This window comes from Channa argus, chromosome 17 (assembly GCF_033026475.1).
Source record: "Channa argus isolate prfri chromosome 17, Channa argus male v1.0, whole genome shotgun sequence".
Classification (NCBI taxonomy): Eukaryota; Metazoa; Chordata; class Actinopteri; order Anabantiformes; family Channidae; genus Channa; species Channa argus.
Genome location: NC_090213.1, coordinates 1,009,855 through 1,254,033, shown reverse-complemented (window position 1 = coordinate 1,254,033; position 244,179 = coordinate 1,009,855). Strand labels below are relative to the sequence as shown.

The window sequence follows — 244,179 nt, the reverse complement described above, 5'->3', positions numbered from 1 at the left end:
ACTGATGCAAATCATCAGCAGAACTACTCTAAGCTCATCCGGCCTGTCTGACCTCCGTAGCCTGTAAACTGATTTAAACCACACCCTCATTTTTCCTATCACTTTCCAAAGCCCACGAGTGACGACTGGTAATTTAAAAGCTTTGCCTTCCAGCTCAGTGCAACAGTTTGGTATAGCGTCCGCATCGTGCTAACTGCACCAACCTGCCTGTCGATCTCACGATCACCAGACTTTCTTCGGTTGGGGCAACAAGCAATGCAGGACCTTTTTGTTGAACGCTACTGTCAAAATAAAGTAACTGGTTGAATAAAAAGTTCTCATTTCTCAAATTTTGTCAAGTCCTCTCTGTGGACATTCTCTCATCTCATTCTGAATTCTTTTTGTCTAGCTCCGTCTTTTTCTTTATAAATGCATGTCTGCTGCTGGAGTTTTATGGCAGCAGGCCAGCTCAGGATGACGGCTACATGAATAAAAGATGGAGGCAAACCGGGATCCTGTTATTTAAACAGGAAGACTGAGATAAATGGCTGCAGGGGGGAGAAGCATAAACCTGGGGAGGAGACACGCGATGAACACCACTAAACTGGACAAAATCCCAAGTGATGACAATTCAGCCAACATGATTTTGAAACTTGTATTGTGGTGACATCTAAATTTTGGGCCAATATGCAGTGAAACTGATCCAATTTCTTGCCAAACTTTACATCATCTGCTAAATATTTAAACTTTGGCAGAACTCACAGAATAAATCAAGTCTGGACTCTCGTCTCCAGCTGGCTGAACAGTACTTCATCTATCTTTGTTGTCTGTATTTAATGAATTTATACACTCACCATAACTGACTGGAACAAGGACAAAGTCATGGCCCCTCTTTGAAAAGAGGTGATCAGTCAGAACATCTACAACAAACTGTCTGACCATGAGGCCGAGTCGAGGTGGAAACGTGAGAGGTGACTGGACACAGGAGGAAACGACTGCTTCACCTCCGGCAGTGACACAGTGGCCTGAAGGAGTTTGTTCTTCTTTCAGTCCGAACCCTCCAGGCTGTCAAGCTGACCACTGTGCAGAACACGGGCCACCAGCAGAACCGTCCAGGACTGGCTCAAATTAATGCAAGAGAAACACTTCTCATACATGTTTTCAAGTAGAAGCAGCTGCATCCTGCAATTTCTTGTAAAGTGACATCTCCAGATTTTCTTAACTCTAAGCCCAAAACATCCCCTTCAGGATCTAGTGACTGTATGTAGGATGGAGGACTTGTTGTGTGTAACCTGCATCCTTAAGCTCATTTGCCTGGTGTGGTGTTTGAATTCGGAGCATCTCCACTACGGCAGCCGTGAACTGTTGTCTTGTGACATCGAGCTGTGAACCTCAGTCTCACACACTGTTGGCTTTTGTTAGTTAGATTCCTCCTCACTGTGGAAGATCAACGTGCTCCAACTCTGATAGTTCTGTCAGAATCCAACTGTTGTGCTGTTGTTTGAGTTTGTGAAAGTCTTTTGGCCACGTACAATCCAACAGATAAGTGCTAATATTCACCTAAATCGATTATTCATCAGCCTGTGTATCTACGTTTGTCATTGAAATATCACACAGCTGCCTGATTTACTTCCTTCACACATGTATTCCAGTGACGTCTGTCATACACTCCTACCCAGAGCTAACTCTGAACAACCATCATAACTCATCACTCTGCCCCTGCTGTGGTCCCTCACTTCCTCTCAGTTTTCACTCTTCCTTCCATTGCTGAAATTTCTAACTTGATCAACCCCCCAATCGTTTAAGGCTACTGTTTCCTCCCTCACCAGTCTCATCACACACATGATTCAATCCTCATCACTGGAATTGTTCCCTCTCCTCTCAAAATGGCTGCTGTTTTTGCCATTCTCAAAAAGCCTGGTGTAGATCCCAGTGACCTCTATAATCTCTGTCCAAGCTCCAATCTTCCTTTTCTCTCTAAGATTCTAGAAAAAAACTACCGCCTCTCAGCTCCATCTCCATCTAACACACAATAATAATTATGAACAACTCCAGTGTGGTTTCCACCCTCTGCATTCTACCGAAACAGCTTTACCTAAAATGACTAATGCTCTGCTCCTGTCAGCTGATTCTAGTGCAGCCTTCGACCCTCTTGTTCACATTTTATGTAAATATCATATTCACGTTTGCTGTTAGCAGACCAAACCTAATTCCACCCTCCCTCCCTCTTCCATCACTGACCACCTCTTCATCTCTCCCTCCCCTCAGGTTAAGAGTTTAGGTGTCATCCTCGACAGCACACTCCCCTTTGCCTCCCACACTTATAAAGACGTGTATAACGCCTACGTCCCGCACTCACACCTCATACAGCTGCCACACTGGGTCACAGTCTTGTAACTTCCCGGCTTAACTACTGCAACTCCCTTCTGTTTGCTCTTCCCCAAAAAAACCCTCAGAAACTTCAACTTGTACAGAATTAATCCCAAGACTCCATCAAGCTGTCACATTACACTCACTGCTCATTGGACAACAGTCTCCAACACAGAGCAAAAATAGAGGAAACTGGAAGATTAATGTAAAATGGTGTTGGTGGGACTGACATGACCGAACCTTAGCTAGTGGTTTTACGTGACGTAACTAATTAAGGGATCATGTTCAGAATCTGGAAGTCTCGTTAGAATTATGGCAGAAAAGCAGAACAAAGAGAAATGTCTCATCAGCATTACAGGTGTGTTTTCCATCTGCTGTCTCCACATGGACTCAGGTTCATTTGATCAGGTCTGTGCAGTGTGACCGTAACAAACGTTCCCCTTTATCTTTACATCACTGACATGCAGGCACCGCTGGGGAAAACCCTGAGATCTGGAGCATTCAGGCACAGCTGTTAACATGTCGACACGTGGCTAAAGAAGAAGTTAAAAGCTGAGGTTGGAATCGAAGTCAGAGATTGCAGCTGCATAATGCAGCAATTAAAGAGACAGATTTCAGAAGAGCGCACGTTTTCCTTACACCGTATACAAAACCCCTTTTTCCTGAGTATTGGAACTAACTTCATGAAACCCTTAAGTCTTTGGACGTTTTTTTTCTCTGAAACAGTTTAGCAAACAAGTTGTCGATGAACTGTAGTGTATTTGTGTCCTGCAAACAGCCAGTTATCACATGCACTGGTGAGAGGAAGGGGAAAAAAAGACTGTGGACTGTGGATACACAAACTAAACTAAACAGCATGAGCTTAACCACGTCCACACCACTCGAGTTTGACCACAACTGCTTCTAACTGAGCAGCGATGGCTGATCCTGCCTTTGTGTACTGTGTAAGAAAGTTTCTCCGATCCTGCTCCCGATACCACGTTACCCTCTGCAGGCAGGTGCAGGTGGAAACAGCTCTGAGCTTTAGAGCTGTTTTATGATAATTGATACATTTCTGAAGTTCTGTTTTGTCCAAAGTTATTTTACCTTCATATTACTGTGGAGACTGTACAGTCCATGTTGTCTTCGCATGTCCATCCAGGATCTCACCCTAAATCTGTGCTTTGTTTGTCTTTTTTAAACTTTTCTTGTTTATTTCCATAAAAGGTTGCTCAGTTTATTAAACGCCGGTCGGCACCATATTTCTTCTGGCACAAGAATTTCTGTTCTTGTTAACTACAATGGATCAATGAGGATTTTGCCACCCAGCAGCTCATAATGGAAGCAAAACAGTTTAGTATTTGAATCAGTACTTGGTTAAGGCAAGTACTCAAATACAAGTACTTGTACTCAGCCTGGGGAAAAAGTTGCATTGACACATCCCTATAATGGAAAATCTATCTGATAAGAAGCTACAGAATGTGCTAAACTAAAGGACCAATCAGAGTGGTCTCTCTCCCCAACAGTGTGTCAGGGTGGTAAAATAGCGGCCTGCTGTACCGGGTTTGACCTATACTGTCTGAAGTGTAGGAAATGGGACTCGGCTGCTGTCTGACTGTGTTAACACATGTTCTCTTGTTAAAAACCTCGGTGGAGCTGCTGACAACTTTTGTGCCTGCTGGTAATTGCACCTCCCACACGGAGTATGTGGGTCAGAATGGATTTACAAAATCACATGTACTAATATTAAACAGACAATTAATTATTGGGGGAATAACAGTCAAATTCATTACAAATCTCACGCCTTACGTAACCTCTACTGTGGCTTTTTATTTCATTCCCAGCAACAATTTCTGCCCTAATTTCCCCTCTGCATACATTAAGTGCCATAATTAAAGTGCTGTTCTTTATTTAGCTTCACTTTCGTCGCCCTCCCCTGTCTGTCAGTTCGAGATAAAAGGCCCGAGCGTGATGTTGCATCAGGAGGCAGTCAGCCTGTGAGGGCAGCATCTGGTAGAGTCAGTTAATCTACGGTACCGATGGATCAAACTGTGGCTCGGGGCCTTAATTTGCTTAAATTGCAGGGGAAAGCAGCAGAGGCTATGGTGCTGGCTGGGAGGGTGTGATCCTCATGTGAGCAAAGTGACTTATTTAGACATCTAAGAGACACTTTGTGTAAGTGACACTTCCTGTCGATAGTCTTTGTGTTAAAAATGAGGCAGCATCACCCTCTTAATGATGTATCCTTCATTTAGCTGCTTGTTTCTGTCTGCAGCCTTTCGTTACGCACATGCACAGTTGGACAAACCTGGTGACATGTTACATGGCAGAGAAATCAGCTTAATCACGCCGACTCCATGTAAACACACAGCTTGTTTGGAATCTCGCTGGCTGAAATTCCCATTGTCTTGTGTCTGAATAAGACATGAGTGGTTGGTTTAGTAAATGTGTGTTGCATGGACCTTTGGTGGTCTCTTTGTAACCCTTGTTCTGGCTCCTGTGCGCTGCTTTGCGGGTTGACTCACATCCTATCTGTTGACGTTCTGGGACGCTCGGTTCACCAAATTATCTATCTATCTTTAGAGGTTTGGAAGTATTGAAAATTGTCACTGAAATACTGTGATGCTGAAGACGTCTTAAAAACCTGTTGATTCTAAGGAAGGTCTTCAAATGTTCTCACATTTATGAGATACATAAGTCATAATGACGAGATGCGTATCTTGTAAACATGAGATAAAGTCTTTTATTTTCTTTGCTGAGTATCTACTGAGCTCATATTCTACAGTATTTATCTGAGCACTTAAGGCTGAAGCAGAATCCACTTCTACTGTGCAAAACAGAATGTTCTTTCTTAAGGCCAATTTATACTTTTCCGTTGATACACGTAAGTGTCGACGTGGGCCGAAGCAGAGACGGGAATTATGGGTAACTGTAGGTTGCAGAAGCTCGTCTGCCTTTCAAGTATAAAATGGTAAATGTTCTGCACTTATGTAGAGCTTTTCTACGTATTGACACTCAAAGCACTTTACACTGCTTCTTATTCACCCATTCACACTCACACAGAGCTGGCCAACACTCACCAGGAGCAACTAAGTTGGGGTTCAGTGTTTTGCTCAGTGACACTTCGACATGTGACAGGATGAGCCGGGATTGAACCATCAACTGTGGGATTGGTGGACGACCGCTCTACTTCTTGTGCCACAGTTGCCCTAAAAAGATGAACACATGTGTGAACGTATCTGAGTGTAGGTCCGTGTCGACCTTTAATAAAAAGTTTGAGTTCTGAAGCACTTAAAAAGGTGACTGTGCACTTCACTGCTGTTCTTCATCTCCTCAGTCTCATTATAGACCTGGTTTTAAGATATTTACCTTGCACTGAGACATTAAATGTTAATGTCAGATGATAAAATTAACTGGTAATAAATAACCTGAAACACTCACATTTAAAGGTTAAAGACTGACGTCCTCCTGTTTGGCAAACTTCCTCTTAAGATCTGGACACACACACACACACACACACACACACACACACACACACACACACACACACACACACACACACACGATGAGCCAAAACCAAATCACCTCTTGCAGAGACATCACTAGTGTTTCTGGCCTCTTCATTTGATAGAGTGTATATTTTATGTTATAAAGCCTCATTCACAAGTTTTAATGTTATTAGAGCTCAGGTTGTCAGGATGCTACTGACTCAGAGCTCTTATGAAGACAAGGAGCAGGCTGATTAAATGAGAGAACGAAAGACAAGACAGCTTTGCTGATTGATCAGTCATTATGTCTCATCAGGTATGTGGACACTCAGCTGCTGCACTGCCTCATTAGGTGTGTGTGTGTGTGTGTGTGAGATTACAGGGTACACACAGTGACTCACTCTGGAAATATTTTAAACGTTTTCTGCATTTTGCAGAAGTAGATCATGTAAACCTGTCTGGTGACAGCTGCACAGAATAAAGAATAATGCTAACAAACAGTCCTACAGGACAGAGTTGGCTTTAGGGGCTGATTTGGTTAAAAGAAGTAACACAGGGCTTTTGGCTCTTTCTCTGCCACAAGTGATTTTGCTAGTTTCATAAGCTGCATGTTGTCTTCACGAACAGAGTAAATGCTGAAAGAGTTTCACCAGAATTCAAATTCTTAGTTTGTAAATGTTCAAGTTCCCAGTGAAATATAAAAGTAGGATGCAGCCAATCATCGCTGTGCACCGAGCACTTAGCGTTGGTGTCGTCCCCTCTGGACACGGTTACAACTGGCATCTGTCAGGTTGAAGGAGCACGAGGAGCCTCAACATGGCTTCAGTCGTGAGGTCAGGACGGTCCTTCATGAACCAACTGATGTCCACCAGCGTTAAAGGATGTTCATGTTTACAACGCCCTCCTGCCACAGATTGGTCAGAAAGTCTGTTGTATGAACTAGAAGTTTCTGCAGTGACTGCAGCTCATCCTCTGAGACACTACTACTCTCCTTTCGGCTTTATCCCGTGAGTTCGGGGTCGCCACAGCGGATCATTGTCCGCATGTTGATTTGGCACAGTTTTTACGCCGGATGCCCTTCCTGACGCAACCCTCCCCAATTTCTACCGGGCTTGGACTGGCACTGCATCGCTGGGGATGGGGAATGGGGTTCAGGGTCTTGCCCAGGGACACTTTGACATGTAGCCAGGGCCGGGGATCGAACCACTCACCCTGTGGTCCGTAAGCAACTGCCTTTACCAACTGAGCTATAGCCGCCCCCATCCTCTGAGACACTGATTTCCACAAAGCAGCCATGTTTCTGAATGGGAGCTTTGTCCACGTGGCTCTAGTCCTTTCTGTCCCTTCATGGTGCAGCTGCTTGTTTTCATTTGGAAGCTTCTGGAAAGCGTTTGTAACGTCCACAGAGAGACATATTTGTGCACATTGGGGTGTGTTGTTTCACTGATGAAGTGCTGGGAGAGCAGATGCGTGTTTCTAGTGAAGAAGGTACTTTTCTGTGCAAAAGCATTTTCTGTGGGTTTTCTGAGATGCGCCTGGAATTGGAGCTTTTCTTAAGGACACATCTGTGGATCTTTGAAAGAGAAAGCCCAAGGTCACGAGAGCGGCGAGTTGGGGAAGTGCTTAAAATCCTTTTGATTGTTGCACTTGAATATGTTTTCATCCCGATGGTTGTTTATGGTAGTTGCTATTTCAAGGTATTTTCAGAATCCACTGATGGAAAAATTCTCCCATAATTCACAAGGACCTGAGTACAGACACAGCTTCCTGTTTTGCTTTTCTCCCCAACAGCATGGGGCATGATTAAGTCAATTAAAAAGGTTGTTTTCTTTTTTTTTTTTATATTTCATCCTCCCAGGAAACAGTTCAGAGGGTTTTGTTGCTGTTAGTTCACCACAGGAGAGTTTAATTCTTATGACTGGAGTCCAAACAAAGAAAACAATTAGCAATTATTTATATCCTGAAATAGTCAAATGTAGTTTACAGAAACACACTGCAGAGACTTGAAGCCTAAAGCTGAGGTTGCCAGGTTTGTTTGGGGCGTGTGACTCAGTCTGTAGCTTTATGGCCTTATAATAAAATCAGCAGCAAAGCACACACACAAACACAAACACACACACACACACACACACACAAACACACACACACACACACACACACACACACACACACACACACACACACACGCACACACGCACACACGCACACACGCACACGCACAGTACATTTGGATGGTGATTCTGACTCACCTAACTGCTGACTTTGCTTTATTTCCTTTTCACATCGGTTCTCATTCAAATTTATTATGTAGCTTTAAAAAAATCTACTTGACCTGAATAAACATCCAAAAATCTTGTTTTATTGCTGCGACTGAGGGGGCAGCTGCAGACATGGATGATGGTTTCAGATGGTTTCTAATTTACACCTGCAGTGGTGCTTGGAAGTTTCCAGACCCTCTAAAGTTTCTTTTCTGTTTCCTCATGAACTCGACCTAAACGTCATTCGAGTCTTAAATGTTTTTGTGTGACAAACCAGGGCCTTAAGTACCTGGTGTGGCCCGGCTCTTTGCAGCCACTTTAAACATCTCCTGTAATTCTTTCTTGGTCCTGCACATCAGCTCTGAGGAGTTTAGTCCATTCCTGCTCACAGAACAGCTTTAAAGGAGGACGTTGGAAGGAGACAGTCCAGACTGGAGCTCAGGCCCAAAGTAGGGTGACGCATTTGGAATTAAGGATTTAAAGTTTTTTTACTGTTACTTTTTTGGAAATAATAAACGGTATAATAATAATAACAATATTATTATAAAAACAGACCTAATAAGGTTATTATTATTATTATTATTATTATTATATTTTTTTAATTATGTGTGAACTTGGTCTTGGTTTCCACCATCTTTGTGTCTCTTCTACATTAAGGGAATTGAACCAACAACTCACTTGTCACCAGTCTGTGCTGCTCCCACATTTACCAACTGAACCCATTTTCTCCACAGAATACAGATGTTGTTATGATGGGGAGGATTCAGTTACATTAGTTACTGTGCAGCCTTGTCCCCCAAAAAATATGTTCCCATACAACTAAGACAAAAGTACGTTAACTTCAACAGATTTTTTTATTTATATGTATTTTTTGTCTTTATCCTGTGAGTTCAGCGGATCATTTGTCCACATGTTGATTGACACAGTTTTTACGGCCGATGACCTTCCTGACACAACCCTCTCCAATTCCTACCGGGCTTGGGACCAGCATTGTAGCTGGGTCTGGGGATGGCCTGTTCGGGGTTCAGTCTCTTGCCCAGGGACACTTTGACATGTGTTCGGGAGGAGTGGGGTGTGAACCTCCGACCCTGTGGTTGGTGGGTGGCCACACTAGGAGACAGCGTTGGAGTTAGAGCTTTTTCTCTTGTAGAGTTTTGTTGAGGTTGAGACAATGTCTAGTTGGTGTGGAGACGTTTCCTCTTTCACTACTTCTACCTTCTTATTGGGTCTTTTAGATACAGATGGACATCTACTCCAAAGATTTTACCCACTTCTCCATTTGATCACAATTTCTAAAGGCTTGTACTGAAGTGTCATTAATATGTTGGAGTCATGGCAGAGACAATCCCAGCTGGCTCTGTTTCCATCCACTCATCTTCCCTGCAAAATATTTATCCAGCACTAAATGTCCTCATTCGTGAAAATGTTACATGATGTCTCATGTTTTTGAGCAGCAAACCAATCTTTCATCTTGAGTCAGTGAGTCCTCTCAGATGTTTGGGCTTCAGCTGCGACCTCCCGCCAGCATCATCTATTATGCATGAAGGATATGAAACATGCTCACTGTTGTTCACTTGTTAAAAGCAGCCTTCACATAAGCTCCGGTGGGAGAAATGTAGCTGTGTGTGTGTGTGTGTGTGTGTGTGTGTGTGTGATAGCTGAACCTTTTAGTGTGGCAATTAAATGTAGACGCTGGAAAAACACCAAAGAATTTACAGATGTTTTCATTTAAAATCTTCTTTAATTACATAATTAGCAAACTGTTTTGTTTTGTTTTTTAAGATTGATATTAATTCAACAGTTTTCTAACTATGAATAAAAATATTTTCAGTTTTCACTTTGGGTGAATCAAACCGTGAAACCGACGTCTAACACTTTAGCTTAATAGTAGAGTCACACGTGACCAATAGCTGTCGAACGTTTCCTTTCGGCGTTGGCGTGATGCTCCTGAAGACTGAGCCCAAGACGTAAGGAAAAATACTTTCAAAGACAAAATCTGTTTGACCAGAGACATTAAGGTTTCATTTCCTGGAGCTTTTGACTGTTAGACTGTTGGACTTCACAGGAATCACAACAAATGATCTCCTGACCTCAAACTTCTCAGCAGTCGTCCTGGTCCTTCAGCCATTTGGTAATTACCATTTTTGACTGCATCTCTTAGACCTTAGGTGGGGTTCATTTGGAAGTTGAGCTTCAGAACTTGGTAAACTCTCAAACAGTTTAACCTCAGAACTCCCAGACAGTCTAAGACTCTTTGTATTTAGTGACTCTTCTATCCCATTTATTTCACCGTCTTGTGCTCAGGCTGGGAAGTGAAGTTTCCTATTTAACAACCTGTTCTGTGCAACTAAAGTGCAAAGTCATACATTGCTTTAGTGAAATAATCCAGTGCTGACATTATGCGGGTTTTCCGCAGCCAGCTCCCCAGTATAAAATCCAGATAATATCCGGTTGAACTCATGTGTGAATAGAGCAGGTAATTGTCTGGAGAATTCACTGTGAGCGAGTGGACGTTTTGATGACGTCGGCCTCCTGCGATTGACCCAGATGGCGAAGTGCAGTCATGTGTACGAAGGCTGAATATATTCAATGCTGGCCTAACTGTGTGTGTGTGTGTGTGTGTTTGTGTGTGTGTGTTCCTGTTTTAGTCATGTTGGTAGTGATCACGGTGCCTTAAACTCCCGCTGTGACTTGGCCAAGAGACACGAGAGTTCACACAGTGAACTGAGGCCAATTTCAGCTCGTGGGTTTTCACGCCCCATGTGATCTGGCAGGAGGTGTCATGGACGGATTTTTGACTTGTCAGTATAAGACGAGAGACAGAATGATGAGATATGAGATTTCTGTCCGTGGCTCATGGGGACCAGCTCCATGCCACAGTGCTCGAATAACCTAAACACCCAACCAGAAGCCTATGGATCTGTTCTGCTGACAAAAAGTTTTTTTTTTAAGTTGCCTTAGCAAGTTTGAGCTTAAACCTCCTGATTTCATTAAGCGCTAACAAAAAACATTATTCATATCTGGATTTGTTAAGTGCATTTTCACACCGTCCAAATTTGCTCATCCACTTTCTCTCAGATTAAGGTCAGTCCATCTGCAGGCTCAGTGGTCGACTGGATTCTCAGACACACCATCAACAAACAGGCCAACTCATTTTCTCATTTGTGTCAAATCTCAGCGTGCACTCGACCTCAGCCTCGATTTGACGCTTGGAAAGTGGGGACTTGCAGAAGACATGGACAGCAGTGCCACACAACACATGAAATAAATGAGCAACACAAACACCAGCAACACAATAAGCAGCTGAACATCCTGCACAGGCGTCTGGAGGGGAACACAAATCTGATGTTTCTAGTTCCATTCAGCATCATCGCATCAAGAAAACGTCTAAACGTCCTCTGACGTGCAGGTGAGCTAATGTGGAAGACGGCCCATAGCTGTTCAGGAGGAAACCAACCAAATGTATCCTCCTGTTTTTGTATTGTTTGCTGAGCTCAGCAGGATCAGCACCTTCATATGATGCCACAGTGCTCTGCACATTTTGGATTGAACACAACCATCTGCATTCATTCTTCCCTCATTACAGCAGGAGCTCTCAGACACATGAGGACAAAGAAGACCAGTTTCCATGACTCAGCTTTACTCCACACATAACTCCACCTCTGTGACAATGATACAATCTTTATTTCACACGTTATTTCATGCAGGTGCATCTTTTATATAAAAATATTGAGACAGTATGTGTTTATTTCTCATAATCCAGCTGTGAATTAAAAAAATCACAAATTTTGCAATGTAAAAAAAAAAAAACGTTAAGATTTGCTGTTAATCTGTTTGTTAGTTTGTCTTCATTTCATTTTTATCCTCAGTGTTTCAACTTCTGATGAATCTCGATGGACCCGAGTGAATCACTTGACCTGCAATTCTCACTCTGACCACAAGGTCGAATCTCTTTCAGTCTCTGAGAATGCAGCAAACAGCACGGTTCAGTTAGTGACCTTCAGTCCCGTCGGGAATTACAGTAACAATAATTAAAACAACAGTTTTCCTTAAAGGACGTCTTCACTGATATTGAACTTGCTTCTTCTGGTTCTAGTTTGAGTGGATCATGTTAATGAAACTTTCATTTGACTTTAAAATATATCTCGGCTTCTAGCTAAAAAGCGCCTCCAGATGACATCAGTTGGAGGAACCTTAAGTTCCGATTATGTCATCTTGTTGCTCACACTATGGAGTTTGTCATCCTGCTTTTGCAGAGCTCCTCCAGGTGACATCATCTGAACTCCTAATGATGATGGATGACTTTTCCAGCTAGAAGCAGAGAAATATTTGAATATAAAGATGTCAGGGCAGTTGAAAACCAGCCTAAAGCTATAAAACCTAAATTGCAAATTGGTGAAGTTGCACTTTAATGCAAAATAAACTAATTCCGCTTCAGTTTTTTTGACTCTGAGTCACTTAAATGTTACTAAGATGTACATGGTGACAGCTACATCCACCTTTACTTCATTACTTTAACCAATTTTATAATCTATAACTTCTTTTGATGTGCAAATCAATAAGCACTTGCAGGCATCTATCAATAGAAACCCAATCATGTTAACATATAATAAGCAAACCCAATATTTCACTAAAGCCCTTTAAAGCCTTTCATCCTGCCTGAGAGATAATTATTTCCCCTTTCTCCAAGGTCTTCTTGGTAACCGTGATTTAAATCCCTCCTGTGCGTTTGATGGAAGTCAAGCAGTGTGAAATTTCAATTGAGATGCAGTGGCTCCTTCAGCTGGGATGCCGGGTGGGGGAGGGGGTGGCTGGGTGCACTGTGTTGTTTCATGAATGCATATTACTCTGAGAAAAATGGAGACCGTCTGTCCCTCAACTGCTCCCCGGAGAGCGGAGGGGAGAGGGTCAGCTGAGAACGGGCAGAACGAGCAGGTCTCTACACAAACTCAACACAAACGCTTCATTAAGCGAGTTCCTGCTGTTGTGTGCTGTGGAAAAGCATCGACTCTTTTCACTGTGGTGAGGAACATGGATCTCGAGGGCGGGATGTTGGTCGGCCCCCTCTGACATCTATTTACGCTATTGTTTGAATTGTTTCCCAGAGGAGGCCGATTAATGATTCATTTCTTTTCACGTTTGTGGAACATTTCTTCTTCCAAGCAAAGGGCAGAGGTTGTGGGTTCCATTATTAGTTTTACATATACAGTGTTATCACAATGGTTTTCTACAATCAATAGCTTCAATACTTCAGGAAGCACTTTCTGCTGGGAAAAAGTGTTTTCATTAAAACTGTTCCTGATGTATTTTCTAGATTATTTAGAGCCTTGCAGGAGGAGGTTGAGGTGTACATGGGCTGGTCAACAAGATGTGAGACTTGAACATGCTGGGGGACATAATTTACAAGACACTGTCCATTTTGGGAAACAGTGGAACAGTAATAGTTACATTAGTAACTGTTAATGTTAAAAGCAGGAACCAGCTCCTGGTGCAGAATTTTCCACTATATGCTCAATTATTCAGGCCAATTAAAGCCATTTACACACACACACACACACACACACACACACACACACACACACACACACACACACAGCTTTCGAATCTTCAGCTTTATTACGCTTAAAAACTGGCAGAAATTACAAGTACACTTTTATATTATATTATAATTTGCAGAGGGAGAATTGAAGCAAACCAGATCAAAGCGACCAAATAAAGAAAACCTGTTTGTAACTAAGGCACATGTTCAAATTCAAACAGGGATTCACCAAGTGTGAGGCAGGAAACAGCCAGTGAGCTGCAAAGGGAGCAGTCTATTACACACCTGCTGGTGTGACATGTAGACATGGCGGAGTGGTTGGTGGTGCCACCTCACATCTAGAAGGTCCCCGGTTCGACTCCACCTGTCAGCTGCGGACTTTCATGTTCTTCCTGTGCTCATGTGGGTTTCGTCCGGTTTCCTCCCACAGTCCGCCTTGTCTGTCTGTGTATGTCACCACCTCACACCCAATGACATCTGGGACAGGATCCAGCCCCCCACAACCCTGGACCTTGAAATGGGTTGAAGATGATGGATGGACTTTGAGCAGCGACACGCAGCCGTACGTCCTCGTCTGCTGCTGAGAAAAGGCTGTGATTCACAGGAGAACTAGGGAAAACGTGTCTCACCATTTTTCGGGTTTCAACATGGGGGCAGTTAAACAGGTATAAAGACGTTAATGGTCGAAACCTGTAAAAGCTCTAAATTTCCTCCTCCTGCGTTTTACAAACTGTAAGAGCTTTTTGAGATATTCAACAGCAGCTGAGTGAGAAATGCTTCACTTTGTCTGGCTGTTCAGAAACTGTGAGCAGCCTCATGATTTCCCTCAGGTACATCAGTGATGCTTTTATGAGACACTGTGAAGTGTGTGTGTGTGTCTTTGAGTGGACACATTAATATGGACAAAGTACCAAACTTAATAAATAAACCCTCAATCTCACTGAGACACTGAGATCGTATGATCGTATTAGTGACACTGTTAGTGCACTGATTGTCTGTTGGCTGTGGATTTTTTTTATATTTACGGGTTTTGTAACCCAATTTTCTGAAAACCACTACATTTTGTATATTAACTGTTAATAATAAGCAGCTGGGCTTTTCAGAATTGATACAGTATCATAAAACAAATGATCATGATACTCAAGCGTATCAGTATTTCTTTCAAAGTTATAACACAGTCTGAGTACAAACATGAGGTTTTATCCTAGTTTGTGCTTGTTGAGCAATAATAAGACAAAAATAATCAGCAGAGAATCCAAGAGACTTTTTCTGGATGTTTTTTCACTACAGTTAACATATATTTCCTGATGTGGAGTGAAATCATCTTTAAATAAACGTCGCTTTGAATTAACCGTCAAACAGCTGTGTTATTGCTTTGGAGAGAATCGTGCACAACGTGTAATGAGAGTGTAATTTAAGGCCTGAGAATTTAAATTGATTTATTTTTTTATGATGTCGCTCACCTGCTGACACGAGACTCGCGCGGTGCAGCCATTTTTCCTTTTAGCACTCGTGTTCACATCAGCTTCCACCTTTAAAAGCTTTTTACCACTAAAGATCATTTTGGCTCGTTGCTTTGGTTTTAATTTTTATCTTTGCAGAAAAAACGAGCTCCTTCGTTTTTAGCAGAGGAAACGTCCACAGATGCTGCAGGAATGTTCTCCAGCACAGAACAGGAGCTTCTTCCTGTCTTTACGTCTGCGTTCCTGCCTCAGAGCGATGACTCATGAGCGGATGAGACATTTCTTCTACTTCTCAAGATGCGTTTTAAGTTTGTTCGGCTCATGTTTCTGCGTGAAAGGAAAGTGAACCCAGGGAAAAACAGCTTAGTGTACAAACTTGTAACAGACCCACTGAACTGAGGATTTGAAAACGATCTAAACGACTTTTTGCAAGAAGCAGCATATTTCTAACAAGCAAAATTACCGATTTAAAAGCAAATCACATTGATTCAGTGATGGTGGCATCGTGGTGAACTCACTGCAGACTCATTAGAAAAATATAATCAATCCCATATTACCAGCCTGCAGAGTCGATACAATCAGCTGCATAGGGATTTTTACTCCTGTCTGTCCAACCACTTCTTTACTGCTGAGGTGTGTGTTTGCACAGCTACAAGCTTTTGCAGGTTTTCCACAGACTTTGCTACTAACGTTTTCATTTCTACCACTTTAACAAGAGCAGTTAACAACATTTTCCCATGGATCTTTATTCCCTCCTTCCAAAGAACATTTGCTGTGAAGGTGTGCGAATAATCCCGGTTTCCACTTAAACCGCTTTAACTAAAGCTCCTCTTAATGCATTTGTGCCTCGAAGCCTTGTTCTAATACCTGCTAATAGCTGCTGCTAATGCCTGAGAGTCGTCCTGCAGGAGAGCTGCTGCGGACAGGAAGTTCTCTGCACCAGGGAGGAGATTTAGGTGTTTAGTGAATAAATGTTTTATTTTTATTTGTATTTTTGTCCTTTCGGTTTATCCCGTGAGTTCAGTGTCGGCACAGCGGATCATTGTGCGGATGTGGATTTGGCAGTTTTTAGGCCAGATGCCCTTTCTGACGCAACCCTCCCCAATTTCTACCGGGCTTGGACAAGCACCTGTTTGGATAAAACGTGAGTCTGACTCACAGTTGCTTCAGCTCTGACAGCCACACCTCCAACTACGAATTCATTAAGGGCACAGATGTAAGACAAACCCCAGATTTTGCACTGGGCCTCTAATGCTCTTCTCACTCTGATGACTTGATGAAATGGAAAAACAGACACGGGGCCAAGAGACGTCCTGTCCCACTGACTGAAGAGATGGTGTTTAAGCCTCATCAGAGTGTCCAGCATCTCCACAGACCACAGACCAGAGACCACAGCCCTATTTAATGAAAGAGCAGCGCAGAAAAGCACAAATGTACCCAGTGGGTTTTAATCGTCGATGCTTCGTCACTTGGTCATTTGGTTTTAGCCACAGTTGTGTTTGTTCGTGTTCTCAGCTCTGTTTTTTTTTTTTTTTTCTAGTCCAGTTTGGATCCACATTTATTGAGGTGTGTTGTTTTTAGATCCTGATGTTTTTATTCCAGCTGATTTTTTTATCTCTGGTTACTCTCTAAACCACCGTTTGAGCTCTGAATGGTCCATTATTATATGTTGTATTAGATGCAGTTCATCACAGGTCTTTTAGCTCTGGTTTGATTCAGTGTTGACTTGTTGTAGCTCTTCAGCTAAGTGGCCCAATATTTAATCCAGAATGTAGCCTTTCCATTTTTAAATGGCTCCTGGCAGCTGTGGCTGCTGTGACAAGTACGTCTGTAGTTCCAGTGAGAGCTACAGACGTTCATCAGTCTCCATTATGTTCATGCTCGATCTGGATCTGGTCCTTGCCAGTGGGCTTCAAACAGTCCGTGTAGTCTCTCACACGCGGTGCCACACATACTTTCACACTTACACAGTGATAGACTTGGTTAATGGGGACATGTCCCAGCCAGTGGTCTTTTAATTGCTTGTGCGAGGACAGTTTGACAGCGACACGGAAAAGCTTCCCTGGATGCTGTCAATGCCCAGTTTTTACGTCCTTACGTGTGTGAACTAAAAAGGTGTTTGACGCATGGAAGTGTAGCAAAGTGGCCACGTCTTTGCTTTAATCACAGTGTTCATCTCTCCAAAGGCTGCATGATGCACCTTCCTTGGGAATGTAGATGATGTTTGCAGCAGGGCTGAGTGACATTTGTAACGAGGCAAAGTCAACACAATCTGCAGCTTCATCAAACTGCAGCAGCAACATCACTGCACTTTGTGGAGATGTCATCAAGTGTAAAATCAAAACGCTTACACTCAACAACTCTGGCTCATAAATTAGACAGACACACACACACACACACACGAGCAATTGTAAAACTCATCTCTTCACTTTCTCTAGCAAACTTCCCTCCAGCATCATCCACGAGAGGCTCTGTGTGGTTTGATAGCAGTGTGTTCACTCAGCCGAGCTTCTTGTTTACATGATTATTTGGACTTTGATTTTTTCCATCTGCAACAAACTCGAATCCTCTCGTTGTTTTAACTGAATCCACACGTGCTTCATCTGTGTTAACATTTTACACAGCACACTTGGCTTAAAGTGATTGTCGACTCCGACTGGGGCTGATGGGTCAGTCTGGACAGATGGTGGACTGAGACACGGGGTGGTGTCCGATTATTCTGACTTATACATTTTAGGTTGAAGCCTTCGTGCACTGGTCCTTTAATATGTGTTTACCAGCGTGTTATTCACATGATGGTCCATAAAGAGAAATGGTGTGTTGTAAGAAATGAGGATGCGAATAGACATTTGTTTGTTGACTTGTCCAACAAAGATTTGTCCAATTCATCCATTTAAGATTTGACAGTGACTCTTATCTGCAGCCTCAGTGTCATATTTTCATATTTGTCTCTCACACAATTTCCTCTTTTTCCACCGCTGTCCCCCGGGGACTCTGTGCCGAGACTTTTTGCATGTACCACTTCTCCCTTTTCCAGACAGCAGAAACAACCTTCCCAGATGTCAGAGTCGATTCATATTTACGCTCCAGCTGCTCCCGTTAATACACAGCCCATGACGGTTTTAACACGAGTATAGAAGAATGGCCTGGAGGACAAACTGTCCAGTCGACCCTCACTTCCACCTGTCCTCTGACATTCGACCTTATTCCTGCTGATGTTTTTTTTTTTTCTTGATTTGTATTTGCAGTTTTATATCCGTGTGTGTGTGTGTGTGTGTCCAGGTCATCTTGACTCTTCTTATCTATTACAGTTTCACATATCTTACTATGCAGTTATTGTTCATAGTCTTACAAATATCTTTCTTCTCCTATGAGGGAACAAACAGCATCAGCTGCCATCTGTCTCTTGCATGTAGCAAAAATAAAACAGCATCATGGGCTTTACGACAGGGTTTGCTGGAATAGTGTTTCTGGTCGTCTCTACTCCTTTCACCATTATGACCAGTTTTTAATGAATTGATCAAATAATACTCTTAAAGAAAAGGTCATTCTTTTGTATCCTACATTTCCTTTATCCTTTTGTAACCATTTCTTTTTTGCTTGCAGCAAGAAGTATATTGACAGGGTATTTGTCTTGTGTATTAACTTAATACATTAACTTAATACACAAGACAAATACGCTGTCAATATAAATAAAGGCATTATTGCCTTTATTTTTTTACTATCTCTGACCACTATTTTTAAATTGCTGGACATTTCCAGAAGACATCAAAAATGATCAGCAACGAAATTCTTACATTGTCTCCAGCAATATCCTGATTGTAATCTGCTGTTTCTTTGGAGTTATAAAAAACATTTTAATATTCTTCCATCCAAGTTCTCTCCACTGTCCGGGGCTCATTGAGTTTCACACAAGTTTAACGATTCTTCCTCTGTGATGGTTGACTTTGTTATGTTACTGTTATTAATTGCTGGCTTTTTTTCAACTAAAAATAGAAAGTTATTTTTAATACAGGAAAGTCCAGTTTAATGGTATTATGTACATGTAGAACACAAACTAGAAATAAATGTAACAATTTCAAAATCAGTGAAGGTTTCCTTTAAGGAGGGAAGTGGTTCTGTACGAGCTGCATTGTGTTGCATCTCTTCCTGGCTTTGGAATCAGATACTAGGTCCATGACACTGGGATCTGTCCACCTTTGAGTACGTAGTTAAAGCATTTCAAATGTACAGTCTGTCCACTATCCATTATGTACGCGTGGGGTCGGACTCATCCCAGCTGCTCCATGGTGACATGCCGTTGAGATGGCCACACACCAACCAGGGACCCTCTTGCGCATGAACCTGTGCCGAAGTGATCGGAGACGTTACCTCTGAGTGGCCCTGAGGGGAACAGAGAAGAAAGTTCACAAACTGTATCCAAAATACGCGTTGTATCTTTCCACATGTCCAAATACTGTGTGTAGTACAATGAAGTATTCATAGATGCCTTTGGATGCTTGTTTTTAGAAATCGTGATTTTAGTTTTGAGAGCATCTAAAAAGTTAGAACCAACAAGTGCGTGTTCTGCATGAAAGTGGTTGCCACCACCCCACAGGTGACATAAACGGCTAAATTATTAAAAATAATTGACAGAGCGTCTGTGTTGCCCTCAGGGAAAAGCAGCTCAGCGTCGAAATGTTGCTCGTTCGTGTTTAAGGGAGCCACTTCAAGTGATGAGGATGTTGAGCTATGCTGACAAATTCGAGCCACGTCCAAGTTGGAGGCAATCGCAGGGCAGACCTGCAACACGTGGGAGGAATTACATATCCCATCTGGCCTGGGAATAATCAGGATCCCACAGGAGGAGCTGTGACAACAAGACTCTGTGTAGAATCACTGCTAAAACTGTTTGCACACACTCAAATATGCAGACAGTCTTTTCTCCTAATTTATAAAGGCACACAAACGCCTGCTTGTGCTTTATGAATCGTAATCACTGTGCAAATTAGTGCACAAGCATGAGTCTCATTTCCACACTAACGATTTGTGGTGAATGGTGGTAGAAATGCCTTAAACATCAGTTTGCATGGCAGCACTCGAGACTGCTGTGCCACTAAAATGTGACACAGTTTGACCCGTTAGGAAGCTTCACTATCTGACGCTGTGGGACAAGAACGTGCTGGTTGGAAAAACAAGGTTTGAAGTCTGTTCACACTGTTTATAGCAGTTTATGGGATGTATCTGCTGCCCCAACCACCACTGGGGCTTGTTCCGATTTGCCCACGTTAACAGTTTGAACAGAACTGCTTCAAACCTTCTGTAGGTACAGGTCCTTAGGAGATGCTCCCAATGAACGTGATTAAAAATGTCTGTTTGTGACTTTCTTTCCACTGCAACTGAACATGGAAAAACTGAATTTAAAAAAAAAAAAAATCTCCACTTGATTCCATTAACAGACTCACAAGAGCTTTATTCATTTGAGAACATCTTGCAGAGAACAAATATTGATTTTCTGCAAAAGGATGAAAAGGGGGAATGATTGTAGTGAGGAAACCTCCTTCCTGATGTTGGACAGCCTCAGTTTCAGTGTCTCCGTATGTTTACAGCTGAACTTTACAGAGATGAAAATAAGAAAATTCACACTGGTGTTTCAGCTCCAGGGCCATCAGAGCACACGGCCTCTCATCCATCTTCTCCAATGACGTTACCCACTGTGATTTGTTCTCAACATCGAGCTGCTCGGAGCAGAAGGGGGGAAAAGTCAGGACGGCCTGCAGCTGCAGCCACACGGACATGGAGCTGAAGATGGATGTGGGGTGAAGAGAAAATGAAAGGTGAAGAAAATGGAGAAGTTTGAAAATGAGAGAAATAGGAGACATAAGAGAAAACAGGAAGAGTCGAACAACGATTGGAAAGTGAAACTGAGGGAATAAATGATGAGACAGGAAAGACAATGGGGAAACAAGAAGCGTGAGGAAGAAGGTAACATGTCAAACAAGATTCTGACAACCAGAGGAATGAGAGGCAATGAAGGGAAAGTGGAGCAGGAAGCTCGGTGAGAAGCTGGTGAAAGATCAGGTCAAAATGAGTGAGGGTGAACGGGGGATGACAGTTTAGTGAAAAAGGCAGTTGTGCAAAGTGGAGCTGATGTAGCAGCTCATTCCACCACAGAAACTCACAGTGATGTGGTTTCTCTAATGTACACTGCTCCCTCTGTGTCCGAGTTAAACTTCAGAATTTACCACTGTCTGCTGTTTGCAGTAGCAGTGGGCGTTTTGCCCTGAGTTTGAACTGTAAGGCAAAACTAACTGCGTTGCTGTCGTTCGGCCGGAACCATCTGATTGCTGGAGCTTGTTGGCATTTTCCCATAACTGTGTGCATTTCTTTCAAACTGCACTGCAAGCTAAGGCCCCAGTGCATTATGGGTCATTTCTGGCCCTGCCGTGACCCGGCCTGCGATGCTCCTACATGTGCGTGTGCCAGGCAGAAGGTGTGTTATTTTCTGTCTGCATTTAATGTGATCAAATGGCTGCTGGCAGATGATGATGGAGGGAGACGGGAAACCTGTCATCACTTTGTGACAATGTGCCACTTCGGCCGACAGCTCGTTCCTGTGATTATACTGAGCGTGGACGAGGTTTTTAGTTTCCATAAAGAATTTTTGATTTTATTCTTGTACTTAACATGTAAATGTAGACAGAGAAACTTCAGGAAATTCATTAATATAAATACGTGACCTACCCTGACTATTTATAAATGATTTATTATGACTGATGATGAAATACTGTCCGAGTTGGTCTCAGACTTGTATTGAGAGAGCAAACTGGAGAAGCTCGAGCAGCCGCATGTAGGTATAAAGTCTGTTTTCACTTTTGATTCATTCGTGTTATATTTTGCTCTTTTTAGTTTGTCCTGTTTGCTGCAGACGTCACACTCGAGCTACATTAAAGTGAATTACTGCAGGTTGACATGGATGAAAATATTTATTGAATGCTGCAGTTTTAGTTTCCTTTGATAAGTAATTGTAAAACATATCATCTTTTCAGCCTATAAATCAAGTCTGAATTTATTTAAAAGCCGTTGCTCACTGATCTCTAACCAAATATAAGCACATAATGAAGTAATCACACCTGTGATTATATTACATTTCTCCCTGTTCGAACAATTTGAGGCTCACACCTGCTCCCTGCCAGAGACACATGATAGTGTTCAGACGAAGACACATTGCTTCCTCAGCACCGGTTTAAATCCTGACACGTCAATAAAACGGAGTGAGGGGATGAGAGTGTGTGAGGGTCATAGCAGGTGTGTTCACTGATTAACACTCAGAGCGGAGCTGAGAGCTCTTCCTGTCCTGTCCACCCGACGACTCCACGGACTCATCACGCATTTCTGCCTGTCTCTCCGACAGCTCTGCTTGGATGACAGACATCTTCAGCTCAACCTCTCCCAGAACGAAGTCCTGGTCTTCCCAGCCAGACCTTCAACGCAACACAACATCTGCATCAACACTGGAGCTACAGTGATTGTCACCACGAAGTCGGCCAGAAATCTGACGTCGTCATCGACGACCAACTGAGCTTTAAGGACCAAATCTCCTCAGTCTCTAGAGCAGCAGATTTGCCCTCATGTAACATAAAGACTCCTTCTGATTGGACTTTGCTAGCCAACCACTTCACCACTGCCTACATCACATGGTAACAAAAGAGAAACAAAGATGTGAGAACACAGAGTCCATATGCAGTACTGCAGTAGTTCAGTCGCCAACAACAGAGAACAGAGGAGTCCCTGTAGAAGTTCCAATGTGGTGACGTCTACATGTATTATCTGTCTCCAGGATGAAAGTAAACACACGTACAGGCAGCTGTATGAGATGGGTCAACATTGGTGCTCGGTGCATTTTCAATTGGCTACCTACCATCAATCTACCCTTTTAGGTTTAAGCACCAAGCCGAGCAGTAAGTGACGAAGCAGTAATGTTTTGTTTGCTCAGGTTAACACCGTGTCTTTGACATAAGAGCCATTTACAGCAGGTGCCAAACTATCAGCTGTAAAGAAAGTGAGTGATGAGGCCTGGATCTGGAACTCGAAAGATCAATGGCCTTCGGCTTGTCCCGTCAGGGGTCACCACAGCGACACGAGCTTTTTACGCCGAATGCCCTTCCTGCCACAAGCCTCAACAAGGTAGAACTTATTGGCTGGGCAGGGCACATCTGGTGGGGTGGGGTTTGATCCCGTGGCTTTCTGCATCCCAGTGCTTTGCTCTACCCAGGCCTGGATCTGGAACTAAAGTGAGATGATGATGTGATGGGTGGTAGACGAAAACATATCTCATAAGGGGGTGACGTCACTGACAAATATCAATTGCCTGTTCAGTGCTGTCACCTTTATACAAAGACCAAATGTCTTTAGGAGTTTACATTTTGTTATTTCTGCTTTTCCATCTGAACAAGCAGAGTTGAATTAACTTATTTTAAACATTTCATGTTTTCTCACCCGCTCTGTAAAAGCATCACGGTTCGTCACATCAATGTGAGCGGGTGACTCTGCTAATTATGAGCTGAATGTTTTCCTTTGCTCATTGTTCATGTCAGGTGTATTTGTTTGAGCGTTAAAAAGCATTTTTCCCCTCAAGCCGACATTTCCTTTGTTTGTTTCTGACCCGCTGGCTTGTTGGCGGATCGGTGAAATGCATAGGTTGATGAATGTGTGCAGAGTGCTGGTGGCTGGTTAATGGACGATGGCATGGATTTTTCAGCTGATTCTTATTGGCCTCACAACAAGTAAATGAGCATTTTCATTCATTCACATCTCCATCAGGAGCAGTGTATTATGTCAACAGTGGATAATTGGATGTCACTGTCTCCCTTATTTCATTATTCTGCTTCGTCTTTTCAGCGTCCCCAGAGTCTTTTCTATTTCTTTTTCTCTTCAGTCAATTGAATGCATCATTTGCCAGTAACATTCAGAAACATGACTCGTTTTCAGTCTAATCGATTTTCAGATGAACACATTTAAGTGGTCAGATCAGATTAGAGCTCTGTGTGGCATCACCAGAAATGTGATTAATTCTTCCTGTGAGAAGATGAACATTGTTCGATCCTGGATTGCTTGCATTTAATATGGCTTTCAATTAGCATTCGAAGCAGTTATGAGTTACTTTACTTTGAAATAGACCTCTGCCGTGTGTTTTGGATATTCCTTTGTGATGGTGCCTGTAATTTAGTTATGGGACAATCTTTAAGCTCTTTCTTTAGATCAGAGAACTGGAAAAAGCATGAGTGATGGTTCATGATGGTTTCATCAGAGAAGGTGGCACTGATGCAAAGGGGGATTGAGGAACAGTACTTATGACTGTTCTGCACCATCCAAAGCATTTTTATTACTGAAATTATATTATTAAAGCTAAGTTACCAATCTGTGGTTGTTTGTTTCCACAAAGAAGTCAAGTTGCCAGATTTACATTCTAATCAGTTCATTCCTCAGAATTTGTGCCAATGTTGACCAATGACCAGTGTTGCCAATGGTCACCTGCTCATCAAACACTCCAAACACTTTAAACTCCTTCCATCCTGCACCACTCAGCTTATACTGATGGAACATCTTCAAGTCCAGTTGTCACTAAACAGAACCAGCACGATCATGTCCTGTATGAATTCAGACAGCTCAAAGTGTTACTGAGAGGATGAAACAGGATATGATGCCACAGTGATCTTGATCCTCGACCACCAAAATCTAATCAGTTCGTCTTGATTTGAAAGCAGATGTTTGAGCCAGATTGATGATGGCTTGCCGAGGTGATCCGAGCGGCCTACGTGTTATTGTCACTCGACTGAAGGAAATGTTGACAAAACCCCTTTTTTTAAAAAAGACACTGCACTGTTTTTTACCACTGCACCAGCACAGATGGGCAATAAACTGCAATAGATTAGGTGGCAACTGTCCTTACTGGTCTTTTCCCATCTGGCCATATTTCATATTTAAACGACAGCTGCTGCCATCCAGAGTAAGTAAAGTTTAGCAGAAAGTGCAGCGGACATCTTAATGTGTCTTCAGTCTGAGGGTTTGGCCTGTCCCCTCTAAACAGCTGAGTCAAAGCCTTCATGGTGTTGAACTCACAAGTCCACTCAGTATGGTAGAGTAATTCCACATAGTCCATAAGACCCCCTTCCATTCTTACATTTCCAAGAGCTGTTTTAACAACATTAGTTTTTGAGTTTTGAAAAAAAACTCTAAAACCATTGAGTTACTTTAGTTTCCTCAGATTTTACCCACCCAAGAAAGAGTCGTCATTACTGAAGCGTTGTGTCATGTAAAACCATATTAGGACGTTTTCTTTTTGCTTCCCGCAAATTAAACTGGACGGAGTAACTCTGCAAAACACTGTAGATGAACTGAGAGTTCTCACTCGTCTAAAGTGTATCTGGTCGTTTTTTAATAGTTTTGATTTCACCTTTATATTTCACCTTAAAACTGTTACCATGACAATAGTTGCTGTCTTTGTTTTTTTTTCAGCACAAACTCACCTGTGTGACAGTTATTTCTTCATTGTGACAGTGCAATAACACATTGATCTAAAACCACCAGTGTTTTTGCTGAGTTTGACTTCAGCAGATTTCCCCCGGGGGGACTTCATGTTCAAGCCAAAAATAAAAAGGAAAAGGGGCGAGAATATTCGATATCCTGAACTCTGCTTCTCCTTGGTCTATCGACACCATTTACAAACTGCCATAAAGTTTCTGACATCGACTTCAGAGGGGTAAGCAACATTAAGGCTACAACTAACCCGTGACAACTGCTGTGCAACTACTTCGAAGACAATCTTTATTCAGGACAGTACGGTAATTATGCCTAGCATGAAAAATAAAAACCCACCTTGAAACTTCATTTCATGTTGCAGCTTCCTGCCATGCTGCAGCAGAGATGAGCAGTTCTGTGTGGAGGTACATTAAGAGGTCATTTCCAAAGCTCTCATAGCCCCTGTACTGGACTACGTTGAATTGTGACACGGTGATGCTGCGAGTTGAATACTAACATCCGCATGCTGCCATGGCAATGCAAACTCAGCATCTTTTCATCATTCGGAGTTTGGATGATATAATCTGGGGGAGCTCTGGAAATGTGGGATAACAAAGTCCAGAGTGTGAAAAAGAAGGAACTGAAGGTTCCTCGAAGTGATGTCATCTGGAGGTGTTTGTCAGGTAGAAGTAGGGAGATATTTTAATGTAGGGAAGTCAGAGGGAACTTTAATGGCATTAATTTACATGTACTACTCAAACTACCGAGTTCAATATCAGTGAGGGCATCATTAAGATTTTGTATGTCGGGAGGAAGGTTTTAAATTCTATTCTAGAATTAATGGGAAGCCACTGGAGAGAAGCTAGTGAAGGAGAAATATGACCTCTTGCTAATTCCAGTCAGCACTCTCGCTGCAGCCTTTTATGATTCATTGAAGGGAGTATTAGTTTTTTTTAGCATTTGATAATAAGTAAATAATGCAAATTTCAAAAAGTAATGAGTAATAAATTATTTGAGTAATGAGCCCAACAGTGTTTAGTTCATTTAGGCAAAACCTACTTTGCAGAGCAGCTGAAAATCAGAACCTACAACACACATTCAGATTGAAATGTAACGTTGCAGGCTGGTTTCAGGGGAAAGGTTTTGCTCAGCTCTAGAAAAAAAGTCCCAGAGGAACAATTTGCAGTGAGGTGCTGTTTTTAGGAGCCGTTACTATGAAAAGCCTTCATTACTTTGGTGTCTGCATCAAAAGGAAGATGAGGGTAAAAAATGTCTGTGGCTCCACATGGTCACTGTCTTAGTCTCAGTTTCCCTAATTTAGGCACTAAAACACAACACGGAAAATATTTGTGCGTGGAAATGTTTGCTGCCTTATTTACCGACATTTTATTGAGATTCCATTTTGTCTTGGTAATTAGATTTTTCCCTGCAGTGCTTGAGGGCGTCATGTTAGCAGGGCGACATTTTATTTTCTTGTCTTGCTGCTGGTGGACGGTTGGGACGTAATTGTGCTCAGTTTATTTTTCACATCTCAGCCCGAAGCTCTTTGGTTGAACAGAATAACGACTCTGCCACTGTGATTATCGAACACTCAACACAATATTTGGTTTCATCCATGTTGCATTTGATCAAATCAAGTAAACATGACTTGCTGTGACTGTGTCACACTAATAAAGTCAACAAGAATAAATCATTTAACGTAAGTAAACTTGTGTTATTCTGGTTGTTGTATTACTGAATATTGTTTTGAGTGTACTGATGCAGTCTCTTCGACTTTAGTTTTAGTTTGTTCTCTTTCATCGTCCACCCATCGTCGATCTCCCTCTGGTTCCCTCTGAATTGTCTTTTGCTGGGTGGAGTTTTGTTTCCTGGGGGTTTTTAGTGCTGATACTAATCCATCAGTTTTCTCATCAAATACAGGTCTTCGCTTGATGCCGTCCTCAGTCTTTTGCACATTTGCAATCTTGTGTCTAGACGGAGAAAGAAAACAAAAAGGAACAAAGACAGAAAATGTGAAGACGGGAAGTCAGTGGAGAGCAGGCGATGGAGCTCATTACTGAGGGAGAGATGACCTGCGTGACTCTCCATACACACTGAGAATGACTGATCCTCTGCACACACAGATGTCCCATATGGGCTCGACACTGTGGGACTCAATCTCCACTCAATTTGATTTTCAAAGTGTGTGTAGGTAAACCTGCCTGTCAGAAAAGCTTCATCCTGAAGGAAGATGAGGCGATTTCCACTTGTCAGCTCACATCTCACCGTGTTTTTCAGAAGGTGCTAATTAGTTGAGAGACATTTCTCCTATATTAAACATATAGTGCAGTTTCTAAGTCAAACAGTAGCTTGATATCATCCAACTGTAAAGTTCATCTTACTGTTTACATGAAAGCAGTCGCCAACAAATCCACTATTTCCTACTTGGACGTCCACTTACATCAACTCTAACAGGGAATTGAAAGTACTGAGAGCAGGTGTATTATTATCCCACAGACGATGCAAAGTTTAAATAATGTTAACAGAGCTTTTAAATGTTAGCAGTACTGTAATACTAAAGGCCTGTTGCCACCGCAGGAACTTTGGGACCAGGAACATATTTAGAACCTTTGTGCTTTTTCTTACTTATAAAATTAATGTAAAAAATCAATGCTTCCTAATAAATATGCTTGAGGGGGAAAAACAAGTTAAGCTTTTGGACACATTATGAATTTGAAGTATTTGGAGGACACGTTGTTCGTGCAGAGATGAGCTAAAGCAGCGACCGTTTTAACACACTTTTTGTTTAAGACTTGTCTCCAGCCGAACACTGAACAGCATCGACGTCCTGGGTGTTTTTGACCTCGGACGTCCCCGGGGAAGCTCATTTCCGTTACATGGTTGTGCATCCTTTCTGTCCATGTTGTAATGAATTAAAATTGTAATCCATGTATGTCAGAGGCACCTCGTCCCTAAATGACAGTATAACCTGGTGTCCTGCTTATCAGTAGTTGTTCTGTTCCTGTACTGCAGCCATGATTCAGACATAATGGATTTCATGTTGCCACATTTAAGTGAGTCTTATTTCTATTACTGTAATTGCTTTTCTTCTCGAAGGGGCGGCTATAGCTCAGTTGGTAAAGGCAGTTGCTTACGGACCACAGGGTGAGTGGTTCGATCCCCGGCCCTGGCTATATGTCGAAGTGTCCCTGGGCAAGACCCTGAACCCCTAACAGCCTATTCCCCTCCCCAGCTGTGCAGTGCCGGTCCAAGCCCGGTAGAAATTGGGGAGGGTTGCGTCAGGAAGGGCATCCGGCGTAAAAACTGTGCCAAATCAACATGCGGACAATGATCCGCTGTGGTGACCCCGAACTCACGGGATAAAGCCGAAAGGAGAGAGAGAATTGCTTTTCTTCTCGTATTTTTTAGAAGTAGTCTACCACTAAAAAGCTGCTTTTTTAGTGTTTTGCTATATTTAATATCACAAATATGAAATAAAAATAAATATGTTTGTGGACAAAACCCACGATCATTTTGATTCTTATTAAACCAAACTTTAAAAATAGTCCAGATTTGACAGTTTAAATAATAACAATAACTATATTATCATGTCAGTTTAATAAATAGCTGACAAAACCAAAGTTTGCCTGCTGATCTAAGTTCAAGTCCTTATTGCTTCTCTCGTTATTACAGTGAAGGTTTGTGGAGAAATGTCACTACAATTCTTTCCATTTCTAACTCTGACTGCAATTAAGAGGAGTTTAAAAAGAAGAAGATGCAGTGAAGGTCTCGTATGAGAGGAGGCCGGTGAGCATCCCGGGGAACTTGTTTCCACATCAGTGCACATTCAGTAGCAATACTGTAATGTTCTTCCAGGCGATAATGGCTTCTGTGCTGTACGTACTGCAACCCTGCAGAGGAAGGTCCTGGAACAGCAGCACAGTTTTCACTGATAAAACTAAACCTTAAAAAAAAGAGCTTAAAATTAGCACCACAACAACAGTTGCTGCAGGTTTTGGGATGTTGTGCTGATGTTTGTAAGTTTGTTAAGAGTCAGCGGTGATGCTGCGTGTCAGACGAACAGCAGATGGAGACGGACTGTTTTGGCTTCTCTTTGCTAAATTTGCAGCTCTGCAGGAAACTCTACAAACCTTCTGTCACTTTAATTATTCAGCACAGACTGTTTATAGTCCTGACACTTCATACTTTGCTCTACTACACTTCTGAGGCAAAGATGCCACCTGTTGCTCCACTGTATTTATCTCTCAGCAGCTTTGATAGTGTATCATGTGATGCAATAATGCTACAAACATTAAAAAAAACTGCTTTGAGTTTTTATACATTATTATAAAGTTAGGAAATATTGAGTTTTGGAAACTTTGCAGTTGCTGTTTGTCTATTTGCATGTGTTCTCTTATATTGCAGTGCTTTGAGCTTTCGGGGCCGCCAGGTTTCTCTATTCTTATACTTGAAGGGGCTGAAAATCACAGACTAGCAGGGGGCCAGTACAGGATGTGCGAATAACACCAAATGACAGAGGTTCTGGAGCCCGTCTCCCCCAGCCTCACGGTGTCCTGTTCAGCTCCAACAGCAGGAGGTCGAGACAGAGATGCACTTCACCCAGTGGACTGGAAGACGGTGTCCAGTATTACAACCACTTATTTGTTCTGCTTCTACAGAGGAGTTGGCAAAAATCATTTTATTATTTTTATATCATAATAAAGTGTAGAGAAATGTCACAAGTTTTATCTGCTGCCTTTGGGTGCAGCTCACAAATCCAATTATTTCATAATTTCAAATAATTCTGGAATCTTATGAATATTCAGTAAGTTCAGAAAATACATTCAGCCGGTTAATTTTAAAGTGCTCAGGTGTAGAGTGAAGACAGTTGCTCTCACTTGGTGATAATATTAAATGTCCTGGTGAATAAAATGTACATTATATTTTCCTGAAGTACAATGGAGTAAAGATTACCATGCGGTATCATTAAAAGGAAATACAAGTACCTCACGATTGCATTCAGTGCTGTACTTCCACCACTGACTTAAAGCATTGGGAATGGAAAACCATGAGATTCTGAAAATAAATATCATATAGAAAAGACAGTGAGAGGAGACAGGGACACATGTAGGAGTGGAAGAACAGAAAGATGGACATGGACAGAAGTGTGAGGCTGGGGAGGTGATTTAAGTCCCATTCAGCTGCATAAAGGCTGTGGACAGATCAATAAGGTTTCCCTTGCTAGGTAATGAATGTCATCTCCAACCCAGTGATCCTTAAACGCCTCATCGGAACAATGAAGCACAGCTGACTCACAGGCAGGTCTCAGTGCTCTGAAGGAAATGGTTTTTCTGCTTCCAGACGTCACTTTGGGTCAATGGACAAAATCCCAGACTGTCAGATTCCAGATTGCTTCATCTGTTCAGCCACGATTCCCCACGTTTTTTATGTTAATGTATTTCGCTTTGTGTCCCTCTCATATCTGCCTGCCCAAGCACGAGCCACTGAGCAGCAGAGGCTGGATCAGTTAAACAGGCTGAAGTGCTGCCGTAATTGAAAATCTTACACGAAGCTGCACATTGCATCACCTACTGTGTCTGATTTGCTATAATCATTTTTATGCAGCGTTGCTGATCACTCGACAGAGGAAACGCAGTTCCAAAGAGCCTGAATTCGTATTTGTTTAACTCAAATTTCAGTTTTGTTTCCATTAATGGCCAATAATGGCTCTTAAATTTGTCTTAAAAGAAGAAATCCTTTGAATATTGTCTCCGTCCTATGTTGGTCATAGTTTCACAGTTTTAAGAAAAATAAATTAGTTTTGTCAAAATTTAAAAAAAGCTTGGTAACTGCTGTTTGGTACAATTTTTCCTTTAAATGTTTTAAGATGTTTGAGTTGCTTTTTGCTTTTATGCACATTGTGTTGTAAAACCCTTTAAAGCTACAGTTTGTTTTTTACACTTGTTTTTAGCAGAGATGTGGTCGAACACTTTTAATATGGAGACGGACTCACTAAACAGCAGTGCAGAGATGTTCAACCCTAATGGTTTCTGAATTCAGACCAAGTGAACCCTGCAGGTTTGTTTGACACATTGTCGGTATTTGATTCTCTGGGTGGACTGATGTCAGGTCTCATGCTTCAGCTGCTTGATTCCCAAAAGTTGCATATTGTAGCTTGAAGGTGTAAAACGCTCAAAGAAATCACAGTATCTAGAAGAAAAATGTTCAGTGCTGCTTGAGGATCTTTGCTTTAGTCAGGAGAAGAAAACTTTAGCTTATTATAAAAAAGAAAAAAAAGAAACTACCCCAAGTATCACCAGCAACCATGAATGGAAGTGGACGTGGCTCGGTGGCACTCGTCCTCTCTGATTGCTGATCTGTCGATGCAGGTTTATGTGACGAGCGCAGGTGGGATTTAGCATCATCTTCTGACAGAAGGTCAGACTTCACCGGCCAGGTTTTTTAAAAAGTCCAAGTGGACGCGTTTGAAGTGATTTGATTTTGAATGAGACTGTGTCAGGATTTAGGAAGGTCACTTGTGGGGTTTAGTGCTTGGGCCAAAATGAACTATTACATTATATAAATGATACTTGTCACAGTTACAGATCTATTAAAATGTGAAAGTTTGCTGATGATGCTAATTTATTTTGTTCTGGAAAGCATTTAAAAGAAGGGAAGTGGAGATTTTAAAATATTGGTTTGATTTTAATAAACTATCCCTTCTTTATAAATCCACAGATACATTAAAATACAAATACTTGTAGTATTTATACTTCCCTTATTCTTCTTTTTATATCATATAGTGTAGAATTGTGTGGATCCACTTTTAAAACAGCTATTAATTCGATAATTGTGTTACAAATATGAACTATTCATCACATATATAAGCCTGGTTATTGATCATACAGATCTATTGTACATAAAGTCACATATTTTAAAATTCCGTGATTTTAGTTTATTTTAAAATAATGCAAATAATGTAGAGGGCATAAACAGAGTCACTGCCAGAAACACTACAAAGATTCTTTTCTGTGAGGGAGAAAGTCAATTCAATTCAACTTTACTTATAAAGCGTCAATTCACAACTTGACCGGTTGGGGTGAGTGGAAAGTGGAGAGAGAATAATTTGACTATACTGATAAAAAGGTCTGAAACACCTGAAGCAGCCCTCTGGTTTGTAGTGTTAGGACAAAGTTGAACTAAATGTCTGTCCTGCTCCTGAACTGCAGCCAGGCAGGTAGAATCAAACCAGGGACCTTCTGGCTGTGAGGTGGCAGCACTAGCCGCTCCATCCCCCGTGCTGCCCCCCAGGTGTAAAAACATCTTTTAACTTGAAATAGCGTTGATTTGCCTGTTAGCTACTAACAAAAGCCATTTTCCAAGTCACTACATCACCAGGTTTGTAGCACAGCCCACTAACGGGCATCTAGTGGGTCAAACCCTGGACTGGTTAGCTTGTTGCCATGGGTAACCACTGTGTGGCATCTATCCTTCAAAGCGTCACTATAGGTTCTAATTGATGCTACAAACACACTGAGAACTATAAACAAGCATCAGTCCATAATTCTTAGCTGAAAAAACTGAAATGTGTGACTAAACTTCACCTGATCAGCAGCATAATATTATCAGTATTTTTCCCTCTTCAGGTTTTTTCAGCTGCATTTGAGTTTCTCCCAAATGTACAGAAATTCACTTTGACTCCTCGGTAACAGATACAATTCAAACTTGTGCACAGGTCACCTCGACCCACTGAAGCACGTTTCTTTATGCTTATTGTTCTGGCAGCAGAACAGAATTCCTTTGATTCCTGCTAATTAATGTGTAAATTGTGAGTCAGCGTTTCCCCCGTTCAACGGTGATGAATCCATCCACAGCTGTTTCCATGTTTCAGTGCTTTTTCTTCATCCTAATTGTCCACAGGACACTGGCTCCTGTTCCGCTTCATAAAGAGCTTCTGATTCATGGACTGCTCAGCCTGCAGAGATGTGCTGGCTGTGATAAAACCGGCCTCTGACCTGAGCACACGCTGACTGGTTTCAGCAGCCGTTTGAGTGTTGGCTTGTTTCTGCTTCACCTCTCAGGATGCACAACTGCTTGAAGGATGCAGCCTATAGGATCCTAGATGTTCTGTGCTCTCAGCGAACCCACGGTCAATAATTACCTCTAAATCCCATTAAAGAAACGCGTTTTAACTTCATTAATTCACTACACCAGCCGTGTCCTGCTGTTTCCACTTTATTGGAAACTGTCATCAATTTTCTCCATTAATTATTCTCCAAAAAGCAAATAAACACATTTCTCCAAATATCAAACTATGATTTAAAAATGTGCTTAAGTTTGGACACAAATGGTCGTTATTTGTTATTTGGGGAAATGCCAAAAGCCAGTAAAATCGTTTTTCTATATTTTTACCTTCTGTGTGTGTGTGTGTGTGTGTGTGTTTGTGTGTGTTTTGTTCCACTGAGCACTGACCTGAAATGTTCCGTCTAAACACAGCAGAGGAAACACTGTTACCTCCCAGCAGGAGCAGCTCCCAGCATTAAAACAGAGTGGGAGGGGGGAGACAGAAGCTGTGAGAGGGGGGAGTGTTTCACAGGGGGGAGTGTATCACTGGGGGGGAGGGTATCACAGGGGGGAGTCAAACAGAAGCACTGAGACACAGTTACAACAGAGAGGACATGAAACAAAGTTCAAATGCTGGACAAGAACCAGACTCATGCTGGATTTTCATTCTCAGACTTTTAGGTTTGAAGACTGATGTTTTTCATGTTGCTAATTAACAAACTTCTATTAGTTCCTGAATGACACTAAATGTATATTTTGGATTTATTTCAGTTTAATAGGAATCCTGCAAAAAAAACTCTGGCCACCCTGATTCGGTTTAAGGTGAGCCACCCTCTGGTCTGAGGTTTGGTGTGTTTCTGTTCATTTATCTTCTCAGAGTTGGTTCGATTTCCCCATTTGTAGTTTAGGTTTAGTGGGTTTGCGTTTTTGTTTGACGGTTCATTAGACATGTGGTGTCTCGGTGTTTTCTCTGTACTCTCCTGTTAGGAGGGATATCTGTTGATTAGTTTACAACGAAGGTGGTTATTAGTTCAATCCCCTCTCAGTCATTCTGCCTTAGTGCTACATCGTGAACAGCTGATTGTGAAGTGGGATCACATAGAAGAACAAACGCAGAAACAGCAGAAAAGGACTCATTCAAGCCCCAGAGGTGAAAATATACAGAAAATGGCAGATATTTTTTTTGTCTTGGTCATAGTCAGAAATGTCGGTGTGATTGGATGCAGAGAAAGCAGAACTCTGTGTTCTGACACCTGTGCATCACAACCAATGCTACATTTTTCAGCGGTTGGGTCTCTGTGACTCTTCTGCTGGACGGGACTGGACAGGCCGCCTTTGCTCTGCCAACAATAAGTCTTGGGCAAACATTACCCCGTTTTTCTCTGACCACTGATTACTGGAAATCCCCCCACAACACTCATGCAGCCCTCACAGTTCTTGTCAGCCCGTTATTCACGTCACATGTCAGGGGTCTTAATGTTGTGGCTGATTGGTGTATAGAAACCTATATGTTCCTACACTTCATTATATTGAAATCACATTATAGAGAAAGATGGAATCACTTGGCAGACAGAACAAAACAACCTCCTCATGAGACCAAAGAGTCTAGAATAAGTAAGATAACGTGACATTTCCTTAAACTGCAGCCTGCTTGGCTTCATTTAAGCACCATCACACAGTAACTTCTTCTGATGCAACGGGCCAAACATCTCATTAGTCATATAATGCACATATTTGCATTTTCTGTAATCTATGTGTGAAATTAAACTTTTATGCTAATGCTGCTCCTGTTCTGTTAAATGATGTGTTTGTTCTCTGTGGCAGCAGTGAGCATAACTCAGGGAACTCCAGTAAAATCAGCTCCCGTTTAGTTCCCGTCCCTGTGGCTTCACACAGAGCTCAGCCATCATCTGCTACATAGCCGTGACAAATAGCTGTGCACGCTCACAAGCGAGCCAGTTGTCACACAGCAGGTGCTCGGTGACTGGAAGCACCCTCGGCCTGATTAGAACATCCCTTTGCTTTGTCGGGGGCCCCGTCCTTAATACTGATGACGCAGCACCTGGTGGATTTCAGTCAAGGACTGACTCTGCTCAGCAGCTCCCAGCAGATGTTAGCAGATGAGGGCGGAGCAGGGCAGTGCTGAAACCATCAGACTGAGCACGAGGTCTGTCACAGGTCGAGTCCCTGCAGTGAACCATCTGAATAAATAACAAAATCTTGAGCCATCAGCTGTGTAGCCGACCACCGCTCTGTCTTATGGGCAGTGACACCCACCTACCTGCTGTGCATTTTAGCTCCATGTAGATCTAATGTTGAGCTGCAAGCCGAAGGTGACAGCCAGTAGTTTGGACACCCTGACGTGGCTCCTGTCTCAACCTTAAACCTCGCTTTAAAATGCATGTATTTTTCTGGCAGTATGGGAAAATTTCTGCAGTCAGAGAGCTGTGCTCAAAAAGGACCATTTATTATCGGAGTGTCTATGAAATTCAAGCAACAGTTTGTAATACAAAAAGGTAAAAGCATGCCCGCCACCGAGAAACACATCAAACATCTTAAAGAAGAAACACAACGACATCAAAATGTACGTCACAGCATCGTCGTTCTGGTTGTCTTGAATATACGGCACGTCACTCTGTGCACACAGAAGCTGTCAGGTCAAGCTAAAGCAGCAACGCAAAGGGTTGACACTAAACATATGCATGGCCCTGTTACTCTGAACCCATGTGTTCACCACAAATCTGTCCTTATTTCTGAAGGTTTTCTGAGCCTGGGGGAAGTTTTAGCCCCCTGATATCAGAGCCGTGGTAATTAATGTGAAGGATGTGAGGGTGTGAGGACTGTTTGTCGGACACGCTGAAGAAATTATTAGAATGTATGGGCTCAAAGGGTTTTCTCTTAACACAGATAAATTACGCACGTGAGCCACTTTTTCTAACCGTGGACTTTACTATCAGTCTTTACTTGGCCAACCCATGAAGGTAACTCATTCTTTCATCTGGGGTCTCACTGTTTCAGTCACGTTCCAAATCACTTAACCAGAGTTTAGGATCAGAAAATAGATCAGCGGGTAAAGAACATGTTGCTTCAGGTATATAGCTCATTTTTCAAGCTCATGCTCTTTCATGCTCTCACTCGTGCAGAGGCGATAACAAGCTCCTGTTTCCTGGCAGAGACCTGGAACCTCTGGCTTGGAGGTGCTGACTTAAACAAAAAAGATAAACTTAAATTCTGAGGCCACCGTACTGGGCACTTCCCCAGCTGTACCTCAAGTTTCTGTCCATTAAAGTCATAAACAGAATTTGGACGAGGGACAGTAATGGTGTTGCCCACAGTTCAATGACAACGTGCTGAACTTCCCGGTAAAAATCTTCACCAAAGTTTTGCACAGAACAGAGCCACAAACAAAAGGGGATGTTTTGGTTTACAAGGCTTTGGGTTTGTAACTTCTACAACACCGTTAAATAGTAATATTAACAGCCTGACAGAGACAACATCCTGTAACTGGGGGGTCTAATGTTCAAACCTCTGCTGGTAGAAAGAATTCTCAAAATGTCCTTGGAACAACTGCCACCGCGTCTTTGGGGATGTTGCTTTGTGGGTGATCTTCTGTAACGGGAGGCAGCAAAATACCCTCTGAGTGCATGAATACAGTGCTGCCAAATAGGTCAAAATGTCTTTGTAGATCAATCAATTATGAGAATTCCAGCACAGAGAAGACATTTTCACAGCAGACATGCTACTGTGGTCATGCTACCAACAGGACTGTCTGTGCACTTAACTTTGGACCTTAATATTACATAACATATTTCAATACCCCTTGATAGTTGTGTCTGTAGACAACTGAACAGTGTTTCAATTTGATAGTTTTTTTTCCTTTTTGACCTCTTTGACCTTGTTTTCTGAGAGGCACTTTTCTGTTTGGTTGCCAGGGTGAAGACGTAGAAGAGGAAATTCCGAATAACTGGTGCAGCAGATTCCTCCGAGCCGCTTCACAAAGCCACTTCCTGTCTGTTGGAGTTGCCGTTGGCAGCTGGTACAAGGATGGCAGTGGTGGGCGTGGTCTTTTTGATGGAGGTGAGGCGGATGTGGGAGGTGCTGTGCAGGTAGCTAGCCTGGCGCTCGGGGCGGTGACCTCGACCACATCGCAGCTGACTGAGGAGAAGGAAGCAGAATGAGTGAACAGAGCCCACAAAGACTTGTGAACAATTTCTACTGAAAACATTACAGATTTTACTCAGAGCAGAAACATTATGCACCTCTTTAATTTCAAAGCATTTTACCGGATCACGATGCAGCACTACATTTTTGCTTTGTTTGTGAGCTTCTTGGGGGAACAGAACATAATTTGTCTTCATCCCTGTTCCCATTTATTAGACTCATTGTACATACAGTTCTTTTTCAGTGATGAATAGGATTATTTTGTACCTTCTTTTTCCAAAAATTCAGGCTGTGCAAAGGTTGCTATAAATCCAAAATACAGGTTTCATGGAACCTCACTTCCTCTTCAGTTTTAGGCTTGTGTCCCAGGTGGACCTGATGGTTGACTACCAACCAAGAAGTACTAAATACAACGTTGGGATTCAGTGTCTTGCCCAAGGACAGAGTAAGTTAAACCACTGAGCCTGTGGACTGCGGTCGACTGCTCGACCAACTGAGCTGCAGCCGCCCAGAATAAAAAGATGTTCAGGCACAATTAACATATAACCATAAATCCTATTGTGCTGCCTTCACCTAGTCCCTGAGGACAACAAACAACCACCTGCATCACATATGTTCGCTTGCATTGTTTGTCCACTAAAGGTGTTCATACCCCTGACAGTCAGTCAGAGTCAACTCTTCTCAGTGGATGTGATAATGAGAATCTGGAAGTGATTAATGGTTGGAATTAAAAAGAACAGGTGGTTGATTCTCAGTGGAAAAGTGGCATCAGCTGCATAAACCAAGGAGCCGCGCTGTGAGCATTAAGGTGGAGCACCGGTGTTCTCCTTCTCCTCGTGTCCTGGCACATTTTGGTAGATTAATCCATTAGTCAGTTAATCAAAAAGATCCTAATTAGTGCAGCTCTAATGGAAAGTCAGTTTGATACAATGTTAATGGTAAAAAACAAAACAGAGCTGTGGCTCCACAGCAGCATACGTTTGTATCTTTAATTGACTGGAATTAAATCACAAAGCTTGTCTCCGAGTTTTTGGAGGATCGTTCTAGACTCTGCACGAAAAGGGTTAAAGAGAGTTTCACCCTGATGCAGGATGCTCAGTGAGAGTGGGAGCACTCAGATGCCGAGGCACAGAAGCCTGCATGTTACCGAGTCTATTCACATTGAAAAATGAATCACCATCTGGCCGCTTCCTCAATCTATTTCCAAGTGCTTACTAATGCTCATTCTGAAGAAGAGTTTTCATTAGTCCTCAAATAGTCTGAGTGCAAAACATCTGCAGCAACCTGCCACTACAAGAGTCCACATGGCTTATCTGTATTTTATAAGGATCAGAGTTTTGTCTGTTGTTCTCTGGATGGAAGAGAGCGGCCTCTCAATCTGTCTGCTGAATCTTGCATTTTCTAATCATTTAGATCAGTTCCTGGTCCGTAGATTTCTGTCTATATACTGTACTGAAGAGCTTTTTAGAACAAAGCTGTAAACTTACAGCTCATTTACAAATGTTAAGACGTTTCTATAAGGAATAATACATTTTCTATTTCCATGAGGTTATGCTGATAATTTAAGTTGCAGAAATACCCAACATTTTAGTAAAATGTCACAAATGTTCTACCACTGATCAATTCATCCAACCTGTTGAAGTGTCTGCGGAAGCTCTCGCTGAGCAGGTAGAGGGCGAAGGGGTTGACGCAGGAGGAGGAGAAGCTGAGGACTCGGGACAGCAGCGTGATGACGAGGTGGGCCAGCGACAGATCCATCTCTGTGTAGTGGAAGGAGCGGTACATGTACAGCACGTGGTTGGGGAACCAGCAGAGGGCGAACAGGCCCACAAACACCAGCACAATCTTGGCCAAACGCTTCCTCGTCTCCATCTGTAGCAGTGGGGAATAAAATGATGACATTAGAGAGAAGCAGCTGGATGTAGAAAGCCCCCAAATGCTTAAATGCTCCGGCTGGATCCAGCCTTTCTCACCACGGCTTCAGATATAAGCAGCACATTGAAATGGTTAAAAGTAGTTATTTTACTTATTCGAGTAAAAAAAATACGTGACTGTCGTGCTGGGATGTGCAGCCTAACAGCTTCCTCCAAATGATGCTGGAAATGGTCACTAGACAGACAGAGGAAGAAAAAGGGTTCGGCGACAAGTTTAGACACCAAATGCACAGTGTGTGCAATCACGGACGAGGAGTTTGAGATGCCGGGAGACGTCTGGAAAAGGTCACTGAGTGCATGTCAGTCAGTTCCTCAGGTCACTCATACCTGCAGGGAAGGATTCAACTCAGAATGTCAGCCGTGTTTTTCAAAGAGCTTCTCTGTGTCCTACACACATCAGACCCACTGACTTCTTGATGGACAGGCCGGCTGACGTTTTCAGAGCCCAAGTTCAAGAAAGGAGCACGGTGGACGCTTGCTTCTAAATCCACTCAGAGGAGCTCGTAAACCTTCTCATGAGGATTCGTGTTTTCCGTTGGTGGGTTGTATGTGCATGTGCTGAGGCTGTGCAGAAATCTGACGAATCTGTTCTCGCTTTTGTTTGTCACACGCCTCTAGAACATTCTCGGCACAGAGAATACTGGACTGAGGCAGATCATATATTTATAGAAGCTAATTTCCCACAATGAGCACTTAATCAGATTCTGCTGCAGAGGAACAGATGCTGGTTCCAGCTTAGCATTAAGTTTAACAGCATCTCACCTCGACTGACTGAGAAGCGAATGAAATGAAAAGTTCACCAGCAGCAGATACTTTTGAATCCTGAGCAGGGATTTGTGTCTGTGCTCCGAGCTGCCAGCTGCAGTGGAGATTGGCATTTTTTCCTAAGATTCACTTTGACAGCTGCAGCTCTGAGCCACAACTCCTCTGGAAGGCTGGATTGTGTGTGTGTGTGTGTGTGCGTGTGTGCGCATGTTACCAGGCACAAATGTATATTTTTCTCTTGTCTATATGAACACACTCGTGCAGCTGCTTCCTCTGCTGTGAGTGTACTCGCATCTCCCTAATAGAGTTTCCTCTTCTCAGTTCACTGATGATGATGAATTTCCCAGCAAAGCCACCTGTGAGCTGCAGGCTTCCAGCCGACATTACAGGCGTGAGATGGATCAGTGAGCCGGCATATTTTTATTGCACACAAGAAGCTGAAACCCTTCGTGCACTTTTGTAAAAGCTGCCACTAAACCTTCACCTGCATCTATCATGCAGTGTTTCAGATCCCTTCCTGTGAACCGGTGGTCAAAAAGATGTGTAGAGCAGGAGAAACTGTGGATGGTGATGTGTGTGAGTGTGTGTGTGAGTGGCTTCACTGACCTGCAGCTTTTTAACGTCTCTACAAAAACATGGAAATTAGCATCTCCTTGAATTTCAAACCACTGCTGTAAAACAGTGAGAGGGTTTGATCGTGTGAGTCACTGATAAACTCTGAGAGGATGTTGTTTTGTCACAGTTCCAGATGTGACAGCGACGTGTTCGACGCACTGACAAAGACAACGTCCTGGTTCAAACAGCAGCTCTGCACGTGTCTCGGGAGCAAGAAGTATTAAAACAGTTTTCGGTGCAGTAACACATCCTGCCTGATCACAGCAGGAGGAAACACTACAGGATTAATTCAGACTGAAAACTACACCACACTGCTGTACGACATTAGCAACAGTTCACAAAGGCACAAATGTGTTTCTAAACCAAATTTTGAATCTTTTCGGAGTCTCTGGCAGCAGATAAGGTGGTTTTAGTGTTTTTCAGAAGCCCTTCAGTTTTACTGCTACTGAATGTCCTCGTTTGCATTAGCAGCAGAAAGCGAGGTGATGACTGAACCATGTAAAACGGAGCAAAGTCTTTACAAGTACAAGTACAAGTAGAGGACTTTCCTACAGGAGACCAGAGTTTGACTCCAGTGCGATGTGACCGTCACACAGTGCCATGAAAAAGTATTAATACCCATTAATCCACAAACATAAATGCATTTTATTGGGGTTTTATAACTTTCTGTCACATAAAACCCCAATAAAATACATTTATGTTTGAGGTGGTAATGTGACAAAATTTGGAAAATTTCAAGGGGTATTAATACTTTTGCAAGGTCCTGTACCTTTCAAACAAGAGGAACGATTTCTGCTGGATTATTAAGTTTGGCCACTTCTCTTTATTGTAAGTTCATAACTACGACCAGCGATTAGCCAAAACTGCTTTCTAACAGACTCAGTAGAGGTTAACGTGGTATCGGGCACAGTGTCTGAGAAGTTTTATTAGTCCGAGTACACGAAGGCAGGATCGGGCCCAATGCCTGCTACTAGTATGGGCATCAGGACATCCCCCGTCAGTTAGAAGTACTTATGAAGTGCCTGTGTTCAAAGCACAGTGGTGTGAACAAGCTCATGCTGCCGTGTTTAGTTTGTGTATTCAGAGTCTAAAGTCTTCTACTTTTTTCTCGCCAGTGTACAGTTGCAGTCATTCAAAGTGTTTCTTCCATGAGAATGATTTAATGAATCTGTGATTTTTAGGTGAAATCTAACACATTTTTTTTTTTAATCCCTAAACTCAACCAATCACAGACAGTTTAGGAGAAACAGGTGAAACATATGTGGAGGTTTCTGTGGATCATTTGAGTGACAGTAATGTCTATGGGGGTTTAGGTTGGAGGTCCAATACTTTTGCTGTCTGCAGATATCTGACATTGAACAAACTACACATGAAGACATAACTGCTAAACGACTGCTCTCCCACAAATATTCCTTCTGTATGAATATTGAACTTTTTTTCCATCACACACAAAAAAAAAATGAACACTTCCAATAAAAGTCTTGTTCCGCCTCGATAAAACCCTCCTTTCTAAGGAAAAGAAAAAAGTGCTTTAAGCTGTAATTTTGAACCCTTCAACCTATAAGCACTTGTCATTTCTCGGACTTTCTGCTCTTGCACCGCTGGAGGACGAGGCCTGAACATGGCAAACTGCTCCCTGTAGCTGAGATGTGACCGAACCAAAAACCTCTCAAAACCTTTTTTCGTGTCATTGTCTGACTCATCACCTCATCGGAAACAAAACTGGAAAAATAAGAGGTAAAAATACAAGTTTAAATAGATCACGTTGTCCTACAACAACAACAGGAAAGTGGGAGCAGTGGACCAAAATACTTTATTAAAAAGTAGAGAGCTGTGTGTGTGTGTGTGCACGAGTTCTTCTTGTGGTACTGATCAGTACTCACAACCACACACAGTCTACTACAGTTTATTTCTGTAAACTGTGTGTGCTGCTCGAGGGTTTGGTGACTTTCCTTTTGTCGAGGCTTCATGAATAAACATGAAGTCTTGTCATTGTTTTTGATGTCAGAAGCGTTTGTGCTGCTGCTCCAGAGCTTTGGTCTTTTTTTATGTACTTGTACGTGTTACTGCTGTCGGTGAGAGAATACTGCAACACAACTGACTCGCTTCCACTATTTGTAATGAAACACTATCACTAACTACAGCAGCTGCACAAAGTGAATGTCAGGTGCTTTTTAAAACACGTTCAAACTGAGAAACCGGACAAGAAAGACCTCAGAGTTTGAGAAGTAGTCTGCACAGACAGGGGAACAGGAGAGAGCAGGTATGAAAACTGAGGGAGGATGAAGTGTGTGAGAGTGGACAGATCGGGTCAGAGTAGGATCCATGACATAAATAAGTTACTGCTCCTCCTCCTCATGTACAGAAAGACAAACTGTCTCTGCCTTTAACACGTCCCAACAGGATAATTCCCACTGCACGAGCATCAGTCTCCTCCCTCTGTAGCAGGTTTTCGAATAATGTTGAAAGTGTGCGTCTGCTTTGCTTCGATTCCGCATTACGTCCAGCCGCCTGTTAACGCGTCCTCCAACTGTGGAAATGAAAAGGCTCTGTAGGTCAGAGATAAACCCGTCTTTCCTCTGCAGATGGAGCTTTGAGATGCTGATGCTGAAGTGAGGTGGCAGGTGATGTAAGAGGAAAAGCCTGTTGAGCTTGTCCACCACATCCCAGAGGAGGCGGAGACTCCACACTGACTTTAAGTAGCAACAGTCAGCGAGTGATGGGATGCAGCTTGTAGGGGACCTGAACTCTTGGAAGTAAGACTGGACACGTTTCTTCTAGTGCAGGCTGACTGATCAGACCCGGCATTTTATACCTGATATGTGGAAGCTAATTTTCACGCTTTGCGTTTGAAGCTCTCTACTCATTAGATCAACATGCTGCTTCGTTCTGCAGCTTTTGGGAAACGTCCATGTTTGTTCGTGCTTGGTGCTGTGAGAATCCTGCACTCTGGTGCTGCCTGCAGCCAACCCACACAAAAACTTGCCACATCCATATCTCCGGTCATAATATTGCACATCTTAAGTTACTGTGCAGCTCCACAATCCCATTTCTGAAGCTGAAAATGTGAGGTACATGTGTTGGCTGCATGACAAGAAGCTAAATCAGTTGCGATTATTTGTGCAAACTCCCAAACGGTTAACTCACATAAAATCAGTTCCTCATCTTTCACTTCTCATTATCATCTGCTCTGTTTTCGTTAGACCTCCAAGTTTGTTTCAGAGGCTGTGAGTCATCACTGTGATGGTTGTTAACAGCCTCCAGTCTGATTGATCCTGCAGCCAAATCTGACACAAAATGATGATGGTTCTTATATTGTTTCTGTCAAACATCTGAACATGCAATTATTCCGTTATTGTGGAGCCGTCAGTCAGCTGTCAGCTCACATAAGGGTCAAGCTGGATGCTGCTGCTGCTGAAGTGGCAAAATGTGCTTTGTTTTGCCCCCAAGTCCCTAAAAGTGAAGCAGGTTTCATCATTGGCAGAAAGTTGGTGTCGGTGAAAGTTGGTGCAAAATCCTTAATTTAAACCAACAACAACAAAAACCTCAAATATAAAGAGAGGAGAGTAACATCTGTCTGTGTATCAGAATGTACTTTTTTTAATCAAACAGGCAAAGGATAATTTAAAGGAGCATAAACTAAAGACATTAAACAGAAAATGATTTGTATTTTGTATTGTAAGAAACTCAGAGGTTGTGGGTTTAAAGTCCAACCGACTGAGGAATGTTTTAGACAGCTAATAAATAAAATACAGAAATACAGAAAATACACCAATCAGCCACAACTTCAAAACCACTAGGTGATTTTAATCTAAAAATATAATATGGTTTGTAGAAAAATATTCTAAACTATAAAGTAAATAAATAAAGTACCCAATGGTACTAAACTAGAGCAGATTATACTGAAGCCCTTTTCTGACAGCAAAATGTTATTAATATTATTATTGTTGTTGTTGTTGTTGTTTTAAAAACCTTTCAGCCAATGAACAGTTATAGTTCAACAACCACTGTTAGCTCCAAAAAATGTCACATTTCTATTTTACAGTAAGCACTGATTTGGCACGAACAGGCTCCCGTACATCTAGTTTTGCTTTTCTTGGTTACTGACGGTCTTTGTTTCATTCACTTGTCCTGTGAATCTCCAACCGGTTTTAAACCTGGACACTGTAAAGATCAGCTAAAACGCAGAATAGTTCAGCTGCCTTCTGTTTCTGAAAATTGCTGTGAAACATTTCATCTGATTCATGTCATTACTGTTAAGTTCGTCCATCTGCCTGGAAGCTGGACTCTCTTCCTTAAAAGTTAGTTTTACCTTTTCATTCCACACACTAACAGTTGCGTTTTCCAGATTGGAAATTCACATGATCCCACCCAATTTCCAATGCAACAGGTCAGCAAACTATTAGTATCTGTGTTTCCTCAGGTTTCTCCTTCTGCCACTGTTTGTTTCCTTCAGCGCCGTGTTATTTGACATTGATTTTGTTTATTGTGCGTTTTTTTTTTTTTATTGGTGTTAGGATTCTGTCCCCCAAAGGTCTTCCAAACATAATGACAAACACAATATATCAATGTCACCAAACGACCTCGCAGAGCTTTTTCTGACCGATGATGTGGTCTGACAGTGTTTGAAAACCTGCTGCATTTATTCAAGTAGCAGACTGACAGCTTTTGTGTTAGGTCACATCCTCCTTATGCTCACAGGAGAAGAAAACAACAGTGTCCCCACAGGAGGAGGCCGCTTTGCTGCACCTTTGATCTGCACAGGACACAGTGGAACAGACCCGAGTCGTGTTCCTAAACTCCCTTTTTCTGTAATATTTTTTTAATAAAACAGTGACACTGAAGAAAAGCTCGTCAGTGCTATTGTGAAAATGGTCATTTATGTTCATTAAGTTAAAGGCTATGAAACGTTCAGCCCCAGCTCGGCTCTGTGTGTGTAGGGATTCACCTGCTGCACCTCCTGATCGGCTTCTTATCTCTGGGAACATAATGAATCAGCTCTACCCGCAGATAGCGGAGGCGTTTTCTATCGATGTGGCTGTCTGCTGCTAATGTAGCAATTGGCTTCCAACCTCTATAGATGTGAAGATACGGGCAGCGTGTGAGATATCATCACCCCCCCTACGATGATGCACACACACAAAGCAATGTGACGAAGAAAAGAAAATGGAGAGAAAAGACTGGAAATTAAAAATTATTTATTAGGCAGATTTTCATCTGTAAGCTCTTGTCCTGGTCAGGGTGGGGGGGGGTGTCATAGAATGAGAGGTGGGGTACACCATGCATGTCTTTGGACTGTGAGAACCAGACTACCTGGGGCAAAAACCCGCACACGCTCCAGGATAACATGCAATGTCCACACAGAAAAGCTGCAGCCAGCAGGTGGATGCAAGGTGGCAACACTAACCACTACAGCACCGTACGGCCCCTGTCAGCCACATTTGATTTCAGGATACATAGGAAGTGATCTAGTACAGTAGTTCTCATTCCAAGTCCTGCTAGTTTTCTAACTAACACTACACTACCGACTGCTGATTACCTGAACCAGGTGTTTTGAGTAAGTACTTAATTCAATCCTCTCCACCCTGAGATGGGTGGATACACCTGATGCAGGTGATCAGCAGTGGGTAGATGGCAGAAAAGACTGGGTTAGTTGGAAAACAATCAGAAGAGGGGGACACTGAGGACCAGGATTGAGAAGCACTGGTCCTGTAGTTATCTACCGGTTTTAGCTGCATGTGTTCATCCCAACTAATGCTGGGTTCAGACTAAACAGTTTGAGTCCCATGACAGCCCAACTCAACTATTGATGGGAATCAAGAATCAGTTCCAGTTGAGAGCTGCCTCCAAATCCTTCAGAATAATTTGTCTCTGAGGTTTTAGTTTTAGTTGCCCAAATGTTGTTCTGACAGTTCCACATTGCAAAACCTCGTGCATCATGACCTCCAACTGTGTATGACTGTGGTGCTGGGAAGCTGCAACAAGCTGGAGTGTTCAGTCTGAAAAAGCTGCTTTGGTGATTAAAAACCTGTGTGTGTATCGTTTTCCCACACAGGAAAGCGATCAGCCATTAATGAGAGAATCTAAAAGAAATCGGACCAATAACCTGAATCGATAACATCTTATCGGTTCCTATCACTAGAGCTGACGAACGTACGGCATCGGGTCATCGGCATAAAACGTGACCGGCATAAAGATCAGCATGTCAGATTTCGTTTTATTGTCCCCGGTGTGTCGTGACACTGAGCACTGAGCTCTTCTGCACAGTAATTATGGCAAAGTCAAAGACTGATGCTCATGCTGTGAGGGGCAGTTGTGAAACAGAAGAGTGTTTTGACGTGTCCACGTTCTGACGTGTCCTTCAACAGACCAAAGTAAGAAGAAGACACCCAGTAGTGCTTTAATCATTTAAGTCCTCTAAATAATTGTAGTATAGATTATTCTAGAAAATGTTATACCTGATAATTGGACTAAAATTATTGGTTAAGAGCTTTCATTCGACTACAGTTTCCTGAGTAATTACTGTCACTCAAATGTACGTTAGGTATCGATGAGAGGCGTAAGCTGGGGCTCACATTAGAGGACAGGCCTCCCTGGATACTTGTACCCCAGTTACTAAGAAACGTGTTTCTGAATTATCATGCAAACATGACGCTAAATGCTAAATGCTCTGCACCTTCTACCTGCTAGAAAAAGCTCTTTACAGTGTTGCTTCTCATTCACCCAATCACACACACACACACACACACACACACAGTCATGATGTATTTGTCTGTAGCTGCAGTTCATCATTTTCACATTTCAGTGACTGTGTTTCATGACCCTCCTCCCTCTCAGCATCAAGACTTGATTCACAGTTTGTTAGTCAGAGACTCTCCATTAACCCTGAGTGTGTAGAGGTCAGCTTCATTACAACGTGTCCCTACAGTGAACCACACAGTGCTGCGGCACAGAAATGACTGTCCAGTCTTTACTGTTTGTGCTTCTAGGATGACACCTGCAGTTAATGAGCTCCAGTGTAAAAAGAGGTAGCACACAATAACACCGAGGTCCCTGTTTGAATCTCGACCAGTTTGCGGAGTCTCCCCATTATTGTGTGGGTTTCCTGCAAGTGCTCTGGTTTTTCTCCCACAGTCCAAAAACTTGCATCTGAGGTTAATTGGTGACTTAATTGCCTGTAGGTGTGAATGTGAGTGTGAATGGATGCTTGTCTGTGTATGTCTCTCTGTGTTGTCCCTAAGACAGACTGGAGACCTGTCCAGGGTGGACTCTGACTCTGACTTAAATCCAAATACTGTTTCATTTTCAAGTCAAGTCTCAAATAATTGGAAACCGTAATCTGAGTTAAGTCCCAAGCCTAATAAAATCCCTCGAAAATCAAGCCTGAAGTCACAGATTGTTCCAGCATCAGCAGTAATGTGGACATTGTCCTGAACTGTGGTGATAAGGGACCTGAGCTTGGAGTCAGTCTGCATTTCAACGCCCATCTACGATCATGATCTCTGGTTAGTAACCAAAAATAAAAGACTGTGAATAGAAGCAGCTGAAATAACCCTCCTCCGCAGAGGTTTGAATAAAGTTTGAAACATAACTTACTGTATATACTGATTGTTATCATGGTCATTTCCACAGAGTACTGTAGCATTAATCCCTAGCGGTGCCACATCACTGGTCATGCAATCCTGATCTGAACTGATGTTGCTCGGCCCTAAATAATTCCGTTCCCCACGCCTGCATCTGACCTCTCCTCCATCTGTGAAGATCAAGCTGGGGTAAAGTGATTACTCACTCCAGCTATCACAGTCCTCCAGTTACCCTCCCGTCATGGCTGAAATGTCTCTGAAGGCGTGGGAGTCGGAGTTGTGGGTGTAAACAATATCATGTCTGAGTCGATTTCCATTAAACTAAACTTCAGACTGTTTATCAGTGGTAGGAGTTATAAATCACAGAAGTCATCCAAAGCGACTTACAAGGGAGGAACAAAGCAAGCAAAGAATCAAAGTCAGGGAAGAGGCATTTTTAAAGCACAGTGCTAAGAGGAAAAATGGCTTAATTTTTTGAGTAAGTCTGTTGAATATAAAGACTCAGCACATTTAGACAGGTAGGGTCTGATCTTGAAGTTGTAGGGGGTGAATCTGCTGCCTGAGAGAGGTGGAGATGACCCTAACATTTTAACTAACTAAGTTAATGCTAATGCTGTGTTGTATTGAATGTCTGACTGGGAAGAACTTCGGTCTTGGAAAGGTTGAGCTGAATTGTATTTCACATCTAAGCAAAGATGTCAAAGAGACAGGAGGAAATGTGTGGAGACAGCGGAGTCACCCGCTGGAAAGGACAGTAAGAGCGGTGTGTCATCGGCAAAGCAATGATAAGGGAAAACCCTTGCGAGTGGATTATAGAACCCAGTGATGTCGTATAGATGGAGAAAAGAAGAGGACTAAGAACTGGTCCTTGTGCCACAATGGTGGAGAGGAGAAGAGAGTTTGAAACTTGATTCATTCAGAGTCAGAGATTTAATTGAAGAATGCTAATTCGAGTTGCTTGTCCAGGAATCAAAGATGGGTCTGTAAATCTTCACAAAGGAGAAGATGACGCATGTCTAACCCCACCTCTCCCCTCATGTCTCCATTTTAATCTAATGGAAACCTACAACATCTTTTGTGACAAGCACAGAACACCACACTCATCCATCCATCGCTCACCTGTCTCTTGGTGTGATCACTGACTTCCCCCGGCATGTTGTGGGCGCTCTTGATAAGCGTGCGGGCGATGTGGTAGTAATACATGGAGATGATGGCCAGAGGAATCAGGAAGTAAATCAGGAAGATCATCACTGAGTGGATCTTAGGATGCATCTGATTGGACAGCGGGTAGGGCACACAGTTCACAAAGGTGATGTTAAGGTTGTCGCTGTTAACCTGAGGGGGAAGGAACATAAGAAAGCAGAGGAAATGAAGAGAATGAAAGCATGGAAGGTCTGAAAGGAAGGAATAGATTAAGACACAAAGAGATAGAAAACAGGCCGACAGGTAATGGTGGGTGAAATTGGAGTGGGTGAAGAGGAATGGAAAGAAGCAGATGGAAGAGCGGAGAAAACTAAGAGGAAAAGATGAAGAAGAGGAAAGTGGTTGGAAGGAAAACACATTAGAGAATGTAAAACAAAAAAAATTAGAGTAAGAGTACAATGGAAGCACTTGTGGTTGATAAATGTGACTCTCACAGAGTTTATAAGTGTCAGGGGTGATGTCTTCTTCTGCCTGTCATCAGCCCACAGCAGTAAGTGATGAACAGCACACACTTAGTCCAAAGGGTCACAACTGTTTGATGGACTGATGTGTCACGCAGCGTCGATCCATCCCGAAAAATATGGGTTGACTTGTTTCCCAAGACTAAGCTAGAATCAGGTCTTGTGGTTGCTTGCCTGTGGGCAGCACGGTGGTGGAGTGGTTAGCTCTGCTGCCTCACAGCTGCCACCTCCAGCTACTCATCTGCCCACGGTGCAAACACATGCATGTCAGGTTAACTGGTGACTCGAAATTGCCCGTAGTTGTCAGCGGTTTGAATCTGTCCAGACTCTAATCAGTTCATCGATAAGTCCAAGTGGATGTTTGGGCCAAATTTGAAGAAATTCATTCAAAAGGTTTCAGATCATGCTCACACTTACTGACAAACATAATTTCTTCAGCCAAACGCTTCATTTAGAAACAAGACCTTTGATGGACTTTTTGATTGAATGGTAAATGTAAAAAAAAAAAAAAAAGGTGATTTTAGTCAGATATGTTTTACAACCCATTTCCATTCCCATCATGGCCTGTGTCCATGTGACCCCTATGTCATCAACCTTTGCAAGGCACTGTAGTATTTCAGATCAGCTCTGGACCACTTTCATACAGTACAGTACTTTATGTGGAATTTACCGATTTTTATAAATTCACTCAGCTGTGTTCAACAGTTGTTTTAAATGTGACCTTTTTGTGGGTCAGGGACTAAACTGTTTTATCTGTCTAAGTCAAGAGGTCCATGGTCTGTACCAATGAAAGAACTATTAGACTTTGACAGATGCCATAGTCTCTATTATTTGACCCAAAATGTCCTCATAGAGAGACAGGTACATGGTACAATATTTGTTGTACTTTGCTTGTCTTTGTCTTACCTGCATGGGGACGATTTGTGAGAAAATGGCCTCAGGAACAGCCAGCAGAATGGACAGCAGCCAGATAGAAACAGCTTTCAGGCAGGTCCAGAATACAGCGCTGGACGTCTGGATGTCCATCGGGTTCACTATGGCCTTATACCTGATGGGGACCGAGAGAAACATCAGTTAACATCTAACACATAACTGTAAAGCAGCTGCTGGTTAAGCTGAAATCGGACCGTGATTGGTTAAGACACCTGTCAATCAAGCATTTACCCTAAAATAGCTTCACTCTTCCTGTAGAGGAATCAGATGTAGACTGTGAATCATATGTTGGAAGATGTTATTGTCGTTAGAATGAAGCTGAATAGAGCTCAGTAAAACTTGAGGAGAGAGTCATGATTATGTTGATCTTTTAAACTCATACACGGTTACAACAATAAAAGCAGAGTGGGAAAATAAAACGTCCCGTGTTTTGTTATCGACATGTCCAGCTTAACTTTCTACCTGCCTAAAAATTACAACTGGTGCTGAACCGTAACTATAGGCATGATAATGGTTTGACTAAACATATTTCATTCAACATATTCATTTTAACGTCCTCCATTAAGGTCGCAACAAAAACACAACATCATCAGCAAAGCTGAGAATAAACGGACTCGGCTGAACTCACTGTTCTGCGTCTGACGTGCTGCTGCTGTTACAGAACACGATCACCTCTCCATTAACACACCAACATCCACGTGCTCAGACACCTTGTAGCTTCGAGGCCACAGGTCAGTTCCCATGGTGCACTGTTACTCTGTGCAGCAGCAATTATGAACTGCTACCTTTCACAGGCTAAAGTAATCACACACACACGCTGTTAGACATATTTGGCAACATGTCTATGAATAAACTGATTAAATTGGACTTCAAAAGGCCGCCAGAGTGGACATCCACATTATGAAACAAGCCCACCATCACACTGCACATTTGGTCGGACACCAAACATAAATTATCTAATAATTATATCAATTTTCTTTTGACAGTATTAATGGCTCTGGGCTCTTTGTCAGGTAATGAGAAACTCCGGCCATCGAAACGGCTGCAGACTGGAGGAAAAAGACAGGAAACAATGGGTCTCTAGTCATAATTAGTCTTCATGTGTAATCATCAAGCTACATTTGAAATTCCTCATTAGACAGATCTTATCAGTGATTCAGCTGAGGGACAGTACAGGACTCGTTTGTAGCAGTGATTAACAGCCGTGTGGTAACGTGACAGAGCTGCAGGTCGTTTATATCAGTTTCTAAAAGGAACATTTTACAAGTTAGTTACTTTGAACTTAAAACAATAAAGACATTTAAACATAGATTAATCATTAACCTTTAGGTAAATGGGTAGAAATGCTCTTTTTCAAGGACGACCCGGTCAAGGTGGCAGCAGGACGACTTTCTGACAAGAACCACATGTAACACATTAACAATCATACTATTATAATACAACAATGTGTCAAAGCTTGAATAAGCCAAAAGACGACAGGTTGCACATTAGTTCTCAATGGTAAAAACACAGTCAGGCAGCGAGTATCACAGACTTTACTGTGCTCTTAAATTTCTTCAGTGACACCAGATCACTTGATTTAATGTCCTTGTACAAGTCATTGAATGTTTTCTTTACCATCTTTGCCCAAACACTAGGAACAGGTGAGACATGTGTCCTGCAGTTCCCAACAACTATGTCACAAATGTGAAAATGTTGGTGACGTGTTTATATTCTGCAGTTATCGCTGTCATTCTGAATTCATGCAGCGTGGACGTTATCGAGCCTGTTACATCCACCAGCATCCACCAGCAGGATCAACAGGTTATCGTGCGGCTGCTACTTTGACATCTAGGCAGAAAAGAGTTGGGTTTAGACTCGGATTGAAGTGGTTTAAGTTACAGTAGAGGAACAAAACACTGTCGGTCAGTGAAATGAGAATTTAAAAAGCTACTGAGCCACAACATGGACACAGTGATGACTGATAACAACCACGTGGACAGGAATTGTCCTCTCAGCAGCTGTGGCTTACAGGGCCCCACCTCCCTATGTGGGATTCAAACAGGCAGTTAGAGTGTTGCAGCTGATAATTTCATCACATTGATAATAACTTCCTGTTCTATAGTAGCACACCAGGGACAGCGAGGGTTCGGTGGAGCAGAGTCTATTGAATTGGAGTCTCACGCCAGAGCAACAGTCCCAGTGGCAGAATTCAGCCGTATTTACACCTGATTTATCCCAGATAACCTGAGGCTCACGTGTTCCCCGTGTTTGATTTTCACAACTTATGCATCTGCAGCTTCTTTACAAAACCCCTCGTCCCTCCCGTCCCACTGTGTTTTGTTCACAGCGAGGTCACATCAGCCCAGTGTTGCACAATGATTCATTCATGGAGCTGAGAGTCCAATACACCTCACACTCCATCACACTCGCTCGTTGTGCTGCAGTGCACTTCATGTTTTATTAATGTAATCATATATTCATTATTTATGTCATGTAGAAACTTTGTTGTCAGTTCTTCCCCAGGTTGTACAGCAGCTACGTGAAGCCCAGACTCAGTAATGCGGCGGCTGCTGTAGTTGTACGTTTGGGCCAGTTGCCAGCATTTGAAAAGTGTTGCTGCTGGTGCGACTGGCTCCTCCACATGTGAGTCACTTTGGTTGCATTGTGTCTACATGTCTGCCCAGTTTTTTAAAGGAAAATGCAAAGAGAACTGATCGTTTAAAGTCTTTTCAAAAGTAACTACACCTTATAAAACTCCTCCGGCTGATGTCATCTGGAGGAGTTTTTCAGCTAGGAGCAGATAACTCAGTTACAATTCAGTCACTAAATAAAGATGTTACGGTTAGTAAATATGTCACGAATCACACGCTGTGCATCACGTCAGTAGTTGTTTCCCACTGGACCCCCATTCCAGGCACCTTTGTGAAAGTCCTGCATCCTCACGAAGTTTGTGAGTCTGAATTCTGCGTCACGGTGTAACAATCGCTGTAGCTGCTACATGTCGCTAAGCGGTAAGACACACTCCACTGTAGGACGGTCTCTTAAAACGTGGATTGATGAAGTGGAATTCTTTCTGTTGTGTGAGTCGCCTACAACGCTTTTTATGTGAATTGGTCCTTAGAATTTAAATTCCAGAGATCGTTGTAACTGAGGAGCCCAGATTGGGAAAAAACAGACATTTAAATTAACGTTTACCTTTAAAATGCCACAAAAACAAGATCCATAGTCCCAACACTAGTAAACCGTGCACATTTGTGTATGCGATAACCTTCTGGGAGCGTTGCTTAGGGTGTATTTTTCACCACAGAGCTGCTTTGCGTACCTCAGAGTCAGCATCATCCATCTGAATCTGTCTACAACTTCAGAATATGTGTGTTTGTCCTTGCAAATAAAATGAAATTACTGCTTCAGTTCTTCTCTTCCTGCTGCCTCTGAGGACTGAAAAAAATCTTCCTGCTCTGCAAAGTTCTGCTAAGTTGTTCGAGCAGATTTAGATGTTGTCTAACGTTAGACAGTGTGTTAAAGGACCTGGAGTTATGGAAGCTCACTGCGAGCTGTCACACAGCAGTAATTAAAAGGTGTGTTTCCCTTCAACAACTGTCAAACATCCAGATTTATAAGAATTCACTGAATTAAAAAACCCAGTTTTTTAAAAAACCCTGTTGCAGCTTTCAGGAAGCAACGATATCTCATATCTCATTATTCTAACAAATACAATCAACTGTGCAAAGCAAAGTAGCTCTTGAAGAATTTAATAAGGAAACATATGTTTCCCTCACTGTGTAGTTACTGAATGAACTTCATAGACTATAACTGTGATTTCTAGGGGACACGGTTGTGTTTTCTAAATCAAAGCGAAATTTCATTTAATTCCAGTGTTTCCTCTTGTGTTTCAGGCTTTGGAAAATATTGATAACAGTGACTAAAGCGTACGCTCAGTCCCCCTGAGACACACACGTATCTGATCTGAGTGTTATCAGTATTCCACTGAGCCCACTTTCAAGCAGAAGCATTAACATAAAATAAATTACGCTTGTGGTGTCAGAGTCAGCAGTAATGAATCAACTGTCTGGAGCATCATCACCCCATTAAATGGCCGTTATCAGCAGATATCACAGCCATAACTATGGGACTGTTATTTCAACACGCTGCTATTTTACTTCAAAAGCACTAAGTCTGGATCTTGAAGGGCGACTTCACCAATTTTCAACTTGCTTTGTACGTCTTTAGTTTAGGGTGTAATGCTTTTAAACTTCCCTCTGACTTCACTATGTTCAAATATATTTCTGCTACAAGCTGAAAAGGTTTTTCCTCATTAGGAGTTTGGATGATGTCATCTGGAGGAGCTCTGGAAAAGCCGCTTGACCATGATTACATAGTGTGAGCAACAAGATTCCTACAAGTGATGTCATCTGGAGGAATATTGTTTAGCTAAAAGTAGAGAAATATTTGAAGTCTAAGGGAAGTTTGATGGCATTTATGTACATGTACAAACCAAAGTAGAACCACAAGAAGCAAGTTCAATATCAGTGAAGGCGACATTTAAGTAAACAACAAAAACGATGTCATTACTTTATTTTGATGTATTTAAATGAATTTCTAACAACACCCAATGGTCACGTGGAGCCCAGACAGACTATGATTGTGCAGAGACAGGTACTGAACCTGTTCACGTTTGGTGATGTAAAGAAGCTCCAACGATCAGTGTCTGATGGTCCCATCACCTCACAGCCAAAGACCCGAAGCTCACTAACAAGCTGTGAGGCTGCTTCCTGTCTGTCTCATTAAACTGAAACATTCCTTCATGGCACTTTGCTCCTCACTCATACGTTTCTTTGGATAAAATGACTTTGCTCCTCTCTGGCTTCTCCTCTTTGCTCTGGAAGCAGAGACAGTCACACATTTTCCAACTGTATGTGCACAAAAAGAAGAAACATAATACGCTATATTCTGAGTATCTCTGAAATATTTGCACTAAATGTCTAACGTTTTCCTCCAGTTTTTATTCCGTTGTGATCATAGTGTTTCACTTTCTGAATCTCATGTTATATCAGGTACAGCTCTGTCACATGAACGTACTCGTAGCCAGAGACAGAAACTCACTCTGCACATCGCCAGGTGAAAACTCACGCCGTGCTACCTGAGCCAGGTAAGACTTAGCTCCTGACCTTGTAGAACAAGTATTAGTTTTTGTTTTGTTACAAATTGTCATGGTTGTGTTTGGACTGATTTCATGGAGCAGAACTCAACTGATCTTTGCTTCTTTCGTTACACCTGATGGATTCGTAGCTACTTCAGCGTTTCCCAAAGCTTTATTTATTCAAGGAAAGGTGACACCTGCAGCACTGCTTCACATTCATTCAGTCACACACACACTCTCTGCTACAGTTTTCTGTGTTTGGTGTAGGCAGCAGGGAGCAGAGAGAAAATCTGGACGCGAGGGTTTAAACTGCTGCTGCAGGAGGATGCGACTGCACAAAACCAGCCAATAGCCTGTGAAACACTAAACATGCTTAACTGAAGTGTTGCATTTTAAATTGGCTTTTTATGGCCTCTTTCCTTGGCTCAGTCGTTATCAAATGAACTGATAAGTAAAATTAAATTCAAATGGCTGTAACGGCATTAGGCACTAAAGTGGATTAGGATAAAACATGGAGGTGTAGTTAATGGTTGTGACAGTGACATAAAGGTTTGGATGGATGGGGACTGTTTGCCTTTCAAATCCAGGTTTGGAAGCTTCTCTTACGTTTTGTCTTTGTATTTTTGGTGTTATTTTTGCAGCCACAGCCGTGAGGATGCTGAGGACAATCAGGAAACATAGTGTGACTCAAACCTGATTTTAAATTAACTCCTTTTAAACTAAAAGGTTCTGATTGGCCATTGATAAAACATTGAACTGGTCGTGTTGATTTGAAGCAGTGAGGTTCACCAAACGTGAGGTTAACACTTCATCTCTGTTTAACAATGTTTGGATTTCGAGCAACTGCTTCTGGATTTTTAAAACAAGACGTCATGAAATAAACTATGAGGAGGCTTTAAAAGGTAACATGAAAAAATCACACGCAGATTCATTATTTAACTTAAGACTTTTCATTAACACAAGAACGTTTTTTGGTACAAACACTTTGTAGTAAAGCCACAAGTGTTTTCCTTCATTACAGGGAGAGAAATCAAAGGCTGCAGACGAGTGGGTTTGGAAAAACGAATCTAGTAAATTGCTTATTTCAGGTCTGTACCGTCTGTTTCTCATCACTTTCATTCAGGAAACAGAGCTGCTGAGAATTCTGGCTCTTTGGACTGTGGCTGAGAAGAAGACCGGGTGACACAGGGCCCGACAATGACACAGCTTAAAAACTCAATGTCAATATTTTCATGTGCACTGCAATAAATATTCGAAAGCCCATTTTTTTCCTGCATCGAAACCCAACTTGAGCGTGTTCCAGGACGTTGTTGTGAGTGTAGCTGAACTATCGTTTCCTTTGTCAGAATGATGGATTCTCCACTGATCCCAGCAGTTAGTGTCTGTGTTTATTGGTCCCCGCAGTGCTGAGGAGACTGTATGAGCTGAGCCCAGTTTCATCTGTGAGGCTGATGCTGAGGCTGGAAATAATCTGTTGTGTAGATGAGTTTGGGTGAGATCATGAGTCACAGCAGCTACAGGAGAAGACAGGCTGGTTCTGGGAAAACACAATGTCCTGCTTAGCTTTCTGGACACGCTCTAGTCCTAATTGTATCAGTCGGTGTTAGTTATGGGTAGCGGCCCTGATGGCTCAGTGGTAAAGCATTGGGTTGGGATGCAGAAGGCCGCAGGTTTGAGTCACTGGAGAAGACGACTTTGGACAAACTGCTGGCCATCGCTGCAGGATGACAGACATCCTCTGCACTCTGTCATCAGGGCCCAGAGGAGGTGGATCAGGGAGAGACTGCTGCTTCCCATTAGCAACAGAGACAGACTGAGAATCTCCTTTGTCCCTCGTGCCAACAAACTCAGGAGGAACAGCAGCAGAATGCAGTGAGTCTGTGCAATATATATTGATCTATTCACAACATTAATACAATGTAGTACATCTACTACATAACACTACACACAGATACAAACCTCGTGCTTTTTTTAAATGTTCCCCTCTTAACTCCCCACATTGTCCCGTGTCCTTTTTTTTACTGCTACCTACAGAATTCGCTACACTGCCTCTGGAACCTTCATTTCCAGGAAACAACGTGGTGAAAACAGCCATAAATATAAGTATTAACTTAATTAACTGGCCTGCAAACATGTTTTGTGTAGTACACAAAAAAATGATGTCCATAACCTTGAAATTACAAAACATAAGAGGTTGGATAAAGATGCAGAAGATGCTATTCACTCTGGATGTTTTAGTGTAAAGAATCTACTGAAACCAAACCGTTTCGGTGTGAATTGACTTGTTTTGCCGCTTTCTGTTTTTCGAGTTCTTTGATTTACTATTCACCATTATTTACTACCAGATGTAGAAAACATTAAAGAGCAACAATCTACAAAAAATACAACTGTTCTGTGTTAGGGACAAATATCCGGAATATTAACAAAAGTACTTTCAAAATTCCAGCGAGAGCACAAAGAACGAGTTTACGATAGACCAACGTGCCGAGGTCCAACGAAGTTAAGTCACAGACCCTGAAAAGGCCACAAGCTGAAATGAGAGTTTAACCTTGATCTAATTTAGATGGAGAAATTCTGTATTAAATTTAATGTTTATAAAAAAAAATTCATGTTTTACTTTTTCATTTCAAAATACGAGCATGCAAACATTTGCACCAATTGTGTTGCCAGAAAAATTGCTGCCATCTTGTGAAACGTGTTGGCTGTAACATCCAACGCATTAGTATAACTTTGCCTGGACCCCCTGGTGGACCTGGTTCCATTTGAAAGTCTTATCATCGAGGACGGTGCACGTGGCATTCACACCTCCCCAACACCAGCATCTGTTACTGGATCTGGTGCAAACACAAACAGCTGCTTTCAAAGAACGTGTCACAGATTAGGGTATTAGATTTTGGAGGACCCAAGTAATCGGACGGCACAAGGAGGTTTCCAACTCAAAGTGGGTTTGTTGTTGGGAATTCGGAGAGAAAACAACAGAAAAAAAAATTACTCCACTTGGAGGACAAGAAAACCCAAAGCAGTACAAACCAAAACCAAGAGTCAGAGCATGAACCTAAACACAGGGTGAGGAGAACTGAGCTGGAGGACGAGGGAAACGGGACACATACATACGAATACACAAACAGGTGCACACACACAGGGACTGGACGAACGGTGAAGGGACAAATATGGATAAAGTAATAATTAAACCTCAGACCAAACAGACGAGTACAAACCGGGAACTGATCCGGGGACCTGCTGTCCAGAGACATGCAGCATAACAACAAAGACAAACTGGCAGGGAACTGAGGGGAAAGGACAGGGGAGCTGGTTAAATCAGGGGCTGATGACACTAAGCACAGAAAGTAGGCGGAGGGACTACAAAATAAAAGCTGGGGAACACAGGGACAGAAAGCTCTTCACCACCAAGTCTTAATTGCAGGACTGAATACCAGCACCTCTCATTGTGCCATTTCCCTGTCTCTGCAGCCATGTCACGAATCGGCCTGTGGACACGGAGACTGACGGACACCACTGTGTCCCACAGAGCAGCTTTGTCATGAATACTCAGCTTAGCCCACTGGCTGGTGTGTTAATGTCACATAAAGAGGGAGAAAACTGTAAAAGTGAGGCGAGGAAACCTGCAAAGACAGACGAAGAACATGTCACCTGTGACCAGGAGACGGAGCATTAAGGTGGTGACTGCTGCAGAAGTGTGACAGGTCCAACCTCCTCAGACCCGTCCCCCTAATGAGGGAGCTCCTTATTATCTGCCAGCAGTTTTCAGTGCCCGTCACCGAAAGAGAGCAGAGGATTCAGTTCGTTCAGCCGTGTGGTCTAATGAAGGGCAGCGTCCAGGCATTAAGAGGCGTTTTCACACCTGTGAAATATGAAATTGGTTCTTACGCAAAAAGCCAAAAGTTAAAGGTGAAGCCTACGACGGCTAACATCTAACTAGTGATAGGTCCATGCCAGCAAATAGACCCCCCCGGTACTTATATGGCTGCAGTTCCTTTCATCAGCTTCCTGCTACCAACCAGCCAATGCTGAAGTGCTATAAGGCAGCTAGACGACGGCTTCTAACAGTCAACAGTGGCCGTTTCTTTTCTGTCTTTGCAGGAAAATGTCCTCAATCAAAACAACAGGGACACAACGCTGTGGCTTATTGAACTGAACCGGAAACACTTTCATACGTCACGACCCACCGTATGGATCATTTCATCTGTAAGAAGAAAATCTTAACGTGTAGTTTCGCAGCTAAAACAAACGCGATTTCATATCGTGTTTCATGTCATGTCGTGCAAATGTGCAACAACATTTGTAATTGGTGTTGTAGGTCAGAACAAATTATAGAAACCAACTATTCCAAATTCCCACCCCTGGTCGCTTTAGGACGACTCCACGCAACGTTGAGCTGGTTGCTAAATTCCTTTTTTAGAGTTGACCGTTTTCTCTGCAGTGCTGTCAACCTGCAGTGAACACTTTGAGTCTTCATGCTCCACTTCAAACCAGGGGGCTTTGATGCAGTTTGTTGGCTGAAACACCGACATGGGGTTTGAAAAAACAGCGAGGAGTTTGGGACACTGAGACACTTGGACAAAGATCAGGACAAGGACCAAGCTGTGCTGAACGCTCACAGCTAAGTGTAGCACTGCTGTTAAATGTCCCAGACACCTAAACGTATCTTTCAGTTTTCCTCGTATTGTTTCCTTTGTTTTGCAGATGTTCCAGTCGGACTCCACTTGTCACAGAAAACCTTCATCTAATTGCATGTTTTTCTGTCTGCTTCCCATCACTCGTTCTTTCAACTCCGGCCCCTTCCTGTCCAATTACCTCTGTCCTCTCGTCTTCCAGTTTAATCACCTCTAACCGGGTTTTCTTTGCCACTTTCTCCTCCGCTCATTTCATCTCCTCCGTCCTCTGACCCCCACTTTACATAACATTAGGCCACATCCTTACTTTTAAACCCTGCTACTTTTCAGACTCTCTCCTCGTCTGAACTCCTGCTGTCGATGATTTAGTGGCAGGGAGCTGAAAGAAAAATTGATTCTACGCACAAAGCTGGAGAGAAATCTTTTCTTCCTTTCCACCTCAGCTTTGATTACTTTTCCTGCCGATTCTCTATCACAATAACCTGCTTCCTGCTGCTGCAGGAATATGTTGTTGCCTGTGTTGTCAGGATGATGTGACCCCTGATCCAGGACTTCTGCACACTAACTGTGATCAAAGAGGCTCTGATTTTGATGGTGATCCCAGATTATAGTTGTCAGTCTTTGGAAAACGACCTGTTATCTGTTCAGCTTTGCTGCATTTGTGTGGTGGTTGTGAAGTAACTGAAGACATGTATCAGAATCCAACACAAGCTGCTGTAGACGTTACATTTCTGCTATTTGGAGGATTGTGATGAAGGACTGGATTTTGATTTAATAATAAGCCACATATTAATAGAGTAAAAGCATGAAGTGTCTTTTCAGTCTCAGAAGTGTTACATGTAACTTATCTCCCTGTTTTACTCCAAACTCTTACAAACTGTTGAACAGCTGGGAAGAGGACAAAATCCATCCTTTGCACAAAAGTCTAAACACAAGAAAAATATGAAATGCATGATATTCTCCCCGACCGCTGTCTGTCAGAACCAAACCCGTGTCTTAAAAACTGTGTTTCTATACAACTACAGAGACATTTTTTTGAAGAATATGTTTGCACCTAAATTAAAATAAGCGAGTTTCACATTTGAGGATACCGGACACAAAAACAAATGTTCCCAATTTTTTGATGCAAAAAATACCTGATCCAGTTTGACTACAGTGTTACTGAAGTTTTCATGGGAGCGTTTAGATATTTTTATGTTGCTGTCAGGATGAACTTTTGTCTCCTCCTCGTTTTTCATTTAGGGTCAAACGTTTCAAAAGAGCTCAACGGTTGCCAGGTTGGGAACAGGCCCCGATGTTGCTGGTTTGGACACGGACAGAGAGTAAGAGCAGGTCTGAGCTCAGTGTGGGACAGAAGTTCTGCCCGTCTGTCCTTGTTTGGGAGCAGCAATCAGCTCATTTATTCCTGGATGCATTTAGCAGAACAGGGTGGTGTGTATCATCTTGATAGGAAGTGATTGCAGCTCCAGTAGCCACTGCAATCCTTATGCTAATTATCTATTAAGCTCGTTATTCTTATCAAGGACCTTCAGGCACGTTAGGAGCCGTTATGGGCTCGTTAGTGGCCGTTAGTCTCGTTAGAGGCTCATTTAAAGCCATCAGGGTCAGACACACAGCCGCAGCTGTGTAATCAGGAAATGAGTTTTTGTTAACGAGCTAATATCGCAGGCTTTTAGGGGGACGATGACACTGGCTGCTGGTAAACACATTGGCTCACGGAGCCATAAAGGAGACCCAGCGGTGCTGCTGAGCTCTGCAGCTGCTGCTCACGTCACACAGCAGAGCTAGGAAATTAAAACTATTCATTCAATTAGCCTCTCTGAATTCTGTGACACGGGTCTCCAAGACATGGGCCCACATCCGTTATGTCAGTTAGTGCACCATCATTATAGGATGCTGCTTTCAATCAAGTCAAACTTCACAGCTGCTTCAACCTGCTAACAGCTGCTTTGCTTTTCCACCGCTACAACTACTCGGTTTCAGCGGTTTTCATCAAGTTGTTTTCGTGTTAAAAGCCTTAATCATAGCACAATGTTGTCCAATCCTCCAGCGATTCAGAGGCGAGATGACATTTAAACTGACTGAAAAACTCTCCACGATGTCTTTGCGGGGACGTGTCCTTCACACATCTGTAGCACTTTCGTTACGTCTGTTTTTTTCTTTTTTGTCTGTTTTGGATCAAGCTCCCGTCAGAAACACTCAATTGGTTTGACACGTAAGTTTCTATCAACTCCATTCACCTTTACTTTCACCTTTCAGCTTAAAGCGAATAAATGCAGAAACAGCACCTGCCAGGTTAAAAATCAGCTTCCATCAGTGTGATGAGAATCTTCTTTGTGCCTTTGCCTCATTTCTACTGCTTCACATTAAACTGTGTGTTTCACCTTGCGTGACATCCAAGACGATGATGTGACAGCGCTTCCTTTCGACGTGGTCACAAGATGTTTAAGCTAAGATAAACAGACGCTCAGCTGCTGTATAAATGCAGAGCCCACTGTTTCCTTTCCTCTTCTTTGAGTCTGCATGTAAAGGTCAAGCTCTGGCTTTAAACTGAAATCCAGTTGCATTAACATTCAGAGGACTTAAGTTGCTCCCATGCATGAAACATAATGTGCTGACCTTTGCCTTTTGCTGCAGGAAACACACGCTTGGAGTCCTCTGATATCTGTTTGGTCTGTGTCTTGGTTTGTTTTGTTGACCCGTGTTTCACGTAAACGCACACAAACCGCACGATTAAATCCTCAAGTACTTTCCATGACTGTAGCTAAAAGAAGGAAATGAGATGCGATGAAGTCTCCTGAATTTACACATAAAGCTGGAGACTCTATTTCCACATGTCGCCCGTTTCCTATGATAATATGGTATATTTGAATCGATCTGAGGCCTGTTGTGCTGTACTTTTATTTCCATCTTTACACCCAAAGGTCCCTCGGGCTCATCCCCTGGGGACCTTGAATGTCTGTACAAAACTCCATGCAGGTTAGTAGTATTCTGAAATCGAGCATCCAGCAGCAGATTTTGGTACCTCGTGGACTTTTCCAAGCATTGGTCTTGGTCTGATCTTTGTTGGTGGACCTCTCGCAGGGAGGGGAGCAGCACAGGTGTTGAATGCTGTCCACTACAAATCGACTGGTGGTCTAATACTTCAGGATAAGTGATTCTTCGTCCTTTATCTAACTGTGTGATACTGTGATTGTATTTATGCAGAAAATGAAAACAGTCACAAACGTTTAAGACAAAGTAAAGACACCCATAGGTCAGAAAGTGTGTCTGGGATGTGAAAGTTCTGCAGATGATGCCGATGATGTCAGAATCAGAGACAAATTGTATGATGGATTTGTGACGTGCTCAGTGTCCAACAACCAGGATTCATGTCGTTGCCATTTCTCCACGAGATGATTTCGGATGCACTGGTGGTCAGTTCAGTTTAAGCTCATAAATAGCTTCGTGCTGCATCTCTGAACAAGAAACACCTGAATATTGTATGAAAGCAGTGGGTCACACGATAAATGAATTGTGCATCTTTTCAGAAAGGAATTTCTTCCTTGTTGTTTTGAGCTGACGTGACCTTTTTGAACTTAAAAACCCTGCTTTCTCTCCCACACACCCCCTGTGCTGTGGATGTTAGTGTGGGTTATCTGGTTGGTGAATTCTGCCTCAGAAGCCCATTAGTCCAGGTGCCACCCTGAGGCTGATCTGGTTGTCAGCTCTGCTTTATGTCGCAAAACAAGATTACGGCTTTTTCTTATTTTGTCCTCAAGTTTTTGTTTTTTTTTTGTGCCACCTGACCTGAGCTTAGATCTACAGCAGAGATCAGTTCTCTCTGCAACTCGCTTCAAGTCTTTTTTTTGGTTTAGTGTAACACAGGGCGTCTAATTGCTCATTTATGGAGCATTTTATGCATCATCAGATCGGTGAGTTTGTGAGGAAAGATCAGTCCTACAAATAAACACGGTGACTCTAGAGGGACATGTCTGAATTATAGCAGGTGCTGCTGTGTGAGCCTGAGTCGGCCTCTCGGGTCCAAACCTCTCCGAGCATAAATTACAAAGTTGTTCTGCTGACAGACGACGGTGGTGACGGAGGATTTACAGTCAGGTGTTGCTTCCCCCCGTAGTGTGATGTGCTGTTGTCATTACCCAGTAATGATTGCAGCTTCCCCTCCAAAGTGAAATGTTAGTGGAAACTTTACAACATCTCAACCAGAGATCAGTGTTGACTCAGACTGTTTGCATGTGTCTAATAATTCATCAACACATTGTAGCACGAAGGATTCTGGATGTTATGACACAGCCGCTGATCATTTTAGGTTCTGCAGAAAAACAATATTTTTTGGCTGCTTTGCTGCGGCTGATTTTAATAGATTCGTGCGGAGATGAGATTCCTGCATTTTTGGAGAACAGGAAATAAGAGTCCTGAAAATGTCCTGAACATTTAGCTGGGAGTTGCACGTTGGGACTGTGTTGTGCTGTGCAAATAAAAATCTGTTGTGTTTAATTAGGATAGAGGTCGTCTCCTCACGTTGCCCCCTGGGCAGCATGTGTGGCTACAAAAGATATGTGTTGGGTTAAAGGAGGATTTTTCGCGTCCATGTGGAGACGAGCCAAAGTTTCAGTCTGCTGTTTCAAAAATTGTGTCTCTGTCAAAAACACAGAAACCAACCTGCATCACATTTTCAGAGAAACAACTCAAACAAACAGCAGCTTCACTGATGTCAAATGTCCTGCAACAATATGATACGCTACAATATGGGTTCATAAAAAGTGGGAAGCTTCTAATAATCTGTGCTGTGGACTAGTTAGTGTTACTAATACAATATAAAGATAAGTGGGTATTGCTCAACAGAACCAACTAAAGATATTGTTGGATTAAAAAGGACCAGAAATTATTTACATCAACACTGTAAACTCGCAAAAAAAAAAAAAAAAAAAAAAAAAATCCCATAAAAATACAAAGCAGGTAAACTGGACTAGGAATGTATTTGTACTTACAAATGTGTATAAAGCGTAGTACAGTTTACTTTACACAACTGAAAGAAAAGAAATTTACTCATGATTTGTTTTTCACCCCCCCCCCCCCCCCCACACACACACACACACACACACAATATGAGTATTACTATTGTAACAATACTATATCAGTAGGTAAGCTAAAATCAATAGACCCCCCATCTACCTCTTTCTCTCCCATCTCTCTCTATTTTACTGCTCTGCACAAACAGCTCTTCTTATGTTGATTAGCTGTAATATTCCAGTGGTCAGATCAGTCTAAACATAGTACAGAACAATAAATTATATTTTGCTTGCAGCTATAAACGTCTGAAAATGTTAAATCTCCTGAGCAAAAACCATTTCTAGGGCAGAAACGGGACATTGATCAGCTGCACCGACTCGCTTGCACGTTTTGGTGAATTAGTGCCTCCCACTGGTGTAGTGGTGTCATTGCGTCACTTCCTCTTTGTGTACTTGATCGTTTAAAGACAAATTTACTCAAAAACACTCAGTAGATGACTTTGTTCAACCTGTAGTTTACTCAGCCTGACGAAAACTAGTAAGATGTGCAGACTGTTGATAGCTGATTAAAGTTAACAAAATAATGGAAGTTAGGACAGATATTAATTTACAGCGTGAGCACAGTGAATAATCACAGTAAAGGACTTGCGGACTTTGGACCCACTGGTCAACAGATAACGGATGTGTTCATTTAATCTAAAGTGTCCCTCTGCACAGCTGAAGTCTCACCCACATCACCCACAGCTTGGTTTTTATTAATGACAATTTAAATGCAACAATGTTTTTTTAGCCTGTTTCCTTCGTTGTTACCGGTGAACGGGTCCATATATATTTGGACAGTAACACATTATTCATGATGTCTTCGTCCAACCTCCACCACCTCCTTCCTGCTTCTCTCCATCCAGTGGAGAAATATTTCCCTGCTCTCTCTGAGCACCACCACCATCATCATCTTCATCAGTGTGTGCTCTTCATTAACTCAGTTATGTGCGTGTGCAGCATCAGATGCTGATATGACAAAGTGCTCATTCATCTCGTCACATATTTAAATTCATTAACGAGGACTCATTCATTCAATTTGGCTCCCTCTGTCCTTCCTCGTCCTTTTACTGCAGGACTGCACTTGTTCTCTGCCAACACACACACACACACACACACACACACACACACACAGTGTATTAGAGGCTAAAAGACTGATTGTCTATCAGGTCTATAAACATGTCAGAGATTATAAATATTTCATGCTCATGGACATAAATGAGCTGAACCGACTACGTCCCTGCTTTCACTAGTTTGTCCTCATGTTCCAGAAGTGTCCACGTTTTTCTAAAATGTCTTAACCTTCCACAGCTGTCATGTCTTTATTGCAAATGTCCCCATTTTTCTCTAGAATTTCCTCGCTTGTTGGTTCACACATCGTGAAAGTGTCCTCGCTTCTTCTAACTTCAAATGTCCTGACTAAGTTATCAGACTTCACTACAATTTTCATCTCCACTCTTCTCAAAAATGTCCTCAGATTTTCCAGCATTTGACATTTTTACTCAATGCTCCTCCACAAATCCGCTGGGATCCTGCTCCAAAGCTCCAGAGACTCCATGTGAACTACAGTCATTTTAAAGGACTCTCGGCTCCAAATCGTGTGTCATTACCCACAAACTAAACTCTAACACCTGCCTGTTACACCTGCCGGCAGGTAACACTCCGTCCTAATTGCACGTTCCTCTAATAGTAGTTAGTCAGTAAAGAAATGTATTTCAGTTCGCAGCCCCAGTGTGAGCAGAGACGTCCGTTTTAAATGAAAGGAAGGAACATTACTCAATAAGAAAAACTATATTCTTACAACCAAGAATGGAGCAAACACTTCTCACATCTTTTGTTGTCTGTCTGTGTGTAGGTTTCGGCTCTGGTTTGGTCATTTTCATCATTATTATTTTGATCACGCTTCTCTTTTTAGTTCATTTAAAGTTGGGGCGTCATGTTGAAACAACATTTACTGAGTTAAAAAGGAAAAGATCAGATGCAAAATAAAATGCGTGACGACAATATCGGAGGTTGATTTGCGTTATAACTGGTGGCCCATTGTAAAACTGACAGGTATTAAAGCAAACATCTCACAAAGTCATCAGAGAATGAGAGACTCAGGTTTCCACATCCTACCTGTCTGCGCTGAGCGCCGTGAGCGTGAACACAGACACGCCGACGGAGGTGAGCTGGATGACGGGGATGAGTTTACACGCCGCCTCGCCGAACACCCACTCCTCGAAGAAGTAGCGGGAGGCGTCCACCGGCACGCAGGTGCCCAGCAGCAGCAGGTCTCCCACCGCCAGACTGGAGATAAAGATGTTAGGCACGCTCCGCATGGCGCTGTTGGTGATGAAGATCTTCACCAGAGTGATGTTGCCCAGCAGACCCACGATGATGATCAGGATGTACACCGAGGTCATGATGCAGCGCACGGCGAAGTTGACCGTCTCTCCGCCGTCCGAGGACTCCCAGAGGCCGGGCTCCTCCGTGGAGTTGGTGCTCAGATCCCCAGGGTCTGCGGGCAGACCCGGGGATAAGTTGGACAGGTACTCGTCGTCCATGGTCGGGCTGCGGGCTTATCCAGTGAGGAGGGAGCAACGCGGGTCCTTCCGCACTCCCGGGCGCGCAACGGGATGCTCCGTCCGCGCGTAAAGACGCAGACGCAGCAAGGGATTCACCCCCAGACAATCCAGTAATAAAGACAAAGTTCTTCTGTCTGACAGGAACCTGTTCATGTGACTGAGGGGGTGAACGGTGGGAGGCAACTGATGCGCGTAAAGAGCGCAGACACTGGGAAGAGCGTCTCCCTCTGCTCTGTGAGAGAGAGAGAGAGAGAGAGAGAGAGAGAGAGAAGCAAAGAGGGAGGACAGAGAGAGGCTCAAAAGAAAAGAGAGAGTGACAACCAGTGGACGGCAGCGCCACTGATGCTCCTGTCTGAATGCAGTTCAACATCTGTCCCACAGACTGAACCCGGAAGAGCGCGGGCTTTAGAGCAGCACACTAATCAACACAAGGCTGAAATCCTCACGTCCACGTACTTTTGGCCACGGAGGAGAAAAAAGAGACTGAGGAGACGGTAAAAGACAGATGGATCACAGAGGGAGGTGGAAGAGACGAGTGGTGCCCAACCTGAGTAAAAGGCGGGGGTGGGGGGGTCTGCTCTGTTCGCTCCTCAATGTGTCTCTCAATCTGTCTCTCTTCTGAAAGTTTCATTTAATCTGCGCAGCATGAAACAGCCACTGGTGAGAAGGAAAATAGCTTTTGAGAATGTAGACTAATGTGTTCACTGAGACGTGGCTGCAGGACAGTGCAGGTGGATCAGAGGAGAGAAGAACGCAGAAAGAGAGGAGGGGGCCTGGTCCTGTTACTGAGAAAGAGTCTGTTGGTGGTGACCTCCGTCCTTATTATACACTCAAATAGTTCTCACAGCCATGTTAATCACAGTCTAAATGCAGCCCTCACCGAGACCCTCCTCACTTTCACACAGTGTGTGGATTGTCACACACTGGACCTGATGCACACAAATGTTAAAGTGGCCGACAGCTCATCTGTGCAGGTCTGACCACAACCAGATCCGCCTCCTACCTGTGTACAAGCCCCTGGTTCAAAGGCAGCCCCCCAATGAGGACATTGATGGACTGACAGATTACAGATACAGATCACACGCACTTCTGTGTTGACATCTGTACACCAACAAACACTGTCCACTGCTTCCCAAACAACAAGCCAATGAGAAGAAGGCAGCTTTCAGGTCGGGTGACAGGGAAGCAGTGAGGGACGTCCAGAGATGGCTGTCGCTAAAGACCAAAGAGGAGAAGGAGGCTTACAGGATACAGGATACAGGGACACCAGAGCAGGATGGAGTGACATGAAGAGCATCACTGGATAAAAGACCAGCAGCCAGAGGACGGAGAGGAGTGTGGACGGAGCTAATGGGTTTTAACACCTTCATCAACAGATTCAACGTGCCTCATATCCAAAAACCAAACGTGTCCCACCCCAGTGTCCCCAGTGACGATAGACCTGTGGCTCCGACATCATGATCATCATCTTATCAGCCTCGGCTGGAGGAGGCTCTCATCCACCTGCTAAGGCACCGCTACACAAGCCTTGGGGGGGGTCTGTAAGGATCATGTTCTTTGACTTCTCCAGCCTGTCCTGCTAGGGGACAAATTAAAGAACATGGTTGTCTGAAGCTGTGACCTGCAGCACAGGTGCTCCCCATGGGACAGTTCTCTCTCCCTTTGTCTTCACCCTCTTTACCTCTGACTTCAGGTACAACTCAGGGTCCTGTCCCCTTTTCTTCAGATCCTTTCTCCCAGTGGCCATTAACTCACTGCCCTTATGTAAAAAAGGAGGGGGACTAAATGGAGTAAATGGTCCAAATGGACAAATGCTATTGGTTTTATTTCATTTGTTTACTCCTGGCTTTTTTCGGAAGTGTGTACTCGTACTTGTTCACTGTCTTGGTTTGGCGGAAGTTTTCTCTTTTCTTACTTTTCGACAGGGCAACACAATTTCCCTATGGGATCAATAAAGTCGTTTTAATCTTGAATCTTGAATTAAATCATGTGAAATGTGACGGTCTGCAGTGCCACAGTGTGCTTTGAACAGCATTTTGCCACTTTAAAGATGCGGTGTGTAAGATTTAGTGGCATCTAGTGGTGATGCTGCAGATTGCAGAACGGCCGTCGCCCTTCTAGCCAATCAGAAGTGTGAGTATTAAAATCGAAGGCGTCAGATTGTTCTGCTTTGTACGTCCTTTGGGCCACTTTTTGCTGCCCTGGGAACAACTGCGTTGATGCTGTACTTCGGTGTCAGTGTTAGACGAATTTCGCCTTATGATGCCACAGGAACAACTTTATTAACACCAAAAAAACATTAGGGTTTAGGAAAATCACTTTGGTTAGAGTTAGGGACAGGAACCTCAGAGTAGTAGAAGAAACAAAACACTACAAAATGTGACAATGGACACTTCCTGTGCCACATGCCACATGTGCCACATTGTGAAACAATCATCAGTAAAGCTCACAACATCTCCCAATAAAGATGAACCCTCCAGCAGAACCAGGCTCGTGGTGGGCGGCCATCTGCTTTGACCGGTGGTTTAACTGAGGCTCATCCTCCTGACCAATCAGAGAAGAGCAACGATTTTTGAACTTCTTATCTGTTAAGTTCTTACGTTTCACACTGCAGCTTTAAAATGTTAAACTTCCGATTTAGGTGCTTTGTAGCTGTATGAGCCAAAAGGAGTTTTTGCTGTGTTTGCCCTGCTTCTGTTTTGCCTATAGTCACACTGTTTGAAAGGTTGGGACAATTGATAAGCGTATTGTTGACATCATCAATGACGTCACATAATTGCCTTTGAAGTTTTTGCCTTCGAAGTTTGACTGGCTTTGAAGTTTGAAGCTAACAGTGTAAAGTAAAGCGACTTTTTGTGTTCAGCTGTTTGAGACGTGGACAAAAAGGTAATAGTGGGAAAAGTGTGTGTTTGTAGCCGAGGAGGTACACGGTGTTTTATCATGTTTTGTGGAATTATTTTCATATCAGCTCAACTGTGGACTGTAAATTTCAATAAAAGAAATAAAGAGATAAAACACACACTCATGAAAACATAATTAAGAATCAGCTTTAATTTCTCCTAATTTTGATTTCAAATGAGTTTTTACACCAGATGCTCTTCCTGCTGCAACCCTGCTAATTTTTATCTGGGCTTGGGACCCTTGATGGCTGGGCGGGGCCACACCTGGAGGGGTGGGATTTGATCCTGTGGCCTTCTGTTTCCCAACCGACGCTCTATCCAATTGAGCCACCGGCCCCTAATAAAGGTCCCACACTGCACCTTTAAAAAGCACATTTATTTCCTCACTGTTATTCATTGAAAGTTTAATTTTAGAGTCATTATGAGTATTTGCTGCTAAATGAACGTAAACTACATAAACTACATCTCAGAGCCCTGGTTTTATCACACTTGTCATTTCCACATACTCAGATCCTGCTGCTGATTCATCACTGTCGGTCAGGTTGAATGACGAGCTCATAGATACTGAGAGACATTTATTAAGAGGCAGTTCACCCACAACAGGGTCACATTTCATCAACAGTTTCTCTTATTTACATCGAACACTTTTAAATCCTCATTTATCATCTAAGAAAGGTTTGAGCTGCTCAAACTGCCCACTTGATATTTTCCTCTCAAGCTCTGAGCAGTTTTCCATCCAAATCAGGTGATTCACAGTCACGTGAGGCGGCGGAGGCAGAAATCATTAAAAGGTTGAAATTGTTCAGTAAAACTCTGATCTCAGCTCCTTCATTTGATTCCACATCCAACTTCCCAAACAACTGAGATGGTTTTGTGAGATTTTTGCACCAAACTGATTATGACTGGGTTTAAAAAGCAACAGAATGAGCTTCAACAAACGTCCCCAAGAAACACGAAATCCCACAGCAGAGTGGAATAAAAGGGGCTCAGGTGCTTATCTTCTACTAACACCTGCACCTGTTTCTTCTTGTCCAGAAAGCCCATCAGTGGACTGTGGATGGACTAACCCAGCGTATCATGAAATGTCCAGAATGCTGTCCACTAAGTTTCCGCAAGTGGTCTCAGTTTTAAACTTCTCCTGGTTTGATGCTGAACATTTAAAACGTCCGGTGCAGCTGCTGCACTGGGTTGCAGAACTCCAGGGAAACAGGTCGCACAGGGAATGAATCCAGCAGCTCTGGGTTCAGCTCGTTTAGTCACGAGTGCTTTTTAGTGACAACCACTCGATGTGAGTATCCCGTCAGTGAAAACAGTTAAGTTCTTTCTCCTCACTTGAACTTCTGTCCCTGCACTGTGAGGTTTCAGACGCCATCTGGAGCCGGTGGTTCTGCTGCTTCAGTGAACACAAATGGACGCTCACAGTCACAGATGGCAGTGTGAAGAGGTGGCACTACATGAGCTGGAACAGGATCTGTTTTTTTATTTATTTTGATTTACTTTTTTTTTCTTTTAAATGTCCAATCTGTCTTCAGAGTTAAGTATGTTCAGAAGATGTGAATAAGACACGTTCAGCTCAACTGGAGTTTGTTGTTCATCTGTGAACAGGTTTTATGATTCATACGCTCTGTGATGACTGATATTGTTTGGATTCTTTTTCGCGCATCTTTTACAATATTGCACATGGGAAGTGAATGACAAACTCTTCCAACATCAGAATCCTAGTTTCTTTACAAATGTTGAGCAAAAATCCCCTAAAAGTCAGCAGCACCTGCAAGAACAAGTTGAAGAATTAAGGAGAAAATTTACATGATCATTTTTGGAATTACGGTGAAACTGAAGACATCTTAAAAACCTGACTACGCTCATGCAGTTTTGACTCCGTATCTAATAATTATAAGATGACGTCCCCATTTTCATTTTAGTTTTTTGGCGAATGTGTTTGACCTGAGGCAAGTTTGATGTAGTTAGCGCTAGTGGCACCGGAAGCTCGACGATTGGACCTTCAAAACAAATGTAGCAGATAACGTGACAGTGCAGATGTGACTGTAATTACACATTGCGCTCTATTTGTTGCGAAAGTCCTAATTGTTTTGGGTTTTGTGTAATAAATTCATTTTTCTTATGGTTTTATCTATGTGACCACATGTTTTCCTGTGCATTGTTTTTAAGTTCCGATGTATTTTATTATAAGTAATGATACACGATACCATGATACACTGTGTACTTTTCACTAAAGTATTCTCACTTTGCGAGAATTGTTTGTCACTGACATCACTGAGTGTTGTTGGCATTTATTATCTGTGATGACCAATAGTCAACGTTCACATTTCTACTCTTTTCTCCCAAAGCGCCTGTGTTTATTTTGAAAGCATTGACCGGAAGCGCCCCACGTTATGCCCACCTGACTTGACTTCTCTCTCTTTTCCCGCAAGTTCCCGCAACTGGCCTAAGTTTAGGATCCGTGGGTGGAAAAAAGAGGGGGGAATGAACAGCACGCCGCCAGGATTACGGTTGGTGTGTGGACTTCCATTCTTTTTCACTTTGTCCAGTTTTGGCGTTGGGATTTAGAGTTTGATGGGAGGTTTCTTTCTGTGTTGGTGGCTGGTGGCTCGCCAAGGGACTGTATTTGGGACAACAGCAGCTCCGTGAATGCTCTTCCAGAAGTATTTGCAGTGCAGGGTGTGTTGTCATCACTCTTGTGTTTTTCTATATTTATATGTTTTTATTTGGGTGATGGGATTTGGTCATGTGTCCCCAAAAGCAAAAAGTGGGATTGTGTCAAAAAGTATCAAAATGACCATAATCGGTGTTTTTATCATATAATGGTCCTGTTTATCAAAAAATTCCAGTTTGAATTCAGACGAACTAATATTTCTTTTCCAAATAAAACTCAATCTGACCTATAGTGTTTAAAAATGTTCATGGTCTTTACTTAGCTGGGTGCATTGTATTTTGGTTGCATGTTTGCCATCTCCCTCTCTCTGCATTGTGTGCCACAGGAGGTGGTGTTTTGCTGACATAGCTCGATGGGGATTATAATGCAGGCACCACATGCCCTGGCAGGCCATTGTTGGCCCCCCTGTCCCCGCTGTCCTTTGATGGAGGGATAAAAGGCAACAAATGTGCATTGACACAGGCTTTCAGGACACACAGAGAGAGAGACGGAGAGAGGGGTCAGTTGGAGATTTTGCCCCAATGTAAATGGCCTTTAGCCAATGCCAGCAGCAGAGGGGCCACGAGGGCCCAGAGAAGCCCTGGAATTAAACAGGGGAGATCCACAGGCAAACCATGTCTTTAAACTACATCAAAAACTTCTACGAAGGATGCGTAAGTAAAGCTCCCAGACAGATTCCAGCGCTGCCTCTGTTACTTTCCTCCAGCTTTCCCTCGCTGACAGCTACACGGGAGCGACGTGAAACAATTTGCTCTCTCGAGGCTTAAAATGAAAAGACATTGATCTGTTTTTACTCTCATCAGTTTAATCCATCTCCTTTCACCGTGTAGCTTTGTGGCATGTTTGTTCGCCAAAAGGCTGCTCGTTTTGTTAGGGTGTCATTTAGGCTCTTTTCTGCTAAATGACAGTAGATGGAGAGAAGAGGTGGGAAATGTCTCCTCTGAATTGGTTTTGTTTCAGCCCTCAGAGCTCAGGGCCCCAGTGAGTCGCTGTCACAGCTACATTTATCTGGCTGACAAAAGCTATTTTCTCTTTGTCTCTGTGTGTCTGGCTGTGCCCATTTGTATGTTGCACGTCTTTGTCGTCAAAATGTGGACTCTCTGTGCTTTGCTTCTGTTTAATGTGTCTCCACGTGCCCATGTCTGTTGTGTTCATGTTTCTTACATATGTCTCTGTGCACTTCTGTGCACTTCTGTGCATTTGTGTGCATGTTCCAGCTCAGGCCTCCTACGGTGATAGGCCAGTTCCACACCTTGTTCTTCGGCTCGGTGCGGATGTTCTTCCTGGGTGTCCTTGGCTTCGCCGTCTATGGGAATGAGGCACTGCACTTCAGCTGCGACCCTGATCGCAGAGAGCTCAACCTCTACTGCTACAACCAGTTCAGACCCATAACACCTCAGGTAAGATTCAACTAAACTAAGTGTTACACCTTGATCACACAGTAATATGGTCTCATGTCCTAAGCAGGTCAGTCCTCTCGTGTCACACAACTCAGTAAACCCAGTCAAATTAGCTTTTACAGGTGTCTTGGCCAATATTACCTAACTGTGTGTATATCTATTATGGGTCCATAGTCACTGATGACTATTGAACTTGTTATGGGAACCCAGAAACAGGGTTCTAAACTCTCAAGTAGGAGTGATTTCTTAAGCTAAACTGGACTCTGACAGATTTCCTAGGTTAGGCGTTAGTTCAAATAAAGGTAGCAGTACTGTAGTCGGTTTTATCACCATAAGACTTGGATATACAACCCCAATGCCCAAAAAGTTGGGAGGATGTGTAAAATGTAAATAAAAACAGAATGCGATGATTTGCAAAAAAGTTGGAAGAAGGGAAACAAAAGGCTGGAAAAGTAATTGCCGAAAACCAAAAACAAATGGAGGAGCATTTGACAACTTATTAGATTAGATAATTGCCAACAGCTCAGTAACATGACTGGGTATAAAAGGAGCATTTCATAGAGGAGGAGCCTCTGGAACGTGAAGATGGACAGAGTTTCACCAATCTGTGAAAAACTGCTTATAAAAAATGTGGAACAATTTCAGAAAAATCTTCCTCAACGTAAAATTGCGAAGACTTGCAAAGATCCGACCATCTACAATATATAATACCATCAAAAGATTCAGAGAATCAGGAGGAATCTCTGTGCACAAAGGACAAGCCTGAAGGTCAAATCTGGATGTGCGTGATCTTCGGTCCCTCAGGCAGCACTGCATTAAAAATAGACACGATTCTCTACTGGACATCACTGCATGGGCTCAGGAACACTTCCAGAAATCACTGTTCCCTGTTCATCCACAAATGTAAGTTAAAGCTTTGTCATGCAAAGAAGAAGCCATATGTGAACACGACCCAGATTTGCTGCCGTGTTCTCTGGGCCAAAGCTCATTTAAAATGGACTGAGGTAAAATATAAAACTTTTCTGTGGTCAAATGAATCAACATTTGAAATTCTTTTTGGAAACCATGGACACCCTGTTCTAAAGAAGACAGGGACCATTCAGCTTGTTGTCAGCAGACAGTTCAAAAACCCGCATCTCTGATGGTATGGAGCTGCATTAGTGCATATGCTGTGGGCAGCTTACACATCTGGAAAAGCTCCATCAATGCTGAAGAGCACATAGAGGTTTTAGAGTCTCTTTCAGGGAAGTCCTTGCATACTTCAGCAAAACAATGCTAAACCCCATACTGCATCACCACAACAGCATGGCTTTGCAGGAGAAGAGTCTGGGTGCTGAACTGGCCTGAACTGACATGCGTGCAGTCCTTTCTCCAATAGAAAACATTTGGTGCATCATAAAATACAAAATCCAGCTACAAAGGCCCAGAACTGTTGAGCAGCTAGAATCCTGCATCAGAAACGAATGGCAACATTCCTCTCCTAAACTCCAGGAACTGGTCTCCTCACTTCCCAGATATTCACAGACGGTTGTTAAAAGAAGCGGGGAAGCTACACAATGGTAAACATCACCATCTTCCAACTTTTTTGAGATGTGTTGCAGCCATTAAATTCAAATTGAGGTAATATTTTCCATGAAATTGTAAAATGTCTCAGTTTCAACATCTGAAAAATTGTTTATGTTCTACTGTGAATAAGATATGACTTGATGAGATTTGGAAATCATTGCATTCTCTTTTTATTTACATTTACACATCCAACTTTTTTGGCATTGGGGTTGTACTTGAGAAGGCTAAGGTTAAGGTAGCCTGATAAATTACATTAAAACAATATGCTGCAAACAGTGACAACGGCACACATGTACTTCCTAACTAGTGTCTCACACTAGAATCAAAACCCCGGTGTCCTATGGCAAAGTCCTGTGACTTGTTGTACCATCCACCACCTTGTCCAACTCCCTTTTTCACTTTATATTCTTCGTCATTGCTTTAGACATCAACTTGCCTGGGTTTCCATTGTACTACCCTGAAGCTCAGAGCATCAGTCACTGACGCAAAGAGGCACTTAAGCTTCAGCATGTAACGCAGAGGGGACTGGACAAAAAGGCACTTTCTGAAGCCTCCGGGATCAGAACGTGCTGGAGGAATTAAGAGAATGGTTAAAGATGAAACACTTGAGCAAACATTGAAATAGACTGCCTTCATGTCAATCCACTTTATGTTTTCATCCTCATTTCATCATCTGTTTAATGATTCCTCCTTTCTTTGTCCTCTTGTCTTCTCGCCTCGTCTCTCTGCCTTTCTGCTCTCTGCAGGTTTTCTGGGCACTACAGCTGGTAACAGTACTAGTTCCTGGGGCCGTGTTCCACCTGTACGCAGCCTGTAAGAACATTGACCAAGAGGAGATCCTCGAAAGACAACTCTACACTGTCTTCTACATAATTTCTGTTCTTCTACGCATCATTCTTGAAGTCATCGCCTTCTGGTTACAAAGCCACCTCTTTGGCTTCCAGGTCTGTCCCTTTTTAAGTTATTTAAAACTAAATGAACTCAGTGTTTGTTTATCTCACAGCCATGGGCATCATCATAGAATCATTGAGACAAAGAGCATGCAGAGCTCCTCCAACAGCCTTTTTACCAAGAAAGTTCATCCCAAGTGATGTCTAGCCAAGAAGTAGGAATGTAGTCCTTCCAGCTTGTCACAGGCTGCCAATGGTTAAAAAAAAAAGAAAATACAGAACAAATGATGCCCAGGTAAGAGGAGGTTTCAAATTTGCATTTAAATGCAATTAAATGTTTCACTGCTGTTTTAGGATCCTCATGCACACGGTGTTAACACCATAGAGCAAAAAAAAAAATGTCAAGTGCCAAAGATACTGTGAGGCCAAACTGATCCATGTACTAAAAGCAGACAAGTGGGCTGGTGCAAGAACATGTCATGCTTTAAAAATCAAGAAAAATAATCCATCTGACGAAAAGCCAATGGACGAACTTTAAGACATGTGTTACATGTTCTTCCCTTCTGGTCCTGGTCTGAACTGGAGAGTTCTGAAGGAATTGTAACTGATAATATTTTTGGGGCAGATACGAGGGAATTACTATCAGGTAGTTTCCTCTAAAGGTGAACATTAGTGTGAATTACATAAAAGCAGGAGCCCAACGTCAATTCAGTAGACTTCTAAGACCCAGAGGCTTTATATATGTTATGGATTGTTTTGTACTTTAAGCTCCAAAAAGCTTACAAAAATGCCAGAACCTTAGTTTATTCATGAAGTCTTAGCTACAGATAATCTATGTGCTGCTTCTGGTTCTATGCAAGTACTTCACCTTGTTCCTCAAATTTAAAAAGAGGTCTTATACAGTTGAACACACATCCCCTAAGCATGATACAATTGTTATATTACTTTTGAGATGTTAAGTAGTATATTGGTTGACAAAGTGCACATGAGCTATAAGGTCCTAGTTTCTGGGTCAAAAAAGACACTTACAGTATGTTTCTGGCTCCTTGACTTGGGCCCTAGAAAATGTATTTTGTTTGACCAATTCAACATCTAAAAAAAAAATTCAGTTGATTCTTCCAGTTGATTCTACAATACATCCAAAATTTGTATTAGTTGGTGCTGTGTCATCAGGAGACATAGCCACAAAGAGTTCAGTGTCATCAGCATAGCGAGTGTCTGGGATGACACAACCATAGAGTATATATTGTAAGAGCGAAAAGTAATGGCCCTAAACAGAATCCTTGTTGAACACCCCCCACGTATGTGGTTTTGAGGCATTGAGGCAATAAAAGCATTGCTTGGGTCAGGTAGTACCAATAACTCTAGAATTACTCTTATCATGGCTGTGTTTGTGTTGCATATGAAGCCAGGAAGCTAGAAAAACATTTCTAATTTGTTGTTTGTATTGTAACTATTTAGTCAATGTATATCAATGTCAATAAAATCTGATTAGAGGTTGATCTCTAGATCTTAATGAAAAGCATTAAAATACATAATGGTCATAAATCAGAGGGAAATGTGCTGCCTCATGTTTCTCTTTTTGTAAAACAGGTCCACCCTCTGTTCATGTGTGATGCCAGTGCCCTGGAAAAGACTTTCAATGTGACCAAGTGCATGGTCCCTGAACATTTTGAGAAAACCATCTTCCTCAGTGCCATGTACACCTTCACAGTGATCACCATACTTCTCTGTATTGCTGAGATTTTTGAGATACTCTGCCGACGGCTGGGATATCTCAACAACCAATGACATGCATTCAGGCACACACACCAGAAAAGGACTAAAGGTGAAGGAATTTGACACCATTTCTGCCTGTTTTTATCAGGTATTTTGTTAGCTACTGCTGAACTTTTATAAAACAGGAAGCTGACATCAGTGCAAACCTCACCTGTAGTCCATCATCGGTGAGCTGCACAAAGAAATGTAAGAATGTGCGACAGTGTTGAAGCTGGCAGCTCGGTAGTATTCTCTGGGTGTTTTTCACCTTTAACTACAGTGCGATCATCCCGGGTCAGATATCCGTGGGTCTGTGTCCAAGGGTCTTGTATGGATGTGATGGCCAGAGAACATTGGGGGATGACTGGAAGGCATGCGTCAGCTTCATGGTGCTACAAAACCTTTGACTGTGGTCAAATTAGGGCACAAACAAAAGCCCAATTTGTCAGAAATGTGGTGGCCCGAGGGTCCCTAAAACAGTGCTCTTGGACTTTTACCCAGTTGTACCTCAGATGTGTGATAGTCCTAAGGAAGAAACACCCTGCACACATTTTGCTTTTATTTAGAGTCCGGGTGTGAAACAAATGCATCAAAGTTCCTTCACTGAATGTTACAGTATTTACTTGTGGACCTACACCCCTGTATTTTAGAAGATTTCTAAAGTCACGGATGATAATGCAAGAAGGGCTTTTGTAATGTAACAACTACAATGCAAATGATAAAGCTGTGTGAAAGGGCAGATACACACTATAGTCTAGCTTGTCTTCCAGGTCCAGACTACAGAGCTGCCCATAGATCACCTGTATCATCTTAAAGCACTGTGGTTTGGTATCTTCACTGTGGGCGAGTGAATCGTAGGTGCCAGTGCCTCTGACGACTTCACATGTGACACTTGATACAGCAATTGTGCGTCTGTTATTGCTTCCAGCCAGTTCTGACCTTTACTTACCTTTACACCACAACAACTTTGTAACGCAGAATTGAGAAAAGCTTTCTCGCACTGGCATCCAGAAGGTCTCATGGCTCAGTTTACTTCATGAGATTTAAAGGGATCATTGTACCATGTATGTTGGCAATGATCTGAAATGAAATTAACATAAAAAAGGTTTGATACGGTAATATCTAAAATGTATTGAAATGAAAAGTGTAAAGGCCAAACAATTGACACATAATTGTATTTAAATCTGGTTAACAGATCTGATGGAAATATCAGTATTGAAATTATTTAATGTTATTACAAGTTACAATGCTTTTGCTTTTAGTATTAGAAAGAAAAAAAAGCCAATACAACAAAGGTTTGCACAGACTTGTGCAAAATTACAAATAAGTTTATTGACATCCAATGATGAAATGGTGGAGGAAGCGCTGAGCGATGATGTTATTTCATAAAATAGGCACTGCACCACTTAATGTCTCCTAACATCCAAGCTGAGCCTGATGGGGTCTCAGCTAGTTTACAGATATAAAATATCACAGTTGTGTAATTTCTAACAGACATGGACAAAATCAAAGTAATTGAATTGCGAAGTTTTAAGGCCCCAATTAGTTTGATAGTATATACAATGCAATATCAAAAAAAACAAAGCTGAATGCTCATTCAGTCCACATATATTTGACACGAAAATTTGTATTTTGTCCATGTCTGATTCTCTGCTACCTTTTCATAGAGTAGTACTATACATAATACCTGTACTACACATTTGCCTCAGTGTCACTCTCAGTGTATTTTGAAAATGATTACCTCTCATGTTTGGTAATTGTTTTTTTATGTTGTTATTTTAATCAGACATCCATCCAACTTTTGTTATGAAGTTTTCAGCAATCTGTTTATCATCTCAGGTACAAAAATTGCCAGACAAAAGTGGATCAAAGCCTCATTTCAAATCCTTTTAAACCCGTAAATAAGCTTTTGTTTCCAGCACCGAGGGACCATGTCAGTTGATCCCAGTCTACAGTACCGAAGCTCTGTTCAGTCAGACGTGTTTTAAGAGGATTTGAAAAAGGTATGTGACTCCTGTGGTTTGGATTTGTCTGCCTTCTGTTACGTTTGATTGGAGGATGGTTTTAAATTTTGCCTCTAAAGGTTCTGTCACCAAGACGTAGACCTTGTTTTCAGTTCATAAAAATAAAAAATCGTACTTGGCTTCTTTAAAGCTGAAGCAGGAAAATGTGGCTTCCATTTTTTACAAAACACAGCCCTGATCCAGGACTGTCGCACTGTCTGCTCATAAAATGAACTACTGGAAGAATCTTGAAAATCTGAACTCATTGGATGTTAGGAAGTTTTCTTCGCACACACCTTAGTCACAAATGCAAACCAGTCCCAACCCAGTAACCAAACAATCTATTTAAACCAAAACCAAGTAATTTTTATTGATTCATTGTGATTCTCTGGATTAATCTGTCTCAACTTTGCTGAATTTTGATTTGTCCCACCGACTTTAATTTTGAGGGGTTTAATCAGAGCTTATTAGCTGTGTTACAACATCCTGTTTGAAATAATCTGAACCCTTTTCTATGACACACACGACTCCTGGATACAGCGTGCTAATGTACAGGATTGTTCAGTTAGTGATCTGGCTCACTACCTTGTAGTTAGGAGGCTAGTTCCATTATACTGTATATCACACAGTCACCCTAACCGGTTACCTCACCCTCCTCCTAAGCTTTGGTAACTAACTGACTTGCCCTCCAAGCAGCTAGTTAATCACCGAACCTCCAGGGCCACCAGTGAACCGAGGTTGAAAAAGCTGTGCCACATTCTAGTGCGACCACAATTAGTTAAAACCCTCATATTGTAAAACATCGTTTGGTCAGGTTGGGAAAGGATGGGTTTTATTTTTTGCCTTTTGCCATAATAAAATGTATTCCACACACTGAGGCCTGTACGCTAGTCTTGGTAAGGAACTCATGAAGCTGTTTTAACTGTCTTAGAATGATTGATTTGATTTAGTACTTTTGAAAGAACATGGTGTATTTTGACAGATTTGAGTCATCAAAAATCTGTGGTGAATCTTACATTTTGCTTTTTTTCCCTCTTTTTTGGACTTTAACAATGAATTCCCAAGTTTTCAAATTGTTCCACAAAATCTCAAATTGTTTTTTGATGAACTAACCTATAAACTCACCTGGGAGGTACAGAAGTCAGAATGATTCAGACTACAACACTGAAAATTAATCTTTGATTTTTATATCCTGTTGTGAAATTGGGCTAAGACTGAAATTATATTAATCATATGTTTTCTGTCACTGTAATGTAAACTTGCTTTGTTCTTTACAAATGTCCACGATCTTGCAGTCATGTGAAAGAAAGAGGCACATTTTATGACCAATGCATACATATACAAATTTCTGTTTGTCTGAGTGCTGTTGGTGACTCCTACTTGTTTTGTCTTGAGATGATTAAAATGTCCTACAATTATCTTTGTTTCATTTTTGATTTTTTTTTTTTACTCAAATGTAACCATTGAAAAGAATACCAGAAAAACCCGAATTAACAAACCAATACATTAATCACCTAAACAAAGTATGAAAAAAATGCAACAACTCGTTTAGCCTTATACAATACTAATGAATATGAATAGGCAAAACCTCATGATTCTCAGAGGATGAAGGCACATTTGTGATTCCACCTTATTTTTCTCTTTCATCAACAGGTCAATATTTGCAGTTGTTGAGAAACATTTTCCTCATAAAATAAGCTAAAGGATAGAATGCAGTTAGTACAGTATATTGGTCCCCTCATCATTTCAAATATGGTAGACAAAACATAAGAACCATCTCTTCTTATAATACACTCCAGGACAACTCCACTACCCACTATGTCCTTAATAATGAACACATGGTAAAATTATTACCTTTCTCACAGTTTCAACGTAAAAAGAAACTCATGGCAGAGCCACTGTGATGGATTGTATTAAATTGCCCAGGTGTACTTAATGTTGTGCCTGATTGGTGTAGGTTAATCCATAATCAAACATCATTATTTATTATTTGATTATATGGTATATTTTATTAGGAATGTTTATGTAAAGCATAACTAGTGGGCTGTAGCTCAGTTGGCAAGGCAGTCGCAGGGTCAGGACACCAATGTACTTTAAATTTGATTAATTTTAAAACATATTTTAAAATATCTATACTTCTATTTTAACGTATATATAAACACATTTTAGCATTATGTAGTAGCATACAGTCTCATAAATAAAAAATATCACAGCGCTATTATAATTGTTTCACAAAAAAAACTCGTGAATCTATGAGGGGGAGAACCTGTATAGCTGGTGACGTCACCTGTCCGGCGTAGGGAGTCGCTACTATTGGATATACACGCGGAAGTGAGGGAAACAGTTTTGCTAACAACAAAGAGCTGTTCTGCCATTCAATTGATGTGTTTTTGTCTCCCGGAGCGCGTTTAACAGACATGGCTTTACCGCCTCAGCTCAGATCCATTCAACACTACCTGCGGACCGCACAGGAACACGAGAAACGGGACCCCGTCGTGGCTTACTACTGTAAGTTTGTGCACCAGCTAATCTTAGCCGTAGCTACTGTTAGCATCGTAGCGTTGTTCACCTGAGAGTGACTTAGCTTAGCCCCTAAATTTTGCTTAAACTTTTACTTAAACATAAACTGCTCACAGACAACGGTGCTTTTTAAACGTCAAGGAGCCACTGAGAAGCGGGTGTAAATGGATCTACATCCCAAAGTTAGCTAATCCTAACTGTCAGTTAGCTTTGACCGGAATTTCACCCCCCGCTAACGCTAACTTCACCTTCTCAGTGGGAGTCTTCAAGCCAGTTTCATATCTGAGGGGTTTTACACACTGTGGACTCTGTACACGGGTGATAAATGACTAAATGCAGTTAGTCAAGACCTGTAATTATGCACAGCTTTGATGTACTTGCACTCTACTGGAGTATATATATATATTGACACATGATGACACATTACAACTTATGTGTCATTATGGATCCACGAGAAAAAGTAAGAAATGAAGAAGTAAATGTTTGAATCTTTACATAAATTAAACCTAAGGATCTGAACTAGCACTCTACATCTATGTTATAAACAGCATCGAGTTCAATAGTATATATGTTTTCAATAAAAATGTTATGTTTTAACAAAATAACAAAGATTAACGAAAATAAATGTTTTTTAAATCAGTATTTCAATTGGGTTCATGCCTTGAGAAAGTTTTTTGGGACTTAAAATATATTTTAGAGCATCCACTTAGTACTTAATATGGTACTTTTTGTGGAGTTCTTTTATTACTACATGTATATTTACTTGAGTATTGGCTTTGTGAAGTACCACCACCTCTGGCTCTGCTTTTAGAAGTCAGCTGTTACTTTGTCCAGTTAGTCGTATTCGTCAGAGTTCTCCAGATCACACTTGATCACACTTGGCTGTCTGCCACGCTGATCCAGATTCAGTAGACACACAGTCACAGCTAGAATGTACCAGCATCTAACTGATCCAGCTTGTTTCTTGCTGGCTTTGTGTGTTGGCTAAGAGATGGTTATGAGATCCTCACATTCAGGCACGGTTGGCTCACCTCGCTCCACCCCTCTGCACCGCAACATCACCTCATGCAGTGTCAGTAGATAAACAGTATAACATGGTGACTAATGACTTTGAATGACACAGTGAGTGATTCTGCAGGGATTTTAGTTTGTCCAGTCAGACTGGATTTATGTCTGAATGTGTTACTTCACAGTCACATGTGGGATTGTTAAAGTTTACCTTTTCAGGTTATTGTTTTAATTTTTATGACGCTCTTGCCAACATGTTACTTGAGTTATAATATTGATGCTAAAACCAAACAGTTTCCAGAAAGACCTTACTTTCAGTCAACAAGAAAACTTTACTGATGAAACACTAAAGAGGTTTTTTTTTTGTTTTGTTTTTTTCAGATTTCCATTAGTGTAAAGAAACTATTGCCCATCCAGGTCATGCTTGGTGGTGCTGTAAATTTTTGTTCAACTCCTGTTAAAGAAAATGTTGTGTTGTATTTTCACCATATGCTTTATATAAGCTAAGTCTTAAAAATAATGTTTAGGTATCATCACCATAACATTTTAGGTGTAGTCAGTAGCCTGAGCTGACGGAGATTTTGACTGATGGAGCGCTCGAGTGCTGCAGGAGTCTGCATTTGACCAAGGAACAAAAACCGGTCAGATCAAAACCGTGTCCACTGTGCTGAGAGACACATGAGCCTGTTTTTTCTGACAGCTGACGAAAAAGGTTTTGTAACAAGAAAAGTAAGACTTCTTATTTAATCACCGTTTGACTATTAGATTGAGTTTATTATGTGGATGCAGCTTATGAACTGACTTTGCTTTTATGAAACGGGTAGAAATCAGCAGTGTTCTTTCCCAGTTCCACCAGCACGTTTCTTTTAGTTGTTGTTGTTGCAATGTTACACAAATACAGTTATGATGAGGTGGTGATTTGTTGTTGTAGTTAATAAAGGTGCTTCAAGTGTAAACTCTTTTCTAGATGTCCTGGCCCCTTAGCTTGGTTTTATTGTTGATGTATGTTTAGACTGGGAGTCATTTTTTGATTTTTAGCTGTAAAGGCTTACAACTGAATGTATTTACTGTAATTGGGATGATTCCTTTTTTATGCTGAAGAGTTTAACAAACACACAAAATGCAATCCACATGAAAATAACATAGAGTTCTTCTAATGAGAATGGTAATGCTTTGTCGGCCACTATTGAGTCCAGTGGGTGTTACTTTTTGATGTTGGGTTCAATCATAATATTGGTAGGAATCTTTGCTCCTAGTATCAAGCAGTTTTTGATGACTTCAGTTTGCTTCACCAAACCAAGCCAGCTCACATTGTTTATTTTATATGGAGGAATTTCTTTTCTATATAGAGGAGTATGGATTGCAGTTATGGATTCTAACTCTTAAACAGTGCAAACTTTGTGCATTATGAACAACAAATATTTGATTCAAAGCAAAAGAGGGATGTGTGGATATTTCACAAAACACTAACAGCCTGTTAGTGACAGCCACTTAGATTTCTAACTGTTCAATGACAAAACCTGTTTTGTCATTTGTATGGTTGAGTTTGAGTTGTAGTTCATCCAAAGTTTGTAGGATAAATATATTAGATTCCAATCATTTTCTGTTTAATAAGTGGATCTAAACTTATTCACTAATAATAAAAAGTATTTCATAGTGTGGGAATTGTGAAGCTAAGTGTAAAACAAAATGACACCTATTAACCTGCATGAAACTAAAACTTGTGGCCATAATTCTGTGGCCCCATTGCTAGTCCTAGTATCTTCATCCTGTTCGACACACCAGACTGCTTTTTAAAGAACCTGGTTGGCTGGAGGAGAACAGCATGTGTTACCTGTTACAGCCTAAATGTGTCACATGGCTGACTAGTCATGTACATGTTGAGTCATATGACCAAAATGAAACTTGGTACAGAAGGAAACAGGTGGTGTGTAAATCGCGTAACAAACAAAATGGAAAACAATCCCTGTAGAGATTACAAAGGAATTTTCGCGTGTTTGTGTGTGTGTGTGTGTATATATATATATATATATATATATATGTATATATATGTATGTATATATATGTATATATATGTATGTATATATATGTATGTATATATATGTATGTATATATATGTATGTATATATGTGTGTATATATATGTATGTATGTATATATATGTATATGTATATATATATGTATATGTGTATATATATGTATATGTATATATATATATATATATATATATGTGTGTATATATATATATATATATCATAACTAATAGGCTAAATTAGATAGTACACTAAAGTACATAAAATAACAAAACTGGCAGAGAGAGAGAATTTGAGAACCTAAACTTCACCTAAAGTGCTTCTTCACCCACCATGTCATTTATACTACATGGTGGCTCTGTGTTATCCGTCACTTCATTGTCATCGTGGCTTTTGGGACATTTATCTTTCAGTTCTCTGCAGTAAATGTGATGGCCACCTACAAATACACCTTTTGTCCATTAAGCCGTAGAGTAATGCACAAGTTAAGGTTTTATGTGATACGAGATGCAGGGAAAACAAAAAGAATTGCACAAACAGAATAAAGACAAATGAATTACCTGTAAATAGACAAAATTAAGTGTGTGAATCTTCTCCATTCAGGTACCAACAAAATAGAAAAAAATGGAGAGTGAACATGTTAAACCAAAGAAAGCGACTACCATTAAAACTGAAAGGCTTGATGTTTTTGATGCACGCAACACCTGTCTGCAGTCATCATCTTCAAAGTGTGAACAGTCTTGTTGTCACATCTGTGGATTGTAGGGTGGTGGTGTTGTTGTTCATGGACATTTGTTCTGTTATCTACTAGACTGTGTTTTCACACCATACCAGTCACTTTTTGTGTTCAGGCGTCTTATTTGTTGACCACCATCTGGGTGTCCAGCACCTTTCTCTGTGGATGTGTGTAAACACGGGCCACAGTACAGTTTGGTGAACGCAATAAGGCTCATTCCTAATAATCCTCTGATTCAAATGTATGCAGAGGGATGTAATAGCCAAAAGCCTGAGGACAAATATTACAGCTATCTATCTGAGGTCTGTCTTTTCAATTTTTTATGTTCACTCTGGCTTCTCAATGATTTTTGATTGGCTGGAGATGACTCAGGGTGACAGACTGAAGGAGAGCCAGAGGGCCGGCATGTCTGTGTGTGTCAGGAACAGGCTGACAGATTTACTTATGGTAGTGGTGGATGATTGTAAATCTGCATTTTGACTGTGCTTAAATCTAATTTAACATTTTGAAAATCTTGAAACTTTGGTGGTGAAATTGAACCACCATAACAAACACACATAACCTGACAAGCTGGGCTGTAAATTCGTTGCATACATTTTGTCATTTTAACAAATAAGACATTTTACAATTTTTGCCTCAAGCTCTGAAAGCAACAAATAAAATAATCAAGTCTTACTTAACTCAGAAGCTTGGATATCTCCATTATTTACTTTACAGGAACAGTGAGCAGCTTTCCTCAGATCATTTGCTGAGAGCTAAAAGCAAACACAGTTTAGAATAAACTTAAAAGTAAAGTGGTCACTGTAAATATCAAGGTACTTGATCTTTGTCCATTGACATTAGGTCGAATCCAATCAAACCCTTGAACTGTTTAATGCTTTTAAATGGTTGGAGATCTTTCAAGACAAACTTTTATGGTCTATTTACCAGCCTCTGAAAAAACAGCTCTGTAGTCATTCCAGACCATAATGTGATAGTGGTCTTTGAAACGGAACAAGTGAAGGTCTGCTGACACTAAAACTGGTTTAAAAGTTTGGCAGCAGTGTGTCAGCCAATAGTAATAATGTAAACAACTCTCTTACAAATATGGACTTGCTAGATATTTTAAAGAATAATGACTGATATTTATACCAAGCAGGAGTGTTTTTCAGTGAAGCAGCTTGTCAAATGGACACAGTTCCTGTAGTAAACTACCTGAAACTTAGTTTTTTGCTTACTTAATTTCTTACTTAATAGCAGACAGTAATATACCTACAATCAGCCCATATACTGGACCTCTGGGGAAATGTATATTTAAAAGTGGGCGACGTTAAAATTTGGGCAATTGCATTTTTTTACGGTATTATTACAGTAAATGACCGCATGAAAATAAATAAACTATTCCATCAACTCCATCAGTTTGTTCCAGCATTTACTTCTTTATCTTAAGGAGACCCACCGACTAAACCCTTATTGTAGGTGATTTGTTTTTTCTTGGTTTTACATCTGGCATTAAGGGGGTTTCTGCTCACATTAGGTATTTCTGCACACCTAATTATGACCAGTTGCTGCACACTGTGAGTATGATTTACAACATTACACCAGTTCAGTCTTGTTAAAACATTTTCGAGTTGAAAACAAAGTTGTTACCAACAAATGTTAGCGTGAATGTTTGGACCAAGGTGCCAGTTGCTGCTGTTTGGCACTGAATTACCACATGTCAGCTAAACTGTTTGGCTGCTCTGAGAACTTTTAAGAATCAGTGATCAGGGAGTTGAGCTATTTAATGAAAAAGCACTTTTACATTACGCTGCTTAAATTGTGAACACGGGCTTGATTCATGTTGTAGCAGATAAGAGGCTTAACTTGATCTCAAAGCTAGACCAAGCATTTTTCACTGATGTTGGATGTTCTGCATTTAAAGGGCTTCTAGGAAGCTTCAGGGACTTCTGTAGGCTTTGATTCGGATTATGATGTCTTTTAAGAAAGCACTTAGGACACGTATAGGGAAAAAGTTGCCTGATATATTAAATGGCAGGTGTTGTGTCGTCTGAGTGTGGGTTTTTGTTGTGGAGCTGGTGGTCCCATGGTGTGCAGAATGTATGTGTGACGGTTGCCTTGCAGCCACAGTGCCTGCTGTAGGCGGAGGTGGACCAGTGATCCAGCCAGACCACTGGAGGTCAGCAGCACCATGTGCCTGGGCCTCTGATCCTAACTCTGCCAATGTGTGTGTATCTGAACGAGAGCTAGACTGTGTTTTATGAGGAGGGACAGACTTGGGTTGTATGTGTAGGTGACATGCTAATGTCACAACCAAAGGTCTGTCTGCATCTTTGCTTTCAGTGTGTGATTTAGTAAATTTAGTCTATTAATCTGAAGTGTTGGGTTTTCACCTTTCCTCAAATCAAATTAAACACCATCACTAATTGGCCGAACAGATGGTTGCGAATCTGGAGTTGGGTTTGAACAGCTTGGAAATCTGTAGGCTGCGAACAGCCATTTCTAACAGAACATCTTTGTTTGACAGCGTCACATGTTAAGTTGAAACAAAATTCTATTGACGATTTGTATCTTCATCGCTCAAGTAATGTTTGGCTTTTTAAGCCCTTAAGACAGACTGTGGAGGGACATATCCCTGTCTGCTACAGAGGCGCCTGAGATTTTCTGCGTTTATTCCTTATCCATAAATCTCAATAAAGAAAAGCTGAACCTGTTTTTGTATCCAAAGCCTGATATATCAGTAGTGATGTTCTTTCTTTACCAAGAACACAAACATTTCACATTCACGTGTATATTTTGTAATTTTCAAGCTTTGTGTTTGTGCTTGGAACAAATTGGATTTTCTTGCCATTGTTGACAACAGGAGAAATACAAGAGGACAGTAGCATTAACTCCTAAATATGTAATCTTTTAGTATGAATAAGGAGAGAAGATTTGACTTTATTATATCATTTATAAGGGGTCAAGGAAGTTTATTACCAACACTCGAATAGTCCGCAGTCTGCAAGACTGAATCAACGCTGTCATCCGGCCTCACTGCTGATGGGTTTTATTCATCGCTTGCACTCGGCCCTACATTAGCAGGTCTGTTTAAATTAGCTGCCCAATATTTTATCTCACCTCCACCCAAGAGCAGGTTGATCAATAGTGAGTTGAGTCAAAGCCCTCATTTGTTTAGCTTTAATGAAGCTGCATAATTCAACAGCAACTCCCCAGCTGACAGCAGTTGGCTGCAGCACAACCAAGGTTTTACGCAGATTGGATCATCGATATTAAAAATTAACTCTGGAGTAGAGACAAAATTCAGTTTATTTCTATTTGTATTATCTGTATTTGTGAAGTGAAAGTGTGCATACTGATGTTTATTCAGAGTTACCTGTTGATCTTAGCTGGCACCTTTTAGATGCACTTAAACTTTTCCGGTGTTGCTTGGCGGTGGGGGCTGTGTCCTATAAATTTTTTTTAACTTTCCTGCAGTGGATCCGTAGGTATTTCCTGCTCAAACGTTGCTTGTGGAGCAGTGTTTGTGTAGTGGCAAAACTTCATTCTAATTTTCCTGTTCAACACATGATGCACATTGGTCCCAAAAGCTTTTCCGAAAGTCGTTGCGAAAAGACAATACGATCTAGATGAGACAAAAAAATAGTTTTATTCTATCGGATTTATGTGTGCAGGGAGCCAACAGGAAGCCTGGAGCCAAAAGTGTGTTAAACATCTGGGCACTTTTTATGGCTGTAATCTTGAAGCATAGAGAATAAATTCAAGATACAGTATCAGTCACTGAGCATTTTGTAATCAAGTATCAAGTTCTCTTTATTTCAATTAAAGCAGATAAACTTTCTTCAGTCTTTAGAAAACTGTGATTTCTGACCAGTTCATCAAAAACTGTCCTGGTTATTGCAGATCGAACAGAATATCTACAGCTATTGTCTGTGTTTTATTAAACTCAGCTTGAACCAGTTTAGGGAGAGCAGCTTCCATAGTCATTGACCAGCTGCTTCTTACCAGATGTCACCAGTATTTTCTTCCAGTGTTTTAAATATTGATAATATTCAGACTCTGCATGTTTTATTCAGATGAGCAACAGTGTGTCGTTCTGTAGTAAAGAACATTTACTGTGCAGCCTCCTTTTTGCTCTGAGCATATTTCCCTCTCTCACTCACCCTCCATAATTATGTCCTTGTCATTTATCGTCCAGAGCAACTATACTGGTCCACATTCAGAATCACACAGATTCTACCAATGTCAAAATTGCATGGAGGCTGTGGCTCTCTGCTGGTACTTTTTATTCCTGTGTTAATTCACTCCCGCCAAACATTTTGTTATGTTTTCACTCTGGAGGTCAGCTGTCACTTTGAGACAGAAACATTTAGTGTTCTAATATTTCCTCAGAATTAACACTCTTGACTACCTGTTGTTGAGAAATAAAACTGTTTCCATCCAGTTTTTTGTGCTAATTAAATCAGCTTTAAAGTGTCCTTCAGCCAGCCAGTAAATGCTGATGAATTGAAGCTGACAACCCCACCCAGAAACACCTCTCTGTGACCAAATACTCCCAAGACCTAAAGAAACAAAAGTCCCTTTAGTAGGTTTGTGTTTGCGCTTTTTCCTGAATAACCACAAAGAGAACTTCTGCTAATGAGACGACAGCAGGGAATCAGAGGCTTATGTTGTTGTTTGCGATTGTGGTGTGTGAACGAAAGTTGGAAAGATGGACAGATGTGCAAATAGAGTGGAAAATCATGAAAGGCTGGCACCTTCTCAATATTTTCCCACTTTATTGATGCTGTGCTGTTCATGTCTTGGGGCGTAAATGGGTTGTATGTGTCAGGAGAGAACGTTGACCTGTACATTTTTATATTTAGTAAAGACTTTCATCGAAAGCAACTAACAATGCAGGCAGAAAAATAGGTCAGGAAGAAAACATTAAAGTGCCATAAGAGGAAATGTTTCTATTCTGTGAAGTGCAGGTACAAGATAGGATGGATAGGGAAAGTTTATGGGATACGACCTTCTTAACTTTTCTTTATGAAAAAAAACAATGAAATCTTTCCTCTCACCTTTAGTGCAGGACGTTCAGGCTGTTAGTCATTTCCTCACTAATATCAGAGCTCAGGCCCACTGTGCTTCTTCTTTGTGTGTTTGGTGGCAACAGTGGGTCCTTGTGAAGTTAATAATTTCACAACGATGAATGATATTAAATTGAACAGATAACAGCAAAAACCCTGCCAGTAAAAAGCCTTTTCTCTCTCACAGATTAAAAGCACCACCACAGCAAACAACAACCTGAAAGCTTAATTTTTTTTTAGTAGTTAGAAACACTGTGTTCTGCTGTCTTCACAGTAATGGGCCTAATTAACTAAGGGGACCAGGAGACACATTAGCTGTTTATCACAACATTTATCATGCAAAACAATGAGATTTTCTAAAGTTTAAATATGTTGAATGGCCACACAGCATTCGTCAGATGCTGAGAAACTGTAATGGTCTAAACTGATACATATCATCAGTTACCGTGTGTGTTCAGCCAGGGTCTAAGAATTTCAGAGAATCTTATTTAATCCGATTTAATCTAAACACCAGAAACTATTACAAACCTCAGGTAGGTCAGATCCCTCTTCAGGGGAAGACAGATGTACAATAGAAAACTGTATAGAAGACACAATATGTTGTCAAAAGTTTATTTCTCTATTTTTTTTGAATGAGTGCCAAAGTTTCTGTTTCTAGCCTCAGATGTAGACATTGTCTGATTTTTCTAGCACTTATCTGTCAAAGTTTATTCTTTGACATAATAGGACATTTTTGTTGGGTATTTTCACCATCTTTTTGACGTTTTGGTTGATTATGCGAGAAAATCAATAATGAAGACAAGGAATATGTTTCAGAGGATCATGAACAAATGCATGCTGACAGCTGGTGGTAGAAATGTGCCATTGTAAGAAGCAACGTGTCAAAAATAGGACGAATACCTCCACAAGAATTCTCAGACTTGTTACTTGTTAATGTTTTAACCCGTAACATTAGAAAATGAGCAGAGGGCTGAAGCACTGGGGGATACATGTGTAAGTCTGCGGGGGCAGAGCAGCCCTGGCTCAGCTGTAGTTATTGAGCTCCTGTGGCCTCGCATCCTCTCTGCTGTCAAAGCTGTCTGTGTTGCCCTTCATTGTCTGTGAACAGCCAAAGTGGGTGCTGCACTCGATGGGAGGAACACGACAAAGAACGTCTTTGTCACTTGATGACTGGCTGCTTCAGTAGCTGAGGATTTGCTGGCTGCTCCTGTGTTCTGCACTGGCTTTTTAACTGCTTTCATGGCTCACACATGAGGAGCACTGTGCGTCCATGTGTGTCACGCTGATGGTTTTTTGGAAATACTGAGCGCTTGCTGCTTGGCAGTGGCTTCCCATCGTATTGCTCTGTGAAATGAGACATTGTTCTCTGGATGCACAACGACTCAACCGCTAACCATGAGGTGGAAACAGAGGACTGATCGCCTGGTGTCAGAGGCCACCACACAACAAACCTGGGTGTATAAGTAGAGGAAAATAATATTTAGATTACTGCATCAGTACAACTTCAGTTTCAATGTTAATTTTATTGGAATATTCAGCTTTAAGTGGGCCAATTTGTAACAATATTATCATGATTTCATGTATGATGTGATTGTTGAAATAGGCGTGAGCTACGATAAGCGCGTCACAAGAAAAAAGCTGGCATGAGAAACTGATTAGCTGAGTCATGGTATGATCCATAAATGTAAGGGAGACGATGGAGACGCTGACTTTTTGAGAAGACACATATGGGAAACCTTGAATTCTCCCTCATCCAGTGAAAAACTTTGTAAAAGTTGGATGCTTTGTTAAGATAAAGGAACCAAACAAACTCACTGGAGCCGGGCCACAGCCAAAAGCCGGACCGCAGTGAGCAGCGTCAGGCTAAATCATTGAAGCATTGAAGACTGGCTGTCCAACTCAGCTGTGGCACCAATGACCAGTTACAGTATATTTCAGACTCCAAACTATGTCACATATCCAGTCTGACAGCTAGGATAAGTTTAAAAATGTGTATGACATCACATATTAGACATCCAGCCACCTTTTAGGTAGAAGTGTGTATAAACACAAAGTGTCGCCGTCATTTGTTGTATTTGTTCTTTTTCCAGTTTGTTAAAGCGGATTAATTCCTGTTGTTGCACAGCGTTCCTTGGATTGCAATTCCTGTTCCTGTAAATAGTAAACTTTGGAGGCAGTCGAATCCGTCTCCATGTCACCTGCTAATTCTCCCAGCTTCCTCTTTGCTGCAGGAGGAGTAGAGGCAATTCCCCCCTGGCCTCCGATCTATCACACACTGCTGACTTAGCTTAGATACACAAAGCACTTTCTGCCTGTTAAGTGTACATCACACACACAGTTGTCGCGTATGATGTGGACGACACCTGCAGTGTTTGTTTGCTAGGTGCTGGGCACATGTGTGTATATTAGAACTGTAAATCTCTGTTTACTGTACTCAGCACACAAGATTATTGTGTGCTACTGGAAGTTTTTACTACAACATAAGTGTGTGTGTGCCTGTTTGAGGGTAAAGACTTGGTTTTAGGTTACGGTTAGGGTAAAGTGCCAGGTGATGCATTATGTTATTAAGAGCCCTAAACTGAAAAGAAATATGAATGTGTGTGTGTGTGTGTGTGTGCGTGCAGTGCTGATTTACTGAGCAGAAACTTGATTAAATGTTGTTGATGTGTTTGGCAAATACTATTATACTGAATATAGCCGTAAAATGTCCATGTGTAATGTGTTTGTCTTCCAGTACATCTGCTCTTACTATTCAGTATCCGTTTAGTGACTTTCCTACAAAATGCAGTTATTAGTAATGAGACAGTTTTGGGAGAGTATACTGGTAATATTTGCAAAGAGTACAGTCATAACCATTCCCCTCTTTTAAAAATCATTTATATGTAGTCACTTCTGAATTGGAGTTGTTTGGAATAAATTCATCTCAGTCACACAGAAAGACAAGATGAATGTCACTCAGAGACCTTCTGCTGCTGCTCAGCTCATCTGTCAGAAAGCTGCTGCATCATGTGAAGATCTTCTGAGAACAAAACAAATTGACAAATGAGCCATAATGGCAGTTAAGGGTTCTGACAAAAATTCTCCTTGGTCTTGGCTTGGGTGGAAATCTTTGGTCCTGATGTCTTTGTATGTTGTGATTGAGGGAAACGAAAACTGCATATTTTTGGAAAAATGTCATGGTGACTCTGTGTAATGAGTTTTCCACACGACTCAGTCTGATGCATAAACAAGGCTGAGGAGGAAGGATTTTACTAAGCAATTAAAAGATGTTAAATCCTCTTTACCTTTTATCTCTTCTCCTCACCTCTGTCCTGCTGTCTCCTGTCCTCTTCTGCAGGCCGCCTCTATGCTATGCAGACAGGCATGAAGCTGGACAGTAAAACACCAGAGTGCCGAAAGTTCCTGGTAAAACTCATGGACCAGCTAGAGTCGGTAAGTCTGGCCAATTGTTTTTTATTTAGTTTTTTAACATGGACACAGCAGTGATAATAAGCCTCAGATCCATTTTGGAGCTGGATCTTTCAGTCGCATATTTAAACAAATAAGCAGATGAGACTTTTTCACCACATTGAAGCAAAACATTCTATAAATCGTTCACCTTATTGAATGTATACTGCAGATTGATAGTCATCATGCCTGAAATGATCAAATGTTTTTTGTGTGACTTTATTTTAAGACCGTATTAAAATCATTTAATTATGTTTTTTATTAATATCACAACAAAGACAAACTTTGCATGCTTCCTTTTTCATAAAATGCGTCATTGGGGACGTTTTTTCAAAGTCCTGACAACAACTGGATTCACATAAAAGCCCATTTTGGAACAGAAGACTGGGAAGAGACTGGCTGACTGGTTGGGGTCATACTCATTCATACATATTACTTTGAGTGTTAGAGAATACTTGATAAAGATTAATGACCTGCTGTAGAGCTGCATGCTGACAGTCTTATTACTGCTGGTATCAGCACACATCACAGTGACGTGTCCAGAGGTTCGCTTGATGAAATTGGAAAACACTGCTGGATCATTGTGATTACGCTCAGGCAGATCTGCTGTCACCTTTACCACAGAACCACATGGATGAATGGCTCTTTTCTTACGAAACCCACTGCAGAGCTCTAATACTATGCTCTACTGTAATTAATACACACAGTGAAACACACACACTAAAAGGCTTGACATTTGACTGTTGTTCATCGGTGGCTGGGCTGTTCACAGTGGGTCTTCTCAGAGGTTTGAGGTTTCCTTCCTCAGAGATGTCAACTACACCACAGCAAACAGTACCTGCCAGACAATCTGTGTTTAAAAATCTGTGCAACTGAGCAGGAAGGAATACAGACAATTTGTTTCTGAATTAAGCTAAAATACACTCTATACAGAAAGTAGGTGGAAGGTCATATTAGACTGACCTTAGAAATTTGAATAAATAATAGAAAATGTTAAAATCTTAAGATAAAAAAACAAAATGTGTTAAAATAAAAGCAACTATATCAACAGATTTTTGAGGAGGAAGGTGGAAGAAGAAGCTTTAAGTGACTTTGTGGCAGCAGTCACCAAGGTTTTAGTTTGCACAGTAAGGTGTAAACCAAACCCTAAAGATTTCCATGCCCCAAATCCAAGACACACACCACGAGGACAGGACATTCCACAACTAAACAGAAAGCACAAAATGGCAGCACCAATATGGTAAAAATGATATAAATAAGCCACAGAAGTTTGGGATTCTGTCCTGTGGAGTGATAAAACAAAGCTGGAACGTTTTGGTCCCGTTGGTCAGTGCTGTGTCTGGAGTAGGAAGAATGAAAAGAAAAGCCGCTGCCCAACAGTGAAGTATGAGTGTTGGCTCAGTGATGCTCTGGTACTGGAAACCTGCAGCTTGTGGAAGGCAGGATGGATTTGTTTTAGTATCAGGACAATGATCCTAAGCATAAAGTCTACCAATGCTTTGTTACGGAAGACGTCCTGGATGATTCTAGAGTGGCCGTTATCGTCACCTGACCTCATCGAAAATCTCTGCTGGGATTTGAAGAAGGCAGCTACAGCACGCAAAGCCGAGAATATAAGTTATCTGGAGGCCATTGTCCATGAGGAGTAGGCCAGAGTCCTCAGAAACACAGCTGGTCCTACCAGCAAAAAGAGGCTCTTCTAAGTACTGAAGATGCATCAAAAGTCATTAAAAGTTGCATGTAGTGCTGACTTTGCAGGAACTACTTTTAACATTAGTTGAGCTATTTAAATTGTTCCTGTTGGATTTGTTCATTGCAAACAGCTGAAACTTTGTAAACGTTGCTAATACACCTAATTTGCAGTGGGGTTAAATAATTTTGAGTGCAAGTGTAGAACGTTTGTTTACATGTCCAACTGTTACAGCATGCCGGCTAATTATATGTTTTATACAAGCTATGTGCAGCAAAAGCTTCCTGGTTTATAAGGGCAGCTTTATTTGTACTTGCATAGTTAAGTGGGATTTACTAATTAAGATTTTATTTATAATGTATGAGGCTTAACCCTTTTATTTTCTTATGCAGTTGCAGTTTTCTGCAGTTGCAAACTGGATTAGTCCTCTTCCAGATGGAGGAATTAAATGTAATTAATTAAAAGCTGGGTTGAGTCCCAAGCTTTTATTTTACTAATAGTAGTCTGCTTTCAGGGTTGTCAACTGGGGTCAACCTAATTAGATTTTATAGGCTTGTTATGATGAACAGGGAAATGACAGAGGCAGGGAGAGGACAGGAGGCTAACAGACTTGGAACGTCCCAATGGGGTCTCACAAATGACCCTTTCCTCTAGACGAGAGGGGCAGGAAGAGGTGATGGAGCGTACATTTTGACTTCTGCAAATACCAAATCCTGAAATCTTAAATTCAGTACTGTGATGCTAAATTCATGTGTCGACAGAGACGCCTACAGGGGAAAGGTGAGAACATCTCTAAGCACCAGCGTGCAGTTTTTGAAGACTTCTAGAGTTTGGGCAAAGTATGTTTTAAGACCCCACTCAAACTCCATGTGCTCCGAGCCAGTGTTGATAAAGCTGGTCACATAGTGGTGAGGATAAGAGCTACGAACGGTGAATGAGATCAGGTTGCTGCCTTTATGGAAGGACGTAGATGAGAATGGGGAGTAGAGAGGGTGAGGCGGTGGGAATTCCTCCTGGGATGTGCCTGTCGAGTTGTTCTTGGTTCTGCTTGCAGGTAGCAGGAGGTGGAGCCAGTTAAGGTGGTTGAGGGCACCTGGCCCCGTGTCCTCCTTCCTCTAAATCCCTGGTGTTCCTCAGAGACGTGTAGGGCTCGCCGGCTTGCTCGCTGGCTCAACTATTGTTTTATTTATGTTCTATTCCACTGAACCCTGCACTCAATCACCACTGGTTGGACTGATGAAGTTATTTTGGATTATTTAAAATATTTTAAATAATGATTTTATTCATTATAGCTTTGCTATAATAAATTCCCTATTTTTGGCCTTCACGCTGCGTACTCCTCTCTTTTGTCATGGCTGTTGAGCCAGGTTGTGACAGATGCAGGTCTTCGTTCGCTCAGAGCCACTGTGGTGTGTGTGTGTGTTCTTGTTAGTTGTTACTAGTGTTGGTGTGGTTCTAAATGTGTTCTCATAAGTCTGTGTTTGTGTTTTATTCTATTCTACTATTCAACAAATTGTTGAATAGAATAGAAGTTTAGTAATCACTTGGGCAAATTCCTTTTGGGAAATTTTAGTTCTGTAGGACCAGAATTGCTCTCCATGTGGCTGCCTGGTTAGATGCCTGAACCATCTTTGAACATAGAAACATATGGTTCTGGGGCTGATTGTGGCTCAGGAAGTAGAGCAGTCATCCACCAATCCTAGGGTTGCTGGTGATGTTGGAACTTATCACCTTGTCACTAAGGTGGAATTCATTCACCCAATAATGGAAACTTATCTTGGCATCCTGAGCTCATTTCAGCTGTTACTCAAAGCTTATGACTTATTCTTGCTTTCACTGTTCACGTCCCTAACTTTGAAGTAATTTGCGTATCATATTACCACACACCTTTTAGCAAGGAGCCTGGTGTTATCTCTGATTCAGAGATGAATGTCCTGATGGAGACTAAGCAAGCAACACATCTTGATTTTAGCTTTCTGTATGAAACTTAGATACCTTGAGGTTTTTATGCCCCTTTATGAACTGTTGTTGGTAGTTGTGACTCATTTCTACAGTGGCCCCTCTTTTTCTCTCCCCTTTTCTCAATCATTCCCTGATGGCCTGGCTCATATGTATAATACATGTTGGATTCATTAATTATGTTTTCCACCATCATCACTGGATTAACTCTGAGGCTGCACTTTCTGTGGGATGGTGGAAAACTTGCTTGTTAAAAATCAGTTTCGTATGCTGCAGGGTGGGAAACCACCAGCTGTGACCAGTTAGATGATCCTGCATGAAGAGTATTATCTGCTGTGGCAGCGTTGGACGTTATAGTCTAAAAATACATTGACATTTACTTGTAGTGGCCTCCTGTCAGCCTTAAGGAGATAAGTGGTCTAGATATTGTACGAACAACGAGTCAGTCCATCCTTGGAATAAGCTAATATTCACATGTAAACAATGTTTCCTAGCTGTTGATGTTTGTTGCCAGCAATGATTTTGGCTGTCAAACACTTGGAGATGGACACTGGAGTTGTGAGTCCTAATTATGTAGTAATACCTGCTCCCTGCTCTTTAACATCTGCTTACTTAATTTTTAATTTGGGTTATTCAGACGTAAACTTGTGACATGGCTTAGTGAATCTGAGGTGCTTTCTTCATCTGATCTTGGACTTTTGAAAACAGAGAGCTGTAGTGAGCCAAAGAGCTCTTTTTAGCCTTGCTTCAGCTTTACTAGAAAGCATACCAGACAGCGATGGATGATGTGAGGATGTACTTTACTATGGCAGTGTAGAACTGGATCAACAATGCTTGAGGCAGGATGAGCTTCTTCGGCTGCCTCAGGAAGAACATCTGCTGTTGGGCCTTAATCTCCTGTTTAGGATCCTTGGAGATGGTGGTGCAGGGGAACTTTACATGACTCCACAACTGTAACTGTGGTGCTGTTGATAGTGAGGTTGGAGAGAGGGTGGGGGTCTGAATGATCTCTCCTCAGTAAAATGCATAAATCATCAGCAGTGATGAGGGAGTAGAGCGTGTACCAGAAATGCAGCATATTACTAGTTCCTGACTCCTTGTACTCACTTCTCCTCACTTGTAAATTTGCATGGTTTTGTCCTGGTGAGGACTGACAGGAAAATGAAGGACAGTGCCCTGAGCAGAACTGTCTCAACTGCTCCCGGCAAAATTAAGTGGCACAGATAAAGATAAGATAAAGATAAATGCAGACGAATTTTCCTGATTCCAGAGCTTAAAGAAACCCGTCAGTTTTCTATGGTTGGTTCCTCTCTGTCTCTCAACTTTATATAATCTATTATTCTGTTGACTTTTGGTGTAGCTTTTCTCTGCTGCTGTGGAATTTCCTGTGTGGGGATCGATAAAGATGAAGCAAAGTGTGAACTAAAATCAAATTAAAAATGTGGCTGATCAGCTTTATCAAGAATGTGTAGGTGCTTATTGATCGGATTTGATTGAAAATTGCTTGGCCACCACCTTGAATAGAATAGAATATTGATAAAATGTTGTCAATGTTTAAATTGGATATCACTGATCCTTTTTTCAGAAACACAAATACACAATTTTAACATGTTCGGTGCTCTAACCTTTGGAGATGTGTTCATGACGTAACTTATTTTCTAATTATTATTATTTTTTTAATCAGGGCCTGTAAAGAAAGGTAGAACAGCTCATTTGATACACTGTGGGTTGTATGACAGAGAAAGTACAGTAGAATCTGGATTAGTATGGCTTAAAACGACTCTCCCATAGGGTACGTAATAGTTTTTGACTCATTCAGTTTGGTTTCCTGTCAGAGGGAAAGCTGAGAATGGCCTGAACCCTGAGACACACTGTTGTGTTTAGGGAGTGTCTTTTGATCCCAGCTTCTTTCTATTCCCTGAGTAGTCTGTCTTTTTTCATTCTGCACTCAGTCCAGGGGTTTTACATTCCTCCAGCAAACACACACATGGATAAATGTAGTCGGTGAACAGTGTATCTATTCAGGCTGGTCAGGGTCCACTGGCTTGCAGGAACCGTCATGTTTGCTTAAGTGAACTCGGACACCTTAAGCCCTGCTGGAGATGAGGCAAAGGGAAATAAACCGAGATGGACAAATCGTTTTAAATGGTTCCTGCTAAGCAAAGTGTGCATTTACTTGAGTTAAAATGAATTTACATTACAAACAAAAGAAACATCGGCACCTGATGCACATTCACGGCTCTGTCTTTCATCATCTCTGGATATTTGATGAACTTTTTCCAACAAGTCCTCCTAAAGTTAAAAATTTGTCCTTTAACAAACAAGACACAAACTAGAATTGTTTAAATAGTTAACAAAGAAATGCTTTTTTAAATTGTATCACTGCGATTTCCTTCCACACCTTTTTCTACTAGCTCTTACATTACATTCAGCTATATTTTTGCCTCTTCTAATGCACATTGCCAGAGATCAGTCGTTATATGTGTTTGGAATGTGTTTTTGGACCCGATGACCTTCCCGCCCTCCCCTTTTATCCGGGCTTGGGACTGGCACCATGGTAGCCCCTTGGTAGTTGGGCGGGGCCGCAGCTAGTGAGGTGGGATTTAAACCTGTGGCCTTCTGCATCCCAACGCTCTACCACTGATCCATCAGGCCCTTTCCAATGCACAGTGCTATAGTGATGCTAAATCATAGGAGTGAAGTGAAGATGTTGTCTGTCTGTCACTCTGCTGGTCATTATTTGAGTATTAAAGTCATGGCTCTGTGCCTGTGCGTATGCGGTGGTGGTGATGAGCAGCAGCGGCTGCTTTCTTTCCCGCTCATGTTCTTGCTCTTTTTTTAGCTCCTTGTCTCTTTTATTGCTTTTGTGTGTTTGTGTTTTCTCTCTGGAGGCCGGGTTCTCTGGGAATGACACGCACTAAGTGTGTTTTCTGTGTGTGGGCTTATGAGTGTGTGTCTTACCTCTTAAACTGTACATTATGTCTGCAATTATTTGTAATTATAAAAATATTTAATTCACTCCAATTATATTTTTCCCTCTATTCACTGTGCAGTATATTCAGTCTTTTACAATAAAAGTCAAAGCCAATTACACCTAGAAAAACTCTTTTTAATACTGGCAAATTAATGTCTAATGATTCTGCTTTCAACATCCAGATGAAGAAGGAGCTGAGTGACAATGACTCAATCACCCAGGAGGTAGTCGGCAACGCCCACATTGAAAACTACGCCTTAAAGATGTTCCTATACGCAGACAATGAGGACCGAGCAGGCCGATTCCACAAGTAAGACATTCACCAGTACTTCTCTTCTTGTTTGTCTCTTCCCTCTTCTTACTCTTGTCTCAGTGTCTGAATTAGAAAACGTTGTCATCTGAGTGATTACACTGTCAATCACTGTCACATCTTATTGCATTTTATTTTAATAACACACACACAGAGCTGCTCAATATGGATGAATGTGAGTGTGCAGCAGGTTTGCACACACTGCATGTGTTTGTATGAGTGGATTACCGCACCCTTTTTGTGTGTGTGTGTGTGCACGTGCGTGCACATGTACAGTACATGGCTTAGTGTCCATGCACATAATGGCGATGACTCAACTGCTCCCCACCTCAAACTGCAACCATTTCATCCGTGTCCATCTATACACCAGCACTTTTCCATCCACACTGAAGCTCTTGCTTCACACAGACTAACGGAGCTAATTTATCATGTAATGTGAGATAATACGAGTGGCAGTAGCCTACCAGAACAACATGGATGTAAATCATGTGCTTAGCTAAAACTAAAAGCTGCAGCTAATTCACATATTGACATAAACTATAGTGAGAATTTCCATTCACATTTCAACGTAAACTGCAGCTGATTTTAAAATGAAAAAGCTAATTTAAGTTAGCAAGTAGACTGTTATTGAACCTGAATGTTACAAAATGGGAACATGTCATCAAGTTGCCATTATTTGAACACCAGCTGTTGAATATTAGCTGTCCTCCACCTCCTCAACAATGTTACTACAACCTGAGGCTAACATCTGTGTAATGTGCTGGGAAAAATGCCAGTGTTCTTGATGATTCACGATTATAATTGTTAGTTGTTGATTTTTTCTAAATACATGAACTCAGCACAAAGATGAGATGGAAGTAGATTAATATAAACGTAAATAAGAACTATATGGTGTTCTGCAGCAACTAGAGCCATATGTGTAATATGTGCAATAATAACTAGGAAGAACATCACGAGAAAAGATTGTTCTCTTTTTACGGATTGCACACATTGCTCCTCAAGGGCCCCAGCCATTGGTTTCCTAGCTTCTGATTGATTAGCACACCTGATCTTCACCTTGTTGACTAGCAAAGCTATCACAGCTAGAAAGTCTTCTCCGAGAAAATGGTCACAGCTGACATTACTGTCCTAACTCAAGAGAGTTGCTGGTGCTGCCATTTCAGTGACCGCAAGGGAACTAATATATATACTTTTATATTTCAGATCATTCAACTACAAAAATTTGAATGAGTAGAGTCTATTCAACGTACACTTGTTGAGTAAACACTTTTTTTTCCTGCTCAGTTATTATGTCACATATTATGTCAATTATCCACTGATGCATACATACGGTGCATCCAGAAAGTATTTACAGAGCTTTACTTTTTCCACATTTTCTTAAGTTACAGCCTCATTCCAATATGAATTACATTAATAATTGTTAATAATTCTACAAATAATAGCCCATAATGAGATAGTGAAAGGCATTTGTTTGAAATCTTTGCAAATTTAATAAATAATAATAATAATAAAAAAAACCCTTATACATAAAGCAACACATTAATCAAACAGATGTTAAAGAGCAGGGAGCAGGTATTACTAAATAATTAGGACTCACAACTCCAGTGTCCATCTCCAAGTGTTTGACAGCCAAACATCATTGCTACCATCCTGTTTCCACTGATCATCCTTGAGATGTTTCTACAACTTGATTAGAGTCCATCAGTGGAAAATTCTGTTGATTGGACATGATTTGGAAAAGCACACACCTGTCTACATAAGGTCCCACAGTTAACAGAGCATGCAGAGCACAAACCAAGACATGAAGTTCAGGGAATTATCTGTAGACCTCCGAGACAGCATTGTATCGAGGCACAGATCTGAGGAACGGTACAGAAAAATGTCTGCAGCATTGAAGGTCCCAATGAGCACAGTGGCCGCTATCATCCGTAATTGGAAGAATTGTGGAACCATCCGGACTTTTCCTAGAATGGGTCGGCCGGCCCAAATTGAGCGATTGAGAGAGAGAGGAGGGTCTTAGTCAGGGACATGACCAGCACCAAGATGGTCAGACTGAAAGAGCTCCAGCACTCTTTGGCCTGGATGCCAAGTGTCACGTCTGGAGGAAACCAGGCTCACCACCTGACCAACACCATCCCTACAGTGAAGCCTGGTGGTGGCAGCATCATGCTGTAGGGATGTTTTTCAGCGGCAGGAACTGGGAGACTAGTCAGGATGGAGGGAAAGATGAAGGCAGCAATGTACAAATGTTCTTTGTTTTTTAAGATTTCAAACAAACTTCCTTCATGTTGTCATAATGGGTTATTTGTAGAATTTTGAGGAAATGAATATAATTCACTCATTTTAGAAAACAAAATGTGGCATATTTGAGGCAAGTAAAGGCATGTTTGTGTGTCCCCGCATGTTTGACTACGTTATTTGTCACCTTTTGGAATAAATCTTTTTTCTTTTTAAAGTTTTAATAGCTTTATGTTGTTTTGCTAATTAAGGCTTAATTAGACTGGGACCGCTTTAGTTTTCATATTTCTATAAATGAATAAAGTAAACATGTCTAATGCCAGTTTTTTCTTCACCCAGATCTTTGCAGCCTAGGGAGCTAAAACATGTTTAGTAACATGTTAAGTAACTTAAGTGCATTCTGAATTCAGATATTTATTCCCTGCCTTCACAGACTGTGCAGCTCAGTTATGTGGGCAGTGGGCCACTTTTACATGGAAGTAGAAAGTTTGGCTTAGCCTGCAAAACCTATTGAGGTCAGGAAATCACCTCAGCCAGCATTGCTTGACAACATGTTGATCCATTTTGTGTGTGTGTGTGTGTGTGCATGTACTTCTATATGAGAACTGGAATCGAAACTACTTGAAAGACTATTTTAGTAGAATTTCACAAAACACAAATATTTTCCCGTGGTTTTGGATTGTGTGACGTTTTTGACTTTTTGTCATGCTAATGATTATCCCTGGTATCAGCACTTCCTTGTTCCACAGAACTTATTAATAGGAGGATGTTTAAGGAGAAACCAGGGAGAGGCACAAAGCTAAGAAAGGGTGTGAGCAGCCAAATAATTACACTTCTTACTGATTGTAAGCTCAAACATCAACCATATGGCTTTGTTTAGGTGTAAACCTAAACAATTAATCCATTAAAATGTTCAGCTTTTGCAATCAGCAAACAATGGAAATAAAAACAAAAATACAAATTCAGATTGGTTTAGCTGCTAGGGTCCTTCAATGGGGCAACTCCAGCTCCAAGCAAAACCGGACTTTATCATTGTAAGTTGAACTTTACGTTTCTCACATTCCAGCTGTGGCTTGTGAAATACATTTTTGGTGTATCATAAACTAACATAAATCAATTGTATTTGATTAAATCAAATTACTTCAGTAATGTTAGCTGTCACGTTCCTAGTGTGTTGGCTTTGATAGTGAAATCGTGAATCCCCTACAACGCCCATGGATGCTGTTATCTTGGGATAACAACTTTGTTTTCTCCAAATAACTGGCAAAATTCTCTTAGCAACCAGGGCCGCTATCAGTTTCCGTACACAAACATAGGAAAAAAGAGAGTTTTTGGACAGTTTTTTTTTTTTTTTTTTAAATAACAAATTCAATTCTTTCTACAGATGTTATTTTCTCCTTAATGAACTTTTATAGAAAACATTACTTTTTGGGGGACTTGGGATAAATGGATCCTCACAACAGGAAGGTTATGTTCCGGGAGGAGCTTGTGCAGGATGAATGGAGGCAGGCGATAGGTCCTTTGGACCTTCGCCATGTAAATAAATGCTCAGAAGCTCTCTGTGTCCAGCAGGTATATTAAATGGGATTGAGTCATATTTCTGTTTCACTCACACAAACAGCCTGCAGCTTTACAAGAAGCAGCAGTCTGCACTGACAGGACCCAGGCCTCAGTGGTGTCGCCCCTCAACGCACGGCGATAGTAAACACAGAATTGAAAGCACATATAGACATATATGCATGTAGGCCTCTTATATAAACATGTGTAACTAAACCTACATATTTAAAAACACCCATTATTTCCACACTTGTGACTCACACAAATGCTAAAACATAGAGGTGGATGTTTATGGGAAACTTTAGTGGAACAAGAAACTTCCTCCAACATGTTGATGCCACTGCTCAGTAGCTCACACAAGCCACTACAAGGAACCCATTCATGTGCCTCACCATGTGTGTTTGTGTGTTTTACAATGGGACACACACACACACACACACACACACACACACACACACACACACACACACACACACACACACACACACACACACCTAATAGGGTGCCAGTAACTTTTGGCTACTGTGTGCATTAAATCTTTAGCTTTACACTTTTACAATTGTTTTTTGGGATCACAATTATGCAGCAGCTGTTGTTCTATCAGGAAATAAATCTAGAAACAGAAAGATTTCAGATGTGTGTTGCCTGTATGTATGTATATGTGTCAGTCCGTCTTGCTGAAAATATTCCTGCCTCAGAAGGACATCAAAGTTATTTATTAAGCTCTAAAGAAGTGGTGTGATTCCACTATTTTACTACATTTAGTGATGCAAAGTTTAGATCAGAATGATGTGTTCCACTTTTTTTTGAGTTTAGGTTTTTAGTTTTAAACAGTGGAAAAATGACACTGAAATCAGCCAATTTTTTAGGCAAAGCATAGGTAACAGAAGTTTTAAGATGTGGTTTACACCAATTTTCTTTCTGTAGTAGGGTCCATTTATTGGAAATGGATGGAAATTGTTGCATTACTCAAAATAAACTTTGTTTAAACAGTATCTTTTATGGAGCGTAGTGTTAACCAGTTAGGACACTGCTGGAGGTTTGCTACGTTTTTGTGGCGATAGCAGTGATTTCTGCCCCCCTTTATATTTTTAAATGAGTTTTTTGTGATAAACTATAATTAACAGTGTCTCATTGTAGCAGGTCTTAGGTCAGAATGAGGCAAGTACAACAACTTTTTTCACTGTGCCATTATTAATTTCACAAACATGATGCCAAAAAGAAGAACAAATAAACCCCACATGACTGCACATGGCTAAAAAACCCATAACTGTGTGGTTTTGAGAATATTTGGCTTACAGGTTGCATGTTTGTGCTCGTAAACAGCAGCACCACTGCTTTAAGTAATTGTTTGACATCTTAACTATTGGACACTTCATTTACAGATTGTAAGATTGTAACACACAGTTCTGAAAGAACATTGTCGTCTACGATCAACGCAGTCCAGAAGAATATGTTGACGGTGGTGTCTGAACTCCACCACACAAGTCTGACTGGGCGATGGACCCATTTCTCCTGGCAGAACTAATGCAAACTAACAAAAACCCACTGTCTCAGTTTAGCCTATTAATGTTCTGTTGCATAACTTCATTGCATCATATTTCCATAACAAAACTGTAATAATGTGTGTTTGTTTTTCCTTATCTCCTTTGCCCTGCTCCCTGCTTTACTTTGAAATTCTCCTGTAATTTCTTTCTTTCTTCAGGAACATGATCAAGTCTTTCTACACATCTAGCCTGCTGCTGGATGTGGTGTCTGTGTTTGGAGAGTTGTCAGAGGAGGTAAGACAAAGGCCATGTCTTAAATTATGTGTTTGATCCTCATAAAGTGTCTGCAGACTCTCTTAAGTGATAATAATCAATAACAAAATAGATTTACAGCAAAAATCTGATTACTGTAAAGAGTGTGTTCATTTACAATGATTCATAAATCCCCCAAAGACCCCAAAACCAATGAAATGTGTCCTATTAGCAAGAATAATGTGTGCTGTAAAAGCCAGGAAACAATCTGGGCTCTAAACACAAAGAGACAGACCAAACAGAATTGTTCTATTCACTAAGCTTCAGTAAATTCAGGCACTTTTTAAAATGTGTTTCAATAGTTTCAGTTTATAACTCAGGCAAATACTGTTATGACATACTGGCCACATTTGTGCAACTTGAGGGCCATTTATCACACAAAATAAATCAGATGAATAAGAAAAAATGTTTGGAAATAAGTATGTGCAGCCAAAAAGTATGAAGAAGCATTTCAGACATGACTTTTTGTTTTTAATCACCAACAATTTGGAGCTTCGAGTGCTTTCGATACACTGACGCCCTACACTGTGTACTGTCCCTGAATGCCTCACGCCCCATCATGCTCCTGTGACCGTTTTACTTTCTTAAAGCACAGTTGAGCACATAAGCAGATGATGGGGCTTTTTTCTACAATAACAGAGGAAATACCTTATTTCTTGGATACAGTATTGAACACGTACTATGTAGGAGACTTGTGGAGCTTTCATGTGTCCAGCAAGGGAACTATGGGTTGTGAGGGAGGTGGGACCATGATTCCATCCTTGATGAGACTGTGGAGCCTTTTGTTTTGGTCTCGGTTTTGTCTGTCCTACATCTCTGTCTTCATGACCACTGTGCAGTGTCTTCCCGACCCTCTCTTGGTAGTTCAGCTGGAAGTATTTGATACGTTGGGAATATTAATTAGCAGTTAAATCACTAGTCTGATGGTTTCACTTTCCCACATTTGTTTTCTTATGTTTCCTTTTTTTATGTTTTGTTAAAACTCTTTTCCAGACTGTGGCCCCCTCAGAACGAGCCCTTTTGAGTCACTAATTATTTGGATTGGGAATCACATTTTCTGCGTTAGTTAGACATTATTTACAGTACGTGCATCAATAATCTCTTTTAACTAACTGTCTTTGTACAGCGTGCAAACCTGAGAACAAAGGTATATTCTTATGGTCTGTTTCAGAAACTTTGTGCTTTTTACATTAATATTGCTATTTATTATTATTATTATTATTATTACAGGTGGGAAAAAACCCAAAAAGTTAAAAACCTAATATCCGAATCGTTGTTTGGGTCCAGCCCTGGCATAACTGTTGCAGTCAGTGAGACGCACACACAGATTCATACAATGAGTTCTTAGAGTGGCTGATTGTAAGTGCTGTGCAGGCTGACAGTCAGGAGATATTGAGTTTCAAGGAGTAAAAAGAGGTTTTCAGCAACTTTCCACCTGAGCTAAGCGGAGTGAGCTGGCACTGTATTAAATAAACTTGTCAGCCATCAAGACCACATTTTCTAAGTCACTGCTCTCCTTTTGGGTCGGACTGTGGTGTAGTGAGTAGCGATGAGTAGAAATCTAATTGATGGCCCACCATGTTATATAGAATACACTCTACTGAAGAGAAAAAACACAATTCATACCTACACTAACTTGTGTAGCTGCCCCAATGACTTTTTATTTCCCTACGGATGAATGGAGGAACATCTAAATAATCCTGACGTAATTACCATCTAACCTTATGTGGCTTTAAAAATAAACATATATTTCATGTTAGAAAGTGAACTTAGTAAAGTCTGTCTGAAGTGCTGTACAAGAACAGCCTGGGCTCTTCAGAAAGGCTGTTTAGAGCCACTGGAGCTTCGATGACGTGGCAGAACCACTTTTACGCTCCACGTCAAACAGTGGAGATGCGACAGGATGCAATTTGATATGAACTGCAGTCTGAAAGGTCAACTTTTACCTGTTTTTTTCAACCTTTACCTGCTTAAATATTCAAAGGTCACTATTATGTGATGTGAGGTTCTCAGAGGTTAATCGGTGGGCCAATGTTCCCTGACCTCCAGAGAGCAACAACATGGAATCAACCCTTCATTCTTCTAACCAAAACAAAGGCTAAATTCCACATTCTCAACAATAGCACTTTAAAAAGCTGCAAAGCTGTGCCAACAAACATAAACCTTGTGAAACAAACTGCTTCTTGGAGGCCAGTTTTGTGGCAAAGTAAGAAATTACCTGCTCAATGTGCACTGTAAATTACTTACATATGGGAAACATGTCCACAAACTGCTGATGAGAGACGAGACCCTCTTTATGTCTGTACGGTCCGTGTGAACAAACTGATTTCACGTCCAGTGAACTCTGACAGGGACAGTGTCAGACTTTTACATACATTTAAATGAACTGAAACGTTGGATGGAAAAGTAAAGATATGTATGAGGGAATGTTAATTTTGAGTTCATATGAAAATCTTTTTTTTTTTTGATATACCACAAGCCATGTGTTGTTTTTTTTTTTTTTTTTTGAATAACTACAGCAAATCATATTTCTCTGGAAAAGTGATAATGGTTTCAAATTCCTTCCCTTCCTTGATATACAATAGATGGGAATAATTTGATAAACTAACTGTAGAGCTTTATTTTCTCTACAGACAATGCAAACACAGCTCGACCTGTTACCTTGGCACCTTGGTAACATTTGTTTCTGAGCTGCCACCAAAAACACAGCACTTATCAGCAGCAAAAGCAGGAATTCCTCCATTCTTTCTTATCAGCTTAGTACCAATAGCACTCACTCAGTGCGTATAGATGGAGCTTACAGCCAGCTTTCTCAGGGTCACGTAAACGGGAAAGCTGGGGTAAGATGTTAAGGAAATCTGGTTTCCTCAGGCACATTACTGTCTGAAAACGCCTATTACTGTGCCATGTATGAGGGGAGCCAGGTCTCTAATTGGCTTTCTCCAAATGTGCATGCGTGTAACCAAAGGCTGCAGACCGCAAGCTGCCTGCAGCTGAGTGAAAGAATAAATGAAGCCGCCTCATTTTAAAAACAAAGTCCGACAAACATTTTAATTTACACAGTGTATAAATAAATCTGAGGAGAAATCAGATTACTCTTGTGCAGCGTGTATATGTGGATTTCCCATAACTGGGTTTCTGAAGTGCATGTAAACACCATTCACCAATTACCTGAGAGAGCTGGTTTCTATGACTAGCTCTGTTATTAAGTGGATGTAAATGCAGTCAGTGTATCTGCTGCCCTTGGTGCTTCTTTGGCAGGATGCTCTGCTGAAGTGTGGTCTACTGAACTGAAGAACAGATAATTAAAATAAGTATGTGAAGCCTCTGGAGTTGCCTTGTTTTATGTATTCACCGGTCAGATGTGATGTATGTGACAGACATGGTGAACTACAATGTCCTGTTTTTTGTTGTTGTTATTTTTTAAACTTATAGAATTCAAAAACCTAATTGGAGTCAGGTGTAAGATGTGGACTAGAGCTATGTTGACCGAACCACTCAAAGTTTGCTCAGCACAAAATGGCCACGTTAATGTGAGCCACGCCTCGCCAAAAAGAGCTTTCAGAGGATCTACGATCAAGAATTGTTGATTTTCATAAAGCTGAAAAAGGTTACAAGTGATTTCAAAGACTTAAGAAATGTACCAGTCTACAGTTAGGAACAAATGGAGTCCGGACACCGTGAAGGAAGCGGCTGCTTACTGAATAGAACATCGCTGCACGCCTTTGCAAAAGAGCACACTGCTACTCCTCAGCAATATTAGCAAAAATGTTTGTGGACTGATGAAACTTAAGATTAAATTATTTGGAAAACTGTAAAGTATGGTGGAGGAAACGTCCTGATCTGGGCCTGCTTTGATGCTTTAGGGCCTTGGCAGCTTGCAGTCATTGAAGGGTACATTATTTCCCAAGTGTTTAAAAAAATTCTAAAGTATAATGAGACAGCTGAAACTCTGCAGAAGTTGGACAATGGAAAATTGACCCAAAAAAAAAAAAAAAAACCCAAATCCACCTTTTAGAGCAGCCAAGTCAGAGCCCAGACCTCAACCCAATAGAGATGCTATGGAATGACTTGAAGAGACCACACACATGTCCAAAGAATATGACTGAGCTAAAGCAGTTCTGAAAAAAAAAAAAAAAAGAAATCACTTACACTGCACTGCTATCACTTTAAAGCCTCTGTTCAGAATTTACTTGCACTATATCCATTGCACTACTGCCCACCACAGCCTTATTTATTTACTATTGTTATATTCTTACTTCTGTTTATAGCTCACCACAGTATATATCCATTTTCCTTAAATTTCTACTTCTGTACATATCCACTTACAATACTAACTTATTTATTTATGCAATAACTGAATATCCTGCTTTTGCTGCTATTGCACTCTTGGTTAGACATAAACTGCATTTCGTTGCATTGTACTTGTACATGTGTAATGACAATAAAGTTGAATCTAATCTAATCTAATCATGTATAATTTGTAGTGAAAAACATTTTCTCTACAATCCTTTTGGTCATTTGTGAAATGTGGTCATGATTAGCATAGTAATTAGTGAGTTATAGCCACAAATGTGTTTTATAAGACAACACCTTGTTTTTGTCAGAGCTAATAAAATGTCCTCCACGTGTTTCTAAAAAATGTTTGTCTTGTATGAACAAACATGAAGACAAAGGAATATAGCAAGTCAGTCCCTGGCATCAATAAGGAGAATTGATTAATTGGGTATTAACATGGTCGGCTGTGTCCTTTTGGCCCGGTCGTGACAAAAATGACCTGATTCCATAAGTGTCTATTCTGACATAGTGTAGTCAAGACTTAGGATTAAAATAACTTCACCATTTCTAATGTTGAAATACCACTGACCACCACTGCTCATTACCTCATACCATGACTGATGACCTGTGTTATGTCTCTCCTCATGTGACCTCCACCAGAACATCCAGCACAGGAAGTATGCTCGCTGGAAGGCCACCTACATCCACAACTGTCTGAGGAATGGGGAGACGCCTCAGGCTGGACCCATCGGCATGGACGACGACGGGGAAGCAGGTGGGACACAGTGATATGGCACCGGAAGACACACGCGCACACACAGAGTTGTGATCCTTGTTAAGAAACTATCCCCCACTTTCCCTGCTGAGCTTGCTCTTTAGGAATCACTCATGCCAGCGTTTGTTTGACATGGTTTTGTCTGTGTGTGGGTGACTTGGCTCTGCATTATGTGCCTTATCAGGTCTGAGACTGTTGCAGGAAAGCCCTGCGGTAGAAACTGGAGACCGAAGGAGATTTAAAGTGTGCAGAGAGTAGATTAGTTCTGTAATGTGCCCTCATGTCCGAGGGGAGTTTGTGCTCGTGTGTGAGAGAAAATGAAATAATTAGTCTGAATAAGAAAGTGTGTGTGTGGTGGTGGTGGTGGGGGGGGCAGCAGCGGCTCCCTGTGTATCCACATGAGAATGAGCTGATATTTATTTTATTACTCTCTGTCCCCTTCTTATCCAGCGTGGATCAACTCTTGAATGTCTGACCTTTGTCGCACTGAAACACTCTGGGCTCTGATGCCAGGCTTGTACCATAAAACATAACCTTTAGGAGAAAGAAAGCAGTGGAAAACACCACTTGATCCCCAGGAAATCGACTGACTTAGACAACAAAATGGCTATGGCAGCCTTTAAAGATCATTGTGTTCTGAGAAGCCTGTGGTGGGAAAAGAAACCTTTTTGTTTAGTTGCCACAGGGGCTGTTTGTTCCTGAGATTCTCTCCTTAAGTGGCCATTTGAGTGGTCGGAATTACCAGCAATCCTCAAACCTTATCAGCGTTTGTCTTGTGGCAGGTGGAAATTAAGTTTCACGCCTGTCTTGGGTTCAATCTAGACTCCACGCTGAAACTGTCTCAGCCGGGTTTGTGATTTCTGTGTCAGTGAAAACATCTCTCATTTGACCCTTTCTGTTTCCCATTTATTGTCTTATCGTGTTTGACAGAAAAATAGTGCGTTTCGTTTTATATATTTCAATCTAAAAAGTAACTATAGTTATCAGATAAATGCTGTGGAGTGGATGTGCAGTACTTTCTTCTGAAATATCTTGAAGTAGCAAAAAATGGAAATCCTCAGAGTTGTACATATATAAAACATGTATTAATACTCACTAATTACTAATAATACTAATAGATATTAGTAATACTCATTGGATAACTAATTCTTATGAATTACCCAGGTGAAGATGTCATAGTGTGTTTTCAGGACCCCAGTGACTCAAACTCAATATTGAATTTATACTGGCTCCACAGCATCTGGATTTATTTTCAGATTGCACTTTGAGATCAAGAAATTGCATCAAAGGCCTCTGGGGAAGACATGGACGAAACAGGAATGCATTTTGACATGAACACAATTAAACACGTTTCTCTTGCCTGTTTTATGTGAGTGAACTCCCTGTGAGCGGTTTCTCTGTAAAAGAAAGGCCACATGCATGCAGGTGTGAAATCATACACCATGTAACACCCTTTAGCTACATGTAAGTGCAGTTTCTTTCCTCCTTTTGTTCCGGTTTTGTATTTCCCCTCACACTCTTTCACGCCCTGTATTTGCTGCGTCCCATGGTGCTTCAGGGTCTCGTGTCTGTAATGACATCATGATAGCTTGTTCCCAGTGATGGATAACACAGCTGATATTATCAACCCAGGATGTGTGTGGACTTGTGTGTCTATTATTTTGTGTTGTGTTGTCCCTCAGTGTGTCCTATTCTCTGGACTTTATTTGCTTTTTTTTCTTATCAGCATTTCAACATGTTTGTCTTGTCAGACACATTAGTAGCCCGTGTGTGTGTGTGTGTGTGTGTGTGTGTGTGTGTGTGTGTTTGTGTGTGTGTGTGGAACAGAAAGCGAGAGCACATCTGTCCATTCTGAAAGTATTCCTCTCTGACATAATCATTTTTCAGTTGATTGTTGTCGTAAATCTCATAGACACAACATATTTCTGGTAGGTGGAGATCTTTGCTTTGCTTAGGCTCAACACTGAAGTGGCCTGACTCAAATGGCAGCTGTCCGAACATTTAGATTTTACGTATTTGTCTGGGGGATTTTCGGACTTTATTTGACAACGGAGATGGGCAAGAAGCTGGACAAGAAAAGATGGTAGTTCACAAACAACAAACACAACCAAACCAGGGATGTTTACATGACCAGCACCTTAAACCACAACTTAATGCTTTCATGAGTGTTTTTAGCTGCAGCAAATTATGAACAACACACTGACACAGAAGAAAGTGAAAAATCTACTCGAAAAATTTCTGATAATGTGAGTTTCCTCCTTTACTTGTCGACAAGACTAAAATATTAATTTATTAACTGCAAACATATTAGAATATATTGATAATGAAGGTAATTGTCCTAACAGTCCAAAGCCTGGTTAATAAACATAGTAGCTAACATGGGCAAATTACCTGGCTGCTGCCTGTTGTTTTTATGTGGGTCATATCAGCTATTTCATCATAAATGGACATGTACAGAATATTACTGCACTTTTTGACTTCGTGGTACCAATGAACTGACCCACATGCTGTTTGGGCAAGGTGCAGCAGATTTAGGCCACCTGGCCACCTGCCCCTTCTAGATTTCAATATACAGAAAAGCTCTGACCGTCTTCTGGCGTTCCACGGGTCAAAATTACATGTCGACGTGATTTTTTTGCCGGCACAGCGCTTTTTTGTTGGATAGACCTCTGTCGACTGTGTAGCAGTGATGAGAACCATTTTTACTCTGTTAATTAAACTCTGCGGGTTTGTGTGACTCATTCAGACTCACACAGTCACACATAGTGTCTGACACCACACTCACAAATATAGCAGTGGTAGTGACAGAATAACATGCTCATCCACCAGCTGGTTTGACTTACCATTGGCTGGCAGGAGGATGTGATAACCAAGAGGAAAGGAATAGATGGGAAATGGGGGGAGGGGGAACCTCCATAGGATTGAAAAATGAAAAAGGGTTCTGAGAAATGAGACGCATGGAAATCAGGTGTGAGTCTGGAAGAACCTGCCTTATTTAGAGAAGAGAAATCTGGGTTTTCAATATTCAATTCAGATTTTGATAACACAGGGTGCATAGAGCAGTGCCATGCTACAAAGAGAGGAGTTTTCTGAAGATGCTCCACAAGGTGGAAAAGGTTCCATATCGTCTGGCAGATCATGTACTTGCCTCATACCTCACATGCAAGTAGCTTTGAATAAAAGGTCTGACAAATCATTAAATGTAAATGTAAATTCAACACTGTTGCCCTCCCCAAGAGTGGGCCACCACCAAAGATCACACCCTGAGGAAATCTGTAACAGTCCAGAAGGTCACATTGAAACCCCAGGGAAATGTCTTGCTTAGAGCCAAGCCATGAAAATTCAGATTCTAGCATGGCAGACACATTGCATTTTCTTTAGATGCTTCCTAAATGTTTCCTGGAGGTTTGGGCATTTTGTGGCTTTTATTTTATAAATAGAATTGGGGGAGAGATGTGGAAAATAAGCAACATTAATGCAAAATTCCAAACCACAAAACTAAATTAAAGGATGAACATGTAGAGACATTTTAAAAACAGTTTTTTCTCTGCTCTCCGGCAGAAACACACACACAGAGCACACACTTAGTTGAGCAGAAGACATTGTGTTGGTTTGAGATGGGACATCATTGCAGGTTGGCTGAGGTTATCTCTAGTCATGAGTGGGACCACAATGACCCAGCTTAGAGCGGTGGCCCTGGCTGCTATGATGTCAGGGTGTTCATGACTTATCATGCCATAGTCTGATTAATACAGGCTAAATCAAATCATGAAAAAAACCCTTTCTTAAAAAGTAGGTTGTTCTGCTAACACCATGCTTAGCAAAGGGGACCCTCTGAATGGCAGTCAAACGGCTCCTTACATTGGCAGACTGTGGCCTTTGTGCCCTCTGGCAGCACTCAGCCCCTAATTGTCCCGGAGGCAGAACAGTTGTACTGTGAATCATCCTCACTGCTGCAGTAAACAAGGATGTCTTCTTCTGCAGGGCAGGAAACTGCTTATATCCAAAACTCCTTTGCCACTGTGGGTATTTCACCAACTAGACATAATTTAGAATAGAATAACAACCTCCAAATTATGGTTTTTAACCTAAGAGGGTTGGCACACGAATGTGCCATCCACCCAGAGTCAAAAGCCAGTAGTTGGCTGCTGCTAGTTTCCCTCTGTGGTCCTAATCAAATTGTCTGTTTGAGTGAGGGTTTAGAGCACTGAGAGTCTGTTTTTTGTCTGGACCTTATCTATGTTATAGTCCACTGCAAATGAGGTGGTAGGAAGTGATTATTGAGTAGAAGTATGACTCGTCTCTTGTCTGTAATTTCCTGTCATAAAAAATGGACAATTAAGAGGACTTACTGTTTGTGTCTATTACTTTGTGTTGTGTTGTCCCTCAGTCACAGCAAACAGAGGACATGTATCAATACAGGCAGACACACATTAGATAAAATCATGTGTATGAGTGTTTTTTTTTTTTTTCTTCAAAATTGAACTGCACAGAGCAAACCTGCATCTGTTACTGGTTGTAGCTTGTGTTGACACTTATCAGCTGTCAGTCTTCTAACTTGGCTTTGTGCTGTGCCTCATCCACACACAGAGAAACAAATCAAGCAAAAACCTTAAGTCTTGCAGAAGACATTGAGAGATGTCAGGTAATAGTGGAAAGCTATTGTTGGCAATATAACTAGACAATCTGGAGACATTAGTCACTAATTTGATGAATTTAAAAATCAACTTTTTACCACAAACATGCCATTAAACGCCACAGCTTGAATGTTCTACTTTAAAAACAGAAGTCGGTTTGTCTATTCTGGAGCAAAGGGAAAGTTAGTAAATCACATGCTCTGCTGTGGTGTTGCAGCACTGGAGAACAGCTTCTTTACTGCATCTCTATCCAAAACGCTGAATGGATGCATGTATTTTGAAACGGGTCCAGTGGATTTTCTCCATCAGATCTGACTGATGTTTAGTAAAGTGCTACACTGTGTGGTGTTGCTGAGGCGTTTTAGTCAGAGCCACTGTTTGTGGATCTGCTTCTGTAACGTTAGTCTGCTGATGATGGGATACAGAGTGTTTACAAATCCTCCACCATCGCCTTGCGAAAGTAATTTCCAAATTAGAGAGAAAAATAAGCTCAAATGTTGGGTTTGAAAAGGGAGATGCGCTACAAGCAAACGATAGCATGTGTGTGCTGTATGTTGTCCTCAGTTAATGTGTGTGCACACATACACACTTCTTTAGTTCCTCCTCCTTTTACATTGCTGCTTCGTTCTTTCTCTACTCCTGACGCCCTCCTCTGTCCCCCAAACAAACAAAACAACACTGCAGATACCAACAGACAACAACACGCTAACATGTGCTCATTTAGCCCCTGTCTCACACTGACAGTAATGTTCTCCAGAACACACACTGAACTTTGACAGTAAACTACATTAAATTTGATGCGGATCAGCTGGATGTGGCTCCACAGATGGATGCCAGCAACTAGTCAAATACAGCCCGGTGGGGCTTTTTTCCAATGCTGGTCTCTTCAGCACAACACCTGTTCCTTTCACCCCGTCCTCTGGTTAGAACCAACATCCCTTTGCTTCTGCAGAGGCAGTTTATACTGTGGTTAGCAGGACCTAAACACCTTCTTCATCCACTATCTCGAAGTTCCTCTGCAGGTGGGGGAGGGCAGATCTCTGCATGTGAAGCCTGCAGGAACACTTTAATTGTAGCGCAAAATTATTGTAGTGCCAAGAATAATCCTAATAATGATAATCATCATCACCATCACGATTTATGTCTTTTTGTACTAGAAAACTAAAACTAGTCCAGTTCCTTTTGCTCTGCTGAATGAGCACCACTAACAGACAATCTGATTGTTTTTCTATTGTGTATTCAGCTTATTGAACTAAATCTATGGCGCGACTCTGAAAATTTACTTGGCAAATTGCATTCATAATGTAGAGTCCACAGATAAACGTGGGCTTTATGTCCCACTTTAACTAATGACATTAATTCTAATGGAAATGGAACAAAGCTCCGAATCGGATGTCTAGTTTGCTAATGTACCAATTGTGTCAGCATTAAGAGTGTATTTACACAGTGTCTCTACCCAGACAAGACACAGAAATGAAAATGACATTTAAGCATAAAGTGTCAATTAACTTTCTCTACATAAACAAAACATTTAACAACTTAATGAAAGACCTAATCTTCTAACAATTGTTGAAGTGTCAGATCTTCACCTAATGTCTGCTTGGCTTCTTGCCTGTGATGCAATAATGACAGAGGTTGGGGCTTAACATGGTTTCAAATACAGCCTGTGTCTGCAAATCCGTCCTAATGTTCATAATGTGTCAAAATATCTGTGGCTGTCAAGAAATGTTTTCTTTTTGTTAGGTGTGGTTGCTGAGCGAGACAAGTCTCCAGCGCAGGCTCATGTTCGGAAAACACCACAGAAAAGCACCACACACAAAAAACTTCTTTTTTTCCTTTCATGCTTTTATTTTCAAGTTTTTTTCCTTTAAGCATCTTTCTCTTATTTGCTTTAACCAGATCAATCTTTGTTAGAAATAGGACTCTACTTTCTCTCCTGGCCTAAACATAACTGACCCCCCTAGATTTGAACTTTTAATAATTGGTGACTAACAACATGCAAAGTCTTGATTAATTTCAGCACCTGTAACTGTTAAGTGTGTTGGATATTAGTAAATGGTGATAGAGGAGCAGCAAAAACAGACAGTTTGGGGTAATGTAATCATTAAATAACATTCCCAATCCCAGAACTCACGACTGCTTTATTTAAAGGCAAATAAATCAATTCATGTGTCTTCAGCTCTGCATCCAGTTAAAATGCTAAGAAAGTCTCTCCTCCATGTTCCATTCCACATCTAAATCCAATTTCTGAATTAATATATACGAGTGTGATTTACACACTTACTGCTGTGACACTTTCATCATTTTCTCATGAATTCTAATCATTTCACCCAAACCCAGTTTTGACCACCTCTTCATTTGTCATGCATTTGATTAAAAAACAGATTTTTGGTGGGTGTAATTTCCACCGAGTTAGGTCAGGAGATTTAAGCTTCTGCGTTCAACACTGTTAAACATTTGTGTAGCAGCTAAATGTTTCATTTCTAGAGCTTATCTCATTTCTTTCAGGCTCCAGCCTCACTGTATAAGCCGAGGGCAGGCAATTAGATAAACATGTTATTAATTAGCAATTGATGGTTTGAGGCAACACCATGATTATGTGGCTTATCTGACAAATGTCAAGCATTTTGACATTATATCAGTAATTATTTCATATACATGCTTTTTGACTCTTAATAGTTATTGTTATATATGCTATTGATGTATAATGCACCACTTGGGGAGGTTTACAATCAGAGACGTGAGGTTGGACTGTCACATCCATCATCTACATGTTTACCACTAGATGATGGTCCTACCTCAAGTCTCGGATTGTAAACTTCCCCTTTACTTAGGTTTAAAGCTGACAGAGAGTTTCAGAAATAACAACTCTGAAACTCTCCGGCAAAGCAGCAGGTTACACGTTCATATTCTGACTTTGTTGGATAGAACCAATCAATCAGTGGATCCCTACTGATTGATTAGTGCAAAATAACAACACACCCACTAAGAAATGAAAAAGCCAAATTAACTGGAAATGCCCTTGGATGGGATTAATCTTCTCTACAAGGCTTTGATTGACTTACATTGATTAGTGGCGACTGTGGCGCAGGAAGCTAGAGCAGTTGTCCACCAATCTCACAGTTGTTGGTTCACATGTCTAAGTTTCCTTGAGCTGAACCCCAACTTAGTTGCTCCCGGTGAGTGTTGGCCAGCTGCATAGCAGCTCCCCCATCGATGTATGAATGTATGTGTGATTGTGTGTGTGAATGGGTGAATAAGAAGCAGTGTAAAGTGCTTTGAGTGCCAATAGGTAGAAAAGTGCTATATAAGTGCAGAGCATTTACCTTTTACTATTTAAACACTAGATCATCAGCCCAGAACTATCACCTGCTTTGATTTAAAATAGGTGCTGCACACAGTGGTTATGAGCAGACATAAGTGCACATGCTTTACACGGTCAGGTCATAGGTACGTACAAGTAAAAGGACCAACAATCTCACTGCTGTCTGCCTCTTTCTGTTCTTTCTCTCTCTCACTGATAGATGAGTTTGGAGCTGAAGGTTTTGCAGGAGCGGGCCCCTCCTATGGCGGTTCCTTTAGGGGAGATCCTACTTTCCAGTCCCACGAGGACCAGGACAAAAGTTTGCATCCAGGTCCTGCCCCAGGCATTGGCTTCACTCCTGTTCCAGGGTCTGGCCCTTCAGGACCTCCCAACACAAACTACAACAACATCCACATCCCACCGGGGGCTCACGCACCAGCCAACACTCCAGCTGAGCTGCCTCCACCCACAGGTATGAAACAGGAATCCTGATTGTGTCTACACATCAGTCTCACACACTGTAGCTGCAGGACTGACGCAATTGGTCGACCACAGTGATCCAACGTGACCACTGTCGGATAGTTTACTAATTGTGATCCTTGCTGCAGGGTTTATCTGTATATTCTGTGGTGGGGGCGTTATTGGAATGGTGACCCATTATTTCCTGATCAATGATCACTTAAAATGAAATACAGCACATGATCTGTCACCTCTTATCACTTTAATGATCACTGTTGCATTTGTGACCATTGCCTTTAATTTTTTTGTGCTAGAATTGATAACACACCTCCCTGAGGCTTCCTCACTCGCGCACACACACACACACACTCTTTACCAACGTGTGTGTGTGTTTGTGCTTGGCATTTAGCAAATGTTTCCAGATGTCCACCTGAGCATGTGAAGATGAGGGAGGATGTTAGGATCTTATCTGCTGTCAGAATTTACTTCTTTAATTCAGCAATAATTGGAAATGAAATGAGGTAAACATAAAGATTCGGAGTAATGCAAAGGATTTTAATCGCAGGCTCCTGCTGTGAAGAGGAGATGATTCAGTAGAAGGAATGACAGAAGTTGATGTTGGGGCCCATCCAGGCACCGTGTTGCTGATAATGATGGACCTGTTAGTCACACGAGAGCTGTGTGATATCTGTTGCTTTCAGTGTGGGAACGAGAAACGTGGTTGGTTCCAATTTATACTTGCTGTCTCACGGCTCCCTTTGACTTTAAAAACCTAGAAATCTGTATTGATGTTTCACTTGAAAGATAAAGAACGTGTGAAAATCTGAAGTCTGGACGAAGCCAGTGTAAGTTTGTTTTCATGGATTTTGTGGTGCTCTGTTCACATTTCATGTCACTTTTATGAATGGAAACATGTTCTGAGGAAACCTATACAACCACACAGCAATCACAAACATGGTTATGAGTTATGTTTTGTATTAACTTAATGAGCCTGACATTCATCATAAATGAAAAGTTTAAATATGCACAGGAAAATCATGTACTGAGCACGATACAAAACAGGTATTGAACATATCAGTACAATATTTCTGCTTCTCTTTCTAACTATAGAATTATTTAACTGCTTTATTGTTGTAGTTAGACTTTCTCAGCACCCGAATAAGGTAAGAGAAACTGAACGTTCAACTCCCAGACGAGGAGTTGTTTGGGTTTATTTACCTTCAAACAAACCCCCCATGTCTCTAACCTTAACCATGACGTCTGCTTGTTTGTCACAAAACTCAGGTTGAAGGTTTAAACAATAGACCGATGGTGAAGTGAATAAAGCGACTTTCCCTAATCACAATTCCATCACAAAAAACTTTACCCTGTTAAAGGTTCCTGGACTTTAGTTCCCTGGAGACTAAACTACTAGGACATTTCTGGTGGAAACAGCAGAAACTAATAAAATTGTTTGTATGTAAAGACAGATTAAAAACGATCTCCGTGTCATATTTGAATACATATTGGCAATTTTCAACAGTCAAGACTATTTTATAAATCAGCAACCTCTAGATTAAAAAGCAGAATCAGTTTTCTGTGCTTTTTTTTTTTTGACCAGCAGAAGCAGATAAACCAGTGCCTATGCCCCGATCAGTGCCCACTGTTGACCCCACACTGCTCAATGCCCAGCAGCAGGGTAAGGACACACACACACACACACACACTGCTACATTAGTTGCTAGTGGGTTTAAAACATATTCAAGGTTTTCAGTGTATCTGAGCCAAACAAACATGTCGCTTGCTGATTTTACTCTTAAAGCTTTTTCCATTCAATTTGCTGATGTTGCAGGTATTTTTGCCACACACATTTATATGACTCATATGACTGAAAAGTGTGTATGTATTCAGTGGTATGAAGAGTATGCACTGTACCCACTGAACACAGATGGACGGAGATGAGCAGAATGAGGCCAGAAAACATTTAAATCTTTAAACATTTGTACAGAAATGACTAAATATACATGAAAAGCAACAAAAAAGAATGAAAGAAATAAAAAGTAAAAAGGTAAAAGCTTAAGGAACGTCAACAGGGAAAATGTAAGCTTTTAAACTCAATGGAACATTTTGAGTTTCAGGAATTGGTTCCTACTGTGCATAGCAGGTCCCGTGTGGACCAAATCCATGCCAGCGTGGATCCAGGTCTGAGGACTGACAGGAAGGGAGCATTTTCTCTTCTGTCTTTATTAAAACGCCAGCAGCTGTTTCCGACGCTGTAACTGTCTAATCAGGTGTTGATGAATTAAAAAGAGACAGCAGAAAAGAGAGAAAGGAGATAGAGTGTGTGTGTGTGTGGGGGTGGGGGGGGGGGGCACCAGGTGCCAGGAGACTGTAAATGTTCAGTGTTATGAGACATGGGGACAGAATGGACCCAAACCATGAAACCTCACAATAATTAAACTTGATCCATCCTCCAGTCTGAACAGCGATTTGCACACTAATGGTGGAGGAGGAAATTAGCCATTGTGCTCACAGCATCAGTCACAGTCCAGCTGAGCTGACTGTTAATACCTGTGATGGGAGTTGTTGAACATGATAAAGATAAATTACACAAAGGCTACAGTAACATGAATAAAATATAAACTATATTAGCCAGTGAACTAACTTGATGCCCAAAGTGGCAACATTCAGAGGTCTGAGCTCAAACACTTCATAACCCTCAAAGCTAAACGTAAACCACAACCTGAGCTGAAAACAACAAACTCCATGGATGTATATAGCAGACATAAATGAAGATAAACAGTAGATATGAAAACAGGCTGTGACCCATAATATTCAAATCAGGATTCACACACAATAGTCATTTTGACTGACTGAAGCCCAAGTAAACCGTCTTCATTTTAAGATTTGCTTTCATTTAACAGCATTAAACATAAGTTCCCACAGAACCATGTGGTGTGTGACAGAGCATCGACCTCTCAGTACAGTTGGTCTACATGAAAGTGGTTTCTCAGTGGACCCAGACTTCATGGGTCCTTCTATGACACTTTGTCAGGTTGGAATACAGAAGGATCCAACCTCCATTATAAACTGAAGTTACAGCCTTCTCTAACTGATCTGGGCTAACCATAACTTGACTGTATCTAGCATATACAAATGAGATTCCCATCCGTTCTTCCATAGCACTCTCTGAAAGAAGGTGAATAAATGTACATCAGTAATGAGGCGCAGTGCTCACAACGGCTGTACGTGTACGGCTAGATGGTCAAACAGCTCTTAGGGGCTACATTCATGTCAGAAAAGTTGATGTTTCATGAGTCTGAGAAAAGGATAAAACAGATGGAAGTTCGTTTACATGGTTTTCGTTGCCTCACTATTGGTAAAGATGTAAAACAAGTGGTGAGTAACCGCTGAAGAAGTGACAGTGCAGGAGATGGTGGTGATGGTGATGACTGCCGTGTGATTGGTCCCTGCACCAAGCATCTGCCGTCTAACCTGTCATTACAACCGCATCATCTGCACTTCGCCGCTGTCTAGACTATCATTAGCTGCTGGTGGTTAGCCGCACAGAGAGAGAGGACCAGAGGCCGAGGGAGCAGTGGCCATATCTTACACTTTTCCCGTCATTTTCTCCTTTCAAAAACTGACACTACATGAGACACCAGGTTGCTGGTAGAAAACAAGTTAAAATTGGTTCTGGTAAAGGATGCACCAGTAGGATAAAGGAGTTTTCCTTTCTTTCCACTGCTTTCCCTTAAAGCCACATGTCAAAAGAGGAGCGATCCTGTTAAGTTTCCACATGGTTTGTCGAACAAAGATCCTAAAGTTCAGCTGCAGAATAATCAGCCCTGAGTGACTGTCCACAACAAGACACCAAGCAATAATCTTCTGAAACACGAGGCGAATATTTAACATTCTCCAGAGCTTATTAAAGCCAAAAAACGAAACCGTTAAACAGAACTACGTGGTTTTATGTTTTGGTGTCTTATGAGGGAGAACGGATTAGTCCACTGACCATAAATTCACATAGCTATTTAAGGGTAAATTAGAAAGTTTGAGATAAAGCTTGTTGCTGCTTCAGCTTTTCATGGAGAATTGACTGTACAGTCGTATTGCATTTCTGCAGCTGAACAGTGCACATACTGGAGGATTCGAGACACATTTTTCTATAAGATTTTCTGAGCTTACTCATACTCAGCAGAACTCTTAACAGGATAAATAGGTGAAATGAATAATTCAAACATTTTTAAACATTTGATTCAAACCTGCAAAGTCATGTTTCTCTTTTCTACTCTCTGCTTTTGTCATCACAGAGTGATAAACTTTGCGACTGGGATAATTACACTTTTGTTTGATCACTGTTGGTGTTACTGAAATGAAGAGGCAACTTTGATGGCTACATTAAGCCTCAGTCCAGGCGGATAAATGAAAAGAACTGTTGCATGCAGCACTATATTACAAGGTGCCAAACAGCCTGAGAAAAAGAGGCAAATTACCGTGTAAGCATCCGTTTTCTGTTCAGCAGCTCTCCTTCACATTTCGATTTATTAGAGGAGAAATCGCACATTTACTTTATGCAGTCAGTCCTCTGTCAGCTCTTTTTCATGCACAGGATAAAATGTTACGAAACAGAAACATTCTTCATCGTTTCATTAATCCACGAGCCCGTACAAAACAGAGGTAATCACCCAAACAAAACAACAGTGTTTTATGATCAGACTCCCAACTTGGCCAGTTGTGAAGCATTTATCACACATTTGTATGTCAGACTGCATATTTTTAATTTTCTTCCATCTCTTTGCAGATTTTTCCACTGTTTTCTCACCCGCTCCTCCCAGGCTGCTCCAATTTTTAGGAATATGGAGTCAGCATATTCATGATTGTGTTCCCCAGCTTTCTGGTGGGCAGAAATCATCCAAGGGATTAGAGGTTTATGGTGCAACATTATTCAGTCTTTTTCCCTGTTCAACTCCAGGACATTTTTAAGAGCAGAGTGTCATATTTTAGAAGTGTTACTTAGCCAAGAGACACATTATCTGTTGCTCTGTCGCTTATGTCTTTAGTGGGGCAGTGACACACCAAGCCAGCGTTGAAGAAGTAGCAGTGTCCAACTGCTGCGTCAGGTCCCGACAGCTTCATCTCGAACCCACGAGTACTAAACAAAAACAGCAGAGACGACAGCCAATGAGCTTGTGGCGCTGGTGTTGTGCATTTGCATGAGAGGAAGAGAAAGACCAGATTTTACACATGAAATCAGTGACAGGAGCATCAGCTGTGTGGACGGTCAAATTGTGAAGTGGTGGGAGCGTCGCAAAATACATCAGTGACTTCTCTATTTCACAGAAATACACCGAATCACTGTAAGCTCCAAGTCATAGTTTGGTGTTGTGTCCTGTACGAAGACTTGGGCAGGTCAAAGACTGACAGCCTGAGTGTGTCTACAATTCATCTTTAGGTTTGGTCCTATAGTTTTAGAAACTAAACTTCAGGACCACATTTTTTATGTCTACATGAAGAATTATGAGTTTGCTGCTACCCTCCCATTTTTATCCGGGCTCGGCACCGGCACCAGGGTCGGCCTTGGTGGCTGGGCGGGGCCACACATGGTGGGGTGGGATTCAAACCCGGGGCCTTCTGCAACCCAACCCAATGTAGGACCACCAGCCCCCCTACTTGTCCTCATACTTGTCCTCACATGTTAACCTCTGCAGGCAGGCGGAGGTGGAAAAATGTCTGTGGTTTAGAGCTGTATAAGATAATTGATGAGGACAAAAGTAAAGCTGAATACAAACACACACACACACACACACCACAGACTTGTTAGTTATTAGTAGTTTGTGCTGTGGTGAAGGGTTTATCATTATTTATCAAATCCTTCTTTAACTAGTAACACTCTTGCAGATTTAAAACATACACATTCACTGGTGACTGCTGTCACTTTTAAAGGTATGTAGATAGTTTTGGTTTGACTTGGCCAAGTTCTGACACATTGGTGTCACTAAACATCCACAGAACAGTTTGTGTTTGGACTTTTTCATGAGTAGGAAGTTGTTCCATTAAAAACGGTTCACTTCAAGCTCTGTGGTTTATCCAAGGTAACCAAGACATTGTTTTAGGAAACCCCCGTTTCCAAAGAAGCTCACTGTTGTGAACAGATTAGAAACTAGTTTGTGCAGAAGCAGGAGATGCTTGGTCGCTAGTATAAAATCATTGTTTAGACATGTTTAGTCGTTGAACACAAAGAAGTTATGTTGTCACGCATTTTAACGCATTGAACGCGAGGAGGGGGAGATGGTCTTTAGTGTGAATTAAGATTCGAAGTTAAGTGACAGACACACAAATAAAGTGCCAACTGCATGGAATGTACATTTTTGGGAAGGAGTGAGGTGATAAAGGTGAAGGGAGAGGGAACAAGAAAAACATGTAGCAGAAAGGAGGAAATTGTGAGGCAGGGTGACAAAAGTTAGATACGTGTGTCATCACTTGACAGGCAGGGCATCACAGACATTGGTCAACTAACTGAAAGACTTTTGAACGTGGCTGGTGCTTAACTTTTAACACTTGTGTCTGTTCCGCTCGACTGTCCACACACACTGTGGCTTTTCACATTTATTAGAGAGGAATCTGCAAAGGAGAAGGATCAAATAGACAGAAAATGATAAGAGAGAAATATTGACTTTGTCCTCAAAAGCAGGATGGATGTTCGGGGGGTTTACATGAGATTTTCTGGGCTTTACAATAAGTTCTGCATTCCTTTAGCCCAAACTGGAGTGTGTATATTCTATGATGTCACACCCACTGTAAAATGATTCAGGCTCAGCTGTGGTCCTCCCGGGACTGATGGGTGGAGGGATGTGGGTGGGATTAGCTGCAGAAACATTACAGCTTGTTTTTCCCAGATCCTTCCTTTCAAGCTCGTTTCTTTAGATATTAGTACGTTCAGGAAGCAAATCAGTATTAATCACAGAGACAAAGTGATGCAGTGCTGTCAAGTCAAACGCGGGATCAAAACATCAGCTTAGTTTCATTATCTTGTCTTCTTATCTCAGTTTTCTGCTTAGTGTTTGCTCTTTGGAAGCCTGCGTTTAGTTTTAGGTGTGTGAAGTACAAAACACACTGTTTCATTACACGGACTAATCTTTGCTCACACAGCTGCCAAGTCAGGTCTTATTGACAACGCAAGGCAGCTGTTGCAGGATTTTGAACTTGCATATTTTAACACCTTGAAGGGGAAAAGTAAAGGTTCTGAGTTTGGTGTTTATGTCCACACAGCTGATTTAGGAAAATCTGTTCGTGACACAGTCGAGCCTACATTTACAGTGCTTGTGGAGTATAGGTTTGCAGAGGGGGGGAGGGAAAAGAGACCTGATGAGGTCACGGGGACTTTAATAAGTACTACAGGATGAAGGGAAGCAGCGCTGTGTCCACCATCATCAGGCAGGTTCTGTCTTTAAACACTGACCTCGGAGCTCGGTCGCACGGCGTTCTCCATCATAAATTACCCACAAACCCCCTCAGTGCTGACAGGTAATTATGGGCTCGTGGTGATGACTTTCCATGACGCAGGTCTCCATGGGCTGCAAATGGAACGTTTTGCTAGAAATATGCTATTGCAGGGAGAGAAACTATTCTGAGCTCTAGACCAGACTTCATTTTTTCATGCAGTCCCCCCAAGTGTTGTTAGGACTTTATTAATGCTACAAGATGATGATGCTTTTTCTTTTGAATTTGTTGGTGGTCGATTGACAGAAACTCTTGATGATTGTTTACTTGCTGAAGTCATTATCCAATCTGAAATATAAAAAGTTTCTAGCTTTAGACTGCGAGAACTTTCTTTTTAACTGTTATTGATGATACAAACCGAACGTCTTTGTTTGTTGGACAATACATTTGAAGACGTCACTTTCAGTTCTCGCATCTTTCTGACATTTTATAGACTAAACCTGGAGTGAAAGTAAGTGCTGCAACCCAGCACATTATTACTGCATCATTGTGGTTGGTCCTTAGGTTGGATGCATTTTAATCCGGAGTGAAGCATCGTAGCACAGTCTGATATGTTTATGGATAAATTCAGTCACAATCACCCTACAGATACTAGGCCCAGCGTAAAGTCTTTTAATTTCGACTTACAGAAACTCTAAATAGAGTTTTGGAAAATATGAACAAGGATTTAGCTTTTTTGAAATGAAGCAATGTCGCCAAGTGAAGCGTCGTGTCTGGCCGTCGTTTTTGGACGGCAGCAGAGGTCTGAAAGAAATGAGCCAATCGTGGCTGGAGGCTGGTGACTAACCAGACACGAGCGGAGAAGATTCACTGTTGGCATCTGTTTGGTGATTGTGGACAATAGTGTCCTTTTAGAAAATGACCACAATGATCATTTAAGGAGCCTCAGCAGTAAATTGGCATCAGACGACGTCTCTGTGCTGCTCACCGTTGCTCTAGATGTCTTGATGCTGTTGAACACGAACTGACTCTGATCTCACCGCTTTATTTCTCCTCTTGTCACATTTCCTTTAGGGCTTTTTTTCCTTCTCGTCACTTTGTCTTCCCTGTTTTCACTGTCTCCTCTTGTCACCCCTCCCTACGTTTACTCCTCCCTTCAGGCGGTGTCCATCTCACCCCGGAGGACTTCACTAAGGCCCAGAAGTACTGTAAGTACGCCGGCAGCGCCCTGCAGTATGAGGACGTCGGCACGGCCGTGCAGAACCTCCAGAAAGCCCTGAAGCTCCTCACCACCGGCAAAGAATGAGGCCTTTGTTCTGCTCTGGTCTGATTCCTCCTTCCATCGCTCTCTTTTTCCATCCCCCCTTTTCTCCCCAGCAGCGCAGCTCTATCTGTCACCGATCTGGCCACAGAGACAAGACCCAACTCTCACACACACACACACACACACACACTGAGGCCGTCCTGTGAAGAGAGCTGTTCAGCTCGCCATCAGAGGAGGACATGATGAACACTATTCTGAAACAGTGGCTGCCTGTGTCTGACACTGTGTTGCACCGATCGACTGGATAACTCACTCACTCACTGACCGACTCAACAACCTGCTGACTGTGTGACACATTTTAATTAGCAGAGCCCAGCGTAAGCAGATCAAAGCTTCGTTACTTGGATTACAGCACCGCAGATTTAGCAAACTTCTATAACAGTGTGTGCAGTCAGTGTTACAAGCTAAATCAAGGCCAGAGCATCAATCAATTAGAGCTGTTGAAAAGAAATGAGAAATTATTCAAATGACAATAATCAGCTGAAAAACTAAAATGTGAATCGGAGGATTTATGGTCAGAATCCTGAATTTCCTTGTTGATTCAGCTTTTCTCTCTTATTTGGTTAAATATTGATTTATCAATGACATCAATTCATTAGCTTCATCAGTGACTTGCATTAAACTGGATGCAACATGTCATGTGAAATAATGAATTTAAATCTGTCCTGGACAAATGTGGCGCAGAGTCTGTGTCTGTCTTTCTCAGCTAATATTACAGTGCTAGCGTTTGTCATGATATTTGGTTTTAAAAAAAAAAAATCATCTGTGAACTGTTGTGGATAAAATGCTAAATTAAATACAATTGGGAACATTTCTACAAGCTGTGTATTAATCACGCTGTGCTGAAAGCTGGACACAAGTTTAATGTACCAGGGCTGCATTTCGATCTTTCGGCCTCTTTAAATAGACAAAGACACGTTGTCTGTTTCAACAGGTTTGCTTCAAACTCTTAGTGCAAGTTAGTTCATCACAGTCCTGCTCACTGGCTGCAGCACTGATGCAGATGCTAAAGCGATGGAAACATTACTACAAATCCCACATTTACAGTCTATCATCATATTGCCTAACTCCACTGTACATTGCATCTTTAAAGTAATGTTTTTTAGATTAGTTACATGATTTTTTTAAAGTCTCTGTTCAAGCATCTAATCAAACTCTAGCAGAAAGTGAGTATATGACTGACATGATCAGTCACTAAGAAGGAACCCAAATAACCAATGACACACTCGTGCTGCTGTAGGAGACATTCAGAGCAGAGTTAGCTGTGTTCGACTATCTTAATGTGTTTCTTTACTTCAGTCTTTCTCCTGTGCAACTGTTGGTCAGAGTTTGTGGTTCTCCGTCATACGAGCTTATCTCTCTTGTCGCATGTATCTAAAGCTCAGACAAGGAAAAAATAAAGAGAATAATCCAACAGTAAATCTGTTGCTGACTAAAACTGCTGTGGGAGAATCAGCAGGAGGAGCTAACTAACCATCATCCTCTGTTTGCTTTCTTTAAGGTTTTTGTCCTGAAAAACGTAATTCTGACTCTTGACATATCACTTTCTGTGTAAATGCGGATTATTTCTGAGGTGGTTGGTTGGTGGGGATTGTTTTTCTGGTTGTTATTTAACATTTTAGTCTCTCGGAGTTTATTTTAGTGGGACTCGCACAAGCAGTTGCACAAACCTTTGTCATCTGTCAGAGCGATTCAGTTTGAATAAAATGTGCAAAATGATGATGTGATACTGCTTGATGATGTTTCAGGTAAACTTGTAATCATCTAATCCTCTAATTAAAGATACAAAATGTGACTTTCTTTAATGTTTTACGATTAATGTTCATGTGGAAAGGTGCTGTCGAGGCTTCTGTCGCCCAGACTCTGTGAATGGCCACCGATCTTCACTACTGGAGCTTTTTAACTGAACCTCTCACCAATCGGAGAAGGTCGACATCAGGGGCCAGAAACCATCGGGTCTACTGCTCCACTCATGTCGAGTCTTCCGGCATCCTCCTGGGATGGTGTGCACCAGGCACACAGGTGTTTGGTCTCCGTCAGTGATCCGAACACAGATGGAGACGCATCATCAATCATCTGTTCAAAAGCCTTCATCTCCAAGGCAGGTGACCAGCAGAGCTCTGAGTTCACAGCTTAGAGGTCCAGGGTCAAAGTGCACAGTTTGCACATTACATTAGACAGTAATGACAGCGAATGTGTGACACCAAAGCTTCTGCCACAACCTGCATTGATGGAATATTTTCCTGTCGAAGTTGTCGAGATGGCTTCATAAGGCTTTGGCCTGTGTAGTGGCTCCTGTAACCGGATCACAGTCCACTTTGGTGGCGAATCACACTGAGTGTAAGACGCATTTTAAACCCGAGACAAAACCCAAATTCACCATCTGCCACAGCACTGTAGAAAATGTCTAATGGGATTTAGTGAAGTCACCACATCTCACTTACTTAGATCTGCTGCACAAGTCCAAACGTGGGACACTTCAGTTTAAAGGAAGACGAGTCTCTCTCTCACTCATGTTACACAAATCTTATAATACAAACATAAATGTTGAGTATTAGCAGTTAAAACCTGACTGTGCTACATGTGGTCTTTTAGATCAAAAGTACTTCATGATGAATCCAGTTAGTAGCAGCTTTGTGTGAAACAGAAAACCTTCATTAGTTTTCTCTCATCACTTTAAAGCTTCTTGATCTTGACCTTAGTAGTGAGTAATCTAAACTTGGCAGAGGACGGAGCAGAGAAGCTGCCCGTCTCTCCTCAACATTCCTCTCTCCACGGTGTTATCAACATTCCCAGCGGGAAGATTTGCTTGGATCATTCCTTCATGTCAATCTACAAATGGATGAATATCAAAAGTATAAGAACTCGTGGTACATTCGACACGAGTCTATATTTTTATAACATGATTATTTCCAGGATCCACCTTTCCCTTTAGGTTTAGTTTGCTTTTGTTGCTGTGAGTCGGGGGCAGAAAATGACGCTTGTGAGGTGAATCGTTTCCAGTAAGACTGAGTGGACTTCACAGGTTTATGTGTGTCTCACGTTGTCCTCAAATGTCATCTGCTTCTTATTGCTATTTGTTCCCTGCTCGTTCACGGCATGTTGTGCACAAAGCTGATGTTAATAAACCTCTTGTTGTGATGTGCTCTTCTCCTGCAGCTCCTGTTGTGCCCTCCACTGTCTCCCCTCATGTTTCCTTGGTGTTTTAATGTTTTTAGAAGGTTTTCTGCCTCCTCTTTGAGAACTTGGGTTGGGTTCGGAATCGAGCAGCTGTATTAACTTTCTCACACAGGCTGATATTATTGGATAATTCTACAAAACCCTGGAATTGGTTCAAAGACAACTACTTTGGAAATGTTCTCCTTCTACAATGAGTTCATCTGCGTGTTTGAAGGGGCTTTGGGCACAGGACCAGGAGTCCATGGAGTCTGGGGTCCCTGGGGACTCAATAACTGAAAAGAGATGCAAAGCCGCATTTTTAGAAACTTTGGGACTTTTCCTAAAATGCAATAAAACGTAAACTCTGATTTGTTAATTCACTTGAACCTGTACTTACCTAACAAAAGTGAAAAGAAACGAGTGAAAACTTGTGTTTTCTCTGTAAGTTAATATGTTGTAAATAGAAAATTTGCCTCCTGCAACATACTCAAAAAAAAAAAAAAAGTTGGGAAAGAAGCAAAGTAAAACTGAATGGAGTAACACTGGATAATGAAATGCCAGGTAACAGGTGATTGGGCATAAAAGGAACCTGAAAGTTGATTACGTAAGGAGAAGGACATACGTTAGTGCTGTGCAGAAAGACGGTGGAAATGTTTGGTGGTCAGATTAATCCACGCCAGAGAGCAGGCAGGCTGTTTTCAAAGAAAGCTGAAAGCCAGAGTCAGTGATGGTGTGGAATGGGGGACTTCTCTATCTGTGAGGCGAATTTTGGCATTTTAGAGAGACATGGTGTCCAAGGACCACAAGTCAGTGGTTCGATCCCCGGTGCCGGCTATATGTCGAAGTGTCTCTGGGCAAGACGCTGAACCCCCAAGAGCCCTTTGAACTCACTGGAACTTTCCCCTCCCCAGCTGTGCAGTGCCAGTTCCAAGCCCGGTAGAAATTGTGGAGGGTTGTGTCAGGAAGGGCATCCTGCATAAAAACTGTACCAAATCAACATGCGGATCATGATCCGCTGTGGCGACCGTGAACTCGCAGGATAAGCCTAAAGGCCAAAAAAAAAGAAAAAGAGACAGACATGATGCCATCGGGGCGGCGTCTTTTCCTGGGAAATGAGTGGCTATTTCAGCAGAACAGTGGTATGTTTTAGTGCTGGTCTGACAGCAGTCCACATCTGTCCCCGTTTGAAAGTGTATGGAGCATCATGTAGAGGAGACTGAGCAGCTGTTATCCAGCTAGAACAGGCAAATATTTCACCTGTAAAATGCAACAATTACTCTCCTCAGTTCCCAAACAGATAAAAAAAACTGAAGGTGATGTGCAGTAAATATGAGTCTGCCCCAACGTGTGATTATGGTTTTAGAAAAAGTCCCAACTGTTCTGGAAGAAGTGGTTTATAGCTTTGACAAAACTATGTTTTTATGCTAATACTCGTTTTATTTAAGTAAAACTAGCATCACTGCAGACAAATACAAACCACTTCACCCTCGACAGAGATTCATGGATCACATTCACAATTGGTTTTCACTGTATCTGTTTCCAGTTGGAATGACTGACTCACAGAACCTTTATTCCTCCGTGTTTGGTCAAATCAATCAAACCACCTTCTCTCTCACACACTTCCATCATCGTGAAATATGTGGAAGCTTTATTTATTTGGTATTTTCCTGTTTGAAAGGAAACTCAAGGGAATGTTTCCTTTTTGTGTTTCTCAGGAATTATTGGGTCAAACCGAGATACCAGCCTTTTACGTACAAGAAGTGACTCAAGCAATGTGAATTTTGGACAGTATTTTTAGGGAATTTGACAGGTTACACCTGTTTCCTAACATTACACTACACTGTGGTTAAGTGTAAAGTCCCCTCATCATTTATATTTCACTTCTTTTTGGATCTTGCTTCTTTTTTTCTGTGGTTTTGTCGGATCATACGTTAATGGAGGTCAAACGCTTTATTGTGTCGCATCGCAGCTCCACCAAACCCCCACCCGTTCTGTGGAATGTTGGACCGGGCTGCTCCACCACTACACTCAGTACTAGACAGGGTCAACACCAAAACCTTTACTGAAGAGGCTTTAACCTAATGATTATTCTTTATGTCAATTCAGGTATCAATAATTGATTTAGATTAATCTACAGATGATTTCCCATTTAAGCTCATTTTTAAAATTTTGAATTAAAAATTTAAATTACATTAAATTTACTAACATTTAAATTTATAATTAATTTATATTTCGATATTTTACTCTATTACTTTCTTTTTAAACAAACAAATTCAAACAGACAAATTAGTCAGTTTTGACATCATGTTCATTTTTCTACTTGGTTCATTTTAATAATCCTTCTTGTCTCATTGCATTTTATTTTTACAAAATCACAGCTCAATATTACACAGCTTTGTGCTACAGGCAGTTATTTAGTTTAAATATAGTTTTGATCTGCAGTTTCACATTTGTTCTGTGCTTTTATTTTGAAGGTTTGTCCTTCGAGCTCTCGGCATGCTTTTGTTTTGCTAACCTGAAACCGGAAGCTTGACCTATAGTTTCATCCTGTCGCAGCTTGACACTGTCCAAAATTAAAGCTGAAACTCTGCGCTGGTCTTCATTTGACTGAAGCATCGTTTGGCTGTCCCCTCGTCTCCGAGGAGTCCGGATCAGCAGAGCCTCTTTCTGTGTCTCTAGACTTTGGAGACTTTTGCGCCTCTGGATTTAGGAGAAGCCGTTTTTGGAAAAGGAAAAGTTTCAGTGCGGGAAGGGGAAAAACCTGAAACTGAAGAAGAACCTTCCTCGGATTCTGGAGAGGGACCATGATCCTGCACGGGGACCAGCTGCCACTCCACTGAAACCATGTGAGTCCTCACACCTCTTAGACCATGTGTGACCCTGTTCTGAGTCCCGGTCCACGCGCTCCCGCTATTTGTTGTCCAGGTTGATGCGCGGAGACCCGCAGCGGCCTCCCCAGCTGGTTTCTGTCCTTCAGCTCATGTATGACTGCACCGGTCCCCCGTGTCTCCCCCGTCCCATGACGGACTAAACAGAACCAGCTGTGATTCGGTTTGAGCTCAAATGGACTCAAACGCGTCTTTTCTGCGTTTTTCTTTTTAACCTTTGAGCTCAGCTCGAGTCTCTGCTGCAAAAAAGTGTTGACAGTGCGCAGTGTAGTAATACTGCAAAGTACTACAGTAAGACTGGATCACTGCTCATGATTGTCCACTTTAAACACGGTCACAGTTCTGGTTTGAGTTCTGGAGCCTGGACGCGGGTCCAAGTATGTGTTGGTCAGAGTCCGTGTGAAAAATGTTTTACATTAAAAATCCTGTAAAACTTCTAATGTTACTCACTAAGTTCCTAAAAATACCGCTTTGCATGTAGGAGTACTACTATTACTACTATTACTACTGCTGTTCCTACTGTTCTGGTATTGGAACAGTCTTTTTGTCCTTTGTTAGACCCGTTCTTTGTGAAGAGAATAGTTGATGCTTCAGGACATCTTGTTTGTCTCACTGTCAACTGAATGTCCCTGATGCTCAGACACTGTCCTGTAGTATTTGTACGTGGAAATTACTGCTTTGTTTTCAAAACACTTTTTTTTCTTCATACATTCAATCACTGATCATTTCAGCTTGGAAAACTACAGTATTTCCATTTCAACTGAGGTACTTTTAAATTTGAGTACAATTTTTGAGTAAATGTACTTAGTTTCTTCTCAGAGTGCGACACAGCTGGTAAAAGTACTCATTGCTCAAGTTTAAATGCAAGGACTTTAAGTCTAAAGTTAAAATAGTAGTAACACTTTAAATTCTTTACTCGATGTTGAAGTACTACAGTAAGTACCTGTTCTTGAGTTTAAAGTAATGTTGAAGTATCAACAGATTTGATGGTCGAGTCTAGTTCAGATTCTTTCCACAAACTTTTGAGACTTGATGTGAAACAGAAGCAGCTACGGGTAAAAAGTGGAGCTGGTTTTATTACCTTGTGTACTGACAAGTACTTCTTCCCCTCCAGTAGTAATACATCAGTTAGTTCATCAGGTTGTGTTTAAACAGTGTGACTTATTAAAGCTTCAGAGTGGAGTAGAAGTACCATAAAGATAATACTCCAGTAAACTGTGAGTATTTTAAGGTACTTGGATACAGTTTATCTACTACCACGGAGACGATGAAAAGTCTGACAGTGTTTCAGAGATGACTTAACTGTGCTATCGTTCGGGCGTGTACTTTATACTTCAGGTGTGTACTTTATACTTCAGGTGTGTACTTTATACTCAGAAGATTTAAGATGAAACCATCAGATTTTTAAAAGTGTGTTTGTAAAATGTTGCTTTAAGAGTTAAAGTGTCCACAGTTAGTCTCTGAGTTCTGTGGAACTTTATCAAAGATGGTGTTGTTGGAGGTGCCAGCTGTTACACAATCCCCCCCAACACACACACACACACACACACACACACACACACACACACACACACACACACACACACACACACACACTGCTCAGGTTGTGTGAAGGAGAAGAGCCTGTTTTTAACAGGGGACGTCCACAACTGAGAGGACGGCGGAACTCTGAGGAATGTGGTTTAATTAAGTCTAAAGGAGGATTTGATGTGTCCACCTGCAGGTGTAGTTTGATCCTGATGACAGTGTTTGCAGGATCAGTAGTAGCCCCCCCCCCCCCCCCCCTCCCCCATCCATCCTGCGTTTTGGCTAAAGCACAAAGTGGAGGTGAAACAGAGAGGACAGTCCAGTCTTCATGTCCCTTAATGTGCTGGTGCAGCTGCTTCATTATAGCAACGTGATTTTTACAGCAGGTTCCCAAATAGTCTGCTGCTGTCTGGAAGTGCATGTTTGTCAATGTTGGGTTCGTTCATCTTACGGTTCTCATCAGCTCAGCAGGATCAGAACCAGAAGGTTAGAGTGAAGCTAATGAAGAAGCTCAGGGACTGAATGTATTTGTGCAGGAAAGATATGTCATCGCAAAGTGTGTGTGTGTGTTGGTCAAATCAGTGCTACGACTGGAGAACTGGAGGATTTAGCTGGTTTAGTCAGAGGTTGGACACGTTAGGTTTCAGGTCCACAGGTTCAGAATCCAAGTAGAGGTTTGTCTCTGTAAAGTCCACCGTGTCAGAAAGCACCATGATTGTTCTACATCTCATGTGGCTCCGCAGCCTTTGTGTGATGCACAAAATGTCTGACTTGAGTCTGCAGGCGGACGTCCAGCCATGAATCGCTCTCTTTATGCCGTCGTGTCCGCGGCCTTGCTGCTGACCTCGCTCTGCTTCGTCTTTCTCTCCCCGGCTGGAGATGGAGGCGGGGAAATGGGACGCAGGACTTGACAAAGAGGCGAGTTTTCTTTGAATGTCAGGAGCTGCATGAATTTGCGGAGCTGGGAACCACAACAGTGGACGATGACATAAGATCGAGTTCTTAAATATTTATGATGCGCAAACTTTGTTTGCAAGTTTCACCAGCGTTCGGTTTGAAAAACGTTCTCTTTCTTCACTTTGTTTATTGGGCGTAGGAGCTGGTGCATCAGTTCACAGATGAGTTGGACATAAACTTGCAGTTGCAGAGACAAAAAGACGTCTTTCTTTAGGATCCACTAGATAAAGAGTGTGAAGGTCACAGTTTTGCAGAGAGCTGCAGGATGATTAAAGTCTTGCTGTTTGTAATATTTTGAACATCAAATCACAGCTCAGTTTTCTGTTGTTCATTTGTTTGGATAGTTTGGAAACCAAACAGGTTCAAAACACTGAGGAAATCTTCCTGAGTTGTAGGAGAGTCAAGTGTCTTTCATGTGGAGTACAGTGTTTGGATGAATGAACTCATCAGCGTCACACTTTTAAAGCTAGAACGGCCTTTAAGCTGCAGCTGTAGCTCTGGATCCAAAGCAGGAGAAGAATCTCTGTTGTGCCTCTGACTGTCCTGTGTGTTTTCAATGAGTCACAACAAGCTGATTACAACATCCCAGCAGCATTTAGCCTCCGTCCCTGTGGAGCAGGACGTTGGTGGTTTGGATTGAGGTCTGAGTCATGGAGGTGGAGATGCTCTGACCTCTGACCCCTGGTTGGATCTAGATTTGAAACGTCCAAACTGGACTGCGGGAGCCTCTGAGCTTCAGTCTGTTCAAGTTAACACTGATGGAAACACTGGAGTTATTGTAATCTGTGACTGCTGGAAGCATAATATGATTATTATTGTTATGATTCCATAGTTCTAATAATTCCACTTTTCTTCTGGTTAGATTTAAGCTTTGCACATTTCTACTGTGTCCAGTATTTTGATGCTACTGTTTCATGTTACTTCTACTCGAGGCGAAACCTTCAGTTCTGCTTATTTTCTACTTTTTTCAAATTGTTTCCCATTGTTACAGTAAATGTTTCAGCTATTTTGGCAAAAGCAAAACTTCCAGACGTGACTGGTTCCTGCTCCTGTGTGATCGTGTACGTACTGTGTTGCTGTGACTGACTGACGTCGTCCTCCTTCTGTTTCTTCAGGGAGTCCCACACAGACGTAGGACAAGCAGGAAGCAGGTGGAGGCTCCGTCACGTCGTCCCGGTCGTACTGTTGTGGATGACCCTGCACCAACACGGTAGGGACCACCTGCAATCTGACAGGAAAACCTGGAATAAAAACAAGTTGCTCTCACAGGTGTCACTTAATGCATCCGGACAGAGATTTGGGCCAAATGTCCTCGTGCCGTCGACCGCCTGCCTCCCCAGCTGCTGCTGTCACAGCTCATTCAGACAAAGACAAGTTTGGGGATGAGTGTAGTTCAGATCGTGTCCCCAACTGCTGCTCCAACCTTTGTCACTTTGTTTACTTGTCTGCTCATGTTCCCACTTGGTTGTTAGTCATAACTAATCATTCACAAGACGATGGAGCAAATCTTTTTAGCCCCTGTGCGTCTCAGTGTCTCTGGGTGGACAATGTCATGTGTTGTGTTGTCAAGTGAGGAGGACTTTATTTATTTTGTATTTTTTTTGAAAGGTTCATGAGAAATGAGGACATTGTTAGGGACAGATCTCAGGGACATGATGATGGATTGCAATAAAACAAAAGACTCATTATGAAACAAAGTAAATTTCAGTGTCACAAATCACAGTGTGAAGCAGTAATTGTCAACACTTGGACGAAGCTGTTCATTCTGCAGCACAGATGCAAGTGCTGCAAACCCAACGAACCTAAAGAAGGAACTCACAGGAATATGAAGCAAAATAAGTTCAACAAAATATTCTATATACTATGATGAGAAACATGAGTCTGACTGTTGGTAACTAGATCTTAAGACTTTAGCTCAGCAGAGTTTGTCTTCAGCTTTGCTTTTGTCCTCATGAATCATCTTAAACAGCTATAAACCACAGACATTTTTCCACCCCCACCTACCTGCAGAGGTTAACGTGGTGTCACGAGCAGTATTTGAGAAGTTTTATGAGTATAAGTACACGGGATTGTGCCCATTGGCTGATATGTGTATCGGCATCAGGACACCCCTAGTTCTGGCAGGCTCCCAAACCACAGAGACCACAGAGTCCACACTGAGACGTTTCTGCTGCTCTAACACTTTGTTACAAAGTCAATTTTAGCATAAAGGCCCCAAAAAAGACATTACTTTAAGCTGGAGACATAAATGGAAGTGTGGACATTCACTCGTCCTCTTTAAAGAAATCGCCAGACAGATGTTTTTATAAAGACAAGAAGCAGAATGAGCGAGTGAGCAGCTGTGCAGCAGCCGCTGTTCGAAACTTTTCTAGGGTCTTGCTGTGGATTCGTCCTCAGACGAGACCTGGTTTTAGATGTCATGGGATGGAGGTTGGGTTTGTGTGGTGGGGGGACTGGTGAGCGGTTTGTCGCATTGCACCAGGATGAACAAACACACCCACACACACATAAATACTGTCAGAGACGTCCGTCACAATTAGTCCTAACGTTTCCACTGAAAACAAGCAGCTGTGAGAGCAACAAAACGATGTAATCAAGTAATAAAAGTGTGTGTCGCCTTCAGCTGTGGATGTGATAAATCTAGTGTCCAAAGTAAAACTTTGATTATGTAAAGATTTATTTCATCCTTTTATTGAATCCGTGACTTATCACGAGCCCTAAATGACTGTTACAGAGCATTTTTGTGTATTTGAAATGAAGAGGTTCAGTGTTTTCAGGGGAACTGTGCCTTTAGGGACACATTAAGTCTAACAAAGTGCCCCCCCCCCCCCCCCCCCCCCCACTTCACTTTACACGAGTGCATGAGCACAGTGGGTAAAATGACAGCATTTAAACACTGTGCCGTTTTCTGTTTTCACTCCGTCCTCGTTGGGTTTTGCCTGCTTGTTTGTGCTGTTCATGTTTTCCATGTTGGGCTTCGCTGCTGTCGGGCGAAAATGTTTTGTGCTCGAACAGGAAGTTAAGAAAGTTTGAAACGTGTCTAAAAAGCCTTTTGTGTGACTTTTTTCTTTCTTCTAAACACATCGGAAAACTCCTGAAATTTACCCCCAAAAGAAAAGTTCCTGGGAGATGCTGCATTTTCAGCTGACAGCAGTGATTCATGCACTTTCCATCCTTCGTTTGGGTCCTTTCGTCTTCCCATGTTTCCATGTTTCCTCTTCGCTTCATCCCTCACTTTTTCCATCTGCGAGCTCAGGCCTGCTTCCACTAACACATGAGCTCGGTGTGGAGTTGCAGAAAAAGTCACAGCTCTTTCATGAAATCTGCAGTCAGATATCGTGTCACCATTACATGCTTTTATTTTGGAGCCAGGCTTTGATCCATTCATCTGTGTGTGTGTGTGTGTGTGTGAGAGGGGTCACAGCTCAGTTCAGATCCATGTTTAGTGCACTTTGCGTGTTTGGATGAGTTTCTGAGCCATAAGTCGAGTAAAAGGCTTTGATTTTTAATGCAGCAGCTTATTTATTCATTTATTCATCTGTCATGTCATCGCTTCATCAATTCATTCAATTAATTTAGTCAGTCGCTTGTTCCTCACTGGTTAATTTGTTGGTTTGTTAATGTGACTGTCACTGTGTTGCTGCCGTTGTTTGGTTGTTTGTTTCTTCAATCGATCGTTTGATTTGTTCTTGTTCATGTGGCCCATCGTACATTTCTGATTACTTGCATATGTTTATTTCAGTCGTTTTTCATTTAATCCTTTTTTGACCTTTTTGTTAAGTTCTTTTTTTTTTGTTTCATCAAACAATCGACTGATTCGATGGTTCACACGTGATGGTGTGACTGACTGATCAGGAGTCGGACAGAGCATCACGAGGTCACCGATCAGGGTCAGGTGACCGGGTTGGGCTCTAAGCCGGCTGTCAGTGTCATCTTAAAGGTGTTGGTTGGTTTGAGGTTGGAGCTCTGTGCAGGACTGTGGACACACTGTAGCTCTGAAACAGATGAGCGTTAAACAGCCCGTCCACATACATTTTGTATTGCATTTTCTCTCAAGTTGGGTGTCGTGATAAGAAAGTGGAGAACTGAAGGTGCAATAAGTAGCGTGGGAAGAAGGAGACAGAAGGCAGAGAGACATTCTTGGACTGGTATTTTCCACGTTTTGCCAAAAAACTCATTAAATCGAAAAATGTTAAAGGCAGAAAGAGAGAGCGGAGGAAAGTGTGTGTGTGTGTGTGTGTGTGTGTGTGTCTGTGTTTAATGTATTTTCCATACTGTACCAGCGGCCGCAGGCCAAACCAAGCAGTTCACACATACTCTTAAACGTTCCCAGCAGCATTAAACCACAACACACACACACAGAGGTTAGTGGTGTGTGTGTGTGTGCGCGTGCTCCACTTCTGGTAAAAAGAACCCAGGCCTGTGTGTGTGTGTGTGTTGCAGTAGATAAAGCGAAGGCTTGAACAGTCCAGAAGCAGGAGACTGTAAATGTTGAGTGTGATGTGGAGCATGAGACAGAGAGACACAGGCTTCGACTGTGCTTTCAGCTGAACGCACAAAAAGTTCGAGGTGTGAATGAACCAAGTTTGTGCAAAGCCAGTCAGTGTGCAGCTGGACGACACGCTGGGACGTCACCAGAGCAAAACCATCCGTATCAGTAGCCGAAGCCCCCCTTCACTCGATAATGTGCTTTAGTTGTGTTTCACGTCACTGTGTCGGACTGATTTACTGATCCAGAAGTTTTCATTTAGAAGAGAAAACGTTGATGTGATTTAAGAATTTTCAGTGTAGTTTGTAGGTGAAAGAAATCACATGACACACATGATTATTGAAGGAAGAGACATTTTAATTGGCTTCACGCATGACTGGAGGAGACCTGCAGGACACTGCAGAACTGGGTATTAGTCCAACTGAGAGCGCAGTGGTTTCTTCTTTATTCAGTGTCACTACATGTCCAGATCATGTTTTTTTTAATAAACCAACTGAAGGAATAGTTGGGGAAAATGAATTTTTCATCTTTGGAGCTTTGGAATAAATTTGGACAGTGAGACCAGCCGACGTCACCTTTGCAACAGGACATTTGGACTGAAAAGGCTCTAAATCATAGATCTGTGCTCGTACTTCCACTGGTCACCGTGTAGAAATCCTGTTTCTATACAAACTAAACCAAACTGCAGCAGTTAGTGAACATGCTTTGTGTGACCTCCAGGTCCAACTTCCTCACACGTTTTGTGCGTCAGTTTTCAGCAGCCGTTAGGGGAAGAGTTTAACTTTATGCTCATTTATGTTCAGGCTTTGTTCCTTCAGTCGAGCTAATTCAGATTAGGTCGTTTTCCAGCTTTGACACAGCGAAAGTTTGGAGTTTGACTGTCAGAGACGTGTTGGGAGCCAGCTGGTGATTACAATCGTGTCTGCAGAACCACATTTTCATGACGACGTGACGTTTAATTCCTCCTCCCTCGTCGTTCCTCTGAGGTGGACAGAAAGCGGGAGGCCAGGACGTCCAGATTTTATCAGCTGTCCTCCCTCACTCTGCTCTTCCATCATCTTCCTTTGTTCTCTCCAAGTGTGTTTCCATCCACCACCATTATGCAAATAGTAGGAACCAGTTTGCAGAGATAAGTGCTGGTTCCTTTCAACAGCTGCAGAAGAAGAAGTGGATTCATGACCACGATGCAATTTTAAAAAAATGCAATTAAAAGTTGATCCAGGCAGCGTTTTTTTCTTTGCTCTCGTGTGTTTAAGGCTCTTTAAGTGGTGGAATGAAATTTGTGCTCAATGATGGAAACGTTTCAGTCTTTCTGGAGCTCGTGTTTCCTGGTTTTTCTTCATTGTCTTATGCACTTTCATCCATTTCCTTCTTTCCTCCCAACCGGATGTCACTCTCACTTCTCTCCTAGTGAAAGAGGAGGATGAGCAGAGGGAGGAGTCCAAACACCTGGGGGAGTGAGTGAGGCTTCACCTCCTCCCTCTGGGTCACAGTAATTCTTCTTAGGTTTTGTGACTGTCTTGCTCTCAGTTTGTGTGTTTTCTATCATTTGATGTCTACGTGCATCTGTCACCATTTGCGTCGTCTCTTTGTGGTCATTTATGAAATAACACGATCTGCTCATAGTGTCTGTCACACAGTGTAGTGTGTGTGTGTGAGCAGCACATACACGGCATGTGTGCAGATGGTCGTGCTGATGCTCGCACGTTAAAATCCCCTAAACCTGAGGGTGAGACCCACATGGTCTCAGGTTTTGTCATCTTCCTGCGCTTGATGCAGGTCTTTGTGATCTCAGCGGCCAGTGATGCTCATGTCTGAACTCTCTAAATCCAACTGTTTGAATTTCTTGCCCTGTTTACTTGAAGGTTGTACTACTACTACTACTACTACTACTACTACTACTACTACTACAACAACAGGAAGTTCAAGTCTGAAGATGATGAAGTACAAGTGTTCCTTCATCGGAAAGTTCTTGGAGGATGCAAATTTTTGCACTGATTTGCTTTTCAGAACTCTAATACAATTAGTTTAACACCATCTTGACCATTGATGTTTTTGATGAAGGAGCATTTGCACCAGCTGAATGTGCATCAGTCTGACATTAGGTTTTCAGGCCTATGGTGGGACGCAAACCTGAACCTGCAGTTGTGGCCACTCAGACCGGACGTGTTGGAGGGACAAGCTGTAAGTTGTTCATTTGTAGGAGGTCCAGGCATATGTCCCAAAGCATTTCTGCTTTCTTTGTTCCTGCATTCTCACATTTCGTCAGCTCGCAGTTTGTTTCAGCTTCACTTGTACTTTGCTTTAGAAGTGTGTGGATAAACCCGCACTGAGCTGGTAGAGAGGAAGGAGGCAGCGCAGAGATAACAGAGGGCTGAGGGGGAAAGAGGAATGGGTGAGGGAGGAGAGAGGAATGCCACTGGAAGAATGTGAGCGAAATGCTAGAAAGGACAGAGAGGTGAAAAGAGAGAAGGGCAGGTTGATGGAAGCTGACTCATGTGCAGGATCAGAGGCTCACGGGGTTTTTAGTGTGTTTGCATTGCTGATGAAAATCACTTCAAGTATCACTGAGCTGCTTGAGTTGCCATGAAATGGCAGCAGTGCACTGATAGTGACACAGCATCAGATATGATGGAAAAGGACAAAGTTTAGGTCCTTTCCACGGTTTCTCCTGGCACTTTTTATTTTGAAAGTCACAGAAAAAGCTTTGTGCGTTGTCTGAAGGGCTTCGCCCCTTTCATGCCATCACTGGCCTGGACTGTAAAATGCGACTTCCTGGAGGTTCTCAGCTTCTCAGCACGTTCTCACGTTTGTCAGCAGTAGCAAAGTGTAACTGTCGGATTGGTCGTCAGTGTGCGTTTGGATGCGTCATTGTTCAACTAATCAAAAAGATGTCCTTCATAGCCACGTCCCGATATCAGACGGAGTACAAGTACTTATATCTGAGTACTCGCTGATACTGAGTACCAATACAAGCACTAAACTGTTTTACTTGTAGTATGAGATGTGGCAAAGTAAGTTAAGCAGATCCCACGAGAACAAAACTTCTCCTGCCTCCTTCTGCCAAAAGAAATATGGCAGCGACTGGTGTTTAATAAACGGAGTAACTTGTGCTGAAAAGAAGCAAAAGACAAAGGGAAAAAAAGACAAACAAAGCACAGATTATGATGAGATCCTGGATGGAGAAATGTGGACAACATGGACTGTGGATCCTCCACAGGAATGTGAAGGTAAAATAACTTCATATTAAATAACAAAAGTAACAAAGAGAACTTTAGGTAACGTTCTCGTTACTATTTATAACCCTGCTTGTTAACGGGCAGTTGCACATATTAAACATGAGAAACATGAGTTTGACTGTTAGTAACTAGATCTTAAGACTTTTAGCACAGCAGAGTTTGTCTTCACCTCATCCAAATGATGCTTGATGCTGGTATCTGCATCAGTCCCTCTGCTTTCCTTTGTTGGATATTGACTTAATACGTGTGTTGACTTCACAAACAGGTAGTTATTAGCTCTTTGGTCCAACATGTCTTTAAAGTGTCAAACTTAAAGTGGGGTCATCACTCAGTGGATCTACACTGGATGATTCAGAGCCTCAGCGTATTTGGTCCAGGTGATCACAGACCTGTCTTTTTAATGCTAGTATCACAACTGTCTGACTCAAACTGCAGAAATAAGAATTTCTGACAGTTCACAGATGGAAATGAGGCCATGTGCAAAATTACCGGTGTCAACATGCGCTTTCCTCTGTAAATCATCCCGGAGGGAATCGAACGTACAGTGAAGTCGTTCCCAGTAATTGCTGCACCACCGGAGCTGATCCAGCGTCCTGTGCCTCACAGCAGCTTTAAAACAAAGGCCTTTTGTGTCCCGCGTCTCTCAGGTCGACTGAAATGATTAGTTTGGTTTTTAGTTCCAGTGAACCCACATGTTTGGCTCCTGTCAGGGCTGCTTCCAATCTTCTGTTCTTCTTCATATTATTAGCATCTCCTCCCCAGGTGTCATCGCTCACAGTGAAGAGTAGAGAACTCAGGTTTCTAACTATGGACCCTCACCACTTTCAGCTCCTTTCTGCTTGTCCACCATCTCTTTCAGCCACTCTGTCCACCTGGGACAAAGACAGACATGTGTCACTTTGCCACGAAAATTCTTTCTGCTTTCAGCAGCGTTTGCAAAATTTCCGCCTGGAGGTCGACTACGCTGAAGGAAATGACATTAACACAACATTTAATTAAATATTTGCCTGACATTCCTCAGAATGTGCTGACTGATGTTTCATATAATTTTAAATGGATTATTTTGACACATGGCTCTGCAGCTTTTGACAGTTTCTTAAGTAAACGTGATTTTCCATGGTCAGTGATGGAGACAGGAGACCCTCAGTAGAAATACAGCGTTAAAGGAAAAGCAGAGTCAGCGTTTTTGGATTAAAAGAGTTTGTAAAGAAATGTCCATCCCTCTCTGCTCCTGTGTATCCAAGTGCAGAAAAGCCTCAAACTTAATATTTGAAATAGAAATTCTGGTCCAAGTGTACTTTAGGGACTGTAGGAGAAGTGAGCGTCAAAGTCCACAACTATTAAAATGTAGAGCTGTAGGACAAAGTTACTTTCTGTCGGGTGACGTACACACACACACACACACACACACACACGCAGCTTGTCCTTACTTTGGCCTCTGTTGACGTGTTTCACACATTTAGTGAAGGCTGCACAAATACTTCACCTTATGTCCAGCTCTGGACATTTTTCTCAGGCCGTCACTGTGCCGTGGTCCAACATGATGAGTTTAGAAGAAAAGTGATCAGGAAACAGCTTCAGCCATCGTCTTTTACCATTCACCAGTTACTACCAGGTGCAACATTGAGTGAAGTCGTTCCTTCCTGTCAGATCAGTTTTTAACTTTATATTACATTTTTTCATATTATTTTTCATAGGTTATACTCTTTTCCTATTCTTACGTGGAGCATGTGGGATGAAAGCAATGATTCTGATTAACGCTCTGTTCATTCTGTGCAGGCTGCACTGAATCATTGGACTAAAACGTTGATTATCTAAGTGAAAGTTTCTAGCTTTAGTTTTTCATCAGAGAGTAAAAGACTCTGAAACACACACCTGTCTCCGGTTGGGTTCTGTCTATGTGGTTCATGCCTCCGTCTTCCGAAATCATTCGTCGTTCCTCCTGCAGGCTTGAACCGTCCTCGCTGCTCTTCGAGAGCTCTGCAGGACGACAGTTACGTGGTGAGGTGAGACAGACGGAGGACGTACAGCTTTCTCTGTTTACACAGGAGGAAAAGGTTCATATCCAGTGTGTGTTAATGGTTTTGGCATCGTGAGGACAGCAGTTTGTCCCTGGAAGACATCCCATACTGTTAAAGAATTAATTAGCGAATTCACTGAGCTGCTGCATGTTCCAGCCTGTGTGTGCTCAGGAATCAGACCCAAACTGAATGAAACTGAACTGGTTTACAGAATGTGAGTCAGATTCTGCAGACAAACTGAAGACTGGATAAATAGGTCAATATTTTTAACATATTGATGGTTCAGAGCCATTCGAGCAACAGCTCAGTTAAAACAGTCCCACTGAGCTGCAGACAAGCACCGGGTTCCATTTCGCTCACAACCCCCAGACTAAACCTTACGTGTGGAACACGGTCACCTGTGGTGACCCCTGAAGGGACACGGACGAGAGCCGTCGGTCTTTTGATATTCATTACTGACTGGGTCCTGTGGACATGCAGCACATTTCTGAAGCATTAACAGGAACGTGGGAGGTGGAGTTTGATGCAGGTGGTGGCACAGATGAGAAATTCTTTGTGGTTGTTGGAGTCTCTTTGGGATAATTTTACCTTTTTGGAAGTATTTTTTCTCTCTTTGATCCTTTTTGTGTCTTTTAAATAGTTTTAGGTTCATTAGGTCCTTCATCAAACACATCACCTTCAGTAGTGGTCTAAGCTACAAAAGCACTTTGGATAAGTGAGAGAAAGAGGACGGACTTGTTTGACACTTAATTAACATGTTGTCTCCAGTGATCCAGACCATAATCTGTCTCTCCCAGAAGACTGAGTTTGTCTGTCTTATTGAAATGTTGGATACATTTTTGATATATTCTGCTTTTATAGCTTAGATGTTATAATGCATTATTTTAGGAGCCTTAAGACTCAGACTTTAAAATTATTTGTTGAGCATATTTAAAAAAAACCCATCTGTTTCCAAATCAGCTTTTGTGTTTTTAATGTGGTTTTTGGGTCCAAAATGTTGAAACAGTTTAACGTTTTGAATGAAAATGTCTGGTGATATAAAAGGATTCCAAACATTGACATATTCATCTTTTTCTATGTTTGATGGTAAAAGTATTACAAACGAGACTGTGAAGGGTTAACACATGTGTTAGCATTTAGTTTTAGATAAAACATTAACATTTAAGCTGCTAAATCCGGGCTGATAAAATTAAACCCAGATATTCGCTGTTAAATGGATAAATCAAATCTTCAGGAACAGCGAAAGTCCCCCAGCTGGAAATCACTTCCTGCCTGTGGTCACGGCTTTTTTCTGGGAGATGCTGATTTTCTGCTGATCAAATTCTGTCGTCAGTTCATGTGTTTGAAATGTAAGAGCACGTTCAGAAAAGGACGTGACTCACTGTTGGTTAAGTCAGATAAGTGTGAAATCAGCCTCTGCTGTTATTTCCCACATGTGCTTTATCAGCTCTGTCATATTTGCATCATTGGACTTCCTCCCTGCACGCACACGCACGCACACACACACACGCATATTCCCAGTCTGTCCATTGTGTGTGTATCATTTTTTTATCAGGTGTAAAAGCAGAACAGACAGAAAAGAGGAAGACTCTGATTACTGTGGTGTATTCTCTGGCCTCAGACAACACAAACACTCCAAGTGTTCCTCTTTTTGGGAACCTGTGTGTGTGTGATAGTGAAAATCATCATCAGGTGAGAAACAAATAACAAACCTGATGTCAAAGCGCCACATTTAATTTAATCCCTCTAAGTTTTTCTGTGTGTGGTGCGTTCACGGTACATCAGCAGTAAAGCACAAACTGACCAGTGTGTGTGTGAACATGTCGGACAGATTTAAAAGCCTCGATGTGAGACAGTGAGGACGTCAAAGTTCAGAGCTCCAACATGTCTCCTTCTTTAACCACTGCTGTTAACGAGGCCCCGGGGCCCCGGGAGCCCAAACAGGACATTACGCTGTTGACATTTGCTTTGCAAAGTGCTGATTAGGTTTTACTGTCCAACATTAAAGAAGCAGTTCACCTCAGTGGCTAATGGTGGACAGATGAAGGACGACTGCATGGAGACGGGGAGCTCTGGCTCTGCTGGCTACAGGAGTAATGCAGGACAGATGCAGGATAAGTGGGGACAGACGCTGCGTCCACAATGGCCCCCAGTGTTTTAAGCTACAGCAGTGCTTCCCCCACAGCGGGATATTTTAGGAAGAAGACACAGTGTGGGATGTCCATCGTCAGCAGACGGTTTCTAGTCTCTACACACAGTGAACTGTCAGCCCTCAAGTTGAATTGTGAGAAAAAGGCCTCAGGCCTCTGGTGAGTCTGCTGGAGTCCCAGGTTCAGCAGGGTTTGGCCTTCTGAGCACCTGAGATTACAGCTACGTAGTCAGAGCTGCACCAGGACACGAAGAGCATCAGGATCAGGTCTTTTCTTAAAGCTGAACTAAAGCCACATAAGTTGTGTTTTCGTGCTCTGGCGTCATCAGCGCCGCCTACAGACCAGTGTGTGTCCTGTATGACGGGACAGAGATCTGCTCCTGGGTTAAAATGCTCCCATGACTCTAAATTAAAGGAATAATCATCCAAAGCCGTGCACAAGCTCGCACCTGCCTGCAGGTTTGAAAAGGCTTTGAAAGGTTTTAATGGAGGATTCCAGGTGATTGAAACACAGTAAATTCAAAAGAGGCAGAGACCTACATTGAGGAGAGACAGGAAGTTTTTTGAATCGTGTGTTTTTTTCCTTTTGGTAAATACTGCAGTATCAGTATGTTAGAGGCTATGACTGAGCAGAGGCACAGACTCCAGCTTGGTGGTCAGATAGCACGTTGGTTAATGCCCACAGGCCTTAAGGGTCAGGAGCCTCCAGAGGAACAGAGGAAGGTTGGTTTCATGACGATGACAAGTGTCACGAAGTGCGTTAGGCAGCAGTATCCCGGGGCAGGTTGGGGTGTAAGTGCTGGACTCGGTGAAATCTGTGCACGAGTGTGAACTGCTTCAGCTGCTTCAGCCTCCAGCCACTGCAGCGAAGCACCGGGGTCTAAGCGTTTCTTGGAGAAGAGAGAGTTAAAACCCTGGCACACTGGCGTTTGTGACGTTTCCAGTGCGTTGGCTGTGGTTTTGGCCGCGGCCGAGCCGGAGATCAACAGAGGCCATTGTTACCCGGCAGCGAGAGAGACGAACCATTCTTTCCACTTTCCATTTTGTGAGAGACGGCTCGTCTTTCCAGCTGTTGTTGAAAATAATGAAGCCTAACATGGTTTGTGTTTCAAGTAAATCCAACTTGTGCGTTAGTTTCTCTGACAAACCCGTCGCAGTGAGAGCACAGTTTCACACGAGCTTGTCTCAGTGTTAGTATGAATGCATCTACAGCTGGATTCCTTCTTCTCTCTCTGTTTGAATCTGACTGCTTTTCCAATGAGAAAGTGACTCTTTCCAAATCTAATTCTCTGCAAGATTTTTCTGCATGTGCACGACTGGTATGTTGTGATACCTGTATGAAACAGGAAGTGGGCACAAAAATGACTTGAACCTTTTCAATCCGCTTGTGTCTGAATCAATCATGAGGTTCTCTGTTGACTGATTACTTGATTGGTTCCTGTCTGGGCTGCTGAATCTTCCCTAACTGCACAACTTGTCTTGTTTCCTTTTGACTGTAGCAGTGGGATCTTTTAAGGAGAAAGATCTTGACCTGCTCTTCCTGGTTATGGAGGGTGTGTGTCTCGTTGTCTTCGTTCTCTTACGTCCTTAACTGTCCGAGCTGAGGTTTTTACAGCCAGCTGTGTTTGTCCTTGAACTCCACTGTATCTGCTGATCCCTGATGGCAGCATGTGGTCCTGTGTTGTCTTTTACTCTCTGTTTATGTTACTAAAGTTTTACCCTCTAATGTTGTGGCCATTATCAGTGATCATCATGGCCCCAATGATGCTTCAGCAGGGGGCAAACTGCACCTATCAGTGGGCCAGATGTCATCAGTACCATCAGAAATGGATGCAAAATCATGGCTGATGTCCATAACAGCTTTTCTGCTAGACGTAATTTTATTCCCACTTATCAGAATGCTAAGTAAACATATTCTTACTAGTAAAAAAATAGTTGTTAACATACCTTTGAAATGTTATTAAATTTGAGATATTTAAAACTAAAAAGTAAAAGCAGCCATTTTAAAATTCAATAGCCAGAATGAATACGCAGATATGTTGCAGATATTTGTAATTGTAGATAAATTAAATGTCATTCTTAGTAGGTCATCTATGTTTATTGGCTGCTTCAAGTATCCACAACATCAATTTAGATTTAAAAACTGTGGATATGTGCAACAGAACTATAATTCAATGCAGTTATTATTAATGATACATTTAATGTTTCAGATATCGGTCGTACATTCAAGATTTAAAGACACGTTGACATGAATTGTGACCATGGAGAAATAAATGTTTAGTAAAGTGTATTTACTAGTGATGATGTGCAGATCACTCTAATAGTCAGTGAACCCTTATTATGTCAAATCAGTGTCCTGTCCCATATTTACAGTACATTTATGAATATGTGCAGTAATCCAACTTGTCATACTTGTGGAAATCTGTATTGGCATATTTTGTCAGTGTGTTTTAAATGTTTAAAATTTATTATAGATTAGATTTATGTATTTATTAATTTTTTTATCTGAAATGAAATTCATGCCTAAAAACAGTCCTGAAATGGGAGTTTTTCCCAGTCAGAATTCTATTGCAAATATCCAGAATATTCATTCTAAATGTCTGAAATATCATTGTGGATATGTGAACTGAATTACGTATGTCAAGTCGAATTGATAACAAAAGTCCAGCTAATGATGATGACTTGGGGTTACAAGGTGCAGTAGGGCCCCTTCTAAATCACCATGATGACAAACTGATAATGGGCTGGTAACATTCGAAACTGGTGTCCTTGTGTCCCTGTCCCCCAGCATCTTGTCCTCTGAGTGATATTACCTCTACAGCCTCAGTCGAGGTTGTACTTGTACTGAAAGTTCATGAATGTATCGTCCTGCATTCACCTCCAGTTCTGGGCTGCAGCTCCACAAACTGTAACCTGGTGCTGACGGAGGCCCAGGGGGAAATCACATCGCCCTGCTACCCCCAGAAATACCCCAATTCGCAGGCCTGTAGTTGGACCATGCAGGCCCCCGCCGGCTTCATCATCCAGCTCTCCTTTCTGGACTTTGACCTGGAGGAGGCTCCGGGCTGCATCTATGACCGGGTCCTGGTGAACACAGGCAGCAGCGACGTGAAGTTCTGTGGTCTGACTGCAAACGGGCTGACGCTGAACTCGACCGGGAGCGTGATGGAGCTGTCCTTTACCTCCGACTTCAGCGTGCAGAAGAGGGGGTTCAATGTTAGCTTCCAGCACGGTAGGTCCAGGCTGAGACCTGCTGTCCAGGTCTGGAATGTGTTCAGACACAAAGCCTAACTTCCTCTCCTGCTAGTAATGTGACTTTCTGAGTGCGTGTTGATGAGCTGGTGACAGAAAAGCAGCCTGACTTCCCCTCTGAGTTAGGAGCTGCTAACCCTTCAGTCTGCAGGACCATTTGGGCAGATGATCAGTTCAGAGAAACAGACCCACAATCCCACCCATCATCCTGTAGTTTGGCTCCAAGCACCCTCAGCATGTTCTTGCTCTTCCTGTTTTGGATGATGTCTTGTTCTGGTTGACAAGTTTCCCACCATGCAGGTGACAAAAGTCCCATATGGATGTTTAGAAGTTCAGGTGTTTTCTCCATGTTTCACCATCTTGGTTGGTTATATACCTGTGCAAACACTGTCTCAGTAATTATATTTGGGCAGTTAGACCCATGCGTTTTTACATTCTCATTTAATAAACGTTTTATTTCAGAGAGATGCAGCAGGTTCATCTGTTCACTGCACTTTCTCATTTGCATGAGGATCTGTGTGAATGGTTTCTTGTGGGAAAAGCCTGAGGATAAAATTGCTTCTTAGATCTGCAGAGTAATCACTTCTTGTATTTAAGTTGAAACCCGTCAGTGTTTGTGCCTCGTTTTTTTAAAACCAGCTTTTGAAAGAATATTTCAAAAATAATTTCAGTCACTGTCAGGTTTTCGTAATAAGATGTATGAAAAGACTCGTGTTAACGTAATTTCCTCTCCTTCCACTTCATCACTTCCTCTGCCTCTTTATTTATTCCACTCATTTTTCCCACTTTTTTGTTTTTTCATTTCTTTTTATTTATTTATTGTCATTTTTTACTGCTTGTCTTCTACATTCCTGCACTATTCCTCACACTCCTTTTATGCTTCTCTCTCGATTCTTGGTTGCTTTGTTTTCTCTCTTCCTGCCTCCCTTTACTTCATCTTTTGCTCCCTAGTTGCCGTGGCCCTGAGGAACCAGAAGGTCAGAGTATCTGATGATAACGGCAGATTCACCCAGGTCTCCAACACCGTGTCCATACCGACACTCAGTCAGCTGACAATATGCTTTGAGGTCCAGGGAAACAGTGCCAAACAGGTATGAGCACAAGAAAACTCAGTTTTCTGCATAACTTTGGTTATTTTCTAAAGGAATCACGTTTTCCACAGTCTCCATACAGATACTTAAACCAAAAATAAATTCAGCTTGACTCAGCTTTAGTGTCTGTCAGTCTGCAGCTTTGATTATTGTCTTATCATCTACTGAGTAACATGTCTAAAACACTTGGTGGAGACATTTGTAAACGATTTCTCCCCAAAGCATCATAACTTTCATGGAGATCTTGCACATGCACAGTTGACTCTCACATCAGACTGTAGTCAGATGTTATGGGGATTCACAGCAGTTTTACAGGCTGATGATGGACATACAGGTAATTGTTTTAAATACACATCAGCAACTTCAGGTAAAATACAGGAAAGATAATCTGACTGGTGTGTAGCTCTTGGAGACAGATTCACAGTTTGCAACTGATGTTGGAATTTGAAATAAACATTAGATCAGTATCAGCTGGACGGGCTGACTGGTCAAAAGATAAAAGGCTCAATAAAGAAACAGAAGCTTCCTGCACAATGACCCTCACAATCAATGAAGACACTAACTCCTGTCTCTGTTCAGAGCTGGTCTCCTCAACCCCCCTCCAGCCGTCCACTGAATCCTGATCCGATCTTTGACTCTCAGTCTTTGTCTTTGTCCCTGAGGAGGATGAGTGGATCTTCACCTACCATGACAGCAGCAACAAGGTGTTGCTGAGTTTGGGCGCCAGTGGAAACCGCATGAAAATGATCATCAACGGACAGAACTGCGCCCTCCAGCCTGACCTTTCATCTGACTTCCTCACCCCCCAAATGAAGCTTGTCTGTCTGGCCTGGTCGTCACAAACTGGCAGGGTGGTGGTTTATTTGAATGGGAGGTACAGTCCCAGTACCTGCTACCCCTCTGCTGGGCAATCTGTGCCGGGAGGTGGAACGTTCCGATTAGGAGGTAAGTTCGGCTTTGGAAGTTCATCTCTTAACTTTTACTGAAACGTATGAGCTGTGATACATTTTATATGGTGTTAGTCTGAGGATTTCTACATGTGAAGATGTTTTGTGTTGGCATTCAGCCTGATGTGTGTGTGAGACTGTAACTACTGAGTTGAGCATGAAGTGGAGAGTATTCTTCAACCCTCTGCAACCTCAGTTCCCAGAGGCCTCCAGCTTTAAGTTTAAGATCTTACCCACTGAAGGTCTACACCATCAGCCACTCTGGAGACTTCCCACAGTGCCGTTCCCTCCGGCCTAGAGACGGATCACGTGAACAAAGCCAAATAGTGAACATCGTGGATCCTCATCCTGGCCAACAGCAATGAAGAGAGAGAAGTTTCTACCTTCTTCTTTTGGATCTATAGTGCTGTGGATGGACTCGTGGCTTCTGTCACACCTGATGGCTAAGATAGCTGATAGCATGTACACCTCTGCTGGAGCATTGTCTCCCATGTCCAAGTGAAGTGCAGTGATGTGAGGATCCTGCTCCCTGTGACGACTTTCATTTTAACTGTATCTCTAGTCTGTCCTGTCCAACCACTAACACAACTGTCCCCACCTAGTCCCACCCTGGATGGTGCCGGTAGACCTGTCTGTCTGCAAAACATCTAGATATGTAGAACTGGAACAACCTTCTTGCTACCTGCTGCCAAGATCTTAGATGTAGTTGATGTAGATCACTGTGATTGGTTGTTTCACGGAGCCTGTGCAAAGCCTTGGAAAGATCGCATGTTATTAGGAGCAGTTCCCACCATGAGAACATTCACTGCTTTGCAGATTGATTATTAATTATTAAGAACAGGTTCTATTACAAAAACAACAACAACATTGCTTCAAATGTTAGCACTTTACTGTCTAAGTTCAGTTGTAGGAGATATAAAGAAAACATTTCATTACACGAATCTGTTCCCATGTGGTGGTAATGAAAAGTCAGATCCTCCAGTTCATTTCATCGTTGGGTGACATAGATGTCCCATTGGTCCATCCAGTAGGTGTTGTTCTGTGGACAGGCTAACCACAGGGCAGGCAAATGAATCCAGCGTTACCATCAAACAAATGGACGAGCAGTTTCCTGCATGTAACACTTGATGCCTGTGTGATGCGTTTGTGTTCAGGGCAGCGGAGCTTTGACGGCTACATCTACAACCTCCGGCTGTGGGATAAGGTCCTGTCGGAGGATGAGCTTAAAAAACTAAACTGTGATGCGAAGGGGAACATCTTAGACTGGGACCAAAGCAACTGGACCATCCTGCAACCTCTGGCCCAGACCGACACCACGCTCAGCTGCAGTGAGTACCGCAAATTACCACAGTCTGCGGCACAACATGGGGAGTAACCCTCCGCCGAAAATAGTTCCCAAAAAACCCACTATTTGTTTGTTCTAAAAACTACAGAGAGATGAGAGCTTTGTGGTGGGGGCAGGAGAGAGAAGGGAAGGTTTGGGGATTTTCTTGGCTCTTGTTAACAAAAAGTATTTAAAGCAACAAAAGTTTATGCCAGTGTGTGTTTCCAAAACCAAAAATCAAACATAGCAGCCATTTTTATTTCTAATATTCAGCAGTAAAAATAGTGATTTAATTAGGTTATAATACAAATCTAAAGCATTGAGTTCCGTATTCAGGATGGAAAAACGCACCCAGACTCCAGGTTTGGCTGCCGACCTTCATTCTGATTCCTGCTCGCTTCAGAAAACCCACTTGGCTGATGAAAGTCCACTGAGAGCTCACAGGCAGATTCCTGCACATATGCAAATGAGGCAGACTTCTGTATTCCACTGCATTTAAATGTGTTGTTTCTTGCAAGTATCTACTGCTGATTAGTATCAATTACAGTAGATTATTACTGCAGGCTGATGTACACACACACACACACACTGTCATTCATCTGTACAACAGGAAGCATTGCACTGTGGGATTGTTAGGAGACAGCAGTACACAACAGATACACTACTGTTCTTGTGTGTTTTACATTTCACACATTTTTACATTTCAGACTCTGCTACAAATGTAACTATAAATGAGTGTAAGCGTGTGTGTGTGTGTGTCCACAGAGTAAAACCTCACATTATAAAATGCTGGTAATGAGCGTGTAGCCACAGTGGTTTCAGTGTGATGCTTGCCAACGTTGTACTCAGTGAACACACACACACACACACACACACACACACACACACACACACACACACACACACACACACACACACACACAGTGAGTGCCCACAGTTGAGGAATTCACTTCATTTCACTTTAGCTTTTCTGACACTACGTGAAACTTTATCTGCTGTGATCCACACAGAGAGAAGCTGAGACATTACAACCCAAAGTTTAAATTAACTTACTGTTTTTACAGCACTGACCTGCAGTATATTAAATTCTTGTTTGTGCCAAACAGATTGAACAGTTTGAAATTCGGCAACACAATCTGCTGTTCCCATGGAGTTCACACATGCATGTGCAGTGTATCATTATACACAGTATATTTTATTTTAGTTCATTTATTTTCTCCTTTGGTCACTGTGGACTGAATTCACTGATACTTCAGCAGTAGCAGTCCTGGTGGGCAGAGTGAGACCCCCGTGCAGTACACAGAAAAAGGGGCTACCCACTCGATGGAGGCTGCAGTAACAGTTGGTGTGTCCACACATGCTGCGTATGTGAATTCACCGGGACACAGTAAACTACACTAATGATGTGTCAGTAATAATTTGTCGGTCAGTGTTTTCATGCTCACAGCAACTTTGTTCCTCATAGATCTGTCTAATTGCTGGAGCCAATACACTTGTAACATGTGGCTGATTGATCCTCCTTTTCACCTCATCACTAATGACTGAGTGCTATTATCCATTAATTGTGCAAATTGAATGTCCGAGCTTCTCTTGTTGTAATGTTCTCTGTCTTTACCTGTAATTAACAACTCTCCCATTAGATTTATGGACGTGTTGCTAACTGATGCCCACTAATCTGTCCTTCTCTTCACAGCCTGCTTCCCTAACTGCATTCATTTAACTGCTGCTGAGCCAACGAGTGGTGAGTGCTGCTAACCTGCTGCTGTGTCTGTGTGCGTGTCCTGGTAGAACAGTCAATCGTCTGTTGACTATACAAATTATCTTTAGAAATAATCCTAATGTAATCAAACTGCATTGCATCTGTTTCAGTTTGAAACCCTCATGCTGGGCTTTCAGGTAGACTAATGCTCCCTCTGCTGGCTGATGGTGGACATGTGCTTCCACATGGTCTGATGAGCTCCTCAGACTCCACTCGTTGCCGCTGATTGTCTGCTGTGTCAGTCACAGTGTCTCCCTGGTGCACAGACACTGCGAATGTGGAGGTTTCACACAGCAGAGCTGAGACACTGTCAGTCAGAGAAACTTTCCGAGTGTCGTCCTGTCAGCAACGTGGCACCAAAGTTGCAGTGCAGATGTAAAAGTATCGGCAGGAGTGAAAGTCTTTTTTCTTGATTGGTTATTTTTGTGTGGTTAGGCTGGTCCATTGTGTTTGTGCATTTGAATGCAGTACATCTATATTTAATTTAACAAATCAAATCTTTTCTGTGCAGCTCTGCTCATTGTTGTTGCTCCCAGTACAGAGAAACCAGCTATGGAAATGCTTTGACAGAAGCTTTTGGATTTTGATGTGAAATCTATTTACTAAACCTTTAAATGTGCAGTGCTCCGTCTCCAGCAGCCGGCCTCGTCTTAGAAGAAGCTCCAGGAGATGAGCGATAAAACTAAACAACAAAATGGAGGTTTTCTGCCCTAAATCCACAGCAATATATCCAGAAACGACAGCAAAAGTTAGCAGTAAACATGAGTTCACCTTCCTTGATCCCTGATGCAGAGGACACAGACAGCTGCCTGCTGTCCAGAGATCACAGAAATGATCCCATGTCACCAGCAGTAAACAGGTTTTTGTGCAAAGAGCAGGAGGTTTAAATACAAGCCAATATTCCGGTGACTGTCATGCCGACAGACACAAAGACGACTGTGTGAAGGTGAACAATTTCCAGCAGAAGCAGCACTGTGAGCCTCTGTACATGGACGTTTACAGACGGCCAGGAAGGATCAGTCCTGATGGGTCACACTTGAAGCCAGAGGTTTTGTTTTGACAGGTCATTTTACAGCCTCAGAGCTCAAAAACCATGACATTTTTCATTCTTCAATAATGGAAGTTTTGTAGCTGCAGTGGACCAACTGAGTATTTGGGGGTTTTTCCTACCGTGTCTGAGAAAATACAGTTAATGAGTGTGAGCGAAAGATAAAAGGCAAAGAAAGTGAAAATGTAAAAAGCAGGACAAGACTTGGGCACTAATGCTGCCTCTCAACAAAATTTTACAAGGTTGAAAATGTGGACATTGTTCTCAGGCAGCACCTCCACACTGGTGATGGGGTTTTAAAAATGCCTCAACTGATATTTGGCACCAAAACCCACTTGGACCCAGTGATAAACTGATTAGGACAACAGACTGGACAGACTTGACAGGTTGGTGGATTGGCGAAAGGCTGATGCAGTAATTCTCTGTTATTTCTGCACAGGAAAATGAAAGGAGAGCGGAGGTCAAGGTGGATGTTTGGACGTACACAGAACCTGTGTGTGATTAGTCCACTGAACAGTTGGTTATGGAAATGAGAGAAAGCTTTAATTGTTGCCGCAAGCACTGATTAGTGGTACACAAAGTTATTAGGGGGCCCCAGAGCCCCTCAGCCGCTGAAGTCCCATCCCCCACATCTTCATTCCACCACATCACAGCTTAAATTAGCAATATGTGGAGTAGAGTACAGTATAGGCAGACGGAGGTCAAAGTTTGAGCAGTGAATCTGGACTGGTGTGTGATAGGATTAGTCACTAGGACAACATGTCCTAAAACTACAATATTCACATCTGGTCTTAATCCCAAATGAGTGACTTCATAGCTAGGAATGAAAGCCATGCATCTCCAGCTGCAATCACCAGAGCTTCCCCACTCGTGGTCCTCGCGGGGAGGTGCGCTCGGTTTTGTTTACCTTGAAAACGCTGTTTCCTTTTTACGAGGCTCCCAAAGCGCTGGGGAGCATCTGAAGCCGTTTTTATGTTTCTCTTTGGTCTGGTAATGAGAGCAGGAGCTGTCGCCAGGCGCCTGCCGAGCTCCGAGGAGCAGAAGGGTAAATTGTGTTTTACGTGTGTGTGTGTGTGCGCTTTGTGTGTTGAGTTGTCTTTCATCTCTGTTTGATGGCAGACAGTGAAGACGAACACAGTCACAGTCTGTCACATGGTCCTGATCCTCCTTTACAGGAAGGTTCATTCTCTGAGTCTGGTTCTAGTGTCAGGGATGTGGGACCCGCTGTAGGATACATTACACCTTTAATTCATCCCTGGCCTTTCCAGACCACAGGGAGACCTACACCACATCTAAATGGAAATCTAAATCCTCATTCCTCTTTGCAACCTTGGCTGAGTTTAGTCCAAGCTGTCACTGTGCTGGGGAACAGTTTTATTGCCCTGAGAGTTGCTGAAGTGTCAAACGTTATTTGTATGAAAATGCTGTGGAATAAACTCAAACTGTGAACCACACGTTTGTGCAGTAATGATGGTGAATTACAGCACACTGCATTAATTATAGTTCATCAGCTGCTGCCAACACAGCTACGCCCTGATAAAGACACACTGGCTGCGAAATAAAAGCTGAAAGAGAAATCAATTGTTACAATTTGTTTTTACATCATTTGCATTTTGAGCACATTACGTCTCGTCCTGATGCCTCTGAAACCCAAAAGGGCTTAAAGAGCAAAATGATGCTAAAATTACAGCATAAACATGCAAATGTGAGCTTGTCCTCTTGCATACAATACACATATTTTTACAGGAAGGACGCCTGCTGCCTGGTGCAGAATGATTCCATTAATTCTAACTTGTTGTTAGTCATTCTTGACTTTATCTGCCCCCTCCCCAACCAACACTGCTGTTACTGGGCCCAGCAGAGCAGCAGTAAGCAGCAGTCATTGTCCCGGTTCACAACACGCTGCTCACCAGAGTTAGAACCGACAGGACAGGGAGAGATGAAGCAGGGAATTGGAGGACAAAAAAGCGTCTTCTGGTTTCTGTGTTTCCACCAGCAGTTGCCTGGCTGCAGGGAGTTTTTCCTGTAATGACATGTTTTACATGAATAAAGCTGGTAATAGTAGTTTGTTACCAAGTTTTTTTGTTTTGGTGTTTTTGGGGTCATCCACCTCCTCCCTGTGTTCCCATTAATAGAAGCTTGAACACAATCCAATCACTGAATAAAACCTCTGCTAAAGTTTGCAGTGTAGTTGCATTGGAACATTACTTTTAGGAAATGTTGTTCATTTAGTTTGTAAATGTCCACTGCAGCTTTCATTTGGCTCACAGTTAGTATTTATTTTTATCCCAGAGGTGTTGGATGAGGCTGAGCTGTGGCCTTTCACCCAACAGCAAGGTTTACTGTGCACATGTTATTCTATTAGAACAGGAAGGAGAAGAAACAAGGTTTATCTTTAAATTGAAAATCTACAGTGATTCCTACTGTCTACTAAAACTTCAAGCTACAGAAAAAACAAAAATGCCTCACAGGTGCTGGTGAATCAGTAGGTGAGAAAAAAGGAGACAGGGACGATGCTGAAGAGGGAGACAAAGCAAAGAGAATGGAAAAAGATCATAAGAAGAAACGGGAGGAAGGAACGAGGAAGAAAAAGTTAAAGACATAAAAGAGCGAATCACAAGAGGCTCAGGAAATGAGAGAGAGACAAAGACAGAGAGAGCTAGACACTGAGTCTACCTCAGCTTTTCTCACCTCTTTTAAACAACGTGTCGTCTTTGATTACTGAATTTCTGTGTTTTCACTCAACGGATCACTGCAATAATTTGCTGACACTTCTTCTGTTACTGTGTGTGTGTGTGTGTGGGCCCGTGAATGAACAGTATGTGGGCTGCAGCCGGGCTCAGATTATATTTCAAGTGGCCAAAGCACTTGAGGAGCTGTTGAGTTCTGGCTGCTGTAAGCTCATAGTTGGACAGACAGACTGTCCCTGAAATAAAGCATCAGGGGTTTGATCCCTGCAAGCTACCAATCTATGTCCCACCACAGCCCAAAAAGTCAGTGTGATGGGAAATCAGCCAGCTGATCAGAAAGCTACCCCGAGCTAAATGCTGCAATAAATCCTCCTGGATGAAGGTGATAATGTTCTTCTGTCATGTCTCCAAAGGTGTCCCTATGACCAGCAGCACAACCACCAAATCCGAGTGTGATCCTTCTTTACTGGGCTGCCCAGGTAGGAAAAACAAACACACCTCCGCACAGATAACAGGAACAGCTCAAATAACTACATGAACACATATTTTGGGTGATGTTTTTCTTTGTGATTCGTGTTTGAATCAGTCCACGCTGCCCTTTCAAACCAACAGAGGCCTATTGCAAGCAGTAACCACTGAGTAATCTAGTTTTTATACAATTTCAGTGTGCAGATGCTCCATGTTTAGAAATTGTAAAGAAACATCTAAAACACTTTCATGTAGCATAAGCTAGATATCTAAGGGCGGCAACTGGACTTCTGCTTGCAGTTGTTTCAGACGTCTCACGTCTCGTCTGAAAGTCTTCATCAGGTTTAAACCAACTAGCTCAGAGAGGCAGGCCTATACGGTGCATCCGGATTCGAGATGCCACGTTAATTAGGGATGAGACAGACCCGTTTGTTTAGGGGACACACAACTTTTACGTTTTACGTTGCAATTGAAATACTTTTATTTTCTCCTGGTCACTTCTTATATCTGCTATCAGAACAACACCTTGTGTATAGACAACTATACTGACAACCGTGATGATTTTGGTCACTATAATTGCAATATGAATGTTCAGACTCTGCAAACCTGCAGTAGTTATTTGTCATCATTTTCATGCCTTTATTGGACTAAACATCAAAATAACTTACAGATTAGAGAAAGAGATGAGTCTCTCAGTTAATTGAATATCTTAATGTTCCAGACTAATAAAGCAACAAGATATTCCAAAGTGTGGGATTCATTGATTGGAATAGTAATTCTGATAAATACTGAAGTAGAAAGCGGAGGAATTTACGGAGCTTTTTCTCTTTGAATCAAGCACGTGAGGGTGGAGGATGTCACAAGTTGTGCTCCTTGTAAACAGCTTGGAGTCCTTGTGTGGGGCTCTGCTAATGAAATTCACTTGGGAAAGAATCAAGAGTAAGAAGTCAAACAAGGACAGGAATTTTAAGTTGGTCGAGATGCAGAAATTCTTGAGTGCCTTTGCAAATGAGGGGAAAATATTGTACAAAGGTTGCAATTTAATAGGCATTTATCCTCTACCGCCCACTCTCTGCAAACAATGTGGGAAAAGAAGCTCCAAGGGCTCCTTTCATCAAATTCCCCTCGAATGATCCATCCGTGTCCTGGGACGAAAATACAGTACGTGAAAGGACTAGACAATGTTTTTCAAGGAAACCACCGCAGAGTGCTGTCCATCTGCAGCAGGGAGCAGCGAACCACCCAGCTAGAATCCTGCCCAAATACTGGTCATGACCTAAAGAAAATCCCCTTAGCTGGACGATGTCTCTGGATCTAAAAGAACAGTAGCCATCTTATGACGTGACCCGATCCCACCCCCCAAATGTCAATTCTCACACTATCCTGCACATTTTTCCCGCCGTGCATGTGGGGTTGTCCTCATGAGACCGAGGGGGCCGAGCGAATTAAGCTTCAGCTTTTGTTCCAGAGTATAAATGACTGGCAGGACAACAGGCCATGAGAGACAGAGAGCGCTAACATGGTTTTACTTTTGATTTGAAATGAGTCCCTGGAGCACTGGGTCAGCTGAAGAGGAGCACACCTGGGGCAAGTAGGAAGACAGTGTCCTGGTGTTTTGATTGGACCAGTGGACGCTTAGTGAGATTAGCTGGTGTTCAGCAAACAAAGCCTACATCAGGTTGTAACCTTACAGAAAAGCACACTGTAAGACAGTTCTCTTAACTGCACTTGGTACTTATTGTATTGTAAGTGTAGACACTACTAGCTAGTACTAAAACATTGTTTTAGCTGAGTTTCAATGGTAAAATAACTCAATCCTAAAAATTTTGCAAAGCAGCTAACACACCACGCTGATTTCTGTAGAGTTGCTACATCGGTTGCATGAACACAGACACAAACAGTGCCAAGCAATCAGGTCTGATGGATGTTCCATCTACCGGTGCATCTCACTTTGAGATCCAACTAGTGACGCTGTTCTAAACAGTTCAACATGGCCAAACTAGTGTCATCTAACCTTTTTTTTCCATTTGAAGACCAATTTCAAGGGAATTTGCAGAATGTAACAACCTTTAGAAAAATGCATTTCTGCTTTGTAGCTCGTGAAGGTTCTGCACTGAAGACAGACTTTAGTGGTGCCCATTCTCAAACATTCATTATCCTCATTTCTCTCTCTCATCCCAACCCCTTGTTGCTACCACCAGTTGCTTCCTCCCCCAGCACCCCATCCACTGACTCCACTAACACCATCAGTGCTACTAATGCCAACAGCAACGGTAAGGAACCCTCATCCTCACCATCCACCTTCTTGTGCTCTTTATGCTCTTTTTTTCTTTGCTTCCTTTTCATTAAGACTTAAACTTCCCCATTTTTTTGCTGCTTCATTCCTGTTGCTTTCTGATCACCCTCTTTTTCGCCTCCCTCCGTCCTGTACCTCTATTTAGCACCTGTGCAGCTCATTCACATGGTTTTACTAGTTGAAACCATAGTTGTTGTTTTTTTAAACCATCTTTTACTTCCTTTTCTGCCATATATCCTATAAATTTGAGAGGATTTCAGGGGCTCACGTGAGATCCAGGAAGTCATTTAGAGTTCATCACCAAAAACAAATATCCTTAATAGGATTTTGATCAGAAATCAGAACCTTCTCTATGTTTGACCTTTCAAGAACCTATGAAAATTTGCTTAGAGTAATTTTACTTTTCATGCACCTCTGAAAAGTAAAAGCCTGAATTATTCATTTGTTCACTCTAATATTTACTCTGTACCTGGGAGAAGACTCACCTAATTCTGTTCTGATGAATAGGTCATGATGAACGTGTTTGACCCAGAAAAGATGAGACTAGATAAATATTATCTGCCACTGCATTTAAAACTAGTTCAAGAAGCCTCTATCATTAGGTAATTAACCTCTGTGCCTTTTGTCCATCTGAGAAGTTTTAGTGTGGATATTTCACGGAATGTAATAAAACTTAGCTCTTGTTTTTTTTAAGGTTCTTTCCAAACAGAAGCCTGGAATTTTAAATACATAGCTCAAGTAAAGAAGGAAATTCCCCTTGACAAACACATAGTGTGATTGAATTTTAAAATTCATGCATTTAAAAAGTTGCGTGTTGGAAATAAAGCACTGGGTGATCTACACCAGCCAGCATTAAAACCATCTTGTTGTCCTTCCTGCTCTGCTATATCCGATCCTTCCCTCCATCACTGCAGCTCCATCCACCATCCCAACCACTAGCACCAACACAACCAGCTCCTCCTCCTCTGGTAAGACTTAATCTGCTCTGCTGCTTTGTTGTTTTCCATAAGCATCTCTAGACTTTCAAAGGAATTACAGGTGGCCCAGGGGCCCCAGGTGCCCCCTCGGCCAGAGTAAGAAGGTAGAACTTTCTCAACACAAGGGTACCTGACCAAAACAGAAAGATTAAAAAAAAAAAAAATTAAATAAATATATATATATATATATATATATATATATATATATATATATATATATATATATATATATATATATATATATATATATATATATATATATATACTATTTTTATATTTAATTGTTATTATGTAGATTTAAGTTTTCCCTTATGTGGAAACTCTCGGATTTGGTAGCTGTAGCAACGGCATTGATTATACCTGCAAAGGATGGATTTTACGCTCTCCCTGTTATTAGTATTTGTTTATGACTCTTTGGGTTAAAAATGGAAGTTATGTATTTTTAAGTTATGTATTTGACATTTCTAAAACTGAGAAAAATCCTTCATATACAGTTTATTACCTTTTAAAAGCTTTTTAAATTGGTTTAAAGCCTTTTAAATCAAAGCCCCCTACGAGCTTTTCCCGTGTGTGGTTGACTGACTCTGTGCTAACCAGCTGTGGCTTCAGATACAAGCTGCCTGCAGAGCGGCGTATTTTACACCACCCACAGCATGTGTCTGTTAAACTGACGTGATACTCTGGGATTGTTACCTCCTCTGTAGACCAGCAGCCTGCAAGCATCACAGCTACTGCTTCATCTGCTCCCACTAACATCCCAGCTACTAACCCCACTGAGCACGGTAAGAGTGAACCACACACATACAGAACTTTGTGGCCTTTCTGAAAGGGACACAAACCTACACGGTCTGACACTGTATCAGCTGTTGCTTGGTGTGGAAATTCTCACATCCTGGAAACTTGCACCTATAAATGTTTGTCATGTGGTTTATTAAATGACTGTGGTTAGTTACATATGTCATAAATGTTTTACTAATTTTCTGTTGCTAAACTAATCTCTAACTTGTTGTAGTGCTAACGCTAATTAAGACTAAATTACAAATAGTACTACGTGCTGAGAAAGCTGCTAAACCACTAAAACCACTAAAGTATCATAATGCTGTTTAACACTGGTGCAAATCTGCATAGACGAGTGATTATTTGTATGATGGCATGAAGTATTTCTGATGGAACCGTTTTCAGGAAAATCGGTTCATTCTCCTGTATGTGAAATGACGGCTCTTTGATTATGTTGACCTTTCTGTGATATAGTTACATGAATTTGTTCGTGACACAAGGCAAACGTATCCCAGTCATAACGCCTTTAGATCAGGGGGTCGTTTTGCTTCCCCACCCCCCACATGCACAACACTCTTACAGCGTGATTCTCTGCTGCTTGTCTGGTTTAGTTTTGCAGTCTTCTCCACCAGCAGCTTACTAACATAGCTGTTTCTGCTGCGTCCTCTTCGGGGTAAGACACAGTCCTGCAGTTCATTAACAAGCATCTGTAAACTTTTTTGATCTTGATACTGTTTGTGTATCACTAATCATGCTTTGATCCAACTTCGTGGCGTTATACTAACCCTACTGAAGGAAAACCGTGACAGGTCACCTGACATAGTGATGTAAGGTGTTTCTTAATCTTCATTGTATATACTACTGCTTTTGTTTGAAGCTACTCATTATTATTTAATTTACATTCTGTTACCTGCTTTTTTACTATAATGACAACTGGTTGGATGTGTGCTGGTGACAGCGAAGGATACAACTGTGAATTCTCCAAGTAAAGACCTTTCTTCTGCTGCTTATGCTCCTGCTGTAGTTACTCTTCAGCAGCCTGAACCCTTTTCTTTCCAGTCCAAAGAGTTGGTTCCTGGTCCAGCTGCTCACCACAAAAGTCTCAGGCATGTGTTTGGATTAACTTCTGCTGGACCTCTTGTTTCAAAGGCTGCTAGACCTGCAGCTCTTCCAGCTGGTTTAAACAGACAAGCAAGACCTGGAATTATCCCTCTTCATAGGACCAGCACATCAAGTCCATTGAATCCCCCAGACCAAGGCCATAGGCCCTCACATCCAGCACATCAACCCAGATTCTTAGCTTCAGCTCCTGCCCCCCCATCTCCACCTGAATCCTTTCACTATAGACCTCCAGCCTCTGTCCCCAGGCATCGCAGCTCCAGGATCCCCCTAGGGTTCATCTCCACACCTCTGATCTGGCAGGGAAGAAAGAGGCCCACTGGAGTACAGCATCTAGCTTCTACAAGAGCACCACCTAGATCAACAGTTCACGTCACAAAACCTACTGTACCCCCCAATCTCAAGTCCACATCTAGGCCCACCTACAATAAACAAACAACTGGACTCAGATACACATCTGGGTACACAGCGTATTTTCCATTGTTGAAAAACACAACTCGCTTGGATTCATCGACTCAACCTCCAACAAAACGAACATTTTCCCACCAACCAATCCTCAACAAGGAAACTGCAACTATTCAAGACTCAAATCTCCCTCCTGCATTAGGGGTCTCCATGTTATCTCAAACAACATCTCCATGGCAACGTAGAGATGCGGCATTAGATACAAAGGAATCTTCCTTTTCAGAGGGGGCAGCACCCCTTTCGTCATCATCATCGTCACTGCTGTCATCATCATCTCTGCTCAGCAACAGAAAGAACAAGCCAGTCGTGCAGCAGTGGTCACTGTTGAGCGTGAGTGCTGTAGACAACAAAACAGTTGCCATGGGTAACCAAACAGATCCTCCAGACCCATTGAGCATTGAGGGCTCATCTGGGTCTGAATTGTTTGTTTATGATTTAACTGAGCTTTCGGAGGCGGGTGGTTCTTTCAGCCTGTATGAGCCTGATGCTGCGTACTCTTTGGATAAACCACCCACCATCTCCGGTGCCAACAACAAACAATTATTTAACACATTTGACTCTCACGGCGCTTTGCTTCTAGTCACACAGCCCTTAACTGCTTCCGAAGATAAAAGTCAGCACATGTATTTCCACGATGACTCAGAGACCCTGCTCAGTAGCTTCATTTCTGCCACTGAGCTTTCTCTAACTCACTCACCAAATCAAGTGGACCCAGAAGCTGCCGCAGTCAAGAGCAGCTCTCAAATTTCTGCAGTAACTGTTTCTCAGACTTTGACAGGAACTCAAACCCAGCACAGGACTTCAAACAATACTAGTTCAAGTGGACAGAAGCTAGAGGAAAGTCCATACTCACAAGCTGCCCCTCAGCAGATGGAAACCTTGACTTTTTCACCATCTCCTCTAATTGCCCCTGTTTCAACCCTCCTCTTCGCACTGCCAGCACCTTCTTTGGACATGGTACGAATAACTTCTTCTTTTCTCGCAGAGGAGATTTTACACAAACAGATCTTTTCTTCTTCAGTGCCACAGAACAAAGACATAACTCAGTTATCTGATTCCTCCCATTCTTTACACCCACTGGACAGTGAATACGAAACAGACATTGCTGGAAGTAACATTAAAGCTGCAGTAGCCGAAAATAAAACTTCTTCTAACACTTTTACGCCCCTTCTTGCCTACTCTCACTACTCCTCATCTATCATCCTACCTATCATTCCCCCTTCTCCTTCTTTTCCCTTTCTGTCAGCCATAACTCCCTTCACCTCCTCTCATTCCGTCACTCTATCTTCTTCAGCATCTGTCTCTCTGAACACTGGTACTTTACAAATTCCATCTTTCCCTCCCTTTTACTCCACTAACAACCTTACTTTGCGCTCATCACCTCATGTTTTGTGGTCCACCACCACAACTCTTCCACCCAACACTGCTCCCTGGCAGGCCTCCCCCTTACCCCCCTCCTCTTCCCAGCAGGCCACTCAAAAGCTTTCAGAGACGGACAGTGTTGTTGAATTTGGTCGTGTTTCAGCGTTAGATAGCAGGAACTTTCAGCCTTCTTCTCTGTTGTCATTTCTGTCTCTGTCCTCAAACCTTCAAAAGAGCTTTGTGACTAGAGTAGAGTCTCTTTCTCCCTTTTCTAAAGCGCCGTCTTGGGCTCAGATGGAAGGTGTTGATGGTACACTGCTCCCAGAACACCACTTTGCTGAAACGTCCCCTAGCAATTTATCAGAAGCATTTAGAATATCCTCTGCCTACCCCCAGGATAATCCGCTTCTTGATGCCCAATCAGATATAATAATCGATTCAGTTAAGGTTGTTTTTCACTCCTCTATTCAATTTAATCCAACTCCATCAGGATTAGCTGTGGCAAATTTGGCGTCCAGTTTTGCGATAATCACACCAGATTTACCTCCTCAAATACAGCCATCGCTGTCACATTTGTCTGTCCCTGAGGTGGATTCATCATTGCTTTTGTGGCCTTCTTCTCATGCGGCCGGTCTTTCACTCAATCAGTTCTTACTTCATTCTGATCCAAGAGATTTAAGTGACTCTCCTCTAGAGTTACTTCCGGAGAATCAGCCTGACATTAGCTTTACATCCCTGCCAGCTGCTAGTATTTGGGCCTTTGAACGCACCCCAGCTCTTCTTCAGGCAAATACTGATAGAAGCCAAAATGTGCATTCTCCTTCTTTGCCTATTGCCCCTTTTTCATCTTCAAATCCCTATTTTTCAACTTGGAGTCCGCTTTCCTTTCAGTTTGACAGTGCATGGCTGACTGTCACTGCAGAGACTCTTTCTGCTGATACTGTGATCCAAGTTGCTAGTGTGACAGGGCTCATGATACGAGAGGAAACTACACTGTCTTCATCCTCACCTACCCCTAATGCTGTAAATGCGAATTCTCTTCTCTTGGCTGAGAAAATTTCATTTGGGTCACACGACAGAGAAGACAGGCTGACCTATAACCGAGAACCATGGAGGCTGCAGCATACAATCTCCCATTCAAACACCAATAATCAGGTGAACACAACCACAGCAACTCATGGGGAGTCTGACTCCAGGGGTTCACAGACACTCGCTGGTTATGATGATGCATTTAATCGCCCCATTCCCCCATTGTCCAATCCATCTGTCATGGCACAGGCACAGACCATGGCACTACTCAACAGCCTGGGTGCACAGCATGAGGCCATGACCATGGCTTCAGGGCTGGATTATACGCAGTACTCAGGCCTGACAAAAACTAACACTGAACGTCCCAGCCACACTTACAGTTCAGCACAAATGCAGACACTGACACACTCCACTTTTCAGCCACTTACGAATGAGTTTTCAGATGCACGTGATGAACTAGATATAAGAAAGAGGCCAAGGCAGGAAACAGAAAATGAGGAGGCACATGTTGATGTTGGGGAGCTACAGCAGCGATCATCCCACTTAATTTTTTCTCCGCCTCCTCTTTCACCTTCCATTTTACCTTCTCTTTCTCTTGCAGAAACCCTCACGCCTCTGTTTTCTTCTCTTCACCTTTCTCCCATCTACCCTGAAATCCCTCCCTCTTTGACCGTCTCCTCCCTTCCTCTCCAACCTTTCATCACCACTTCTCCCTCTCCTCTCCTTCCTAGCTGGGTGCCATTGCCAGAACTTTCTGCCAGCAATGCAGAAACAGAAATTGTTTTTCTGTCTGACAATTGGCCAGTGGCTGGATTACACCGGTCCACAACAACCCAACCCTCCCAGTCCCACAGATCCATCACACAGCCTACCAGCCAGTCAACAGAGTCACTCCTGCAGTACATCTTCAGCCAATCACCTCCTGTGAATGAAGCCACCTTCCTCCCTGATGATGACAAATTCAAATCTAACACCTCACAACCTCGTGTTTCTGTAGAAGTAAATGCCCTTGAGGTTTTACTACAGCTTGCAAGCAACTCACAGACAATGGAAGCTTCCAGGTTTGTCAGTAGTCCAGAATTATCACCTGGGACCTCAAGTAATGTAACTGTGACTGGGAAACATTCACATGTTCCTGATTTATTTGACCCTGCACATGTTGTTCCAAAAATCCACATTTTGGTTGAACAGGCCTCTGATGTTGAACAGGCTTCTTCAGCAGTAAACACCAATGACAGTGTAACTCTGGGTGTAGCGTTAAATGCTGCTACAAGCTTTCAACCTAATGAAAATCCAAAAGGTGCCCTGAAAACTGTTGAGGAAATTCTCTCCTATCAGCCTGCAGTATCCACACAACCCACTGCTGCTCCAGTTATTCCAAACCCCGTGCACACTTCTGGGCTTAGTATCCCGTCTTTCACCACAGCCTCCAGATCCTCCACTGTCACTTCTATTGATGCATCAGATCAAGGGCATGCAGCACTCGCACTCTCTGGGAATGACAGCCACAGTACAAACACAGTCCTCTCCAAGTCAAATGCAGCCACTGTAATAACCCTTGAAGATTCTCCCTCAGAAGCAATTGAGGTGACAGATATTGTAAAGGATAAAAATGCTACAGCACTTGGAAAAAATGAAAATATACAAGTATCTCAGGGGAATGACACAGGCAGCAACCCAATGCCGGATTTCAGTGTGAATGCAGACGCATCAACAAAGTCAAATTTAACAATTTCAAAGACAAGTTTGAACTTAAGTCCAAGTGTGTTAAATCACAGTGGGGATCAAAGCTCAGGAGGGAATGGGGCCATAAACCCAGACCACAGCCCAGTGAAAGATGTTCACCTTTCCACCACTACACCGCCTGTGATTGTTGAAGTTCACCATCTTCAAACCACCAAGAACTCCTCCCCAGCATCTCCAATTAATGCTGCCAGTGTGTCAGCGATCGGTGGGGAAAGTGACGGCCACAAAAAGGCCACGATGCGCACTACCACAGTACCCCCAGCTGTGGATTTAACTTCCAAGTCTGCATTGCCATGCACGTGTGAACCAGGCTTTCGTCTTCCATGCCTGTGTGGACTGTCATCGGGGAACAGTATGTCATGCAGTACAACAAAACTGTAGATGTGTAGAATTTAAAGAACAATCATAGCAACTTGTATTTAGTCTTAAAGTCTATTCATTAAAAACAGGTGGGTGAATTTAAATGTTTAATTTCAATGAATCTTGTTGTATAATGCAGATTTGCAGATTGCAATGTGAACAGTACACTACATGGTCAGAAGTATATGGACAACTCTGTCTGCATTTGGTGCAGGTTTGTTTTTCTGAGTGTTACAGCAAACCAGGAAACCAGAAATAGTATATTTAGCTGGCAGCAGTGTGTGTGTGTGTGTGTGTGTGTGTGTGTGTGTGTCTATCCTGTTTCAATACGACAGTGCACGTGTGCATAAAGACACCACTTTAAAGACATTTCTTTCCAGAGCTCCCAGCTCTGATATCAAACCCATTCAGCAGCAGACCAGTGCTGATGGTTCTGGAATGATATGTTAAACTGTCACAGCCCTTTATCACAAGGCTGCAGTTCTCAGGTCTCCATATACTTCGTTATAGAGTCTGCTATTACTTCAATCAAAATAAATGTGTTGAAGCTTATTTTGATGCTGTGAATGACTCATTGCACAATGTCGGTCTCTATGAAAATGAAGATTTTAAGACTAAATACATGATTAAATTGCGTCTTTGGGTCGTTTGGTTTTGTAGTTTAGTATCTCAGGAACTGATTTGATCAGTAATTGAACATGATGTAACATGGTGGGAGGTATAAATATCTGTCCTCAGGTGATTGGTGACTTGGTCTTTGTGATTCTGGGGCATGTGTAGAATATTAGGTCCAGGTGCCGAATCAAACTATGGTATTTAGTTGGAAGTATTTATTTAGTGCACTAGTCCTTCTCTGCCTCCCTGTTCCTTCCTCTCTTCTTTCATTGATCTTTCTGAAACTGCATCCACTGTTAAGGCTCCACCTCTAGCTCCTGTCTCTGCTCTTTTTCTGTTTGCTGTATATATATTTTTGCAACTTTTTACTTCTTTGTTCTGGGTTTTTCATCCATCCACAATCTTGGTAGAGACGTCCTGCTTTCCAGTAGTACATTAAACAGTGATCACCTTGTCTATTCTACATCTCGCTACAATGTCCAGTTCAAATAAGCAGCTGCTGCCAAACCTCAGAAAGTGGTGTCACTAAAAGTGTTTTTCTGTAGTAGTTACTAACAATTATATGTACTGGAGCGACACTTAGTGGCCGAGGTGGAGCATAACAGGAGCGTTTAAGGCATGAAAACACCCTAATACAGAATAAAGGAAAAAATCTGTCCTGTTGGGACATTTAATTGACCCTTAACACAATGTGTGTCTGCTGTGGAAGAAGTCAAACTTTATTTAAAAAAAGGGAAAAAATGTTCATAACTTTTAACCCAGAAAATTCAAACCATTTCGAAAATAAAATCAACTTTTTTCCAATGTTTAGATAATGAAAGATTGTTCAAAAATATTTTTTTGCAACGGACAAAAATCTGAAAAAAAATTGATGTTATTAACATCACATCACATCCCTTTTTTGAGTGTCATAGAGCTGTTGTCTTTATTTTCCAGACAAAATGAAGTGATCCTGTCCTGTATTCTGATGAGTGATTGTTTTTCTTTAACTTATTTTCCATAAAGCTAGAAAAATATACAATTACATAGTAGATCTTGCAGGATAATTGGTGGTGAGGAGCAAAATTGACCTATTAATGTCTTAGGTTTCTGATGAGGTAGAAATGATTAGTTTTAGACAATGACCTCTGCACAGCTAAACAGGAAAATCCATATCTGGAGAATAGATTTTACAATAATAAGTTCAAGTTTCTTCTATTTAAAAAAATGCCTTTCCATGTTTTTAGACTGTAGATTTCAGTAGTAGTTGTTTGGATACTTGTAAATATGTGAGGTGTCACACTGCAGACACAGATTTGTAAGTAAAGAAAAAAGATTTTATAAAGTTAATGACTTAGCTGCCAAACTGCTGCAGAGGCAGAAACGTGTTCCTGACCCATGTAACATCAGCTGTTCACCAAAAACAGAATCAGAAAGACCGACCCCCTTCTTCCTCTCTGCTATGTGGCAGGCGGTACGTCCCTCCTCAGCATTTTACAGTGGAAGATTGGATTTTAACATAACTCAATTAGTTCCAGGATCTCGACTCATCTCCTGCTATGTGGCACAGGGGCAACATAAAGTTCCATTATATGTGTGAAATAACCTGCATGGAGACTCAAATATCATGTTCTTTTTTTCTTCCACCTTTATCTGCAGTGTATCTCTACTACCAGGCTTCATTTGTGGTGGTTGCTGAAAGCTCTGCTCTGAACTCGAGTGACATTGAGGACGCTGTATATTACTGGGTAGGAAGACTCCACATTTATGCCGCCAGTGCTGCAACAGCATCACTGTGATCATGAAACTTTACTTGTTGACAGATTTGATTTGCTTTCTTCTTACAGCTGAAAAAAAGTTTTTCAAACTCAATCGAGAACATCTACGTGAATCACTTCAGGTGACTGTCACTTGGTACATTTCCTTTTCTTTAGCTACACCTTAGTAGTTTGAAACTAACCCTCACTGCTGTTTTTCATGCTTCTCTCTCGTGCAGAAAGTGCAGTTTACAAAGTGGAGGTGATTCAGGAAGGTACAGCAATTATCAGCTTGTTTGTTTCGAGTTTGATTCAGATGATCTGTGATCCTTTTAAATGTGTGAGCTTATTTCAGGGTTGTTTTCTCTTCACTCTCTCCTCCAGTTATAAATGTAAGGTCCTGCTGGAAAAGTTACACACCACTAACAAGAGTCTGGATGAAGCTGCTGTGTCTAAGGAGTTGTCCAACAAAGTGGGGGATGTTGCGCATGGACTGAAGATCCAGCCCGGCTCCATCACTGTCAGGCTCATGGGTAAGAAATTAAACAGTGTAGATCTTCATTGTCCTTCAGGAAGTTTTTTTTTTTTCTTTTAGCAGGAAGTAAAAACATTGATGGAAAGTCTGTCATAGGAACATTGAAACAGGCTTTTCACATGCCGTAATTCCTCTTGTTGTGGTGATGACTGTAGCTCAGTTGGTAAAGCAGTCGTTCATCAGCAGCTGCTGCCAGTGTGAACATAACATTAAATCCTCCTGTACCATCAGATCGTTGTCTAGGTTTGTTTTGCTTCTTATGTTTCTTTTCTCTTTTAGATGATCTTAGCATTAGATGACCTTAGGATTAGATGATGACCTTAGCATTAAATGACCTTAGCATTAGATGACCTTAGGATTAGATGATGACCTTAGCATTAAATGACCTTAGCATTAAATGACCTTAGCATTAGATGATGACCTTAGCATTAAATGACCTTAGCATTAGATGACCTTAGGATTAGATGATGACCTTAGCATTAAATGACCTTAGCATTAAATGACCTTAGCATTAGATGATGACCTTAGCATTAAATGACCTTAGCATTAAATGATGACCTTAGCATTAAATGACCTTAGCATTAGATGACCTTAGCATTAGATGAAGACCTTAGCATTAGATGACCTTAGCATTTAACAATGCAGCCAACAAACTGAAATTACTCCTCATTCCCTCCTAGTAGAAACCTGTCCAGAGGAGACTTCTGGTGGCTACACCTGGCCTGAAACCAGATTCTTTGAAACACGGGACCTGCCTTGCTTATACAACAAGGACCAGAGAGCCTACAGGAACTGGTAACATACGTACAGTTTTGTACATATGTAAAATAGAAAAAACTGATATGACGAGGTCTCCGTGATATTTCCTTTTGCAACATGCGATTGTTATGCTGCCACTATGTATCAATATTTGTTCTTAAGTATAGAGTTGATCTAAAGTGTAAACACAGTGAAACCAATTAAAGACGCTCAGCTGAATGACAAGTGCAACAGGCAGTGGAGAAGTGTTACGCCCCTGTCTGGGGGGTCAGGGTGCAACATACAAAGATAAATTAGGATGTTCCCTCTCCGGTCCCCAAACCAAAATCCAGGATCGAGATGTTCCAACAGAATGATATTTATTTGAAACGAAAGAAAGTGTCAAACAAAACATGACACTACAACTCAGGGCGAACCAAGGCCAACATAATAAACAAAATAAGCCATTTCCCACAGAAAGTGCTAGCTAGCCTGATAGAAATAAACAAACCAAAAGACAGTCGCTAACCCTAACTCCCTAATGTGAAAACAGTCCAAAGAAAATGGCAGTTCACCCCTACAGATTTAATACTATTTACAAAATATACAATTTATAAACAAAACCACGGCACAAAACCTAACAATTCAAAAATGCTAAGTAAGGTTTGGAAACCAAGAACAGCAAACAGGTGCTGCTGCCAGAAAGAGCCTCGCTAGCTGTTGGGAACCGTACTTTTAAAACTCCAGGAAGTGTAGGATGGACCAATCAGCTTCCTGTACTGCCCCCCAATCCGGCCAATCAGGCAGGGCACCTATAAGAACAACAAAATAAAAACAACACATATGACCAGGACCGTAACAAGAAGAGATACAGACTGAACAGAGATACACCAGCAACTTGTAAAGCAATGGTTCGAAGACTCCCCAAGTTTGGATTTTACATTAATGAAACTTTTTTTAATAGAACATAAAATGCCTTCAACACAACTGCCTCAAGTCATGTCCCTAATCTCCAAATCATGACCCTAAGCCAATGGAAGACTGTCATGTCTTCTCCAAAACCAGCAGATATTGTCCAGCAATATTTTCCAGCTGCAAGAGAAGAAGCAGCAGTAGTACAACAAGTTTGTCTTTTTTAGATTAGTTTAGTTTTTTTGAAATTAGCTTAGCATCGTCCAAATGGTGTTTGTGTACAGTTGGGTGCAAATGTTTACATCCCCTCATTTTCAAATTGCAAAATAAAAAAAAATAAAGGATAAATTATTAAAAATAAACTTTAAATTACACTATTTTTCTTTTCTGCTGAAGAACCGTTTCTTCTTTTTGCCATTTCAAATAAGGGGTGGTAAACATTTGAACAACAGAGAAAGGAACAAAATGTGGTTATGTACAAAGTGTAACCATTATGTAGCAGGGATTTTTATTTTTTTGTTTAGGATGAACATCGATGCTTTAGCCGCAGATTTTATCCACATTGGGTTAATAAATTTGATGAGTGATTTAACAATAAAAATTGAAATGCGAGTTTATTTAGAATATTTGCACCACCTGATCTTGTGTTTAGACAGGAACTGAAGCTGTTATATCACTCTTGTCAAAGCTATCAGAAAAAGTCATTTTACTTTGCCGATAAGCTGAAATTGCACTAGATTACCTTCGTTTTTTCTTTTCTTTTCCTTTGATTATTTCTTTATCTAATATTCACAATAAACAGTAACAGCAATAGCTGAGGCTGTTGTAAGATTAACACAAGTTTCCCGTTTTATTTATTTATTGTTCTCAAACTTTGATTTATTGACTTTCTTTAACACCGTGATTACAGTTTTTCATTACAATTAGCAATTGAGTAATACCCAAACACGGGACCCTTACTCATCTTTGTCACATATAATTAAAGATTACATGAACAAACAATGTCAAAAATTTCCATACAGACGTACTAAAACATGTCTCTCTCTTTTTTCAGCAGTTCGTTTGATCTACAGAGTTTGTCATTGTCCTGGTCAGTAGTAGATGTCAGTAAATGCATTGACATCAGCAACATCAGTCATGGTATGTTTGGCCCAAGCCAGTCAGATTATAGATAAAATGATGCATAGAAACATATTTAACAAAAAAGAAATGTGTCTGCATACTTCCTGTCTGCATTTTCCTATTTGTTGTATATATTTTTTGTATTATTTTGGGTAGTGTAGTCTGTAATACCTGTAACAGTGAGTCTTCCTTGAACACTGATCATGGGATTTCTGTATAAATAATAAACTTGTAACTATAGTTGTAAATAATAAAATAAATGCAGTGGAATAAACGTACAGTTTTTGTCCTGTAAAATAAATAAAGTAGAAGTATAATGTAGAAATAAAGCAACGTCCGACATTACAGTAAATGGGTAATGATTTATTTCTGTGTTCGTCTGTGCAGAAAATGCTGAGAAGCTCGTCGGCATTACCAACCGCAGTCTGTCTGTTGATGAGGTGTGAGTCCAGATGATTCTCCAGCTGTGGACGAGCTCTGAGATCCTGGTTGGACAGTGAATGAATACAGTCTTGTACTTTGTCTCCTGCATCTCTCTACAGGTGTCAAAAGCGGTGAAGGCAGTGGAGAATCTGGTGAATGTACCAAAGATCAACAGCACGTTGGCTTCCACCGTCATCAACATCATATCCAACGTCATGACCAGCTTTAAGCCGCAGCAGACTAATGACTCCGAAATGTATATGCTCAGTAATCATCTACATTGTTCTTTTATCCTCCTACAATACTCCTACTACACAAAATCATGGTCTACTAGATTCTGCTGTACTGTGTTATACTCTACTTTGACTGTACTGCCTTGTTCTACTCCTACTTTACTTCCACAGTACTGATATGTACTGATCTATGCTCTACTGTAATGCAGTACTGTAATATCCATGACAATGTTGTTCAAGTGCTGGATGTTAAATTACGTAGTTGGTAATTAAACTGCCTTCTCTCTTTTTTCTCTGTTTTTATCATCAGTGTTGTTCTCTTCCTCACATTATTTACACAAACCCTTCTTCGTCCCCTCTCAGAGCTCTGAAGTCAGTGGAAACACTGACTCAGAAGATTGAGTTCGAGGGCCCATCTGTAAACATCACTTCCAAAAATCTGATTTTAAGTATTCGAGCACTTAACACCACCTCCTTCAATGGGATGTCGTTCAGTGCCTTCAGACCTCCAAACTCCGCTGATGTGCAGGTAACACTGGCAGGTCCTCGATAGATCATTTATGCTGAAAGGTACAGCAAAGATCTGTCTTTAGGGTTGAACTTGTCATTGGAGTATCTCAAAGGCACTGCTCAGTGGCAACTGTCCTTGTAGGATGTTTCACTTCTCATCAGAAAGGCTCCATCACTTCTGACCAACTTGCCTAAGAGTGGCAGACATAAATTCTGTGGAATTGTTATGTTGTTCTCACTTTGATGGTCACCTGGAGGTTGTGGTACAAATCTGCATATTCCTCGCTGCATTGAACTGCATAGATTACATTGCTCTGCTTATGTCTGGGTGTTTTGTCCTTGGGGGTGGACCAGTTTCTGCCTCAGTGTATCACTGGGTTTAAAATGTACAGGGATGTGGGGTTTGTTGATGACCATGAGTTTCTCAGATACCCCAAAGACGTATAATATGACAAAGATGTTCTGGTTCTTGTCCTTGTCTGTTGTAAAGCTCTCCAACTAGATTTCATGGTGGATTTGACAAAGGCCCAGTTTGCAGATTTTGAGTACTTCCCTGTTGTGTCTAGATTACTTTCTTTCTTTCCTTCACCCTTGTAAGAACACTCTCAGCACAGTGATGTAGGGTTCTGATTACGTCCAGTTTGTGCTCCATTGCGTGGTGAGCGTCAAAGACCAAATACTGATCTGTGTCTGGGTTTCCTGTATACTTCAGTGTTGAGGCTTCTGTCTTCTTTGATACTACACATCGAAGCCGACAGGAGCCAGGTGGATAAAAACAACCTCCAGCTGACCATTAAAGCTTCGACAACTTAGGAACAGTTCATAGACTTGCCTCTCTGAGCCAGTTAATCAGAACTGAGGAAGACTTTCTGATGAATTCTAAGTGAAACACCACAAGCAAGTCCAAATTGCGATAATCATCGGTCGTTTGACTTCATCACAGACGTAGCATCAACGTAAGATTGACATTCTGTTACGTTTTGAACAAACTCAAAAAGTTTCCTGTCTTCTCCTCCCCTCTACTTTCAGATTGACTTTGACTCACAGGACAACCCCTTAGCTCAAGTCACCCTCCCTGCCTCTCTGCTGTCCAATAGATCATTGAGTGAAGCTCTGTCCAGGATCAACTTCATGTTCTTCAACAGTACAACATTCTTCCTGGTCAGTTTACTCGGTCACACACATAGAACATTTTTGGCCTTAGTCTGGATCCGGAAGAAATGAAAAGAAGTTAAATGTTTGGTTTACGTCACTGGGTTTGTTGCTGTTTATGCAGCAAAAGCAGGATGGTCGCTCTCTGAACAGCTACGTGGTGGCCAGCAGCGTGGGAAACTTGTCCATTAAGAATCTGAAGGACCCCGTGAGGATTGAGTTTGCTCATCTCTCGGAACAGGTGCAGGTGAAAATGTGTCTACAGCCACGTTAGTGTTGTGTGTGCATTGCTTCGGAGGATCTGCTGCAGTGAACGTAACGTTGTTTGTATTTTCTCCTGTCCTTACAGTTCTCCTTAAATCCAGCGTGCGTGTTCTGGGACTTCAAAATGAATAGTGAGCCTGTTTGCGTTCATCATCACATCCTTCTGAACATTTGAGGGTTGTTACACGTTCCCAGACCTACGGGGAGCTGTTCACATCTACATAAGAAGTTCCTTTGATTTAGTTTCTGGGGTTTTTGATGGACCTTGGATTTGAGTGACTGTGCTCAGCCTTATCTCAAACACATTTAACTTTTCTGTCATGTAAACACAAAATATTCTGAGCTCAGTAAAAGCCGACATTCATACAGTCTCTTATCCAGATGTTCTTTCTGCTCTTACACAACTTGTAAAATGATCCCCAACAACATTGATTTTCTGTGTTTGAACAACAATTTGCCAGTTTCTGAAATTGCAATGCATTTTCTTTGTGATGCCACTAGATGAGTCTGGGGGTTGGAACAGTGAAGGCTGCAACGTGCTCAGTTCCACCAGCAACAGAACTGTCTGTCTGTGTGACCACCTGACACACTTTGGTATCCTGATGGTGAGTAGTTTGGAAACGTTTAATTTTAACTTAAATGTGCACATCCTGCCCGGATTTGTTCTTCCGGTGAAAAGGGGGAAAATCAAACAATGAAACAGTTGTAGTGATAAATAAAAACACTAACTGCTGTACATTATCCAGTGTGTTACCCGCTGGCCACACGCAGGTTGATACTTGAACATAACTGATGGGGTGAAAATTCGGTAATGAATGTGATGCACGGATGGGTGGAATATGGTGGTGTGCAGCAAACCATCGCGATCATTATGGTAGTAAAAGTACATCACTCAGGCTGCATTACTCTGTGCAGGACGTATCACAAAGTTCATATTCCTTGGATTCGAAGAACAATGAGATTCTGACCTTCATCTCCTACATTGGCTGCGGCCTGTCCGCCATCTGCACGGCTGCCACGCTGCTCACCTACATCACCTTCGAGTAAGTCACAGTACATTCAGCAAATATAAAGATTATAGTCGCCCGAGAACTTTGTAGCTGCCTGAACAAGAAACATGAGAGCTATGCCTCTTGACTGTTATGTCAGACATGGAACAATTGTAGATTTTGTGAATCAGACATTGTTGTGTTAATGCATAAATTGAAAACTGTACTTGCTTTATCGTCCTTCAGAATTTGCATGATACAGGTTTCTTTTACACTTGTACACAATCACAGTACAAAAAACTCTTAGTGCTGCCACCTGACAGCTACAAGCTCCCCAGTTTTAATCTCCAGCCGGCTGCAGACTTTCTGTGTTTGCATGTTCTTCCCGTGCTTGCGTGGGTTTTCTCCCACAGTCCAAAGACTTGCATGCTGAGGATGTTTTATGAGTCTGTGGTCGCTGTTGTGTTGCTGGGGCAGTGGACTGAGAGCTGCAGACACCAAAAGACTCATTAAACCGATCATAACGGTCGGTGACATTGTGGGGACGGAGCTGGACACTTTTACAGCAGTGTCAAGCAGAAAGATGCTGTCCAAGCTGTGAGGGATAATGCACAATGGTTCCCGAGCTTTCCAATGTTTCATAGACACAGGTGATGCAGATGTTTTGACCTGTTGACACTGCTTGTGTATTAAGTCATGGACTTTTGTGAACGTTGTTTTGTGAGGACCTTCTGGTGAAGTCCTGTAACTGATTACAAAATAACCCAAGGCTGCCAGAAGGCCTTCAGAACAAATCACTGGTGATGTTAAGAAGCTCAGATCTTTGGGAAGAGTCTGGAGCAGGAAATCTGTTTGGGAAGAAACTGAAAAAAGAATTGTTGAGGTGGTTAGAGTGTGTGGCTGTAAAAATGTGGGACTGACAATGAGCGATATTCCATACGCCACGTCTTTCATTACTTCTCACAGGAAACTACGACGTGACTACCCGTCTAAGATCCTGATGAACCTCAGTGCTTCGCTGTTGTTCCTCAACATGGTCTTCCTGTTGGACGGTTGGCTGGCCAGTCTGGACATTAATGAGCTTTGCCAGACTGTGGCCATCTTCCTGCACTATTTCCTGCTGACCTCCTTCACCTGGATGGGGTTGGAGTCTGTCCACATGTACATCGCTCTGGTCAAAGTCTTCAACACCTACGTGCGTCGATACATCCTCAAGTTTTGCATCGTCGGATGGGGTGAGAGTGTTTGTCTTTTAATATCCCAACTTTATCTGTTACATACCACCTGCTGGAGATACAGTAAACAATATAGAACATAACACCTTTTTTACCAAATCATTCAAATTTTAAGTGAGTAAAAGTATTTGTACCTAAAAACCCAGGTGTGTCCTTCGAGACCGTGGTGATTTGAAATATTGCCAATGTAAAGTGTTGAGTTTAGGTATAAAGCAGCACATACTGAACATACTAAATTCAGGTTCCATCAATAGCATCACCACCATAGTGAGCATCTACATTAATCTTGATCTTGCACATCAAAGAAAAATCAGTTTAGAGATGTTTGTCACTGTCGACATATACAACGTATATTTCCCAAACCTTTCGTTTGAGAAGCTCTTGACAATACTGGCAGATAATATGAGAGTCACCTGCTGATGACGGAAACATTGTGAGAGACATTGGTCTTGTGACTGACTGGACATGTTAAGAAAGCTGAAATGATTTGATGTGGTTTTCTTATTGATATAAACGTCTAGCAGCACTTCGACAGCAACAACAAATCATAGCAGACAGACAGCTGAGCACTTGTGTTGACTGCTCGTGTGTTCTGTTGCAGGTGTCCCTGCAGTGGTGGTGTTGATCGTTGTTTCATGGAATCCCAATAATTACGGGCAGCAAAACGTCACACGATCTGATGAAAATGCTTCAAAGTTGTTAGTAACCACAGATCTTTTGATTTTGATTTATGATATTTTTCTGTCTTTCTAACACCAAACCGTGAATTGTATAATAAAGAAATGAATCACTGAGTAATTCATATTCAAACCAACTGTTGTTTAATTTTCCTCACACTGGAGTTTTCCGGTCAATAATCACACTGCCAGCTGTTAGCGAGTCTTTGTGACAGTAACCTGCATCTTCTCTCTCTGCTCAGCTGTTTCATTCAGAATCAAACCGTCAAGTACATCACCTGTGCAGGATATTTCTGTATAGTGTTTCTGCTGAATGTGGCCATGTTCATCGTAGTGATGATGCAGATCTGCAGGCGCAGTGGCAAACGCAGCAACCGCAAGGCGCGGGAGGAGGTGCGTAACCAAGCTTGCGTCACTGCAGCTTTACATGAAGTCAGCGATGTCAGTAATGATTATTTTCTGCAGCCTTAGAGGAACTGAAACAACTGTTTAATTTGAAGAGCAGAAAGTGATGATGGTGACAAATTAAGAGATGAAACAGTCGTGTACACACTGTTCTGTCGTGATCCAGGTCCTGAGAAACCTGCGGAGCGCCATCAGCCTTACCTTCCTCCTGGGGATGACGTGGGGCTTCGCTCTGCTGTCCTGGGGTCCCTTCCACACAACCTTCTCGTACCTTTTCACCATCTTTAACTCGCTGCAGGGTACAGTAACACAGGGTCTCACCTAAAACCTCCATCCAACAAATACAACTGCTCTTGTGGCACAAAGAAGTGATTTAGGAGAACACAGATGTTCTCGTTTTATGGAATAGTGAAAATCATACGGAACAATGGACAGTATCACCTGTAATACACATTGTTCAGTATTTCTGTCACTGTGACAGCTGTGCATCCTTGTTCCCAGTCATAATAACTTAAACATTTGGAATCATGATGACTGAGTGAGCGTTAAATCCAAGTTTAGCACTCATACCAGCAAGTTATGACCACAATAAGACATTTAGTATAAGAATGCAGCCATTTGTCAGTAAACGATATGTCAGTTATGACTTTCATTAGAAATTCATCATTACAAATTAGACAAGTTTTTAAAAATGTAAGTTAATTTCCTCTCTTTCTGCAGGTCTGTTCATATTCATCTTCCACTGTGCTTTGAAAGAGAACGTCCAGAAGCAGTGGAGGAGATACCTCTGCTGCAGCCAGTTCAAGCCTTCTGACAACTCAGGTCTGTCTCTTCACCACAGAAAGCTAAAGCTAATTGAGGTTTCTCTACAGGATCTGTGTGTATCAGTGTGTCTGCTGGACTCCTGCCACTTTCCCACAGCAGCAGAAAAAGAGAGAAAGGCACTTTATTAAAATGTAAATCCTAAGTTACCTCAGCTTTGGAGCTCATAACAAAGATAAATCAGTTGACTCCAGCAGATTAGGACGTCCTCCAGGTGGACTTAGTGTGTGGATGTTCTGTACTGCTTTTATTTCATATAAAAGAAAGCAGACAAATGTTTTTCACAATTTTAATACCAAAAATTCCAAACAGTTCAGTCTACAAGGTTCAAGGTTCAAGGTTCAAGGTAACTTTACGATCCCCAAGGGGCAGTTAGTTTTACAGCGAGCAGGCAAATAACAATACATACACCAATCTAAATAATATATATATATATATATATATATATAAATATAATAATATTGAACAAAGTAGCTCCACAGTCACTGAAATGTTTCTCAGAGAGGATCATCTTGTGTTTATAATTATTGTGTAGTGCTGAACTTTTCAGGTAATTTAAAAAAATTTCGACTTTTGACTTATCCCGCAAGTCATTAGTAGTCAGTGTGATCTACTATTACAATCAGTTATTTTACAGCTACAAAATATTGTAGCTCTAAGTTGAGACAAGATCCGGTAAATCTAACAGTCCAAATGTGGAAATTCGTCTGCTAATTAGTGCTAATCATCAGATGTTAGTGTTGGCACAGTAGAGCATGATGGTAGTTAGCACAGCTGTTAACACTTCCTATATGTGACGTGATGCAGTGGATACAGCAGATGTAAGAAATTCTCGGTGGAAGATTTCAGCCCATGCAAAAAGCCGTTCTGCTACTTTTAATATATGAAATCAATAAATATAATACACAAGAACCTGGGCCTTAATATCTCAACATACCAGCAATGAAATGACCTTATGTCTGTATGTGGAAGAAGCAGGTAGAAAGGGAAGAGGTGAAATAATAAATGACTCAAAGATAAAGAGGAGGCAACAAGGTAGAGGAAGCTACAGAAAGATGCTAGAAAGAGTCTGCGCCCTGTTCACATCCCCTCCGTGAATGTGAAGGAAAGGAGCCTTCTGATCGCTGTGGGCTGCTAAATAATGGGAAATCTCGCCTAATTGCAGACTGGAGTAAGACGGCCACCAACAACACAAAGAAGGTGAGCTCGGACAACCTGGGCAAGTCTCTGTCCTCCAGCTCCTTTGCCTCCAGCACTGCTACCTGGACGTCCAAGGCTAAAGTTACACTCAACCCTTTCTCCAGACGACACGTTAACACAGGTGGGACACACAAACACACAAAAAAACAGAGAGATGCTAGCAATTTTTGGGTTCGGTGTCTTTTCCTACGTGTAGTTTTTGCAGGTTGTGTATCATTTTTACATGTGATGTTCATGCGTCTGTGTTTGATGTGTAGAACACTCTTCAAGGCACTAGCAGCAGTGGAGCTCCAACTGAGGTAAAAAGCTAAAGCTGATTGGTTGATTGGCTTCCCGCTTCCAGCATCACGCGATCCGCTCTGCGTTTCCCAAAATGCTTGAGGGCAAAGTGGGTCAGCAAGTCTACATTTAATCTGAAATGCAGGCAAAAGGGACAGAAGCTCAAATTCAGAGAGTTTGCTGCCAGACATTTTGGGAAAACAGCTACTGTGTGTTGTCATTGGCTGGTGACTGTTTCTGCCACCTTGTTTGTAGCCTGAGACACACTGAGCGGGAGGACGTCCGTCTTCGCCCAGTGATACATGAGTAAAGCTCGAACTCCACCCACCCAGATTGTCCCAGGGTGCAGAAACAAGCACACCACAGCAGACTGCAGCCAGGCTAACACGTTTAACTGTGATTTGTTTGCTAATGCTGAGGTCACATTAGAGCGGTAACTGATGGAATCCTTTGGGTTTGCTCATTAAAACCAAAACTAAATGTGGAAGATGATGTTGGCAGACGTTGTCTTCTGAATCTAGATATGACAGGACGTAGGACGTATGTCCCAGTGACACTAACTGAACCTCTTCCTCACTGATTGTACTTGAAGTTAACATCTGGTTCCACTTACAGTACATAATAAATGGAAAATAATAACCTATATTTTCAGCACAGACTTGGATTTAAGAATGTCTGAGTTTTTCCAAAACTAATATTTTAGACACATTTTCAACTTTTCTGTTTATTTTCTGTGTATGTGATCAAATAACGGGCGTAGTTTAATATTAACCCTGTAATGACTGCTACTGACTTGAGGCTGATCAGAACCAATTATTGGGACAAATGATCCTGTAGGATGAGGGGATTAGAGACATGACCATAATGTTCCCACCAGGCCGGGACCCTCCCACATCTCCACTTAAAGTCCTGCGGTGGCTAAAGGAACAGAATGAGAGCAAGCTGCCCGGAAAACATCACCACCAGATGTTTATTGGTATAAGTAGCTTCCAGCAGCTTCATTTGAGAATAAGAAGAAAACTTTCCTTCAACTCATCTCCAAGTCATCCTGCAAATCATTTAGGCCATGTTAATTCTGTTTTCTCAGCCATGATGTCAGTTGCTCTTTTGAAAGAGCTAAAAATCTTCTAATTTGTACAATTTAAATCTGTCAACAAATCCTTCGTTCTTCGTGTATGTTTCTTTTAGTGCCATTGAAATCATTTGATTTTAAACTGTTGCAAATGCAGCGACACCACTGGAAATGTTCTTAATGCAAACAGCAAAAGTTAGACAAAAGCTTGATAAGGTTATTACTCCTGGCTGAAATGGCTGGTTCCTGAAACTGTCCAGTGGATGAATTGTTAAAGTAATCGTGTCTGTTGATGCTTATCAGCAACCAATTTTCACAAGTTAAAGTTTTTCTTAACTTGTAGCTGGAAGTTACTGCAGCTGCTGCAGCTTGTTCCTGCACCTTGTCTTTGCTGCAACCAAACAAACACAGCTGGCAGATGTGCAGCCCCGCTGACTGACTAGTCAGCTGCACCACATTAGATATGAAAATGAAATTTCGGTTGATGTCAGTTTGGATGCTAAATGATTGTTTGGCTTGGATACAGTCGGTTTTTGTATTATTTTAAAAGCACATTTAAACACATTAAAAATCCCTTTGTTCTGATGTGTGATATTGCAGTTTTAGTTGAACCTTCATGCCACAAAGATGAGCTGGAATCCCTCTGTATTTCATTTTAGAGGGAACATCCATCTTAATCTAATTTTCTGTCGGTCACCATGTGAAACAAACGGCACCAACATAACAGTCCATTCATAAAAGCAGCCATTTGAAGAGATGTCAATACTGATAACTCTCAGTACATGAGACGGGCTTTGAACCATCAATGTGGAAGATGTTCAGCACTTAAATGCCCTTTGGCCACTAATTCACATTCGTTACGTGTTATGTTATGTATTACGTTTTAGTTATGTGAACATAATCTGTAGCAGACAGAGTTGCCACTCAGCCACAGAAGGGAAGTAAAAGGACAAATGGTAAAAATGAGCTTGTGCCAGGAAACCTGCATTTTTCAGTGTTGTGCAAGAGTTTGTCTAAAATTCTAAAGATGACAGTGTGTTAAACTCAGCTCATGAATTCTTATGAATAAATTCTCAAGTGAAACAGTCATAATGAGCTGCAGAGTGAATTTCAATGTTCCTCACATCTTTTATAGTCAACAGATTCTTAGGGGAGTGATGCTGAATGCTGCCTCACATTTCCACTAGAGGTTATTGTAGCATAGTTGTGGTTCTTCAGTCTGTGGACTGCACACATACTTCTGGGCTTGCATTGCACCGCATTAGTGTGTGTGTGTGTGTGTGTGTGTGTGTGTGTGTGTGTGTGTGTGTGTGTGTGTGTGTGTGTGTGTGTGTGTCCAACAACCACAGGCATGGATGCCCTTGTCACTTTTTTTCACATGTAACTGAACAACCCAAGCAGGACATTTTTGTATCACAGGCCAAAATATCACATTTGTTTTCCTACAAACTGTCACATACACTTTGTAAGCAGATGTGGGTTTGTGAAGGCTGCTGCTTGTGAGCTGACAGGAAGAGTTCAAAGGATTTATTTTATCTTTTTATTCTTATCACAATCCAGTGAACAGTGAAATCATTATCTAACAAGCATTAGTCAGGTTGCCCAAGATTCCACTGTCTCATCTGGCTTGTCTGCTCGTCTCTCCGACTTCTCTGCTCAAATGAGAAGAAGACATCTTTTCGTCTTCCGCAACTTCCTATTCATTAAAATCTAAAAGAAAAAAAAACCTGTCTGATGTTTTTTGCACTTTCATCTCACGTAACTGAAAATTGCTTCTCACTTGTCATTTGTATCGTGGTTTGACTAATTGTAAAATTTAAGAGAAAGGTGGTAAGAGTCTTATTGAAAGAGCAACAATTAGCCTTTGTGTTCAGTGTTGTGTGCTGGTGGATCAATCTTTGAGTCTGTTATGATCTGTTGGGTTTGATTTATTCTGCATTATTTTTATTTGTTCCATATGAACTGATCAGGATGTTTGGTTCAAACTAACTTTGGATAAAAAGAAACTGGTCTTAGAAAGAAATTTTCATAAAGACACATCATGCAGAAAAGCTCAATCTGAGGGATCGGTTTTCTGGCCTGGACTCAGCACAGACATTCCTAGCGGGCTGAGGCAGCTTAAGAAAGCTGCCTTTTAGTAATTAGCCATTTATCACAGAACAAGATCGTCATCCTGTTATCAGAATGGAAGTGTGGCTTCAACTAAGCTGCCTTAACATATTCAGTTCTGCTGGACGTTAAAATTAGTTTAAGTTTGATGAAGTTTGTTTATTTGTATGAAGGCTGCAGCATCTGCTTCTCTAACTTTGCTGTATCTATTTTAGCCAGGCGAGTTCACCTGATACCGGATTGAAAAAACACACTGCAGTTCATACAGTGGTTCCTCAGTTGTCCCCCGTCACTGAGCCAAACGCCGTATAGATCTGCTGAATGATTAACATGTCCTGCATTAGCAGAGGCAGCTGCGAGGTGTTCGTGAAGTGCATGTTACGGTTGCCAGACACTTGTACTCGGTCTGACTTTCCAACAACATACAAGCAGCTCCTGCTGGTTTCTGAGCAGAGACGCAGTCCAGTTAGGAAAAGCCAACCTCCAGAGGAGCCTGTTGGGAAAGTGATCAATTTGATTCTAACACCTGTTTTGCTTCCAAGAACCTTTTCAGCCACCATCTTCGTCATTCTGACTCGTCACAATGATCCTGTGCAGAATGATCATCAATGACAGCCAGATGTTTAGTAATTGAGGTCCATTTTGCATTTTCAGTAATTCAGTTCTTTTATGGAAAATATACAATTTCCCAATGATCAACTTTCTTTCCCAAAAAAAAACATAAACAACATTCTTCTTACCTTAAAACTATGTGACCCTGACACGGAGTCGGTGAATAAACTGTGATCGTATGTTCTCTTGGCACCATCTACTGATGCAGAGCTACTTCCTTTTCCCTGGCTAGTTATTACCAAAAGCATTTAATTCCTCTTTTATTAATTCTGCTGCCAGGTAAGCTCACGCACTGATATTATGAGCTGTCCTACGTCAGCGTTTGACTTACTCTAACTATGTAAAATGCAAAAAAATAATAATACATTCATGACTTAAAAGGGAAATGATTTCTAAGACCCGATATGCTGTGTAAGGAGATCAGCAGTCCGTGGAGAAGCAGGAAATATTTTATACCGTGGTACAAGCTCTTTCGGAGCAGATCATCGCTTACTCCTGCAAACATTTACACGGAGATATACTTGATTTGTTTCTTGCTAATCGAGACAGAGAAAATTGAGTTAGTCTGTCGAGCTTCAGCCTGATTTGAACAGGGTTTGATCCCGTGTTGATCAGGTCCAACTGCTTTGTTCTGTTGTTTGCTCTGGCTTCGCCTCTTGTTTTGCTGAGCATCTATGCACGGCCCATTCTCTTTTTGCATATTATACCTATAAACAAAGTGTCGTGCTGACTTCTTAGTTCAAGCAGAATCAGTGAAACTCTTGCCAGGCAATTTGCCTGTTGTCTGGTCTGTGTTACTTCAAGAAAAGAAACCGTAAAACCTTTAATCTTGGCTGAAATCGAGTTACTTGCTGACATTTCCATCTGGACTCCAGGACACTTCTTGCTACATGCAGTTGTACCCAGAGACCAGTCTAAGCTCAGCAGCTGTGAATCATTCTCATTGGTTTGCTGTTGCTTAATCAGAACAGATTTACTGTTGCTGCTTGATGACATTTATTGTAGTAATTTATGGCTTTAGTCACCTGTATCTGCATTAATATATGAGCAGTAATAATTCTTAAAAATGTAAAAAAAAAAACCACCTTGAACCTTTCTGAGCTCTCACCTATCATGTAGCTGGACTTAAATATGTTGAGCTCCTCAGGGGGCGCGGCAGCAGAGCCAGGTCTCATTCCCAGTGAACTGTAGTTGTTTTTGTAACCTGTGTGTGAACAGCTTGTAAGATGAGGAAAATGTCCTCAGGGAAGAAAACGAATTCTCCTATGTCATCAAAAGTCCCGTCACTGCACACATTGCTGTGAGGAGCCAGGAGCAAAATAAGTGCTGTCATGTGGAAGCTCAGTGGGTGGAGCATCAGGTTGGGATACATAAGGCGGAGGGATCGAATACCTCCCCACCAGGTGTGGCCCCACCCAGCCGTTCCCCAGCCCAGATGAAATGGGAGGCCTGCGGCAGAGAGGCCAAATCAACGTGGGGAACACATTCCACTGTGGGGATGGGACAAGCTGAAAGCCGTTGATCTTTCACTGTGTGAAATAAGAAGGTTGTGACTTGTAGGCAGCTACAGCTGAGACGCTTTCTAATAACATTCCTATGTGTGAAGGCTGCTAGCGTTGCTCCAGTCGTATCAAAGAGACCATTAAAATGACAAACTTGAACGTGTAAAAAGGTCTAAAACGGTTTGAGAAGTCGAATTGTTCACAAAAAGGCAGTAATACTACAAGTGTGTTGGTAGTTGGTAATTTCTACACTGCTCCTGCTCCTACTCGTCCAGTGGTCAGAATTCTGCTGATCCGACTCGCTCAGTGCTTAATCCTATTATACTATCTGCTGAACGATCCGATATGATTATGTTATTATATTTGTCATAGCTGTAATTACTGCCTCGAATTAAATGGGCAGGAATGCAGAACCCTGCAGAGGCGACATGAGTCAGGCCAGATTGGTTCAGCTTCATGTAGCCGTCCATGACACTCGCGTCTCCATCTCTAAACTCTAACCAAACACAGCAAAAGCTGAGACACTGCAGCATAATGATATGCAAACATACTGCTGATGTATGGGAGGCAGCTGTGTAAAGGCTTCACATGACCCAATGTAGCGTCTCTCTTCATTCTGCCTGATTCTGTTATCTATTGGCCAATTAAGCCTTAGAAACAGTGAGGCCCCGGAAAGGAAAAGTGCCAAACCAGCCAACCTTATTGGAAGCACCGTCAACAAGAGCGCCGGTTATTCTGCTCGCAGTAAAAAGTGCCAGGCTGTGATTAGATGGAAATAGGGAAACATGGAACATTGCAGCATGGAGGTCTTCAATAGGAAAGTGACACAAAACAATAATTGTATGTCAGGTATTTCATTGAAATTTGCTGGGAAAAAAAGCATCTTAGGACTCATCAGGTCTTATCAGTTTTCAAAAATGCTGTGCTGTTAACAAAACCCAAATATTTACTGTCTTCATCCACAGATGATGAGACCTGACTGTGGATTTATTACTGTGAGATAAAAACCTTGGTCTCATACAGAGAGAGACCAGTGCTTGAACGGTCTTTGACATCAGATTGTGGGTTTTCTTCCACTATCCACTGACTCCTAGAAGATGACTTTGGACCTCGTTAGATGTGTTTGTTCAGGGCATCACGAGTTCTTGAAGAACTAAATTGTTTGTAGAAAATGATGATTTCTTGTGGCTTAAACACTGTGACTTTAAACCAAGACCATCTCTGGTCTTTGTTAACAATCTCTCCCCTCTGACATAGTAAAGGGTTGTAAATGGCAGTGTGTTTAGATACAGTTGCTGTCTGGGAAGGAAAAGGTCTGTTTTAACTCATTGTATATAATCTTGTACGTATATTTAGAGCTTCATAATTTTTCAAGAGTCCCAGAGTGTAATGCATTTCATCTCTACTGATATACACTCTATAAATCATATTGAATGTAGGACAATGCACTTATGTTCTCTTGGATCTTTTGCTCTCACTCACATTCTTGTTCTCACTTTACTTTCCTGGTAAGTTTGTTTAAACTCTGTTTGTTTTTAACTCCGTGAGAAAGCTCATGCGATGCTGTCTCTGAAATAACGGTTTCACTTAGAATAACACTAATACTGGAGAGTGTGGACTTGCTTTGTTTGGCTGAAACCCGACCGTGACGGGCCGCCCAAGTGAAATGACCTGAAAGATCCTTTTAACAGTTAAAGGTTAAGGCCAGTGATTCTCTACATGTTGTTATTGTCAGCAGATCCCATACAGAGACTAAAGTGTTGCTCTAATTCACAGTAACTCAAATCTAAAATGACCTGTCTTATCCTTTCAATGATTATTGTTTAATCAAGTCGTAATTCCCACATGTCCCCGCTTCTCTCTGGATGCAGATAAACCCAATCCCACCAGCCCCAAGTGCGTCTCCTCTTCCTGTTCTTCCTCAGAGGTGGAGCCCAACTCTTCTTCCTCCTCGTCTTCTATCCTCCCCGTCAGCCAGATGATCGACAAAGTGAAGGGCTACTGCTCCACACGCACTGACAACTTCTACAAGAACATCATCATGTCAGACGGCTACACCCTAAGCACCAGGTTCTAGCAGCCCTCAGGTTTTGGAACTTCCGTGAGTTGTTGTACAAATTTTGGGACATGGTCCAGAGCGACAGAGGACGCTTCTGTTGAAACTGCTTTGCTTCAATGTGCATTTAGACTGAAATATTTCTACATTTAGTCATCAGCCGGATGTGGCTCTTGGGGTTGTGGGAAACAGTGCTAACAGGGTAGTGCTGTTTGGTACCGGAACAGTGGCACCATCATGCCTGTTACCAACAAGGATCTTTCTTTTCATGCAAAACATTCAACAAACAAACTGTCAAAACCCCTGAGACCAAGTTAAGACAATCACAGACAAAGTCTAAAAGTGTTTTAAATGTCGAGGTCTCCTGGATGAAAAGGGATGTGTGAAAGCTACAAGGAGGTCAGAGAACTACTCTGCAATTCTACTGTATCATATCAAATGACCGAATTGACCGACCTGGCCGGCAGACTGTAACTGAGAGGAAAGGAACAGGCCACAGAGGTGAAAGCAGCTGCTGGAAATGGTAAACACACAGTGGGACGGTAAAGAAAAAGACAAGGTTCTGATGTTTTTTTTTTTTTGTTTGTTTTTATTACTGTGACATTTGTAAAAACTGTTTGTGTTTGCATGTGTGGGGCCGTGGGCTCTCTAAAGACACTGCCCATCGATCTGCTTTCTCTTTTATTTTATTGTGCTTTCGGAGGGTTCTGGAAGGGTCACTGCCACTGTACATACAAACCAAACATTCTCTAAAGACCCCATGCTGTGTAGACACACGGTCTACTGGCCTTTTCATCTCTGTCAGAAACTATTCACAGGGACAGAAAGGACACAAATTCCAGGATGAATGAAACTGCTCACAATACAGTCAGTAAATAAAGTTGAACCTATTATTTAGATCCTGTAATGATGTGTTTAACCATGAAAAACTAAATCCATAACCAGTGAACACCTACGCATACTGATAGATTTTCACTTTATATCAGAACTCTCTCAGCCTGTAGTATTTACTTATTTTACAACTTCCTCCTTGAGACTGATGTTTTAAGAACTTTTACCTCCTACCACCTGGATACAAGGGGTATAAAACACAAGAGAAAACTGCAATAATGAAAATGCATTTGGAAAATGTAATGCCGATGTGTCTTCTACAGTTTACTCTTGATGATGAAGTTATCAGAACATTGTTCTAGAAAGACGGGGGTTTGGGACTTGTTTTGCTTGTTGCTAGTAATATTTTAGCACCACAAGTGAAATTCTAGGCATATCAACTATGTTTGGGTGGTGGCAGGTATCAGAGAGCGTCATGTGTACCTTGATACCTTGATACCACATGTGGTGAAAAGATCCTTAAAGTCTGCACCAGCCCTTTAATGAAAGTGCAAATTATAACCAAAACAACAAGTCTTCATTTTTTTTCAATTATCCAAAATGATCCACATTTGTTGGTTATTATTCCAGAATTAACAGAATGTCACATCCTCAGTATCACATTTGTCTCCAAGATTTATATAAAACTGATGCCAAAGCATTTTAGGTTTTGGTCTGAGATATGAAAAGCCATAAAAATTAAACAAGAGATATCAATATGCAGCCAAATAAAGAGAAGCCATGCTTCCTAATTAAATGTAAAGTCTGAACTCAAAGATTTTCCTCCCATCATCAGCAGTGAGTTGTGCATGTAGAGCATTCAGTCATCAGCGAAGAAGTTTAGAAACTTTAACTGGAGCTGAACGGTCTCTACAGTAATATTGTGGAATTCATAAAGAATCAGTGAAATTGTTGTGATTAGTCCTCGTTTGGCTGGGACGTCCCGACGCCTTGCTTACACCTTTATTTCTGCTTCAGTGGGACAAATGGACTATTTTATCAGTTGAAGGTTAGACGTTAATTTGTCTGTCTGTTACTTCCTAATAATGTCTTGAAAGTTTAAAGCAAAGAATTTCCTGATTAGGTAAACATTATAAGTACAGAGAGAGAAAATATTTATTCTGCATTTATTTATTTTTATGACCTAGCTTCAAAACTCATAACTGTGAACAAAGCTTGTGTTTTATCTACAATTAGGATCTGTAAAATAAAGTGATCGACATAATTCAATAATAAAGTACAATATCTGGTATTATGCATAGCCACAGTTTTTGGTTTTACTCATACTTTGTATTAGTTCATGTTAATGTTTGGATTAACATGATATGGTATCAGCGGGATAAAAGGGTTAAACAAGATTCATTAATAAACCTCATTATTTTGATCTCAAGATGTACATTTGTGAGCAAATGATTAATATCCTTTGGTGAATGATATGAACAATACATCTTTTTTATGTCTTGTCCAAATGATTATTGATGAAACTGTTGTGGTACTTGGATCCACAGCTTCTTCGCTTTTACCTGTGACTTAATCGTTTGTCAATCAGGATAATTGGTGATGTCACGACCACTGAATTGTCTCGAAGGAAAAGTGGGAAAACGTGGCATCTGTGCAGTTTCAGGTGATTTTATAGAATTATGTGAAAGGATTTCTTTTTAAAGGGAACATTTATTTTGTAACAATAATTTGTTGTTGTCTCTTTGACTTGTTTTAGTTGGAAAGACCTTGATGAACATGGTTTGCTTATTCTAAATTTTGTCTTTTCTTGATGCTTGTTACTCCTCAAGCTGTTGACTGTGTGTATACATTTATTTTTCTGATCATACAGTTCCTCCACATCTGTAGCTGATCCCAAATCAGTTTCATTCAGTTCAACTTGATGAGTTTAAGCAGACAATCAGCTCAAGGTGAACAAACACAGAAGCCTCAGACTTAGAGGTTAGACTCTGGACTTTGGGACGATGTCTCATTAAATATTGGCTCGTTGTTGTTCCATCTCATATGGAGCCAGTGATTGTGTGCAGATTGATTGTGTGTGTTGTGCAGATCATCAGAGACCTGTGTGTCTCTTCTTTTGCCAACAATGTTAAACTCAGAGAGCCTTAGAGACATGAAAGAATCAAGCAAAAAATTCTTTTTTATCAGTCACAGGGTGGAAAAGAGAGTTTTTCTTGTTTCACCTAAAGTGATAATGCAGCCAAAGTCTATTTTAAAACAGCTAAATGAAAGGCAACATAAGATTAAAGCCACTAAATAAAAGGACTCCGTTCTTTATTACAGTGAGCTAAAACGGATCATTACAAGCATCACAAATGTTTCTGGACAAAGTTAAAGCATTACAGCAAAATGAAATGGAAGGTTTTAGAGGGTCATTAGAGAACAAGTTAAACTCTGTTTTGCTATTTTGCTGCTAACGTCCAGAGTCAACAGAGCACAGCACTGAAAAACGTTTAACAATCTGTCTCTTGTTACCACGGTTACACAGAGTGTCCTAAAACTGAAATCATCATGACAGGAATGGATTTATGAAATAGCTTATTACATCCTGACTTAAATGTCTACTTGGTTTCCAAACTCGTATTATGTCCTAAACCAGCAAACATCTGTCAGTGTGTTGTTCTTGTGGCTTTTCTTTGACATGTTTTGTGAACAGTTCCAAATGTTTCCTTGAGGATTGTAATTGATTTTGGCTTTTATTGTTTAGTATTATAATCATTTTCTCCAGCCAGCGATTAGTGTGTCATTATCTGGAAGCTCGTTTCAGCATCTCTGCATTAAAAAGCATTTAAAGTCCTGCAGAGGCACAGAGATGATTCAAGCTTTGAGTCACAGAGAAACGTGATGGTGGACTCTCGTCCTCGAATGGTGGCACAGAATCGAGTCAAGGTGCACTTAATGAGCACGGCTGCCTAATGTGAGTTCTGCAGCGACGTGCTCTTTGTTTTTCATTAGGAGAATGAGCCAAAACACTTCTGCAGGCCAAGTATGAGCTGTTTGGCCAGAGAGGTGGTGCTGATAGATGCTGCAGTAGATGTGCTGCTAAACCCATGTGAGATTTAGATGAGATGACCGACAGAGTAGCAGACACTAAGTGCTCAGCTTATGTGGGAACTCCTTCATGAAAATCCAGTCCAGGTGACGACCCCGTGTTGCTAGTCGAGAGAAGACCCATCAAACCTATCAAAGCTAAAGGAGGCTCCTTTGAAGAACATTCTTTCCATATGTGTTCATGCATAGTTTGCTGTCTCCAGTGACACTCGGTACAAGGTAGAGAATAACCACAGAATAACAAGGGATGTCTAAACTTTTGATTAGGTCGACCTCCCGGGTGGAGCCAGCTCTGGTTTAACCAGCCTCCTTTCTAGCTCCACACAACCTTCACTTTAGCGGCCAATCAAATCTCTGGGATTTATCATTAAGCAGGTAATGAAGCAGCCGATTTACTGAACGCAGAGTCAGACATATGAGAAGTTCCTGTACCATCTCTGCCAGGGATGAAGAGCAGGAAAATCTTCATGGTCATTTATCACACAGGGTATGAAGGTGGCTCTGGTTTCTTTGCTTCCACTCTCTTCACTCCTGAAGCTTTCGACATTGATTTAAATGCCACAAAATGTGGTTTGGAGCTGGTCTGAACAGGGCGGCTGGAGGGTTTTCAGGAGGTTCAGACCTGGAACAAAGTCTTTTTAAGAGATAAAGTGAGACCGAGCAACACTGCTTCAGTCCTTGTGTTAGTCATGCTTTGAAAACCTGTTCCTAAGTCAGAAATCCAAATGTACATGTGAAATTTCACTGTCTGACTTAGACATTTTGAAACAATCGACTGACATGAAGGTTAGAACCGCACTGAGTCCTGCAGAGTCCAGGTGGAACCTGTACGGGTTTCCATGTGGGTTTTTTATCACCTCTCATACAGTGAAGCTCACTTTGAACAGTGAGCTCACTTAACACTTTAATTCCTTCAGTGAAACCAGGATCGTCTTCCTGTCCCGGGTCTGGTTCGACCGCTTAACTCACAACTGGAGAGCCAGATTATGTAGCCCTGTGCTTTGCCTGTCAGGCTACATGGAAGCAGACCTGTGTTGTTGTTGGATATTCTTAGTTTTATGTAGTATGAGAAGGAGAAGTGTCAGTCAGTGTAAACACTGGAAATTTGGATTAATGTTTTTTGGGTGAACAATAAAATAATTGATTTTCACCTTGATTATTAGCAAAACTAAAGGAAACTCAATGAAACAGTACTTTGAAGGCACTGCCTCTGCTTGCTCTGAATGATACGTTTGATGGAGATGTGAGCAGAAACCATCAGGTATTTTTTAGCCCATTATATCAGTTTACTGTGGTTTGGCAAGTAAAATAAGAAAACAATCATTGTGACTGACTGAGAGATGATTAGGCGTTTAAATGTATTAATCAGATTTCCTGTGTAAACACATTTTCATTGCTGATCTGGGTCATTTCAATTCAGTCTCACGTCAAAACTCACATCAATGACACCTGCAAGGATTCTGTCCTCTTCTGCTTTTTACATAACAGGCACTAAGCTGGAAATGGAGGAAATGACAAGACATGTGGAGACACTTTAGAGACCTAATCTCCACACAGATGTCTTCATCTTTTCTGATCAAATAGTTTTTAAAAATACCAACACCCCTTTGCTCCAAAGTGGATGTCAAAGAGCTGAAATCACATGTTCATGGTCCCTTTGCTGCACCACCAGACTGAAAAACACTGCGTTTGGTGGTAAATTTGGTGAAAGGTGCCTCACTGTGTCCAATTTTTCCTGAGCTGCTGCTCTCCCCGTCTCTTCTCTCTCTCGTTTCAGCCTTTTCTCCCTCCCCCTCCTTGTTTTGCTCAGGAAATGATCTGCACTCAGGATCAACCCCCGGAACGCGACTATACATCCTGTTTCTAATCAGGCGTCATGCTGCACTGTGAAGTGTGTGACAAAGAAAAATGAACATTGAAGAAACATTTTCTCAGTCTGTCAAGAGGAATTGAGATATTTCTTTAGGAAGAAAAGCAGCAGAGCGGAAAGGTCAAAGGTCAGGGTGAAGTGCACAGTAGTGGCTGGTTGGGTGATTGTGTTTCTAGTTCTGCCAACATTAAAAAAAAACCTGTAATTTAAAATTTGGTAAATGCTGAATCTGCTCTCTGTCCTTTGTTGATGGGGTGTTAGCTGTGATGAGCATGGAGCATGTAGCCTCTTGGAATTAACAATAAGTTGTTGATTGTCCCCCCCCCCCCCCCCCCCCCACGTACAGAGCCACTGATTGGAGCTGCAGAGACAAAGTGTCTCTCGTCCTTATTTTAACACTGCAACAGACAAGACGCAGAGTGCGAAGAAAAGGCTGCTCGTTAACAACCGTACTGCCAATGATGACTCTGGTATTGAGTTGATCAGGTCACTACTAGACTATTTTTGGATAATTGATGCCTGTGGTTCAGCATAAAAAAACTATTAAATAAATAGGATAAAATTCAACATCAGATATTTAAACTTTGCTGTGGTGCCATTAGAACTACTCCAATATCAGCTGTGCAGGTGGAAATCATTTAAGTACAAACTCATAATGAAACAACTAGTGAAAGGTCATAAAACGAGTCCTACAGAAATACTGACTATTCACTAGTGCTTTAAAAACTTTTCCTTCGTCACTCCTTAAATGCTTATTCCTTCGGGAGTAATAGGCATTTACAGCGGATCTGCTCACTATTTTTGGGCAGAAGATGCTAAATCATCCAATGTCCGATTCCACTAATGCATTGCCAAGAATTAAGAATAGGCACCGATAACAGACAAGATGATTCCCAAGATCACAAGATGCAATCATGAGGGTGGAAGTAAAAGACACTATACACAGCTATAAAAAAGGAAGTAGAGCTGGGAATTGCAGTTAAATTCAGGATGTAATGGTTTGATGCTGTTGTTGCATATTTGGAAAAAACAGCACTTGCTGCCTTGAGGATTCAGTGAGAAGTTGGTGGGATTACAATGTGTATTTTAACTCAGAAGGAGGAAGAAATACGCGGATGTTTGGCAAAAAGCCAAATAAAAGAATAGGTGAAGAAAGAAGATGATCCAGGGCAGGAATGGCTGGAAAACACCTTGTTGTGGACGGAGACCAGTAGAAGGAGGCAATGGAGGAAATAATTGGAAACCAAGCGGGACGATGGTTGGTGTGATGGTCACAGGAGGTAATGCAGCCACTGTCATGTCGTTTTCTGAAGCCCTGAATCAGTACAAAGCAACTGTGGTAAATCCCCTCAGTGTTTTACAGCAGCTAACTGTGAAAAGTTGCATCATCTACAGGAGAAATCCTTCAGAGTTTTTTTTTTTAACCTTTATTGTCAATTTATTGTGAACAGTATGAGAAAAGCAAAATTTAGACAAATAAGTGACATAAATCCACGATTACAACTGGTAAATCTTTAGAAAATGTGGATTTGTATATGTTCAGGATACATATGTTATTGTAATTTATGCTTACTGTTATAAGATAATGTCTTTAACATCCAGTGTAATTGTGTGATTAGTATATTAGCATAGTAGACTTGCGTACCTTGTTGATCACGTTTTTATGCGTTTTATATGTTTTTTGTGACGCATCAGGTGGCGGAGCTTAGACCGTAACCGCCCAACACGGTGTCGTGAGACACTGAAGTGTGGTACAGAAAACTGAGATGTGGAGCCAACCAGCAAAATGGAAACTTAGCAACACAACGGACACGAAACACACGAAAATGTTCCACTAATGCTGTTAGCTGATTAAGCTAAGGTTAGCATGTGCGTTTGGAGTGATCTGTCTCCTCCCTGTCCCCTCCTCGTCCCCTCCCTGTCCCCTCCTCGTCCCCTCCCTGTCCCCTCCCTGTCCCCCCAGGGAGATGCTGCGACATTTACTAAGGTGGGATGGATACGTTTCCTTGGTCTTTCTGCGGGTGAAATGTTGCCCTGTCTGTGACAAAGTGACGGCTCAGCAGAGTTTAACCTAGAAATATGTAGTATTGTAGGTATTTAGTACTTTTGAGTAGCTCTGTATCAGAGGATCTGTATCAGGCTTCATACTGTTTTTACATGCTATAAAAATACTAAGTCATGTATCAGTAATCACTTTATTGTAGTTGAGGTGTTTTTTTGTAGAACATTCCTCTCAATTTCACCTACTTTGCACATTTTCTTTACTATTCTCGCAGAATAACAGCAGCAGCCATGATGCTCCGGTTGTTGAGCAGCTGGACCACGTGTATATATGGATGTGAAGCCTCGAGGCCTCTGTGTGTGGAGCAACAATGAGGTAAATCAGGCCTTTTCTCTGCAGTCCTTACCCCACACATCCCTGCTTCTCGTCTCCTATCATCATGTGTCCTTTACTCTCGTCTCCTTTCCTTCTCATGTTTTGTCTTCTGGGAGGAAAAATAACGGAGCAGCTGATTAGAAGCAGACCTGGTTGGCCATCAGCGGTCGAGTACATTACATAAAGTTTTCTGCTTTCAATTCACAGTTAGAAATGACAAGCTGCCTTCTCATGTAGAACTGTGACAAAGGAATGATGGAGGCATGAGGTTGGCCAAACATCAGACCACACACATAGCTGAAAGGTTTGAAGGTGGATTCAAAAACTTGTGATGAATGATCACTGATGTCCGGTGATTTATGTTTTACTTAGTGAAAAAACAGGCTAATGTGTATTTAGGTGTTAAGCAGGTTTTATGTGATGGTTTTATGGTAATTACACCCATTTGTCAGATCAGATTCCAAATGTGGGAGTAAAGTAGGGCTGTGATTATTCTCATTATTCATAAAGATGCAGATTAAGAGTTCAGTTAATAAAGTGTCAGAAAGGTTAAAAAACAGCTGCTATAACTGTATTTTTTTAGAAAACCATGTTAAAATCTTTAAATGCTTTTTCCAACCAACAATCCCGAACCAGACGTGACTTAATAGTAACAGAAAAATGATTTAAAGTAGTAAATCATCACATTTAAGAAGTTAATAGTGAAATTCTCCATCCAGTAAGTGGATTTGATCCAAATTCAAATTGGTTTTCAAGAGTAAACAACTGTTGATGGTGATTTTCCAGTTGTTTGACAAAAGTTAAGTTATTAACAGTCAAAGGTCAAACACAGAAATCTTGATTGAAATATCATCATTGCTCCACGGATCTGTTTTGATGTTTTGTTTCCGGTGTTTGCTGATTTTTAAGTCAAATGAATCATGGATGTTGTCATTAATTAATTGAGAATCTGAATTAATTAATTAAAACAAATATATTAGTTAAAACTTATTTTAGCAGATCAGATTGAAGGTGCAGACCCCTAACAGACCGGGGTGTCTGTGGTAGTGGGTTGTCATCCATTTTCCTTACAAGACCGTAAAGGATTTGCATCAGTGCAGGTTCGGCAGCACTTTTTTTTTTTTTTTTTTTTTTTTTTACTGCCAGTCTGTTTATTTCTGTTTCGGTTCATAAATTTAGTCATAATCTGCTTTTTAAGCATCTGGTTTTGCTAAGAGATTCACCAGAGACAGAAACAAACACCCCTTTCAGCAATGTGACAATTTCATGGCTGTGACCTTCAACCCCAGACTTGTGGGCTTGTATTGTAAAATGTGCCACAGTTGGTTGTATAAATACACATCTCAATAAAATAGCGCTTTGTTCAAGGATTTCTGTTAAGACGAAGCGCTGACCAGCTTTTTCTGTTTTTTCTTGTCAGATTTGTTAAAGTAGCTTTAAAGCATTAGTGCACTGACGTATTTGTTGTGTGGGTGGCTGCATTTTAATCTTGTAAAAACCAGTGAGGAAAAATATAAACATGGAAAAACACAAGTGAATGAGTCTTGCTTTGCTCCCTTACAGATCAGAATGTGGAGTGTACTTGGAATGTTGGCCTATTCTGGTGGACTAAGTGTGGGAAATATTGTGTCTCGTGCTTATAGAGATTCTAATAAACCGGACAGACAAAGTGAATTGGCATCTTCCATCTTCTGATTGACTGAACCCAACTGATCCAGGCAGTCAGAGGTGGTTAAAGCATGTAAGCTTGGAAAACAAGCAGAACAGGGGTCCTTGAGAACCAGGATTGAGACCACTAATTTACACCCCTAATGCAGGGGTGCTGGAACCAATCTGAGCTGTCATCAGACGAGAGAGGAGGGGTACAGCCTGCACAGGTCACAAGTCAAAAACCAGGCTTGAGACTTATGTGGAGAGGAGATGTTGAAATAATCTGTAAGGGCTTTTTCTCAATGTCCAACCCAACATCATGTGTATTCATACTGTTTTATAGGGTTTCACCCTGGAGAGGGTCTTTCTCAGTGTCTACAGCCACATGCAGAACTTCACCTGTGGTGGGCCTTTATTTTGCCTCTCTGGTGCCATGGTATCGGTTAGCTCGTGGTCTTTGTGACAGCTGGTGCGTCACATCTCAGATCCTCAGTCTATAGATGAGACTGCTAATTGTTGTCGGCCGATATTTTACATATTCCGTCAGATCAGTGCAGCCTTCATAGGAGGCTGCTTCTCGGAAACATGTTCCACTTGTTGCGTTTGAAACAGTCCTGCCCTTTCTGGTTGGATCTTAATCTGTTTCTGGAGTGGTCTGAACATTTTTAGGAGAGGTCTCTTTGAAGGGATTAGTATAACCAAGCCGAGACAGGGGAAGGCTTTGAATACATTCTTGGTGTCTTTCTTCCTGCAGTGAGCCTGAGAAGCTGCTGGAATTTTTAACAAAACAGTGTTTAAATTTGCAGGATTGAAGTAACAAACAAGGTTAAAAGATCCACCTGGTCTTGCTTAGTTTACAGTTGTGTGATTCACAGAACGGGATGGATTAAAGTCATCTGCTGGAAAAGTAGATCTAGTGGGTTTAGCCTCAAGCTTAACACCACTTTCTGTGGTGGAGCTGCAACACTGGCTACACTTTGAGTGAAGACACTGGTGTGTATGTAGTGATGGATTCACTAGTTTGGAGTTATTGTATCAGCTTCTTGACGGTTGCACCTCTCTCCGCAGAAGGCTGCTTTACGTTCAAGCCATCGAAACACGTTTTTTGTTGCCGGGGTCTAAATTAATATGTACAAATAAAACCTGACCCCACACAAATCAGAGGTTTATGTTGTGGTCTTCTGTTTATTCCTCCCCCGCAGTGTTCAGATTAGAAGCCCATCTCCCATCACTCAGTACTTTCAGCATTCGGCCTTTGACCCTGAGCATTAACCAACCCAAACACTCAGAAACAAGCTAAATAAGGTTCCGGTGATTTCCTGGCTCCTTCCGTGATATTATCATCTCTTCTTTGTGTTTATTTGGTTGTGTTTAAGTTCATAACTTGCCTCTTTCACTACAGCTGATGGTCTAAGACCACACGGCCCAAACCAGAGCAGATACGGTTGCATAATGTTTGACTGGCAGAGTTTTCCCAGAGGCAAGACAGCTGTGCTGCTCCCCATTTTAAAACCTGTACTTCAGTTTAACATCTGCCGCTTCCTCAGTAAACTCATCGCCTGTGGCATTTTTGGTCGTCTCCTTTTCCTCCCAGTCTGCTTTGTGAAGCAGCTTACACACAACAAGGAATCTATTCAGCTGCAGATAACTTCGAGTTTATTATGAAAACCCCACATCGAGAGGGAAGCTAACATTCTGTCCACACGGTCTCCTCAGGGAGCTGTTTTCAGGTTTTCCATCACATTTGATTATCTTCTTCGGAAGGTGAAGGTTTCCCAGTTGTCATGAGCAGGTTAATGATTCTTTTTTTCAACCACTGTGCAAATATTAACCATTAAATCCTACGTGTCACAGACCTGCCTGTGCAGAGCTTGTTATAGGATTATATAGAATCTTTGTACTTAATGAGGTTTTCTTCCACTTCTGACATGTTTTAAAAAATTGTTCTTCAAAGAATTATTGGACAATTATACATGTTACATATCTAGTGCTTGGTGTTGGGTTTGAACTTTCTTTTTTTAATTAACCGTAATCCCAGTGTTTACCTGACCTCAACTAAGTCTTTTGTTATTCTACAGTGAGATTATGTCATGAAAGTAGAAGCTTTCACTGGTAATTTCGTAACAACAGTTGTGGGTAAAGCACAACAAAAATGTTCATGTCTCAGTTGTTCGCTGTCGTCTTGGTGTCATGATGTCAAAATGTGAACAGCGTGATGAAGAGTTTGTTTTTGTTGATGATGATTTTTGAGGTTATTCACCTTGTTGGACAGCATGTTATGCAGTAAGTACTGAAACATGAACAGTGTAGAGAAGCTCAAATTAAATTCCCCTGTGAAGCTTATAGTGCGTTTTAGCTGGATTCTGAAATTTCACCCAGGAGCCAAATATCTCTAACTTTTTGGGAGTAGTGTGTGTCTCATCTGACCTGGGAATGTCTCGGGATCCTGCAGCAGGAGCTGGGGACGGACATGCTGCCACCAAGGCCCAGTTCCAGACCAGCATCACATAATGAATAGATGTTTATTTTTCCCTCTGTGACATTTCAGATACAAACTCGATTCCAAAAAAGTTGGCACACTCTACAAATTGTAAATAAAACAGAAATGCAATAATTTCCAAATCTCATAAACTTATATTTTATTCACAATAGAATATAGATAACATCTCAAATGTTGAAAGTGAGAAACTTTGAAAAGTCTTGGCTTGGATTTCATGAGAGCTACACATCCAAAAAAGTTGGGACAGTTTATTTTTCCCTTAAAATGATAGATTTTCTCAGTTTAAACATTTGATATGTCATCTATGTATTGTATGTATGTATCTATGTATTTTGAATAAACTATACGTTTATGAGATGTGTAAATTATTGCATTTCCTTCTTTATTCACAATTTGTACAGTGTGGCAACTTTTTGTACATTACAATAATAATCGCTGCATTTTTGTGCAAGTCCTTCAGACTCAATCTCTCCCCGACGTGTAGGTTTGACTACATTGACTGTGTAATGGAATCTGAGCAAAGCCAAACAGTCCACAGTCGTACTGGGGCTCAATCCGGGGCTTTAAGGAGCAATGTGCTAACTCGGACACACTTTTAGAGGAGGCCAACTTTTAAGAGGTGTTTTGGGGAAGTTCTGGGCTCGGGTTGTGGGTTGAGGCATGAGGTTGGTGTTTGTTACTCGGAGGGCAGCAGATGTGCTGGTGTGGTGACTTCGGAACAGAAGCGTCTGCTCCCAGCCTCGTACTGTATGATGTGGTGTGTTCTCCAGCAGAATCCCACTGGCTCCTGATTGAAACACAGCAACAACAAAGCTAGAAACCAGACAGCAACACTTCCTGGATCGAAGCAACCTCATTTAAACACTGAGGAGTAATCGTACACACCCAGATCGAGCAGGCAACCTGGCCAGACAACCACAAACCAACTGTTACTCCCGACTGTTACTTCCCATGTTTGTGTGATTCAAGTGATGACAACTTTATACTGTTCAATAGCTGAGAAAAAGCCGTCTCCTCAAATAAAGGCCATCTGTTGGAGCCTCTGAGGAGAAAACATTACCGATCACACAGTCATCAGTCATCTCTCATCCTCCTGATGCCTCTTTCTGACCTGGACCATATGCTACAGCTTTTACTGGTGAGAGGAAACAGAGAAAAAAATCATGTCACACTTAGAAAAATGATAGAAAATATACAATAAGCAGAAGGAAGAACTAAACAGAGAAACGTCACATTATACAATTTGAAAGACAAGCAGGACAGAAATATGAGATATCCGATTGAAAAAGATTTATGAGAATTGTACCATAGATTCAAGAGCCACTTTGTCAGCCAAGCCAAGAAAGAGGGTCTGTAATTTATGGAGGTGGACCCTGAATGTGACCCGGTGTTGGTGCAGACACATGCTCACACTGACAGCAGCCTGTGAATCAAAAGAAATTGAATCAGTTCTCATCAACCACTAATAATAAGCTTTTATTATTTAATATCAAATAAATTTTTCAAATACGTGTTTGACGGATTGCTGTTGTTGTCCAAAATACAACGAACACAAATCATCCAGACACAGAACTTACTGGGAGACATTTGTAGTTCGTTTGTAAATGAAGAATAATGTCACGTGTGTTTGACTGTGTAGCATTCAGCTGAAAAAATGGAAACCTAGCCGACCTTTTCAAAGACAAAGCACTGGACTTACACACCTGATTGGAGCACAGACACCGTCAGTAATATCAGTCACGCCTGTTTTTAACATTGGTTGCTGGGGAAAAGAAGTGTTTCCTGCAGATTCCCACTCAAATCTTAGTGTTATCACAAACACCAATCAGAGTGAAATGTGATGAAAGGCCCCTGACTGTCACATTGGACATTGTGCTGTTGATATCAGGCACAATATTCAGACACATCAGGAGCCTCTGTGTAACATCTGCCTTTAACTTTTTTTGTGTCTTTGTGCTTTTTATTCTACTAGAACCGTGTGAACCTTCACAAAATTTGATTATAAACTGTGGAAAAGGATCGAAATTCTGCCCACTTGCATAAATCGCTGTCGAACACTGTAAGGTCACGATATCGCAGCCATTTATTTTAACAGTAGAGATTCAGATAAAGTCCACTAGGAATAAAGTCCAGTTAGCTGTGTGCTCTCATTGTGCTGCATCATTTATCAGCTGCTCTGATAAGCGATGCAGCTCTAATTAATGAGGTCTTCAAACATTGAGCACGTTCTTTTTCTGAGATTACTGACCAGATTACTAAGATTCTCTCTGGTGGACGTTTGTCATTTTTCTTGAGCTTTGTAAGATGTGTAACTGCTCTACCTCCTGAGCCACAGTCGCCCCAGATGTGCATACAATTGTGCCACTCTGGATGGATTCACCTGCTTGTTGGTGAGGACCCCCTCCCCCAATAAATACATCACATGGTCCCTGACTGCTGCTCAAAAGCTGAAAGTATCATTTAGGCCCAATGCATAAAAACTGTGTCTTGTAATGTGGAAGGTCTTTAATGTCTCAACAGAAAAGACTCCATGTCTCTGATGAATCACTTTTTAGTTTTTCACTGTTTTACTAAAATCAGAAATTACAATTTCTCCTGCACAATTATTGCATTTTAGAAAAAGTCCTTGAAAAGATGTTAAATATATAGCTACATGTATTTGATCAAGTGTCGTTGTACTTTGCTGCCTAATCCACACTCTTATTATTATGCACTAATTGCACAATCGATGTTTTGCCCCAATGACTGACAGGTGGACAGCTACCAATGAAATAACCAGTTTTGTATTTTTACTGCTCAGGTTTCTTTTAGTATTGTATTGTCACTGAGCAAAGATACATGTTACAATGAAATTCTTTCTCTTCATTTAACCCCCCCATCCCCCACCCCCCAGGGGGGAGCAGTGGGCTGCCTCACTCAGGGACACACCTGGTGTGATCCTGCTGACTTCTGCATCCATCCTACTGCTCCACCCATTGAGCCACTTTAACATTAGGTGGAACATTAAGTACAATGTCTCCACGTGATCTGTAATGAATAAACATGTCACCTCGTGGAGCTGATACACATTTACAAAGTTCAGTAATATTTCTGGGGTCATTATTTTATAAGCAGGGATTTTGCGGGAAAAAAAACTTTCCTCTAGAAAAAAACAAAGTTGCTTTGCTAGGATCTTTATTAAAGTGTGTTAGCATGCTAACGTTTGCTACCATGAAGGGTATTTCATTTGTTCTGTACGATATCTGGTCAAGTATTAGTATGTTCTCAATGAACATTCAGTCTGTCTAATGTCTAATGAAGCGTTTCTGACTGTAACATGGCTTTAATGCGTTTTTCTGACTTTCCTCTTCCCGTGCACGTGCACGTGACAGACGGAACGTGTTGGCAGCAGTTCACACAGTGGCTAAGGGGGCACGCAACCCCCTCTGTCTCTTACTTTTGTTTTGCAGCCACTGTTTTCTGTACTTGAACATTTCATTACACTTATGCCATCCGTCATCTGTTTTTAATGTGGGATGTGTTTTGCTCCCAGTACGTCCTGATATTTTGACTTTTTAATGACATTCCTGACTTGATTTGTTGGCGGTGTCAAGTTCAAGCCCCCCTTCTTCTTTTTCCCCTTTTTTATGTCTTCATTCCTCTTTTTGATCATGGTAATTTTGTTTCTGTGTCTATCATCACCCCTTTCCTTTTCCCTTTCTCTTCACCTTTTCTCTTTTATTACTTCTCCCCCATTATCCCGCCTCCAGAATTGAGCCTTACCTTCGGGCAATGGGAGCGTCAGACTGTTGTTTCCAGTTTACGTCTACTCTCTAATTATATCAGCCAAAGACCTGCTGAAAAGTCAGACAGTCGGGTAAATGACATGCAGACACTTGCACAACCACAAACATAAACACCAACACACACAATTAAAATGCTTTATTAGCACCTCCTGAAAGAAATTTAAATGTGTAACATGATAATTTAACATTTCTGTCTAGACATGATGGACGGCGCAGCATCACGCATTGTGTCCATGTTACACCTTGTTTGTCAGCAGCACATGGTTACATTGGTTACACTGAGGCGCAAAAGCCCTTAATTAGTTTTAGTAAAAAGGTCTTGACTTTGTTCCTTAAGGTTACTATACTGCACCTTTGTTGTTATGGTAACAAGAATAAACGTGGTTAAAGTTGCGTGATGAACATTTACTTGTAACTAATGAAGTTCCTACAGGAACTTCCTGAATTTTCATCACAGCTGCTACAGCCCCCAGACGTTACCTAGTTATAACACATTACTGTGACTCGTAGAAACTTGCTAGCACAAAGACATATGGGGGACAATCACAGAATGGCAGCAGGAAGAGCCAACTTCTGTCCAAAGTAAACAAAAAAAAGGGGGGGAGGATGAGAGGGGGACTAATTTACATTTACTCGACTTACAAGTGAGGTACAAGGCAGCAGAAATCAAAGTCGTATGAGAAAAGTGTTCACAGTTCACGAGATGCAAGTGCGAGAAGGAGCAGAAAGGAAGTTTTTTTTTTTTTTTTTTTTTTTTTATAGATTGAAGTTCATAGGAAGATGCGGAAGACTTCTGTTTTCAGCAGTTTTTTGAATATTGGGAGAGAGTCTAATTCCTAATCTTTGCCGGTGACCTCTAATGCTTTATCTGTGGACAGTTGGTTTTAGGAGAACGTATCGGAGCTGGGTGCAGAAATAGCACCAGCCTGGTAATTCGTACAGTCAGATGTTATCATGCTACTGAAGCATCGAGTCACCAGTTTGTCATGTTTGAAATCTCTGTGTTGTTATTGGCGTCATTTTTTTAACCCACTTCATAATCATCCTCTAACCTTTATGTTTATGTTTGTAAACCTAAATCACATGCTGATCTTCAGATCCACATTCAAAGTGGACATTGGTACCAGAGTTAGGTTTGGTTTCTTAGTAATTGTAACCACGTCTTTCACTAACTTCAGCTTAGGCACCACTTTAAATAACAACATTACAAATATCAAATGATTCTAATTCCAAACTAGTCTGGAAAATCCCTATTGCATCTGAAAGCCATCTGGTTAGGAGCAGACCAGGTTTGGCCCATTACTGAATTGAAAACGTTCCTTTTCCTGGAAAACGAATGAGCCTGGAATTTAAACTCCTTATAGCAAAGGAGTTTAAGTGCTGTTCTGAAATAAATTACAGTCCTTTCATGATGGTGAAACTGCATTTCAGGACAACATTCTCATTTGAGAAGATTTCATGACATCTGGCCGAGCAATTTTGGGGAAACCCGACCAAAAGGCTCCTTCAGGAAGTCACCATAGAATCTGCCTCCCAGATGTTTGGAATGTCCTTGTTAAAGTCTTTAGGAATCTGGTTCACCACAGTGACAGAAAGGCTGCGAGACAGCTTCCCCTAAAAGACAAAAAGTCAGACCTAAAGCGAAAGACAAAAGGTGGACTCGCGCAGATGATCTCAGAATAGTGTCTGAACGGTTGCACACTAATCCTCAGCAGTGTAGTAGGGAAACTGAAACCCACTTCTCAGGTTTAAGTGATGGCCAGAGGACAGAACTGTGATGTACTTTTTATTCACCTCCATTTTCTCTTTCACCTTCTCCAACTTGAGGTTAGGGTTGAATGAGCGGTCAGAGATTCCAAGCCCACATTTAAGACTTTATTAATCCCCATAAAGAAAGTTCACATATACACCTGGATGCTTCCACAGTCCTTTGTCAACTCTGTGCTCTAAATTATTTTCCATCATATATTAAACTGCAAACAGATGAGCAGATGAGGTTTCTCACTGTTGCTCTCTGTGCAGTGGTTTCTCTATTGTCTGATATCATGCTAGCTTTCTTTATATTGCTTGTTCCAGTCTGGCTCATTCTCATAGGTCATAATTCAGCTTTGAAACTTCAGAAATTTGAATTCAAAATAGCACATTTGTGTGGGAGCAGGAGCCGCAGTAGCGTAGAAAAAAGCTAAATGCAGTCGCTAGCTCGAGCCCAGTAGCCAAAGATTGTATCTAAATCAAGTTCTGGTGATCTCTCAGCAGTTCCCCTCTTTCCCAAACAGCTGCTCCCTCTGCCAGCAGGACCTGAATCACATCAGCGAGAGGAGGACAGAGGATCAGTCCGTGATGCTGACTGATTTCTACTTTTTATTTATTTTTCATTCTTCTTAAACTTTGCTTAGTGATTATTGCCGGGACCTTTTTTATTCCATGTAGATTTTAACTCGGGAGATTCTGGGTATATGTGATTCTGCTGTTGTAGAACTGTTTTCATTTTTACTCAGTTGTCAGTGTGTTAGTTTTACCAAGCGAACGACATCTGTCCTGCAGTAAATCCTTCTTCATGAAGGTGAAATCCACCCGACTACTAACTGAATGCATTAGGGCAGAAAGGTGGTGTAAATGCTAAATTATTTAATAGATAACCTTTATGAAAACCTGTACTGTGAACCTGACTTTACATCAAGATTATACATTTATACATAGTAAAAACATTTTTTAAAAAGTGGCACATTGTAGCTTCAAGACCTTTTTATTCAGGACTGTTCCACATGAGGAGGAAGAGGGAGAGACGTGAGGGATCACGGAGAAGCTCCTCCCTGAGACAGAAGCCAAGTGAGACCACAGTGAGAGGTATCGAGCGTGAGACAATGACACAGGTCTCCCACAGATGGAGGAGTCTGTGATTAATGAAGTTCAAGCTGTGGAGATGTCTTACTGCAGATCCAGCCTCCCTAGTGCATCCTCCTCCTCCTCCTCCTCCTCCTCCTCTCCTGCCGTTCACATCTGTTATCATATAGCTCAACACAACTGTGCTCCCAGCCGGTCACTTTAGCCTCCCCCCTGTTTGGAAACCGCAGCAGCCTTGGAGCCTCTCATCACAATGCTCAACATCCTCCACCCGGGTTTAGTTTAGTTCTGCATCTGGGTGGCAACTGCTGCAGGTTTTAGCATCGACCTGACTGGATTAAACAGACATTTCTAAAGACAAAAGAAGCTTCTTCAGCACCTTTTTTTTTTTCTGTCCCTTGTGTGAAAGGTGTTGTAAATATCTTTGGGCTCTTTCCCACTGTTTTTGTTTTATGACCACAAGAAAGGAGCTGCTGACAGGAATTTTAAGTGGAAGCTGAGGTGCTTTCCGCAGATTGTTTAGCTGGACACTAGAGGCTAAAGCAGGGATGGACTTGATGTACTTTTGGCTCCTCACCACAACTTTGATGGTGATCCACCAGTATCAAGGTAAATCAGTCTTTGTCCTATAGTCAGGATTCAAATGAGGAGCAGAAATCCAAATTGTTTGCTGCTGTATAGCTGAGGTGCTGCTTTCTGCTCTATTATTTAGTTTAACTGCACAAGCTCAGAATAATCATTTATAGTAACGTCTGTTTTAGTTAAGTGTAGAGTATCTGATTCAAGCTTATAAAATTCATATTGTAAAATAAAAAAAACTATCTGTCATTTAAAATCCAAACCATTAGCCTTAATACATTACATACATTAAAACCCATTTTGTTATTCAGGACGTAATGATTCATCTTTGAACTGAGTTTTGAAGAATAGCTGTAGCTCCAGCATTAATGGCAGGTTTGGAGATCACAATTCAGACCCCTGTAACTATGAGTGACAGTGTAAGGTTATCAAACAAGTCAAAAGTATAATGAATCCATCTGCAGCTAAAACGTTTGGTTAAGATTTATACTTTTACTTTAACCTCCAGTCAGATAATAACAACTATCTACTGTCAACGTCTTACAATGTCTTTCAGCAGCTTATCTGCCAACATTCTTAGTTTTATCTTATCAGGTAGAACTTGTGAAATGATTTTTCTTTTTGCTAATGTCACCATGGCACATTTTTCTCAGTGAGATGGGTGTGTCCACGTGTCTACCGTCCAAAAACTGGCGAGCAGCGTGAGTGTGTGTTGTTAATTAGTCAGCTGCATTAATGAAATTCTCGGTTATATTTTCCCATTTTTGAAAATATTTTCCTTGCTGTTGTTGAGCTTCACACTTTGCATGGTTTCTCCCTTCTAATAATACACTGCACTAAAGTATGATGGAGATTTAATATTTCGGCATTAAAGCCGAAGGTTTTGACTTCGCTCGCATCTTGAATGTTTCATTTCAAACTCAAATGTGGTGCTGTACAGAGGCCACTTTGCCACACGCCATAAAAACCTAATATGTTACAGCTCAAGTGGCCGAATACAATGTTCTCACTGAAGTTTGAACAAACTCAATTAGATTTATTCGATCTGACCTGGTCCGTTTTTACATGTGTATATATGTATCTCATCTGTTGCTGTGCGACCACTGTCAGTACATTTGTTTTCAACACCAGCCCATCTCTGCAGGTTACCTGTCGCCATCATTCTGTGTCAGCACCTCACAGTCAGTGAAAATAAACATGCAGGGGCTAATGGAGAAATGGGACATTTGAATGCTTTGAACCACAAGAGGTTTATGTTCCAGCAAAAGTGGATGGAATGGACAGACTTTGACTGTTGCTAATAACTGTTTGATGTAATGGTATTTTGGAAAATGAAAATGTTGCTGACATTTTAGTCGAGTCTCTGCATCCATGGCAGCTTAGGACCTAATTATGTTGACACCATAGCTTCCCATGCATAGGTCTGTAGGCTGCAAACCCAAGCTGTAGTGGACTATACTGACATGTTGTTTTTTTAAATGTGCTATTCCCATGGTGCCACAGTCCTGCATGGTGCATGTAGTTTGTTCTCTTGCCCAGTTTAGTATTAATCAGATAAACTCTGAGTGCTGTGTTTGCAGAGTAGTTTGTCTGCACTTAGAGAACAGCAGCTGTGCTCAGCAGTTATCTGATGAAACACATTGCAACAAGGTACAAGTGAAATTAAATTATTACCATTCAAAAACCAGTATTTTGATTAAGGGATGAACCCACCTTAGGGTTCTTGGGACTTGTCTGTTGATACTGTGCTGTAGTAGTTTGCTTTCCACAACACAAGCTTCTGGCTGTCGAAGGTCCATCGGGCAGCTGTGTGGTTAGAAATCCAGCCTTGGGTGTAAACAAAAGACTGAACAAGCAGCAGGAGTCATTCCAACAATAACATGCTTCCTTACCAGTTTCCCTCTGGAGGACATGCCAGTGGTTAGTGGGGCCATGTTTGAAGTACTACCCCCACCGCAGTGTGAAACGACTGTGCATCAGCTAAACTCTAACTCAATTCATTAACATCTTAAGTTTTGGTTTGCAGTGATGCTGTACATTGCACAAACTGTGGTACATATTCATCAAATATCTTCTTTAGTCATGTTGAGTGAGGGTGTGTCTAAACAGTTAGTGACATATTGTGGTCAATGCGAAAATGACCAGTGAGTGTTGGTTTTTCAGTTGCATGTCTTTAGCCTGAAATATAGATTTGATTATGGAGATCAGCTCGTAGTGTTATCTGAAAAGAAATCTTCTCAAACTATTCTGTCACGTGGTAAATGCCACATCACAGGTATGAAAAGGTATAGAAGTAGAAAGTACAGTGACAGGATATGAGGCAGACTGACATGTCATCACAAGAGAGGTGAGTATCTGCAGAAGTTGAACGTGTCATTATGAAATAAGGCTTGTGGTTCACAGAATCCGCTCATTTTCTCACCTTCAACCCTTTGCTCTCTCGTTACTTTCAGAGGGAAGAGTTTTTACTGAAGTGAAACTGACATTCTTAAATGGCATTGAGCACGATGAATTTCCAAGCACATGTCACCTCCATCAACTTAAATATTTTGGTGTGTAGCCTTTGTTGGTGTAAGGACCTTAGAGGAATCTTCATGCCCCCTTCTGTCAACATCTCGACTCCCTTCCTTCTCTCCTTTCCTGGCTGTGACTGTCCACTGTCTGTACCTTTCTATTTCCATTGCTCTTCACTTCTTCACTGTGTGTGGAATTAGAATCACTGTGTTTCATCTCAGTTTGTTTTGCCTGTTTTGTGTTTGTCATGTGACATAGTCAAAGCAGAGCATCTGAAGCCTGTTAAGGTTTCCTGCAGAAAACAGTGCTTTTAAATTAGAGCGAACCAGAGGGTCTGTCTTACACTTAGGAGATTAAATAAAACCCAATGATCCATACAGTGTCCTTTCAGCTGGCTGAGCTTGTGGAAGCACATCCCTAAATGCGATATGTGAATCTTAGTACACTGACTTTTTAAAGAGAAAGACATTTTAATGTAACCAGGCTGTGTCTTCACAGGGTGGTTCCAGCAGAAGGCCATGTGGTTTTTCATGAAAGAAATTCTTTATTTAATTGCTGTATTAGCAGTAAATGAAACAATAAATCCAAACATGTTCACCCATTAATTACAATGGAAGCGACTCCTAAACATCTACGCTCTGCTAACTACTGTCGGTGTCTCTGCCTCAGTCAAGTGTCCTTAAACATATCAACGGAAAATGATAGATTAATAATATTCTTAAAGTCTTTTAAATGCACTTCAAAAAGTTGCAATACCAGTAACTGAATCTCTCCCCTGATCATTGTGTAGCTCAGCAACCTACCAGGTATGTTAACCACCCACTGAATGAAGAATTTTGAAATTGGAGCCAAGCTGTAAGAAATGCAACTTGCATAGTTTTTGTCCTCTGATATAAGGAGGATTCCTTCCAAAGCCAAAGGTCAGCATATTATTATCATAGTATGTATTTATGGTAAACATAACTACATCCACTGTGTGGAAGGTGTCTCAGTTTGAAGTGTGCACCACTGTTTTACTCTTATAAACCTTATTTATTACCTGAGACAGTTTTCTGTAAACCTTTTCTCTATTACAAAAAAAAAAAAAAAAACAAGTCCTGTGTTTCTTGTCAGAGTCTCTCAACAGCTTTGGGCTTGTTCCTTCAGGGGTCACTACAGCAGAACGTGTTCTACACGTTGATTTGGCTGGAGTTTTACACGGGATGAGCTTCCTGCCACAGCCCTGCTCATTTATCCAGGCTCAGGACCAGCACCAAGGTGACCATTGGTGGCTGGACAGGGGTCTGCAGCCTTCTGCATCCCAAACCAATGCTGTACCACTGAGCCCACCAGGCCTCCCAGTTATTATTCGTTTTCAATATAATTAAATGCTGGATGTGGAGAGTTGTGGTGGAAACCTCTGACAGATCAGAAAAGAGCAATGATTTCTGCTTGATTAGTAACTTGATTAACTTGCAGAGCCTCACTGAGCGTGGTTAAAAAGTGGGGCACAGCTGTATTGAAGCAGGGAGGGAGGACTGATACACAGTCACATCAGCACCAGCTCAAGTTGCTCACTGCAGCTTTGGTGTTTCTGTTACATGGTCAGTTATGTTGCTCATAGTTATGGTTCATTAGGCCACTTACTACCTACTACTAGGTTAGTAGGTTTATCACCAATACGTGTAGGAATTTGGCAACGTCTAGCAGCCGTACAAAAATATCACAGACTTAAGACGTGTTTGCATACGTTTCTTTAACCACACACCTAAAGTCACATAATCAATCAGCTACAGTCGGGACATGTTTTAAGCACAATGACAACAATTACTTTTGAGCTGTATCTTGGTCCTTTTCGTTTTGAAAAACATATCTAACCAACCAAATCTATATTTGGTGTGTTTATATTAGCTGCTACTTTTCATATTTCATGCAACTGCTCAATGTGTCTCGTGTAACCTCACTGAAGATCAGTCTCAAGATAAAGGGAAATGCTTTGCACCCAACAGGCCTGCTGGGGACCACGATCTAATGTTACTAAGGGTAACTAACCCAGTACTTCCCAAACGTTTCGGCACGGCTCCTTAAAACGTGAAGTACCTTCATGCCATCTCTTAACACCCAAGCTCAGAAGTTATTCTCAACTCTTTCTACTTTCCAGAGTTACCATCAAATTTTGGAGTGACAGCTGATATGAATAAAAAACATGCAAGAATAGTTGAATGGCAGTTTTGGCTTTGAAGCAGCACCACGTTCTGGTCACAATAAGACATTTTTATCAGTTAGAGTTTGTGTCATTCAGCTGAATTCTCTGGCCACTAGCAAATTGTGAAGAAGTGAACCTGATTTTGGTCACTATTAAGTTCGAGGTGCACCTCTTTAAAAGACTTTTTAATGTCCTCACTTCTCCCTCTGGAGGACAGAAATGCTTTCAACACTTTATCAGTTCCACTGGTGGTTAATGGTTTTCATTGACACATCTGACATTGTTGATTATATGGACTCAGTTCAGTCCAGTAAGATTGTTCTGGGGAATTCAGCTGGAGACATTGGACCTTGAAAAATCTCCAAATTAGGCTCAAGAGTTTACGTTGGCCTCAGCGCCTTTTATTACCTCCCATCAAACTTGAGTCCACCAAGGCTACAATATCACAGTGGAGCTGAAGTAATTGCTAGTGTATTTAAACTCGAGACCATTTTTTAACTGCTCACACATGTAGATGTTTGGCTTCAGCAGATCACACAGCAAATTTGTTCGTAAAACGCAGCTTTTTCATGTGATCCATCAAAAAAGTCATGGAGCTCAAATGGGTTTATGGGACAGTTTTTTTTCATCCAGTGAGAAAGTTCTTAAAGGAGATGGAAAATGATATGGAGCAGCTGTGTTGCTGGCCAAACAAAACAGGTCAGTTCAATATGGGTGCACACATACAAAAAACTGTGACAAACAGTGCAACTACCACAAACAAAGACACAAAAGGAAAAAATGCTAAGATATGTTAAATAAATGAATGAGTAGCAGATTTTTAAATCTACATTGGCGATAAAAAACCAAACAAATGCTGCTAAATCAATAGTTTTTGAGGGTCCTACCTGCGGTGACTCTTGCCAATTCAAATAGACATCTCATGGATTAGGAAGCTGATCCACTGGTATATTGGCAAATATTGTCAAACCCTGTGGAGCCAGGCAGTCTCTCTCATAACAGGGCAAGAAATTAAAATTTGGGTTGGCAGCCTCCAAACAGTGTCGGAGCAGGAGAAGGGGTTTGGCCAATATCCAGCATTTGCATGTGTACACAAAGAATGCGAGGTTATGGGTTCAGGCAACACGAACACTAACATATTAATAAAAGTGTTTACTCCCCTGAAGTATGTTTTATAGACTAATGAAAGGAAACAATAAAATGCTGGTATTCAGCACACGGTCAGATTCCGTGTTCGCTCTGGTACAATAGGTTTGCATATGTCCAGGATGGAGTTACTGTATGTGAAACTTAAAAAAGTGTCATGGCAGCTGTTGCAACACAGGCCAAAGACTGTTGTTAAATCTGTAAATGTCAGTAGATTGTTACGAAATGATCTCAGTTCCTTTTTCTGTGGCTTTCTGTAACTAGAGGATCAGCATCGGTATATGTGGATTCTTTTTGTTTGTCATCCATTAACAGGCCATGAATATGAAGTTAAGGGTCTGTGGTGTTCGTTCTAACATCTTTGTTCTCTGCGTTGGTGCTGTCACATCTGCTGAAAACCACTGTCTGAACCACTACGAGTGTGGCAACAGGGAAACTAGTTATTGATCTGAATGATGAATTCTGCTAAGCTTTCTATTCACACTGTGAACATTGTGGTCTGTTTTTGGTGGACAGTGGACATGTGCTGTTAGTCATTTTGTAAGTGAGCAGTGTGTTTGGGTCTCAATTAGAATTTAACAAGGACTTGCTGAGATGCACAGAACTGAACTGCACATGTATCTTCTACTCTGGGAAACAGTAATTGTAAACTAAAAACTGGAAAATGTAGGTTTGTTCAGCTGCTAACAACTGGCATCATTTGATGCCATAAACAATGTGCATTGTTACATTCACTGCCTTTACTTGCTATTGTAGGTTTGTCCTAAGAAGTTTTAGGCATTAAGTGGCTCTTGGGGGCCTGAGCTCTGCTTAGGGCTTAAATTTACTTAAGCCTGGTTTGTCTTCACTTTAAATCACCGGAAGCCTTGTTTACTGTAACTTGTGGTTAAGTGCTGACCGTTTAAAATGAGCAAATTCATCTGAAGATGCATAAGGACATCGAGGTGAAATCAGTTTAAATGTGTCTGCTCCTTTGAACAATACTATAGGATATTTTTTATTTAAAGAAATTATAAAAGCAAAATTCACTACACACTTAAAATGCCATGTTTCTTGACACAGGTTGAATCGTGTAGAATCATGCAAACATGCACTTACCTGCCAGAGGTTGCCTGCACATGAGGTCATAGAGGTCATGTGCTGTTGCATTGAAGCCTATGAAAACAATGACAGGCTGCGGACACAAGTTTTTCATTTATGAAAAATGTGTTGAGTTATTATCTGCTGCATGTGTGAAGACTCGGGTGAAATGGAAGTGATTTGAGCAGCTGGCTCAGAGGTTTATGGCTTACTGTGCGATGTAGGTGCTGTGGCAGAAGGTTTTTGGTTCTGACTCTCCATACAGAGGTTTCCTGTGTACAATCATTTCCACTGATCAAAGCTTATTATTCTCCGTAATGATGAAAGCAGCTGATCTCCAAGCATCATTGGAACAACAGTGGCAACATGGAAACCAAGAAAAAGACAGCAAGCTTGGACAAAGGTAGAAAAACAGCACTTCGGACTGTTTATCACTTTCTCACCTTGAATTATAAACTGTCCATTGGATGTGCTGACAGCTGAGAATTATGACTATCTGATGAATGAGGGTTGACTGGTGCTGTTGTAGGAGTGATTCACACCACCTGCTCCACCACTGCATTCCATCCATCAGTTCATGTCATGACGTGGGATGGAAGGATGAGCTAAACACCGTTTGATCTATGGAATCTCATAAATCTCAGATGACTACACTAAGAAACTCTACCAAGCACACAGCTGGCTGCAGTATTAAACATCTAAGAGGGGAGGGGAGGTTGAAACGCACGTACCTTAATTTGATTTGGACATCCTTATTTTGTCCGTTTGTACTCAAGATGATTGGTCTAAAGGTGCCGTTTGACAAATATCCATTGTCTAAACGACTCCTCCTGTTTAGGGACGTGTGTCACTCAGACTCCAGTTCTCACATACACTCGCTCCAGACACAGTCAGGAGAGTTTCGGGATTCCAGTGCACGTGTGAATGAGACTTTAAGGGTCACCTTGTGTTTTACCTGGGAAAAAGGAATAAATTACAGACTGACAGTCACCAGACCTTAACCCAACTGAATGTGGATTTACCTGCTGCAGAGGAGACTAAATGATGAAACTCCGCTTACCAAATGGCAACAGAAGGAGCTGAGGTAAAAGTCTGGAAGTAATGTCAGTGAGTTACAGGCTTATTAATAACAACAGATTTACAACCAAATATTACATTTATGTTACTCTGCTAAAAGGTAAAAAGTCTAAGTTTATTACACAGAAATAACAGATTAATTATAAATTAGGATGCAGAATCCCTGCACAGCCATCAGGAGCAGCCTTGGTGCAGGTCCCGAGCCCGGATAAAATAAAATAGGAGGTTTGCGACAGGAAGAGAATCCAGCGTAAAAACTGACAAACACGTTCCGCTGTGGTGACACCTGAAGGGACAAGCCGGGAGCCGGTGATCTTATTCCTGTAACATAGACGTGGAACAACTCAGAGTTAGAACAAGCAGAGGAAACATCACTTAATCGTTTTCTCACGCGTCTGTGTGTGTGTGTGTGTGTGTGACATTCCCATTCCTAATGGATTAAACCTACAGCTCCTCAGCATCAGCACAAAACACCTTAGTTCAGCCCAGTTTTGGTTGGCAGTGAACTTGCAAACCATTACGAAGCTTGTTTGCTTTCTGTGTATTTTTACTGCAAGACAAACTCCAGATGAGGAAACAGTGTAACTCTGTCTTCTGATACCTGAGAATTTTGTTTTCACACTGAACAGTAAATTTGTACTTCAACCTGCTTTACTGTCTCTTACTTATTGTTAATCTAATAAACACAGACTTAAACTGTGAAAAGGGCCCAAATGTTTTATAAATCATTTTTCTTATCTTCAAATACACAGTTGTTTTTCTTTACTTTGAACATTCCTGCTTTATCAAATTCCCTAACCATCAAGTCTCAAGTGTGTTCCCCCCCAAAAAACTAAAGAAATCTGTGATGTTTTCTCCTCCCAGAGGTCACGAGGCCAAACCTCAAGCTGGTAATTGTGCTGATACTTTAGGGATCAATGTCTGAAGTTTCACACAGACTTTTCACCAGAATATGAGAAAATCTGTTCTTACTCATGACATATTTTTTCTTAAAATGTTTGTCTGTGTTTGTTTTGGATGTTATGAATCAGCAAGAGATCACGTCTCTTGTTCAGGGATACAAACAAAATGTAAATTAAAATTTTTTCTGGGTCTCTAAATGTCTGCTAGTGACACAAGTGGTCAAAAGTAGCTGTATTAGCTGTAAGTAGCTGTAAGTCTTTACATTCTTAAATACATCTTGTTTCTTTCAAAGTAAAGTAACTAAAGAGTCTAACAATAACCAGGTTTAAAGATAGAGAAAACTTCTCATTGATCATCTTTTTGTATGATGCTGGACTGATGTGAGGTTGGCAGAGAGCTGCTTCACTGACAGATTAGTTTGTCTGGCTTTGGGACAAAGGTGACGACTGAGGCCAGACCTCCAACAGGTGTCTCTGTAATCTGCAGAAGCAGCTCGGGGCTGTGTGGTGATTTTGGCATTGGTGGCTACTGATAGAAATACATGAGGGTCTTTGACCATTAGGTTTGTTGGTAATACTCCAGATGAGCAAGCTGACATCTTGAAAGGACCTGAAGTCAAACCTTAAACACGATAAAACCATGTGGAAACATGATGCACAAGGGACATTTCTGTTTTCTGTATTTATAGGAGGGAGGTTAAATTCTCCTTAAATTAAATTTAATTCATTAAAATAAATGCTCCACACACCTCTGATGGTTTGTCTCCTCACTGAAAGTGGAGTAAAGGAGGCCAACTGGGTGCTGCACTGCTCTTATTATTACAATATGCTGGGAGTTCTCACTCTGTATGTGTTGCGTTTGAACTTGATGATTGACTACATGATGCTGTTCTACCTGATTAATTGCTGGAAACAAAAAGCAAACATCCAAGGTGTCCAAATTCAGTTCAGCATAACATACTGTAGCTCTCATTGATGTCAGAGCTGCTATGTGAGCATCTTGGCCAGAAAGGTTCCTTTTACATGAATAACAATGTTAAATACTCCAGTACAAAAAAGAACAGACATGTACCATTTATGGTAAAACACGAGTTGTTATTTTGTGCCTGTATGTAAATTGTGTAAATTAGATGCCCAGATATTCACCCGTGTGCTCTGAGAGCAGGATCAAAGGATCACTGTGTCCTTAATGTGACTATGCTGCTTTATTATGCAAGCGTGTGGGAGTCATATCATTTCTGCTTTTGCTGTGGCTGCTGTGCAGTAAACGGGGCAGAAACAGGCAGCTGTTCGGCCTGTGAGGTGCCGGACAAAAGGGAAAATCAAGGACAGGGCTAATTTCTAAGGTAAAAGCACATCTGGCACATCAGCTGTCAGATGTCAGGATGTGCTGACCCAGACTGTGAATAAGGTCAGTTTAGCTTTTGTGATGCAGATATGACATTACGGTCTAAACAGTCACACACGTTGTCCTGAATGCTAATGTCACGGTCGGGACATGATTAAAGGTGCCAAACACTGGGTGAGCATCCTATAGAATCTAGTATCCAGGTTTGGACCCATCAGTCGGGATCAAAATTGTGCTGATCATGTTTTAGGTAGTTTTTCTAACGCACATGTACAGAGGTGGGACAGACCGTTCTACAGCCATCACAGGTGTAAAGTGTCCACTCGTCTTTCACTGCTTTGTGTTTCTGTCAATCGCCGTGCTACAGCTTATAGCTAGCATGAGGCCCAGAATCTGCTTTCACACACACACACTCACAGACCGATGGTGGTGGGTGACATGCAAGGTGCTCACCTGACCCACCAACTAGCCACGGACGCCTCAAAATGCAGACTCTGCAGGTGTGTTGTCTAGTAGATACACGTTTGCTTTAATCATAATCTGAATTAACCTCAAAATAAAAAGCTCCCTCTGAAATGATGCTTGAAATGCAGCAAGAGAAGCTCTTTAACTATAAGCAACATAACACTTGATGTGCAGTAAAAGTGGCTGAGTTGAGTTGAGTTTGAGCTTTTAGTGACGGCTGACAGTGATGATGTTTAGCAGTGTATTGTGTTTCATGGATCAATTTCAATCTAGTAATTGGCACACAAGCTATAACTGAGTAATTTGGTGGAGTGAGTCATGATGATTAGAAATGAATGAATTAGGAATATTAGCATTACAACAATGGAAATATTACAATTGTATTACTTAAGTGCCTCCATCCATCTCTACTTTGCAGCGTCTGCCTACTCTGTTACAAGTGCCGCAGTGGAGGAGGGCCCCCTGGTGCAGCTCCGTCACACACCCCACCGGCGAGAGAAGCGCTGCTCGTGCGAGAACCAGAAAGACAAAGAGTGTATTTTTTTCTGCCACATTGGAATCGTCTGGGTCAACAGCCCGAGGTGAGTTTGCCGTCAGTAACAGAAGAAAATTAAACATTAGGAGTTTGTCTGAATGGAGCAGCAGAACATTGCGATACAATTTACAGCAGTAGAATGTGGAACTAAAACACAGCAAAGATGAGGAGCAGTCCGTAACCTTTCTACAACCTCAGAGGGAGGCTCAGTATTATGTTTGCAGCAGTAGCTGGGAGGACTTTGACTGAGTATGGGAGGCATTCAAACAGCAGCTCCAGTCCAAAGCAAAGACAAATGATTCAGTGTGTTACCACACTGCTGAGGTTTGTACTAGAATTATCTGTACCTATTCTGATGCACAAAGATGGTGCTGTACGGTTTTGTCATGGTACCTATATTTTCAGTAAACGTACTCAAATATAATAATATCCTCTAAATGAAAAACCTGACACACATTCTTTGGCTTCTACATGTTCGGTCTCAAAGAAAACCATTGAAAATAAATAAAAATGCTGTGTTTGGCCTCACAGAGCGTATAGACTGATAAAATCTGAAATGGACACAGATGTGTCTGTTTGAACTACATTAGGATGTTTGCATAGCTGAATGTAGTCACACATACACAGTGACTGTATACGGTTTAAAGTCCAACATTTCAGGAGGAGGTTCTCAGCTGGCAAAGTTTGGGAGTAAATATTTTCTCAATCGTGTTGTTTGTGGCTTTAATTGAGTCACATTTGCAAAAAGATCTGGCTGAAGGTTGATGATGAAGTCTCTATAGATGATATGACAGTAACAACAAGGTCATATATTGAAGACAATTTGCTGGAGGAAGCTGGTTATAAATGAAAAAGGATGTTCATGCCACCAAGTCCAGAAGCCTTGGCTAAAAAAGGGGCTTGAGTCACAGACTCAAGCCCCTTTTGTTCCCAAAGAAACCTTAGAAAATGATTTGATCCCTCCCCCAAGAACCCAGCAAGCACCTGGAAAACATTGTTCAAAGCTAAAAGTTAGATTCAGAGGGTGGACAAGACCTGCCTTTCGGGGGATTTCAAAGAGGGAGCGTACCTGCTGGGGTCCTGCTTGGGCTCTTGGCCCCTGATAAGGGTCAGAAACTCATGACCTTCAGTTATTTTACCCTCGACACTGCAGACTACCAGGTGACTCCATGAGTAAGACTCCTGCAGAGCTGTGAAGATGACAAAGAATCATATTATCCAGGTGTTAGGAAGCAACTTGGGTGTGAATTCACCTATAAAATCTTCTCACAATCTTTCTTTAACCTGAACCAAGTGCTGCGGGAGTCTCCACCCAAACATAGAAACATCTAGTCCACTGGATGTTTTCATGTTCCTTCCTGTTTTCATTGCTTCAACATCTTCTCCTCAAGGTAACAGGAGATAGAATCCTGTTGCAGTTGCTTTCCCCATAACAATGTGGTAATGAAAGAGTATCTTTGAATTTGATAATCCTTTTGTAAATCAAATCATTTGGTCACGGTCTTGGTTTTAACTTGCTTTTTTCTTTCTGTTTCTATTTAAAAACGTCCCTGTAAAGATGATTGGCATCCGTCTTAACGCCAAAGTTCCAAACCATCAGCACATAACATATATTGAAGAACATCTCGTGTCACCGTCTGCTCGTCACACTTTCCCAAGACTTGCCAGCAGCTCCCAGAGATTTTCTCTGGACCCTCCCAAAACATTCCTGACAGTCCTACAAACAAACAGTTTGAGTCCAAAAACAGGCCTCTGCTGTGGGTCCGCATGCCCACAGTCGCACCCACCCGCTCTCATATTGCATCCACAGCAAGGGCTTCCTTCAGTCGCTGCTCATCTGGAACAGAGTGGACTCTGTGGGGTGCGGCACAGTGGAGCTGGGGCTTCAGGAGCTAAAACACATTTCACACGGTGTGAAGGCCCATTATGGGAAAAAGAATACGTTTTTGGATCTGTGGCGTGACATTTGTGTGCTTTGTAAATGTTACAGCAGAAGATTGTGGTCCCCAGAGGTTGCCATGTTTTCTGTAGCTTTATTGTTTGGATATGGATCACGGTGAAAAAGGTCCTGTAAAATGAGTCCATATGTTGTTTAACATACAACAAATGTGTTTTCACTGTGACTGTCCCACAGGTTTATGATTGGAACCATGATGATGAAGGGTGTGCATGCTAAATTGGACACCGTTGTTTAGTGCCTCCATCTCTTTTTGTGACACCCCACCACAGGGACACAAGAGCAGCTCCCCCTGAAACACGTCAGACAGTTCGGACAAATCAACAAAATGGTCGTTCAGGGTGAAAGTTGGAAAATCCCAGAACACAAACCTCATCAGTTGACTTTGTAGTTCAGCTGTTCATATTTTGAAGTTGCTTTGACTCAAATAGGCACCAGACACACAGCTCCTCCACAATTGGTAGCAATTAACTTCATTTTAGTTCAGTATGCACAAGCAACGAGCAGCAGTTAGATGTGGTGTAGCTAATAAGAAAGCAAACCGTTCTTAAAGAAGGGTAATTTCTGCCATCTTTCCTCCTGCTGTTTCTAAATAGCCCATTTTAAGCCTTCAACATGAACCCAGTGAGGAGACCACAAAGAGTCTCAATTTACTGTGGTTGGACCCTGATCTGCCCAAAGCCAGTTAACTTCTCACAGCCGTCTCCCATTTCTCTCTCAGATTCCGTTTGGAAGCCCACCTTACTTTAAATATTTCTAAATTAAGGGGATTTGTAATCATTTCTTTTAGTGCTGTCCAACATGAACGTTAGATGACACCGCTCCTTCAAATTACTAGTTATTTCAGCATCTTTAGCAAACCTGTGTGATTATGCCTCATTAAATGTAGCCTGTTCCTTAAGGTCACACAGTTCTGTAGGTTTTGTTTTTTTCATGTCACAGCGATAACACATTTGAATTAAATTAACTTGAGGGAAAAAGAGGCGCAAAAATAGCTTCCAGAGATTATCCAAAAACCGCTGCTGCAGCAGTTCAACCCTCTCACTAAGTCTCAGATTGTTAATTTAGTCTAAACATAGCACGGTGATAAAGTCTTCCTGCCTTCATCATAAAGACATTTTTAAACGGCAGTGGCGGTGCCCACCACGACTAACTATACCGCGAAACCCTCTGGGGAAAGGAAGCTCCTGAGTCTTGTTTTCTTCTGCCGCACTTCCTGCTATAATAGCACCTTCATTTAAATATGTGAACCGTCTTAACACAGCGAGTTTTGACTGCTTTGGTTAAATTTTAGCTTCCAAATATCACGTGTTTAGTATTAGAATTTTCTACGCAAACCTTGGCTGCCAGGAAAATGTCCGTCTTTGAAGCGATGCTTTTTCAAAAACACAACAGGGTCTAGAACGGCTATGGCTGCTGTTCTTATCTATTTATTTAGTGCTGTTATCTGGTAGAACCGGGGCCATTTCTCGAGGAAACAAGCAGCCTGTCTTCACTGTTGAACCGTAACAAAATTACATTTTATTACACAAACTGTAAAGCATAAGGTGTTAAATGTGATGTACAGAAGCAGATACAGTCAATTCTGTTTTGCCAAATTATCTCAAGATAAGAAAATTAACCTTTTATCACAAGAGAACAGCATTTATGGCCGTTCTCAGCTTCCATATATATGTAGTACCCCTCTGTAACCAAAACCGTTCTGATCCATCAAGACGGGGACTCCACAAGACTTCTAAAAGTGTCCTCTGGTATCTGGGATTAAGGAGTTCTTTCTATTCTCTAAGTCCTGTGGATTGTAGTGTCCATGCATCAGACTTGGTTTTCCAGCATATTTCACACATGTTAAATTGTACTGAGATCGGGGGGATGTAGAAGCTAAAATAAAACCTTGAGCTTTAAACCAAATTATTGTCCTGTTGAAAGAAGTCACTGCCATCAGGCACTATCAGGAAATGTTGCCATGTTTAGGTGGTTTGTGTCAAAGTTACACCAAGGTGAGAACCAGGACCAAGGTTACCCAGCAGAACATTGCCCAGAGATCACAATACCTCTGCTAGCTTGCCAGCGTTATTCCGCTAGTGTTCCAAAGACAGACTAATGGACATTCTCAATCCTCCTCCAGGACAAAAATCACTTCCATAGACACATCAAGGCAGCATAAAGCCATCATCTCATTTTTCAGCAAGATTATTTTAAACACACAATCACAGTGTCCCGCAATGCTACGAAGCAGTTTTTCAAGATTGCAACGTGGTTTTAGCCTGTTCACAATGTCCAGTTTGTCTCTTGTTGAAGACCTTAATGAAATTGTCGGTTTGGGAAGTTTACAAAAAAAAAAATTCCCAGTGGAAGATGGATGTGTGGAGGAGGCCAGTTTAGAGGCAGTTTTATAAGCTGACAAACAGGAGTATAGTGACTCCTTAAGGTGTGGTGGACGGGGGTGTTGGGAGTCTTATCCTCCAGTGGACTATGTGACAATCTTCCCGTAACATCCAGCCATGATTCATTTTTGGCTTTTATTTTTATGTAATTTTTTTTAATTCTTTAAAAATTGGCACTTCATCTTGCCTGTAATCCAAGGTTGTTGAGAATCATCCAGTATCAGTGTGTGGTGATCGGGTTGAACAGGACACAGTGTAAATCACAGCTTTACGTGAGTTCAATAGTCCGGTGGGATCTGGGTGCAGTTCAGCCTTAATTAATCAAGCAACCTTTCGGATCACTTGGATTGATTGATTCCTGTAGCTGAGGAGGGATCTCTCCCATCCTTGGACAAATAACAACACAAAAGTTAAGAGAATGTAGGGAGGAAATGATCCAGCACAAGTGAGCAGACAGAAGCTAGTAGTGTGTTGACAGCAGAGGAAGACTGAGAGATGAAAGGGTCAAATTTTATCATCAGCCGCAAAGTGGAAATAGGCTCCAGATGTGTTGCTATTGGATTGAAAAAGAAAAGAAAAAACAGCTTCTGGGCAATGTGATTACAGTGAAATGATTTATCACATACAACTGGACTGAAATCTGTTCAGTCAACTGCTCGTTCACAAATGATGGATTTTCATAAAATAAAACTGAAACCTGTTTTATTCTAAAAGGAGTTTTAACATGACTGCAGTGCTGCTAAGCCATTAGCATCTGCTGGCAGTTCTCCCTGTGGTGGAGTTAACTGCACCGTTTACCCAGCAGTGGATAAACCTCTAACCTCCAGCCAGCAAAGAGCTCTTTCAGCGGTCACTCTGGCTCCAGATGGGTCGGCACCATGGTGATTCACTGTGGCCACACAGCAGGAAAACAATCTCCTGCGTTTGTGGTGAGCTTTCGTGTAGGCGAATGTAGGTGGAGGGATTTCACTTGGATGATGGTCGATCGCAGGTGTCTGGATGTAGCCTTCACTCTGAGAACATTTTCCAAGTCCTGCTAGTTGCTACTCCTCTGTGTTCAGGTACCGCGGAGCTCCTTCTGCTACGTTCTCTTACTGCCTTAAGGCTGATTAGGGTTTGGTACAAAGGCTGAAGTGAGTGTTCCAGCCTGGCTGAGGTGGTGGGGCAACATGACAAACCTGGGAGCTCTGTACTAAGTGTGCATGTAGGTCTGTTGGGTTACTATTACCCAAGCTTATTAAAAGAAATCCCAGTGCTGAGCTCAGGAACTTCAAAAAGCCTCAATGACCATGCAAACAACTGTTGTGGACAGTTGTTTCCCCGGTGAACAAAACCCCTTTACGACAGTTTCTTTGAGAAGATCAGTGTCTCTATGTCAGTTAACATTCAAGAAAGTTTAGACCAAGATCTAAACCACTGATAAATCTCAAACCACATTAGACAGACGGGAAACCTTTTTAAACCCTATAGAGCTTTGGAGCAACATTCTGTAGACAGATGTGTTACAAGAAGAAACATGAAGCTTGGTGTAGGTGGTGTTGTGCCGAGGCTGAAACGGGACTTGGGAAGTGTTTAGGGCCATTTACCTGCTCGGATTCAGCCAGAAGCTTCAACACTCACTGGACAGTGCTTCACTGTGCAGATAGATGTACCATAAGAGCCTTGATGGAGGTCATCAGGTTCAGCCAAATCCTACCAGCACCTGCTGCATCGACACTCTGAAAAGCACAGCCTTTTGTTTCCATTAACAGGGTGAGAGGACGTGAGTTTGAAAGTTTGAAAGTGGTTTTATTTGTGTCTTATCAGCCACGTGGTTCCCTATGGATTTGGTTCAGTGCGATTCAGAAGGGAGCTGGGCCGCTGCAGCTGCACAGACATGCAGGACGACGAGTGTTCAAGGTTTTGCTCCGTCCAGACTCGAACACTGTAAGATAAAACACACACACTCACAAACATGCTGAGATCAGCGATACGAAATAAAAAGCCCTTTTCTCTAACAAATTGTTTTTCCTCAGACGGGACAACGCTGTGCTGAAGACGTACAGAGCTGCATTCTGGGAGAAAAGGAGCCGGCATGCACTCAAACGTCAGACCTGAGAGAGAGGACGTGCCACAATAACAGCAGCTCTTCCTTTATGCATCACAAACACCAACACGAACCCTTTTGTTCTGCTGCTTTGATGGTGGCTCCACATGTACAGTGTCTTTTTGTAAATGTAATCGAGGAAGGTTTTAGGACAGGAGGACTGAGAGCGGGAGTTCCCCCCCCCGACACTTTAGGGAGTCGGGGAGTTGATCCTGTGACCTTCCTGTTATCAGATGATCTCATCCATCAGCTATGGAAAACATTTCAGCTGAGCTTAATGGGCGAGAGAACACAGATATTTATAACTTTTTTGGTATTTTAATGGTAAATTCTCCCTCGGTCAGCTGCAGCTCTGGTGGCCTGAAAACCTTCAAGTTAGAAGAGTAAGATGGAACGTTTGCAGAGTTTGAAGCTTGTTTGATGAAGGTGAAAAAACACTGCATCCAAACCCCATTTTTGGTGCAAATATTAGGGTCATAAAATCTGTGATTTGAAAAGTAGTTTTGATAACAAACGTCATAATACTGTGTAATAAGAAAGTTGTAATATTATAAAAAATGTAGTAATGGTCGTAAGAATAAGTCATCTTCATAATTAAAGTTAAATATCGATGGGGAGAAATATGACCATATGAATAAAGTTATGGACACTACCGCTAATAACTTTATTGTTTGTTAATAAAACATGTAGTTAGATTGAAGCGTGTTTTATGACTTTCTTATAGAACATTTACATGTACAGTTACTATTCAAGTTTTACTCCGATTTTGTCATTTTCCACCTATTTCTGGATTATTAAAAATATGAAATGTGTGATTTATATTTTCATGTAATATTTCAGCTTTAGCTTAAAGAACAATTTTCATGTAAAGTTACAGCTTTATATTTTCACCTGCGTTACATATTCTATATTTTTCTCTCTTCAGCCACAAAATCTCAGATATATTCATAGCAGCAGCATGTTGACTCATAACAAGTGCAGTGTTCCCACTAACATCTGTTGGGACGCTGCGTTGAAAGGCAGCAGGCTTTGCACTGTTAATCCCCATCTCAAGTAGGTTTCATGTCTCTGCAGAAGTTACAGAAATGAGATGAACATTTGGTAAAAGCTTTAGAAAATTGCAGAAAAATCTAAACTCATAGACAGTCTATTAAAACTGGGACATAATGTCCAGGTTGCATCAGTTGTGAGGTTTTCAGACACTGCGTCCTGTAGATGTGCCGGTCGTCCTGTTCTGAATGTGAATAATAGTCGTAAGAATCTAAATAATAAGAAATGTGTCTCACGACATCTAAAGATGTAGATTGTTTATATTTTCACATGAATGCAGATTCATTTCTATCTTTTCACCTTCATTTATTCCAACATGTCCATGTCCCAGAACATGACACAGATGCGGGACTGTAAACGACAGCTTTGTTTCCTGGACACTGAAGTTTACTCATAGTGTGTATAATTCCTCTGTTTCAATATGTGGAGCTCTCAGCAGTAAACCTCGGATGTTTGAGTGGAGGAAACAGGAAGTGCCTCATTCTCACTTTTGATGTGATGTAAGCTGCTCTTATGTCAGACAATAAAAGCAACAAAACTTAAAAGACAGTTTTAATTCTGAGCAAAACGTTGTCTCCCTCTTCACCAGCTGCTTCTGTGACCACTAGGTGGCAGAGAAACTCCTCAAACATCGAAATCTACAAGTTTTATTGTGGCAAGCATCACATTTATTTGACTTACCTCAGCTAAGTTTATCACATTTTGTCCAGATGACAGAAGAGTAGTGTGTAAAAGCGTTGAAGGATATGATGGAGGCTTCCAGAATAAAAGAGAAGCCTGGATAGAGGGTAATGTGATCACAGAAAAATGGTGCTTAAACAATTGTGAACCACTTGAAATTGTCTTTGCCCAAATCATGAACAGATTTTCACAAGAGAACCAAATTAAATAAAAGAGACATTTATTTTCTAAGGAAAATGATCCAATCCTGCATAAGTGTGTCAAAAGTATGTGAACCTCCAGGTTATTTGAAGGGGAAATCAGAGTCAATGTGACAACAGTCAGGTGAGTCTGGGGGGGTCCTGCCTTATTTAAATAAAGTCAGGTGACCTTAGAAGAACAGTTGATAGTCATCAGACTGTAAAGGGTTATAGAAGAGTTTGGACTCCAGCAGCCAACAGTCAGGGAGATCATGTACAAATGGAGAATATTTACTGTGAACCTCCTCAAGAGCGGTCGACCAACAAAGACACCAGCAAGAGCGATGGGTGGAATTATTAGTCTGATTGGTTTCCTTTAATCCAGGTTTCGAATTTGTGTGTAAATCTGACCTACAGTTCGCAATTATGTATTAGAATGTATTAGAATTATGTACAAAATGTATTAGAGCATAGTTTACGTCCTGCCAACACCTGCAGGTACCGTTCTCCTTTATTAAGCACAGTCTCGCTACAGTTGCTGAAAGTTTCCAGGTTTACAAATTGTAGAAAGTGAATATAATCTGAGGCTTTGCAGAATCTTGTCTATTACAACAACAAATTACTGAAAACTCTTTGATTCCAGTCATGATCCCACAGTTTTATTCCGAATGTGCACTACAGTCATTTTCCACACACTCACATTTCCATGTGGATTTGTACCACATGGCTTCTGCTGTCCTCTCTGAATCGGAGCTGTACACAACATAAAGCACTGAACTAGCAATAGAAAAATCAAAATCTTAGAAATGTTCTAATTCTCCCAGTTGAGCTGCTGTTCTGAACAGGTTTAACACCAACACTCAGTTGAATATCATCAGCAAACATGTTGACAGCAGGATAAAGACAGATGTTGACAGGCTTTGATTCTGGGTTGTTTGCTTTAAAACAGTCTCTCGTTTCTAATAATGACTTTCTGAATTTAACTTTCATCAGACTCGTTTGTTTTAAAGCCACAAGCTCAGTCACTCGCTAAGAATGTAACACACTCATCAGTGAGACATGTTTCCATCTCCTTTGTGCTGTTTTGTGTTACTCTGCACTCACACAACAGGGATGTTCAACAAAAGCTGCAGTGCAGACGTCCTCGTTCTGAAGCTGAAGGGGTTTAAGCTGCTGCCAAAAAGTTCGGCTCCAGAATAAGCAGTAAAACCTCGGACAGGACGGTTTGTGTGTGTCCCTGCTGTGACAGTCACTGATTGATATTTCTCTTCAGTAAAACAACATCTGTCCATGTTTTCCTCCTGGAGAGCAGCAGGTGACCCTTTCATTGGGTTTTATTTCTCCTGATGTCTGCACACATGGTGGCAAAGCTCCACATGTTGAGCACCGGCCTTTAGCTTCATGTACGTTTGTAGAATCTTAAAGATTTAAACATTAAAAACAATGTCTCCTCTCATGTTGGTGAATAGTAAAGTCATGTCACGTGTTTGAAGCAGCTCCTGTTTTCACATGTTTGCAGCGTCCAGCATTTTTCTTTCATGCTGACATTTGGAAAAACCCAAATAAATCCCAATTTCTGCTGCAGTCACCAGCTTGACTGACGGTGTCTCAGAGGTGAAGACAGAGATAGACAGAGGTATTGTTGGACTTTCAAAGCCACTGGAACCTGCTGAGTGAATCTTCTCTTTCGTGCTAGTTGCTCTGAGGCTTCAAACCACTTTCTTGTCATTGCTCCTGTAAATTCTGTCCCCTAAAAAGGAATTCATATGTGGCGATAAAGGTTTTCAGCTCTGCGCCACAAAAATTGTTCAAAAACCTTTTGTCTACACTTCAGAAAACTCAAACATTTGCACAGTCCAAAGTGAAGTTTGTTTAATGTGCAAAGACACAGCAAACATATACGACTTGATTCCAGGATCAACACACATTCTTTTCCTTAAAGCTCCTCCCATTAAGTTATTGTCCCCTCACTGTTAAAGTGTTTACTCAGCTCAAATATGAGCTTTACTTTACTTGATAAAATAAGAAGGCAGGTGTATCCTGCTTGAGGACGCAGAACATTTTAAAAGCACCCAGTGTGACCATGTCCCAGCAGGTTCCCACTGGTCCCCACAGGCTGCAGCAGACAAGCTGTTACATAACTAATAGATCGTAGCACGACCTGGGGAGGGTGTCAGTGTCCACAACAGGGTCAAATAGTGCATGTTAACAGGTTCTGTGCATCTGTTCAGCTCCTGGTTTGACTATCCATCTCTTTTTAATACGAAGCTGTAGTGTAAATAGTGTGTGTCAAGCAGCCGAAATGCTGTTACCTGTACAGGGAGGTCAGAGGTCAGAGCCTCTCCAGCAGCTGGATGGTCTGACTTTAACAGACGTTCATTATCACATTCACTTCAGAACGTTATCACAGGGCAGTGTCGGTCTTAGCCAAACTCTTGTTGATTTCGTTGTGCACGTGTCACAAAGCTCTCAGCTTTGTGAGCTGATGCCATAAACACAACATCTGCTCGTGTTGAAAGTTGAACTGCTAACTTCACATGTTGTTCTTCCAGCTTCAAACGTCCTCCAGATTCATCCGAGCTGATGAATTAGTCATCGGACAACAAGGGAACAGCGTCTTCTGCAACAACAACGTGCTGGACATGTTGCAGACAGAACCCGCAGTAAACACAGTCACCTGCTGAATGTCAAAGAAACGTCCACAGAGACGAAATAGAGGGAAAAAAACAACTACAGAGACAAACATGAGCACAAACAAACGGACGTGAAAAGATCCAAAAGAGTAAAAAAATCAAGAAGTAAATAGAAATCTGCAAAACTTTCAGTAGTGTAAATTCATGTCCTCTAGGCCTCATGTCCTCACGTGTTTTCCCTGAATGTCTAATGTCTAATGTCTAAGACACGAGTGAGAGGAACAACCAGGCAAATGAAACTTCTTTGTTTCTGTTAAAACCCAGTGACACCGTGGACAGCAGTCCCTGTGCTCCCAGCTGCGTCTTCCAGCGATGGAAATTGACCAGTCTGTGGGTTGTTGAATTCAAACCTGTAATTTGTTCTGTTGCCAGACTCTTCGGACAAGAAATATCCAACTGTCACAGCAATGTTCCCAGGGGACACTAAAAAGTGGTGGACATCTATTCGCAGTGCTGTGAGCTCTCAGGGCCACTGTATGTTTCCAATGCACGAACAGCAAGCTGATTTGCATCATCCTCCCAGTGGTAGGGCTAAGCCTAACCCTAACCCTAACCCTAATCAAAGAAAGGGGCCTAATGAGGCTGATCTGAGCTGAAGCTGCCAGACAGGAGCCAGCAGACCCGCCCAGGTAAACGGAGGATGTGACTCTGTTTCCGGCGGTGACAGGCAATATTCTTCAGTAAATGACGTAAAAGAGCAGAGGAGTCACTTTGAAAATTTTCGCCCGGATCAGGAAAATAAAGGTAAAATGGGGAATTTCTCTTTGGTGCATTGGTTTTCGTGTCACATTCACAAAAGACGCATCAAGTTTCACGGCACGTCGGGAGGGGCAGAGATTAGTCGCATTTAAACTGCATAAAATAATGTTGTCATGAATTAAAAAGGCAAATCCTAAAAGTTCCTGCACATAGCGTTAGTATCAGTTTCGTAGTCAGACTACAGCAAACACACACTTTACGAAACTGATCCACACAGGAGTGAATCTCCATTTGTGTTTAACATTTGGCTGAAACAGGCTGAAACATTCTGCTTTAGCCCGTTGTCTCAAAGTTTGCAGCACATGTTTGTGTGGATGATAATATTACTTCCTATCAAGTACAAAAAAATATTTCCTTTTGTGTAGAAAACCCCAAAACACTTAAACACATCACAGTTGTCTTTTAAATCAACGTTCTGTAGGATTTGCTATTTTAATCAGTTTTAAGTCTACATGAACTCTAGAGAAGGTGATTTTAAAGTATTTATTCACACTGTATGTTTTTCCCCAGGAACGAGGGCTGTGTTTGCTGTGTTGATTAAGAAAAACATATTATTTTAACATATTTTAAAGATAAAGAAAAACATGACCAGCATCAGTGCAGCAATTACAAAAGTAATACCCACATAACGCCTCCAAAACGCAGGTGGCCCACACTCTGTGCTGTCCCTGAACGCAACAGTGCAATTGTAGACAGTTGCCATGGTAACTCAGATAACTTTAATGCAATGATTTCCCCAAAACTGTTGGACAGTTTCTCAAAGACAAAGTTGCCCTGATTAAAGGTGATGGTCAAAGCCAGTGTCCAGTTACTAAAGAGACTCCTGCCTTCATTCTGTTGGTTTGTATATTGGTGAGATCACTGAAAGACGTGGCCGTCAAATACTGCGCTGACACAGATGTCCATTAAAGACGCCAAAGTGGAGCTTTAGCATCAACAACAGAGGAGGACCAGAGGACGTCAGAATACGAGGAAACAGGAATGAGTTGTCTCACACATAGGTTGGTTTACCAGCTTCATCGACTGTGCTGCAGACGTCCCCCATTACTGGACGCTGTAGCTCAGTTGGTAAGCCAATTGACCATGGACCAGAGTCAGTGGTTCAATCCCCACTCCTGGCTACAAGTTGAAAGTGTCCTTGGGCAAGACACTGAACCCCAAGTTGCTCCCGGTGGGTCAGGTTAGCACCTTGCATGGCAGCCACTGCCATCGGTGTGTGTGTGTTAATGGGTGAATGGGAAGCTATATTGTAAAGCGCTTTGGATAAAAGCACTATATAACTGGAAGTTTCTGCTGCAGGTTTTCTTTGGTCCATAGCTCCCATCTGGATTCCCAGACTAAGCTCATTCTCAGACCAGTTTGCAAGAACATTGGCAGCCTGTTAAAAGCCTGTTGGGCTTTTAGCAAAGTTCCTAAACACATTGTTGGATGTTCTGATGTTCCTTGCTACACTTGCTTCACAACAAACATCAGAATAATAACAGTTCAAAAAGCTGAAGCCAGTGGGATCAGCTGGTTGGCTTCCACTTCACTGCACAAATTGAATGTGGTGTGTTCACTGTTAAGTTTTTATTTGCTGAATTAAGAACAGAGCCACATGAGGTTGGTCTGTTCTCCACGTGGAGCTTCAGGTGGAAGACGGTGCTGTGCTCCAAATGTTTCAGTGTTGGTCACATTAGGGAGACACTCTCAGACCCATTTATTCTTTGCAGCATCCTGACACTTTCTGTGTTCAATGCTCCTGTTTAGAGATGACCTCCTGCCCTTTATCAACGGGTTTCAGCTTGTTCCTTCAGAGGTCGCCACAGGTGAACATGTTCTGCACTTTGGTCTGGCATATGTTTTTATGCCTGATGCCCTTCTTGCTGCAACCCTCCCATTTTTGTCAGGTCTTGGGTCATAGGGTTGCCCTTGGTGGCTGGGTGGGGCCACGCCTGGTGGGGTGGGATTCAAACCCACTGCCTTCTGAACTCCAACCCCATGCTCTACCACTGAGCCACCAGGGTCCATAGGAGTTCAGCCCACCTATAAACAGGGACCTTCTGCCCAGCTTTGTACCCCATCCTCAACCTCCTCACCTGTGTTAATAGCTGTTAAGACTAATAGTGGTAGCAGCATGTAAACAATGCTGGATCCCAGGTGACAGGTGACAAGCATTTTCTTCATTTACTTGACAACAGCATTATGCGCAGTACTACAGACAGCAGTTTCCTTAGGGAATTTACCATGAATGAGTCCCTTTATTTGTGCCCATCGGTTAACTGACCTGGACGAGTAACTTTATTAGTTTGGTAGAATCACCCCAGGAAAAGAACCAGTTAGAGACAATCTGGGGTAACATTTACACCGGAAATAATTATGACCTTCTGGAGGTGGTTGATAGTCTGAAGAGAATGAAGCAGGAGGAGCTGACTGACTGTCTGCAGAGAGGTAACTTTAACAGATTTAATATTATTAGAAAACTGTAATTATGCTGCATCTCTGTCAGATTATACAATATGTTTGAATCCACACTTTACTGTTCACATTGTCTGATATTTAATGTTGATTTACTCAGGAACCGGACGTGGCCAATGTGAACTCAAATCTAACTTGCAGAAGAGGTTCCACTGTGTGTTTGAGGGGAATCAGATCTACACAGAGCTCTACAGCACAGAGGGAGGGACTGGAGACATCAATGATGAACATGAGATCAGACAGATTGAAACAGCATCCAGGAAACCAGTCAGACCAGAAACAACAATCAGACATGAAGACATGAACCAATCAGAAGAGTGATGACAAAGGGAGTGACTGGCATTGGGAAAACAGTCTTAACGCAGAAGTTCACTCTGGACTGGGCTGAAGACAAAGCCAACCAGGACATACAGTTCACATTTCATTTGACTTTCAAAGAGCTGAATGTGCTGAAAGAGAAAAAGTTCAGCTTGGTGGAACTTGTTCATCTTTTCTTTCCTGAAACCAAAGAAGCTGGAATCTGCAGGTTTGAAGAGTTTCGGGTCGTGTTCATCTTTGATGACTTCCTCTGGACTTTAAGAACAACAAGATCCTGAATGATGTTACAGAGTCCATGATGAATTATTCATCATTATTTATAGGTGTATTTTGTCATATAATGTGCAGTGAATTAGTGTAAAAGCTGATGTTGGTGAATAGCTTAACAAGCAGTCCTTGCTAGAAGAGATGCTTGTCATTCTGCTCACCAGAATGCTAATAATTGCAGTGATCAGAGAGAATATTAATATTGAACAATCACTTATAGACAGTGAGTAGGAAACGGTGTCCGTACATGTTGGTTACTTTTTTAAACAAATCCCTCAACTGTTCAGGATGAGCAGCTGCAATCTTTCCTTGAGGTGCCGTGAAGCTCTGTCCTCAGTACTCAGCTCCCAGTCCTCTAGTCTGAGCGAACTGGAGCTGAGTAACAATGAACTGCAGGATTCAGGAGTGAAGCTGCTGTCTGCTGGACTGCAGAGTCCACATTGTACGCTGGAAAGTCTCAGGTTAGAATACGTTCATGAGTTAAAATTCATGTAACTGCTACTTTGCATACTTCTTGGTTGATATAATACAGTTACAATAACAAGGAGTTTTTAAATGTTGGCTAGAGTTTATTTCTTATTCCAGGGTGAACAGAGATGGAGAACAGTGTATAGGACCCCATTATGCACTCTGGTGTACAAATGTATTTTTTTCAGTACAACATATACATAAAAAAGTTTTTACTGCAGCCGACCTAAGTTCTTAAGGTTAAGTCAGGTTATTGACTTGGCCATTGAAAATTTGCTTTCACATTAGTGTTCAGATCGCTGTTTATCGGCAATCAAATTAAAAAAAAAAATGAGGAAGTGAGCTAAATCTGACAGAGACTGAACTTATGAGCGTTATAAAGGGCCAGAAAAAGTTAAACTGTAAATCATATAACAAATGGCAGTGGAGCCCTAAAATAAAAGTTGAACTGGAAATGTGACATGTTCTGTTGTCCCTGTTTCTCTACTCGGAGATGAACAAAAGAATGACTGTGTTCATCTGTGGTGCTGGAGAGAGATGTATCAAAAGTATTAAGTTTATTAAAATGGCAATTTTTTTTCAGGCTGAGTGGCTGTCACCTGTCAAAGATGAGTTGTGAAGCTCTGTCTTCAGTTCTCAGCTCCCAGACCTCTAGTCTGAGAGAACTGGATCTGAGTAACAACGACCTGCAGGAGTCAGGAGTTCTGTTGCTGTCTGCTGGACTGGAGAATCCACACTGTAAACTGGAAGTTCTCAGGTATGACACATTATTTTGTAAATACATGTAAATCGTGCTTTTCATAGACATCAGGCTAATCATTTATGTAACTACTGTGTGGTTGTCTGATCACAGAAAAGGGTTTTGCTTCTGTGGCTTCTGCTTTGAGCTCCGACACCTCCTATCTAAGAGAGCTGGACCTGAGCTACAATCATCCAGGACAATCAGGAGTAAAGCTGCTGTCCACTGGACTGGAGGATCCACACTGTAGACTGGATGAACTCAGGTATAGGTGGACAACAATGGCTCACACACTGCTTCTAACAGCCTGATGAACGTTGTCTCCTGGTGAACAGCAGTTCATCTATAACTTCAAGTGGACGCTTTTGACACATATAATAAAATTGCCCCCATGCATTTCTGAGATATAGCACTGGTGAGAATGGGACACATGTGAGGTTACAGTGACTTTGACCTTTGATCACCAATATCTAATCAGTTCATCTCAATCCATGTGGATATTTGCAGCAAATTTTAAGATATTTGCTGGTACCCTGGCACCGATCCCGAGCCCAGACAAAATGGAAAGGTTGCAACAAAAAGGGCATTGGAAGAGGTGGTTCTAATATTTAACCCACCTCATCAATTTAGAAACCAGGTGGCCAAAACAGAAGTGTAAAAGTCGACTTCACCGTAGAGCCAATGCATTGCTTTGTATTAAATTGCACAGATGGTCATATTCTTATGATTGATTGGTACATGTTTAGAAAAGTGGGACGGACAGATGGACGACCCAAATACAGAAGGCTGTCACCTAATGTCCTGTTGCAGCTTCAGTTTTTGTTGGAGGCTTTATTCCAACCTAATCTCTCATGTGAAACATTCATTTAACCTTTATTTAACCAGGTAAAAGATCAGTTGAGATAAAATCTCTTTCAATGGTGACCAAGTGTAAAAATGGTCCTCACATGACTATTAGAACAAAAATACGGGACAACAAAGAAAAACAAAGTCAAATAAAAGACACAAATAGACAAAACACTATAAAATAAAGACAATCAATCACTAAAAACAGCAGCAGGGCAATGGAATGAAGAGTTCAGATGTAGTCGTGTTTCCAAATCGTTCCATGAAAATGGACCAAAGTGTGATAAACTTCTGCCAAATTCAGTTCTTGCTTCTGGGACCTTTAAACAAAGCTGGCTGATGGATCTCAGATTGTATAAATATTGCACAGAAACAAATGACATACAAGACTTGAGAAAGGAAACTAAGTGTGAATGTAACTTATTTTACCTTATTTTATCTTTACCCTATTTTTGAGATGAGAATATAGTAGTTGTGTATAGTAGTTGTTATAGTAGTAGTTGTAGAATATAGTAGTTGTTGTTATACTGTAGTTTGTTTCTTTTTCTTTGACGTGCACTTCTCAAATGTGAAAGTACTGAAGTTATTGCATTATGCTGCTGACTTATCTATAGAAGTGGTTTGTAGAAGTTTCTGAATGCTGCTTCATCTCTGTTCTAGTCAAATCCAACAGCATGTGTATTTGTCTGCTTTTGTGTTATACGATCTTCAGTTACATGTATATCTACTAATGCAAACTATTCATAGTCTTTCGTATATTTATTAAACATTCGTAGTACTGGTGGAAAAAGTAAGTGAACCCTTACATTCAGGACCTGGTTGAA

General features: G+C 41.6%; 5 protein-coding genes across 24 annotated transcripts; 4 read left to right on the top strand and 1 right to left on the bottom strand.

Moving 5' to 3' along the window:
- Nucleotides 1–36,071: 36,071 nt before the first annotated feature.
- nmbr (neuromedin B receptor) lies at nt 36,072–69,150 on the bottom strand. Its single transcript, XM_067483027.1, has 5 exons — nt 68,200–69,150; nt 51,248–51,389; nt 49,797–50,012; nt 39,414–39,652; nt 36,072–37,774 (listed from the first exon to the last, which is right to left on the bottom strand). Exons 1-5 carry the CDS (start codon nt 68,625–68,627, stop codon nt 37,612–37,614), a joined length of 1,188 nt encoding a protein of 395 aa, XP_067339128.1. The 5' UTR covers nt 68,628–69,150; the 3' UTR covers nt 36,072–37,611.
- Nucleotides 69,151–74,836: 5,686 nt separating this feature from the next.
- On the top strand, nt 74,837–83,146 carry gje1a (gap junction protein epsilon 1a). Its single transcript, XM_067482817.1, has 4 exons — nt 74,837–74,875; nt 75,440–75,622; nt 77,935–78,132; nt 79,672–83,146. Exons 1-4 carry the CDS (start codon nt 74,837–74,839, stop codon nt 79,867–79,869), a joined length of 618 nt encoding a protein of 205 aa, XP_067338918.1. The 3' UTR covers nt 79,870–83,146.
- A 998-nt stretch (nt 83,147–84,144) lies between these two features.
- vta1 (vesicle (multivesicular body) trafficking 1) lies at nt 84,145–133,156 on the top strand. Of its 3 annotated transcripts, none has more exons than XM_067482065.1 (8): nt 84,146–84,347; nt 96,521–96,615; nt 103,436–103,563; nt 109,064–109,139; nt 114,096–114,210; nt 122,372–122,623; nt 124,214–124,288; nt 131,193–133,156. In XM_067482065.1, exons 1-8 carry the CDS (start codon nt 84,257–84,259, stop codon nt 131,336–131,338), a joined length of 978 nt encoding a protein of 325 aa, XP_067338166.1. In that variant the 5' UTR covers nt 84,146–84,256; the 3' UTR covers nt 131,339–133,156. The 3 variants fall into 3 exon arrangements, with proteins under 3 accessions (XP_067338167.1, XP_067338166.1, XP_067338164.1); XM_067482063.1 differs by having other exon boundaries at nt 124,211–124,288; XM_067482066.1 differs by lacking the exon at nt 124,214–124,288 and having other exon boundaries at nt 84,145–84,347.
- A 3,860-nt stretch (nt 133,157–137,016) lies between these two features.
- Nucleotides 137,017–197,825, top strand: adgrg6 (adhesion G protein-coupled receptor G6). 18 transcript variants are annotated; one of them, XM_067482047.1, is made up of 33 exons: nt 137,017–137,361; nt 141,003–141,097; nt 154,670–155,017; nt 155,989–156,128; nt 156,791–157,073; nt 158,230–158,403; nt 160,093–160,140; nt 164,310–164,375; nt 166,566–166,637; nt 167,575–167,628; nt 168,342–168,419; nt 176,749–176,837; nt 176,937–176,989; nt 177,086–177,121; nt 177,231–177,379; nt 178,062–178,176; nt 180,086–180,171; nt 180,541–180,593; nt 180,696–180,832; nt 181,173–181,338; nt 182,349–182,480; nt 182,596–182,718; nt 182,821–182,866; nt 183,237–183,340; nt 183,651–183,778; nt 184,691–184,959; nt 185,561–185,657; nt 185,879–186,029; nt 186,208–186,340; nt 186,762–186,863; nt 188,029–188,184; nt 188,321–188,362; nt 195,509–195,648. In XM_067482047.1, coding segments are annotated over exons 1-32 (3,705 nt in total). In that variant the 5' UTR covers nt 137,017–137,359; the 3' UTR covers nt 188,341–188,362; nt 195,509–195,648. The 18 variants fall into 18 exon arrangements, with proteins under 18 accessions (XP_067338148.1, XP_067338139.1, XP_067338141.1 ...); XM_067482038.1 differs by lacking the exon at nt 188,321–188,362 and having other exon boundaries at nt 137,046–137,361; nt 156,794–157,073; nt 195,509–197,825; XM_067482040.1 differs by lacking the exon at nt 188,321–188,362 and having other exon boundaries at nt 137,046–137,361; nt 178,065–178,176; nt 180,089–180,171; nt 195,509–197,825.
- A 16,802-nt stretch (nt 197,826–214,627) lies between these two features.
- Nucleotides 214,628–234,755, top strand: si:ch211-202p1.5 (uncharacterized protein LOC103909337 homolog). Its single transcript, XM_067482054.1, has 4 exons — nt 214,628–215,249; nt 226,355–226,517; nt 232,619–232,738; nt 232,828–234,755. Exons 1-4 carry the CDS (start codon nt 215,189–215,191, stop codon nt 232,907–232,909), a joined length of 426 nt encoding a protein of 141 aa, XP_067338155.1. The 5' UTR covers nt 214,628–215,188; the 3' UTR covers nt 232,910–234,755.
- The last annotated feature ends 9,424 nt before the right edge of the window (nt 234,756–244,179 follow it).

What these genes read in the sequence shown, in the direction of transcription:
- nmbr (XM_067483027.1), bottom strand. Translation starts at nt 68,627, where the DNA reads ATGGACGACGAGTACCTGTCCAACTTATCCCCGGGTCTGCCCGCAGAC. An exon ending in ACGGCGCTCAGCGCAGACAG is followed by an intron (nt 51,390 to 68,199) that starts GTAGGATGTGGA and finishes GGTCCCCATCAG; the next exon opens with GTATAAGGCCATAGTGAACC. An exon ending in CACAAATCGTCCCCATGCAG is followed by an intron (nt 50,013 to 51,247) that starts GTAAGACAAAGA and finishes CTTCCCCCTCAG; the next exon opens with GTTAACAGCGACAACCTTAA.
- gje1a (XM_067482817.1), top strand. Translation starts at nt 74,837, where the DNA reads ATGTCTTTAAACTACATCAAAAACTTCTACGAAGGATGC. An exon ending in TCAGACCCATAACACCTCAG is followed by an intron (nt 75,623 to 77,934) that starts GTAAGATTCAAC and finishes TGCTCTCTGCAG; the next exon opens with GTTTTCTGGGCACTACAGCT. An exon ending in GCCACCTCTTTGGCTTCCAG is followed by an intron (nt 78,133 to 79,671) that starts GTCTGTCCCTTT and finishes TTTGTAAAACAG; the next exon opens with GTCCACCCTCTGTTCATGTG.
- vta1 (XM_067482063.1), top strand. Translation starts at nt 84,257, where the DNA reads ATGGCTTTACCGCCTCAGCTCAGATCCATTCAACACTACCTGCGGACC. An exon ending in GGACGACGACGGGGAAGCAG is followed by an intron (nt 114,211 to 122,371) that starts GTGGGACACAGT and finishes TCTCACTGATAG; the next exon opens with ATGAGTTTGGAGCTGAAGGT. An exon ending in GCTCAATGCCCAGCAGCAGG is followed by an intron (nt 124,289 to 131,192) that starts GTAAGGACACAC and finishes TCCTCCCTTCAG; the next exon opens with GCGGTGTCCATCTCACCCCG.
- adgrg6 (XM_067482034.1), top strand. An exon ending in AGTGGAGGTGATTCAGGAAG is followed by an intron (nt 177,122 to 177,230) that starts GTACAGCAATTA and finishes TCTCTCCTCCAG; the next exon opens with TTATAAATGTAAGGTCCTGC. An exon ending in CATCAGCAACATCAGTCATG is followed by an intron (nt 180,172 to 180,540) that starts GTATGTTTGGCC and finishes TCGTCTGTGCAG; the next exon opens with AAAATGCTGAGAAGCTCGTC.
- si:ch211-202p1.5 (XM_067482054.1), top strand. Translation starts at nt 215,189, where the DNA reads ATGGACTTGATGTACTTTTGGCTCCTCACCACAACTTTGATGGTGATC. An exon ending in GTCTGGGTCAACAGCCCGAG is followed by an intron (nt 226,518 to 232,618) that starts GTGAGTTTGCCG and finishes GTGTCTTATCAG; the next exon opens with CCACGTGGTTCCCTATGGAT. An exon ending in TCCGTCCAGACTCGAACACT is followed by an intron (nt 232,739 to 232,827) that starts GTAAGATAAAAC and finishes GTTTTTCCTCAG; the next exon opens with ACGGGACAACGCTGTGCTGA.